We start from the raw sequence: 277,500 nt of genomic DNA on the forward strand, positions 1-277,500 counted from the left end.
ACTAAACTATCCAAGGACAAAGAGGCAGGCTAATACCCATAAACTGAGATCCAGACCACTAAAAATACAGACTGTTCGTAGTGGTCTGAGCCATAAACAAGTAATGACAGTAATCAATAAAGAATATCTCTTCAGTGCCTGTACTACAGAGAATCATGGTACATACATGAATATTACACTGTACATAAACATTGATACTATGTAATACTCTCTTAACAAAATTTAAAACACTTTTTCGGACAAGTTCACCGAAAAATAAAACTAAATAAGAAACAAATATAGAACTTATACTACACCACCTGGACAAATTAAAACATTTTCTAAAACAATTATTATACGCAACTCGAACTTTATTGTATGGTTTCAACTTAAAAATTAGACAACAGTATAAATAGAACAAAAAGACTTGAATATTAAACCTAACCTTAACTTGATTAGAGCAAAAGGCAAAATTCCTGTACAGAAAGTTACCACGTATGTAAAGTAATTACATTTGTCTAGTAATATCATCATCATCCATGAAGCTACTGAGAACAAATACACACAGATAATTTCTACAAGTCGACAAATGAAGGCTTATCATTCAAAGAAATAACAGGAGTGTTTTGGGCATGACAACCATACAAACTGTTTTTTATGATATATATATATATATAAGATCGCTCGAAGCGTGAAACTCTGAGTAACAACTTATTACATCCTTATTGTTTTGAATTAAGTCTATATATATATATATATATATATATATATATATATATATATATATATATATATATATATATATATATATATATATATATATATATATATATATATATATATGTTGATGTACATCAACATCTCCTGACGAGTGATTTACTCACGAAACAGGCTTGTAGAGACGAAAAACCCGACTTGATTTTCTTCTACCCTCAACATATATATATATATATATATATATATATATATATATATATATATATATATATATATATATATATATATATGTTGAGGGTAGAAGAAAATCAATATATATATATATATATATATATATATATATATATATATATATATATATATATATATATATATATATATATTATTTTGGTATAGATCTCAGCTAGTGTGTGTTAAATGGGGAGTTGTCGTCTCCGCTACCTTCGCTGTTGTTAATAGCGTTCACCAAGGGGGGATTTTATCTCTACGTTTTTTTAATGATTACATTGATGAGCTGAGCCATCCTCTGTCTTCACATAAGGTTGGATGTCTGCTTAGTAGTAGACTTTCGAATCACATTTCATATGCCAATGATTTAATTATCTTCAGCCCCTCTAGCAATGGATTACAAAAGCTTATATTCATGTTTGCGAGATTTACGGTATCGAACATGTTATCTATCTATCTATCTATCTATCTATCTATCTATCTATCTATCTATCTATCTATCTATCTATTCATCCGTCTGTCTGTCTGTCTGTCTGTCTATCTATCTATCTACACATTCAGACTTGATGAATGACCCACACGTACTGTCACGTGATTACTTGTCGAACGGAATTTGGTCGAACGGTGAATAGAATGAATCCTACCTTTCATGGCACTGTGTTTAGTTCTGAGTTTTATTATAGTAAGACAGGCCTCAAAGTCAGACTTGCCGAATGACCTACATTCACTGTCACATGACTACTTGTCAACGACCCAGCCATTTCAAGGACATCGCTTTTACAGACACAGGCATTTGCCCCAGGGTTATTGCGAGTGTTGTTCATTAATGCATACGTTTATCGTCAGGACATAATTACATCAATATGACAGACAATCCTTTCCGTAATATGCCTATGTTTTTTTAATTATAAAAAAATGTCAATGACACTGTATGCTTGCAAGCAAGTTGCAGATACAGAACTACTACAAAACAGCGATAAAAATCATGTACTAAACAACTACTAGTATTACATCAGAATTATAGATTTTATATGTCAGATAACTGCCTCGGTTAAGATGTTGACAATCTCAATAGGTCATGGATAAGTAAAGGTTATGACATGCAAAGAATCTTGCACATACAAACGAACGTCGAAACGATGTGGCTTTCGTTACCATAAAAAGCGAAAGTGTTCATTGAAATGTTATTGGTTCATTGCCTTGTCTTTATCGGCCATTAGATGTTCGATGAAATTATGCAATACGTACCCAAATAAGCTTCCCCAACATCAAAACGTGAGATGAAAATTGTAAATACTAGTATGCCCGAAATAATCAGCTTTGCCATCGTTATTTCTAGTTCATTTATCCTCTCGCATCCTTAGTGTAGCCCCCTTAGTGTCACAATGTTACGCATGCGCAGTAGACTTGACGACTGTCTTAGCATTATTTTGTGATTTTGGCATGCACGCCATGCAATACAGCCAGTAGGTGCACATTTAGTGACGTTCAAAACTTGATATTATTTTGATTGTTGACACTGTACTTTGCATTGTTAATAGCTATGGATATGAGGTGCTCAAAACATGTTTCACTTTTAATATAGCATCATTGTAACCATGGTAATGAACAACCCAGTTTGCCTTAAATTATGGCTTATGAAGTTATGGTTAGAGTTAGACACGGTATCATACTATCAGACCATATCATCAAACCACTGCTGACAATCATAGTGTAGCGAGACGCTATTTAGTCAACAGTCTGTACCTAGAATTAAATGATTAAATTCAACCCCTTTGTATTTACTCCACCCACACCCCGTACGAAGGTACTGACGGTTTGCCACTTCCCAAAGTTTGTTTGGTTATCATGGCAAAACTATGTATTCCCACAGGCACTTGTGTCCCAAGATATGTATCAGTATGTTTCTATCAGAATACAACAAAATATCGATAATATTGAAGTATATGAAAGGGGTAAAATAACACTTGTTTCTGTATGTGATCGCGCAAGTCCACTCATCGCGTGATATAGTTATATGAAATGTTATTTTACCCCTTTCATATACTTCAATATTATCGATATTTTATTGTACTCTGATAGAAACATTCTGATACATATCTCGGGAAACAAGTGCCTGTGGTATTTCCTGTAGTTTAATTCATTCATACATTCATGCATTCCTGAGATATTGACCAAATTAAAGACATAATGTTTAGTGGTATCCATGGGATACTAGTATCCGGGGACCGGTCAATAATATCTATATGTCTGTGTGTTATGATATTGTATATTCATGGAGAATACTGTATATTAAGAGGGGCATTTTAAAACATCCAACTCCGAAGACATTGTTGGAAGGCATCACCCGTCCATTATATTCCAACACGGAAGATGGACATAAGACTGACTAATATAATGACCATGGACTTATTATCTGGATTTTGCCAACGGACCTGAACAGCAATTTATAATGCTGGCGCGATGAACGTTTTATTTGTATTCAATAAATATTATTTCCAGTTAATTATCATTAGTGTTCTAAATTGCACATTAAGAATGCACCAAATTTCAATACGATTATTTTGTTGTGAATCATGACCCTTTCCGTTCTCTGTTACTATCTACAGATACAATTTGTAAAGTTATAGACATGTAAACCATATATTTATCATACCAGTGAACTCGGCTAAACAAATCAATTAACAAATTTCTATGTCACAGCACATCGATTATCATGTTCACCGGTGAAAAGGCCTTTTATCCGTTACTAAGCAAATGTTGAGATATCAGCATATTCAAATCTATCCTGAGGTAAACATTATACCTGATAACCTTACCCAACTGTTCCTGTTTTACTCCGGTCAAACCAAACTTCTCTCCTCACAAGTGACAATTAATTCACTATATGCCATATTGTAACAATTCGCTTATCTCAGCTGACTCCGTTATAGTTCTAATGAGGCGAATTGTCAACAGTTCTTTAAATTCAGATCCAAAGATATGAATCCTTCATTACATTTGGTGTAGATTTTCGATTAGTAGTCAGCTTATTTTTTTAGCAATACGCCATCAGTTATCTTTGCTTTCAAAATCGCCATGAATTAGAGACTGAAATTACATTTTTCACGATCACATGGATTTCATACTCGTTCTTGTACGTACTCAATGCATTCAAGAGTAAGAACGTTTTGCCAACTGCAGGCACTTTTAGATTGTTGCACGTGAAAAACAAAAAAAGATGGCTGACACAGGCACTTGTTTCGCGAGATATGTATCAGAATATTTCTATCACAATACAATAACATTTCGATAATATCGATAATATTGATGTGTTTAGCCAATGAAAGGGGTAAAATAACACTTATTTCTGTGATCGCACAAGTCACCACGAGATATAGACAAGGTTTGCAACAGAACACAATTACCATACGGTAACATGAACTTTCAACCGGCAAACATTTCGATAATTTTACCTTTCGTCACTTCCTAATCCAAATTTAATAAACTTTGGACGAATCATGTCGTTGTTACAATCGGACTATGCGACGAATCATGTCGATGTTACAATCGGACTATGCGACGAATCATGTCGATGTTACAATCGGACTATGCGACGAATCATGTCGTTGTTACAATCGGACTATGCGACGAATCATGTCGTTGTTACAATCGGACTATGCGACGAATCATGTCGTTGTTACAATCGGACTATGCGACGAATCATGTCGTTGTTACAATCGCACTAACCACCTTCTGTGATCATGCTTGGATATTGATATTCCATGGACGTGTTGGATATTGATGTTTATGGGGAGCGCTGCTATCGGCAATGTATACGGTCCAGTCTCGGCAGTCATTGATGTATGGTCTGTATACGGTCCAGTCTCGGCAGTCATTGATGTATGGTCTGTATACGGTCCAGTCTCGGCAGTCATTGATGTATGGTCTGTATACGGTCCAGTCTCGGCAGTCATTGATGTATGGTCTGTATACGGTCCAGTCTCGGCAGTCATTGATGTATGGTCTGTATACGGTCCAGTCTCGGCAGTCATTGGTGTATGGTCTGTATATGGTCCAGTCTCAGCAGTCATTGATGTAAAGTCTGTATAAGGTCCAGTCTCAGCAGTCATTGGTGTATGGTCTGTATACGGTCCAGTCTCGGCAGTCATTGATGTATGGTCTGTATACGGTCCAGTCTCGGCAGTCATTGATGTATGGTCTGTATACGGTCCAGTCTCGGCAGTCATTGGTGTATGGTCTGTATATGGTCCAGTCTCGGCAGTCATTGATGTAAAGTCTGTATAAGGTCCAGTCTCAGCAGTCATTGGTGTATGGTCTGTATATGGTCCAGTCTCAGCAGTCATTGATGTATGGTCTGTATACGGTTCAGTCTCAGCAGTCATTGGTGTATGGTCTGTATATGGTCCAGTCTCAGCAGTCATTGGTGTATGGTCTGTATATGGTCCAGTCTCAGCAGTCATCGATGTATGGTCTGTATATGGTCCAGTCTCAGCAGTCATTGGTGTATGGTTTGTATATGGTCCAGTCTCAGCAGTCATTGATGTATGGTCTGTCTGTATACGGTCCAGTCTCAGCAGTCATTGATGTATGGTCTGTATATGGTCCAGTCTCAGCAGTCATTGGTGTATGGTCTGTATATGGTCCAGTCTCAGCAGTCATTGGTGTATGGTCTGTATATGGTCCAGTCTCAGCAGTCATTGATGTATGGTCTGTATATGGTCCAGTCTCAGCAGTCATTGGTGTATGGTCTGTATATGGTCCAGTCTCAGCAGTCATTGGTGTATGGTCTGTATATGGTCCAGTCTCAGCAGTCATTGGTGTATGGTCTGTATATGGTCCAGTCTCAGCAGTCATTGGTGTATGGTCTGTATATGGTCCAGTCTCAGCAGTCATTGGTGTATGGTCTGTATATGGTCCAGTCTCAGCAGTCATTGGTGTATGGTCTGTCTGTATACGGTCCAGTCTCAGCAGTCATTGGTGTATGGTCTGTATATGGTCCAGTCTCGGCAGTCATTGATGTATGGTCTGTATATGGTCCAGTCTCAGCAGTCATTGATGTAAAGTCTGTATAAGGTCCAGTCTCAGCAGTCATTGGTGTATGGTCTGTATATGGTCCAGTCTCAGCAGTCATTGATGTATGGTCTGTATATGGTCCAGTCTCAGCAGTCATTGGTGTATGGTCTGTATATGGTCCAGTCTCAGCAGTCATTGATGTATGGTCTGTATATGGTCCAGTCTCAGCAGTCATTTGTGTATGGTCTGTATATGGTCCAGTCTCAGCAGTCATTGGTGTATGGTCTGTATATGGTCCAGTCTCAGCAGTCATTGATGTATGGTCTGTATACGGTCCAGTCTCAGCAGTCATTGGTGTATAGTCTGTATATGGTTCAGTCTCAGCAGTCATTAATGTATGGTCTGTATATGGTCCAGTCTCAGCAGTCATTGGTGTATGGTCTGTATACGGTCCAGTCTCAGCAGTCATTGATGTATGGTCTGTATATGGTCCAGTCTCAGCAGTCATTGGTGTATAGTCTGTATATGGTTCAGTCTCAGCAGTCATTAATGTATGGTCTGTATACGGTCCAGTCTCAGCAGTCATTGGTGTATGGTCTGTATACGGTCCAGTCTCAGCAGTCATTGATGTATGGTCTGTATATGGTCCAGTCTCAGCAGTCATTGGTGTATGGTCTGTATATGGTCCAGTCTCAGTGGCCATTGACGATCCACTTGTAATTTGTAAATTGCCAGTCAAAGTTGTCTGATACATGTTTCATTCACAAGTTCATCTTGTACAGTTTTGAGCCAGATGGTGTTGGATGATATTAACAAATGTTTCTTTGTCTGATATCAAAAGAGATGTCTTTCAAGAAAAATACACATTTCAACAACATATATTAGATCTTTTATTGCACTTACATCCATTGAACGTACAACAATGGGTGGGTGAGAATGGGAGACACATGAAGATGTATAGTTATAGTGCCCTCTAGCAGCCTTGTTTGTGAGGGAACTTACAGAATTCAAATCATCGGAAACCTGCATTCTTAAGAGAGTTTTTGTCAAGGGTGGTAAGTTGGTAAAATCTATGTGTATTTCCCAGCTATTTCACCAAGCTTCCTGACTCAAATTATGGTACAATGTATAAAAGTTACACAGTCTTTACTAGATATGTCCTCTGTTATCAGGTTTTTCAAACCTTAACAAAAACACTATTGTTATCTTCCAAAATTCAATGGTTTCTTATAACATAGGAATGCCTTTCCAAAGAGTTAATTAGTAGACTATAATCAGTGCACCATATTTTTAGGTCTATTTATAGTCATTAGCTTACATGTCATACAACTATGGTTGTTAGTTGACTGTTAGACATGTTATGTCATTCAATTCTCACCAGACTTCTGTGTCAGCGGTATCTGATAATAAGGTGGCATGTGACATCTCTGTACAATATTTAACCAAAACCACCCACCTGATTTGTACTCTCACAGATAAGTTTCCCTAATTGAGACAAATCTCACCAGTGTAAAGGATTTTAGAAAACATGCTTGTCATTTTCGAATTGTACTTTTATCACTGATGAGTTTCTGAATACACATTTTTGTTGGAAATCAATGGTTGTTAGTAGGTGATAGAAATTTTATAAATTTTTCAAGACTTTCTTGAAAGTGATGCACAACATTTGCAAGGAAACTAAAGAAAATATTTGCACCTGTTACAACTTAACCAAAGATATTGATTTCTCTGAATAGGTATTGTTTAAAACTGTCTATTGACTGATGACTCAAATTGGTGAATACTTGACATTAAAAAGTACTTTACTTAAAACATGTCTTTCATTTACTTGTTGGTACACTTTTATTTAACATTTCCAACTTTCTTTTTGATTTATTAATCACACTTTTGGTACATATAATTCAAATGTAATTGTTATGCTTTAAAAGTTAAGACATATTGCTTATCAAGGAATCAAGGAAGTCATAAGGAAATCAAAAGCACACAAATCAGAGAGAACAGTGGGTAAAATATTGTACTGTGTGACACATCTTATCTTACAAAATACAAGTTATGATTGCTATATCATGAACTACAGAATTACATCTCACCAAATAATACAATGATGTGTTTGTTTTCTGACAAAAAGTACAGGTTGCTAATAACTAACTAATAAACAATTATTATTATTTGGTAACAGTGACACAATCTTGAGGTTCTCACTGTAAAGTAATCAATATATCAGCTGTAGTTTATGACTTTCCAGTTCATAGAATATGATAAAAAAAGTGTCTAACCTATGACAGGTTATTCAAGTACAAGTTTTCTATATTTCATTTATCTCACATCATAAAATCGTAAAATTATGGACTTTATCTTTTCAACTTGTGTGGGCATATATGTATAAGCTGTACTTTGGTTTGTAACACTGTGATGAAACAAATGAGTCAATATTGGGACAGGCAGATTACTCTTGAACTTCATTCATAATTTCATGTGCTGTCTGTCCTCAGTTCAAGTTCAAATACTCTGTTCATATTTCATATACATAATGCTACTAAACTTGTCCTTTGAGTTGGATAAAAAAATACCAAGTCAACCTGCTAAATACTTTTTTGCATAAAATTGGGCTTTCTTCTCAAAAGCTGCAGACTTAATTGCCGAGTTTGGTTCATAGAACGGATTCATTGCATTCTGAAAGAGACAAGTTTGAATGACATCAAACCTTCACACTCTGTACATTAAAGTTTCCATTAAATTACTACTGAGTACTATGTAAGGCAGCATGTCATTGATTTATCAGTTTCGGTCATGGGGAGGTTGCACTGGGTAGAAGGCTTAACCTATGTTATTATTTTAGAATGCCTTCTTACAGCTGAGAAATGGATATACATTTCATTAATTTTCATGTATGCTAGTACTATATTGCAGGCCTAAGGTTTTTTTTTTACTATGTTTTAGACCTAAGGGGGAGGGGTTGACTATGTTGTAGACCTAAGGGGAGGGGTTTACTATGTTTTAGACCTAGGGGGGAGGGTTTACTATGTTTTAGACCTAAGGTGAGGGGTTTACTATGTTTTAGACCTAAGGGGAGGGGTTTACTATGTTTTAGACCTAAGGGGAGGGGTTTACTATGTTGTAGACCTAAGGGGAGGGGTTTACTATGTTTTAGACCTAAGGGGAGGGTTTTACTATGTTTTAGACCTAGGGGGGGGGGTTTACTATGTTTTAGACCTTAGGGGAGGGGTTGACTATGTTGTAGATCTAAGGGGAGGGGTTTACTATGTTTTAGACCTAAGGGGAGGGGATGACTATGTTTTAGACCTAAGGGGAGGGGTTGACTATGTTTTAGACCTAAGGGGGAGGGGATGACTATGTTTTATACCTAAGGGGGAGGGGATGACTATGTTTTAGACCTAAGGGGGTGGGTTGACTATGTTTTAGACCTAAGGGGAGGGGTTGACTATGTTTTAGACCTAAGGGGAGGGGTTTACTATGTTTTAGACCTAAGGGGAGGGGTTGACTATGTTTTAGACCTAAGGGGGAGGGGATGACTATGTTTTAGACCTAGGGGGAGGGGATGACTATGTTTTAGACCTAAGGGGGAGGGGATGACTATGTTTTAGACCTAAGGGGGAGGGGATGACTATGTTTTAGACCTAAGGGGGAGGGGATGACTACTCTATTCTTCACAAAAAATCAAACAAAGAAGGATACACATGGCGATCTTCAATTCTCACTACATTTGTACCTTGATTACACAAATTAAATTCTAAATCCCAAATAAATACCCAATCATCATCCATATGATCAATTTAATTGTATCACTGACCAAATCTTTTCATTTCATTCATTGACACATACAGGGACTGCACACCATTACTTACCTTTATTGACACATAATATTTTATTCAAATTCAAGACAGGGACTGCACACCATTACTTACCTTTATTGACACATAATATTTTATTCAAATTCAAGACAGGGACTGCACACCATTACTTACCTTTATTGACACATAATATTTTATTCAAATTCAAGACAGGGACTGCACACCATTACTTACCTTTATTGACACATAATATTTTATTCAAATTCAAGACAGGGACTGCACACCATTACTTACCTTTATTGACACATAATATTTTATTCAAATTCAAGACAGGGACTGCACACCATTACTTACCTTTATTGACACATAATATTTTATTCAAATTCAAGACAGGGACTGCACACCATTACTTACCTTGACATAGAGTTCATAAATTTCTTGGAAGAAATTTTTAATTCCATCTTCATTTTTGATGTCATGTAACATCATTAGCCTCATACTTGCAAATTTGTTAAAGAAAACAATGTAAATTCTTAAATCTGTCTCGTTTTCATACCCAGTGTTCATACACTTTAAATCAAATTTGTATGTTAGTGTGTGTATGTGTGTTTATACATGGACACCATATCTTTATTTAGTCAATAATAATAATTATAATACTAATAATAGAAATTTATACAGCGGCTAAAATCCACAGAGACAGTGATCAGAGCCGCTTGAATACAAAACAATCATAACCAGATTTAAACTGAATGTCTTCCGTAAGGGCAAAGTTTTGAGATTGTCATTCCTACAAACAATTGTTGGAATACAACAGAACATATGCAATAAGTTATTTTTTCTCATTGATTGCTATTTGTCCATTGCTGTTAGTGATCTCCTGGCCAACAACAACATGTAATGTAAAGCTTTACAGAATGTTGTAGCATAGCACTCATCGTAGAAAGAGTTTTAATGGCCAAAAAAAAAAAAAAAAAATTTCTGGTCAGCGCCCATCACTTAAGTACCCCCCTTCCTGCGTTATTTTTTTCTTCTGTAAGCCAATTCAGTCTGCAGATGAAAGGGAAAACACAAAAGTAACTCTCCCTACATTAATTGCCACCAGTGAAGACAACTGCAGAACTAATCATGAACTAGCCCATGACATGCCCAACATACACACTTGCTGTAAAGTACTAAATAAAAAGAACAGTAACTGCAATGATAAGTAGATTGATTAACATTTGTTGAGAATGTAAAAAAACCCTTGTCATTGAGAATGACATAGTCCCTGCTATGATTGGGTTTTAAGGACCTGGCAGTTTATGTTGTCATTTTCAGGCAGTCATATAGGATTGTATCATGATGAAAATGAATATGCACATATATGTCATAGAATACTGTGCTAATACCAACTTTGAATGAGATCTGTTCAAGCATGTCTGAGTTATGGCTTTGGACATGGAAAATTTGCAAACAAAATGGCTGCTAGGTGGCCACATTGGATCATATCATGAAACAAATTGACGTGCATATGTATGCTATAATGCCCCTGTAGCAAGTTTGAAAAAAATCGGTCCAGGCATCTCCAAGAAACTGCTCCGGACAGACGGAACCCAATCCATAAGTCCCCGTCCCGGACTTCGTCTGGCGAGGACTAATAATTGCATCGTTGCACCACTTTAGACAACATTTCCCTTGTGGGAGGCATTCAGTTTATCTGGTTGTAAGTTGCTAAAACTCATTTGGAGTCTGACTGAGTACTTTATATCTAGAGTGATTTTAATGCATGACAAAATTTTTCATTAAAACTGTAAGCTATATCAACAAAATTTTATAGGACATATTCACTTTGTTATGGTTAACGTATGTACTAAATTATATTGAAATTCAAGTACATGTATGCATTCTTATTAAAGATATAGCCTACTTACCAAAAATCATTACACGTAGAATGTCATTTGTAACCTTTAAGAGAGCAGTCTCAGTAGAATGACCAGGTTTGTAAGCCGATTGTAAAGGTTCGTCTAAGGAATTTGAAGCGATGTAGGCTTTTAGTCTAATAGCAACAATGCGTTCCAGAACTTTCAATAATAAAAATACCGCCAATGGCGTTGTAGCACAACTGTACAGTGTTTAACTAGTCCATGCTAACAATAGGTGTTCATTTACTGAATGACTATCCAGTTGCCTATCCAACCATGTTGCTATCTTTGTGATATACGCAATCATTTGGCTGTTGCTATGGGTGTGGTCATGTTGCTAGATATATTTGCATACATATTTAAATGTTTTCGTTCACTTGTGTATGAATTCCTGATATTATCTGCAATGTACGTGACCATTTGGCTGTTGCTATGGGCGTGGTCTTTTTGCTAGGCACATTTGCACACATTTTTTGAATGTTTATTCATTTATCTTTCAATTCCTGTTATCTTTGCAGTATATGTGATTATTTGGTTGTTGCTATGGCCGTGGTCTTGTTGCTAGGCAAATTCCCATACATATTTTGAATGTTTGTTCATTTGTCTATTAATCACTGTTGTTATCTTTGTGAAATACACAACCATTTGGCTGTTGCTATGGGCGTGGTCTTGTTGCTAGGGATATGTGCATAAATTTTTTGAATGTGTACTCACTTGCCTACCACAGATGATGTTGTTATTTGAGCAAAATATACTGCCATTCAAATCACAAACTGGTGGTAAGATCATTTTGATTTGAACAATGCCCCAACTAGACACCTAAGGTAATGGGCCCATCAAATATCATGGCAATCGGTTCAGCGGTTTTTGACTTTTAAGTTGTTTACACACACACACACACACACACACACACACACACACACACACACGCACGCACGCACGCACGCAGACAGACAGACAGACAGACAGACGCGGGGCAATCCCTATAACACTACTGAACCTCAGTTAAGTTGTGCTAAAAAAAAAGGATTTTTGAGGTTGGCTATAAATAATTCCAGTGTCTTACAGCTTTAACCCTGGAAAAGTTGAATGATGAATGAAATAAACTAGGGTTCTAAAATAATTTTGAGGCAATTTGAATTTCAATTTTCTAACAAATTTACCAAAAACACTGCCCATAATTGTCAACAACATTCAACTTGTAGTAGACATAACATCGTCTGATATTTTAATTTAATAGTCTATGGACCTCCTTGCAGGTGGTGCACATATTTCGTTAGTCCTGCTTGCATACGGAACAAGTCGCCCCCTCGGTGTTGAGGGTCGTGTTAGTAATATAGACCAGTGCCCGTCTGCAAGCAGGACTAGCATTTCGTACGCAAGCTGGACTAAATTTAGTTGAGTGTTCAAAGCTCAATGTGACATGGCAAGAGACATCGTGAAAATTGTAGACCCAATCTCGGCAAAAATGAATATTTCGCTAATCATAACTGAAAAGGTCTTGTCTGAAAAATTTTCAATATCAATGACATATAAGCAGTGCGCTAGCATCTTCCAACGGTATGTCATATGCGTCAAGCAAAAGTTACTAGGTCATCTATCATCTCAGAATAGCTGTCCCTCGCTTTTGTGCTGCTAGATTCATCGACTAATATAAACCATTATTAGGTAGAAGACATCCCAAAACACTATTATTAACTTTTTATCATTCGTTTTTTGAAAACTCACAATGTTTCACAACCCAGCCATCCCACAATCTCAATTAATATAGTACAAGTACATACATTTACTTACAGTTATAAATTGTATTTTTCCCATTTCTCACTCAAAGGCCAGAATATAATATTAGTACATGATACAATTTACCGAGTGACAGCATCACAAGCATACGGTGTACACGTAACTTGACTAATATTGTGCCTAGCATGATACGTGTTACACCATGCATGTGCACCATGCACCACCGCGGCACCGATTGTCCATAGAAAATACAGGTAACAAGTCATTGAGAATGACATAGTCCCCACTATGATTGGGTTTTAAGGAATTATCACTACTCTGATCACGTAACAACACTTGTGAACCTAAATCAAACAGACTTAGATATGTTGTGTCTGCCTGTTGGACATGGAACATGCCTACAACAATAATGGATGGGTCGGGTATGGGGGATCGTATCACGACGAAAATGGATATGCATATGTATGTCATAGAACACTGTCCTAATACCAACTTTGAATGAGATCTGTTCAAGCATGTCTGAGTTATGGCTTTGGACATGGAAAATTTGCGAACAAAATGGCTGCCAGCCAGCCATATTGGATTGTATCACAATGAAAATGGATATGCACATGTATGTCATAGAACACTGTCCTAATACCAACTTTGAATGAGATCTGTTCAAGCATGTCTGAGTTATGGCTTTGGACATGGAAAATTCGCAAGCAAAATGGCTGCCAGGCAGCCATATTGGATCGTATCATGGTGAAAATGGATATGCACATGTATGTCATAGAACAATGTCCTAATACCAACTTTGAATGAGATCTGTTCAAGCATGTCTGAGCTATGGGGTTGGACATACAAAAATCGCAAACAAAATGGCTGCTAGGCGGCTATATTGGATCGTATCATGACAACAATGAATATGCACATGTATGTCATAGAACACTGTCCTAATGCCGGACGGACGGACAGACGGAACCCAATCCATAAGTCCTAAGTCCCCGTCTCGGACTTCGTCCGGCGGTGACTAAAAATTTACGACCCTGCTGCATACTGTCTCATATTTACATTTAATAAAACTACACAAATATTTATTCACGGTTACAAACACTTTAATTTTCTGTAATGATTATGTGGTCTTGTTGCTAGACATATTTGCATAGATTTTATCAAGATTTATTCCCATGCCTACTCATCCATGGTGTTATATCTGCAATATACACCATCACTTAATATTGCTATGGGCGTGGTCTTGTTGCTAGGAATATATACATACAATTTTACAATGTTTATTCATTTACCTTCCCATCACCGGTATTATTTTGGCATTATTTGTTTACATGTTGCTATGGGTGTTTACACATTTAAAAAATAATGTTTATTCAAATGCCTACCCATCCCTGTTGTTATAATTGTAAAAATAGCACCAATGGTATTACAGCACAACTGCATGTGGCTATTGCTAAGCATTTGTTTGAAACCTGCTGTCCTGAAACCTGTACATAGGCACAGGGATTTTTGTGTTCTGCAGAAAATGTAATACATGGATTTTTTTCACTCTAGTTATTCAATACCTTTCAAATTGAACGGACTATAACACTAGTGTTTACAACTCTGCATCTTCAAGTTTATGTGCCAAGTATAAACATTTTCTAAGAACTACACATGCAGGAACATACTGAAATATCAACTTATAGTGTCACTGTTTCATTGACAGTACTGTGTATTATTTGAAAGGGTGTTGAACTTTGCAGAAAGATAAAGGAAGGTGTGTGTACTTTAAGTTGTTTGTAATATCTTTGTAAAATTCTAGCAATGTAAGTCAGATACACGTTTTATGAACAAAACATGGCTGTATTTTTATGTGTTGACTTTCATTTGTATTAAATTGTAATTTTACATGTAATTTGACAAAGTATAAAGTTATATCTCTGGTTTTCTCTATTTACTCCAAAGCAAGGAGATATTTTTGTTTCTATTTCACTTTTTATTCATGTATTATGTCTAATCTTGCAATTATAATCCACATAATTGTGCTGATTTTGATGTTCATGAATATGTTGGGCAAGGTCAAAGTCTCATTGGAAAGTTTACTATTGATCACACTGGGGTAGACATTTGAGTGGTGGCTCTATGTATCAAACATTTGGAAGTATGAGACAAAATGTGTATTTTCAGGAGAAATATGACCACCATTGTCACAAAGGTCACAAAATCAAAGGATAGTAATTGACATTTGTATCAGGTTTGGTTGAGATTGTCTCATGAGTGTCAGAGATATGGTTGTCCACAGCTGGATGAATGGACGGCCAGGTGGACATGGGTCATTCCTATAGTCCCTAGGCCCTCAGCACTGCACCCGTGGGGGAACCGTATCAAAAAGTATATGGTTACTATTTGACTACTACCGTATAATAATAAGGTAAGTGTAGTAGTATTATAAAGGATATGACCAGCAGTCACAAATGCTGACACAAACCATTCATTAAATTTGTCTACAGTCTTCAAGTACCTGTGAACAGACAAAAATAAAATTCATTATATGACTGCCGCTGGACTGAAGTTTATAGTGTGTGTGTGTGTGTGTGTGTTTTGTTTGGGAACCTAGTAAGGTGCATTTCTCTCTCCTTTCTGGTAGTCGGTTGGTTACAATATCAATAATTACATCTATGGTAAATCTTTACATAAAGAAATATTCTAATTGAACAAAGTAACATGGACATATTTCATTATAAAATGTTAGATGAGGTATAAAATTGATACAAGTCATTGAGAATGACAGAGTCCCCGCTATGATTGGGTTTTAAGGAACTGGCAGTTTATGTTGTCATTTTCTTGATATCACTACTCTGATCACGCAACAACACTTGTGAACCTAAATCAAACAGACTTAGATATATTGTGTCTGCTCGTTGGACATGGAACAGGCCTACTCATGTTGTGTGTCCTCTTTGGACATGGGACATGCCTACTCTTCAAGATGACGTGATAGAATAAACCATTCAACAATAAAGGATGGGTCGGGTATGGGGGGGGGGGGGCTGTTCAAGCATGTCTGAGTTATGGCTTTGGACATGGAAAATTCGCAAACAAAATGGCTGCCAGGCAGCCATATTGGATCGTATCACGACGAAAAGGGATATGCACATGTATGTCATAGAACACTGTCCTAATACCAACTTTGAATGAGATCTATTCAAGCATGTCTGAGTTATGGCTTTGGACATGGAAAATTCGCAAACAAAATGGCTGCAAGGTGGCCATATTGGATTGTATCACGACAACAATGAATATACACATGTATGTCATAGAACACTGTCCTAATACCAGCTTTGAATGAGATCTGTTCACGTATGTCTGAGTTATGGCTTTAGACAGGGAAAATTTACAAACAAAATGGCTGCTAGGCAGCCATATTGGATCGTATCATGAAACAAATTGACGTGCATATGTATGCCATTGTATGTTGCCCCTGTACCAAGTTTGAAAAAAATTGGTCCAGGCATCTCCAAGAAACGGCTCTGGACGGACGGACGGAACCCAATCCATAAGTCCCCGTCCCGGACTTCATCCGGCGGGGACTAATAAGCTATGACTTACATATTATTTGTTGTCCACATATGTTCATCTACTAAATCCAAAGCAGCGTGTGCAATAAACTGATTGAGATGTCGGTGGTCATCCTTCTGTAGACAAATATTCATGAATGCAAAAAAGTGTTATTGTCATGATAAAACCCAAGAATGTCAATTTAACATGAATTGGCAAAATATCACTGTTTTGCTAAAATGGGTGGACAAAATTTACCTGAGTTACCTAGTCATTTTGCCAGGGTTCCCAACCTGTATTTTTGTTAAGGATGGTAAGTAGGTAAAACTACCCAAATTCATTAGTCATTTTACTCGGGTTCCCTCTCAGTGTTTTTGTTAAGGGTGGCAAGCAGATAAAATATACCCGAGTTCCCCAGTCATTTTACCAGGGTTCCAAACTAGTGTTTTTGTTATGGGTGGCAAGTAGATAAAATTTACCCGAGTTCACCAGCCATTTTACCAGGGTTCCAAACTAGTGTTTTTGTTAAGGTTGGTAAGCAAGTAAAGTATACCCAAGTTCACCAGCCATATTATCAGGGTTCCTCACCTGTGTAGTGAGTTTAAAGTGTATGTAAATAGGTGTTCAAAGTTTCCGACTTTTTGCTTACAAATGATGCAGTTTGGATAGATTTCTTTTAGAATCCACAAAGCAATTTGTTCAAAATTAATATATTAACTATGAAAAATTGATTTTTGTGAATATGCTAGCCAAGCAATCCGCTTTGTAAATCGTCGGTATTTGACATCATAACCGGAACAACACCATTTTGTTTTCATTTGCTATTATGCCATAACGTGTCAGAGGCTGCTCATTTATAACAGAAGACATCTCTTTATACCGCTTTCCAAGGTGGGAATTCTTAAAAAAGCATGGGAGATGTTTGTTAGATTAACCAGGTCTGACTGGAAACATTCCTTGCCTAATAGCGTAATTTTAGGGAGAGGATTTTGTGCCAGTGTCCCACGTGGACTTGAAACTGTCGTCAAATGTGTGATGGGGATGCAGACATGGTAAGTGCAAATTAAACTAAAAATCATACTCTAGTGCATTTAGGATTATTTAAGGTGTACTACACTTTTATAAGAATGAGTTTTAATAATTGGTATGAGGATTCAAAACAGCGATAGTTTGTCATCAAACAGCATTACAAGTAGTGTGGTCGTGGTCCGATAAAGTTGAAAGCTTCTGTAATATTTGTATGGGAAGGAACAGGTCAGTTGGACTCGGCCATCTAACATTTCGACCCTGTTATGCAGACCCCCTTTTCGAAAAACCTCAACTTCTTGGTCTCAAAATTTGTTGCATTTACTCTTCCCTGGCTTTTAGCCAAAGCAAAGTGTCCATGTTAAATAAATGGTGTGTCATACATAACAAACATGTATCAACAAATGATCAAATCGACTTTTTTTTTTGGCAAATCAAAATGGCATAAAATACATCTGCCAATTGACAGGGCTGTTATTGTTCTTGCTTTAGACAAGCAATCCACAGCTAAATAAACTACAAATAGTACTATATATACTATATATACTGACACATGTAATAATACATAAGATGTAAACAGTAAAGTAATTCTGTAACAAAATTCATTTTTTTCATAACATATTTCGACCCATGTTAAATTCTTAGGCTGCATTCAAGACTTTTATTTCCATGTCCTCGCTCTATCTGTGTATTAATGATAACACCATTGTCAGACCATAGAGTACTAGATAGACCCTCTACCAACTGATCAGACCTTGATTTGCTGTACGTTCGACGTTCTCACAAAGTAGGAATCTGTGGTTTGGTAACAGTGTTAGCTTACACATCATGCATATAAATGTAAACTCTACTAGTACTACTGTTACTGAAGTTTATAATTGCAATAATTTCAATGAAACAACCACGTGCAAGATTTTTTATTACTTCTCAGCATGGGGGTATAAGGGGATTAAAGGAGTGTCTATTTTACATTATTATAACTTCCCTATCAATATACGTTGATGTTGTGACCGGCTATTAACAACCCTCTTGTTTGGTTCATCATCTCGTGATTGCGGTAGTACTAGTAGTTCATACATGTACCCCACTACCACCTCTTCATTATCACTCATACTGCTGCTACTAGTATTTCCACCTCTAAATAGCAAAATAAAGTCTCATCTGCTGAATTGCTGCACTTGGTATTCTATGACCTGACACTTGTATGCTTACATCCGGGTACCTTATAGCAATATGTCCGGCTATGATGACACCAAATAACGATGAAGACTTCGGGAATGTCCGGAATATTTCCATAAAAATCAATTTTTTATATTTGATACTGCATTTTTGAACAAAATGCTTTACGAATTTTCAATCATATATCCAAACTACATCATTTACAAGCAAAAAAGTCAGAAACTTTGAAAACCTATTTACATATACTTTATTCTGACAAAGGAAACAGTGCAAGCATGTGTGCACTTTATGTGCACATGCTTTGTGACTTAGTAATAATCATGTACTCTGCCAGCGAGATGCAATGTTTATAATGAGATGACTTGACGCACCATTAATGAGATGCTCTGTGCACACCTCAAAGGTGCAAATTGAATGCTGTTTACATACACTAATCCCCAAGAGCATTGTTCATGAACTTTTCCAGCATAATGCTTTAAAGATGCAAGCATAGTTCATGCACAATATCCCATTATGCTTGATCTGTACTGTATGCGTGCACACCAGTGCAAGTAATTTCTGGTACATACCATATTTCCTCATGTTAGCACCCTTACATGGGCAAGCGCCCAGTGCTTTGGTTCAGACAATGTCTATTTTTAGAATAGTTGCGGTAAACAGCTCACCCCCACCCACCCTTCCTACCATGTATTTGTTCATTAAGGAAGACAGTAACAATCATAGGTACTTGAATGTCTTTTGGTACCTTACCCATTACCATAAATAAAAGTTGATCAGATCAGTAGTAAAGGTATAGATGTCAATTTTGGCACAGATAATGAATATAAACTAAAATTTTAGTCTTCAAAATTTTGTGTCATTTCGAGCAATATGAACCCACTTTGCCATCCACGGCAGTTCAACATATTATCATGTTCAGGTCCACTATCATTTACTTGAGAACTTGCACGGTCAGATTGAAATATGTACGGAAGTATAGACCACACATGAGGTGGAGACACCAAATTTGGCACAGATTATGAACATAAACTACAAATTTGTGTTGTTTCAAGCATCGGAACCCACCTTGCTGGCCATTATTAGCATAGATCATTCTTAAATGCCCAAGTTGAATAGAGATCGTGTGATGTCTACATCTTCACACATCATGCACATGGCTGGCCATGTGCTCGACTTCTGTTTACAATTGGGACGTAAGTAATGAAGGTATTCAGTAATTCATAGCCCAAATTTCATAACATAAATGATGTTTTTCTTTCACATTTTTACTACAAATTTTGTTTTAAATAACTTAAAAATAATTAGATCACATAGTAAAACTAACCTTAGAGGTTAAATTTAGTTTGCAATTTGTTTCACACTAAATATGCTTAAATTCAGATGATGACTCCACAGCCCAAATTGTACGACTGGTGATTGTATTATAGCTACATGTAGCTACAGTGGGATGATACATCCTGTGGAATGGTTCTGTGTCATCTCTCTTTGTCAAACAGAGACACTGTCATGCACACCAATGTCAATTTGGTCCTCTTGTTATTCTCAGAATTTTTGTGAAACAATTATGCTATCATAAATGTTAAGGAGTTCACAATTGGAGAAGCATAAAATTTAGTATGATGAACCATGACACACTGGTAAACTAAGTAGACTTTACATCCAGGGTTCATACACTTAAAGCAAAACAAAATTCCAGGACTTTCCAGGGGTTTTTCGTCAGTTTTTCAGGGGTATTCGTATTGATTTTGGCCATTTTCCAGGGATGTTGACCACTAAAGTATATTTTTTGAATGACATCTAATTGTCTGATGTGGACAAGAAGAAATTAACAAGGGTTTCCATAATATGTCACAAAACATTTTAAAGACAATCGACATTAAGCAAGACGTTGGTTTCAAAACTACGTTTCCACGGAAAAACCTCTGTCCTATCCCAAAATTAGTCGTTTCGTCAAGCTGGTGCATTGATCGAGTAAGATTTGAGTCGCAGCATTTTCCAGGGCATTCCAGGGGTAGGGAGCTTTTTTCCAGAGAGGGTTTGAAATTCCAGGGTTTTCTAGGGTTTTCCAGGACCGTGCGAACCCTGTACATCGCAATGGTTGCCAATCTTATCAATTTCAATGTGTGGCTACATTACATGCTCAGGGCACTGTACAACATTTTACCCACAACTCTCTCTGATTTGTAGTGTTGGACATCATCTCCTTGAAGTCAGACAAATCTCACCAGTGTATAGGGTTTTGTAAAAACATTGAATTGCCACTCATGAGTTTCTGAATACCCATTTTCATCGGTTCTGGTATCAGTGATTTATTGTAGAAGGAGTAGCAATTTTAGGAATTTGTCGGCAGATTTTCTTGAAAGACATGCAGAATATTTGAGACGAAACTAAGGAAAATATATGCACCTGTTATGACTGTGCCAAAGATATAGATTTATTTGAATAGGTATGACAAAAGAAATTTACATACTAAAACTCATCATACACACTGACTACCCAAGTTATTGACACTTTGACATTGAAAAGTGTTTTCTTCACAGCACATGCTTAATTTAGTTATTAGTTCATTTTTATACAAAATTTAGAACTTTATTTTTGATTCCTAAGCGTTCTTTTGCTACATATTAATTAAACTTAATTACTATGCTTAAAATGTTGAAAAGTATAGATTATTGAAAAAGTTATAAAATAAGGAACCTCCACGCATACCAATCAGAGAGAGTTGTAAGATATTGTACAGTGCAGGGCACTAACCCGCATCAGTACGGTATATAATAATAGCTGATGGAAGTACTCAAACATAAGCTTTCAAACATTATATTTTTATAAAAACACGTGTACCAAACAGATACACATGTAGATGCATCACACTGTGCCGAGTGGCTGACATTAGACAGACTGTATCTGTAATTTACCTTGGCATCAGCTCCCTTTGCTTGTGAACTGTGCTCTAGTTCAAAAACTGGGTTGTCATGGTGACCAACAATGGCAAAATAGTAATTGCCTGACATATTGATAGTGTCTATATGATTCTTCCTCTTCAAATAGCCTTCACAAATCTGGGCAACAAAATAATAATTAATAAAAATACACATCAGATGAAACTACAGAGAAAACATGTTAAGTAATAATATACTGCAAGAAACAATAAAGGACATCATGATACAAACAATTAAATCAGGAAGGAATAACACTGCAGTGCCACAGTGCAATGAGCAAGCTTGTACTATGAACAGACTGTACAAATGAAAAAACTCACACTCATTCTCAAACTATTGCAGCCCATCATCCATTGATATGTAGTATATGTATGGTTGGTAACTTCTGACAACTAATACTGTTAGCACACCTTGCATTTTAGTATTCCAGTATTCACACAATTCAGGTACACATGATATCTTGCTTTCCAAATGATGTGTCTTTATTAACAATTTAATATTAATAATTATCTTTTCGTTTATGGATACCTAAATATAGGGTAAAATTTGGTCCATTTTTCATGCCCCCCCCCCTCTTTTTTGAGGTGATATCGGGTAATAACCTCATAGTACCCAATACATGACAGCCATGTATCACTGAATACATATTTTATCTGCTAAGAAATTGTTGCTGTTGTTGCACATGCAAATCTTGAAAAACACATCAGCTATGATACATGTATCCACAGGCATCATATGTAACACACAGATTGGCAACAAGCCTTCTCCAATTGTTTGAATGTAGCCTCCAGCAGTGTGTGAACTTAAGGGAAAATGACTACTGGTCATAAGGACCGACATGTAGCAAATACTGCTGGTCCTTAAGGAAAACTGCTGGTCCATACTCAATGCAGTTCACGTTCACGACCTATATTTATATACCCTCCATTTACAGATTAAATGATTTTGAACTTTAATATGATACAACATATCTTTAGATATACTAAAGTAAAAGAGAGTACAACGAATTGTTCACTATCCACTATTATTTCATAAAATTTCCACTCACAGAGTCAACAAATAACTTGGAAGTAAATTTTGATTCACTACCAAGTAATATTTGACTCTAGGATTAGAGATTTTCATTTGTAACTATGAACCCAGAGACTATGAATATTCATTCTCGCATAATCTGTTCCTATAGACTATAGTGGTCTGAGACTGAATGCATTCATTCCACCATAGAAATACATATCCAAAGATTGTAGATAATATGGGTGAATGAATCATTAAATATGCATTATCTGCAATCTCTAAGAGATCACAGTCCTCTCCTTCCTCTCTGTACGATTCACTAAATTCTGAATCACATATCCAAAGTCAGATTCATCGTCTGTGGCAACAGCTGATGTAGCTTTCCAACGCTTAGCGAACGTAGACCCACAACTTTATCATGGCAGAAAGTTTTGTCGCATAACTATCCCTCTTGAAAACTGTGTATTCACTTTATTTCAATTTCCATCCACAAAAGTGACACGGAGCGGTTTCGTCTTCCTTCAAATATGTACTGAAGCCCTACCCGTATACCATACAGTGGTGTATTGAGTATCGTCTCTGACTCGACTGTTTGTGTAAGAAATCTGACCATGATGGAGAGAACTATGGCTAAACATGTCTTACAATGCAAGTTTTTTTGACGTGGGAACATGATATGGTAACTGTACTATAATGTGTCATCCACTATGTACCCGTGTTTGTAATTTTCCAGATAAAACAATGGCAACAAAAATGCAACATTTCTAAGTTTATACGTTGATTACAACATGACAGGACATACATTATCATATGAATCAAATTGAAAGCAATCAGACTACGCATTTTTTTTTACTGTTTTACAAAAAAAAAACTATCATACTGAAGATATTTTACGAAGTGTACCTGCCTTCTTTATTAGTTAAAACGCCATTTTCAGAGTAGTTTATATGTTTTCCGTCAGTTTGTTTTGATCGTGGCCACACACATGGGGAACTCCGGTAAATTGATCGGGAAACCCGCTAACATTTACCGGCTTTAATACCAGCCTTTAAAAAACAGTGTCTGTTTAAATTCGTCTTCTTCTTCGGAAGCTCATTGCTGCCTTCTAAATATCGCCACATACTTTATAAATACAAGGTGGAACTGTCTCAAACACGTTAAAAGTTTCATACACTTAGAACAGTAAACTTTACAACAATTACTATATCATGGTGAGAAAAGACGCATGCGCTGAATGCGTAAAATGGGTCTGAATGTCTAAGACGTTCTGATTAGTCAAGGCACAAATAATTGGAGAAATTCGGTCAATCATGTGTTTGCTAACATAATTTCATAAAGTAAATGCTGTATGCTACGTCATATGTAGACATGATATCAACATTGACAACAACACGTAGCTAGCTCTGTGTCGCTTGACTTGAACGAGATGATGTTGAGAGTATAATAGGTAACACAAGATCAGATTCATGTAGGTGAAATTGGATATATCTTTGAATAAATGTTATTATTTACTCCAAATTTCAGTCGGTCACAAGGACCGATACATTGTTGTAATTCTGAAAAAATGTCGGTCCGAACGGAAATCTGTTGGTCTCGGGCCGAAGGACCGGCGTTAATTTCGCACGCTGGCCTCCAGTAAACATTACTCTATTGTCATGGAAATAACTTTCCAAAGTGTGAATCTGCCTGAATTCAATATAGTCGCGCATAAATCAACAAACCACACGATACTACGCGATATTTCGATGGGAAAGCAACATTAGTATTGCGTCTTTTTTATGTTGATTGCGACAGGGGTACATGCATGTTATGAATCAAAATAAAAACAATCAACTCTCAGTACAATGCTGGAAAGCAAAACATACAATAAGACGACGTATTGTTTTCCAAAAAAAAAAATTACCATCATACTGAATATATTTTATGATATGAAGCTAGCTTGCCTTCTTTATTAGTTAAAATATCATTTTCAAAGCATTTTGTATGTTTTCCGTTGTTTCAATTTGATCATGGCCATACCGGTGGGGAACTTCGGTAAATTGATCAGGGAACCCCGGTAAATGTTACCTGGCTTACCGTAACAAGCTATATGTACATTCATCACCCATGTCAAAATACACACACAAGCTGCATAGACCCTCATGTACGTCGTAACATTTTCGATGAATGAAGTATCTACTTTTCTGACAAAAATCACAGTTGGTAGGATGAAAATCCCAGAGTGTAACTTACTATAGAGCCATAAAACACAACTTGACCTACTAGTATCATCAGATTCTGTCATACAATGTACTTGTAACTTGTTCCACATTTCTGTATTTTTCAATCAAATATGCTCATTATATATTTTTATTCATAATTTTGACATCCCAAACAAGCCAGTTTTTAAAGGCAATAACTCAGTTAAATCTTGCTCGATTTTTAAGCTGTTTCCACAGAAATTGTTGGACCTTTGACCCTTACCGATGATGCGGTGTTGTTTAAACAACAACAAAAAATGATATTACACGAAGAGTGACTTTGGTAACTTTCAGCATAACGTTAAAAGTGCAAGAGACCATTGTAGAATACACAAGGCAAGGATCTAGCTGATAATCCCCCAATTAACACCTCAGAACAATACATGTTGCCAATCTGTGTGTTACTTCTCTGATGTAACAAGCTTTTAAAAACAGGATTGTATGATAGGACTTTGTGTCTGATCTGTTTCAGTTGTGTTTCTATTATAGTATTACTCCCACTGTTTGGAACAAAACATTGGTTTCATCAATTCCAACTACTTTAGATCTTAGGATGCCATTGAATTAAAGTCAACTATTTCAAAACTATATAGTGCTGTGTTGCATAAAAGTTTAGGAAAGGTATGTGGTGTACATAGACAGCATGCAAACAATTATTTATCCCATGCTTTAAAACATTATAATATTTATAACAATATATTATATAATATTTATATATGTTATTTATGACAATATATTACATATGACATTTATGACAATATAATATATAATATTTATATATGACATTAATTTATGGCATTTATAACATTATATGTTTATTTATGGCATTATTGAACACATATTGCCTGGCCATGAGGGCTATAGCACCCGTTTATTACACCCGTGATTCTGGTAACTCACAGTCATACGAGAAACGACGACGATCGCGGGACTAGTCGATATCTGTCCGAAAACAGAGTCTGTCCGAAAACTACGACAGTGAGTGTACCCATGTTAGACCAAAGAGCGAAAAACCCTACCCCAAAGTGCGGCACATATACTTATACCCAATAGGTGGGAGTACCCCCGGGTACTGTTAAAGTTACACATCCCTGTGTACCGCGCGCGTATTCCTGCTTTCACAGGGAGTATACGAGACTTGATTCTGACATTGCATATATGCCAATGTAGCAGTGTTGTGGCTAAGTGTATGTACGTGCAATAATATTCAGCTATAAACCACAAAAAGGTGGTCCTAGGAAAAATTATTAGGCAGAAAGGCTAAAAAATAAACCTATGAATTTGTTCACAGAGTTCATCCATTGTACCTGTTTTGTTGAACCTCGACGACGTATCCAAGTAATAAACAACATGTACACCGACTGAATGTTGCAATCGATCACCTGTTAGCTGTTTTGGTCGGCCATGTTTCACTTCCTTTCACCCACAATGCCTTCCCTCTAATTCAACCAATCAAAAGAGCCCAATATAAATGCGCGCCAGCATGCCACCGCACAGTTTTATGGAAGTATATCCTTCCGATGTAGAAATATAGAACACATTTTACATAAATCCCATAAATATACATGGAAAATGTTGTAGATAAAACAGGAATTTTGTCTTTTGATAGTCTCATTCACATCAAGTATATTGACATCATTTTTGTGGTTGGTAAATCCTTGTATTTTGTTTCAGTCGATAACCTCACAACAGTAACGACATTTCTTATTATTCCGCAAGGCACCCAGGTAGTTCAAGATGGCTGCCGTGTCTATGCATTTTATAGAAAGAAAGTTGCAGTAGGAATTGTACAGGATTTAAGAACGGAAAGGTCTTTGAGTTCACTCATTAGCCTGCATAAATAGGTATGTTTATTACTTTTTTGAATTATTAACGTTATAAGGACGTCAATGTAAGTTTGGCGCAAAATTTGAACTCGACAGGTGACTCGGTTGTCATGGCTGTATCAGAAGCCAAGCATTCACACGAGTGTGGCCGAGTGTGAGGGGTTTAGCGCCATCTTTGAGAGCATTTCTATAAATGACAAGATGCCGTTGATGTTGTAAACACATCGGTATACTAGGCATGCTAGCTGTCTAAACAGTAAACTGTATTTTCCGATCGGATGCAAATGTAGGGCAAGTATTCTTCCATTACCTTGCAGTGACACAAGTTGAAGTAAATGCCATATTATCAAGCACTCTAGCTATGCGATGGCATTTATGTCTTAATACCATACAAGTCAAATCGGTTGCTTCAGAATGTATGCAAGTACACACAAATACCCAATATAATTATCTATGTGATAATGTTATTGGTCGGTTAATAGCTTATTTCTAAATACCGTTACCATAGCATTCAATGTGAGAAGTGTTCAAAGAATACTGAATACATGATGTTGTCATTGTAAATGGGAAGTTAATGTAGTTGTTGAAATATAACTGTTTTACACCACATGTGGTATCTCTCAGTTATGTGAACAGTATCAGGCATACCTGTGTTGTAAATGAATGTCTAGGAAATGACCTATAATAGTTTTAGAAGGATAGCAAATTATATAAGTCAAAATTCCAACACAGTGCAATATTATATAGAGTATGCTATATATATACAAATGTACATATTGTGATTTGCTGTGTTACTATTCTGACATAGTTGGACATACCATTACCTGTTAAAACTTGTTCCAACTCAAACACAGGAACAGAACACCCAAATGAAAAAATCAGACATACACTTTTGAAATACAATACAGCCATAGGTAAAGTGAATGACATTCTGTGGAATTTCCACTTTGTCTCCCAAATGGTTTGTTCATATCATTCTCAAGGGACCTGTTGATTCTGTTGATAACCAGGTTTCACTGTCAGTAGTTTCATTTTTGTAGACACAACTAGTCTTGTCAAGGCATTTTTATATAATTTGATGTAGTTGATATGCTTTATTTCTGTAAGCCATTTAGAATTGTTGAAAGTAAGTAGCTACAATTGTCTATGTAAATACTTGTATTGTTCTGTAGAACATTTCTCTGGAGGTAGTCAAAAAACATTGTTTATTAAATAGGATACTTCATGTGTTCAATTTCAATGGAATAATTGACAGTGTGTACACTTGTTATTGTAATGCAAAGTAATGGATGTGTATATTAACCAAGAACAACCTGTTCCTTCAAGGAAAGAAAAAATAGCAGTTCTTTTTGGGACATTGATATTTGTACATATAACAGAGACAGATGTCTGAGTCATAGCCACTATAATTAATGATTGTTCAACCTGTCAAAAAACATCTGCATTGAGAAATCAATGATTTGAACAGTGTGATAAAGAACCCCTAACTTTGTTGAGAAAAGTAAGGCATTGTCACTACATGTGTGTGCATGTCAGTATGTGTGGTGTGAGTGTGACTTTGGTTAGCTAGACAGCAGAAATGTACATGCCCAGACTAGAATCTTGCAAAGACATTGAAAAGTACTGTATTAGCCATGTATAATATTGGTTGGGAAAACCCGTGCATCTCATAACTTAATAAGATTATCCCATGCAATGAATGTTGTCATGAATACATCTGAAATTTGAGTACATGATTTTGTGTTTTGTAAAGTATACTATGATTGGTGCAGTGTACAGGTATTGTACTTTTATCTCTCTGTTTTGTTGTGTTGTTTAACTTGTTATAATGTGTACAAACATTGAGTATTGTCTGTACAATTCCAGTGCGTGAATTGACAGATACTGAAACAGGTACTAATAGTTTACTAACTCCGATAAGTTTTGACATGGACACTCTATGGTTTGGAATTAGTTGACTGTTGATGAACGGAAGTGTTAATTGCCAAGTGAGTTATTATTCATCAGCTGTGTGAACATACCACAAACCACATGTTGAGTTATTATTGATACAAGTGTATTTGTCAGGTGTATTATGTAAGTAGATTAGTAAAGTTAGACTCTTTTCTTTTGTGTTTAGTTATTTTGTACTTTCACTGACATTTTTGAATATTTACTAATGTGAGCCACTGTCAAAGCTGTTGCATAGGGATTGGATGACCTTGACCTGGGGTCACAAACTTGAAAGGTATAAAATACCATCACTGTAAACATCATGGAAGACCTAGATTGATGAAAACAGCTGTGATCTGAGTTTTTATCATTTAGAGGAACATATCAGCATCCTAGAGACTTCTGACTCAACACAGACTGGCTGTTTTAGAGAACAACATTTTCAAGCCAGATATACATGTAGGGGTTTCATTAACACTATAACAGCAGTCAGATGGTGATTTATGGCCCTCTGGATGCAAATTAAGAGCAGGTTGAAATTGACAGTGTTTACCTTAGTCCTATATTTTGGCCTTGAAATCAGTTTCAACACAAACTTTCCAAAATTACATTGAAATTATTATGTTTTGAAATAGAGTTTGATCCACTCAAGGGATTGCAGGCCATATGATATAAAGTACGTCTTACTTGCCAGGCTGTGAAATTGCTACATTGTCACCAATTTTTAAACAAATGTCTAAAATTTGATAAATTGTCTTAACTTTTCACCAGGCTTGAGTTGTGTCATCCAGTGTTTGATCTAGGCTGTGTCATTGCGCAATTTGTGCACAAAAATCACAATCGGCGTACTTTTGATCTCTGTATGTGCCATTTCAGGCACAAGAAATTTGCTGGTTGACGTGGGTGTGCTCGGTCTGAGCTCAGAAAAAAGCTGTGTCCCTGCCGAGCACCAGGCCGTGGCTGCACTGCCAACTGTTTAGCTGTAGGATTAAATAGCCATCCATCTTCAGTGTTCTCCACAAGCGCACCACCCCTCTGTTTTCATGGACTGCCCCTCTGTTTACAGGACCACCCCTTTTTTGCATTCATCACCCCTTTGTTTTGGCGTGAACGTCTTCAAGAGATTCTATTTAATGCCGTCAGTGAAGGAAGTGAACAGTGACACTGTGTCTATCATCATTTATGAACTTATTTATTGCCTTGATTATAACAATGGTAGCCCAAACAAAAACAGTAAATGTAGTACTGTCATAAAGTAGAAGATGGTACGTTGGTAGTTTCTATGGCCGGTTATATCAAGCCGGTAATTTCCAAGCCTTCACGTATACGTAACGCATACGATGTACGATGTCACGACAATTTTCGCATTGTATCTTTGAATACAAACAAAAACCTAACTAAAATTTATACATGTTCTTTAGAAATAACTACTCCAGTCTGGTTCCATGGTAAAATTAATGTCCTAAATGATGACGTTTGGATATGAATCGCGATCGTAGTACCACGAGGTAGCTCTGGTGTGGCAGCCATGTTTGTTACCGTACATTTGCACTGAACGTATTCGGCTATATCTTAGCCCAAATTCGTCACATTAAAATGTACATATTTCCGGCAAATTTTGATGAAAACTCATTTTCCATTCATGAAAATTAAAAAGATATCAAATTTTAGAGAAATAAATAGAAATGAATTGTTTTCAATTAATTTTTATGAATGACATGCACATTTACAAGGTGAAACCAACAACTCAAAACTAAGTGATACATGTAGCTAGCCTCGAGGTGCATACATCAACAATGCCATGTGTTGTGTTAAAACATGCTTGCCAACATTACTGTAACATCATCTGTGTAACTGTCAACCTCATTCCTGAAATTTTTACATTGTGAATTATGTTAAAGGTTTGGAAATTGGTGATCTCAACACATTTCAGTACATTTTAGTTTGCTGAATTGATAAAATAGGAGATTTTGATTTTGAAAACTTTTTTCACTTCCTAATATTATGATCTGGAAATATGCTAATGATATGCGAATAAATATGGAACTTAGGACGCCCCTTTATTTTTCAAAATTGTTGAGAACCCTGATCTTTGCGAGTCTGTTGGTGTGAGAATAACGCGAGTTGTCACAATGGAAGACGGGTAATATATGTACAGCATTTGACTATGGTAAAGCCTTCAGAGTATGTGCAGACAATTACTCATTGGAAGTTTCCGGAGCGGAGCTGAGGATCGACTCGATGTCTAACATGTACATGTTGTAATTGCTGACATGGCACACCGGCAATGTATACTCAGTCTGATTTTTGGTACTGCAACAGATGAGACAGTTGAAGAACCTGTAATTTAGGAACCCGTAATCCCGTATCTGAACGTCATGCAGCAGACAAGAAAACAAATCAGAGTCGTAATATTACCCAGGTACGTATGTAACATTACGAGTACATGTATGTGTTCAAGTTCACGGCAAAACTGAGCTACGAACATATGAACATTAAACATGTGCAATCCATTTGAACTGACAAGTTCACAATTATTTGAAAATCATCTCCAAGAAAATTAAAACTCTGATTACTTGCATGTAATCCTCACTTATGTGTTTTCATGTCGCATTATATATTGTCAATTTTCCTTCGTCTTGAATTTCCCAATCGGGTCCCATGTGATGTTTATAAATCGTGATCATCCCTCGTCCTGCTTGGTGTATGGGACTCAAGTCTGACAGTTCTAATAGTTTTTAATTAGTTGAAAGCTGATGTTAACTTACATAAACATGATGTTTGATTTAGGCAAAATATATTGACAACAAAATTTCAAATCAGTCAAACTTCTCTCTTTTTAGGAGATGGCTGACCATGAGGCACTGACTGCATTTTGAAGATGAGGGGCAAGGTTTACCGTACCTGTAAGAAAACCAAGAAAAAATCAATTTAATTATTAGTGAGAGGTTGCAGAAATTATAAGACCTCAAAACTCTAACCATACATGCAAATGACAAAGACCACCAGAATTCTGTAAAAGAGTGCAAGTGAAGTACTTTAGTTTTAAACAAGCTTCATTAAAAGTTGAGGAAAATTTGATCCTGGCAGTATTGACACTTTTTGTGATGATGTTGTACTATTACGACTTTAATGTAATTTTATTTAACTTTTAACTTTAACTTTTACACAAATGTAATTGTTTGTTGCAATAAAGAATTCTAAAAAAATACCTACCTGTCTTTTGTTTGTTCTCATGCAGCCCATCATCCATTGATATGTAGTATATGTATGGTTGGTAACTTCTGACAACTAATACTGTTAGCACACCTTGCATTTTGGTATTCCAGTATTCACACAATTCAGGTACACATGATATCTTGCTTTCCAAATGATGCGTCTTTATCAACAATTTAATATTATCTTCTCGCTTTCGGATACCTAAATATGGGCTAAAATTTGGTCCATTTTTCATGGCTTTTTGGAATGGCTCCCTTTTGATAAGCAGAGTCCTCATTGTCCAGATTTTACAAATCCTAGATCAAACACTGGTCATTTGAATCAACACACAAGTGGACGCACACGACTGTAACGTAAGTTAATAGTTCACAATGGTTTAATTTTTAGTCTGTACGTGTACATTTGTACATGTAATTCGTCAGCTAAATTTGTCCACATCTACTAAAAATATTGAAAACTGGTGAGAATTTTTAGCACAATTGCACTGATAAGGTGCAGTGGTGCTATAGGTACAAATGTACAATGTATCGCTAAGTGTCTGTGTGTGTGTGTGTGTGTGGAAACAACTTGAAGTCAAAAACCGCCAGACTGATTGCCATGATATTTGGTGGATGTATTACCTTGGGTGTCCAGTTGGGAAATTGTTCAAATCAAAATGATCTTACCACCGATGTGTGATTTGGGTAAAAAAATATGATTTTTGGTCAAAAAACTTAAACTCAAAAACTACATGGCAGATCGGTTTTTAGATTAAGAATTATTCATAACATGGTGCTTCCATTGGTGATATGCAAATTAAGGCTAAAAGTGTGTCTTTTTGGTCAAAAATCTTTAATTCCAAAACTACTGAGCAGATTTCCCTGAAAATTTAATGGGGATGCACCTGGGGGTGTGTAAATGAATATTAAGCTTATAATGATTTCATCAGTGATATGCATACAACTCCGATTTCTATGGCAGACTTTGTATTAGATGTAACAAATTGTGAATTTTGGTAAAAAACTAAAATCTCAAAAAGTACTTGGTTAATGAGACTGTAACTTGGTGAATGTTTCTAGAACTTAGAAGTGTTATTCTGCAGATTTTCTTCAAAACGCCCATAGCAACAGCCAAATGATCACAGCTACATCATCACGTATATTGCAAAGATAGACATCAGTGAATCATAGACAAGTGAACGCACATTCAAAAAATTTATGCAGATATTGCAAAGATAACAACATGGCTAGATAGGCAACTTTATAGTCATTTGCAGTGTTTTTTAATTGTCTTGGATTTTATTCTATAAATTACAAATCAGCTGTGTATTTGTATATTTAAATTAAAATTTGGAGACACAATGTACTATGTTGTTTTACTTTACAAATTTGGACTATGAATTCAACAACATGTTCATCGCTAAGAACTCAAATATAGACATGGCTGACACGTGTTGCATGTCGTGATTTCCCAAGCCATCTTGATAATTTAGAACTGTTCAATACTGAACTCTAGGACCAAAATGGGGCATTTGTTGTCTAAAAATGTATGAAGACTTTTAGCCTTCGTATATATTTGTCAACGGTGTACATGAAGGCTTACGGCGTACGTGTAGCAAATAAGCTTACACAGTATGTACACAACACGTTACATGTATAGCGCACTATTGAACTTGGTGATTGAAAATGCTTCCACCATGTACTTTTTTGTACATGTACATGGTGGCTAAGGCCATCAACAGCATTGACCTTCAGTCAATGCAATAACTTGCTGACATTTTTTTTACAACCTGTTGATGAAGAAGTTAATTAAACCCGTGCAGATACAAATGTAGCCAAGTCTTTGGGCAAACATGTTGCTGACTTACTAGTATTTTGTCAATTTTGGTTTTGTCTATTTCAGTGGTACTATGGCTTCAGGTGTGACCAGGACATCAAAGGGAAGTTCATCAGAACCCAGGCATCATTCAAGGTCAAGGGCCAACCCAGTTGATGAAGACCAACTACTCAACTGGAATGATTTGTTTGATGACAGACTCAATAACTTGGTAATCTGTCAATTTTAGCCCCCACGTGTTGACATGACATTTTGCTTCTAGCAATAGTAGTAAAGTTCATATGTAGCATAAACTGATTTGTATTCTAGTCATACAATCTCTTTATTGATTTAGTAAGTGAAACATTTAGTTGGTTGTGTTGCTGTTTACTTTGATGAAATATTTCATGTAAAACAATGAAGGCAAGGTGTAAGATGTACATGTACACTTTGTTGGACAATGTACAGTATTGGTGCAGGAATTTCAAGCAATTCAAAATATGAATAAGTTGTCTAGAAGCATAAGTACACGCATGGGCAGATTAACCTAAAATATTGAACAGCTTGGTAGAATGGGAAATGAAGTGAATTACAAAGGTGATCATGCAGTCACTTCAATTTTTTAGCATTCATATTTTGATGTATCCTAGTTGACAATCCTTATTGATGTTCATCAGATTATAATTGTTGGTGAGAAAAAACAGAACAAAATATAAGCTCAAGAAAGAAGAGTTCTTTTCTTTAATTTGTCTTTGAGTCTAATTGTTGTAAGTCAACTGTTTTGCATATATACAAATCCTTACAAGTACATGTATCTTGATATTTCATTTCAGGCCGACTGGCGTCCAAGTACTACCTTTGCCAATCAGCTCAAGAGAGAAAAGAAAAAGAAAGAAGGAAACCGAGACAGGGACAGAGAAGTCCCACTTACTGCTGAGTCTCCTCCACAAAGTAGTACACTACGTCACCATACACCAGCTACATATCCAAGAACACAGTTTACTACTGGAACAACTCCAGCTGAACGTTCTGCAATGGAATCTCTCAAACAGAGACTTACATTTAGTGAAACTGATGATGTAAGTGTGAGTTTCAGTTATGTATCAACTTGCAAGATAAATACACTCTCGAAGTTGTGTTCAAGTCAAATGGAACTTTGACTCAAGTTACCCAAAAAATGCACCCTAATCCTGCCACAGCCATTATCTTTTATATGGACTTGATTTGAAGAAGGTTGTATATTCATAAAATAATTTGCTAACAGTCAAGAATTTAGCCTTTGGACATTATACTTCTTATTAAAAAAGCCCATGGCTAGGTTAGCCATGGGCTTTTTTAATAAGAAGTATAATGTTTTTGTTCTGTTGTACTGTATACATTTCTGTTGTAGACAGATGTAAATATTGGCATCACTATTGTGACACTGTACTGGAATTATACTACTATTTGTGAAATAGTGCACAATACAAACATGAATCAGTGTTATCTAGTAAGTACAGTATGAAAGTAGGCTGGTATAATGATAAACTAACTAGTTTCTGTGAATGTTTTCAAAGCTCTTTATCTGAATTATAAACTTTTTGTATTTTTGTTTAATTCTAATAGCAAAGTACAGATGCTGAGGGAGCCCAAGCAGCAGCTAACAATGAAAGAGATGTGAGGAGACCAAGAGCAATGCCATTACTACAGGAAAGTAATTTACTGAATGATCTAGATGTGGTATGTATTAGCTACCACTTATCACTTTTTTTATTCCCAAACTTTTGCAAAATCTGTAATTATTGGCTGGATATTAGATTGGTTACTGAATGATTTAGATGTGGTATTCCATGTGTTACCAACTAATTATCCCTAACTTTTGCAAAATCTGTAATTATTGGCTGGATATTAGATTGGTTACTGAATGATTTAGATGTGGTATTCCATGTGTTACCAACTAATTATCCCTAACTTTTGCAAAATCTGTAATTATTGGCAGGATATTAGATTGGTTACTGAATGATTTAGATGTGGTATTCCATGTGTTAGCAACTAATTATCCTTAACTTTTGCAAAATCTGTAATTATTGGCTGGAAGTTGAATGTTTAATTTGTTTATTTTTAATTGGTGTATAGTCATTAATTATTTATAGTTCACTTAACATGTAATACATTGTATGTTGTTAATGTAGATGCAAGATAATGAAATATTCAAGTCAGTCTACTAGAAATCCTGAACAGTATCACAAATGAATAGAAAGTGATTGTTTGATGATTCATACGTGTAAAGCAGTGTTCTGCCGAGGCCACGGCCTTGCGACATTGGCCCCCTAAAATTACAAATGACGCAATAATTGTCACACCTTGCGTCATTTTGGCGCATTTATTGTAGGGCAGACACGTAAGTCCAGGAACAGGCCCTACCACAAAAAGTATACTGACTCCGTAAGCGACAGTTCTGTTGACATCATATAAGATACAGTGACGACGCGCAGTTCTATTGTTAACATGCACAAAAATGCATTAATATGCAACAAAAAGATCAACTTTGATAAACATAATCTTCAATTGAAACATTAGAGGGAGTCGAGTCAGATGAGACGCCGAAATGGACGTCTCTCTTCCCATGTTTTGTCTACCGTCACTGTCGCGACCTCTGACCTACTCACTGACGTGTGCGAAACACTGAACTTGCTACGGGAAATCGGAACATCTATCTGTCACATAAGCCTTAGTAAACCAAATTTTATGGGACAGGTTGTTAAAAATGAGGTTAACAAACTGAGTACATGTGTATTTTGATTCCGACAAAGGTGCGTTAGGGGATTGTGTTGCATGATGTTGACAGTGACACATGTGAATGTTGGGCACTGAATCAATGAGTGATCACTGGCAGCCACTAGAGACGGCCGATGCATGTGCGCCCGGTCAGACATGACGAATGAACTTGTTGTGCAAATCAGAAAATAATAACAGTGGTATTACAAAGCATCATGCATCCTAACGTTGACGTTGTTGATAGTTTTAGTTCAAGATTTCAGAGTTTCAAGGACACCTAATGTCAGCTTTCCTATCAAGTTTACAATATGTACATTGTAACTAATACTGTCATTTGATATAGCAGGACCAAATCATGTTACACAGCCAGTGATGGTAATTAATAAAAATAAACTATTTTAAATTTTGTTTGACTGTATTATTTGTAAGTTTTTCGTTCACATTTGGTACTTTTTAAAGTCAGGAGTTTATTTTCTTCAAAATGTTTTTTTTTTTAAAACTTGTCATGAATTTGAAGAGGGAATGATAAACACGGCAATGTAACAGTTGTAAAAATGAAACAAGTGGTTACAAGATTAAGATTTCTCAAAGTTTTTATTCAATCATATGTTCACTAATTTTGAAGTTGTTCTTTATCCTTGTCTGAGAAAAGGAATTATGAATTTGAGCACGGCTATTCATTGATATTCAGATTAAAATTTGTGACTAGTAGCTGGCTGTTCAATCTTTCTAAACAACATATAATATACTCTGTAGAAATGACTTAAAATTACATAATTTTTATTGCCTTCTTTTTCTAACGAAGGTGTAATGTGTAGTGTACAATTTTCAAAAAATAGCTTACTGGGAACTGTTATTATGAATGGAATTGTTTTATGAAGTTAGGTAATAATCTATGTGTAATGGAATATCTCAGACCATGGTATCTCTATTATCTATAGTGGTCTGAGGTAATATATATATAATTCCATAAACAATAAATAATTCACCCCACTCCCTGTCAAATGACCCCACTTTTTGCAACCAAGGGGCCTTTGTCCCCACTTGTTGGAAACCTTGGCAGAACACTGTGTAAAGTATTCCCAGGCTGATTTGAGTTGGATAAAAGTAGACATTATGGTCATTATGTGAAATCAGTGCTACTTCAGTATTTATGTATCTTTAATGAAACTATTTAATATTTGATATATCAGTTTTAAATATTGATGTTAATATTAATTCATGTGTTGACAGCCTGACAGGAACCAGATAGTTGCAAGGTTGATGCAAATAAGGGTGAGTAGTTTCAGTATGTGTGAATATTCCATCAAATGTAGAACTGAGTTTATGTCATCAAATGTAGAACTGTGTCTATGACATCATATATAGAACTGAGTCTATGTCATCAAATGTAGAACTGAGTCTATGACATCAAATGTAGAACTGAGTCTATGACATCAAATGTAGAACTGAGTCTATGACATCAAATGTAGAACTGTGTCTATGACATCAAATGTAGAACTGAGTCTATGACATCAAATATAGAACTGAGTCTATGTCATCAAATGTAGAACTGAGTCTATGACATCAAATGTAGAACTGAGTCTATGACATCAAATGTAGAACTGAGTCTATGACATCAAATATAGAACTGAGTCTATGACATCAAATGTAGAACTGAGTCTATGACATCAAATGTAGAACTGTGTCTATGACATCAAATGTAGAACTGAGTCTATGACATCAAATATAGAACTGAGTCTATGACATCAAATGTAGAACTGAGTCTATGACATCAAATGTAGAACTGAGTCTATGACATCAAATGTAGAACTGAGTCTATGACATCATATATAGAACTGAGTCTATGACATCAAATGTAGAACTGAGTCTATGACATCAAATATAGAACTGAGTCTATGACATCAAATGTAGAACTGAGTCTATGACATCAAATGTAGAACTGACTCTATGACATCAAATGTAGAACTGAGTCTATGACATCATATATAGAACTGAGTCTATGACATCAAATGTAGAACTGAGTCTATGACATCATATATAGAACTGAGTCTATGACATCAAATGTAGAACTGAGTCTATGACATCAAATGTAGAACTGAGTCTATGACATCAAATGTAGAACTGAGTCTATGACATCAAATGTAGAACTGAGTCTATGACATCATATATAGAACTGAGTCTGACATCAAATGTAGAACTGAGTCTGACATCAAATTTAGAACTGAGTCTATGTCATCAAATGTAGAACTGAGTCTATGACATCATATAAAGAACTGAGTCTATGACATCAAATGTAGAACTGAGTCTATGACATCAAATGTAGAACTGAGTCTATGTCATCAAATGTAGAACTGAGTCTATGACATCATATATAGAACTGAGTCTATGACATCAAATGTAGAACTGAGTCTATGACATCAAATGTAGAACTGAGTCTATGTCATCAAATGTAGAACTGAGTCTATGACATCAAATGTAGAACTGAGTCTATGTCATCAAATGTAGAACTGAGTCTATGTCATCAAATGTAGAACTGAGTCTATGACATCAAATGTAGAACTGTCTATGACATCAAATGTAGAACTGAGTCTATGTCATCAAATGTAGAACTGAGTCTATGACATCAAATGTAGAACTGAGTCTATGACATCAAATGTAGAACTGAGTCTATGACATCAAATGTAGAACTGAGTCTATGACATCAAATGTAGAACTGTGTCTATGACATCAAATTTAGAACTGAGTCTATGACATCAAATTTAGAACTGAGTCTATGACATCAAATGTAGAACTGAGTCTATGTCATCAAATGTAGAACTGAGTCTATGTCATCAAATGTAGAACTGAGTCTATGTCATCAAATGTAGAACTGAGTCTATGACATCAAATGTAGAACTGTCTATGACATCAAATGTAGAACTGATTCTATGTCATCAAATGTAGAACTGTGTCTATGACATCAAATGTAGAACTGAGTCTATGTCATCAAATGTAGAACTGAGTCTATGTCATCAAATGTAGAACTGAGTCTATGACATCAAATGTAGAACTGAGTCTATGACATCAAATATAGAACTGAGTCTATGACATCAAATGTAGAACTGAGTCTATGACATCAAATGTAGAACTGAGTCTATGACATCAAATGTAGAACTGAGTCTATGACATCATATATAGAACTGAGTCTATGACATCAAATGTAGAACTGAGTCTATGACATCAAATATAGAACTGAGTCTATGACATCAAATGTAGAACTGAGTCTATGACATCAAATGTAGAACTGACTCTATGACATCAAATGTAGAACTGAGTCTATGACATCATATATAGAACTGAGTCTATGACATCAAATGTAGAACTGAGTCTATGACATCATATATAGAACTGAGTCTATGACATCAAATGTAGAACTGAGTCTATGACATCAAATGTAGAACTGAGTCTATGACATCAAATGTAGAACTGAGTCTATGACATCAAATGTAGAACTGACTCTATGACATCAAATGTAGAACTGAGTCTATGACATCATATATAGAACTGAGTCTATGACATCAAATGTAGAACTGAGTCTATGACATCATAAACTAACTATTTGCTCAATACATATCATATTTACTCAAAGTTGAAGTTGTACCTTTATAACTCAGGAACTTTATTTCTCAAATACATGTAGGTTTCCAAAAATGTTGCTTTGTCAAGGAAATGAAGACTTTATGAAAAGGTTGAACAAAATAATAAAGCACAAACCCTGGATCTTTCAGTATATTACATGTACTAGTGATTTATTTAGCTTTCCTCTTCTTTCTGTTTTCCACATTTCTCCCTGTATAGGATTATCAGAAACAGGCTAGTGCTATGCTAAGTAACTTACAGAATTCCAGTGACAGAGCATCTAATACAGATCAAATCAGAAAACTAGAAAGATTGATAGACCATCTCAAGGACCAAGAGAAAGGTTATATGGGTCTGCTTCAGAGAATGCTGGTAAGTAATTAAAGCATGTCAAAAATTGTTTTTATACGTCATCACATATTATTGTAAGACCTGAGTGTCTTTAGTAAGTAATACTGGTAATGGGACAAGGTGGTGTCGGCTGATGTGATGGTAGGACAAGGTAGGGGGGTGGGTGGTCAGGTGATGGGATGATAGGACTGGGTGGGGTGGGTGGGGTGGGTGATGGTATAACTTGCATAGATTTAGAAACCTTTTAGCTTAAGTTTGTAAATTTAGAAGGGAACTGTTACAGTAGTAAAATACTTGGGAACTGATGATTAACTAAGATTCTTTGACACCCAGTGTCTTACCAACATACTCATATTTAATTTAGTAAAAACCAAATCAAGAATGGCTAAAACTACCCAGTTCTGGACCACTGAAAATTAGAAGGAAAACATGCTAGTCCCCAAAACACCTAACGTACAACTTTTTGAAAATATATGTGCCATTGATTGCTGGATTATGTGAAAATATAATTTTTGGTAAACATGCTTTAAAATCTTCTACAAAACAACTGGGCCGATTGAGCTGAAATTTGTCGTGTTGGTGTCTTGAGATAAGTTTGTTCAAGACGAGTTGGTTGGGTTATTAATATGCAAATTATGGGTAAAAATAGATTTTTTGTAAAATTGTTACTATAATATTAACGTACAATATTAACTTTCTGTGTGAAATGTGTTCTATAGTGACTGTGTGAGTCATATGAAACCACTTACCACCTGATCACTTTGCTAAAACGTAACTGCATAGTAGAAGAGCTGAACAACAGAACCACTTCTACACGTTACAAAAATGCCAAAAACGAAACAGAGGAGCTATTCTGACCGTTGGGTCACTTGTTGATAGTTGAAGCCATGAAGACTAAAGATGTGAAACTAACCGAAGCTCATCTATCAACACTTCATATCAGTGGATCACATATATTCAAGGGTGGTTGTGTATAGAAAAAGGTGTTAAATGATGCTAACATGTTATAAACCGTGCAGTCAAAGTTCAGAGCAGTCAGTCTGAACTTGCAGTCAGGATGATCAAGATACAATGTATCAATTATCATCACCAAAGATCACAGAGGTGCTCTGGTGTTTTTCGCCCATTCTGATTGGGATTCGGTCATTTTGCAAGACACAGAGAGAGAGTATCTGTACTCGATGTGTCCATAACTTGGTTTTAAGCAAGGAAGACAGAGTTGATGTCAATGACAGTGGCATTGGGTCTGAACTCGACCCTCCAGAAATAACAAGAGAAGTGGACCAACGAATGTCCATACTGTTTTAGTCAACCATGGCAAGACTGGTTGGGTAGTGGCCAAGAAGCATGTACTGAGAACTGTGCCTTCTGTCACCACCTTTATTGAAAATATTGGAACATGCTGGACAAGCGGAACATATGGAGGAACCCGAGGATGTTGCTTGAAAGAACACCAAACCGTTTTGTGTCACTGTGGGTAATGAACTCCAATCAAAAGAAAATGAAATAAATAGTTTTCAAGAGGGACAATTACCCGACGAAACTTCCTGCTACAACGGCTCGCTAAGATTTTGAAAGTTCAGAGATTGAACTGTGACGACACATGCAATGTTTGAACTATTAAACTAAAGGGAAGGGATAGAGGGGGAACTTTAGCGTTCAACTTCAGTACTGACGTAATAATAATAATAATAATTTATTGTTTAATGACCACTACACAAACATGTCTCAGCGGTCTAAACATTACAAAATGAGAAAGACTAGCAAAAGAGCAACAACAATAAAAATCTAGCATAAGAACACAATGAAAAGTTTAAAAGCGTCTCTAAAAACAAAATCGGATTTAAAAATTAGCAATCAATTTAAAAACATCAGCAATAGCATTGTCGGAAAATATATGTTTTAAGACTCTTCTTGAAAGGAGCAAATTTCTCAAGTAGTCGAAGCTCAAGCGGTAAACTATTCCACAGTTTTGAAGCATACACACTGAAAGCCCTGTCACCATACGTTTTAGAAGGTTGTTTTCCATGATCTTTAATAGAGAAAGGATTCAGCCTGATTCCAACACTCTTTCTCGTATTATGTAATGGATGATCGATACTGATAAGTTCAGACAAGTAGTTTGGCGCTACTTCTCCTTGACGGATAATTTTGAAGATAATGCAAAGAATTTTATAACGAACTCGCTGTTCGATTGGCAGCCAATGTAAATCCTTCAGCACTGGATTCACATCAGCTTGACGACCAATCCTCCATCTTGTCACCAATCGAGCAGCAGAGTTTTGAATATGTTGAAGTTTGTTCAATTTATATGCAGGTAGACCGAAAAAACAAACTGTTACAGTAATCTAATTTCGATGTAACAAAAGCATGAACTAATTTTTCAGCACTAGACTGGTCCAACGTAGCCATGGAAAATCTTACTTCCTTGTATCATAAGCAGCAAATCATAGAACAGTGACTTTGAAAACCATAGATTTTGGAGTACATGTAGTGTACACGTAAAAACAGACCATTCCGAGACTTTGTCACGACTTTGAACAGTGGACTTGCCCACATTGACACCATGCGTTTACATTGCATGATGTGTCTTCATTGAGGTAAATGATGGAGGAAAGACGTGACTGTTTGAAAGCTATAGAATGACTGGCAAGTTTGAAAAAAGTGTGAGTGAATGTGATTTGCACAGGAAAGAACGTCTTTGTGTTTCATGAAATTTTCTGCCGAACAGAAAAATATTTGAAGACTATGCCAAAATGATCGTAGTTTGGGTTCATGAATAACAGACAATAGGTATTTAATTTTTATTGTGTACAACCTAAAGGTTCATGAATATGTGTCAAGACTATAAGAATATTCACCGTAGTACATATTAGTAACTATTTGTCTTTACTCGTCAGGACTTGTAATATTTACGATGTTGTTTATTTTGATTTTGCCCCCAAAATGCATTTTAGTTATGGCAAAACTAAATTTCCACAACTGCCACGTCAATTAACACTACCTCCATTTTCAGGGTATGTTCTATAGGTACCATAAACCTTGAAGTAAAATGGCGGCATATCAAAATTAGGTCGATTCACAAATTTCAATGGTCTTTGTGTTCAACATACGTAATGAAAAAAAATCACTGTGAACACTGATTATACACGTCATATATTCATAATGATTTGGTCACAGTACTGTAGATGCCAATGATTGGAACACATGTAAAACTGCAGTTTAGCAGGAGCATTCGTGAGGTTGTTACTCTTCCCTATTGTTTAGCAAAATGACCACTCAGGGCATTTGCCGTTTAAATAGGGGAGGCAGGCCTTTAATGTGATATTGGCCTGCAAGATTTCATGCAGGGATGCATACATGGAGACCTATCATAATTCAGCGTTGATTATTAGAAATCCTGTATTTTCTTCTGTTACAGACTGATGACACCGGTATACTGGCAGCCCAACCTAATCAAGAAAACAATTCTGGGGAGTCTAATACCACCTCCCTAGCTGAAAGTGCTTCCATCAATGTTGATGCTCATTCTGATATCTCAGAAGCAACAACAGTAAGTGCACCTGCAGAACTGTTTAAATTTGTATCTGATTTACCATCTACTACACTACTGTAATCTTAATTCCACAAAATGTAATGGAGTCCAAAATAAGTCAATAAACCACATAAGTTACTAAGTGATAGCACACTAACAGATTAACTTTGTTAAGGTAGTGGTAAAGGCTAGGGCATCACTTCAAATTGTATATAAAAATTTCATAAGAACCTCAAATAATCAGAATAATTTTTCACACACACAAACAAATCCATTCATTTTTAGAGGTGCTGTCACACGGAGTAAATATTGCAAAATTAGACAGTTTCTGTGTAGCTAGGGGGTTTGATACACCCTTTATGAGAGAAATGAGTCGAGACTTGTTTTTATCTTGCATTCTCTTTAGTTAGTTGTCCTGTGTGCCCGTTTGCCACTTTTGCATTGGTCAGGGTTCGCACGGTCCTGGAATTTCAAACCCTCCCTGGAAAGCCCTGGAAAGCCCTGGAAAAATGCGCCCTACCCCTGGAAAACCCTCATGTTCAATCGATCGATTAATATTGACGATCGTCATGTCTGTGCTCGAGCCACCCATTCATAGGATTCTGAATCTCGTAAATGTGAAATGGCGAAAATATTTTCAAAGTCTTGAAAAAAAATCACTGTGAACACTGATTATACATAATGATTTGGTCACAGTACTGAAGATGCCAATGATTGGAACACATGTAAAAAGTGGTGAGTCAAAATTCACGCCGATTGAACCCAGACAGTCAAGCGATCGTTCCACGAGACACTTTGCCCCACAGACCGTGCCTATGATTAGTTGAATGGGCGCCGCAGTGTTTGTTTCGATCTTGCGTATATTGCTACTCCATCTCCCAGTCGTCATTTCAGGGACATGACATTGTAACAGTCCCGGCCGGGGGTAACAGTAGGTCTGTTAACAAGATTATCGTAACACTGTAGCGAGTATCAAAGCATCATCAACCTTGATTAGAAATTGTTACAAGTTCGGCGCACAAGTCGACATACTACAAGCTCAGGCATGGCAATACTAGGGCTAGGGCCTCGGGAAGTGCAGTTGAATTTCCGGGTTGTGGAAGTACGGTTGTGACTTTTATGTCGTCGATAAATGGGTATTTGTGTTACATGTTCTAAAAGAATAAACTACTGTTTTATGTTGTCGGTACAGTAACATTCGTCAATGGTCAAGTTGAGTTCAGAAATCGCGATGTTCCGCAACTCGTGGCATCCGTACATAAACATCGAGACGCAAGCGATGAATGTATTCTGTTATTCATAGCTCGAAATTTCGTTACGTAAATGACGCTTTTATTCAAAATTTTGAAGAAAAAAATTATTTTAGGTGACTTATAAATCTAGTAACATCAAACCATACAATAACGATGACAAACTTTAGTTTTTAATTTATTTTTCTGGATATGTCTGAATTAGACTGGCGAATGCTGCGACTCAATCTTACACGATCAATGCACCAGCTTGACGAAACTGCTACTTAGGGGGTAGGACAGAGGTTTCTCCGTTAATTTTAGCGTGCAAACGTGGTTTTGAAGCCAACGTCTTGCATAGTGTCGATTGTCTTTAAAATGTTTTGTGACATATGCGGGAACTGTTGTTAATTTTTCTCGTCCACATCAGACAATTAGATGTCATTCAAAAAATATACTTTAATGTCAACACCCCTGGAAAATGGCCAAAATCAATATGAATACCCCTGGAAAACTGATGAAAAAACCCTGGAAAGTCCTGGAATTTTGTTTTGCTTTAACTCTTTCACCACTATTCTCCCCATGGGACTGTATGCTATCCACTAGGCCCCTCATTAGCATACACATAATAAAAGTATGAGTGAGTGTTATGTTATCAAATTGATATAAAAATACTTAGAATTGCCTAATCTTTGAAAATTAGGTATCATTTTAAAGCCAAATAAATTTTCTACATTACACTTCCAATTACACACATCCAAACATCAAATATACAGCTAGAATTTGGGTTAAAATGATAAAATTTCGTTAAAAAAACTGTGTTGCTTATTTATTGTCATATCACAAATAAACAATACATTTATATCACAAATAAAATACAAAATACCAACATTCATGTTCCTACAAAACAAATATATTCTGGTTGTATGGTCAAAATGGGCGAAAATTTGATAAAAAATGTTATTTTATGTCATAATAATTTGAACGAAATTAATTAACGGCTCACTAATCCGATTACGACGCAATAGTCTGTGCCGCACCGGCAATGAAAGTGTTCTAAAATATCTGAAGTCGTCACCTCAATACCTTTTGAAAAGTTAGTTTGAGTAAATATAATTCATTATTTGACAGAACAACAAAAAATACCACTAAATTTATGCCCAAAATCAATAAAAAATGACCACAAGTTGGAGGTATGCGAGTCCGAATCGGGATGCCAAAGTGGCGCTTTTTGCCGACATGCTTATCCTCAAGAGCAAATATGCAGTCGGAACTTTGAACTAACGTTGCGGCAATCTGATCCCTACATAAACTGTTTTGAGTTCACACAGCCATGTCCTTGTATAAAACAATGTATCGACAGTCAAAATTTATTGAAAATTTCTATGAAGAGCACCTTTATTTAAGTTGTAAACGATGTTAGGGGAGACAGATTTGCTTCGGCCATGTTGAAATTTTGAATTTTACGCTGAAAATCACATGTAAAAAATCCGATTGGAAAATCGCCCCGATCGTGCACAAGTTTCCCTCCACTGACCCGTACACAGTGAGTTTGTATTACTACAAGTCATTATTGAGCCGTAACAAAAAGAAATAAAACCAAAATAATCCATTTTATAGCCAAAAATTACAACCAAGACGTTAGTATGGGCGTCGGTACCGGTCACAAGATTGCGTAAATTTGCTGACATTCAAAAATTCAGACGTAAATTGCTGCCGGCAGCTCAAATAGACTGAAGCGGGAATTTGATGCTTACACACGAGTACAATGTGTTCCCACAGCTAAACACTTGCATTCAACGATGTATTTCGAGTCAAATTCTGTCGAAATATCCAAGGACAGTGCCATAATTTCTATCGTAGACCATGCTATGGGAGCCGTTAATTACCTCCGCCATGTTTAAATTCGATTTTGTTGGCGAAAAACGCACATAAAAATTGCGATCGCTCGTTTTTTGGGCCGTACTCGGTTACCGTTCACTGTCACGCATTCAAAATGGCAGTATAGATAAACAAGGCTAATACGCATGTGTGGAACTAGTTATGGCAGCAAATTTTGCAGCAATAGCTGTCGTTGAATGGTTTTACGGCGATGAAGGTGAATGAACTTTGGCGTCCCGGTATACCGGGTTCTCGTGGGCGCCCTAGCGCGTCCCGGTATACCGGGTTCTCGTGGTGAAAGGGTTAAGTGTACGAACCCTGATTGGTGAATCAAACTCAAACTTGGTGAAAATATGTTTTACATCCTTAGCCACAATGGCGTCAGAAAAATCAGCACTTGATCTAACTATACACAACAAAAATTATTGCATCCAGCCTAATTCTATGTAAAGTCTAAAGACCTTGAAGTTGAAGGTGTAATAAAAAGTTACCTATTTGATGGCATTTCCAAACACCACTTTCAACCAATTTGCAATTTATATGTAAAAAAAAATTACTCACACATAATACTAAGTAACATGTTATTGTCTTCTAGTACAAAATATCACATAGCCCAAAGGTTAGGCAAAGTATGGTATTTCCGTATGACCTCTCTCTACTTACAAGTATTTACAAGTTCTTATGTTCAAAATTTTTCAATGATTTTCTATCAATATAAACAGCTAAAGCTGTTTGATGATGTATTTAATCTTGTCCTAATTACGAAATCCATCTTCATTAGCCAAAAGCAATTGGCCTAGACTCGTTGCGATGTCAGTTGCTAACATACAATCACGCGACATGTGCTCCCACGAGTACTCCCGTTCGGGCCTTCGGGTGCACGTACAGCAAGTTGATCCGAAGTACATTCATTGTATGTATTTCTTAGACGTGGTAGCAAATACCAATCAAGTCAAGTTTCTCAATCTAGTGGTAAATTTGTTTGTCAACGACATCTATCGACATCAATATTATTTAAACTATTGTCTGATAGCAATAACAAACAATGAATCACATTCGTGAAAAAATCAAGATGTTTTGGATATGTTTTTATCAACAACAGCAATGTTCAGATATGTAATATGTGGACAGGGACACATACATCATGTCAGCCAAGACATGATAACCAAAAACTAACTAATTTGGCAGAAGACATGTTTATTTGTACAAAATCATGATTTTACTAGGTGTATTGAACTGAGTTCTATTTAACACATACTTAGTTGCGGACTAGATGTTACAGTTTCTCTTTCGCTTCCAGAGCTTGTTGATGTTGTAGCATGTTTCTCTCTGATGAAGGTATCAGAGTTCTTGATGACTTTTCCTTTCTTTTCTTGGCTGCTAACTCATTCTTGCTCTTACCTTCTCTATTTTTACTGACCGAACTATTTTGATATAGAGCGGCAAATCTCAGTAAAATAACGATTTCTTTGGGCATTTAGCATAAGCTTAGCATGTGGCAAGCATCGCTAGTGAACTTGCAATGAAAGGATGCCCTGCATGCACAGCGTAGTATCTATTATTTATGACTCCTTAACCTAGTTACATAGTATCCCATTCTGGTAGAGGTTTGACACGTGTCATGTTTGAATGGTTTTCTATACCATGCACTCAAGCCTCAGGTTGTGCCATATTGATAATCTGTACGTTTACTAGGGGATCTCACAATGTCAGAATGTTAAATATGCCAGCCAATGCAAGCAATAGAGGTGTTTTTGAGTGCCTTTAAAATGTTATAAATACACGAAAAACACCATTTTTGACCTTTTCCATCCTACTTTGTTAATCATGGCAATGGAATACAACCATTTTTGGTCGATAAAACATGATTGAAAAAAAAATCTTTTGGTGGTTTTTCGATGTAGCACATATAGTTTGTGAATATGGTGTAAAAATTCATGAAAAATAAATGAAGCTGAATATTAACAAAAGAAGTTGGAAAATGTTATTAGGAATATATAAATACAAAGAAAAGCGTAAAACATATATTCTCACAGCTCCATGTCAAAATATTAAGAAAATATTTAATTTTCATGTTTACTGGTGTCATTTCATTAATAATAAAGAAATGCAAAATAATAATAGCCATGAAACAGTGATATCAAGAAAGATGTTTGTTGCAAGTTTGGATTGCAATATGTTTAGTCTGATATTTTTTATGATTTTTTTTAATATAACAAAGAAATGGGGGGAAATAGCCTTTACCGCTACCTTAAGTACCTGGTTAGCTTTTGATCCGTTCAACCTTGCTTTGACCACACTCTTTCTCTAGAGGTTATCAGTAATACTACTACACAGATGATTGCAAATGACTGTTAAAAGATTGACTTGGTAATGTTTACATGTCTGTTGACAAGATTTTACATAACATGAGCTTTTAAAACAGTTAATATGCAAGTATGTAGCATAGTCATGTAGTTATTCCTTTTTGAACAAAGACAATGAACCAACTGCAGTACAGCTCAAGGACCTCCTCTCAAATTTACTACCCTGGTGTCATTCTGATGATAACACTGGTCAAGTCTGTGTTAATATTTGGCTGGTGCAGGTTTTCACTCTTCCAGTCACTAACACGTATGTTAGGTGTCAATGCTTACCTTTTGTTCACACTAAGCTGGCATGATCTTAGTACATGTACATGATTCCAATGCTGTATTGCATTTGAAAGTGAAATGAGAATAATTATTTAAACTTCAGTCTTTTCTCATTGAGTTGCCTAATAGGTACTATGTGCTAGCTGAATTGTTGTGAAACATGTATACTTGAAAGGGTAAGATTAAGTATTTGATGTGAAGTTTGACAGAACTATAAAATGTTTGTATATTTCACCCAATAGTCGATGTTCCTGTTCCAAGATGCATTGCGCGAGATGATGTGACTTATGTTGTTACACTTTAGTCTTTTCATGTCTATAATACGTTTGAAATAACATTTTCATCAGGAAATTATGGAAACACATTTTGATTATGAGTGGTTTTATAGAACAAAGACTAAACACCATCAGTGACAGACAGTGATTTTACAGGTGAACCCAGGGTACAGTCAGGTGACAACCATCCCCCTGAGTAGCGCGTCAAACCCCTCAGCGCGTACACAAAACATGGCATTGTATGGAGAGACGCGCAATGCATCTTGGAACCAGCAACAGGTCCATTGTGCTTACTGATGACCGATGTGTGTTTACATTTCAACTACTGTACCATAAGGAAGGAGAATTCACAACGAGAACAAGACCACAAATTGAAAGCCATCTAGGATTCACCAGTGCAGATGATATGACTGATGACTTGTCAGATGATGGCCACTTGGCAAACAATCATACAAGTAATATCTCAGAATCATGGACATGTGAAAACATTTATGAACGTCAAAATAACACTGTGATGTTCAGAAACCTACCTCTAGATACAAGTTTAGACAAGACATTAGTGGCAGCAGTGCAAAGCCGAGGAAGAAGCCCCAGTGGATGCAGCAGTACTAGTAATGACAAGACAAGAAGTGACAACGTGGATTCTGAAGCTACCGAGGTACTGCACCTACAGTGGTGCCTACAACTGCCATCAGGGGTGATTTTACACTACATCACACCTTCTGACATACACAAAACACAGTTTGGGAGATTGAGATGCTATAGGTGATATGGGGTGTGCTGTGGATGGCTTATTTTGATGACTCCTATCTACTTTATAGTGGGAGTCTTTTCATGGCAGAAGGATTATCACTGGTTGGTTGTTGGTCATCATTCCATATTGATCATTTCATCTTTGCTGGGTTCATGTTTTGTTGAGGGATTCATACAGGAGTCACAGAAACAGAGAAAGTGCATGATTGTTCTTCATTTCTCTAAAATCACTTCACCTTCATTCCAGCATGTATTTTGTTTTGGCCCATTCCATATCTTAGAAATGACAAAGCATGTATTAGAGCAAGCAACATCTCACCTAGATGAATGGCATTGTTTTCATTTTAAAAAGATGTCGACAGAAATGCATCACTATATGCAGCATTGCTATGTACAAGATTAAAAGTTGAACATCAAAACTTGGCCTTGGATGTTAAGAAGGAAAGCACATTTAAAAAAATGATTTGGTGATCACCTAATGCTGGGTTAGCTATGAGGAAATAGCACGGGTGTCTTTTTTTGCATGTTTCTCTTATAGTACTAGAACATCCCCAGTCTCTGTGCAGTGTGTCAGAATGTGTGCTTTGAGAAAAAGTCACCCCTGCTGCATTGAAGGTCCACGGTTTGTTCTTTTTTTGTCATTGTGTGTGAGCTGTCTAGGGTATACCCAATGTTGTTATGTAACTTGTGCTAATATCTTCATCACATAATTGATTTTATCACTGTCACTTTGTGTGCTCCCATTTCCACTGATCCTTTCACCAGCTGTGTGTATAACCTACCCATTTTGGAATGTGTACTGGTCTCTGTTACCAGAGCTAGGTCACATTGTTGTCTTCTCCTGACACCTACCATGCATGCTTCACATGACGGCAATTCTGACATGACACACCAAACTCCATATGACTGAATTTGTTATGCTTTGGTCATTCCTATCTCAACCATTAGTAGTGTATATCATTGTATTGAACAATTCATGTCCAAAATCCATGGTCATTGGAGTCTAGGTGTAAACTTATATAGCCAATTAAACATATCATGGCATGATTAGATACCAAGCAAACAAGGATTGAGCCATCGGTGTCATGTTCTAATGCGTCTCATTTAGTATGCGAGAGCCTCAAACCAAGAAACTTTTCATTTGCAGTCTGACTGCATGTACATGTAGTGTTTTAGTGTTTTGATAAGCATTCTGAGTTCAGGTAAAAGGTTAGAGAGCACTTATATCTCTATGCCGAAAACCTGGTTAAACAATAGGCAACATAAAGAGTTTTGTGAATGTACATGTGTAAGTAGAGATAAGGTAAAACATTATTTGCTGCTGTAGTCTGTAATAATATAAGAGTAGTCTGTAATACTAATAAAGTAAAATTTTGTCAAAAGAGATTGGAAGACATTTTGCACTGTTCATCTCAGTCTATACCTTGTCAATCTGAGTGTCATTTGCAATGCATCATCAGCGACCAATAACACTGCAAACAACTATGCTTTGTGTTATGGATATTCTTGTAGTAATGTACTAACGCTGATTGTGATCAATTGTAGGATGGCATTGATCCAAGCATTCAACAGGAAGAATTGGAAGGTTTACGTCAGCAGCATGAATTGTTGAAGAAAATGGTTCACCAGCAAGAAGAGGTAAGAAATGAAGTGTATATGTAAGCTGTAGATTTGTAAAGACCAGTAAGAAGAGGTAAGAAATGAAGTGTATATGTAAGCTGTAGATTTGTAAAGACCAGTAAGAAGAGGTAAGAAATGAAGTGTATATGTAAGCTGTAGATTTGTAAAGACCAGTAAGAAGAGGTAAGAAATGAAGTGTACATGTAAGCTGTAGATTTGTAAAGACCAGTAAGAAGAGGTAAGAAATGAAGTGTACATGTAAGCTGTAGATTTGTAAAGACCAGCAAGAAGAGGTAAGAAATGAAGTGTACATGTAAGCTGTAGATTTGTAAAGACCAGTAAGAAGAGGTAAGAAATGAAGTGTACATGTAAGCTGTAGATTTGTAAAGACCAGCAAGAAGAGGTAAGAAATGAAGTGTACATGTAAGCTGTAGATTTGTAAAGACCAGTAAGAAGAGGTAAGAAATGAAGTGTACATGTAAGCTGTAGATTTGTAAAGACCAAAGGAGAGAAGATATGTCATGATAGCTTATAGAGAAGGTTGGTGGCAAACTTATTTCAATTGATGGCAAAATAATATAAGAGTGTATTGAGTTATAACATTTGTAAGTGCAGAGAATTTAATTGAACCTTGTATTTTGAATTCAAACAGCTAAGAGCTCTTCAGGGGAGGCAACAAGCCCTTCTAGCCCTACAACGACAGATTGAAACACAGATACAAGAAACCCAAAGAGATAGTGAAGACAACATCGAAAGAGGAAGGCAACTTAGCAGAGAGAGAAGTCAAGACAGAGAAAAGGAAAGCAATGTTAGGCAGCAGGATCTAGATAGAGGCAGAGATGATGGTGATACTTATGACTCAGGTGAGTAATACTTTTATTCAGTTTTATGACACAAAACATATGAAAAATAATAACTAATAAATCTAATGTATGACAACACATAGAATATAATATAATGTATGATAACAGATATATAATATAATATAATGTATGATAACACAGAAATAGGATATAATGTAATGTATGATAACAGAAATAGAATATAATGTATAACAAATAGAATATAATATAATGTATGATAACACAAATAGAATATAATATAATGTATGATAACACAAATAGAATATAATGTATGATAACACAAATAGAATATAATGTATGATAACACAAATAGAATATAATGTATGATAACACAAATAGAATATAATGTATGATAACACAAATAGAATATAATGTATGATAACACAAATAGAATAGAATATAATGTATGATAACACAAATAGAATATAATGTATGATAACACAAATAGAATATAATATAATGTATGATAACACAAATAGAATATAATGTATAACAAATAGAATATAATATAATGTATGATAACAGAAATAGAATATATAATGTATAACAGAAAATAATATAATGAATGATAACACAGAAATAGGATATAATGTATAACAGAAATAGAATATAATGTATAACAGAAATAGAATGTAATGTAATGTATGATAACAGAAATAGATTGTAATATAATGTATAACAGAAATAGAATAGAATATGTGTAACAAATAGAATGTAATATAATGTATAACAGAAATAGAATGTAATGTATGATAACAGAAATAGAATGTAATGTATGATAACACAGAAATAGAATGTAATGTATGATAACACAGAAATAGAATGTAATGTATGATAACACATAACATATAACAGAAATAGAATATAATGTATGATAACAGAAAATAATATAATGAATGATTTTGACATTTCTAGTCACATAGCTTTAATACGTTTCATTTTATTTCTAAAAATTCACATACATATCAGTTAAAAACACAAAGTTGAGCTATCTAAAGGTGCAAATGTAGTTGATTGGATCTTCCCTTTAATCTTCTGTGGATGTTTACCAAAATCTAATCAGTTCTTGTGTTTAGCACATGGAACATGTGTTGCAAGTTTCATTAGAATTGGTACAGTGGCTTTTGAGATATCATGTCCACAGACAGACAGACAGACAGACAGACAGACAGACACACAGACAGACAAAAGCATAACATAATCCCTTATGGGGGGGGGATGACTTGGTATCCCTACTGATAGGGCTGAACAATATGATGCATCTTAAGAATCAGTTACACAGGGCGACACAAGCAATTCGACAAGGCTAGTAGTAACTGTGACGGAGTGCGCACACAAAGCAACTAGTTGCTTGGCAAGTCACAAGGTCTGTCGCAAGGCAAAACTGTTGCACTGGCATAGACATATAAATGTTAAGGTCAATAAAGGTCAAGTCTTCAAACGACAGGAACTTGTTAGAAATGTGATAAAATTGCTAATATTACCAATAAAATTACTGGAAACTTGTAGAGGTATCGATAGTATAACTACAGTCAATTCGAAGTTTATTTACAGTGAGGTTGATCTTTCCAACGTCGCTACTTGCATTCCAGTTAGAATTAAATTTGTATACAATGGAGACCAAGCATTCATAGACATTGTATATGAGTGATGTGGTAATCATGGTGATAAATCGAAATTATATCAAAAATACTTGTCGAAATAGAATATTTATACTAAAAATATGGCAGCCTTAAAAATTGAACGTCATTTGATATGTGCGTATATAATATGTCATGGGTTACTGCTTGCAATGTGATGAAGTGGTTACACGGGGTAGCTCATGAAGCAACTGAAGAAGCAACTTGGAACAAGTTGCAGAAAAACTGACATGTCGGTTTCCTTGCGACGCACCTACTCACGTCGCAAGGCCCTGCGACAGAGCACGTACATGTATCAATTCGTTGTATGCGATGAATTGCCGAGTGAGTTGCTGGTCAAGTTGCCTTGTGTAACCTGGTCTAATCCTTTAGTGATATCTCACAGTCTTTTGATGCATCACATCTATAGGTCATCTGTGTTTTTGCCAAGGTTGGAGAACCCATGTAACAGAAAGGGGGGATATGGTAAAACTGGCAGTTTCTAATACAGTGTTCATGATTTTGGTGGGGAACCCCAGTAAAATGACTGGGGAACTCGGGCAGATTTTACCTACTTACAGCCCTTAATAAAAACACTGGGTCATATATCTTTCCTTTAGTTCCATCACACACACCTTTAGTCACTTCATACAGTGTTCGCGGTGAAGCAATAAAGGAAATTAATGCATATTTGATAGAACAATCCATATCCGGTACGCAACCAATTTTGTCACATTTGCTATGCGTCAAAGTCGCAATAAGGATTTTTAATTCATACTAAAATGGAATAATTAAAAAAACTTGATAATATAATTTAACAACAGTAAAATAATTTACAATTTGAATGCAGTATGAGTTTGTTGATATGGAGCTATAGGTACTATAAACCTGGAAGTAAATTGGTAACGCATCAAAATTAGGTCGATATGCAAATTTCAACAGCCTCTGCGTAGATTAATTTGACTCAAATACAACGACATTCATAAACCCTGAAATAAAACACCTGGGTTGAAAAAAATCTCACTTACATCACTACAGGTTTTTGTCTCTCTAGACTAAACATCTCTTTGATGTTGTAATTCTAATTAATATTTCCACATGTTATTGTCTGGCCTGACAAGAACTAATTTACAATTCATAATTTTAGTCAGTTGACTGTCTCAAAAATTATCAAAGAACACACCAACCTAAGATTTACCAGGGGTGTATAAATTTGGCAATGATCTCCTAAGATAATGGTAGCTCATGTAAAGAAAGTAACAATATCAGTAAAGATGTTTGTCACTCCAGACAATTGACGAAACGCTGTAGGTAAGATTTTTGTCTAGTCAGACAATTGACGAAATGCTGTTGGTAAGATTTTTGTCTAGTCAGACGATAAAATGTTAAAGAGACTTTTTTTGAGCCAGGCAATGTTTTGTTTCAGGGTTTATATGATTTTCATTGTATATGTGTAGATTTAGTATCTTAAAACTGTCATGGTAATCTATTTGTTAATATGGAGAGAAACATACTGTGGTGTCATATATCACTACTGCATTAACTCCTCATCATATGCACACCCTACATACTACTAGATCACATTAATTGTAGTGTAGTAGGCTAAAACAAGCACTGTTTATCACATACTTTACCACATACAGCCTCACAAACCACTACCATCACTGATGCTACAACCACTGCCACCACCACCACAACAGATCAGTCTGAGTCATCTCTACCAGAACCCCCTCTTGATCTTGATGTAGAACGTAGAAGACTGAATCTACTGCAGTTGTTGGCAGAGGACAGGGAACGAAGAGCTGCAGAGTTGATAGCAGCACGAGCAGAAGACAGACAGGAGAGAGAGGTACTCAAATTATACTATCCACACATATTAAGTTGTCTTTGTTAACAAATCTTATTATTGAACTAGTTAGTGAGTTCTTGGTCCTTGTAAATTCTGAACTACCTCTTGATAAGACAAAAATTTTACATTTCAAAAAGCCCCAGTTAAAGTCAATTTATTATCGACATAGCCGTTCAGTTCCAGAAACAATAATTACTTATTTACAGTAAATCAAAAGCATTACCATTTTTGTCGGTGTCCTTTGGGGACTTATATGTTGGGTTCTGTCCATGTGTGTGTGCATTCACCCTCATATCTCTGGCTTGCACCAACTGATTTCAACAAACCTAGTGTAAAGGTATCATACTGTGTGAGACATATGCACGTCAGTTTGTTTTAAGACCAAATCAAATATGTCCAAATAATGGCTATATTTGTTGTTAAATTTCACAATGTGCATCATAACTTTGGATGTATAATATGTAATGACTCTGACCTTGACCCTGAAAGTCTTTTCAAGGTCAAATAGCCAAATTTGGATTATCTCCAGGGTTTTCCACAGGATTTGTTGATAGGATAGTGGCTCATTAACATAAATGTACATAACAAAATAATTAATGTTCTGTGACTAACTTAATGATAAAATCAAAGTACATCATAACAACAAACGTGCAGTTCATTTGGCCAAAGGAAAGATAAAGGCCAGTTTATTACTCGCTCCAAAATATTAGCACCATTAAGAAACTCAGTTTTTTGAACCAGTGTTTTCAGTTCTTTTCCTTAGGAAAGCTGAAATCATTTCAAACTAAATGTCCACAGATAGAATAGACTTTCGAAACACTAAAAGTTTGTGTACAGCTATATGATATACAGGCATCGTATATGTCCGAAATCTTGTGAATCATGAGGCAATACTTTACTATTGAGGACTCCAAAAACTTGCTATAGTTTTAATAGCCTTCATGCAGGCATTGATGTAGCCAATTCATACTTCGTCTTTGTAAATAGTGAAGTATTTGTCATTGTTGTAATTAATGGTCATCTACATTGTTCTTTTCAAACAGCTTTTTATAGTTCATTGTTCATTTTTACATCTGTGAAGCTGCTGTTGTGTAAGCATTGCCAATACAGCATTGAATGGGATCGTGGGATGACTGATAGCAATTAGCATTGTGGGAGTTGAGGATCTAGGAAAGTGCCGTGTTTCGTGATGCTATTTTGGCCTGCAGAGGTTTTTGTATCAAACATTTCAAGTGACATTTTAATCATGTCTTGATTTTCACTATATGAGGCATAAGCAGTCACTTAATTTTGCAACCTTGACCTGAATAGCAAAATGGCGACCATGTTTGTGATAAACAAGCACATTTTGCCAGTTATTGCCAAAAGTTTGATACCTATATGGACACCATTCAAGTGTCTACCCTCACATTATCAATGATGAGCTTTCTAATGAGACATTGAATTTTGACCGTGACATTTTCAAGGTGACAGTTTCTTTCTATGTTAACTCAAGAAGTTGTCTGAATAAACAAAGACTCAATTTAAATTGTCTATACCCCAAAGATCAGCTTTCTTTTCATACCTTGACCCTTTGCCTTTGATCTCCACACTCAAGGTGAAATAGCAAATTGGTCAATAAATTATGGAGCTTTGTATCTGGAGACATCATTCACATTAGCACAATAACTTTGCCATCAACCCATAAGTTGGGACTATATCTTTGATTGAAGACTTGTAATAGATACTGAATCTCACTCGACTCCACCTTACTATCTCATGTGGTGACTCTTCAGTTTTAACACAATAATGAAAAATGTTCTTAAGAAAATATTAATAAAGGCTTTTGACAACCTTTGCAGAAAAGAGTACAGGTATTAGACTCACTTTAATTATAATACAATCACCATAGCGTAGCTGGCCCACATACTCAACATCACAAATGTGGTTCTTTTTTGATCGTATTTTTATTGTTTTTGGTAGAAGCAGCTACAAGCAATGGCCTCTGAACATCAGGAATTGCATGATAAATTACGAGCTTTACAGGAGAAGAAACAACAGATGGATGATTTGTTACAACATCTACATACTCTTAGAGACCAACGAATGAATAACCTAGGTAAATACCAGTGATTTGAAAGTAGTTTGTACATCTAAATCTTGTCATCATTGACTGATGTATGCAGTCATTTCACGAAGGCATGGGAACTGTGCTAATACAATGAGGAAACCAGGTTAGACTGTTTTCCACGCAGTTTTCTTTGTGAACCCTCATTAGAAGACTGGATAGTAAACTGAGAGATTGTACATATTTTCTACCCTTAACAAAAACCCACCAAGTAGTCATATCTGTTGGCTGAATTAGTGAATCACTCTGCTATCTTGCTTGTGCCTGTACAAGTCCTCAGCCTAGGAGTTTGTTATTTCACACCTTTCATATAGTAACATGATGTTTCTTCAGATGCAGATTCAGGCAGTGCCAGCTCCTCACAACAACGTATCAATGAATCCATCCAAGCCACAGCCTCAGCAAATCAAACACCTCATGATGCAACCCAGGAGTTATTGGATGCATTAGAAGCCAGAGAGAAATTAGAGTGAGTAATGAATGTTGAAGTTTCAATGTTGCTCTGTAACACGGCACGTCAGATTACCCCAAATGCAGTATGATTTGTATGCTTGGAGATCAATCGAAAGTGCTAACCCATACGGAAGACACAAACATTGTTAACATGCATTACGTTGTATATGTCACTTTTGAAGAAAATATCTGACGGCTATCACGTTGTTCCTGCTGTCCCAAAGTAAAAAGAAGTAAAATTTACTCAGTCATGAATTTATTTGTCTCTTTCTTTTTGCTCAAAAGCCAGGGTTTAGTACACATAATTTACCAAGCTGTGGTGCATGCTCGTAACAGTGTAGCATACATGGGTCTAAGTTTATCTGCTATCTGCATAGCGTCCGGGCATACATCCTTTACTTATCGTGCTTTGCGACCCTGCCGTATCATAATCACAATTTAGACTATTAAAAGTACGAACATCTATTCACAGTTATAATTTTATTGGCTGAATTTTATTTCTCTGGATTGATTGCTTGAAAGTTAGAGCATAATTACAGAGGTGTTTACACTACTGTACAAAACACATGGCCTGTGTGATGATGGCATCCAGGGATGCATGGCGTATGCACCGTGCATGTCACTTTTTAGTAGAAAATACGAGGATTTACAACCCAGCCATCCCACAATCGCAATTAATATAGTACAAGTACATAGATTTACTTACAGTTATAAATTTTCCTTGTCTCATTTCTTACTCAAAGGCCAGAATATAATATTAGTACATGAAACTACACAAACATTTATTCACGGTTCCAAATTTATATTTTGTCGAAAGCCATAGTTTGTTATATCATGTAATTCACCGATTTTTGGGGATAAATGCTTTGTATAGAACATACCTGCTGACGATTTATGAACCTGCTGTCCCGTAGTTGTCATACATGGTGACATAACATTTTCGAAAATTCTATATGACTGCAAGGACTATGTTCAAATCCTATCTCCGTCAAGGAATTCACTACATGCCTAAGCACCCAGTATATCATTCGATTCGTATTCACACGTACTACAATTGAAGGCTCATGGATTTTGAAAGACAACTTTAAAATGTGACAAAAATCCCAAAATTTGTGAATTTTCAGGAAAATTTGTCAAAAAATGATAATAAATGCACAAATACAAATGTGCAAACGTAGTTTGTTTTCATTTCCGCTGATTGTCACATATAGTGGCTTTTCTGACGACATCATAAGTTCATGAATTAAGAGAATTGAAAAAACACCTAAATTTGACCAAAAATGGCATTTTATTAATATTTCTGTGGTATACGATAGAAATGTTGTTGGAAAAAAATTCAAAAAGTACTAAAAATAGCAGAATTTCGATTTCTAGAAATAACTTGTGAACGAGAATGGTGTGACTTATGATCTATGCTAGGCTTCAAAGCATTGCATGTAGTAGTATAGGGAAGATATGAGATTTAAGATGGTGTCCTCTGAAGGTATCTGCGAGCATACAAATCGCATTGCATGATGGTCTAGCTTACTTGTCATGTGTAAGTTCATTAAGAAATACAGCAGTAGGGATTGCAAAGCAATATATTAGTATCCTTGAGCTTGCCAACAGCCTGACAACATGCACACATATACTACACATATCTACACACAAACACACGTGCACACACCCAATTTAGAATAGGGCACCACAATATCTATGCATAATGCTTGTGGTTTCTTTGTCGCAACGTGGAATATCCGTAATTTAAACTACATGTACATTGTGCGTTCCTCAAAAGTTAAACAAATCATAAAATTGTTACATCAGTAATGCAAATAACGTCCCATCCAACAAACTTGTAAGTTCCGTTGTGTAAAACTTTCAGCATCTGATCATGCAATCCATGCTTGTAAAATTGATCCAGTAGTTCGTCACATGCAAGGGGTGATGGAAGATGAGTCGTCTTTATTACCGGGCCCTTCCACTATGCAGGAGAACTGTTAACTCGTAATTCACGAAGATATTCTTTTATTCTTGCACGATGTCTCTTTTAACTTATTGTGCAGCGCTTTTGAATATTTTCTTTTAAATAGAGGAAGCGCTTTAGAAATGAAATAAATGTTAAATGTTAAATGTTAAATACATAACATGCGAACCAGACGAAGAGCATGGTGTAGTGAACGGTAAATTCACGTAATGCGTTCGATCTTGTAACGAAGCTCAAAAAGAAAAAAGTTTCAGTTCTAGTGAGAATGAAATGGTGACGTGGCAGTTTGAATTTATCTAAGTTTTCAGCATAGACTGTCCAACGATGTGGTCCATTTGATCATCGCTTCACTCGTGAGGGAAGATGCTTCGCCGTAATGGCCGTGCTATCGATGGAAACCCTTTCTCACCACATCTGTTAATAAGTAACCAATCACATGGATAAGTAATGATAACATCGCGTAATTTCTAAACTACCCAAGACGTGCTCTCCACGTCAGGAAATGGTCATGGGGCACATGAAACTGTTGAAATGTTATTCATACGATGGGTCATATTCAAATTTCACAGGTCACACTGCACATTGATTTAGAAAATAGTTACAATGAGAACTGACTAAAACCTCGATGTTTGGTGCTTCGAAGCAAAGATGAGAACCGTATGTTTGCCAACATGACATGAAAAATGTGTGTAAATAAACAGAGTAAAAACATACAAGTTTGCGTTATAGTCTTTATTTATATAGGTTCATTTTTATTGCAAAAGTTTGGCTAATTGAAAGTCTGGTTTGGCTAATAAATTTTGAGGCAAATTAGCCAAATTGCTAGTAAATTTTTTGACCCAGAGGAAACACTGCACCCATATGCACACATGCATGCACAATACACTTGCTCATGCATACACACACATGAAAGCTGTGTACCTGAGCTCTGTACCAGTTCCCAATTAGTACAATACTAATTGATGCCACTGTATGTTTGATTGACAGGAAACTGCGTGAAGTACGAGATAGACTGAACCGTCTAAGAGATCTAGTACAGTACTATCAAAGTGGTAATGAATTTATCCACTCGGAACCTAATCCTAATGAAAACCCTGAAGAAACATCATCTATAGCTGACTATGAGGATCCGATACTGATGCGTAACCTTAGGTAATGCAATGTGAGATTATAGAAAGGTTTAGCATAAGGTTTAGAATAAATGAATCTCTTGGTGTATACTGAGTTCACAGTTCTCTTCAGTGACATAACATTTGTATCTTGTGTCTCTGTCAAATTGAAAGTTAGCACTGTCCATAAGTCTGTCGTTCATGTCATTGAACTTACATGTAACTTGTGCACTGCACCACCGTAACGTAGTGTAGGGTTTTATGTACTCTGTGGTCTGACTCTGAGAACCACCAGAACAGAGATTCATCAGAGTTTGTTCTCAGAGCACATACTTCCAGAGTGACTACCATAGAAAATCAAATGCCTGGAGAAAGATAACATTAATCCACAGCACCCACCAGTACCCCATATATAGGTTCACCAAAGTTCATTCACCCATGATTCAGTCTAAAGACTGGGTAGCAAATTACGCAATAATGGCTTGCTGCAGAGCCTCGTTCTGGCGTATGCTTTCACGATGGCTGCCTTGTCAACATCGTGTGAGGACTACTACACAGAAGTTTCTGTGGCTTACAACCCTGTAAATCATGTTTTCACTAAATTTCCAAGGTAAATTTTTCTTATTATGTAGTAAACAACCCATACAATGCGTATTTATATTGAATAAATGTTATAGCATGAAATTTGCAAGTTGTCAAATTAAGGTCGATGCTAATGATTGTAGCTGTGTTGTGTCTGTGTCAAACTTTGTCCTGCCAGCAAGGTGTGTTGTGATGCTTGAAACAACACAAAATTTTGAAGACTAAAATTTCAGTTTATATCCATTATCTGTGCCAAATTTGGAGTCTTTACCTAATGTGGTCCTTAAATTGTATGGATTTCAATTTGACGTTTAGTTAGAAAATTACTTAGACTGGGGTGTAACCATAGACCCTATGTATGATGTAACAGTGTACCGTGTAACCCTAATAACAATTTTTTCTTGGCCTTAAAATAGGTTTACAATTGGCGCGGAGTTCACAAACCGGTGAAATATTTATCGTCATTTCAATTTCATCAAATATGGACATATCATTTTCAAATTTCACACACTGCTGCATAAGTGTCCTTTTAGATTTTTGATTGGAAGTTTAGGAAGTATTATATTGACCTCGAACCATCACCTTTTTACCATGTTCTTTTCTGATTTCTTCCGATAATAAACTACCGCTGTTTGTTGCAAGGCTTGTACATAATAATTTATCTAGCTTGATCGGTATCTCAGGATATAAATACACTCTCACATATTTATCAAGGGTAATAATCTAGAATATATACCCAAATGTGTGTGGTCAAAATATGGAAAATAGACCAAGCCTAACCTACATAGAAAATTTGGCAACAATGTATCAAAAAGTATACTGGTGACTTATACATTGACATCTATATAATTAGTGTACAGTGAGGGCATGCCACTCAACAAAATCTTGATAAAAACTATATGTGACAAAGTTGATGAAAATTGGAAGCAGAAACTCATAGGATTTGGAGCAGATGGTACATCTGTCAGTTAAAATAGGAATGTATACACTTTACCCAGTGACGAAGTAGGGCAATAGTATCACTTCACTGTATTAAAGTTGTTAAACTGTTACTATACTTATCATGAAGTATGTAAACTTTCTCATGCGTAATTATAGCAATGTTATGAGGGTTTGAATTGCGTTTATTATTTGCCATGGAAACGGGTGTGCATATCCCAGGTATGTAGGGGATCATGGAAGTTGAGGATGGCAAGCTTTCCTGTGCTGAGAATAGGAGGCTGGCATTTGAACAACATTTTTGACAATCACTTTCATTGGGACAAGTTGACGAATCACAGATATAGAGCTAAATTTCTTGCATAGATCATGAAATTGTAAGACTATACCCTTATATGGAAGGCATTCAGTTTAAATCTGGTGTGTAAATGTAAAAAGAAAGTTGGAAACCTGGAAATAACTTTGACGGTTTAAAGTTAAAGTGCAATTGATAAATGTATGGTATTGTTACATGCAAGTGTGTGTGTCTTACTAGTACAATATTAAAATAAGAGAGTTGACTGTGTCAAAGTGTTAGTGTATGAAGATAGTGGCTAATGCATTGTGTAATTGTACTACAGAAGGCTGCAACAAGAAGACAACCTGAGAAGACCAAGACAGCAGTCAGAGGTAAGTTGACTTCTTTGTACAAGGTAGATAGACAAATGTGTTAATATAGATACAATGGACTTCAGTCACCTAGAAAGTAATGGAATGTCAAGAAATAGTTACTTGCATAGCATTAGTCAACTTGACACCATCTTGTATAATTGAGAATAACATGGTAGTGCCTTCCCTAGAAATACAGACACTGATAACTAAAACATGTAGTTGTCAGTTAGATACAAGGAAAGGAACACTCCGAATCAGGTCACTTTGTTGATATTAGATTCTAGGCTAGAAGGAGAATATCTTGAGCCTGGTGGATTCTAGGGTAGGAGGAGAACATCTTGGGTCTGGTGGATTCTAGGGTAGGAGGGGAACATCTTGGGTCTGGTGGATTCTAGGGTAGGAGGGGAACATCTTGGGTCTGGTGGATTTGTTGGTACTGTATTCTAGGGTAAGAGGGGAAGATCTTGAGTCTGGTGGATTTGTTGGTACTGGATTCTAGGGTAGGAGGGGAACATCTTGTGTCTGGTGGATTTGTTGGTACTGTATTCTAGGGTAGGAGGGGAAGATCTTGAGTCTGGTGGATTTGTTGGTACTGGATTCTAGGGTAGGAGGGGGAGATCTTGAGCCTGGTGGATTCTAGGGTAGGAGGGGAAGATCTTGAGTCTGGTGGATTTGTTGGTACTGTATTCTAGGGTAGGAGGGGAACATCTTGAGCCTGGTGGATTTATTGGTACTGGTTTTGCATAAGATGAAGCAGTTAGGAGTGTAGTTTTAATTTATCTAGAGTGTACTCAGGAATTATGACAGGACATTATGTCCTTGCTTTACCTTATTAATTGAAGACACTGAAATGTTGAATCTGAGGGTACTAAGCACTACATTGTGTGATCACTACTTATTTCAGGTGTCAGCGAGTACCAGAGATGAGATGCTGCCACGAAGTGATGAGGATGATGATGATGATAAAGATAGTGATAGTGATGATGTTGATAAGAGTGATACTGAAAATGACGATGTTGAGAGTACTCACAGTTCACTACTTGGTGCATGGGGTGATGATCCAGAGATTCAAGAAAAAGTGAAGTAAGTTATCAAAATGTGAAATGTTGGAGTGCTAATAACCAGAATAACGTTTTAGCTCAGCTGTCAGCGACAGCTGAGCGGAGCTTAAGGGTTAGGTTGATTCTCCGTCATCGTCTGTCGTCCATCCATCAACTTTTTTAGCTCCGCTGTCAGCGAAAGCTGAAAGCGTAGCTTTAGGTATAGGTTGTATAGAGTATAGAGTGTATAGGTGAATCATAGGTGTCCGTCAAACTTTTATATTTTCATTATCTACTCTGAAAGTGACAGTCGGAATTCTTCGATATTTGGTGTGCATGTTCCCTGGGGGGAGGCTATTCAGATTTGTTCATGCCAAGTTGATCTGTGCCATTTTCAATTTTTTATGATTTTTTTTCCAAAAATGACATTTTTATCAACTCCTCATAAACTTCAAGTCAGATTGCTTTGATATCTGGTGTGTTGATGCACAGAGGGTAGCTTACTTAGATTTGTTAATTTCAAGTCAGCATGTCTTCTCTTCTATTTTTTATGATTTTTTTTTTGTAATTTGTTAAAAAAATGAATATGTTAATGAGCATTATGACCGACGCCATATTGGAAATCAGTCCGCGAGACTTTAGGTAAAGTGCAACTTTTCAAAAGACACTATTGACGTCAAACAAGCAATGTAATATATGCTATAGTCTTAATTCTACGCATTGTGCGCCCAAATGACAAATATTTGTTCGAAAAAGGGTTGTAAACTTCAATCCAAATTCTCCACCCTCCTACAGAATGGGTCATTCCTGGACCAGTATATGCACCTCACGATCAAGTGAGAGGTTACTAAAATGCCCATTGCAGGTAGTCCGACGGGATAGTGTCTTTTCGATAGGTATATTAGGGAGCTCAAAATTCAAACCACCGGTTATATGAATTCACGGTCATAGTAAAATTCATTTGATTTTTAATTTGCTATTTTGACCAACTCCGGTTGTCTATTCGCGATAAAATTACGATTAGTTTGGAAACGGGGTAGATTTTCTATGATTCCCTGTCATAAAAGCTTATCATGTGTTGTGTAGTTTTCGAAAAGCACACCCGGTGGGAAAGTCGCCCAACAGGCGATCTCGCGCCATTGCTGTACTACGTGGCACTTTATTCTGGCGGGGTGTCTCTTGAAAACGGGAATAGCGTACCACTTAGTTTCGTAATTTTTAGCACAACTGAACTGAGGTTCAGTAGTGCTATAGGGATCACCCGCCGTGTGTGTGTGTGTGTGTGTGTGTGTGTGTGTGTGTGTGTGTGTGTGTGTGTGTGTAAACTTAAAGTCAAAAACCGCTGAACCGATTGCCATGACATTTTTGGTGGGTCCATTACCTTGGGTCTCTAGTTGGGAAATTGTTCAAATCAAAGTGATTGCATGACAGGTCTGTGATTTGGGTCAAAAAATGTGAGTTTTGGTCAAAATACTGAAACTCAGAAACTACTGGGCAGATTGGTGCGAAATTTGGTGGGAACATTCTTAAGGGGGTGTAAAGTAAGAATTGTTCGTGACATGATGATTCCATCAGTAATATGCAAATTATGGCTAAAAATGTGTCTTTTTTGTTAAAAATCTATAATTCCAAAACTACTGAGCAGATTGGGCTGAAATTCGTTGGGAATGCATCTAGGGATGTATGGACAAAGAATTGTTAAGCATACAATGATTCCATGAGTGATATGCAAATTAGGTGTAAGAATATTCATTTTTGGTCAAAAACTTATATCTCAAAAAGTACTTGGTCAATGAGTCTGAAACTTGGCGAGATGTTTCTGAAAGTGTTATTCTGCAGATTTTCTTCAAAACATTTTGACAAAATTGGCCCTAGCAACCATGACCACGCCCTTTAGCAACAACCAAATGGCAGTATATTTTGTATATAAGAACATCATCTGGTAGGCAAGTGAGTAAACATTCAAAAAATGTATGCAAATACCCTAGCAACCATGACCACGCCCATAGCAATAGCTAAACAGTGGTGTATTTCACAAAGATAACCACAGGGTTTAATAGACAATTGAATAAACATTCAAAAAATGTATGTAAATATGCCTAGCAACAAGACCACGCCCATAGCAACAGCCAAATGATCACTTATATTGCAAAGACAATATCAGGAATTCATACACAACTGAACAAAAACATACACAAATGTATGCAAATATATCTAACAACATGACCACGTCCATATAAACAGCCAAATGATAGCATATATCGTAAAGATAGTAACATGGTTGGATAGGCAACTTGATAGTCATCCACCAAATGAACACCTATTGTTAGCATGGACAAGCATATGGATAAACATTTGTAAAAAACTGTACAGTTGTGTTACAACGCCATTGATGGTATTTTTTCTAAAGGCTTGCAAAGATTTGTTGGAAATGCTCTCCATTTGCCCACAATGCCACACATTTGCCCACAATGCCACACATTTGCCCACAATGCCACACATTTGCCCACAATGCCACACATTTGCCCACAATGCCACACATTTGCCCGCAATGCCACACATTTGCCCACAATGCCACACATTTGCCCGCAATGCCACACATTTGCCCGCAATGCCACACATTTGCCCGCAATGCCACACATTTGCCCACAATGCCACACATTTGCCCACAATGCCACACATTTGCCCACAATGCCACAAATTTGCCCGCAATGCCACACATTTGCCCGCAATGCCACACATTTGCCCACAATGCCACACATTTGCCCACAATGCCACACATTTGCCCGCAATGCCACAAATTTGCCCACAATGCCACAAATTTGCCCGCAATGCCACAAATTTGCCCGCAATGCCACACATTTGCCCGCAATGCCACAAATTTGCCCGCAATGCCACACATTTGCCCGCAATGCCACAAATTTGCCCGCAATGCCACACATTTGCCCACAATGCCACACATTTGCCCACAATGCCACACATTTGCCCACAATGCCACACATTTGCCCGCAATGCCACACATTTGCCCGCAATGCCACACATTTGCCCGCAATGCCACACATTTGCCCGCAATGCCACACATTTGCCCACAATGCCACACATTTGCCCGCAATGCCACACATTTGCCCGCAATGCCACACATTTGCCCACAATGCCATACATTTGCCCACAATGCCACACATTTGCCCGCAATGCCACACATTTGCCTGCAATGCCACACATTTGCCCGCAATGCCACACATTTGCCCACAATGCCACACATTTGCCCACAATGCCACACATTTGCCCACAATGCCACACATTTGCCCGGCAGTGATCCCTTTCAATCTCCCTTTTGTTATCCCCATTGACACCTTGTATTCAACTAAATGACTTCGCCCGTGACAACACAGTAGTGATAATCTCATGAATATTCCATGGGCGGCCAAGTGTTTCCAAGGGTGGTTTTGGACATCCGGTGGCAACACAGGTGATTAGCTCCGTCTTGAATAATATCACCTCCCTAATTGAATTGTTTTGGTTTTTGGTCGATACAGAAAACTGAAGGCCGCTAAAAGGAAGTTGAAGAGACTGCAAGAACTTGTGGCAATGGTTCAGCAAACGCCTGAAGCAGCTGAGGCATTACCTGACGATTTAGCAGAACTAGCAGCTAGCATTGATGGAGATATTGTGTCAGACTTAGAGGAAGCCAGCAGAGCTAGAAGGCAGTCTGGGGAAGGCAAAGTAGATGATAAAACAAGGTAAGTCAGGGTTTGTGGAAATTAAGATAAATCTTTTCTTATATGGGAGCTGATGTCGTGGCACTGTTAGTCTGTATGTCTGTCTGCTTGTCTGTAGAAATTTAGTTCCACTGATACCTCAAAAAGTACTGAAGCAAATGTTCTGCAATTTACTATGTGGCCATGTCAGGCTGTAACCCCCCCCCCCCCCCCCCCCCCCCCCCAAAAAAAAAAAAAAAAATAAAATAAATAAAAAGATAAGAAAGAATTGTTTCTGGTCAGGACAGTGTCTAAAATGGTGTGACAACGCAATTTTATTTTTTTTTAATATTCTCAATAATCCTGTCACTCAGTCTCCTATTTATGGCAGTTACTGTTCTTTTTTTTAGTTCTTTAGAGCAAGTGCAGGGTTCTCCACGATTTTGACCAATAACGAGGTATCCTAATTTGCATGTCATCTTTAGCATATTTTTCAGATCATATTAGAGAGTGAAACAATTATTCAACATCAAAAAGGCCTACAATCAATTAAATTCCTATTTTATCCATTCAGCTAACTTGAATACACAGAAATTTGTTCAGATCAGCAATTTCCAAACTTTTAACATAATTCACAATGTAAAAATTTCAGGAAGGAGATTGACAGTTACACAGCTTTGACAATGTTGCCAAGCATACTACACATGCTACACATTGCATGCACCTATAGGCTAGCTGTCAGTTAGTTTTGAGTTGTTGGTTTCAACGTGTAAGGGCGGCCCTTTTTATTTTTCTGTTTCTCATCTCCCGACCGACCCTAATTTGCAGCTCCGACATTAGAAAAAAAAAAGTTTTTTTATTTCCGACCGACCCCTGAGCACAGCAAAATTGTAAGGTTCCCCATGGCGTCTTAGGCCAGTTCTGCCGAGGCCACGACCTTGCGACATTGGCCCCCTAAAATTACAAATGAAGCAATAATTTTCCCACCTTGCGTCGCTTTGGCGCATTCATTTTACGGCAGACATCAAAATTATCTAAGTCCACGGCCGGACCAGGCCAGGCTCTGACTCGACGTGAATCCCACAAGAAGTATACTGACTGCGTAAGGGAAAGTTTTGTTGACATCATATAAGATACAGTGACAACGCGCAGTTCTATTGTTAACATAAAAAATGCCACAAAAAGATCAACTTTGATAAACTTAATCTACAAATTAAAACATTAGAGGGATTAGATGAGACGTCGAAATGGACGTCTGTCGTCACATGTTTTGTCTACTGTCACTGTCGTGACCTCTGACCTAATCACTGACGTGTGCGAAACACTGAACTTGCTACCGGAACATCTATCTGCCATGCCACAGCTCAGAAGCCTTCGTGAACCAAATTTATGGGAGAGGTTGTGATTTTCATTTGTTGATGGGTTAAATTAAATGAGTACATGTGTATTTTGATTCCGAAAAAGCTGTGTTAGGGGATCGTGTTGCATGATGTTGACAGTGCTAGTGACACATGTGAATGTTGGGCACTGAATCAATGCGTAATCACTGGCATGGCCACTATATAGACGGCCGATGCATGTGCGCCCGGTCAGATATGAAGAACGAACTTGTTGTGCAAATCAGAAAAAAATTAATGTAATATTTACAGAGCATCCCAACTTTGACTTTGTTGATAGTTTTAGTTAAAGATTCAAGTTCTGAGTTTCAAGGACACCTAATGTCAGCTTTCCGTATCATTGCAAGTTTACGGTAGGTAACTATGCTGTCATTTGATATAGCAGGACCAAATCATGATACACAGCCAGTAACGGTTAATTAATAAAAAATAAATTATTTTAAAGTTTGTTTGACTATTATTTGTAAGTTTTTCGTTCACATTTGGTACTTTTTAAAGTCAGGGATTTTTTTTCTTCAAAATGTCATGAATTTGAAGAGGGAATGTTAAACACAGCAGTGTACTAACAATTTTAAAAATGAAACAAGTGGTTACAAGTTTAGGATTTCTCAAAGTTTTTATTCGAGATCATATGTTCACTGTGACTTATTTTGAAGTTGGTCATTGTCCTTGTCTGAAAAAAGGGAATTATAAATTTTAGCACTGCTATTCATTGATATTCAGATTAAAAATTGTGACTACCTGGCTGTCCAATCTTTCTAAACTATATATCATTCATATATATATATATATATATATATATATATATATATATATATATATATATATATATATATATATATATATATATTACATAATCTTAATTGCCTTCTTTTTCTAAGGTGTAATGTGTAGTACACTATTTTCAAAAAATAGCTTACTGGGAACTGTTAGTATGAATGGAATTTTTTTATGTTGTTAGGTAATGGTCTATACGTAATGGAATATCTCAGACCACAGTATCTCTATAGTGGTCTGAGATAATTTATATGAATATTTCATAAACAATAATAATTGACCCCACTCCCTGTCAAATGACACCACTTTTTGGAACCAAGGGGCCTGTGTCCCCACTTGTTGGAAACCTTGGCAGAACACCGCCGTCTAACCCCCCCCCCCCCCCCCCCCCCCCCCCCCCCTCTCACCCACCCACCCACCCAACCCCTTTGTTACGTCAGAGCAGCATGTGTCTTTCATCATGGCAGAAGTCATTGAGATTTGATGAGGGACAGGGCTCAAAATTAATACTGTCACGCGGTACATTTTGCTGCAATGCAATAATAGCTCAGAATATTTCCATCATTTTCAAAATTATGCTTAAAATTGGTAAAAGTCATACTGCATTCCAAATTTCTTGACCAGTTTTTAGCTTTAAATCAGTTGTATTATCAGGGAAATGACCGACTCCATAGCCGTTTCATGACCCATGACATGCATGACCTTTGAAGACATTCCAATGTTTACATTATTACTTTTAATTACTTTTAAACAGTAAATCCCAAAGGGGTTCTGAGTTCTAGAAATGCTTGACATATTATCTGGTGGATTATTTTGACAAGTTCACACTGAAGAAAAATGTTTCATAGAAGTAATGGTTTATATAAATGAAAATTCATCTAGCACACTGATCAGTGACAATCACGTACGTGTTTCAAAAAGTTACACACTAAAGTTCAAATTGGATAACTTGAAAACATTGTTAGCGATGGCAATGCCACTTTGATTAATAGGACGAATGTATTAGTACTCCTGATAAAATCACACAATAGTTCATGGCTACAGATATACACCCATCAGGATGATAAGTATTTAATCATCTTCTTACAAAGTTGTTCTACAGACTTGTCAACCTTGCTAAAATGAAGGAAAGAGACTTGTAACAAGGAAATCAATAAAGAGAAGAGAAATGAAGTTGTATACAGACTAACAGGACAGAAAGGACAGAGAATAGAACTGAAAAAATACATTTTTTTTTCTTGCCCCCCTTTTTTTTTTATTTCGCCCGCCCGACCCGCCTGACTATTCCATTGGAGATGAGAAACAAACAAAAAAAAAACCTCACCCTAATCTTGTATGTCATTCATAAAAATAAAAACAATTCATTTTCTTTTACCTTTATACAATTTGATATCCTTTTTATTTATATTAATGGGGAAAAAAAGATTTTTCATCAAAATTTGTCGGAAATATGTAATTTATTTTTGTGATGAATTTGGGCTGTGAATTACAGAATACATTCAGTGCTCATGTCAATTTGGGCTGTGAATTACAGAATACATTCAGTGCTCATGTCATTTTGGGCTGTGAATTACAGAATACATTCAGTGCTTATGTCATTTTGGGCTGTGAATTACAGAATACATTCAGTGCTCATGTCAATTTGGGCTGTGAATTACAGAATACATTCAGTGCTCATGTCATTTTGGGCTGTGAATTACAGAATACATTCAGTGCTCATGTCAATTTGGGCTGTGAATTACAGAATACATTCAGTGCTCATGTCAATTTGGGCTGTGAATTACAGAATACATTCAGTGCTCTTGTCGGTGACAAAACATGGCTGCCGTATTGTGCTATGGCAATCGCGATTCACATCCAAACATTCATTTAGGACAGTAATTCTAACACGGAACCGTACCAGAGTAGTAAATTTTTAAGTATGAATTTTAAGTTTTCATTCGTATTCATCGCCACAATAGCAAAAATGGTCATGACGTCGTATGCGTACTATTACACGTACGGGACATACAGGAAGGGTTGGAAAATCTGGGTTAGTTTACCTCGCCACGGAAACTAAGTACGTACCGTCTTTGATCTTGCTGTCCTTGTACTACGGTATTACTGGGGTATCGTTTAGGGTGTGAACTGTTTTAAATTTTACCATCGTTGTTATCGAGGCTATACACATCGTTCATGATTGTGTTGGCTCTGCAGTTGTCTCAGGGAGGCATGGGCTGGAGAAACACACACACACAAAAAAACCGACGTGCAGGTATTTAAGTGATGCGTGCGCTGATCAAACAATTCTTTTTTTCTTTGGCCTAACTTAGTGCTGATTAGTTTTTGGTGGAAGAGGCTTGCATAATTAATGTTAATTTGCATAATTAATGATTTTATAAAAGGGGCTATACAGATGAGGCTGGAAGGGGTGCAGAGCATGATAGGTAAAAAAGAAATGTGACAGCTCATTACCCTGTGAGCCTCCATTGTGTACACTTTGAAAGTGTGGTATGTTTATAATGGTGGCTGGCTCAGTGCTCACCAGCTGTATTTTGGGGTATTTTCAACTCGCCATAACTTTCATAATTCATCATTTTAGATACTATAAAAAATGAAAATCTGGATTGATATTTCTCCCTCTGTGCTACAAGAATCAAGTTTGGAATTATTGATAGGAATACTGATTTTTAGCCCAACTGAACTGGCGTCTGTGTGTGTATGTGTGTGTGTGTGTGTGTGTGTGTGTGTGTGTGTGTGTGTGTGTGTGTGTGTGTGTGTGTGTGTGTGTGTGTGTGTGTGTGTGTGTGTGTGTGTGTGTGTGGATGTGTGTGTAAACTACTTAAAGTCAAAAACTGCTGAACCGATTGCCATGATATTTGGTGGGTCCATTACCTTGGGTGTCTAGTTGTTGAAATTGTTCAAATCATAATGATCGCATCACAGTTGTGTGATTTGGGTCATAAATGTGATTTTTGGTCAAAAAACTTAGAAACTACTGGGCAGATTGATACGAAATTTGGTGGGAACATTCTTAAGGGGGTGTAAAGTAAGATTTGTTCATGACATGATGATTCCATCAGTAATATGCAAATTAGGGCTAAAAATGTGTCTTTTTGGTTAAAAATCTATAATTCCAAACTACAGATTGGGCTGAAATTTAATGGGAATGCATCTATCTAGAGATGTATGGACGAAGAAATATTATGCATACAATGATTCCATGAATGATATGCAAATTAGGTATAAAAATGTTCATTTTTGGTCAAAAACTTATATCTCAAAAAGTACTTGGTCAGTGAGTCTGAAACTTGGTGAGATGTTTCTGAAAGTGTTCTGCAGATTTTGTTCAAAGCATGTTGACACAATTGGCCCTAGCAACCATGACCACGCCCATTGTAACAGCCAAATGGTCTGGTATTTCACAAAGATAACAACAGGGATTAATAGACAATTGAATAAACATGCAAAAAATGTATGTAAATTTGCCAAGCAACAAGACCACGCCCATAGCAACAGCCAAATAATCACATATATTGCAAAGATAACAACGGGGATTAATAGACAATTGAATAAACATTCAAAAAATGTATACAAATGTGCCTAGCAACGAGACCATGCCCATAGCAACAACCAAATGATCACATATATTGCGAAGATAACAATGGGGATTAATAGACAATTGAATAAATATATAAAAAATGTATGTAAATTTGCCAAACAACAAGACCACGCCCATAGCAACAGCCAAATGATCACGTATATTGCAAAGATAATATCAGGAATTCATACACAAGTGAACAAAAACATACAAAAATGTATGCAAATATATCTAGCAACATGACCATGCCCATAGTAACAGCCAAACGATAGCATATATAGTAAAGATAGCAACATGGTTGGATAGGCAACTGGATAGTCATTCAGCAAATGAACACCTATTGTTAGCATGGACTAGCATATAGATGAACATTTTTAAAAACTACAGTTGTGCTACAACGCCATTTTTAATGATTTTTTCATGTCATGAACCATTACTTTGACATGCCTGGACCAATTTCTATGAAACTAGGTACAAGGAAAACACACTATGGCATACTTATGCATGTCAATTTATTTTGTGATACAATCCAATATGGCCACTAGACAGCATTTTGTTAAGAATTTTTCACATCCAAAGCCATTATGCAGACATGCCTGAATAGATCTCATTCAGAGTTGGTATAAGGACAATGTTCTGTTAGTTACATATGTGTGTCAATTTATGTCGTGATATGGTCCAATATGGCCACAGGTGGGTCTAGGCCTATTGCTCCCCCTGGCCTGTTGTCCCTCAGTCATTTTGCCCCCCTCACCAATAATATATCAGCATATTCCACACTTTCAAGTCGGATTGATCATGAATGTACATAAGAGTGACTTATAGTCCATGGATTGATCTTGCATGAATACAAACTGTCACATCGGTTCATTCAAAGGAATCTTTTAAGTTTTATGTTTCTTTGAGGTTATTGAATCTAGTACTGTAATGCTATTGAACTTCAAAGATTGTCTGTGAAGGGTGAATATTAGAACAAATTAAGTGTAATTGTCGGTAAAACGGTGTCATCATTTTTACCCCAACCATGGCAGTTAATGTCGCTACAAGAGCTTATTGTATTGCCAACATGTCTCCTTTCATACTGATAAAATGGTGTATTTTTATCAAACAAAACCAATTAGATACCGGTAGACTGCTTCTTTGTTTTAAAGGAACTTATTAGAAAAGGTTTTGCATCGATATCACCTGACAGCCATTACGGTGAAGCATCTTCCATTCATGGGCAAAGCAAGGATCAAATAGACCACCGTCGGCGGCAGACAGTTTATACTGAACACTTCACTTAGAGAAATTCATACCACCTTGTCACCATTTCATTGTCACTAAAACTGAAACTTGTTTTTTTTTGAGCTTCGTTACAAGATAATCAAACACATTATGTGAATTGACCATTCACTACATACTCTGAGGTAAACATGGTTCACAGATAATGCTACATGTAAGGCATCATTCAAGAATAAACAAATCTCTCGGTGCATACCGAGTTTGCAGTTCTCTTCAGCGACATAGAATTTGTATCAAACGCTTTTGCAACTGTCTTTGTCAAGTTGAAAGTTAAAACTGTTGTTCATGTCATGGAACTTAGTTTGTGCACTGAGGTACCGTACCATCAGTTGCATAGTGTAGAGATTTATGTACTGTGGTACAGTCCGACTCAGATAACCACTCTAACAGAGATTCGTTTGGAGTACGTTCTAGCTTGGAGCACATATTTCCAGAGAGTGATTACCATAGTAAATCGAAAGCCCAGAAAGATACCATTAAACCACTGTACAGAGTATTGTTGCATATTATAAATGTTTTCTTGTGACATTTTGGAAGTATATAAGCTGTGTATGTGTACACAGTGTTGAAGAATGCCATGTGTACATGTACATGTAAACATTTGTATTTCTGAAATACATGTAATGTGCATGCAAACTAGGAAAAGACAGAGACACAGTTGCAAAAGCATTTGATACAAATTGTATGTCACTGAAGAGAACTGTGAACTCAGTAATAGGCATAATTAATGATTTTATAAATGGGCCACCAAATTCAATGAAACTTGCTACATCAGATGTACGGGAGCATTTTCAGTTCATCTCTGGTTTTATGATTGTGATCTCCCATCACTCTGGTTTTGCCAAGGTCTGTGAAAATTGGTGACAGGAGGGAGTGATACTTGCAATACGTGATGACAGGAGGGAGTAAATGTTGTAAATCTTGTAAAACTTGCATAGCTTATCATGTACCAAAACTTTAAGAGGAAATCTTGGTAAAAACCATATTTCTTGATATTCTTAGATGCATTAAAATAACATATCCTATCGTTTGAAAATACCCAACTCTAAAAGTAACATTATGGTACTTTCACTCTATTAACAATTTCCTATCTGATAGATAGGCGCTAATTGTATTTGGTCTTGCCATTGTGTATAGTGTCATGGTATTATAGAATGCAGCACATTCTGAGCTTGATATTGGTTTACTTAATATCAAATCATGATTTCTGTGACAGGGAGGCATACTACATGGCTAAAATGAGGCAACAGAGAGCTGAGCTTGGTAAATTGATGGATGAAAGAGGTCGATTGATGACTGTACAACAACAGTTGCAGAAACTGAATGAGCAATTCCAGCCATTGACTAGGGTAAGTGTGACAGCCATCAATTGGAAAAGGGGTTCTCAGTGCAATGGTAAATACTAGATATGGGTTAACAATTAGAGCTGTGAACAATGCCATCATGTGACCTCTGTCTGTGCCTGTGGGTGAATGTGTTTGGATGGATGGATGGATGGATGGATTTGTGTGTGTGTGTGTGTGTGTGTGTGTGTGTGTGTGTGTGTGTGTGTGTGTGTGTGTGTGTGTGTGTTTTATAGTTTGTCTGTCTGTCTGACTCAGTCTGTATCATTTTTATTGCATAAAACATGACTTTGTTTGTTTAGTAATTTCATAGCTATTTTTGGAAGCTCTGATAGTGTTAGCCCAAACTGATCAACAAGAATATATCCATCTTTAGTTTACATTACTGTCAATGATTGTAACTTGTGTGATATGGTTCATTTCCAGGATGGTAATCCAGGACCATCAAAGGTAAAAAAACCTGCAACTACTCGTCCAAAAACCAGAGGTTCTATTGACAGTCCTAGAGTGTCAATTGCTAACCCAGCTGTTACCAGAGGTGCAATAGAAAGTCCTAGGGTTTCCCTGCTTGAGGGCTCAGGTAAATATTGTGTAATGGAAAGTTATGTTGTGTTAGGGTCACCCTATCTTTTTTATCTTTCAAATTTTCAGCATTGATATCAAACACATTTTTTTCCGCCAACCTTTAATATTTTGTGGAACAGTGTCATATCTGGCAAGAATAAGCAAGTGTCTGGACTGTCTACATCATCTACAGTCATGGCGGTGATGATGACACTTGTTCATGATTAGAACATTACTTACTTAATTATTCAAATAGGCAGAGAATTCCTTGGCAGAGAAAATGCAAATTGTGTTGATAAAGCTGTAAAAGGGCTTGTTACCAGGAATCCAATAAAAAGAAGATAGGAGGAAAAGGAAAGGCAGAGAAACATGAAGAAGATGTTTGTTTTATTAAATTGACTATAAAAACCAACTCATAGTTGCTATGAAAAAGTAATGAGAAACAAAAACAATAGAGTACCCTTATTGATTTCAGACTTCCTTTGTAACATAGACTGTACAGTGTACTACTAAAAGACAAGTATATATCCTGTTAAAATGTCTATAATGTCTGGAAATTGTGTCTGTATACTTGAGGTGTCTTTAGTTACTAATTACTATCTGTCTATACTTGGTGCCCTATCAATTGAAGAGTGCTCTGATCTGTGGTGTTCTATAAATTGAACAGTGCTCTGGTCTGTGGTGTTCTATCAATTGAACAGTGCTTTGGTCTGTGGTGTTCTATAAATTGAACAGTGCTCTGGTCTGTGGTGTTCTATCAATTGAACAGTGCTCTGATCTGTGGTGTTCTATCAATTGAACAGTGCTCTGATCTGTGGTGTTCTATCAATTGAACAGTGCTCTGATCTGTGGTGTTCTATCAATTGAACAGTGCTCTGATCTGTGGTGTTCTATCAATTGAACAGTGCTCTGGTCTGTGGTGTTCTATAAATTGAACAGTGCTCTGATCTGTGTTGTTCTATCAATTGAACAGTGCTCTGGTCTGTGGTGTTCTATCAATTGAACAGTGCTCTGGTCTGTGGTGTTCTATAAATTGAACAGTGCTCTGGTCTGTGGTGTTCTATCAATTGAACAGTGCTTTGGTCTGTGGTGTTCTATCAATTGAACAGTGCTCTGGTCTGTGGTGTTCTATAAATTGAACAGTGCTTTGGTCTGTGGTGTTCTATCAATTGAACAGTGCTCTGGTCTGTGGTGTTCTATCAATTGAACAGTGCTCTGGTCTGTGGTGTTCTATAAATTGAACAGTGCTTTGGTCTGTGGTGTTATATCAATTGAACAGTGCTCTGGTCTGTGGTGTTCTATAAATTGAACAGTGCTCTGGTCTGTGGTGTTCTATAAATTGAACAGTGCTCTGGTCTGTGGTGTTCTATAAATTGAACAGTGCTCTGGTCTGTGGTGTTCTATCAATTGAACAGTGCTCTGGTCTGTGGTGTTCTATAAATTGAACAGTGCTCTGGTCTGTGGTGTTCTATAAATTGAACAGTGCTCTGGTCTGTGGTGTTCTATAAATTGAACGGTGCTTTGGTCTGTGGTGTTCTATAAAACGAAGTCCGGACGGGGACTTATGGATTGGGTTTCGTGTGTCCGTCCGTCCGCAGCCGTTTCTTGGAGATGCCTGGACCGATTTTTTTCAAACTTGGTACAGGGCCAACATACTATGGCATACATATGCATGTCAATTTGTTTTATGATATGATCCAATATGTCCGCCTAGCAGCCATTTTGTTTGCGAATATTCCCTGTCCAAAGCCATAACTCAGACATGCGTGAACAGATCTCATTCAAAGTTGCTATTAGGACAGTGTTATATGACATACATGTGCATATTCATTGTTGTCATGATACAATCCAATATGGCTGCCTGGCAGCCATTTTGTTTGCGAATTTTCCATGTCCAAAGCTATAACTCAGACATGTTTGAACAGATCTCGTTCAAAGTTGGTATTAGCACAGTGTTCTATGACATGTGCTTATCCATTTTCGTCATGATACAATCCGATATGGCTGCCTGGCAGCCATTTTGTTTGCAAATTTTCCATGTCCAAAGCCATAACTCAGACATGCTTGAACAGATCTCATTCAAAGTTGGTATTAGCACAGTGTTGTATGACATACATGTGCATATTCATTGTTGTCGTGATACGATCCAATATGGCTGCCTGGCAGCCATTTTGTTTGCGAATTTTCCATGTTCAAAGCCATAACTCAGACATGCTTGAACAGATCTCATTCAAAGTTGGTATTAGCACAGTGTTCTATGACATACATGTGCATATTCATTGTTGCAGTTTTCATGTCCAAAGCGATAACTCAGACATGCTTGAACAGAGTAGTGATATCAAAAACAACCATATGAGGCCAAACAACATTAACCAGGTTTGAAAATGACAACATAAACTGCCAGCTCCTTAAAACCCGATCATAGCGGGGTCTATGTCATTTTCAATGACTTGTTGATATGTGTTTTCACCTTGTTTCAAGTGTATTAGTTGATATGTGTTGTTTTCACCTTGTTTCAAGTGTATTAGTTGATATGTGTTGTTTTCACCTAGTTTCAAGTAAATAGTCGATATGTGTTGTTTTCACCTTGTTTCAAGTGTATTAGTTGATATGTGTTGTTTTCACCTTGTTTCAAGTGTATTAGTTGATATGTGTTGTTTTCACCTTGTTTCAAGTGTATTAGTTGATATGTGTTGTTTTCACCTTGTTTCAAGTGTATTAGTTGATATGTGTTGTTTTCACCTTGTTTCAAGTGTATTAGTTGATATGTGTTGTTTTCACCTTGTTTCAAGTGTATTAGTTGATATGTGTTGTAGATACAGATGTGTTGCAATATTGACAAACCAAATCCTGACTTTCATCTTGTCTGTTCACAATTTTAGAAGTTGAGACTTCTAATAGTAGTTGTCTATTTGATATTTTAGAAGTGGAGACTTCTAACAGAGAACTCTGGTCTGAAATGAGGAGGCATAAAATACTGAGAGAAGAACTGAGACAGAAAAGAAAAGAACTAGAAAGTTTATTAGAAGAAAGTAGAAGACAACGGGTAAGTTTATTTCTTGATTTGTAACATTTGTCAAATTAGCATGTGTTGATGTACAAAGATCAGTATGTGTTGATGTACAAAGATCAGTATGTGTTGATGTACAAAGATCAGTATGTGTTGGTGTACAAAGATCAGTATGTGTTGGTGTACAAAGATCAGTATGTGTTGATGTACAAAGATCAGTATGTGTTGGTGTACAAAGATCAGTATGTGTTGATGTATAAAGATCAGTATGTGTTGGTGTACAAAGATCAGTATGTGTTAGTGTACAAAGATCAGTATGTGTTGATGTATAAAGATCAGTATGTGTTGGTGTACAAAGATCAGTATGTGTTGATGTACAAAGATCAGTATGTGTTAGTGTACAAAGATCAGTATGTGTTGATGTACAAAGATCAGTATGTGTTGATGTACAAAGATCAGTATGTGTTAGTGTACAAAGATCAGTATGTGTTGATGTATAAAGATCAGTATGTGTTGGTGTACAAAGATCAGTATGTGTTGGTGTACAAAGATCAGTATGTGTTGATGTACAAAGATCAGTATGTGTTGATGTACAAAGATCAGTATGTGTTAGTGTACAAAGATCAGTATGTGTTGATGTACAAAGATCAGTATGTGTTGATGTATAAAGATCAGTATGTGTTGATGTACAAAGATCAGTATGTGTTGATGTATAAAGATCAGTATGTGTTGATGTACAAAGATCAGTATGTGTTGGTGTACAAAGATCAGTATGTGTTGATGTATAAAGATCAGTATATGTGATGTACAAAGATCAGTATGTGTTGATGTACAAAGATCAGTATGTGTTGATGTATAAAGATCAGTATGTGTTAGTGTACAAAGATCAGTATGTGTTGATGTATAAAGATCAGTATGTGTTGATGTACAAAGATCAGTATGTGTTGGTGTACAAAGATCAGTATGTGTTGGTGTACAAAGATCAGTATGTGTTGGTGTACAAAGATCAGTATGTGTTGATGTACAAAGATCAGTATGTGTTAGTGTACAAAGATCAGTATGTGTTGATGTACAAAGATCAGTATGTGTTGATGTACAAAGATCAGTATGTGTTGGTGTATAAAGATCAGTATGTGTTGATGTACAAAGATCAGTATGTGTTAGTGTACAAAGATCAGTATGTGTTGATGTACAAAGATCAGTATGTGTTAGTGTACAAAGATCAGTATGTGTTGATGTATAAAGATCAGTATGTGTTGGTGTACAAAGATCAGTATGTGTTGGTGTACAAAGATCAGTATGTGTTGATGTACAAAGATCAGTATGTGTTGATGTACAAAGATCAGTATGTGTTAGTGTACAAAGATCAGTATGTGTTGATGTACAAAGATCAGTATGTGATGTACAAAGATCAGTATGTGTTGATGTACAAAGATCAGTATGTGTTGATGTACAAAGATCAGTATGTGTTGATGTACAAAGATCAGTATGTGATGTACAAAGATCAGTATGTGTTGATGTATAAAGATCAGTATGTGTTGATGTACAAAGATCAGTATGTGTTAGTGTACAAAGATCAGTATATGTGATGTACAAAGATCAGTATGTGTTAGTGTACAAAGATCAGTATGTGTTGGTGTACAAAGATCAGTATGTGTTGGTGTACAAAGATCAGTATGTGTTGGTGTACAAAGATCAGTATCTGTGATGTACAAAGATCAGTATGTGTTAGTGTACAAAGATCAGTATGTGTTGATGTACAAAGATCAGTATGTGTTAGTGTACAAAGATCAGTATGTGTTGATGTACAAAGATCAGTATGTGTTGGTGTATAAAGATCAGTATGTGTTGATGTACAAAGATCAGTATGTGTTAGTGTACAAAGATCAGTATGTGTTGATGTATAAAGATCAGTATGTGTTGGTGTACAAAGATCAGTATGTGTTGGTGTACAAAGATCAGTATGTGTTGATGTACAAAGATCAGTATGTGTTGATGTACAAAGATCAGTATGTGTTAGTGTACAAAGATCAGTATGTGTTGATGTACAAAGATCAGTATGTGATGTACAAAGATCAGTATGTGTTGATGTATAAAGATCAGTATATGTGATGTACAAAGATCAGTATGTGTTGATGTACAAAGATCAGTATGTGTTGATGTACAAAGATCAGTATGTGTTGATGTATAAAGATCAGTATGTGTTGATGTACAAAGATCAGTATGTGTTAGTGTACAAAGATCAGTATGTGTTGGTGTACAAAGATCAGTATGTGTTGATGTACAAAGATCAGTATGTGTTGATGTACAAAGATCAGTATGTGTTGATGTACAAAGATCAGTATGTGTTGATGTACAAAGATCAGTATGTGTTGGTGTATAAAGATCAGTATGTGTTGATGTACAAAGATCAGTATGTGTTAGTGTACAAAGATCAGTATGTGTTGATGTATAAAGATCAGTATGTGTTGATGTACAAAGATCAGTATGTGTTAGTGTACAAAGATCAGTATGTGTTGATGTATAAAGATCAGTATGTGTTGGTGTACAAAGATCAGTATGTGTTGGTGTACAAAGATCAGTATGTGTTGATGTACAAAGATCAGTATGTGTTGGTGTACAAAGATCAGTATGTGTTGATGTACAAAGATCAGTATGTGTTGGTGTACAAAGATCAGTATGTGTTGATGTATAAAGATCAGTATGTGTTGATGTACAAAGATCAGTATGTGTTGATGTACAAAGATCAGTATGTGATGTACAAAGATCAGTATGTGTTGATGTATAAAGATCAGTATATGTGATGTACAAAGATCAGTATGTGTTGATGTACAAAGATCAGTATGTGTTGATGTATAAAGATCAGTATGTGTTGATGTACAAAGATCAGTATGTGTTGGTGTACAAAGATCAGTATGTGTTGGTGTACAAAGATCAGTATGTGTTGATGTACAAAGATCAGTATGTGTTGATGTATAAAGATCAGTATATGTGATGTACAAAGATCAGTATGTGTTGATGTACAAAGATCAGTATATTTGTTGATGTACAAAGATCAGTATGTGTTGATGTACAAAGATCAGTATGTGTTGATGTACAAAGATCAGTATGTGTTAGTGTACAAAGATCAGTATGTGTTGATGTACAAAGATCAGTATGTGTTGATGTACAAAGATCAGTATGTGTTGATGTACAAAGATCAGTATGTGTTGGTGTACAAAGATCAGTATGTGTTGATGTACAAAGATCAGTATGTGTTGATGTACAAAGATCAGTATGTGTTGATGTACAAAGATCAGTATGTGTTGATGTACAAAGATCAGTATGTGTTGATGTATAAAGATCAGTATGTGTTGATGTACAAAGATCAGTATGTGTTGGTGTACAAAGATAAGTATGTGTTGATGTATAAAGATCAGTATATGTGATGTACAAAGATCAGTATGTGTTGATGTACAAAGATCAGTATGTGTTGATGTACAAAGATCAGTATGTGTTGATGTACAAAGATCAGTATGTGTTGATGTACAAAGATCAGTATGTGTTGATGTACAAAGATCAGTATGTGTTGATGTACAAAGATCAGTATGTGTTGGTGTACAAAGATCAGTATGTGTTAGTGTACAAAGATCAGTATGTGTTGATGTATAAAGATCAGTATGTGTTGATGTACAAAGATCAGTATGTGTTGATGTACAAAGATCAGTATGTGATATACAAAGATCAGTATGTGTTGATGTATAAAGATCAGTATGTGTTGATGTACAAAGATCAGTATGTGTTGATATACAAAGATCAGTATGTGTTGATGTATAAAGATCAGTATGTGTTGATGTACAAAGATCAGTATGTGTTAGTGTACAAAGATCAGTATGTGATATACAAAGATCAGTATGTGTTGATGTATAAAGATCAGTATGTGTTGATGTACAAAGATCAGTATATTTGTTGATGTACAAAGATCAGTATGTGTTGATGTATAAAGATCAGTATGTGTTGATGTACAAAGATCAGTATGTGTTAGTGTACAAAGATCAGTATGTGATATACAAAGATCAGTATGTGTTGATGTATAAAGATCAGTATGTGTTGGTGTACAAAGATCAGTATATTTGTTGATGTACAAAGATCAGTATGTGTTGATGTACAAAGATCAGTATGTGTTGATGTACAAAGATCAGTATATTTGTTGATGTACAAAGATCAGTATGTGTTAGTGTGCAAAGATCAGTATGTGTTGATGTACAAAGATCAGTATGTGTTGATGTACAAAGATCAGTATGTGTTGATGTATAAAGATAAGTATGTGTTGATGTATAAAGATCAGTATGTGTTGGTGTACAAAGATCAGTATGTGTTGATGTATAAAGATCAGTATGTGTTGATGTACAAAGATCAGTATGTGTTGATGTACAAAGATCAGTATGTGTTGATGTACAAAGATCAGTATGTGTTGATGTACAAAGATCAGTATGTGTTGACATAAAAAACTATCTTCAGAGTTTATGGTTGTACAACTATATCAAGCAGACATTCTCAGTCAGTCAGTCAGTCAGTCAGTCAGTTAGTTTTAACTAGTATACCACATTCATTCATAGTATGCTACACCATCTCAAGTCACATCAAACAATTTATGATCATTCCTTCAAATTGAAACTGGACACTAGCATTCACATCATTGTATTACAGAATGATGTGAACTTTAGTTAATGTTAATGTTGTCATTTTCAGGGTTCTGGTGATAATTCAGATAGAGGCACTTACTCCATACAAAGTGATAACCATGATGCTTTGGGGTAAGTAGTTAAGGTTTTCTTGCCTTGGGTATTGTTGAATTTTGATTCTATACTATAAATATAATTAACATAGATGGTAAGAACAATACAATCTTGTCAACATTCCCTCAATAAGTCCACAGCTATAAAACATTACAATGGGGTGTTATATACATGAATTTAACTTTGCCTTCCACAGCATTCTAAATAAATAACTCTCTGTAATTGTGTATCCCTGAAGCAGGATGAGTGTAGATGTGACAACACAGGCCACATGGGGAGGCTCCACCACCCATATGAGTGATATTGATGATGATGAAGTAGATGATGGGTATCCTAGTGACGGAATTGTACAGGTAGAAGAGGAGGAAGAGCAGGAGGACACGTCAGATCATGATACATACACCATTGAAGCTGATTACAGACATCGATTGAGAAGGCCACAAACACCACCACAGATTGCTATGTCAAGGACTAAAAAAAGGAAAATAGGGGATGAGATGACAGGTAAAGTGAACTTTTCATACATCATTAATAACAAGTTTATTTATGTATCTTGTTGGGAAAGTTATTTAATGGTATATAGGGGTAGGTATAAATTATTATGTCTTGTGTTGGTTGAGGGTCTGGATGGAATTCAAGATTAACCTCTGCTTAAGGTTGCTTGGAAATGCTGTTTTTAGCACAGTTGAATTAAATCATAGACAGTTTCTATGATTAACCCTTTCACCACGAGAACCCGGTATACCGGGACACGCTAGGGCGCCCACGAGAACCCGGTATACCGGGACGCCAAAGTTCATTCACCTTCATCGCCGTAAAACCATTCAACGACAGCTATTGCTGCAGAATTTGCTGCCATAACTAGTTCCACACATGCGTATTAGCCTTGTTTATCTATACTGCCATTTTGAATGCGTGACAGTGAATGGTAACCGAGTACGGCCCAAAAAACGAGCGATCGTAATTTTTATGTGCGTTTTTCGCCAACAAAATCGAATTTAAACATGGCGGAGGTAATTAACGGCTCCCATAACATGGTCTACGACAGAAATTATGGCACTGTCCTTGGATATTTCGACAGAATTTGACTCGAAATACATCGTTAAATACAAGTGTTTAGTCGTGGGAACACATTGTACTTGTGTGTAAGCATCAAATTCCAGCTTCAGTCTATTTGAGCTACCGGCAGCAATTTACGTCTGAATTTTTGAATGTCGGCAAATTTACGCAATCTTGTGATCGGTACCGACGCCCATACTAACGTCTTGGTTGTAATTTTTGGCTATAAAATGGATTATTTTGGTTTTATTTCTTTTTGTTACGGCTCAATAATGACTTGTAGTAACACAAACTCACTGTGTACAGGTCAGTGGAGGGAAACTTGTGCACGATCGGGGCGATTTTCCAATTACATGTGATTTTCAGCGTAAAATTCAAAATTTCAACATGGCCGAAGCAAAACTGTCTCCCCTAACATCGTTTACAACTTAAATAAAGGTGCTCTTCATAGAAATTTTCAATAAATTTTGACTGTCGATACATTGCTTTATACAAGGACATGGCTGTGTGAACTCAAAACAGTTTATGTAGGGATCAGATTGCTGCTACGTTAGTTCAAAGTTCCGACTGCATATTTGCTCTTGAGGATAAGCATGTCGGCAAAAAGCGCCACTTTGGCATCGCGATTCGGACTCGCATACCTCCAACTTGTGGTCATTTTTTATTTATTTAGGGCATAAATTTAGTGGAAATTTTTTGTTGTTCTGTCAAATAATGAATTATATTTACTCAAACTAACTTTTCAAAAGGTATTGAGGTGACGACTTCAGATATTTTAGAACACTTTCATTGCCGGTGCGGCACAGACTATTGCGTCGTAATCGGATTAGTGAGCCGTTAATTAATTTCGTTCAAATTATTATGACATAAAATAACATTTTTTATCAAATTTTCGCTCATTTTGACCATACAACCAGAATATATTAGTTTTGTAGGAACATGAATGTTGGTATTTTGTATTTTATTTGTGATATAAATGTATTGTTTATTTGTGATATGACAATAAATAAGCAACACACAGTTTTTTTAACGAAATTTTATCATTTTAACCCAAATTCTAGCTGTATATTTGATGTTGGGATGTGTGTAATTGGAAGTGTACTGTAGAAAATTTATTTGGCTTTAAAATGATACATAATTTTCAAAGATTAGGCAATTCTAAGTATTTTTATATCAATTTGATAACATAACACTCACTCAAACTTTTATTATGTGTATGCTAATGAGGGGCCTAGTGGATAGCATACAGTCCCATGGGGAGAATAGTGGTGAAAGAGTTAAAACAGGTTCATTTATGCTACAGACGTGATAAAGAGTCTTGTCTATCTATATATCGGTCTGTCTATCTGCATATCTGTGGTTGACTTAAAACTTACAGAAACTTAAAAGTCAAAAACAACTGGGAAGAGTATTTTGATTTTTTGTAGGGATGTTGATTTCAGTCTCTAGTTAACACAGCTAAACTAATGAAGTTCAAGTGCTATATGAATGGTGTGATGTCTGTCTGTCTGTCTGTCTGTGTGTGTGTGTGTGTGTGTGTGTGTGTGTGTGTGTGTGTGTGTGTGTGTGTGTGCGGCTGACTTAAACTCAAAACCTCCCAATTGATTGCATTGGTATTTGCTTGGGACTTTACTTTTGGAGTTTAGTTGGGAAATTGTTCAAATGAAAATGGTCGTATTAGAGATGTGTGTTCTGGGTCAAAAAATGTGATTTTTTGGTCAAAAAATGTAAACTCAAATATTACTAGCCAGATCGGTCTGACATTTGGTGGGAACATTCATAGGGATGTTTAGCTTAATAATTTTTCATGACACGAATTGTTGGGAAAGGTATTCAATACAAGTATTTCATCATTTACAGAAGAAGCAATGAGTCGGAGGGCATTTAGGACAGCCAACAGAGTATATAATACAAGGTGGCCATTTACACAATCACCAAGTACAAGTAGGCGACAGCAAGAGGTAAGAATGTATACATCAGATCAAGCACTCTACAGATCAACTAACAACTCACTTGTTGTTTTTTGATAGTTCATTTATCATTAGGGTATAAATAAGCTAATGTGAAATCAGATAATGGGCTATTGAATTTATTACCACAATAGTGTCACAGTATAGTATGTTCAACCCAGGACAATGAAACTTGAACACTCACAGGTAATTCAACTAAAATTTTGTAGCGTATCATCCTAAAGAAATATGAGTTTGTGATCTGAACTATTCGACTTATTCAGTTTACTAATTGTTGTATTTTTGATGTTGTTTGTGGTAGTACTAGTTGGATAGGGAGTTTGTGGTAGTACTAGTTGGATGGGGAGTTTGTGGTAGTACTAGTTGGAGGGGGAGTTTGTGGTAGTACTAGTTGGATGGGGAGTTTGTGGTAGTACTAGTTGGATGGGGAGTTTGTGGTAGTATTGGTTGGATGGGGAGTTTGTGGTAGTATTGGTTGGATGGGGGAGTTTGTGGTAGTACTAGTTGGATGGGGAGTTTGTGGTAGTACTAGTTGGATGGGGAGTTTGTGGTAGTATTGGTTGGATGGGGGAGTTTGTGGTAGTACTAGTTGGATGGGGAGTTTGTGGTAGTACTGGTTGGAAGGGAGTTTGTTGGTAGTACTGGTTGGAAGGGAGTTTGTTGGTAGTATTGGTTGGAAGGGAGTTTGTTGATAGTACTGGTTGGAAGAGGAGTCTGTGGTAGTACTGGTTGGAAGGGAGTTTGTGGTAGTATTGGTTGGAAGGGAGTTTGTTGATAGTACTGGTTGGAAGAGGAGTCTGTGGTAGTATTGGTTGGATGGGGAGTTTGTGGTAGCATTGGTTGGATGGGGAGTTTGTTGGTAGTACTGGTTGGAAGAGGAGTCTGTGGTAGTATTGGTTGGATGGGGAGTTTGTGGTAGTACTAGTTGGATGGGGAGTTTGTGGTAGCATTGGTTGGATGGGGAGTTTGTTGGTAGTACTGGTTGGATGGGGAGTTTGTGGTAGCATTAGTTGGATGGGGAGTTTGTTGGTAGTACTGGTTGGAAGAGGAGTCTGTGGTAGTATTGGTTGGATGGGGAGTTTGTGGTAGTACTAGTTGGATGGGGAGTTTGTGGTAGTATTGGTTGGATGGGGAGTTTGTGGTAGTACTAGTTGGAGGGGGAGTTTGTGGTAGTATTGGTTGGATGGGGAGTTTGTGGTAGTACTCGTTGGATGGGGAGTTTGTGGTAGCATTGGTTGGATGGGGAGTTTGTGGTAGTACTAGTTGGAGGGGGAGTTTGTGGTAGTATTGGTTGGATGGGGAGTTTGTGGTAGTACTCGTTGGATGGGGAGTTTGTGGTAGTACTAGTTGGATGGGGAGTTTGTGGTAGTACTCGTTGGATGGGGAGTTTGTGGTAGTACTAGTTGGATGGGGAGTTTGTGGTAGTATTGTTTGGAATGGAGTTTGTTGGTAGTACTGGTTGGAAGAGGAGTCTGTGATAGTATTGGTTGGATGGGGAGTTTGTGGTAGTATTGGTTGGATGGGGAGTTTATGGTAGTATTGGTTGGAGGGGGAGTTTGTGGTAGTATTGGTTGGATGGGGAGTTTGTGGTAGCATTGGTTGGAGGGGGAGTTTATGGTAGTATTGGTTGGATGGGGAGTTTGTGGTAGTATTGGTTGGATGGGGAGTTTATGGTAGTATTGGTTGGAGGGGGAGTTTGTGGTAGTATTGGTTGGATGGGGAGTTTGTGGTAGCATTGGTTGGAGGGGGAGTTTGTGGTTGTACTAGTTGGAGGGGGAGTTTGTGGTAGTATTGGTTGGATGGGGAGTTTGTGGTAGCATTGGTTGGATGGGGAGTTTGTGGTAGTACTAGTTGGAGGGGGAGTTTGTGGTAGTATTGGTTGGATGGGGAGTTTGTGGTAGTACTCGTTGGATGGGGAGTTTGTGGTAGTATTGGTTGGAGGGGGGAGTTTGTGGTAGTATTGGTTGGAGGGGGGAGTTTGTGGTAGTATTGGTTGCAGAGAGAAAGTATTTCAAGATTTTCAATTTCTTTCACTGTTTTTATAAATGTGCTTTGTTATTGTTAATTGATGATTGTTGAAACACAATGAAATGAGTACAATTGATTTGATCTAGTCTCAAAATAGAATTCTTTACTTAGATGTTGATGGATTACTAGAATTGCTTTCCAAGTTTGTCTCCACACTAACTACAAAAGTTAAAGACATTGCTGAAGTTACACTAAAACTTAGAGATGATAATGTCATCAAACACCAAGGTGCACACACTTAGTAGTCGCCTTGTCTATGATAGTAAGGGACGACATCGAAATCAAAAGCATCGTAATTACGCGTCGTAACGAGTAAAGACGAGTAGCTACTAGTAGCTACGATGTACTACGCGAAACAGGAGATAATGAAGTGTTCAAGTTCATGAATAACTGACAATAGATAATCAGTTCACTTTTCTTTGTTTCCCTTAAAGACGTCGTCTTTGAGCGTAGATACGCGTAATTTTTTATCGCCAACACACAATAGATAGTGATTCTCACCTTCCGTGTTTCCAATGATGACATCGTCTTCTATCGTAGTTGATCGTAGTTTGTCATAATTTTCGAGCGTCAAAGAAAACCACGTACTCAGCCAGTAATATGCTGATGAAACTAGTACTGCACATGTTTTTATGAGTGCAAGTTCATGGGCGACATTCATAAACAAAACAAAACAATAAGATATGCACGAAATCAAAGTTTCAATATTCAGTAAATCTTTTCACGAACAGGACGGTATGTATTCGAAATTTATTGTGATGGACGCATGGACGTAATATTGTAACAGTCCTGGGTTAACAGTAAATCTTTGAGGAAGATTATCATACAATTGTGTGACTCTCAAAGCATCAATCGCGGTTAGACTTTCTTTTTTGTTTTTTTGCACGGCCGACAAACTAACACTACAGTACAACTTACAAGCTCACGCTTGGCGGCCATGGTAGGGCCAAGAAATGTTGTTGAATTTCCGGGTTGCGGAAGTGCAGTTTTGACTTTTATATCTTCGAATAACGGGATTTGTTTTATATATTCTAAAACAACAACTATTTTTTTATGTTTCTCAGTACAGTAACATTCTCAAATGATGGGGTTGAGTTGAGAAATCGCAATGTTCGGCAACACGTGGCGTGATGCATGATGTCGGTAGATATATAAACATAGAGACGCAAGTGATGAACGTATTCAGTTATTCGTAGCCCGAAATTTCGTTATATAAATGACGTTTTTCCTCAAAATTTTGAAGAAACAAAACGTTTTTAGGTGACTTCTAGATCAATCAAATCAAACGATATATTAATGCGAGACAAGCTTTAGTTTTTAATTTGTTTTTGTGGACAATGTTCGAATTCGACTGACGAATCCTGCGACTAGAATCTACGACGATCAATGCACCGTTCACCAGCTGCAGCCAGACGAAAATGGTCGACATGTTTGTTGACCAGCCGAGAAGTGCATAAGGAACTTGTGAGGCAGTCCGAATAAATAGATGTAAAATCCGACGTTTCGAATAAAAATTCTTCTTCAAGGTATTTTTAGGCAAGACATATTAGGTAAACATCAGAATATATCTGAAACACTTAGTTGACTAGCCGACTGTACGAATGCCATAGAAGGCATCGAATGAATAACATTGAAAAAAGTAAGCGTGAAACTGATTTGCGCACAGGAAAGAAAATCTTTTTGTTTCGTTATTTTTTTCACGATGAAGACGACTACGCGTAAATGGTCGTAGTTTGGGCTCATGAATAACAGACAATAGGTGTTTACTTTTTATTGTCTACAACCTAAAGTACATGAATATGCGTTGAGACTTATGAATATTCACCGTAGTACATCGTAACTACTAGTAGCTACTCGTCTTTACTCGTTACGACGCGTAATTACGATGCTTTTGATTTCGATGTCGCCCCTAAGTAATTCTACTTTGAACATGACTTGTGCATTCTTTCATAGTTATAATTTGCAGGTATTTACATGGACTTGTTCAAAGAAAAAGTGATTATGAGTATTAATAAGTAATCTTTGAATTATGTAGAATTGCAGCATTCCAAAATATAGGACTTTGTTCTTAACCAAATATTGTTCCATATCTTGCTGTGAGAGTAGCAAGATGTGGAACAGTATTTAGTGAATAACATACTTGTACGTCATCTGCGACTAAGAATTCGTTTTTGAATGTTTAAAAATGCTGTTTCATTTCAAAAGAAAATCACTTCTACGTTATGCTGTTGAGTGTAGTATCACACACCTCTCTGTTGACTGCAATGCGGTTGTTTACATCTCAGCTTTAACTTTATCATTCTGTGTGGAATTTTTGACGATTTCCCTGTGACACGAAACATAAAGTTCAAAGACTTGTTGCAATGTATACATTGTCAATGATTTGTACGGTTGACAATAAATTTGGCATTGGAAATGCTGGTTATAGTTAGATTTCTAGATGTCTGATAGGTTTGTTTACAAGGGGACGTGCAATGATCACATGATACAACAAGCAAAAATATGGCTGTCGGTGAAAAATACACCATATCTGCAAGGCTCTTGACCACTCAGAATGCGAGATTGGTGACAGGTGAAATGATATTATAGAATGAATTTATAGTAGAAATTCTACAAGTTTGTTTTTATGTTTGATTTACTAATATGTCTCCATTGTGTCTTGTCTTGTCTTCAATTAGAATGTCAGATCAGCAGAAGAACTGATAAGAGAGAATGAGAGAAAAGAAGACCCAACAGAAGCTGAACGTCAGTTACTCTTATGGCAGTGCCAACAGTTACAGCAACAGTTAAATAACAGTACAAACTTGTGTCACTCACTGCTACGTGATCAACAATCACTTGTACACTTAATGCAAGGTAAGTGTGCAGCTTTTAATAATTCTCTTGCTCTTATTATTTTTGTATTTGACCCTTGCCCTTTACTTTCTATAACAAAAAAAAAGACACTTTAGTCAAATAAAAGTAGTCTGGGGTCTAATGTAATAACCAACATTATTATTAGTTCCCTAGGCCTTCTGGAACTCTTGATTTACCTGGCACATTAGCTTTCTTTCTTTCTTGACCAGTCACGCAGTTTCCCCTACCATGTTACATGTTGCACGCAGTAGGACACAATACTACCCACAATGTATTGCCATCTCCGCTTACGAAATTGGGGGGGGGGGGGGGGGGGGGGGGGGTATATTGGATATTGAAATCGTGATTTATGTGTATTTTATGCATGATATTTCATTTAGGCACGTAGTAATATTTTAATTATGTTTTGAGGTAACGAAATTTCGTCGATCAAATTTTTTCAATCTATGACATTCAACGTGAGCTCTGAGTAGTACCAGATCACACTGCGCTTTCAGCTGTGTGACTTTATTTTGAAGTAAATCATGTCAAATCTGCTTATAGTAATCTAGGCGTGTCAACGACGTTCACATAGGGGGAGATCCCTGGAAAGTCAGTATATTTATTGGTATTTTTCTTGTTCTCTTTGCGTTTTTAAATCATCATAAATGCTACCCATGCCAAATTAATTTCAAGAGGGTTAAGGTAATTGGGTAGTGATTGCTGGCAAGGTGAGGTCCGTAGATCTGTAACATACATGGTTTGTTGACTTCACAGGCCATGCATATAGAAATTTGCTGTTCAATTTTCATGAAACTTTGAATACAGACTTAAAAGTACCCAGTGAATTGATGTATGGAAAAATGATTGGCTTGGTGGAAGCAAAATTCTTGACAAAAATGTCTAATTTGGTCAATTTTTGGAAATAAATCAGTGAAAATTTTGTCAAGCATTGCCTGTAAATGTATTTGGTGTACATCCGGAACTGTGACCTAGACACATTCAAAACAACATACTCTACCGATGTTTAATAGAAAGTAAGTGAATGTCCCATTAATTCAATGTAAAATATAAATCTGTAATGAATAATCCGATAAAAAAACGAAAACCTCATCAGTAGGTCAGAGTTGAAGAATACCATAGAACTACATTACCATCTGGGTTCTTCCCACTAACATGCTAAGTTAGGTGAAAGGATTAGATTGGAAAAATCTCACCGAGCGAAGTCAAAGATGACATATTTTGATAAATATTCATGAGAGGTTACGGAATGGCGCCATGCTAGTGGAGTGGAATATGGAAGTAGGTCTCTGCAAAGTGGATCACAGCGACAGTGTAGGAGTTGTTTTGTTGGCTTTTCAGTCATAACCAGTGTGCCCTCTAACCTTTTCACCACCGATTCCCACTAGCTGGAACGCTCTAGGGTGCTCACCGATTCCCACTAAAGCGGGAACGCCAAAGTTAATTCACGTACTCCGCCGTAATACTATTCAACTGCTGCTATTGCTGCAAAACTTGCTGCCATAACTACTTTCACACATGCGTATTAGCCTTGTTTATCTAGACTGCCATTTTGAATACATGGAAGTGAACGGTTTTTAAAGTACATCCAAATAATGAGCGATTGTAATTTTTGTGTGAGTTTTCGCGAGCAAAATCGAATTTGAATATGGCGGAAGTTATTAACAGCTCTCATAACATTTGCTACGATGTAAATTTGTCAATTGTCCAAAGATATTTCCACAGAATTTCAATTGAAATACATTTGTTGAATACATGTAGTTGGTTGTGGGAACGGTACAAGTATCAGAAGTACCGCTAACTTTGTGTGATCTCCCAACGGGGAATTTACGGGTGTCATAGAGAAAGTCGGCAAAATGCGCAACTTGTTGACTTGTAACCTACGACCATACTAATGCTGTAGGGCTAATTTGTACCGATTTTTGATATTCCTTTGTGGCAATGTTCAATAATGAATAATACTAAATACAAGTTCAATTTATACGGTCAGTGATGGATAGATTACGCACGATCTGAGGATTTTCTGATCAGCTTTTTAGCATGGGTTTTTTTTCAGATAAAATTCAAATTTCAACTTGGCTGCAGTCAAAATTGTCTCCCCTAACATCATTTACGATATAAATAACGGCTCTGTTTGTGACAATTTCTATTTCTCACTGACACCTGCCCTCTTGAACATTGCTTTTGCTTGGAAATGTTAACTAGTTATTATTACTATATCCACTTAACTACAATGTGGCATATTTATAGAGTTAGTTAAAATTGAGTAAGTGATTAATTTGACTGTTTGGTTACAGGACATAACTCAAGCCTAGGCTATCCTACTTCAACACCATACGGCATATCACCTAGTAGTCCCACTACACCATTCATACCACCACCACCATCAGCAGCATATGGAGATCCCATGCAGAATTACAACCTACAAATTCAGCATCAACAATTAATGTTAAATTTAAACCAAGCATATAATCAACTATATGCTCAGCAGTATGAGATACGTGCCTTGCAGGAACATTTCCAACAACTGTCAACAAGGGATAGTGTTAACGAAAATCATAATAACTCAACACTTGGTGATCCCCGGCTACGAAGTGAATTTGACGATACCAGACAGACAGGTTTGAACAGATCACAGTTTGCCAGTGCTGGGCTTTCACCTTGGGAGCGTCAGCATGCACCGCTAAACTCAACATTTAATTTGGCACCACAATTTCCCTCCACATTCTCTTATCCTAGTAACTATGCAAGTCGTTACAACGACAGACTCTATGATACAGGTAACAGACGATCATCAGACATTGCAGGATATCCCCGTTACGAGCGATATGATACAAGCAGGCGTTATGATCATCTCGGGGAATCGGAATTGTTCAGTAGAAATCCATGGCGAGAAGATGCAATTAGGACGTTTCCACGGAGGTTTGAAATGGATCAAGTTGAAGATGATGATGATGAAGATGAAAATGAAGAGACTGAAGATATGGAGGATCCTGCATCCAGAGTACCACCATTAAACTTAAATCATATTCTCAAGAGAGTGTAAGTCTATTAGTTGTTTTCATGACAAAAACTACACTGACTGACTCAACATTACATTTAGGATGTTCCAAAAGTAAGCTCTAATTCAAGTCAAATCAATTTAGTAAGTTTGTTTATCCAAATGAACACATGGTTTGCCTGACAAAAAATCGACACAATATAAAATCAAAGAAATTAAAAGATAACAAAAATGAACACTACAGCATACCTTTATTTAGGAATTGAAAACAGGGTACATATAGGATTTAGTTCATACATCATTTATCTTTGAATTTTACTTTTATGTTGTTCCAGAGAAAAGCGACGTGCAGAAAGATCACAAGAAACCACTGGTCCTGTCAAAGCAGTTAATGCAGAGCCAGGTATGTATCATAACAGTGTATGTTGTGTCAATTAAACAGCTGGGTATGTATCATAACAGTGTATGTTGTGTCAATTAAACAGCTGGGTATGTATCATTACAGTGTATGTTGTGTCAATTAAACAGCTGGGTATGTATCACTACACTGTATGTTGTGTCAATTAAACAGCTGGGCATGTATCATTACAGTGTATGTTGTGTCAATTAAACAGCTGGGTATGTATCACTACACTGTATGTTGTGTCAATTAAACAGCTGGGTATGTATCATTACAGTGTATGTTGTGTCAATTAAACAGCTGGGTATGTATCACCACACTGTATGTTGTGTCAATTATACAGCTGGGTATGTATCACTACACTGTATGTTGTGTCAGTTAAACAGCTGGGTATGTATCATTACAGTGTATGTTGTGTCAATTAAACAGCTGGGTATGTATCACTACACTGTATGTTGTGTCAATTAAACAGCTGGGTATGTATCATTACCTTGTGTGTTGTGTCAATTAAACAGCTGGGTATGTATCACTTCACTATGTTGTGTCAATTAAACAACTGGGTATGTATCATTACAGTGTGTGTTGTGTCAATTAAACAGCTGGGTATGTATCATTACCTTGTGTGTTGTGTCAATTAAACAGCTGGGTATGTATCATTACAGTGTATGTTGTGTCAATTAAACAGCTGGGTATGTATCATTACCTTGTGTGTTGTGTCAATTAAACAGCTGGGTATGTATCATTACAGTGTGTGTTGTGTCAATTAAACAACTGGGTATGTATCATTACAGTGTGTGTTGTGTCAATTAAACAGCTGGGTATGTATCATTACCTTGTGTGTTGTGTCAATTAAACAACTGGGTATGTATCATTACAGTGTATGTTGTGTCAATTAAACAACTGGGTATGTATCATTACAGTGTATGTTGTGTCAATTAAACAGCTGGGTATGTATCATTACAGTGTGTGTTGTGTCAATTAAACAGCTGGGTATGTATCATTACAGTGTGTGTTGTGTCAATTAAACAGCTGGGTATGTATCATTACAGTGTGTGTTGTGTCAATTAAACAGCTGGGTATGTATCATTACAGTGTATGTTGTGTCAATTAAACAACTGGGTATGTATCACTACAGTGTATGTTGTGTCAATTAAACAGCTGGGTATGTATCACTACACTATGTTGTGTCAGTTAAACAGCTGGGTATGTATCACTACAGTGTGTGTTGTGTCAATTAAACAGCTGGGTATGTATCATTACAGTGTGTTGTGTCAATTAAACAGCTGGGTATGTATCATTACAGTGTGTGTTGTGTCAATTAAACAGCTGGGTATGTATCATTACAGTGTATGTTGTGTCAATTAAACAGCTGGGTATGTATCATTACCTTGTGTGTTGTGTCAATTAAACAGCTGGGTATGTATCACTACAGTGTGTGTTGTGTCAATTAAACAGCTGGGTATGTATCATTACAGTGTGTGTTGTGTCAATTTAACAGCTGGGTATGTATCATTACAGTGTATGTTGTGTCAATTAAACAGCTGGGTATGTATCATTACAGTGTGTGTTGTGTCAATTAAACAGCTGGGTATGTATATCACTACACTGTATGTTGTGTCAATTAAACAGCTGGGTATGTATCATTACAGTGTATGTTGTGTCAATTAAACAACTGGGTATGTATCATTACAGTGTATGTTGTGTCAATTAAACAGCTGGGTATGTATCACTACAGTGTATGTTGTGTCAATTAAACAGCTGGGTATGTATCATTACAGTGTATATGTTTAGATTTAAACTCAGAAACTACTGGGCAGATTGGTCTGAAATTGGAGAGAACATTCTTAGGCATGCAGAGATTAAGATTTGTTCATGTCATGATGATTCCATTAGTAACATGCAAATTTGGGTTAAAATGTGTCTTTTTGATCAAAAATGTGTGATTCCAAAATTACTGAGCAGATTTGGCTGAAATTTAATGCATATAAGGATCTCATCAGCAATATGCCAATTAGGTGTAAAAATGTGAATTTTGGTCAAAAACGGATATCTCAAAATGTTCTTGGTCAATGAGACTTTGGTGAGATGTTTCTAGAAGTGTTATTCTGCAGGTTTCTTTTCAAAATATTTTGACACAGTTGGCCCTAACAACCATGACCACACCCTTAGCAAAAAATCAAATGGCAGTATATTTTGCTAAAATAACATGTGGTAGGCAAGTGAGTAAACATTCAAAAAATGTATGCAAATATCCCTAGCAACCATGATCACAACCCATAGCAACAGTCAAGATAACGATGGATGTTTAGACAAATGAAGAAACATTCGAAAAGTGTATGTAAATGTACCTTGCAACAAGACCATGCCCATCACAACCAAATGAGCACATGTATTACAAAGATAACAACAGGAATTAATAGACAAGTGAATAAACATGCAAAAAATGTGTGTAAGTGTAGTAACAAGAACACGCCCATAGCAACAGCCATATGATGATGTATGTCACAAAGGTAACATCAGGGATTCATAGACAATTGAATGAACATTCAAAAATTGTATGGAAATATGGCTAACAATATGACCACGCCAATAGCAACAGCCAAATGATCACATATATTGCAAAGATAACAACAAGGTTGGTTAGGCAACTGGATAATCATTCAACAAATGAATACCTACACTTAGCATGGATGAGCATGTGGATAAACATTTTTAAAAACTGTACAGTTGTGCTATAATGCCATTGGCGCTATTTTTTGTTAGCACAACTGAACTTATAAGGTTCAGTAGTGTTATAGGCATGGCAAAATGTCTGTCTGTCTGTGTGGATGTGTGTGTGTAAAGTTCAAAACTGCTGGACTGATTGCTTTGATATTTGGTGGTCATGATACTTCTGGTGTCAAGTTGGGAAATTGTTCAAATGAAAATGATTGCATAAGAGATGTGGATTTGGGTCAAAAAATGTAATTTTTGGTCAAAAAAACATAAACTCCAAAACTACTGGGCAGATTGGCATGAAATTTGGTGGGAACATTCTTAGGGGTGAGAAAATTAAGATTTGTTCATGACATGATGATTCCCTCAGTAATATGCAAATTAGGGCTAAAAATGTGTCTTTTTGGTCAAAAACCTAAGATTCCAAAACTACTCATGAACATTAAAGTGGGCCAGACAGTACTCAATATCTCATGTACAAATGTCCTGTTATCCACTCAGATGTTGTTGGTACTAAGTTTCCACGGAGATCAGAAGCCACACGAAGTTTAGCAAGGAAAGACCGCAGTAAGAAAGCAAAATCTCTGGATTTGGCAGGATATCGTCCTGGTCTGAGTGCTGGTATCAGTGGTACAGCATTTCTTGACACTGCCAGTATTTCAAGTGCTATGTCTAGTGTACCTGGGGCATTACATGAAGAGGGCCATAGAACTGGAAGATCCATCAAATCTACTAGTGACATGTAAGTTGGTTTTTTGCCTTTCACTTGCATATCAGTGTTTAATTTAGTTCAATTCTGTCGACATGTCCAGTGTATTTTGATTTAGCACTTCAAAACAATAGAAAACTTGTTTTTGACTGTAGAGGGGGCTTATCATGAAGGCTTTGTTTTACACCAAATACTGATAATACGAAAAGCACATGCAGTTGTGCAGCATATTATCATAACCACCAATGGTAGGAAATGTGCAAAATGTATTGAAGCCAGGACTCAAATATATTTATTGCCATAATACTTGGGGAAAGGGACTTGTTGATTCATGCTCAGTATTCCAACACTTACAGCTCAGTTTATTAGCCCTGTCGGACGTACATTTTTTGTAGTCTGGTAGATTGGGCTCCATCCATCCGTCCGTACATCTGGAGCCATTTCTTGGACATTCATTGACCGATTTGTTTCAAACTTAGTAAATGGATAATGAACTGTGACTTACGTATGCACGTCAATTTGCTTTGGGATATGATGCAATTTAGCCAACTTGGAGCCATTTTTGGGTCAAAAAATGTGATTATTGGTCAAAAAACTTACTCCAAAACTACGTAGCAGATTGGCCTTAAATTTCTTTTGGGCTTGTTAATTTAGATTTGTTCATTACATGATGATTCCATTAGTGATATGCAATTTAGGGCTAAAAAATGTGTCTTTTTGGTCAAAAGTCTTTAATTCCAAAATTCCTGAGCAGATTGGACTGAAATTTGATGGGGATGCATCTGGAGGTGTATAGATGCAGTGATTGGGAAGTCTCAAAACACCAATGTGACAATGGCCCCATTCTAGCAAAAATGAATGGGCCATTTTCAATTTCAATGGGCCATTCAGAAATTCTAATGGGCCCAAGTTAGCATTCATGATCCAACAATAAAGCAAAATAGTTCAAATGAAGTAACCATCGAGCAGTACGTAAAATTAAAAAAAAAAGAAGAGACTTTATAGTATAGTAACGAGTTACTACGGAATGAATGGTGAGGTAGAATTGGCAACATTCGTTATTTCTGATAGGGCCTATAGGGGTATGAAAGTAAAAGTGTTCTTATGTAGTCACATGAAAATTAAATACATAAATAAGTAAAGTAATATTTCTGCTTGTTATTGTTTGTACAGTAGGGAAGCATGTTCAAGTCGCGAACCGTAAGTCCGTACCGTATTAAGCCATGCAACCGTTGTAAGCCTGACACGGAAAAGTGGACATCGCGACGGTAGTTTTCTGTGGTAGCGATTTGAGTTGTTACCTACAAGATTAGTAATTGTGTTGATAAATTTATGCTTCAAGTATTTATTCTAAAACATCGGTGATCATAATCATTGATCGTAACATTCATTCAAGGAGTTGATGTCTTTTCTCATGCATGATGAACGCAGTGATGGTCAGGCGAGGTCATCAAAGGGCTATCTTGAATCGTATTGGTTTGATCTGTTTCACTATACCCGGGGAATGGTCACGCGTGTATCGTGTATTCAAATAGTCAAACATGGATAGAGGGACATGAAACAGTATAAGTATTCAGATTTGCTTTGCAAAAGACGACGTGTGGGGGCATCATTTCAAACAGCTGACGTGAGTTGGGTTTACAATGCTGTACTTCCGTACTTCGCCTCTACCGAATCGGCACTCCAGCACTGAAGTGTCTAATTTTCACTGTTAGCCACAATGCGCCTTTGTGGGCGCCAAGAAGTCAATTTCAATGTGCCAATTTTCAATTAAATGCGACTATGGCGCGGGGCGCGTTAACTTCCCAATCACTGTAGATGAAGAAATATGAAGCATATAATGATCTCATGAGTGATATGCAAATTAGGTGTAAAAATATGAATTTTGGCTTAAATCTCAGAAAGTACTTTGTCAACTTTGTCAGTGTGTTTTGGTCAAATAATAACAACATCAGGTAAACAAGCGAGTAAACATTAAAAAATGTATGCAAATATTCTTAGCAACCATGACCACGCCCATCGCAACAGCCAAATGGTGGTGTATTCCACAAAGATAACAGGAATTTTTAGACAAGTGAACAAACATTCAAAAAATGTATGCATTTGTACCTAGCAACAAGACCATGACCATAGCAACAGCCAAATGATCACACATATCGCATATATCAACAGTGATTAACTCTTTCACCACCATTGGCCTCATGGGAATATTTGTTCTCCACCAGCCCCCTCACTAACATAAGGTGAGAGTGAGTGGTATGCAATCAAATTGATGTAAAAATACTTAGAATTGCCTAGTCTGGGTATCATTTTACTGGAAAATAAATTGTCTATATCATACTTACAAATACACACTTTCAAATATCACATTCACAACTGAAATTTGGGTTAAACTCATAAAATATTGGTAAAAAAAACGTGTGTTTATTTATTGACATATCACAAATAAACAAAACATTTATATTACAAACTAAATTCAAAATGCCAACATTTGTGTTTCTGCATAAATTCTGTATACTGGTTAAATGGTCAAAATTGGCGAAAATTTGGCAGAAAATGTTATTTTCAATTGTATTAAATCAGAACGAAAAAAAATTAATGGCTCACTACTCTGATTATGACGCAATAGTCTGTCCCACACCGGCAATGAAAGGGACAAACATATCTGAAGTTGTCGCCCCATATACCTTCTGAAAAATCAGCTTGTGTAATTATATATCATTATTTGACAGAACAATGAAAAATTATCGCCCAATTTATGCTCAAAATCATTTTAAAATGCCAACAAGTTGGTAGTATTCAAGTCCCAATCCAAAGTGGCACTTTTTGCCAACTTGCTGTGCCCTCAAAACCAAATAATGCAGTTGGGACTTTGAAGTTACGTTGCGATAATCTGATCCTTACATATACTGCATTGAGTTCACTCAGTCATCTCCTTGTATAAAACAACGTATTCATAGTCAAAATTGAATGGAAATTTACAGCACCATTATTTACATTGTAATGTACGTTAGGGGAGACAGCTCATGACGGACTTAGTGGGAATTTGGTACTTTCACACAAGTACAATGTGTTCCCATGGCTAAATACTTATATTCAGTGATGTATTTCGTATCAAATTCAGTCGAAATATCCAAAGATAGTGACATAATTTATATCGTAGACCATGGAGAGCTGTTAATTACACCCGCCATGTTTAAACTTGATCTTGTTGGTGTACAACGTGTAAAATTACGATTGCTCATCATTTAGATTGTAGCTCCAGATACCATTCACTATCATACATTCAAAATGGCAGCAAATTTTGCAGCAATAGCTGCCATTGAACGGTTTTACTGCAAGATAGGTGAATGAACTTTGGCATCCCGGTATACTGGGGTCTGGTGGGTGCCCTAGCGCGTCCCGGTATACCAGGTACTGGTGGTGAAAGGGTTAATAGACAGTTGAATAAACATTCAAAAATGTATGTAAATGTGCCTAGCAAAAAGACCACATCCATAGCAACAGCCAAATGATCACTTATATTGCAAAGATAACAACAGAGATTAATAGACAAATAAAAATATACATTCAAAAAATGTATGCAAATATTCAATCAACTATACAGTTGTGCTACAGTGCCATTGGTGCTATGTTTCATACAGTCTAATACATCACACTACTATGACTGGTGGCAATTCTCTGTAAACATCTATTGCGGGAGCTAAGCCATCTTCGATGACTGCTTGTTATGACTATTGTACTATTTTTATGTGTGTCATACCTCCAACAATAGCACAGTTATCAATTTTCAAAATTAACAACTGTTACTTTGCCCACAGTGAATCAGATGCAACTAGTGACTTCTCCCTATTTGAAGCCTTACGTGAGAACATCTACTCTGAAGTAGCAACATTGATTTCACAAAATGAGACCAGACCTCATTACCTAATAGAGTTATTCAGAGAACTACAGATGTTGAATTCAGATTACTTACGACAAAGAGCTTTGTATGCTGTACAAGACTTGGTGTCTAGATACCTGACTGAAGAGAATCTGACTAGACCCCTTCCAACTGTTGTAAGTATAGTTTTTAGTCATTTCTGACAATTCTGTAACAAGATATGTTGTGAATCTGTACCTAGTTTTAGTTATACCAAAATAGACATCAAGTAGACAGAAAGAATATATTGATGAATTGATTTAACTTAACCAGCTCTCTAAATCAGTTAATATTTTGTACAGGGCAAGTTTAGAATGACATGATAAAGGTGTAAAACATACTAATGGTATTTGATCTGGAGATAAATAGTAGAGTATACATATTCAGTACAACATTTGTATAATGAACAAAAAACTCTTTATGTCTTTCATCAGGAGTTGTAATTTTCCATTCCCCAATTTCCAGCTCTCCTCTGACTACCTAGGTAGGTGGGAGGGGGGGGGAGGGGAAGGAACACCCATCCTGACTATCTAGATAGGTTGGAGGAAGGAAAACCCATCCTGACTACCTAGATATGAAGGAGGGACGGAAACCCACCCTGACTGCCTAGATATGAAGGGGGGGGGGGGGGGAACACCCATCCTGACGATCTAGATAGGTTGGAGGGAGGGAAACCCATCCTGACTATCTAGATATGAAGGAGGGAGGGGGGGGGGGACCCATCCTGACTACCTAGATATGTTGGAGGGAGGGAAACCCATCCTGACTATCTAGATAGTTTGGAGGGAGGGGAACCCATCCTGACTACCTAGATATGAAGGAGGGAGGGAAACCCATCCTGACTACCTAGATAGGTTGGAGGGAGGGAAACCCATCCTGACTATCTAGATATGAAGGAGGGAGGGAAATCCATCCTGACTACCTAGATAGGTTGGAGGGAGGGAAACCCATCCTGACTATCTAGATATGAAGGAGGGAGGGAAACCCATCCTGACTACCTAGATATGAAGGAGGGAGGGAAACCCATCCTGACTATCTAGATAGGTTGGAGGGAGGGAAACCCATCCTGACTACCTAGATAGGTTGCAGGGAGGGAAACTCATCCTGACTATCTAGATATGAAGGAGGGAGGGAAACCCATCCTGACTATCTAGATATGAAGGAGGGAGGGAAACCCATCCTGACTACCTAGATATGAAGGAGGGAGGGAAACCCATCCTGACTATCTAGATAGGTTGGAGGGAGGGAAACCCATCCTGACTACCTAGATAGGTTGCAGGGAGGGAAACCCATCCTGACTATCTAGATATGAAGGAGGGAGGGAAACCCATCCTGACTACCTATGCTAAGTACTATTTACCTATCCCCTACTGGGTACATAAATGCTAAGTACTATTTACCTATCCCCTACTGGGTACATAAATGCTAAGTACTATTTACCTATCTCCTACTGGGTACATAAATGCTAAGTACTATTTACCTATCCCCTACTGGGTACATAAATGCTAAGTACTATTTACCTATCCCCTACTGGGTACATAAATGCTAAGTACTATTTACCTATCCCCTACTGGGTACATAAATGCTAAGTACTATTTACCTATCCCCTACTGGGTACATAAATGCTAAGTACTATTTACCTTTCCCCTACTGGTATGTACAAGATACAAATACAGCATAACATATGTCATTCACTAAACAAATGAATCAATTCTCAAAGTATGCTTTTGATTTGGCAAAGGCACTTGTTAAGTATTTGTAATAATATTTATTATGTCAGCATGCTTGCATATGTACATTGGCTGATACTGCATTGTGTTATGAATACTGAAATGCTTGTATCTGTACATTGGCTGATACTGCATTGTCTTATGAAGACTGAAATCATTATGATCATATTCATATTCACCTACTTCAGCTCATAATTTCATTCTTCCATGTTTTAACTTACACTCTATACAATCTTGTGTAGAACCCATGAATGCATACTTGCCTATAGCAAATTTCTTTGCATGCCCAAGTTACCTATAACCCTTTAGCAGTGTGCCCCATCATTTCATTTGGTGTGTTATCATTTCGTACTATATTAATTATGTCAAAAAATCCCAAATATTCAAAAATTTATCAGAATACTTTTGACATATATATGTACCATAGTTTTATTTAAAAACATATTTGACTGCTAAGTATTACCCACATTTTAAATGTTATAAAGCAAGATGCACACTGCTTCCCCCAGTGTAACCATCATCATCATCATCATCATCATCATCATCATCATCATCATCATCATCATCATCATCATCATTGTATTCATTGCATTGCTTGATGATATTACAGCCCCGTCCAGCCTGGCAAGCTTCAACAAATTCAGAACAAACACCAAGTGAAAGTATTGTCACATCTGATGATGAAGAAGTTAGGGTAGGTGAAATGAAGTGTATGTGCTAATTCACTGAATCAGGTATTCTCACATTTTGGTGTTTATGGTGATGGGGCTTTCCCTGTTTTGATGGTGGTGTATGCATGGGCTGGTAAAGCAATTTCACCTCAATAGTGGCATTTATCATCACCAACACTAATAACAAGACTTTGTAAAGCTCTTGATAACATTTCCACCTAGCTACTAAAATCTTAGCTGATTAGAATAGATCTACATAGTTCATACTTTTTAGTATCCTCCACAGAGTCGTAGATGTTGAGTAAAAGCAGCTACGCTGTTTTGTCAAGCATGTCAAATCAAAAGTGCTATAAGCAACATTTCCATCATCATTTAATTATGCATATCTTTGCCAACAGGCTCGTCTCTATGCTCAGAACCCTAATTTACTGGGTGCTTGTGAGATGGCAGTTGGGTCTTATGACTATGCAGAAAATGTAAGCTCAGCTAGTTCAATGTCCACACCAACTGACGGGCATGTTGACAGTTTTGGTTTTGCTAATGATGATTTGGGAAATACTGTAATTCACCTTGATAAAGCTATGCAGGTACGTTTCCTCCAGCAGTTCAATTGTCCATTGAGAGTCTGAGTATTCTGTTCCATTGAGAGTCCAAGTATTCTGTTCCAAAACTTGTCGTTTTAAATGTCATGTCATGTTTAAAAATAGTAGGTCTGTGTAGTTATTATCTTGTTGAATTGTTTACTAATATGTGTTATCATTTGATAAAACCAGCATTTAAGGTAGCAGAATAGTATGGCTAACTGAATAGTTAAAATAAATTATAAAATATGATAGATAAATATAACCATACTAATCTCAATTCCTCCTCTCAATAAAAATATGATAGAAAGTGAAATATAACCCAGTGTTCTCCCTGAACAGGGGCGCAGCACCCTCTTGTAAATTCTTGGCGCCCCCTTGCAAGTTTTGACCCCCCAAAAAAATGAATTGAATATTTTTTCAACAAACGGGGCAAAACAATTTACTTCTCTCGCGGTTTTGCTACAATCTCATGGTCACCATTTTGGAAAGTCAAATATCATTACCACCCACACAGTGACACGAAGCGGTTTCGTCTTCTTTCAAAAAAGATTTGAAGGTGTCATGCCGTATCGTCTCCGACTATTTTTGTTTTTGTAAAAAAACACCTGAACATGATGAAGAGAACTATATAACTAGGCATGTCTTACAGTGTGAGTTTTTTGACGTGGGAGCGTGACGTGTTGAGTGTCCATTTGAACCTGTGCAGCTGTGTTTGTATGTACTAGTAATTTTCCAGTTAGACACAACAGTGGCAACAAAAATTGCAACATTAGTGTTGCGTCTTTTTTACATTGATTGTAACAGGACCAGGGTACTAGTTCGGTAGTGGTAAAAAAATTCATTGCGTACAGGATACAGATCGTTCAATCAAATATGCATGAAATTAATTTCCATTGCGTATAATATGCATGATTTTGCGTCACCACGAATACTGGGTCCATCATTCTGAGCAGTTCTCTAATCCGAGAATTAAATGATAAATTTAACGAGAAGTCAACTAGAAAACAGTACATTGAATCACTGTATGCGAATATCAATAGATGGACCAAATGTGACACTTTTGACTTCGAACAAGCAGTCACCAAATGGGGAAATTACAAAGACAGGAGAATTCTCCTCTGAGGAGAACAGAAGTGAGACAGGTTACTCAGCTGTTATGCATAAAGGCAAAGTTATCTTCACCCTTATGTGTTTGACTTTTGTTTGTTTTGGTAGTGGTATGGTGATGATGCAATGAAGCTTTTGAAAATGGATTTCATTTTGTAGTAAACACTACAACTGTCTTGAAACATCTTGAAATTTGCTGCAATTTTTTACAGAAAGTTGAAGATTTTGTTTTGTTACACTCTTTCAGCATTTGTGTTGAAAAGAGCTATTTGAGTAACTATTTAGGACAAACTATTAAAAAACTAATTTTTTGACACAGGTAAATTTGGCTTAATTCTGTCACTATTTAAACATTAAGATATCAAAACTCACTTTGACACTTCAGTTGTGTTGAAATTCACATGATTAAAATGGGTTAAAAAGGCTAAAAAAAGTGCCACCAAAAGCCACCAAGATGCAAATTTCAAAAGCTCCTAGGCAGGAGGGGGGGGGGACACCACCCTCCTGACCACCCCCAGCATGCACTACGCGCACGCAGTGCTTCACTCACCAAGAATTCCCCCCTCTTGTGACAAAATCCTGGGGAGAACACTGCAACCAAACTAATCTTAATTCTCCCTCTCAATAAAAATATGATAGATAAATATATAACCATACTAATCTTAATTCCCCCTCTCAATAAAAATATGATAGATAAATATATAACCATACTAATCTTAATTCTCCCTCTCAATAAAAATATGATAGATAAATATATAACCATACTAATCTTAATTCCCCCTCTCAATAAAAATATGATAGATAAATATATAACCATACTAATCTTAATTCTCCCTCTCAATAAAAATATGATAGATAAATATATAACCATACTAATCTTAATTCTCCCTCTCAATAAAAATATGATAGATAAATATATAACCATACTAATCTTAATTCCCCCTCTCAATAAAAATATGATAGATAAATATATAACCATACTAATCTTAATTCCCCCTCTCAATAAAAATATGATAGATAAATATATAACCATACTAATCTTAATTCCCCCTCTCAATAAAAATATGATAGATAAATATATAACCATACTAATCTTAATTCTCCCTCTCAATAAAAATATGATAGATAAATATATAACCATACTAATCTTAATTCTCCCTCTCAATAAAAATATGATAGATAAATATATAACCATACTAATCTTAATTCCCCCTCTCAATAAAAATATGATAGATAAATATATAACCATACTAATCTTAATTCTCCCTCTCAATGAAAATATGATAGATAAATATATAACCATACTAATCTTAATTCTCCCTCTCAATGAAAATATGATAGATAAATATATAACCATACTAATCTTAATTCTCCCTCTCAATAAAAATATGATAGATAAATATATAACCATACTAATCTTAATTCCCCCTCTCAATAAAAATATGATAGATAAATATATAACCATACTAATCTTAATTCTCCCTCTCAATAAAAATATGATAGATAAATATATAACCATACTAATCTTAATTCTCCCTCTCAATAAAAATATGATAGATAAATATATAACCATACTAATCTTAATTCTCCCTCTCAATAAAAATATGATAGATAAATATATAACCATACTAATCTTAATTCTCCCTCTCAATAAGTAGTTGTAACGTCCTCAGATCGTACTTGCTATGTGAGTGTTGTGTGCAATCGACCAATCACTTCTGTCTCTTCATAGGTGCTAATTCTGAAAGCGCCTTCATGCATGACTTTACATTCTCACTCTTACTAAATGGGTGATGCATTATGATTGGGAGGCAATTCAGATTTGTTCATGCTAAGTTAATCTGTGCCATTTTCATGTTTTTTCTGCAATTTTGTCAAAAATGATATTTTCAATTTCTTCTCAAATACTACTCGTCAGATTGCTTTGATATCTGGCATGTGGGTACCCAGAGGGTATACTCAGATTTGTTAATTTCAAGTCAATACATGTTCTTTTGTATTTTGGTGATTTTTTTTGTATTTTTTGAACAAGTGAATTCAAAGACGCATACTCATTGTGACGACACCATATTGGATTTCAGCACACTAGGCTGAAGTAAGCAACCACTTTTCAAAAGACACCATTAATTAAGTGCAGACAACAAGCAATGTAGTATGCTATAGAATGCTACACATGAGCGCAAGACGTGAGCACAAATCCGGACACTATTCAATAAATCTTTTACAAACTTCTAGAAATTACTTGGAATTGGAGTGCGTGATTGACACATGGAAGGTATATTACAGCATTATCTCATGAAGGCGAGAGAATGTTCTGAGCCTGAAAAGTACCATGCATTGACCCCAACAATTTACTCTAAAATGTAACTATTTATAAACTGTTGTGACACAGGGAAATCGTCTTCCACAAAACATTTTTTAAAAATTGGCTACGATACCACAGTTTTGACATCTCTGTTTAGGGCGGCCCTATTTATTTTTCTATTTCTCATCTCCCGACCAACCCTAATTTGCAGCTCCTACATCAGAAAAAAAAAACTTTTATTTATTTCCGACCGACCCCTGAGTTCACCTTAGCAACACAGCAAGATTGTAGGGTTCGAACGAACATCAAACGTTCCGCATGGCTCTACCCCCACCTCCACCCCCTTTGTTACATCAGAGCAGCATGTGTCTTTCATGGCAGAAGTTTTGAGGTTGGAGGGACAGGGCTCGAAATTAATGTCCCAGTGGCCTGGGGCTGCCAAATCTTCAGGCTGGACCGGAAGATTTTGGCACCGAATTGAACCGGTACATTTTGCTGGAATGTAATAGCTCAGAATATTTCTATCATTTTCAAAATTATGCTTAAAATTGGTAAATGGCATATTGCATTCCTCAAAAAAACAATTTTTTGACCAGTTTTTAGCTTTAAATCTGTTGTATCTTCAGGGGAAATGACCGACTCCGTAATGGTAATGGTAATGCGTTTCATGACCCATGACATGCATGACCTTGGAAGACGTTCTTTGTTCATTGCGCGTGTGCAATAAATGAAATTATCACAGATTCACGTAGCATAGGCTCACGATGTTTGTTACAACTTACAAGCTTCAATTGTGTCATAAACACAGGTTTTAGGCATGGATGTTACAAAAATTGTACAAAATGACTTTAAAAAAAGCAGTGATAGCTGATCATTTAAATAGTTTCAGCATTGGAATGTTTGAATGCAAGTTTGACGGTGTTTGTTTTGATCTTGTGTATTGCTACTCCAGTTGTCATTTCAGTGACGTAATATTGTAACAGTCCCGAGGTAACAGTAGGTCTGATAGCAAGATTATTGTAATGTTTTAGTGAGTATCAAAGCGTCACCAACCACAATTAGAAATTGTTACAAGTTTGGTACACAGGTCGACATACTACAAGCTCACCCATGGCAATACTAGGGCCTAGGGAAGTGCATTTCAATTTCCAGATTGTGGAAGTACAGTTTTTGACTTTTATGTCATTGATAAATGGTATTTGTTTATTTGTTCTGAACTACTCTCTTATGTTTATCAGTATAGTAACATTCCTAAATGGTCAAGTTGAGTTGAGAAATACTGATGTTCAGCAACACATGGCGTTCGTACATAAACATTGAGATGCAAGGGATGAATGTAATTTCTTCAAATTTTTGAAGAAAAAAATTGTTTTAGGTGACTTCTAAATCTAGTCAGATCAAATCATACAATAACGAGAGCCATAAATTTATTTTAAAAAGAATTTGGGGAAAAATAGCTTGTACTGCTAGTTGACATTACTAACTGCCTAGGGACACTCCCTCTGTCACTGGTACCTTTGTATGTATATATGCACTGTGCACTTTCACATGACTTCTTTTTGTTCTATTTGCAATCTATGTATCTTGCTTGTTTTGCACATTTCCTAATTCAGTTGTCATGTGGTTTTCTTTGCCTGTTGACTTTACTCTTTGTTATTATTTTCATATTTCTGTGACATTTCATGCCAAATCAGCTTTAGATTGCACCAAGGCTGAAACTGAGCTATGATGAAATTTTACGGCTGATATCTTTTGCTGGTTGCTTTGAACACCCAAAACTTACTTGTACATGCTCAGTTCACTGTTTGAAATATTCCATTCAAATAAACTTGTAACCCAGACATAGCCACTAATATGCCAATGTCATAGCATGTACTAGGACCATCTTTCCTTGTCAAATTATGATAAGTAGACTGGCTATCTGTGTTTTGCTTGGTCATAGCTGGCGTGTATATGTGTGTGTGTGTCACAAAGCTGACCAAACAGTAATTGTGTGTTATTGCCAAAAATTACAATATTGCTTCTTTCAGTAGTTTCAATTGATTTACACTAAATATGTCTTTTAAGTCTTAACAATAATAAGTTTAAATATAATTGATGTAGAGAATCTTATGTAACAATCTAAGAATGCTGCCATATTTTGATCTGTAGCGGATGAGAGAGTATGAAAGAATGAAAGCTGAAATAGAAGCAGAAGGAAAGATGACTGGAGCCTCCAGTGCAGCCAGTACTCCAGCCAAGAAAGACAGAACTACATCTGATATAACTAGCAATAGTTCAGCCCAAGATGTCGGCAGTGAAAGTTCAATATCTGATGTACCTGTAAGTAATTATGATTTGTACATTTTAGATTACACAATTATTGGGAGTTCAAGCTTTCGGTCTGGCCATGTTGTTTAAATGAAAGTCAGCACATTTGTCAGAAAAAAATACTGCCTTTTGTGACCATCTACAACCGTAAGTCATGGAAAACATTGAAAAAATTGGAAGTACCTAAACTAAAGAGCATGTTACGAAAGTTTGACATGTCAACAACAAGTTAAAGTTATAAGAAAAATATGTCACATTGTCCCACCATCATTTCTGGGAATACGTTGTCAGTGCCAAACTTATGCAGCATACTAGATGGCTATAATATTTCAATCTAGAGAAATGGTAATTAATGCAAAATCGAGTAGTTTTGGTTATTAGTATACATGTACGTGGTGGAAGCATTTTCTGTCACCAAGTTCAGCAGTTCGCTATGCATGTAATGCGTCGTGTACACGCTACATGCAAGCTTACTTACTACACAAACACTGTAAGCCTTTAGGTACTGGTGACAAATATGGATGAAAGCTAAAAGTCTTACACATTTTTAGAGAATAAATGCCCCATTTTGGTCCTAGAGTTCAGAATTGAACAGTTCTAAATTATCAAGACAGGTCGGGAAATCATAGTCTTGTTCCTGATGACCATATTCCGATTTTACACTACGTTATCTTCATACATTACGAGTGTAGTTCCTGACAAACATATTGCAATTTTACCCCGTAGTGTAAATAAACTAACTTATTGTACAATATATGGAAGTCAAGGCAAGGATTACCAGATTTACACTTCTTGTGTTACCAGAGTTTCCAAAGTAAAATAAAAACACTGCTAAGCTATAATAACAAATGTTTTTGCATCACTATACTTCATTATTCATATCACATCAATTTGATCTAAATAAGTATTGATATTTCAGTATCCCAGGATAGACACTGGTCAATTAGACAGACAGATTAAAAGTATCATGCAGGAAGTGATTCCATATCTGAAAGAACACATGGATGATGTGTGCTCACCACAATTGTTAGCCTACATCAGAAGACTTGTGTTGACACTTACAAGACAAAGAGGAGACAGTCAGGAGTTTGTCAGATTCTTCAATAAACAGCTAGGATCTATTCTTCAAGATTCACTGGCTAAGTTTGCTGGAAGAAAGTAAGTACACACTAAGACAAAATGATTTAGGAAAACAGGATTATTTTGAGATGTAAAAGTGTTTCATTAAAATATTTACAAGAGAAGAAATACATGTACATTATGTCTGAAGAAAAGCATGTATAATCTGTAGAAAGTACATAGACAATGTAAATGTAAGTTGTTAGTTATTTAATTTCTCTGTGAAAAGGACAGGTCTGAATTTTTTGTGTTATCCTAGTTTCAAAGTAAGAATTACTAATATACACTTTCAATAATAAAGTATCATTGCATTTTACAGTGAATTATTGGGATCATTATAAAATTTGTCATTGATGTCAACAAACAAATCAATAACAATGCAATACAATAGATGAATTATATGGAAATATTTATATCTAATTTTAAACAAATGTCTCAAGTTGGACATTGTAATTAGCACAACTGAACTGAGGTTCAGTAGTGCTATAGGCATCGCCCGGTGTCTGTCTGTCTGTGTGTGTGTGTGTATGTGTGTAAACAACTTAAAGTCAAAAACTGCTGAACCGATTGCCATGATATTTGGTGCGGCCATTACCTTGGGTGTCTAGTTGGGAAATTGTTCAAATCAAAATGATCGCATCACAGGTGTGTGATTTGGGTCAAAAAATGTGATTTTTGGTCAAAAAACTTAAACTCAGAAACTACTGGGCAGATTGGTGCGAAATTTGGTGGGAACGTTCTTTAGGGGGTGTAAAGTAAGATTTGTTCATGACATGATGATTCCATCAGTGATATGCAAATTAGGGCTGAAAATGTGTCTTTTTGGTTAAAAATCTATAATTCCAAAACCACTGAGCAGATTGGGCTGAAATTTAATGGAAATGCATTTAGGGATGTATGGACGAAGATATGTTAAGCATACCATGATTCCATGAGTGATATGGAATTAAGGTGTAAAAATGTGAATTTTGGTCAAAAACTTATATCTCAAAAAATACTAAGTGAATGAGTTTGAAACTTGGTGAGATGTTTCTAGAAGTGTTATTCTTTGTCATTGCTTTTCCTCAAAAATCTTCAACTCTGAAATTACCCAGTAGATTGAGCTTAACTTTGTTGAGAATGTGTAGATTTGTCCTCATTAATAGCTGACACAGTGAGAACAGTACATTGTTAATTAACTATAATGTTTACTTTACTGTTTCCTCTGGTGGTAAAGCCTGTAGCATGGCCAGTTTGGTTTATGACTGGATTATGTAATATATTGTAAGACAGCTGTTTCATCACCTACCCATTCAAATCGTGGGTACGTCTATAGAGGGCGGCAGACAGGGGGAGATCTCACTTACACACAAGAAACCATACTCACTCACAAGTGTCTTGGAACAGTAGGGGGTAGTTTATTACTAAGAAACTGTAAGTCCAGTGTTCTCCCCATTGAAAAGCAAATGGCTACACTGTTAGCTTATGGGGAAAACACTAGAAACTACAGAAACTACGACTACAACTAAACTAACTAACTAAGGACAAAGTCCCCCAGGTAAAGCCTGTAGCATGGCCAGTTTGATTTATGACTGGATTATGTAATATATTGTAAGACAGCTGTTTCATCACCTACCCATATAAACTGAATGTAGCTGGCTTTTACAATATTACAATAAGACAACCAAGAAAGTTAAACATGTTACATTGGTATGACTTGGTTCCAAATTGATTTAAAAAAATAAAGAAGTACAAAACCTTGTAGACACATCCCTTTAAAGTCTGATTAGGATGTTGCTATACTTGTCTTGTACACTTCCAACATAGGATGGCTGGATTATGATGATGGAAATTAGGTATGAAAATTTTATTTTGGTTACAACTTTAAATCTTCGAAAAATTATATATCTATCATTGCCCTGAACATGAAGTTGTGCGACAACGCAATATTTGCGCTATTTTTTTAATTTACTAACACATACCTTCTAAAGAAACCCACAGTAACATTGACATTAACACATACCTTCTATAAAAGAAACCCACAGTAATATTGGTTGTAATTATAATGTTTCAAACCTGACAGGTTAAGGGAATGTGGTGAAGATCTTCTAGTGGATATCTCGGAGATATTATTCAATGAACTTGCTTTCTTCCGATTGATGCAAGACATTGAAAGTGTTGGCGCCAGCAGTATAGCACGGCGGCATGATGAAGCAAGTGAGTCGACGGGTAATGAAACTGGTGATGGTATGGGAGGTATTGGCCAAGGTGATTTGTTTACTCTTCTCAGCATGGCTCTGACTTCTCCATCAGGCATGTGTACATTGTCTTGACTGTTATTATGTGTTGTGTATGTCTTATCTTAACTTGACACTTGTTTCCTCTCTTCTTTGTTTGATGAGTTGTAACTTCGATTTGTCTCTGATAACCAAGTAACTGCTCAGATGACCGTTAAGAATCTTCAATTCCTTAACCCTTTCACCACCAGTACCCGGTATACCGGGACGCGCTAGGGCGCCCACCAGTACCCGGTATAACGGGACGCCAAAGTTCATTCACCTATCTTGCCGTAAAACCGTTCAAAGGCAGCAATTGCTGCAAAATTTGCTGCCATAACTAGTTCCACACATGCGTATTAGCCTTGTTTATATTGCCTGCCATTTTGAATGTATGATTGTGAACGGTATCGAGAGCTACGATCCAAATGACGAGCGATCGTAATTTCACGTGCGTTTTTCGCCCACAAGATCGAATTTAAACATGGCGGATATAATTAATGGCTCTCATAACATGGTCTACGATATAAATTATGTCACTGTCTTTGAATATTTCGACTGAATTTGACTCGAAATACATCATTGAATACAAGTATTTAGCTGTTGAAACACATTGTACTTGTATGTAAGCATCAAATTCCCGCTAAGTCCGTATGAGCTGCCAGCGGCAGTTTACAGTTGAATTTTTGAATGTCGGCAAATTTACGTGATCTTGTGACAGATACCGACTCCCATACTAACGTCTTGGTTGTAATTTTTGGCTATAAAATGGATTATTTCGGTTTTATTTCTTTTGTTACAACTCAGTAATGACTTGAACTTGTACTAGCTCAGCGTGTGAAGGTCGTGGAGGGAAATTTATGCACGATACGGGCGATTTTTACGAATTGGATTTTTTATGTGCGTTTTTCAATGTAAAATTCAAATTTCAACATCGCCGAAGCAAAATCTGTCTCCCCTAACGTAACTTACAATGTAAATAACGGTGCTGTTCGTAGAAATTTCCACTCAATTTTGACTATGAAAACGATGTTTTATACAAGGAGATGACTGAGTGAACTCAATGCAGGAAATGGAAGGATCAGATTATCGCAACGTAACTTCAAAATCCCGACTGCATATTTTGTTTTGTGGGTACAGCATGTTGGCAAAAAGTGCCACTTTGTCTTTTCGATAGGTATATTAGGGAGCTCAGAATTCAAACCACCGGTTATATGAATTCACGGTCATAGTAAAATTCATTTGATTTTTAATTTGCTATTTTGACCAACTCCGGTTGTCTATTCGCGATGAAATTACGATTAGTTTGGAAACGGGGTAGATTTTCTATGATTCCCTGTCATAAAAGCTTATCATGTGTTGTGTAGTTTTCGAAAAGCACACCCGGTGGGAAAGTCGCCCAACAGGCGATCTCGTGCCATTGCTGTACTACGTGCACTTTATTCTGGCGGGGTGTCTCTTGAAAACGGGAATAGCGAAGGGTGAGCCAATCAAGTGAGACCTTTCAAATGTAGCTAATATTATAGCCAATAAAATTAGTTGTACGATGATATGTGTATAATAAGGGTAAGGCTGGCCTCGACACTGTAACTAGTAAATTAGTAAAGTTGAAATCTTTGTCGCACGGTTTCGTATTTATGTACGGATGCGTAGTCTTTCTAAACAGTAATTTTTAGATCAGTTAGTATTTAAACTACGTTTCTGAGTTAATTATTCGGTAGGTTATTGACGAGCTCCCTTTGTAAACACGCTGTACAAATTGGATATCAGCGTTCTCGCGGGCCCGGCCACGTTCAGCGGAACTAAGTGAAGCTCAATCATAATGGTGGCTGTCAAAATCGAAGACGCAATTTGACCGTATTGTTATTTCAGTGAGTTTATTCAGCAAGAAAACAACGTGTTCTATGTTTTTGTACTTTCTACATGATGTGATGATCATTTTTTTACCGGTACAACTTACAGCCTACAATGAAACTGCTAACTTGGCTAGTAACACTGACACGATTCCGTGTTCCGTGTGCACATTTATAAATACACGAAACCAGTTATTGAATGTGTAGTGGATATTGATATTCAGTTTGAAAAATTAAAATCCTGAACTTTATTTTGCAAACGGTTTTGTCATTTCTTAGTAATTATAGGGCCGACTGTAACGTTTATGTCAAATATGCACTAAGGACAACACTATAAAGACTTGCTCTATATAAGGTAATTTTTTGTCTTTTAAAAATGCAATAGTTAGATCAATGTGTACCAGAAATGTTATGTAGTATTTAAGCTAGAAATAAGACCACATAATGTCTTATTACTCCCCCCCCCCCCCCCCCCAATTAAGACAAACTACTCACAGAAAGCAACAAAAAAAGAGAAGAAGCTCCAAAACATAAAAAAGAGAATAAAATTACAGTAAGGAGTTGATGATGCACAAAGAAATAGACAGTTCAATTACAACACAGGGTTTGAAATAAATATGGGGTTTGGAAAAGTGAATTAGAAGTAGAGCAAATACTAAGAGAGATGAAGAGCCTAAGTGAACAAGCGAAAGCACTTAAAGATAGGACCACCAAATTTTTTGCAGGACTACTACGTTATCAATTTTACTAGTACTGTGGGATAGTGACTTTTTTACTCTAGTGTCGAACCCTGAATTGGCTGAGAATGACTCTCTTTCGGGTACTTGGGATTGTCGCCGTACGGAAACTAAGATGGCGATTAATACATTTCTTCCCTATATATATCTACTACAACTAGTACAAGTTGAATGTTGTTGACTTGGTAAATTTGTTAGAAAATTGAAATTGAAATTGCCTCAACATTATTTTAGATCCCTAGTTTATTTCATTCATCATTAAAATTTTCCAGGGTTAAAGCTGTAAGACACTGGAATTAATTAATATTTATAGCCAACCTCAAAATCCTCTTTTTTTTTCTTTTTCTTGTGTGCATTTCCCAGTCATTTTTTTCAGAGATTTTGTGCAATTTTTCATAACAGTAGATTTTTGTTATAAAATGGTGACTATGGTATAAAAGTACAATACATTACCAACTTCTGTGTAAAATGTGTTTATAGTGAGACATCATATGAAACCACTAACCACTTTATTGCATCGCTAAAACAAAACTGCATAGTGAAGAGCTGAAGAACTGAACCACTTCTACATGTCACCAAAATAAAAAATAAAATTAAAAAAGAACAGCGGAGCTATTCTGACCGATAGGTCGCTTGTTGAGTTTTGAAACTGTACTCATCTTTGGATATTTAGTTCGAAACAATTTTAGCTTTACTGAGAAAACTAATCAAAATCTGCAACTGAAAAAAGATCTGCGCCGGCAAGATTGAGTTTAGAAAGATTAAGAGATTTAGACAAGGGTTAGAATATAGAACTGTGAACAACAGTCTCATTCTAATGTCTAGTTATACAAGTAAAGGCAATGAACGATATTGTACCTTTGCTAACAGAAAGTCCACACATCAACTCAAATATTTCATGATTTTAGCATAATGATGATCTAAAGGGGCCACCAAATGCAGCCATTTCAATTCTAAAATCTTCAACTTCAGCTTCTGGGGCCATAAAACTGTTCTTATCAACCATGATATGTAATACAAGTTTCTGCTGTGCTAAATGTTTTTAATCCAATTCAATTGTTTCCTCTCCCTGTAACATTCCATTCGTCAATACTTTGATGTCGGCAGTTGCATGTAGCAAAAACATGAGCAGTTTTCTTGTGTATAAACGTGAATGCATTGGATTAATGTATGCTATCGATAATATTAATATCCTGTTGAATTCAGGTGAAGGAACCTCATCAGAAGAAGAAAGTGATGGTGATGATGATGATGATGATGATGATGGTGATGATGATGATGATGATGATGGTGAAGACAGCGATGATGAGGAAACTGATACAGAATCTAGTGAAGAAGAAGAGAAGCACCTACAAGATGTAGAAACTGCTATGGCTATAACACCTGCTGAGGAGGAGGACCTTGGCAAGGTAGGATAACTGTTAGGTTATTGTTATTATATGACTGCTTGGCAAGGTAGGATAACTGTTAGGTTATTGTTATTATATGACTGCTTGACAAGGTAGGATAACTGTTAGGTTATTGTTATTATATGACTGCTTGACAAGGTAGGATAACTGTTAGGTTATTGTTATTATATGACTGCTTGGCAAGGTAGGATAACTGTTAGGTTATTGTTATTATATGACTGCTTGGCAAAGTAGGATAACTGTTAGGTTATTGTTATTATATGACTGCTTGGCAAGGTAGGATAACTGTTAGGTTATTGTTATTATATGACTGCTTGGCAAGGTAGGATAACTGTTAGGTTATTGTTATTATATGACTGCTTGGCAAGGTAGGATAACTGTTAGGTTATTGTTATTATATGACTGCTTGGCAAGGTAGGATAACTGTTAGGTTATTGTTATTATATGACTGCTTGGCAAGGTAGGATAACTGTTAGGTTATTGTTATTATATGACTGCTTGGCAAGGTAGGATAACTGTTAGGTTATTGTTATTATATGACTGCTTGGCAAGGTAGGATAACTGTTACAGTGTTTCCGCTGCCCACTCGCCAAATTACAAAATGCAGATAAAATCTGGATTTGGCAAGAATATTTTTGATACAATTAGCCAAACTTGCGAAGCCAGTTTAGAATAGGGCACCAGAAAATCTATGCGTAATGCTTGTGGTTTCTTTGTCGCAACGTGGAATATCCGTAATTTAAACTACATTGTATTACATTTAGAAGGAAGTGTACACATTGTGCGTTCCTCAAAAGTTAAACAAAATCATAAAATTGTTACATCAGCAATGCAAATAAACATCCCATCCAACAAACTTGTAAGTTCCGTTGTGTAAAACTTTGCAGTATCAGATCATGCCATCCATGCTTGTAAATTCACGTATTTGCATTTAAAGATGGAGCGCTCGACGTTTGAGATTTTGTCACGGACCCATCCTGAACAGCGGACTCGCCCACATATGGAGAGAACGCGCAAGCCCTTTATCACCCGATCAATCGAAGTTCGATGGGTACGAACATTTTTGGTTATTTTCATTTCGAATAGAATTCATTAGTCGGAAATTAACCATTTGTTCATTGTAGTGACATCTCGTCGTACTGGTTTTATCATGACGTAATTTAAAGTGATACAATAGTGTCCGTGAACGAAGCGAAACGGTGTGTGTTTTAATACTTGTAAATAATCCATTGATCAGAGCCTGCTTCAAGTTCGCGGCAAACTAACTTTGTGATGGCATAGTTTTATTTTCACCTTTCGTATCATACCTATCCACACGTATGGGAAATGCATTGCCGTGGTCTTTAATTTGTACCACCCCTTTGTATTTCATATCAGATATGAATGTTAACAAATGCGTATTTGATTCTCTTTTGTCGAGTTGTAAAAATCATGTTTGGTGATGCTCGCTACAATGTTCCGATAATCTTACAATATTACGTCCATGATATGCATCAATCACAAACTTTGAATCGACATTTCTACCAGTACGCTTGTAAAAGATTTATTTAGTGTTGAAACTTGGATTTCTTGCGTATTGAAATGTGTTTGGTGAATATCTACCATGAACATGTGAACACTTGTACTCATAAGAAAAGTACAGAACTAGTTTCATCAGCACATTACTGGCTGGATTGCGTGGTTTTTGGTGACGATTGAAAACTACGACCAACTACGATACAGAATGATGTCATCATTGGAAACACGGAAGGTGAGAATCGCTATCTATTGTGTGTTGGCGACCACAACTACGCGTATCTACGCTCAAAGACGACATCGTTAAGGGACACAAAGAAAGGTGAACTGATTATCTATTGTCAGTTATTCATGAACTTAAGCACATCATTATCTCCTGTTTCACGTAGTACATCGGAGCTACTCGTGACGACACGTAATTACGGTGCACTTGATTTCGATGCCTTCCCTAAGAATTGTTCACAACATGATGATCCCATCAGTGATAAAAAAAATTAGGGCTGAAAATGTGTCTTTTTGGTCAAAAATCTTTAATTCCAAAACTACTTAGCAGATTGGGCTGAAATTTAATGGGGATGCATCTGGGGGTATATACAGGGGAAATCACAAACCCTGAAACAAAACGTCGCCTGGTTCGACAAAAATCTCACTAACATTGCCACAGTTTTTGTCTGGCGAGACAAAATATCTCTTTGATGTTGTAAATGTTCTCATCTGGCTCAACAAAAATCTAATTAATATTTTCACACGTTATCGTCTGGCACAACAAGAACTGAACTACAATTGATGCATTTTAGTCAATTGACTGTCTCAAAAATATCAAAAAACACGCCAGACCTTTGGTTTATCAGACAGGGACATATGAATTTGGTGTTGATCTCCTAAGATAATGGTAGCTCACACAAAGAAAGTATAACAATATCGGTAAAGATGTTTGTCATGCCAGACAATTGACGAAACGCTGTTGGTAAGATTTTTGTCTAGCCAGCCAATAGAATTAGCTTTGTTAATGAGATTTTTGTTGAGCCAGACAATGTTTTGTTTCAGGGTTTATGATTTCCGTTGTAGATGAAGAAATATTAAGCGTATAATGATCTTATCAGTAATATGCAATTTTGGTCAAAAACATATCTCAAAAAGTATTTGGTCAATGAGACTGAAACTTGGTGAGATAATTCTAGAAGTGTTATTCTACAGATTTTCTTCAAAATATTTTGACACAGTTGGCCCTAGCAACCATGACCACGCCCTTAGCAATAACCAAATGGCAGTATATTTTCTTCAAATAACAACTTCTGGTAGGCAAGTGAGTAAACATTCAAAAAATGTATGCAAATACCCCTAGCAGCCATGACCACGCCTATAGCAACAGCCAGAGTGATGTATTTTACAAAAATAACAGATTAATCAGGGTTCGCACGGTCCTGGAAAACCCTAGAATTTCAAACCCTCCCTGGAAAACCCTGGGAAAATGCGCCCTACCCCTGGAAAACCCTGGAAAATGATGATGTCAATCGATCAATTAATATTGACGATCGTCATGCCTGTGCTCGAGCCATCCATTCATATGATTCTGAATCTCGTAAATGTGAAATGGCGAAAATAGTTTCTAAGTCTTTCTTTACGGCGGTTGTGAATCAAAATTCACACCGATTAAACCCAGACAGTTAAACGATCGTTCCACGAGACACTTTGCCCCACTGACTGTGCCTATGCGTAGTTGAATGTGCGCCGCAGTGTTTCTTTCAATCTTGCGTATATTGCTACTCTATCTCCCAGTCGTCAGGGACATGATATTGTAACAGTCCCGGCCGGGGGTAACAGTAGGCCTGTTAACAAGATTATCGTAACATTGTAGCGAGTATTAAAGCATCATATCGCGCACCAGGAAATTCGAACACACAACCCCTATTCTAAAACAACTTCATTGGCTTCCAGTATCTCATCGTATTGTTTTCAAACTTCTGCTCATCACTTATAAAACCCTAACTGGATTCTCTCCACAATATCTCAAGAACTTAATTACACCTCGTTCTTCATTACGCACTCTTCGTTCATCGGATAAATGCCCTCTGCATACACCCAAATGGAATCTGGTTTCCTATGGTCGCCGCTCCTTCTCTTCAGCAGCTCCTGAACTTTGGAACTCTCTACCCCTGGACATTAAAACCTCTCCCAATGTAGACATTTTCAAAAGACGCTTAAAAACTCACATATTTCAGAGAGCTTTTTCACCTCCTTTCTAACTGTAAGCGCCACTGAACATTGTTTTCTTTGGATATTTGGCGCTATATAAATCTATTAGATAGATAGATAGATAGATAGATCAACCATGATTAGAAATTGTTACTTGTTCGGCGCACGAGTCGACATACTACAAGCTCAGGCATGGCAATACTAGGGCCCGGGCTAGGGCCTAGGGAAGTGCAGTTGAATTTCCGGGTTGTGGAAGTACGGTTGTGACTTTTATGTTGTCGATAAATGGGTATTTGTATTACATGTTCTAAAAGAATAAACTACTGTTTTATGTTGTCGGTACAGTAACATTCGTCCATGATCAAGTTGAGTTGAGAAATTGCGATGTTCTGCAACTCGTGGCATCCGTACATAAACATCGAGACCCAAGCGATGAATGTATTCAGTTATTCATAGCTCGAAATGTTGTTACGTAAATGACGTTTTTATTCTAAATTTTGAAGAAAAAAATTATTTTAGGTGACTTATATATCTAGTAACATCAAACCCAATCTGATTAAAATCCGATGTAGATGTTGGCTAATCGTGCATTGCTATCTTACCATCGTTATTTAGCTTGAATTGACCTTCGTAGTAGATGTTTACGTTTTTAGCCTGTAGAGGAGGCGATCAGGCTAAAAACGTAAACATCTACTACGAAGGTCAATTCAAGCTAAATAACGATGGTAAGATAGCAATGCACGATTAGCTGACATCTACATCGGATTTTAATCAGATTGCATCAAACCATACAATAACGAGGACAAACTTTAGTTTTTAATTTATTTTTCTGGATATGTCTGAATTAGACTGACAAATGCTGCGACTCAATCTTACACGATCAATGCACCAGCTTGACAAAACTGCTAGGGGGTAGGACAGAGGTTTCTCCGTTAGTCTTAACGTGCAAACGTGGGTTTTGAAACCAACATCTTGCATAGTGTCGATTGTCTTTAGAATGTTTTGTGACATATTATGGGAGCTGTTGTTAATTTTTTTCTCGTCCACATCAGACAATTAGATGTCATTCAAAAAATATACTTTAGTGTCAACACCCCTGGAAAATGGCCAAAATCAATATGAATACCCCTGGAAAACTGATGAAAAACCCCTGGAAAGTCCTGGAATTTTGTTTTGCTTTAAGTGTACGAACCCTGTTAATTGACAAAAGAATAAACATTCAATAAATGTATGTAAATGTGTTTAGCAACAAGACCACGCCCATAGCAACAGCCAAGTGATCCTGTATATTGCAAAGATAACAGGGTTGGATAGGTAACTCAAAAGTCATTCAGCAAATGAACACTTATATCTAGCATGGATCAGCATGTGGGTAAACATTTTTAAAAACTGTACAGTTGTGCTACAATGCCATTGGTCCTATTCTTACTGAATCGTAGCCATATTTGTAGTAAACAATCAGTATTTAATACTGCACAACTAAACAACTTCAGTCATCGATTATATTCATAAACCATCAAAATTAAGCTATCAGTATCACTTACATATTGCAGACACTTGTATAACAATTAAGTTTGGCTAATGTCTTTTAGATCATGTCTATAGAAAATGTAGAACTAGATAAACATACACATGCATTACATTTTTGGTGATCATGTCAAGTTTTACTCATTGGCAGCCATATTTGTAGTGAACAATCATGATTTACCATTCACTCAAAAACGTTAATACATAGAGACTATATTATAGTGTCTATTTTAGGGGGACTTTGTGTTCTATGAAGACTTGTTCATCTACCATCTATCATTCAGTCTTTCATCTATCATTTAGTCTATTTCATCCATGATTGTCTATTTCATATATCATCTATCAATTATTGCCAAAGGTTAGCACTATCACCAAAGTAATGCATGTTTTATGGTTAATAATACTAAATTAGATTTAGTAGACTTCAAAGACTGTCAGGTAGATGGGTGGGTGGGTGGGTAGATAGATAGGTGGGTAGGTAGGTAATTAGTTAGTCAATCTGTTATTAGTGAGTTAGTGCGTTAGTTGGTATGCTAAATGCTAAGAATGATTTAGTTTCCCTAACATACTTGTTTTCTGGATTGCAGGCCCGTGATGATGCATTGGCAGCCAACTGTGAAGTCACAGAGAAAGATGAGTAAGTGTAACAGTGAAATATTCAAGAATTCATAGTAAACACAAATCATAATATTGAATACATGTACCACACATTGATTGTTATAGACTACATTTAATACATGTACCACACATTGATTGTTATAGACTACATTTAATACATGTACCACAAATTGATTGTTATAGACTACATTTAATACATGTACCACACATTGATTGTTATAGACTACATTTAATACATGTACCACACATTGATTGTTATAGACTACATTTAATACATGTACCACACATTGATTGTTATAGACTACATTTAATACATGTACCACACATTGATTGTTATAGACTACATTTAATACATGTACCACACATTGATTGTTATAGACTACATTTAATACATGTACCACACATTGATTGTTATAGACTACATTTAATACATGTACCACACATTGATTGTTATAGACTACATTTAATACATGTACCACACATTGATTGTTATAGACTACATTTAATACATGTACCACACATTGATTGTTATAGACTACATTTAATACATGTACCACACATTGATTGTTATAGACTACATTTAATACATGTACCACACATTGATTGTTATAGACTACATTTAATACATGTACCACACATTGATTGTTATAGACTACATTCAATACATGTACCACACATTGATTGTTATAGACTACATTGAATACATGTACCACACATTGATTGTTATAGACTACATTCAATACATGTACCACACATTGATTGTTATAGACTACATTGAATACATGTACCACACATTGATTGTTATAGACTACATTGAATACATGTACCACACATTGATTGTTATAGACTACATTGAATACATGTACCACACATTGATTGTTATAGACTACATTCAATACATGTACCACACATTGATTGTTATAGACTACATTCAATACATGTACCACACATTGATTGTTATAGACTACATTCAATACATGTACCACACATTGATTGTTATAGACTACATTTAATACATGTACCACACATTGATTGTTATAGACTACATTTAATACATGTACCACACATTGATTGTTATAGACTACATTCAATACATGTACCACACATTGATTGTTATAGACTACATTCAATACATGTACCACACATTGATTGTTATAGACTACATTTAATACATGTACCACACATTGATTGTTATAGACTACATTTAATACATGTACCACACATTGATTGTTATAGACTACATTCAATACATGTACCACACATTGATTGTTATAGACTACATTCAATACATGTACCACACATTGATTGTTATAGACTACATTTAATACATGTACCACACATTGATTGTTATAGACTACATTTAATACATGTACCACACATTGATTGTTATAGACTACATTTAATACATGTACCACACATTGATTGTTATAGACTACATTTAATACATGTACCACACATTGATTGTTATAGACTACATTTAATACATGTACCACACATTGATTGTTATAGACTACATTTAATACATGTACCACACATTGATTGTTATAGACTACATTTAATACATGTACCACACATTGATTGTTATAGACTACATTTAATACATGTACCACACATTGATTGTTATAGACTACATTTAATACATGTACCACACATTGATTGTTATAGACTACATTTAATACATGTACCACACATTGATTGTTATAGACTACATTTAATACATGTACCACACATTGATTGTTATAGACTACATTTAATACATGTACCACACATTGATTGTTATAGACTACATTCAATACATGTACCACACATTGATTGTTATAGACTACATTGAATACATGTACCACACATTGATTGTTATAGACTACATTCAATACATGTACCACACATTGATTGTTATAGACTACATTGAATACATGTACCACACATTGATTGTTATAGACTACATTGAATACATGTACCACACATTGATTGTTATAGACTACATTGAATACATGTACCACACATTGATTGTTATAGACTACATTCAATACATGTACCACACATTGATTGTTATAGACTACATTCAATACATGTACCACACATTGATTGTTATAGACTACATTCAATACATGTACCACACATTGATTGTTATAGACTACATTTAATACATGTACCACACATTGATTGTTATAGACTACATTTAATACATGTACCACACATTGATTGTTATAGACTACATTCAATACATGTACCACACATTGATTGTTATAGACTACATTCAATACATGTACCACACATTGATTGTTATAGACTACATTTAATACATGTACCACACATTGATTGTTATAGACTACATTTAATACATGTACCACACATTGATTGTTATAGACTACATTCAATACATGTACCACACATTGATTGTTATAGACTACATTCAATACATGTACCACACATTGATTGTTATAGACTACATTTAATACATGTACCACACATTGATTGTTATAGACTACATTTAATACATGTACCACACATTGATTGTTATAGACTACATTTAATACATGTACCACACATTGATTGTTATAGACTACATTTAATACATGTACCACACATTGATTGTTATAGACTACATTTAATACATGTACCACACATTGATTGTTATAGACTACATTCAATACATGTACCACACATTGATTGTTATAGACTACATTTAATACATGTACCACACATTGATTGTTATAGACTACATTCAATACATGTACCACACATTGATTGTTATAGACTACATTTAATACATGTACCACACATTGATTGTTATAGACTACATTCAATACATGTACCACACATTGATTGTTATAGACTACATTTAATACATGTACCACACATTGATTGTTATAGACTACATTTAATACATGTACCACACATTGATTGTTATAGACTACATTGAATACATGTACCACACATTGATTGCTATAGACTACATTTAATACATGTACCACACATTGATTGCTATAGACTACAATGAATACATGTACCACACATTGATTGTTATAGACTACATTTAATACATGTACCACACATTGATTGTTATAGACTACATTTAATACATGTACCACACATTGATTGTTATAGACTACATTTAATACATGTACCACACATTGATTGTTATAGACTACATTTAATACATGTACCACACATTGATTGTTATAGACTACATTTAATACATGTACCACACATTGATTGTTATAGACTACATTTAATACATGTACCACGCATTGATTGTTATAGACTACATTTAATACATGTACCACACATTGATTGTTATAGACTACATTTAATACATGTACCACACATTGATTGTTATAGACTACATTGAATACATGTACCACACATTGATTGTTATAGACTACATTTAATACATGTACCACACATTGATTGTTATAGACTACATTTAATACATGTACCACACATTGATTGTTATAGACTACATTCAATACATGTACCACACATTGATTGTTATAGACTACATTCAATACATGTACCACACATTGATTGTTATAGACTACATTCAATACATGTACCACACATTGATTGTTATAGACTACATTCAATACATGTACCACACATTGATTGTTATAGACTACATTTAATACATGTACCACACATTGATTGTTATAGACTACATTTAATACATGTACCACACATTGATTGTTATAGACTACATTTAATACATGTACCACACATTGATTGCCATAGACTACATTTAATACATGTACCACACATTGATTGTTATAGACTACATTTAATACATGTACCACACATTGATTGTTATAGACTACATTCAATACATGTACCACACATTGATTGTTATAGACTACATTTAATACATGTACCACACATTGATTGTTATAGACTACATTTAATACATGTACCACACATTGATTGTTATAGACTACATTTAATACATGTACCACACATTGATTGTTATAGACTACATTTAATACATGTACCACACATTGATTGTTATAGACTACATTTAATACATGTACCACACATTGATTGCCATAGACTACATTTAATACATGTACCACACATTGATTGTTATAGACTACATTTAATACATGTACCACACATTGATTGTTATAGACTACATTTAATACATGTACCACACATTGATTGTTATAGACTACATTTAATACATGTACCACACATTGATTGTTATAGACTACATTTAATACATGTACCACACATTGATTGTTATAGACTACATTTAATACATGTCCCACACATTGATTGTTATAGACTACATTTAATACATGTACCACACATTGATTGTTATAGACTACATTCAATACATGTACCACACATTGATTGTTATAGACTACATTCAATACATGTACCACACATTGATTGTTATAGACTACATTTAATACATGTACCACACATTGATTGCCATAGACTACATTTAATACATGTACCACACATTGATTGTTATAGACTACATTTAATACATGTACCACACATTGATTGTTATAGACTACATTTAATACATGTACCACACATTGATTGTTATAGACTACATTGAATACATGTACCACACATTGATTGTTATAGACTACATTCAATACATGTACCACACATTGATTGTTATAGACTAAATTTAATACATGTACCACACATTGATTGTTATAGACTACATTTATGGCAAAGAAGTCACCTGCTGTTTTCAGATTCTAAACTCAGAATAGACATATACTGAGCTTGTTTATAAAATGAGGTTTTTTTCAGTTGTTACAGATTCATTGTTCGTGTATGATATCAAAGTAATGTACGTCTTGTGTTATTATTTGCAGGGACAGTGAAGCAACAACTACCAAGACAGTTCAGATAGAGTTGTCAGTTAGTGAGTCCAAACCCTACACAAGGTGAGTATCAGTTCAGATAGAGTTGTCAGTTAGTGAGTCCAAACCCTACACAAGGTGAGTATCAGTTCAGATAGAGTTGTCAGTTAGTGAGTCCAAACCCTACACAAATAAACCTGTATCCAGGGACAAAGAAGATTACCAGGATGTGATATAAACAAGTTTGCTGTTACTTGTCTCTCAATATTGTTACTCTAACAATGCCTATTTTGACATGGATAGTGGAACTTTGTTGAGTTGAGTTGTTTTTATTTGCTGACAGTACTGGCAGTGGAGAGGAAGATGAAGAACAGGACACAGTGAGTGAGAGACAGGAATATACTAGTACAATAATGGCAGCTACAGCAGCTAGTGAAGGCTTTGATGCTGAACCACAGGTAAGTGAGAGTAGTTTTGATGGTGCCATATACCATAAATGTAGTACAATTTGTTGAATGTGTAATAGCTACATTTGGATAATGACAAGTAAATCACTTCCCACAGTCTACAACAAAAACTGAAACAACCGTTGAATTATCCCCATCTGATGATAGTGGCAATTTCATTATATGTTTGGTAAAATTTAATACTCTGCTCTCTTTTGTCTGCTATCAGGATTCCATAGAATCCCTTGTAGATCATGCTAAACAGAAGGAAGAAGTTGAAGATGATGGTGATGATGATGATGATTTTGAAGAGAAAGCTGAAACAGCTGACTCAACAGAAAAAGCAGAGGCTTCAGACACAACAGAGAAGGTGAAGGCTGGTGATGAGAGTGAGAAAACTGAGGCTATAGATACTGTAGATAAATCTGAAACCACAGATGCAGCAGAGAATCCAGCAGAGGAACCTATAGAAAATAACAACCCTCATGTCAATGGTGATTTAGCTGCACAGGATAAAGAAGATGAAAATGAATTAACAGTAGATGACTTACCTCTATCTTTAACTAGTCTTTCACAGGTAATTTGACAGCAGTGTGGGTCGTTTTGAAATGCCCTCTTCTCATCATAACATTATAATATGTGATGATTGAGGAATAATACATAACAACTCCATTCAAGTGCCTACACCCATATTATCAAATGAGCTTTCTTTTTAAGACCCTGACCTTTGATTTTGACATTCCTTTCCAAGGTCAAATAGCCAAATTTGGGTTATCTTCATAGCATTGAGAATCAAGTATTTCCAGAGATGATGATATTTTAATCATGTCTTATACACGTCACTTAATTTCACAACCTTGACCTGAATAGCAAAATGGCGGCCATGTTTGTGATAAACAAGAACATTTTGCCAGTTATTGCCAAAAGTTTCATATGTATGGACACCATTCAAGTGTCCACCCTGACATTATTAATGATGAGCTTTCTAATGAAACATTGACCTTTGACCTTGACAAACATTTTCGAGGTGAAATGACCAAACTGTTTCTTTCTGTTAACTCAAGAAGTTGAATAAACAAAAGACTCGTTTTAAATGTCTATACTCCAAAAGTCACCTTTCTTGTCATATCTTGACCTTTGTCTTTGATCTCAATATCCAAGGTCAAATAGAAAATTGGTCAATAAATTATGGTGTTTTGTATCTAGATACACCATTCAGATTTGCACAATAACGTTGCCATAAAACATACAGGTAAAATTGGGGATTATGTTTTCAATTGAAGGCTTGTTATTTTTTCCTAGATTCAACTCCAAGAAAAGATAGCTGAAGAACAAGCTGGTAATACTGCTGTACAAGCAGTGTTAGATGTGTTGGAGAGTGGGGGTGAGTCACAATTAGCTGGTGATCGAGAAGCTTTAAAATCTCCTGAAGGTTCTACTCCTGACAGCATACAAGACAGTAATCAAACCAGTCAGAATGATAATGGTATGTCTTCATTGTAAATGCTTCATCAACATTTCATCATCATATCACAGGGCTATTCTTTTACAACCCTTTACACCCAAGTAAAGCAATTTCACTGTCATAATCATAGCATTCATATCAAGTGTAAAAGTGTCAGCCTTGTTTGTGGTCACTCCCAATGCAATTAATCTGTAAACAACATAAAGTATATATGATAGAGAACTTGAAGTGCTAAATATAATCATGGTAATCAACCTGGCATGGTTGTCATGGTAATCAGCCTGACAGTGTTTTTGTAAATTAACTATACTACTGGAAGGACTAATAAAACAATTGCAATAAACAGTAAAATTTGACAACAGTAAAATTTGTAATCAATCCTGAAACAAACTGGTAACCAATGCAGGCTGTTCTTGGAGAAATGTGTTCAAACTTCTTGGTACGAGAGATGATCCTTGCTGCTGTATTTTGAGCATGTTGTAATAGGTTTATGGTAGTGTCAGGAAGTCTGTATAATAATACATTACTGTAGTCAAACTTGGCTGATAGGATTGCATGGATTATAGTACAATAAACGTTATCAGTAATGTATTCCCTTATGGATGGAATGCAATGAAGATGTGTGTAGATTGATTTGCAGGTATTCTTGATGTGGTAGTTAAACATGGATATTATTGAAAAATACTCCAATGTTACGAGCTGATGTGATTGGTGTAATGGGTACAGAGCCAATGTTGATAATAAAAAAAAATATTGTTTTGTTTGTCAGGGGCAGCCAGCAAAGTAGCATTATTCTACATGGTATATTACACCTGAATGTAAATCATTGTATGTTTTACACCTAGTTATCATCTCACATCACCTAGTAAGCAGTTTGATAACTTCTGCACAATATTCCATCAGTGATTGGTGGATTAAACTCACGCAGTCAATACACTTGAAATAAAGATTAAAAGCACTGTTATTTCAAAAGTGTGATTGTCATGCACTGTCAGTCTTGCAATGTGGGTACCCAATCACTGTCAGTCTTGCAATGTGGGTGCCCAATCACTGTCAGTCTTGCAATGTGGGTGCCCAATCACTGTCAGTCTTGCAATGTGGATGCCCAATCACTGTCAGTCTTGCAATGTGGGTGCCCAATCACTGTCAGTCTTGCAATGTGGGTGCCCAATCACTGTCAGTCTTGCAATGTGGATGCCTAATCACTGTCAGTCTTGCAATGTGGGTGCCTAATCACTGTCAGTCTTGCAATGTGGGTGCCTAATCACTGTCAGTCTTGCAATGTGGGTCCCTAATCACTGTCAGTCTTGCAATGTGGGTGCCTAATCACTGTCAGTCTTGCAATGTGGATGCCTAATCACTCAGTCTTGCAATGTGGGTGCCTAATCACTGTCAGTCTTGCAATGTGGGTGCCTAATCACTGTCAGTCTTGCAATGTGGGTACCTAATCACTCAGTCTTGCAATGTGGGTGCCTAATCACTGTCAGTCTTGCAATGTGGGTGCCTAATCACTGTCAGTCTTGCAATGTGGGTGCCCAATCACTGTCAGTCTTGCAATGTGGGTGCCCAATCACTGATTTGGTGTTGTGAAAATAAAGTCAACTATTTGTTTTGTACATGTATATGTGGATCATGTTAATTGATATATCACAATATGTGTTAGCATGCATTTTAAACCTACTCATCTCATTATTATTATTACATTCCCATAATACAGTGCAAACTTTTGAAGATTGTCATGTGACCTTTGACCAATCAGTGGCATGGAACTAATCACATGTATGAGTTGAGCCCACCCTGTCACTCCTGTAAGTTAATATATTGTAATTTTTTGGTCACTTTAATTTATGTCGTTTTTCTTCTTTTTACATCTACAGAGGATGAATGAATGTTTGATGTGGAAGTGGACTTAGTCACTGCCAGCCACAAGGCATCACCCAATAACAATTGAAACAATGTTAAAGAAATTTACACTCTTGGACCAATGAATTGAGAAACCAAAAAAAGTACAATTTTGATGAATAATATGCTTGCTGTGATTTCTTTATTGATCTTTTGTCATTTTCACAAGGTTTCTGAACATATATTCATATTTTGAATGTTAATTGATCACATAAAACTTGTAAATATATTGTGTTTGTGTTTGTGTTTGGTAGTTTTTTGTTTGAAATTTACAGATTTGTTGACCTGCATAGTACAGAAGCAGTACATTATAGAGAATTAACCTGCGTATATTCACTGTATAATTTTGTGTTACTAAAACAGCTATGCACAAAGCATACAGAACTTTTATTACCATTGAATCAAATCTTTTGTTGTAGCATTTGACAACTACCAGATTTCATTTTCTGTCTATCTGAGAGGTAGAACTACTTAACTGAGGTTTTATTTACTAAAGTGTGTCACAGACAACCATGCATTATTTACTGTCACAGACAACCAACCATGCTCTAGGTCTTACAGGATAGCATTGGGTTTCTTGCTAATTGGTAATGAGTTTGGCAGGCAAGGAGTTAGGGGGGGGGGGGGGGGGTTAGGCATGGAGCTTATGGAATAGATAAGTTGGTGTGGAATGTGAGAACAATGTGCAGAGATGTTATGGGGGAGTGGTACAGGGCTATGAGAGTTTTGCAGGACATTCAGAAGTTATTATTTGAGATACAAAATGTAGTGGGGTGGGGAGTTATCTGATGGCAGATTAAGGGGGTAGTGGGGTGGGAAGTTATCTGATGGCAGATTAAGGGGGTAGTGGGGTGGGGAGTTATCTGATGGCAGATTAAGGGGGTTTTGGAAATAAAGTATGGCCACAATTGTGTATTGATTTATATCAAAATAAATGACTGCATATTTATGCATTCTTGTATGGCCATCTGAGTGTACTGTCATTCCTTACATGTAGTTTGAAGCCAAGGCAAGGCATGAAATAATTGACACAAAATACTGGTATTATTTGTATAAAGTACTGCTTTATATGCAATGACTTGATTTGCTTTGCTTTGGAAAAAAATGCATAAATAAAGATCAAATAAATTTGCAAAAAATGTGTTTGTGTATTAGAGATGATAAAATAGTGAACAAATTGTTAAGCATATACACACTTTATTAAAACATTTCAAATCATTAATGTTTTCTGATGTTTGCAATTTTTACGTATTGATGATTTTTGTACCAACAGTAATTATTATTGTAATGTTTACATGATTTCAATTAACCATTCAACTCACAAGTTGAAATGGAAAGGTTTTTGCCTCACTCATTTCTTTAAAAGTTAATTATGCAGATGTGTAAATAGATTGGAAATTTTCAACTTTTCACTCTTAGACTAGCATTTTGCTTTCTTTAAATTTCTTTAATTGCCAATTCATTTATTTAGTTTGCAGATGTAAACATATTCAATCTCAAAAAATCTCTAAATGAAATCAGATTTGGAGTGTGTGTGTGTGTGTGTGTGTGTGTGTGTGTGTTACATGAATATAATTTTAATTAGTGAAAATGGCTACTAGCTAGGCATTTTGAATTGGTAATGGCAGCCTGCTGATGCTTACAACACCTTCTTGGATTGGTCCATAATGAATTTGAATATTGCCTTCCTAAGCACACCTATCCAATAGGAGAGAATATTTAAATGCATGTCATGTGTTCTCAAGAAATGTGAATATTAAAAAATATTTCTATGTGAGTCCATCCAAGAAAACCAAATTAATTCAGAATAAATTTGAATAAAGATTTCCAGTGTGGGCTTGCTTGTCCACTAAGAACTGGATGAGTGGTTCTTAAGAAATTTAAATATTGCTTTTCTAAGTAGGTTATTAATCTGAGTATGCTGCACTTTATTTTTGTGTTCTTCACAATCACCGTTATGAAATGGCAAATAAGTTTGAAATAGCTCAGGCCTAACATTTTTTTCTTACCAAATTTGTTGAAACTTTTTTGAGTGTTATATGATATGTTTGTATTCTACATTTAGCAAATATTGAAATGGATCTTGTATAAACTTTGGATGCCTATACAAATTTTGCAGTGTCTATTTTGTACTTCCATGTGTTTTTGAAGATTAAAAAAAAAGCTTGGCTATATAAAGCAGTTTTAAAACTATTACATAGGGAAGCATAGAACTCTAATCTACAATGTTATTATTTGTAGAATAAAGTCTGTACTCTACCCTCACAGTTTGACATTGGAATAAAGTGTTTTCAGTCAAACTGATCAAATGTCTGTGTCTGCTGTCTTGATATTAAAGTTACTTGTGCTGGAAATTGTACTGTAATTGGTTACACAGTATATATTTAAAATATTACCAAAACTTCTGTTAAATTCACAGATCAGCTATTTCATTTAGGACATTTTTTTCTAAAATTACAGAGACTGGAAAATATGTCTGCATTTTGCAAGGTATTGATAAAACTGAAGGTCCTAGGTAAAAAACAAGTTTTTCCTTTGAGTAGAACTAAAATGAGGCACTTTAAAAGTGTGAATAGAGATTCCTGGAGGGAACATAAAATGGAACATTGGCAACAATATACATTGAGTTAAAAGAGCCATTTTAACATTTATATAAAAAGACTACATCCAGCAATTTCCTACGAGATTGAAAGCTTTGAATATTAAAATACTGACAAAGATTACTATAATTGAGGCTTGCTCTTTTACTATGGCACAATTTTCTAAAATAAAGGTAGTTGAGAGAAATTTATGCTGGACTAAATATGTTAATGAGCATTATGACCGCCGCCATATTGGAAATCAGTCCGCGAGACTTTAGGTAAACTTCAACTTTTCAAAAGACACTATTGACGTCAAACAAGCAATGTAATATGTGATGTAGTCTTAATTCTACGCATTGTGTGCCCAAATGACAAATATTTGTTCGAAACAGGGTTGTAAACTTCAAATCCAAATTCTCCACCCTCCTACAGAATGGTTCATTCCAGTATACGCACCTCACAATCAAGTGAGAAGTCGTGCATGCCTGAACTGAAGTGTATGGGACGATTTTTGACAGAGTCAGTCGTCAATAAAAACGATAATACTCTTTCTAAAATTATCACATTTTGAAAGGGAAAGTACTTTGTGGTTCATTTATGGAGTTTTGTTTTTGTATGATCAATATTGGTGGCAAAATTACAGCATCAAAATTGCCGATGTGGTAATGCACGACAAGTGAGTTTCCGTACGGCGACAATCCCAAGTACCCGGATGCACGAGGGACTAACCCGGAAGCAAGTCGTTGCCAGCCATACGTTACAGTGGTAACATCGTCCGAGAAATCACTGCGTTCAGAGTGTCAATATTCACAGAATTGTTTTTTTCGAGGGAAAACCCGTCTTGAATTTTATAACTCTAACAAATGAAGACATGTCAAGTTATATTTTGAAAGTTGTATCGCTAGTTTGAGACGATTTCCTCACATACTATCGAGGCTTGGACCTTACTCCAGTTCAGCGGGAAGTTTAGCCAGTCCGATAATTCTTTCTGGTTTAGTTTACAACACTTTTGATCACACAGATTTTGTTTTTGTGATGAAAAGAAATTTAAAAAAAAGATCACTTCAACCATTTCGTTGTGTTTTCTTTATGAAAGGTAATCGAACATGAACGAGTGTTACCGCTGTAACGTATGGCTGAGAATGACTCTCTTCCGGGTACTTGTCGCCGTAAGGAAACTAAGATGGCGATTAATACATTTCTTCCCTATATATATCTACTACAACTAGTACAAGTTAAATGTTGTTGACTTGGTAAATTTGTTAGAAAATTGAAATTCAAATTGCCTCAAAATTATTTTAGATCCCTAGTTTATTTCATTCATCATTAACATTTTCCAGGGTTAAAGCTGTAAGACACTGGAATTATTTATAGCCAACCTCAAAATCCTCTTTTTTTTCTTTTTCTTGTGTGCATTTCCCAGTTATTTTTTTTCAGAGATTTTGTGCAATTTTTCATAACAGTAGATTTATGTTATAAAATGGTGACTATGGTATAAAAGTACAATACATTACCAACTTCTGTGTAAAATGTGTTTTATAGTGAGACATCATATGAAACCAGTAACCACTTTATTACATCGCTAAAACAAAACTGCATAGTGAAGAACTGAACCACTTCTACATGTCACCAAAATACAAAAAAAAAAAACAGCGGAGCTATTCTGACCGATAGGTCGCTTGTTTCAGTATGTCATGTTCTGTACATCAACTAGAGTCTTTTCTTCTGTAAGGAAGAGATGTATTTAGTGGGTGGAAGTCTGTGTGTGTGTGTGTGTCTGTCTGTCTGTCTGTCTGTCTGCGTCTTCGTTTTCTCCATAACGGCTTGCTCAATTCAAATGAAATTTTCCGTAGGGTAATGGCAAGACTTGATTAGGTTTAAGTAAAAATCCTGTGAATATTAATGAACAATTTACGTAATTAATGGTTTTCGGTAATTAGGCCATCTCAAGAATGCACGCTTCAAATTCATTATAACCAAAGCGCACCTGTAATATTACTAATGTAGCTTTCAGTTTTAATAAGTTATTGGCATATTTTCTATTGGCCACAAAAAGAAAAAAATAGTTTCTGGTCAGGAAATGTTGTCTAAAGTGGTGCAACTTTATCACCATTTTATAAAACATGACTGCCTCAATTCAAACGAAATTTATTGCATGTGTTCTGTAGGGAAGTGACAAGAACTGAGTAGGTTTCGGTATACATATAATGAATATTAACGAGCAATTTACATAATTAATGGTTTTCGGTAATTAGGCTATATCTCAAGAACGCACACTTCAAATTCATTGGTACATACATTTGCAATACCAAAGCGCACTTGTCCTGAAAATATTATTGATATAGCTTTTAGTTTTAATAAGATATTGGCATATTTTTGTAGGCCACTAAAAAGGAAAAAACAGTTTCTCGTCAGGAAATGTTGTCTAAAGTGGTGCGACGATATGCTTATTTTTGTTTACATTCTCAACAAATGTTAATCAATCTACTTATCATTGCAGTTACTGTTCTTTTTATTTAGTACTTTACAGCAAGTGTGTATGTGGGGCATATGTCATAGGCTAGTTAGTCCCCGCCGGACGAAGTCTGGGACAGGGACTTATGGATTGGGTTCCGTCTGTCCGTGCGTCCGTGCGTCCGTCCATCCGTCCGCAGCCATTTCTTGGAGATGCCTGGACTGATTTCTTTCAAACTTGGTACAGGGGCAACATTAAATGGCATACATATGCACGTCAATTTGTTTCATGATACGATCCAATATGGCCGCCTGGCAGCCATTTTGTTTGTGAATTTTCATGTCCAAAGCCATAACTCAGACATGCTTGAACAGATCTCATTCAAAGTTGGTATTAGGACAGTGTTCTATGACATACATGTGCATATCCATTTTCATTGTGATACGATCCAATATGGCCGCCTGGCAGCCATTTTGTTTGCGATTTTTCTATGTCCAAAGCCATAACTCAGACATGCTTGAACAGATCTCATTCAAAGTGGGTATTAGGACAGTGTTCTATGACATACATGTGTATATTCATTGTTGTTGTAATACGATCCAATATGGCCGCCTGGCAGCCATTTTGTTTGCCATTTTTCAATGTCCAAAGCCATAACTCAGACATGCTTGAACAGATCACATTCAAAGTTGGTATTAGGACAGTGTTCTATGACATACATGTGCATATCCATTTTCATCGTGATATGATCCCCCATACCCGACCAATCCTTTATTGTTGTAGGCATGTTCCATGTCCAACAAGCATATCTAAATATGTTTGATTTAGGTTCACAAGTATTGTTGCATGATCAGAGTAGTGATAATTCCTTAAAACCCAATCATAGCAGGGGCTATGTCATTCTCAATGACTTGTTCATGATTAGTTTTGCAGTTGTCTTCACTGGTGGCAATTAATGTAGGGAGAGTTACTTTTGTGTTTTCCCTTTCATCTGCAGACTGAATTGGCCTACGAGATCACTAACAGCAATGGACAAATAGCAATCAATGAGAAAAAATAACTTATTGCATATGTTCTGTTGTATTCCAACAATTGTCTGTAGGAACGACAATCTCTAAACGTTGCCCTTACGGAAGGCATTCAGTTTAAATCTGGTTAGTTTCTTGTTTTACTCCATAACGCACACTGAAACACTCCTGTTTTTGGCAAACGCTTGTAAACACAGCATGTATATGTACAAACTGCATTGTTATTTTTGACAAGTGAATTTTAGTCTGGACTAATATTATCAACAACAACAACAGTGTAATTTACACATATACAGGCTGTGTTGACAAGCCAAATACAGGGTATTACAACATGTTTTAAGGAGTAGAACAAGAAACTGCAGTTGACACGCACAACAAAAGTATTGAAAAAAGATCATCAAGTTACAGACACTGTCCCTTTAATGGATTTAATTATATGACACATGTTTCTGCTATGCACAAATATCACCAAACGTATTGGTACATTATTCTTTGTTTATAATTGATATCGTGATTTCCATGTGGTACATACATTCCCTGATCGAGTAACATATAATAACTTTGTGCACTACTCTCGCTGTCACTTTCCTTAGTGTCGCTATCACTATCATTCATATGTACATTTTGAGCTTGTATGAAAATGTATATGCATTTTTAAAAAATGAGCAATGTGCTGTGAAAGCCTATATGTGCCATCTACAAAACATAAAAATATCTTGTGCACTCGAGATAATAAGTTGTGCGCTCGAGATATATCTCGTGCACTCGAGATAACATCTCATGTGCTTGAGATAATAAGTCATGCCCTTGAGATAATAAGTCGTGCACACGGCATAATAAGTCTTGCGCTCGAGAGAGTAAGTCGCACAGACAAATACAGACCGTGACGTCGCCTGTTAGCAGTTGGAGCGTTGCTAAACTTTATTGCTCCATACGAAGGTCGGTGAAACGATAACAGGTGAATCTTTTAGTGTACAAGTCATAACTTCTTTGAATGTTTTCTGAGGTAAAATTAAAGATTTTTGTGTTGCGAAGCAAAGCCCATGCAATGTAGCAGTGGTTTATCTGTAAGCTTATGCCTCATGCCCGTTCTGATTGAGATTTTGTAAATATAACTTGAATGTTGGTTTTCAACATGTCGATGAAGTGAATGTTCATTTGAAAGTACCATGTTTCTGTCTGTAATAATCACTGAAAGTGAAAATTTGGTGTGAAAATGGGACAGCCTCATGTAGTGATGCTCTGCGCTCGCGGGTGGTTTAGCTGTAGGCCTCATGCCCTATCAGATAGAAAATGAAAATCTTGTTTTCTCACAAGGTATGGGCACACACACACACACACACAAACTCATCCATTTCACCATGCCTGTAGCACTTCTGAACTTCAGGTCAGTTGTGCTAAAAACTATTCATAATGCAAATGACTAAATGTTCATTGGATGTTTACCAAAATCTAATCAGTTTTTTTCCAATATCATAATTATGGAAGATGTATAGCAAGTTTCATCAGAATCGATTCTGTAGTTTTGTATTAAAGGGATGTCTGTCTGTGTGTCGGTCTGTCTGTCTCTGTCATATGTCCGTGTGTCTGTCTGTCTGTCTGTCTGTCTGTCTGTCTGTGTCACCATTTTCTTAAAAACAGCTGGTTCAATTACAATGAAATTTGGTACAAATAATGTTTGGGGTAATGGCTAGACCTGATTAATTTTTTAAATCTGCTCATGTTAATTACTGAAATTTGCATATCAATGAAATCACCTAATTAAGCAATATCTTAAGACTGCATACTTCAATTTCAATATAATTTTTTGTGTATTCGTTAAACATAACAACATACATTTGTCCTATAAAATTTGTTGATGTACCTTACAGTATTAATGAATAATTTGCATAATTAATTATTTTCGGTAATAAGTCTATATCATAAGAATACATACTTCAATTTCAATATAATTCAGTACACATTTTAACCATAACAATCGCATATGTCCTGTAAAGCTTGTTGATATACCTTTCAGTGTTAATGAATAATTGGCATAATTAATGTTTCTTGGTAATTAGGCTATATCTTACGACTGCATGCTTCAATTTCAATACAATTCAGTACATACATTAACCATAACAAATTGTTTATGTCCTATGAAGTTAGTTGATGTACCTTACAGTGTTAATGAATGATTTGCATAATTAATGAGTTTCGGTAATTAGGCTATAACCTAAGACTAAGACTTAAGACTACATACTTCAATTTCAATACAATTTAGTACATATGTTAAACATACAAGCGACCGGTCAGAATAGCTCCGCTGTTTTTTTTTTATTGTTTTTTTTTTCATTTTGGTGACATGTAGAAGTGGTTCAGTTCTTCACTATGCAGTTTTGTTTTAGCGATGTAATAAAGTGGTTACTGGTTTCATATGATGTCTCACTATAAAACACATTTTACACAGAGTTGGTAATGTATTGTACTTTTATACCATAGTCACCATTTTATAACAAAAATCTACTGTTATGAAAAATTGCACAAAATCTCTGAAAAAAAATGACTGGGAAATGCACACAAGAAAAAGAAAAAAAAGAGAAGATTTTGAGGTTGGCTATAAATAATTCCAGTGTCTTACAGCTGTAACCCTGGGAAATTTTAATGATGAATGAAATCAAATAGGGATCTAAAATAATTTTGAGGCAATTTGAATTTCAATTTTCTAACAAATTTACCAAGTCAACAACATTCAACTTGTACTAGTTGTAGTAGATATATATAGGGAAGAAATGTATTAATCGCCATCTTAGTTTCCGTACGGCGACAATCCCAAGTACCCGGAAGAGAGTCATTCTCAGCCATACGTTACAGTGGTAACACTCGTTCATGTTCGATTACCTTTCATAAAGAATGTTTTCTGAGGTAAAATTAAAGATTTTTGTGTTGCGAAGCAAAGCCCATGCAATGTAGCAGTGGTTTATCTGTAAGCTTATGCCTCATGCCCGTTCTGATTGAGATTTTGTAAATATAACTTGAATGTTGGTTTTCAACATGTCGATGAAGTGAATGTTCATTTGAAAGTACCATGTTTCTGTCTGTAATAATCACTGAAAGTGAAAATTTGGTGTGAAAATGGGACAGCCTCATGTAGTGATGCTCTGCGCTCGCGGGTGGTTTAGCTGTAGGCCTCATGCCCTATCAGATAGAAAATGAAAATCTTGTTTTCTCACAAGGTATGGGCACACACACACACACACACAAACTCATCCATTTCACCATGCCTGTAGCACTTCTGAACTTCAGGTCAGTTGTGCTAAAAACTATTCATAATGCAAATGACTAAATGTTCATTGGATGTTTACCAAAATCTAATCAGTTTTTTTCCAATATCATAATTATGGAAGATGTATAGCAAGTTTCATCAGAATCGATTCTGTAGTTTTGTATTAAAGGGATGTCTGTCTGTGTGTCGGTCTGTCTGTCTCTGTCATATGTCCGTGTGTCTGTCTGTCTGTCTGTCTGTGTCACCATTTTCTTAAAAACAGCTGGTTCAATTACAATGAAATTTGGTACAAATAATGTTTGGGGTAATGGCTAGACCTGATTAATTTTTTAAATCTGCTCATGTTAATTACTGAAATTTGCATATCAATGAAATCACCTAATTAAGCAATATCTTAAGACTGCATACTTCAATTTCAATATAATTTTTTGTGTATTCGTTAAACATAACAACATACATTTGTCCTATAAAATTTGTTGATGTACCTTACAGTATTAATGAATAATTTGCATAATTAATTATTTTCGGTAATAAGTCTATATCATAAGAATACATACTTCAATTTCAATATAATTCAGTACACATTTTAACCATAACAATCGCATATGTCCTGTAAAGCTTGTTGATATACCTTTCAGTGTTAATGAATAATTGGCATAATTAATGTTTCTTGGTAATTAGGCTATATCTTACGACTGCATGCTTCAATTTCAATACAATTCAGTACATACATTAACCATAACAAATTGTTTATGTCCTATGAAGTTAGTTGATGTACCTTACAGTGTTAATGAATGATTTGCATAATTAATGAGTTTCGGTAATTAGGCTATAACCTAAGACTAAGACTTAAGACTACATACTTCAATTTAGTACATATGTTAAACATACAAGCGACCGGTCAGAATAGCTCCGCTGTTTTTTTTTTATTGTTTTTTTTTTCATTTTGGTGACATGTAGAAGTGGTTCAGTTCTTCACTATGCAGTTTTGTTTTAGCAATGTAATAAAGTGGTTACTGGTTTCATATGATGTCTCACTATAAAACACATTTTACACAGAGTTGGTAATGTATTGTACTTTTATACCATAGTCACCATTTTATAACAAAAATCTACTGTTATGAAAAATTGCACAAAATCTCTGAAAAAAAATGACTGGGAAATGCACACAAGAAAAAGAAAAAAAAGAGAAGATTTTGAGGTTGGCTATAAATAATTCCAGTGTCTTACAGCTGTAACCCTGGGAAATTTTAATGATGAATGAAATCAAATAGGGATCTAAAATAATTTTGAGGCAATTTGAATTTCAATTTTCTAACAAATTTACCAAGTCAACAACATTCAACTTGTACTAGTTGTAGTAGATATATATAGGGAAGAAATGTATTAATCGCCATCTTAGTTTCCGTACGGCGACAATCCCAAGTACCCGGAAGAGAGTCATTCTCAGCCATACGTTACAGTGGTAACACTCGTTCATGTTCGATTACCTTTCATAAAGAAAACACAACGAAATGGTTGAAGTGATCTTTTTTTAAATTTCTTTTCATCACAAAAACAAAATCTGTGTGATCAAAAGTGTTGTAAACTAAACCAGAAAGAATTATCGGACTGGCTAAACTTCCCGCTGAACTGGAGTCAGGTCCAAGCCTCGATAGTACGTGAGGAAATCGTCTCAAACTAGCGATACAACTTTCAAAATATAACTTGACATGTCTTCATTTGCTAGAGTTATACAATTCAAGACGGGTTTTCACTCGAAAAAAACAATTCTGTGAATAATGACACTCTGAACGCAGCGATTTCTCGGACGATGTTACCACTGTTACGTATGGCTGGCAACGACTTGCTTCCGGGTTAGTCCCTCGTGCATCCGGGTACTTGGGATTGTCGCCGTACGGAACTACCACATCGGTAATTTTGACGCTGTAATTTTGCCACCAAGATTGATCGTACAAAAACAAAACTCCATAAATGAACCACAAAGTACTTTCCCTTTCAAAATGTGATAATTTTAGAAAGAGTATTATCGTTTTTATTGACGACTGACTCTGTCAAAAATCGTCCCATACACTTCAATTCAGGCATGCTCATAGAGCTCACTTGATCATGAGGTGCGTATACTGGAATGAACCATTCTGTAGGAGGGTGGAGAATTTGGATTTGAAGTTTACAACCCTGTTTCGAACAAATATTTGTCATTTGGGCGCACAATGCGTAGAATTAAGACTACAGCACATATTACATTGCTTGTTTGACGTCAATAGTGTCTTTTGAAAAGTTGCAGTTTACCTAAAGCCTCGAGGACTGATTTCCAATATGGCGGCGGTCATAATGCTCATTAACATATTCATTTTTTTTTTAAATTACAAAAAAAAAAATCATAAAAAATAGAAAAGAAGACGTGCTGACTTGAAATTAACAAATCTAAGTAAGCTACCCTCTGTGCATCAACACACCACATATCAAAGCAATCTGACTTGAAGTTTATGAGGAGTTGATGAAAATGTCATTTTTGGAAAAAAAATCATAAAAAATTGAAAATGGCACAGATCAACTTGGCATGAACAAATCTGAATAGCCTCCCCCAAGGGAACACGCACACCAAATATCGAAGAATTCCGACTGTCACTTTCGGAGTAGATAATGAAAATATAAAAGTTTGACGGACACCTATGATTCACTCTACTCTCTATACTCTATGCAACCTATACCTAAAGCTACGCTTTCAGCTTTCGCTGACAGCGGAGCTAAAAAGTGCATATCTCCTATAAAAGTTGTTGATTTCGCTTAACGATTTAGTGAATAACTTGCATAATTAAGCAGTATCATGCACTCTTCAAATTCCGTATAATTTGGCATATACATTAAACTAAGAAAGCACGCTTGTCCAAAAAAAAGCCTGTTACCATAGTTTGTTTTAGTCTAATGAGTTATCTATATAATTAGTGATTCCCTTACGGGAGGCATTCAGTTTAAATCTGGTTGAGATATCAAGTCCACAGACAGACAGACATGCACACACAGACAAACAGACAGACAGACAGACAGACACACACACACACACACACACACAGACAGACAGACAAAAGCATAACATAACACTCACTTATAGGTTGTAAAAACCAACTCTCCACATAAAACAAACTGTTCACACTATAAAAGTAAGCACACACTAATCACACAAAAAGTGCTGTGTTTTCCATGTTGGTGGTAAAACTTTATTGCACTGTTTACCAGTCAACTCAATGTCAACAACAAATATAATACTTATATTACAGTAGTCTACACAATCTTGTTATTGTCAATACAACAAATGTCAGAAAATCAGGGTAGCTGAAATCTAAACTCTTTCACCACCCATTCCCCCCCCCCAAAAAAAAAAAAAATACATAGTTTTATTTACATTACATAGCTACCTGTAAACAATACTTATGTTGGCAATGCAGTAAGTATTCAAACTTCTTGAAGAAAACAAGATGAAATTGGACAATCCATTTACACCTCAGTAAAAGTTAAAGTAGAAAAAAACAAGATGTTGATTTCCTTCTACAGCTGTCATTCTTGCTGATTTATTTGGCCACTGCCATGGTAAAAAAAGAATGAAATATACATAGTCAATCTATATATTTAAGTACAGTGTGAGTCACTTTATCAAGTCCTTTTTTATTGTCTCATTTGTTTGGGTATCAGCTGATGGCTGTTAATTTGGGATTCTGCAATTAGTTTGAGTTGTTAGAGTAAGGCCTGTGTCTGACTACAGAGGGGGGGGGGGGGCTGCAGACTTAACAAATATGATTTTGAAGACAGAATGCATGGGGATGAGGTCTTGATAAATATTATTTTGGTGATACAAAATTACAGGGAGTGTGGGTGTAGTACAATTAGTACTTGATAAATCCAGGGGTTGAGCGGGTAGTACAATTAGCACTTGCATGATAAATCCAGGGCTGGGGGGGGGGGGGGAATAGCACAATTAGTACTTGATAAATCCAGGGGGTGGAGGGGGTAGCACTTGATAAATATTGATTCATTCAACATTACTTGATTACTAAAACCTTTGTTTTATAGCACTTTCTAATACAAATGGTCTGTATAAGGAACATCAAACATGATGGATCTGTTTTCATGTTATAGATAGCATTATATCTTATGGCCAATAAATGTTGCACCCCCAGTAATGTTATAGATAGCATTATATCTCATGGCCAATAAATGTTGCACCCCCAGTAATGTTATAGATAGCATTATATCTTATGGCCAATAAATGTTGCACCCCCAGTAATGTTATAGATAGCATTATATCTTATGGCCAATAAATGTTGCACCCCCAGTAATGTTATAGATAGCATTATATCTTATGGCCAATAAATGTTGCACCCCCAGTAATGTTATAGATAGCATTATATCTTATGGCCAATAAATGTTGCACCCCCAGTAATGTTATAGATAGCATTATATCTCATGGCCAATAAATGTTGCACCCCCAGTAATGTTATAGATAGCATTATATCTCATGGCCAATAAATGTTGCACCCCCAGTAATGTTATAGATAGCATTATATCTCATGGCCAATAAATGTTGCACCCCCAGTAATGTTATAGATAGCATTATATCTCATGGCCAATAAATGTTGCACCCCCAGTAATGTTATAGATAGCATTATATCTCATGGCCAATAAATGTTGCACCCCCAGTAATGTTATAGATAGCATTATATCTCATGGCCAATAAATGTTGCACCCCCAGTAATGTTATAGATAGCATTATATCTCATGGCCAATAAATGTTGCACCCCCAGTAATGTTATAGATAGCATTATATCTTATGGCCAATAAATGTTGCACCCCCAGTAATGTTACAGGGTCTATTAATGTTGAGTGAAGCACATCATTGCATTGTATGGATACTCTATATCCATGTAGCACATTGTGTGAGTTACGACACAGAGTGTAAAGCCTAAAAATAATATTGTATAGCTTCTCAATTTGACAACATTCATGAATTCTATGAAGTGCATTGACCCCATACACCTTGACCTAACAGTAACCTTTCACCTTTCATCTTACTTGTACTGTGATGCTGTCAGAAAATACAAAACGTGCATCATTTGGGAAGCAGAATACAAACAACATACATGATGCCATCTTTAAAGTCATTCCATACTATTTGTAGGAATATTAATACCATTACATCTGTGATGGCTCAATTGTCTACACGTTTCATTTCAGTAAATTCCAGTCAACGCCAAGATTTAAAAGGTGTATTAGTATTTTCTAAATGCAGGCAAACTACAAAATGAAAGTCACACTGTATAAACTGGAAAACAACACTTGATGAAATTAATTTGATAATTGCTTGCATTTACACATTTCAGTCTCAAGTTCCAATCATGGACAACAATTAATATTTTCACAGGAAAAAAAAACATACAAAAAGAAAATTCAGTCTCAACTCTAGCAAATACCTGCCAAAAAAGAAAAGAAAACCTAATGTAAACCGTGGTGGCAGTAGAATCAGAAGGGGCATGGACGGGAAAAAAGCCTGACATTGAAAAGACAAGCACAATGTTACAAAAAGTGATTCAGAAATTTGACATTCACATGAAAGCTTACATATGGAATATTCAACAAGCTGTAAATAATAGATGTGTACCATTCATTAAGGTGACTTAGGTGGCAAATAACATCAATTTCAATTGGAAATATTCTCCTCATCAGAGAGATACAAAATAAGTTCTAATTTTCATTTCCTTTAAACCATAAAGACAACTGAAATCACATTTATTTAGCACCTAACTACTTTTAATTTAATGAATGTAAAGTACCAGTAATCTATATTAATCTATTCATTTTTCTTTCCGTTGCAAAGAATAATGTATATACTTTTCACAACTAGTGGTTGGGTTGTACTGACAATGTTGTTGTACAGCATCTTAGGTAATGTCCCGGTAAAGTCACTATTCTCTGAGCTTTATCACACATTCACATTTGAAACCAGATTTAAACTGAATGCCTTCCGTAAGGGTAGTCTTGCAATTTCATAATTTATGCAAGAAATTTAGCTCTTTATCTGTGATTTTTCGAGTCCCAGTGAAAGTTGTCAAAAATGTTGTCCACATGCCCACTTCCTCAGCACAGGAAAGCTTGCCATCCTTGACTCCACTTGGCTTTGGTGATCCCCTACATACCCAGAATATGTACACCTGTTTCCACAGCAAATAATAAACGCAATTCAACCCATCCACATAACATTGCTATAATTACACATCAGAAAGTTTACATACTTCATGGTAAGTATTGTAACAGTTTAACAACTTTAATACAGTGAAGTGATATGGTATTATTGCCCTACTTCGTCCCTGGGTAAAGTGTATACATCCCTGTTTCGCCCGAGATTGACAGATGCACCATCTGCTCCAACTCCTACAAGTTTCTGCTTCCAACTTTCATCAACTTTGTCACATATAGTATTTGTCGCAAAAACACCACCATCTGCATGTGTGTGTTGAACTTCCTTCTGTCCCACTAAATTCATGAGTTTACAAGTCTGTTTGCCTTCTCGTCACATGTAGACTATTTCACACTCCTGCATAGCTCTATCAGTGTCGCCATCAATCAAAATAGAAAATATTTAGCTTTGTTTCTGATATCGTTAGTAAAGTCATTCCTGATTTGTCCAGCAATTGTTACGATCATCTCTTGGCATTTGAGTGTTATCATAGGTTGGCTTTAATACAGACACCATTTTCTCTGAGCAATAGCAATAACTCGGAAATTAGTGAAAATGGCAGTTCTTGTTTGGCTATCAGATATTGGCAATACTTATCTTTATTTTCAATTCTGCAATTTTTTGTTATCACCCTTTAAGTACTAGTTATACAAGGGCTTTCACCAAGGGACTAGATGGGCTGATTTCACTAAATACATTGTATATGTCTTTGAATTCCCTTGAATGTGTGTCACCAAATGGAGTGTTCCATTAAAGTTGTTTGTTTTGCAACCAAATTTCCCCGTTCCAAAGTGAAATAAGACTTCTCTTTTGAGAATTTACATTATCGACATCCTACTCTGTAAATACTGCCATTAGGTACTTGCTGTCTTCGTGCCAATTTTACATCTTTAGATTTTCCAGACTGTGACGATTGAAGTTTTCAAGCCACATTTGAAACATCACCTGTTGTCTTGTTGCAATTAGCGGGTTGTTGATTATTTCTATCACTCGTACCTGGCTTACTAGCTGGAGAAAAGAAATTAGTTATATGTCGTTTACTCATACTGGAACCGGTGGTTCTCCACTGTGTAGGTACTCGGTCAAACTGTCATGATTTGAAGAGAGATGTTGAACTAAAAACATTAAAATCACCAATGTCAGGGGCAAACAGGAGTAGCCAATTAAAAACCAGAAAATGGCAAATTGTGTCAAAATCGAAGGCTTGTATGTCGACATAGTCATGTACAACAACAAACCTATCAAATTTGTGTACACTGCTCATGTGAATGGTCCTCCATTGTTATCTAATGGAAGTGTCAATCAAAACTAATGTCAACAACCTTGTCTATCTTCATGTTTTGATAGTATGTCGGTCAGGATGTTTTGTCTACACTGCGTCTACACTTGCAAGTTTGACCTTCAAAATTGCCGGTGAAATACCGGTAAATTTGAAATTTCACCATTTATATATCAGTAAATTTAGACTGTCACCTGCTGAATGCCGATACTTATAGAATTCACAACGGCATTGGCACATTTTTCACTGGCAACTTCGTACGCTGCCGAACTCAGACACAGGGTATCGAATGAAGTAAAAACAAGATTTTCAATTTTGAAATAGTGAAGCGAGATCGTATGAAGTTATGTAGGCGAATTCTCCAGCGTGATTGCCTGCAGATGTAATCTTACGGTCAACCACAAATGTAATAATGTGAAGCTTTTATAGAATGTTGTAGCATAGGTCTCACAGTAGGAGTTTTTATGGCCAAGAAAAAGAAATTGTTTCTGGTCAATGTGCATCACTTAAATACCCCACTTTAATCTTTTTTTCTTCTCGTGTTTGTCAAGCCAATGCAGACTGCAGATCCAAGGGGAAACACAAAATAACTCTCCCTACATTAATTGCTACTTCAGGGAAGACAACTGCAGAACTAATCATGAACAATTTTTTAAAAAATACCGCCAATGGCATTGTAGCACAACTGTACAGTTTTTAAAATGTTTATCAATATGGTAGTCCATGCTAACAATAAGTGTTCATTTGGTGAATGACTACCCAGTTGCCTATCCAACCATGTTGCTATTTTTACAATATATGCTATCATTTGGCTGTTGCTATGGGCGTAGTCTTGTTGCTAGGTAAATTTGCATACATTTTTTGAATGTATTCATTTGTCTTTCTATTCCTGTTATCTTTGCAATATACGTGATTATTTGGCTGTTGCTATGGGTTTGATCTTGTTGCTAGGCAAATTTACATACATTTTTTGAATGTTTATTCAAATGTCTATTAATCCCTGTTGTTATCTTTAAGAAATACACGACCGTTTGGCTGTTGCTATGGGCATGGTCATGGTTGCTAGGGTATTTGCATACATTTTTTGAATGTTTACTCATTCATGGTTGCTAGGGCCAATTTTGTCAAAATGTTTTGAAGAAAATCTGCAGAATACCACTCAGAAACATCTCATCAAGTTTCAGACTCGGTGAGATGAGTACTCAGCGAGTACTTTTGAGATATAAGTTTTTGACCAAAAATGAACATTTTTACACCTAATTTGCATATCACTCATGGAATCTTTGTATGTTTAATATTACTTAGTCCATACATCCCTAGATACATTCCCATTAAATTTCAGCCCAATCTGCTCAGTAGTTTTGGAATTATAGATTTTTAACCAAAAAGACACATTATTAGCTCTAATTTGCATATTACTGATGGAATCATCATGTCATGAAGAAATCTTACTTTACACTCCCTTAAGAATGTTCCCACCAAATTTCGCACCAATCTGCCCAGTAGTTTCTGAGTTTAAGTTTTTTGACCAAAAATCACATTTTTTTACCCAAATCACACACCTGTGATGGGATCATTTTGATTTGAACAATTTCCCAACTAGACACCCAAGGTAATGGATCCACCAAATATCATGGCAATCGGTTAAGTGGTTTTTGACTTTAAGTTGTTTACACACACAGACAGACAGACAAGACCCCGGGGCGATCCCTATAGCACTACTGAACCTCAGTTCAGTTGTGCTAAAAATCGCGTCATCATACCACTTTTAGACAATGTTTCCTAACCAGAAACAACAATTTTCTTTTTTGTGGCCTACAGGTCTAATCACTGAAAATATGCCAATAACTTATTAAAACTAAAAGCTACATCAATAATATTTTCAGGACAGATGCGCTTAGGTATCACAAATGTATGAATCAAATTATTTTGAACCAAATTATATTCAATTTGAAGCGTGCACTCTTGAGATATAGCCTAATTATCGAAAACCATTAATTATGCAAATTGCTCATTAATATTCATGGGATGTTTGCCAAAACCTCAGTTCTTGCCATTACCCTACGGAACACGTTTACCGACTTTCATTTGAATTGAGTCCGTTGTTTAGAAAATGGTGATACAGACACTCAGACAGACAAACAGAGACAGACTTTACCCCTCTTAATATATAATAGTATCCATCCTTACAGAAGGAAATAAAATCTATATTTGTCTATGCATTTGCATTGACACAGTATTTTTGATATTGAAGATATTTTTTTTCACATTCCTTAAACCCTTACTACCATATCTACCATATCTTAATCCCATTTTAACTCCATACTCTCATTTGCACATCCAAGCTGTATACGGACTTTTGTCTTCATATCTCTGTACTATGTTATATATCAACAAGTTAATACACACCAATGCAAGGTTGGCAATGGATTACTTTATATATCAACAAGTCATTACTATCAAGTAGTTGGTTTGTTTTAGGATAGCCTATCATTTTGTGTTTTAATACTGTGATGCTTGTTTGGAAATTGCTAAGGATTGGGTATCATTGGTGTGTGTGTGTGTGTGTGTGTGTGTGTGTGTGTGTGTGTGTGTGTGTGTGTCTGTGTGAGTGTCTGTGTATGAGTCTGTGCATGTGTAGGTTCAAAATCAATGTAAATACTTCCATTTCATGACATACACAAGTCAAAAGTTGGATATGAAAGAACAAATGGCTTCAATTTTGTATTGGGCAAAAACAAAATTTATCAAACAAGTTGAAATCAATTCCCTAAAAAAACCCTTAAAATTAACCCTTGAGGTGTGACCACTCACAAAATGAACAGGCTGTGATTAACACAACATAGGTAAGAAATAGCCAGTGGTAATATTCAGCTTACTAATGGACATGTGTCTTTCAATGGAACTACTATGTCAAAATCAATGGCTTTGGTGCCATAATATTATATCACAGACCCTACATGATATTTTGTGCAGGGTCTATGATTATATTCATGATAATTTGCATACATGCTGATAACAAATGAAATGTTAATTTGTAAAACTGACACTGTATATTTCAGATATTCATCATACTGTTATTGCTTTTAGTCTTACAAAATGCTAAGTCAAGGAAGCATTGTGTTAGTACTCAATCTATAAGCTCCTAGCTGAAATGGCTTGTAATTGGCCAAAAGCACAAAGTTAGCGACATGATGGCCAATCATAATCACTGTGTCACCTGCTACAGCTTGAATGTATGTTGGATTTATTGCCAGCTCATCCTCTAGTACTATATAGTATAGTAGACTCTATGCCAAAACATACTGTATTCTCCCTGAAACATGGACAGTCAACATTCTTGTAACATTTCAAGATCCTCTCACATTTAAAACCATTTGCTATCACCAGGCTATCATTTTGTCTTAAATAAGTTCTTTAATGTCAAGGTTCTACCTTGAGGAGAAGGATATGATGTATTCCGTTCCAAGCCTTTCACTTGTGATCTCTCAAGTAATCACATCCAGTGGTCTAAAGTCTTCTGCTAAAGAGGTCATTCCGATGAAGATAGTGTCATTTCTTTTGATAAAAACACTACAATGACATTCATCAAAGAGTTATTCATTCAAAGTTTCAAACTCACTGTGATGCTACACAACTTAGTAAGCAGTTTTGGCACTAATTTTTATTCTGAACAGCGACCTTAGGCCTAACAAAAAAAATTGTGTGATTCCAATGACGCTCAAGTTTAGAATAGGTGGGGTAGGTAGATTTTGTATTAATACATTTTTTTCATATATGAGTGTCTAGTTAAGGTCGTTATGTTTTCCATTGTTTTTCATATGGTCTCTGTGTTATTGGTTTCTTCGCATCAAATATACAGCCATTACAGATTGGAAAAATGGTTTTTTATTGTCTTTTCAAGTTGATGTCACTTTCTGTATCCACTACTTCTTGTGAGACTTCACAATTTTCGTGATTTTTACTATTTTTTTCTCGAATACGTAAAAAAAAAATTTAGGGTCGGCATGAAAAAACTAGGTGGGTCACATAACCGGAACCAAAACAATTTACTTTATTAGGCCTTACAAGAAATAGTAAATTTGGCTGGCATAGTGTATATGATGGCATAACAGCATTTGAAAGGCTTGATATAATGAGACCCATCAACTGGATTGAAGCTACATTTATAGGACCCTGAGTTTTATTTGAGCTATGTACCACAAAATGTTGAACAAAATCTTGACTCTGGTTGAGTCCATTACTCTCCATAAATAGAGTGAACTTGGTAACATTACTGCTTGGTGATGTAGTACCACTGCTTTGAACTTGATAACATCTTGGTGATGTAGTACCACTGCTTTGAACTTGATAACATCTTGGTGATGTAGTACCACTGCTTTGAACTTGATAACATCTTGGTGATGTAGTACCACTGCTTCGAACTTGGTAAAATTACTGCTTGGTGATGTAGTACCACTGCTTTGAACTTGATGAAGCTGCATATATTGTGTCATGTGTCAACACTCGTCATGGTTCAGACATAACATTGCACTACTACATATCTTGTCCCCTTGTTGTGAGTGACTTATGCCAGACATTACATAAGGCTCTGGTAAGTACTTCTCCATTATGCTATCAACATGTTCAATGTTTTCCGACATGTCAAAGCCTGAGACACATTGCTCCATGGACAGACTTACTTTCTTCCACCAATTTTCCACTGTAAAAGTCAATTTTTCTTATTAATGTTATGCACTTTCATAGCTTCTTTTCATCCACATCAAAATCTAAAACTAACAGTTTTGTTTCTTCAGTGCCATTTCTACTTCCTACAGCACATACTAGTTTTGTTTGACTGGCACGTATTCTCCATACCACCCCTCCACTGCCACCACTTTCTAGTGTTACAAGGTTCCTGATAAATTCTCCTGTATTAAGGTCCCAGATTTTTACAGTTCCATCATCTGAGCTTGTTATCACAAATTTCTTGTTGAACTGAAGACATGTGACAGCACTTTGATGTTTGTTGGTTCCTATACAAGAAAATCATAAAATCATAAAATTAAATGTATGACTTCAAATAACATATAATAACTTATTTTGGTCATTTACTAGTGCAGCAAGCATTTTAGATCTTACTACGTGAATGTAACCCTATAGACAAACTACTCACATATGGTGTTTAAAAAAGATTCTATTCATAAGTGTAGCAAACATGGTTATCATGGTCACTGTGTAGTAAACATGGTTACCGTGGTCACTGTGTAGTAAACATGGTTACTGTGGTCACTGTGTAGTAAACATGGTTACCGTGGTCACTGTGTAGTAAACATGGTTACCGTGGTCACTGTGTAGTAAACATGATTACCGTGGTTACTGTGTAGTAAACATGATTACCGTGGTCACTGTGTAGTAAACATGGTTACCGTGGTCACTGTGTAGTAAACATGGTTACCGTGGTCACTGTGTAGTAAACATGGTTACCGTGGTCACTGTGTAGTAAACATGGTTACCGTGGTCACTGTGTAGTAAACATGATTACCGTGGTCACTGTGTAGTAAACATGGTTACCGTGGTCACTGTGTAGTAAACATGGTTACCGTGGTCACTGTGTAGTAAACATGGTTACCGTGGTCACTGTGTAATACACATGGTTATCTTATAAGTAGTCACTGTGTAATACACATGGTTATCTTATAAGTAGTCACTGTGTAATACACATGGTTATCTTACAAGTAGTTACTGTGTAGTACACTTGGTTATCTTATAAGTGGTCACTGTGTAATACACATGGTTATCTTATAAGTAGTCACTGTGTAATACACTTGGTTATCTTATAAGTAGTCACTGTGTAATACACATGGTTATCTTATAAGTAGTCACTGTGTAATACACTTGGTTATCTTATAAGTAGTCACTGTGTAATACACATGGTTATCTTACAAGTTGTCACTGTGTAATACACATGGTTATCTTACAAGTGTTCACTGTGTAATACACTTGGTTATCTTACAAGTGGTCACTGTGTAATACACATGGTTATCTTATAAGTGGTCACTGTGTAATACACATGGTTATCTTATAAGTGGTCACTGTGTAATACACATGGTTATCTTATAAGTGGTCACTGTGTAATACACATGGTTATCTTATAAGTGGTCACTGTGTAATACACATGGTTATCTTACAAGTGTTCACTGTGTAATACACATGGTTATCTTACAAGTGTTCACTGTGTAATACACATGGTTATCTTACAAGTGTTCACTGTGTAATACACATGGTTATCTTCCAAGTAGTCACTGTGTAATACACTTGGTTATCTTACAAGTAGTCACTGTGTAATACACTTGGTTATCTTATAAGTGGTCACTGTGTAATACACATGGTTATCTTACAAGTGGTCACTGTGTAATACACATGGTTATCTTATAAGTAGCCACTGTGTTATCTTACAAGTGTTCACTGTGTAATACACATGGTTATCTTACAAGTGTTCACTGTGTAATACACATGGTTATCTTACAAGTAGTCACTGTGTAATACACTTGGTTATCTTACAAGTAGTCACTGTGTAATACACTTGGTTATCTTATAAGTGGTCACTGTGTAATACACATGGTTATCTTACAAGTGGTCACTGTGTAATACACATGGTTATCTTATAAGTAGCCACTGTGTAATACACATGGTTATCTTATAAGTAGTCACTGTGTAATACACATGGTTATCTTATAAGTGGTCACTGTGTAATACACTTGGTTATCTTATAAGTAGTCACTGTGTAATACACTTGGTTATCTTATAAGTAGTCACTGTGTAATACACATGGTTATCTTACAAGGGGTCACTGTGTAATACACTTGGTTATCTTACAAGTTATCACTGTGTAATACACATGGTTATCTTACAAGTGGTCACTGTGTAATACACTTGGTTATCTTATAAGTAGTCACTGTGTAATACACATGGTTATCTTATAAGTAGTCACTGTGTAATACACATGGTTATCTTATAAGTAGTCACTGTGTAATACACATAGTTATCTTATAAGTGGTCACTGTGTAATACACATGGTTATCTTATAAGTGGTCACTGTGTAATACACATGGTTATCTTATAAGTGGTCACTGTGTAATACACATGGTTATCTTATAAGTAGTCACTGTGTAATACACATGGTTATCTTATAAGTGGTCACTGTGTAATACACTTGGTTATCTTATAAGTAGCCACTGTGTAATACACATGGTTATCTTATAAGTAGTCACTGTGTAATACACATGGTTATCTTATAAGTAGTCACTGTGTAATACACATGGTTATCTTATAAGTAGTCACTGTGTAATACACATGGTTATCTTATAAGTAGTCACTGTGTAATACACATGGTTATCTTATAAGTGGTCACTGTGTAATACACATGGTTATCTTATAAGTAGTCACTGTGTAATACACATGGTTATCTTATAAGTGGTCACTGTGTAATACACATGGTTATCTTATAAGTAGTCACTGTGTAATACACATGGTTATCTTATAAGTAGTCACTGTGTAATACACATGGTTATCTTATAAGTGGTCACTGTGTAATACACATGGTTATCTTATAAGTAGTCACTGTGTAATACACTTGGTTATCTTATAAGTGGTCACTGTGTAATACACATGGTTATCTTACAAGTAGTCACTGTGTAATACACATGGTTATCTTATAAGTAGTCACTGTGTAATACACTTGGCTATCTTATAAGTAGTCACTGTGTAATACACACACATGGGTATCTTATAATTAGTCACTGTGTGATACACTTGGTTATCTTACAAGTGGTCACTATGTAATACACATGGTTATCTTATAAGTAGTCACTGTGTAATACACTTGGTTATCTTATAAGTGGTCACTGTGTAATACACATGGTTATCTTATAAGTAGTCACTGTGTAATACACATGGTTATCTTATAAGTAGTCACTGTGTAATACACATGGTTATCTTACATGTGGTCACTGTGTAATACACATGGTTATCTTATAAGTGGTCACTGTGTAATACACATGGTTATCTTATAAGTGGTCACTGTGTAATACACATGGTTATCTTACAAGTAGTCACTGTGTAATACACATGGTTATCTTATAAGTTGTCACTGTGTAATACACATGGTTATCTTACAAGTGGTCACTGTGTAATACACTTGGTTATCTTATAAGTGGTCACTGTGTTATACACATGGTTATCTTATAAGTGGTCACTGTGTAATACACATGGTTATCTTATAAGTAGTCACTGTGTAATACACATGGTTATCTTATAAGTGGTCACTGTGTAATACACTTGGTTATCTTACAAGTGGTCACTGTGTAATACACATGGTTATCTTACAAGTAGTCACTGTGTAATACACATGGTTATCTTACAAGTAGTCACTGTGTAATACACATGGTTATCTTACAAGTAGTCACTGTGTAATACACTTGGTTATCTTATAAGTGGTCACTGTGTAATACACATGGTTATCTTATAAGTAGTCACTGTGTAATACACTTGGTTATCTTATAAGTAGTCACTGTGTAATACACTTGGTTATCTTACAAGTAGTCACTGTGTTATACACATGGTTATCTTATAAGTGGTCACTGTGTAATACACATGGTTATCTTATAAGTAGTCACTGTGTAATACACATGGTTATCTTATAAGTAGTCACTGTGTAATACACATGGCTATCTTATAAGTTGTCACTGTGTAATACATATGGTTATCTTACAAGTAGTCACTGTGTAATACACATGGTTATCTTATAAGTAGTCACTGTGTAATACACATGGTTATCTTATAAGTAGTCACTGTGTAATACACATGGTTATCTTACAAGTGGTCACTGTGTAATACACATGGTTATCTTATAAGTGGTCACTGTGTAATACACATGGTTATCTTATAAGTGGTCACTGTGTAATACACATGGCTATCTTACAAGTAGTCACTGTGTAATACACATGGCTATCTTATAAGTAGTCACTGTGTAATACACATGGTTATATTATAAGTTGTCACTGTGTAATACACATGGTTATCTTACAAGTAGTCACTGTGTAATACACTTGGTTATCTTATAAGTGGTCACTGTGTAATACACATGGTTATCTTACAAGTGGTCACTGTGTAATACACATGGTTATCTTACAAGTGGTCACTGTGTAATACACTTGGTTATCTTATAAGTGGTCACTGTGTAATACACATGGTTATCTTATAAGTAGTCACTGTGTAATACATATGGTTATCTTACAAGTAGTCACTGTGTAATACACTTGGTTATCTTATAAGTGGTCACTGTGTAATACACATGGTTATCTTACAAGTGGTCACTGTGTAATACACTTGGTTATCTTATAAGTGGTCACTGTGTAATACACTTGGTTATCTTACAAGTAGTCACTGTGTAATACACTTGGTTATCTTATAAGTGGTCACTGTGTAATACACATGGTTATCTTATAAGTGGTCACTGTGTAATACACATGGTTATCTTATAAGTAGTCACTGTGTAATACACATGGTTATCTTACAAGTGGTCACTGTGTAATACACTTGGTTATCTTATAAGTGGTCACTGTGTAATACACATGGTTATCTTATAAGTAGTCACTGTGTAATACATATGGTTATCTTACAAGTAGTCACTGTGTAATACACATGGTTATCTTATAAGTGGTCACTGTGTAATATACATGAATATCTTACAAGTGGTTACTGTGTTTCTTGGCAGCTCTCATGACATTTATTAAAATGTTTCTGTAACTTTTATAGTATTCTTGTAAATCATTGTCCCTTGGCAACCATTTCATTTTAGAAAACAGAGAGTGTTTCTTTTTTATTGAAATGAGAATTCCCCTTGTCAACCAGGGTTTACGGAAAGACGATTTTCGACCATTATTCACACTAAGAGGGACATGTTTAGAGGCTAATAGGTATTTAGCATAAAATAAATTATACGCCTCATTTGGGTTTGTGCTGTTGAAAACTGTCTACCAGGTGAAGTCACTCAGATCATTAAGAAAAGATTCACGATTGTAGCGGGAGAAATTGAAACTGGTAAAAGAACTGTTTTCATTAAACACTTGCCTCATATTTTTGACAATTACAAATGTTATCACAAATGACCACTAACTAGATCACAGGTGATATACAAAGGAATGAAATTATATCAGTCTTTACCTTGCAAAGTTTGCAGACACTGTCCTGTCTGGATATCCCATATTTTGACAGTAGAGTCGGCATTTCCTGAGACTAGTATGTTATCTTTGAGTTCCATACCACTGGTTAGAGACTGATGTCCCATCAGTGTATGTTTACATTCCCCTGATTCTACATCCCATACACGTATACTGGTATCCAGGGAACCACTTACTATATGTACACCATCAAACTGAAAAATTACAGGTACAAGATTATCATTTATATTATATCCATAAATTCTGCTATTCATCCATCATTTCACCATATGACAATGATGTAAAGACTTGTTTCATAGTCACTCCCCCATCCCTAATTTAGAGAAGATGACTATTTGCATAGCCCAAATTCCACTGCTGGCAATATAACAAGTCTTCGTACAAGACAGCCCCCCCCCCCCCCATACATTACTTCTATGTGACTGAATGGCGACATGATTTTTCAGACCAGAGATGAACTGAAAATGCTCCCATATGAGGGGAAATGTTGTTAATGTGCTTGCTGAGACTTTGAAATGTCTTTCTGTACTGTCGTACCTTTGTGTAATCAATATCTGTAGCAAATTCACTTAAATTCTGTACAGTCCTGGCCATATATCTCTTATTGCAAAAGTTCATCAAATATGCCAATTAGCAATTGAATCGATACAATCATGTCTTTGCTCGGTCAATGTCTTTAGCACGTTTCATCAAATTTGGTGGTCTTTCTTGGAATTGGCCCCAATTGCCAAAGTTTGTTAATTATGCAAATGAGCAATTAATTGACACCACTAGATTTCATTAAGAACTATAATATATCTGTATGATCAATATCTGTGGCAAGTTTCATCAAATTTGATAAAGCCATTCTGGAGACATAACATGAGTTACAAACATTCATTAATTATGCACATTAGCTCTTAATTAACGTGACACAAGTTAACATCTTTTAGTGCTTTTAAATCTTTGTATTATCCATAGATCTAGCAAGTTTCATTGAATGTGGTGCAGCCGTTATGCATATATAGCCCCACATGTGAAATCATTAATTATGCAAATTATCATTAATTGCAAGCCACTCCCACCAAAAACAGCGCTAAGTTACAACCTGACAATGCCACATAGTATACTGCAGAAAATTTGCTTCTGAATCAGTACTTTTTGAGATATCAGTGGAACAAAATTTCTGCACAGACAGACAGACATCACCACGACATTACCTCCCATACAGGAGCTAAAAATTGGTGGCAACAAGTATATACTACAAAGTCTCTTGTGAAAATGCAGGAAATTGCTGAATTTCAATAACTGAACCTGAACATCAAGGTCAATGTCTCAAAACACAGTTTGATCTGGCAATATGGGAGTAGACACTTGAATGTAGTTGCTATGTATTAACGTTTTTGAGTTATATGGTTAATCATGATTGTTCAGAACAAATATGGCTGCCATTGAGTAAAAAGTTACATGTGCACCAAAAAAGTAATGCATGTGTATGTTTATCTGGTTCTGTATTATCTATAGACATGATCTAAAAGACATTAGCCAAACTTAAATTAATTGCTACAAAGCATCTGCAATATGAAAGTAATGACTTGATTTTGATGGTCTACCCTGTAGGTCAAGGTAAAGGTCAATGGTCACACTCGTACAAGAAAACTTGCAAGTAATTATATATGGTAGACACTTGAATGGAGTTACGCAGTAATATAGTGAGTTTTACTACAAATTTGGCTGCCATTCAGTAAAAGTGATATGAGCACCAAAATAATGCTTGTGTACAAATGTATAGTTCTATGTATAGTTCTTTTCTTCAATTATCACTTGCAAACTAGATTTCAAAGAAAATGGCAATATGTATATTAAATACTACAATGTGTCTGTGATAGACAGGAATTGGACACACACACACACACACACACACACACACATACATACATACATACATACATACATACATACATACATACATACATACATACATACATACAAACATACATACATACATACATACATACATATGTACATAGATGTATGTATGTACGTATGTATGTTACAGAGCCCTTTATAATAGTTCACCATCTGGGGGACTAAAAACTATGTTCCTCCTTACCTGTAGTGAATAAACTCTATTTGTATGTCCTTGTAACGTGTGTAGACATTCCTCTGTTTCTGGGTTCCATACTTTCACCATGTAATCATATGCCCCACTGACAACTCGTCTACCATCATACTGTACACACCGTACTGCAGCTACATGCCCCATTAGTACATGTAAACACTGGCCTGTATCAATGTTCCAAACCCGTAGAGTTGCATCTCTTGATCCACTTACAACTCTGTGAATTTGACATAACAAGGTCAAAGTTATAAATCAAACTTGGCACAAGGTCATGATCACGGTGGGTTATCTGTGCAAATAAAGGACAATGGACTGAGCATACAATAGATGTAGGTTTGTGATCAAGCTAGGGGGATATAGGGTTAAGATGGGCCAGATAAATCAAGCTAGGGGCTTTAGGGTTAAGATGGGCCAGTTAAATCAAGTTGAAGGGCTATAGGGTTAGGATGGGCCAGATAAATAAAGCTATGGGGTTAAGATGGGCCAGATAAATCAAGCTAGGGAGCCATAGGATTAGGACGGGACAGACAAATAGGGTTACACTCCTAACTTGGGTTACATTGATAAATTGGGGGTTACACTCCTAACTAGAGTTACATGACAAATAGGGGGGGGGGGGGGGATTACACTCCTAACTTCAACCATTTTTTTCATCGATGAAGAGAATACATACATTCTTTTTAATTAAAATCTGTTATTTGTTCTGCTCTGTATATCTCAGTATTTTCAACAGTAGTTGAAGTCATACATTAATAGGCAATTCTTGTTGCATTTACATTTTTCAAGCGGAAAACCAATTTTGAATAGCTATGGTCTCTATACAGACATGTTTACTTGTGTACAAAAGTTAGTGTATTTTAATAATTACTTACTTATTTGCATGAAGACACATACACCTGACAGTAGAGGTATGTCCATATAAGGTATGCATACACTGACCGGTATCTGCATTCCATACTTTAAGTGTTCTATCTGTTGAACCACTAATTATGATATTATTTGACATCTGAGATGACCACACACCACCAGTATGACCTACTAGGGTACGTAAACACTGAAAATCAAATAAACACTTGATGTCATTGTTAGGTATTAATAAAGTCATCCACACCAGTACCTGTTATAACTCTACATTAAATGTGTAATAACATATACTTTACTACTATTTGGTATTCATTAACTCAGGGTTCATACACTTAGAGCAAAAAAAAATCAAGGGCTTTCCAGGGTTTTTGCCTCGGGTATGCTACAAGGGTCTCTTGAACTTTCAATGTTACACCGAAAGCTACCGAAGTCCCTCTTCGGGTACTATCAGTGCTTTGTTGTTTAAACAGCACTGCGTCATCAGTAAGGCTCAAAGGTCCGATAAAGTTATTTTCAACCGGAAGCTGACAATTTCTGCGGAAACAGCTTGAAAATCAAGCGAGATTTAGCTGAGTTATTGCCTTATAAAACTTGCTTGGTTGGGATGGTCAAAATTATGAATATATAATGAACATATTTGATTTAAAAATGCAGAAATATGGAATTTGTTACACACTGTACGACAAATTCTGACGATAGGGCAAGTTGTGTTGTATGGCTCTATAGTAAGCTACACTCTGGGATTTTTGTCCTACCCACTTGGATTTTTGTCAGAAAAGTACATACTTCTTTCATTCAATAGTTGTAACATGTCCGACGTTTACATGAGGGTCTATGCAATCATCACCCATGTCAAAATGAACACACAAGCTGTTACCAAGTTCCTAGATCAATTTACCAGAGCGGAGTTCCCATCAACCCCACAGCGGTACAAGTTTGGCCATGTTCAAAGTGAATCAGACTGTACAACGGAAAACATACAAAATGCTTTGAAAATGATGTTTTAATTAATAAAGAAGGCAAGCTAGCTTCATATCATAAAATATATTCATTGTATGATTGTAATTTTTCTTGGAAAACAACTTGTTGTCTGATTGTATGTTTTGATTTCCAGCATGGTACTGAGTCGATTGTTTCTATTTTGATTCATAACATACATGTACTCCTATCGCAATCAACGTAAAAAGACACAACACTAATGTTGCAACTTTGTTGCAATACTGCTAATGTGTTGTGTCTACCTGGAAAATCACCTGCATCATGCCAAACACATGTTTATGTATATAGTGTTGGTTGGCAACACGAGACGGTATGTGTTTACATGTCAACGATATTTGATCTGAGTCGGCTTCAAGTTCGCATGAGAGTTCAAGTGTTGCAAGTCATCTATTACATTTGATGATTCAGTAGAAGAGCAAACTTTCCCATCGAAATATCGCGTAGTATCGTGTGGTTTGTTGATTTATGCGAGACTATATTGAATTCGGGCAGATTCACACATTGGAATATTATTTCTATGACAATGATTAATGTTTACCCGAGGCTATGTTCGAACAATGGGAGATGGCTTGTTTCCAATCTGTGTGTTATGTGTCTTCCAATCTGTGTGTTATGTGTCTGTGCTCAAACAGAGGTTAATCTTGATACCATTGACATTGACATGTGAAGTAGCCCATAAAAGATTTAATGGTTTCATGGCATCAATAAAACAATTACCTTTCATTTCTAGGCTGAGCATTTTTTAACATCATGAATCATGTTTTTTGACCCAAAAAGACATATCTCTGATGCAATCATTTTCATTTCAACAGTTTCCCATCTACACGCCTTAAGTAATGTCCCCAGCAAATACCAAGCCAATCGGTCTGGCGGTTTTTGACTTTAAGTCGTTTACACACACACACACATTTCTCCATGGCTATAGCACTACTGCACCTCAGTTCAGTTGTGCTAAAAAGTAGTTATTCTTTATTAACATATAAAACAAAATTCAACTATCGACAATATAAATGTCAAAACCGTAATTCCACAACCCAGAAATTCAACTCCACTATGTTATCAGTGGTCCATGTGTACCGTATGTCAAATTTTGTAACAATTTCTAGGGGTATAGTGATGCCTTGATACCAATTACAATGTTATGATAATCATGCTAACAGACCTACTGTTACAATATTGCAATGTATGGCAATGTTATGTTGCCGATATGACAACCACAGAGTATGGTAGCAATATACATAAACACACATATACGCAAGATCAAAACAAACATAGCAGGGCACAGTCAACTGTATACGCACGTTCTGTGGGTAAAGTATACCGTGGAACGTTCATTTGACTGTCACTGTGTCAGAGTGTTCTGAATTATATGAATAGGTGGTACAGACAGAAATGTCAATCAATTGCGCTCATTTTCCAAGGTTTCCAGGGGTAGGGAGCATTTTCCAGGGTTTTCCAGGGAGGGTTTGAAATTCCAGGGATTTTCCAGACCATGCGATGCAAACACTGTTAATTCTATAAGTATTTGTTATAAGTCTACATGTATTATTGTATAGTAACACTTACTTTGCCTGTCGTAGCTGACCATACTTTCAATGTGTTATCATCAGATCCACTGACAATCCTTTGACCACAGAATTGTAAACATGTTATCACATGATCATCATGACCTTTCAGCACCTGTAAGTCAACATTCAAGACTATTACTTCATGCAAGCTGACATTGATGCATGTTCAAATACTTGAATTACATTGGCATGCAAACCTCTGTTCTGCCCTTCTTCATGATATACATACCACCATTTGCCTTTGTCATAATATACATATCATTGATTGCCTTTGTCATAATATACATATCACCATTTGGCATTTGCCTTTGTCATAATATACATATCACTGTTTGCCTTTGTCATAATATACATAGCACCATTTGCCTTTGTCATAATATACATAGCACCATTTGCCTTTGTCATAATACATATATCACTGTTTGCCTTTGTCATAATATACATAGCACCATTTGCCTGTCATAATATACATATCACTGTTTGCCTTTGTCATAATATACATAGCACCATTTGCCTTTGTCATAATATACATATCACTGTTTACCTTTGTCATAATATACATAGCACCATTTGCCTTTGTCATAATATACATAGCAACATTTGCCTTTGTCATAATATACATAGCACCATTTGCCTTTGTCATAATATACATATCACTGTTTGCCTTTGTCATAATATACATAGCACCATTTGCCTTTGTCATAATATACATATCACTGTTTGCCTTTGTCATAATATACATATCACCATTTGCCTTTGTCATAATATACATAGCAACATTTGCCTTTGTCATAATATACATAGCACCATTTGCCTTTGTCATAATATACATATCACTGTTTGCCTTTGTCATAATATACATAGCACCATTTGCCTTTGTCATAATATACATATCACTGTTTGCCTTTGTCATAAAATACATATCACCATTTGCCTTTGTCATAATATACATAGCACCATTTGCCTTTGTCATAATATACATATCACTGTTTACCTTTGTCATAATATACATAGCACCATTTGCCTTTGTCATAATATACATAGCAACATTTGCCTTTGTCATAATATACATAGCACCATTTGCCTTTGTCATAATATACATATCACTGTTTACCTTTGTCATAATATACATAGCACCATTTGCCTTTGTCATAATATACATAGCACCATTTGCCTTTGTCATAATATACATAGCAACATTTGCCTTTGTCATAATATACATAGCACCATTTGCCTTTGTCATAATATACATAGCACCATTTGCCTTTGTCATAATATACATAGCACCATTTGCCTTTGTCATAATATACATAGCACCATTTGCCTTTGTCATAATATACATAGCAACATTTGCCTTTGTCATAATATACATAGCACCATTTGCCTTTGTCATAATATACATAGCACCATTTGCCTTTGTCATAATATACATATCACTGTTTGCCTTTGTCATAATATACATAGCACCATTTGCCTTTGTCATAATATACATATCACCATTTGGCATTTGCCTTTGTCATAATATACATATCACTGTTTGCCTTTGTCATAAAATACACATCACTGTTTGCCTTTGTCATAATATACATAGCACCATTTGCCTTTGTCATAATATACATAGCACCATTTGCCTTTGTCATAATATACATATCACCGATTGCCTTTGTCATAAAATACATATCACTGATTGCCTTTGTCATATGTACTAGACAATTTGAATGGTGACACTATCAATAAAACTCCCAGAGTTATTGCAAAAACTTTGATCTTGAAGATGAAGGTTTACAGTCTGAATTTTGTTAAAATAGTCAGCTTACCCCTAACAATGTGCAGGTAGACATTTGAATGATGTCTATATGTATAAAATTTCACAAGTTATTGAACAATTTGCTAATTAACCTTGAAGATGAAGGTCAAGGTCAAGGTCAAAGCTGCATCCAGGCAGGGAGCTTTCTTTGATATAAAGGTCTCATGAGAAAGCTCCTCATTGATTTTGTGTCTGTATTTGTTAGAGGTAAGAAGTAAAGTGTGTAATTAGGACAAATATGGCCACCATTTTGTCAAGGTCAAGAAATTAAGTGACGTGCATATGCACACTAAAGGTTTTGATATTTGTGACAAGTTTACGTGAAATTGAGCCATAAATATCAGAGCTAAGGCTGCCCATGGACAGATGGATGTACATATGCACACACATATGCACTCATACTCATGTGTGTAAGCACACATGGATGGATGGAATGGGCCATTCCTATAGCCCCTCTGGGCAGTTGGAATGGGCCATTCCTATAGCCCATCTGGATGGATGGAATGGGCCATTCCTATAGCCCCTCTGGGCAGTTGGAATGGGCCATTCCTATAGCCTCTCTGGATGGATGGAATGGGCCATTCCTATAGCCCCTCTGGACGGTTGGAATGGGCCATTCCTATAGCCCCTCTGGACGGTTGGAATGGGCCATTCCTATAGCCCCTCTGGACAGTTGGAATGGGCCATTCCTATAGCCCCTCTGGACGGTTGGAATGGGCCATGCCTATAGCCCCTCTGGACGGTTGGAATGGGCCATTCCTATAGCCCCTCTGGATGGATGGAATGTGCCATTACTATAGCCCCTCTGGGTGAACCTTATCAGTTCAGTTGTGCTAACAATCAGAATAGCTCCGCTGTTTTTTTGTTTTTGTTTTTTTGTTTTTTTTCATTTTTGTAATATGTAGAAGTGGTTGTTATTCAGTTCTGCCACTATGCAGTTTTGTTTTTAGTGAAGTAACAAGCGACCTATCAGTCAGAATAGCTCCGCTGTTCTTTTTATTTTTTTTATTTTGGTAACATGTAGGAGTGGTTCAGTTGTGCAGCTCTTCACTATGCAGTTTTGTTTTAGTGATGTAATAAAGTGGTTAGTGGTTTCATATGATGTCTCACTATAAAACACATTTTACACAGAAGTTGGTAATTTATTGTACTTTTATACCATAGTCACCATTTTATAACATAAATCTACTGTTATGAAAATTATACAAAATCTCAGAAAAATAATGACTGGGAAATGCACACACAAAAAAGAAAAGGATTTTTGAGGTTGGCTATAAATAATTCCAGTGTCTTACAGCTTTAACACTGGAAACTTTTAATAATGAATGAAATAAACTAGAGATCTAAAATAATTTTGAGGCAATTCAAATTTCAATTTTCTAACAAATTTACCAAAAACACTGTCCATAATTGCCAACAACATTCAACTTGTAGTAGACATAACATCATCTGATATTTTAATTTAATAGTCTATGGACCTCCTTGCAGGTGCAATCGGTTTAGCGGTTTTGACTTTAAGTTGTTTACACACACACACACACACACACACACACACACACGCCAGCGATCCCTATAGTACTACTGAGCCTCAGTTCAGTTGTGCTGATAGTACTACACAAACATTTATTCACAGTTGCGAATTCATTTTCTCTCGAAAGCCATAGTTTATTACATCACGTAATTCAACGATTTTTGGGGATAAGTGCTTTGTATACACATGTAGAACATACCTGCAGAAGATTTACAAACCTGCTGTCCCATGGTTGTCATACATGGTGATATGACATTTTCAAAGATTCTATATGACTGCAAGGACTACGTTCAAATCCTATCTCTGTCAAGGATTTTACTACGTGCATCAGCACCCAGTATATCATTCGATTCAAATCCACACATACTAGAATTCTTCGTTCATAGATTTTGAAAAATGTTGAGACAGATAGCTTTAAAATGTGACAAAAATCCCAAGATTTGTGAATTTTCAGGAAAATCAGTCTATGCACATCCAGATGTGCAAACGCAGTTTGTTTTCATTTCAGCTGATTGTCACATGTAGTGGCTTTTCCGACGACATAAGTTCATGAATTAAGAGAATTGAAAAAAAACACCAAAATTTGGCCAAAAATGGAATTTTATTAATATTACTGTGGTATACGATAGAAATGCTGTAGGAAAAAAATCAAAAATACTAAAAATAGCAGAATTTCGATTTCCAGAAATAGCTAGTTGTGAACGAGGTTGTCGTGCATTACCACATCAGCAAATTTTTACGTGGCGATTTTGCCACCAATATTGATCATACAAAATCAAAACTCCATAAATGAACCACAAAGTACTCTCCCTTTCAAAATGTGGTAATTTTAGAATGAGTATTATCATTTTTATTGACGACTCACTCTGTCAAAAATCGTCCCCTCCAGCGATCGACCATACACTTTCAGGCAAGGAATGATTTGATCAAATTCGCGAAAGCATATACTGCAATGAACCATTATGTACAAGGAGTGCAGAATTTTGATTTGAAGTTTACAACCCTCAAACAAACACTTGTCATTTGGGTGCACAATGCATAGAATTATGACTATAGCACATATTACATTGCTTGTTTGATGTCAATAGTGTCTTTTGAAAAGTGGCAGTTTACTTAAAGTCTCGTTGACTGATTTCCAATATGGCATCGGTCACAATGCTCATTAACATATTAATTTTTTTTTTTAATTACAAAATAAAAAAATCATCAAAAATAGAAAAGATGTGCTGACTTGAAATTAACAAATCTGAGTAAGCTACCCTCTGCGCATCAACACACCAGATACTCATCAAAGCAATCTGACAAGTAGTATTTGAGGAGATGATGAAAATATCATTTTTGAAAAAAAAAATTGTAAAAAATTGAAAATGGCACAGATCAACTTGGCATGAACAAATCTGAATAGCCTCCCCCAGGGAACATACACACCAAATATCGAAGAATTCTGACTGTCACTTTCGGAGTAGATGATGAAAATAAAAAAAGTTGATGGACACCAATGATCACTTATACCTCTATATATACCTATACCCATCTATACCTAAAGCTACGCTTTCAGCTTTCACTGACAACGGAGCTAATAAAGTGGTTGTGGTTTCATATGATGAAACTGTGGTCCTCTATACACTTTTTAAAAAAATACCGCCAATGGCATTGTAGCACAACTGTACAGTTTTTAAAATGTTTATCCATATGCTAGTCCATGCTAACAATAGGTGTTCATTTGCTAAATCACTATCCAGTTGGGCTATGGGCGTGGTCTTGTTGCTAGGCAAATTTACATACATTTTTTGAATGTTTATTCGATAGTCTATTAATCCCTGTTCTTATCTTTGTGAAATACATGACCGTTTGGCTGTTGCTATGGGCGTGGTCATGGTTGCTAGGGTATTTCCATACATTTTTTGAATGTTTACTCATTTGCCTCATGATGTTGTCATTTGACCAAAATATACTGCATTTGGTTGTTGCGAAGGGTGTGGTCGTGGTTGCTAGGGCAAATTTTGTCAAAATGTTTTGAAGAAAATTTGCAGAATAACACTTTCAGAAACAGCTCACCAAGTTTCAGACTCATTCACTTAGTACTTTTTGAGATATAAGTTTTTGACCAAAAATGAACATTTTTACACCTAATTTGCATATCACTCATGGAATCATTGTATGAATATTACTTAGTCCATACATCCCTAGATGCATTCCCATTAAATTTCAACCTAATCTGTTCAGTAGTTTTGGAATTATAGATTTTTAACCAAAAAGACACATTTTTACCCCTAATTTGCATATTACTGATGGAATCATCATGTCATGAAGAAATCTTACTTTACAGCAGCTCCTGAACTTTGGAACTCTCTACCCCTGGACATTAAAACCTCTCCTAATGTAAACATTTTCAAAAGACGCTTGAAAATTCACATATTTCAGAGAGCTTTTTCATCTTCTTTCTAACTCTAAGCGCCACTGAACATTGTTTTCTTTGGATATTTGGCACTGTATAAATTTATTAGATAGATAGATAGATAGATAGATAGATAGATAGATAGATAGATGTTGCACTTTCAAACAGTGTAACAATTTCTAGTACAGTGATGCCTTGATACTCGTTACAATGTTACAATAATCATGTTAACAGGCCTACTGTTACAATATGGCTATGTTTTGTTGCCAATATGACGAACAGAGTACGGTGGCAATATCCAAACATAGTATTTCACGATCAAAAATATTGCAATTCGAATTTCAATTTCTTAACAAATTTAACCGAAAACACTGTTTTTGGACAAAAATGCCCAAAATAATGACGACACTCACCTTGACTTTAGGACTCTTAATCTCACCAAATCTCCAATTATACTCTATTTGGTGTTGTCTCATAAAAGCACTCTTCCATGGACTTCTAGGCACCCCTGAGTTAGAACGCCGTCTGGTTTGTTTACCATTCACTTCTTCTATACCAGTTTCTCTACACTTCTCCCGCCATAGAAGATTGTCTTCACATAGAATTCTCCAGTACTGACAGGTCTGCGCAGCTCTCAGTAAATCTCTTGGTTCAAGGAAGGATAGGACATAGAGGGCAAGCTGAAAGACGCCAGGAATAAGAAATAGTCAGATAATAATACATCAAAACATGTAATATGAATACAAAATACTTAATATGAATTCAAAATCCTTAATATGAATACAAAATACTTACTATGAATACAAAATACTTAATATATCCATTATCCTGTTATGTTATTACTTAGCAATCATAAATCAAGCACACTTCAACTAAATACTTAAATATATCTGAAATATATAAGACTACAATAGCGTTGTAGCACAACTGTACAGTTTTTAAAAATGTTTAACCACATGCTGATCCACGCTAGATATAGGTGTTCATTTGCTGAATGACTATCATTAGCCCATCCAACCCTCTTGTTATCTTTGCAATATATGTGATCATTTGGCTGTTTTTATGCGCGTAGTCATATTGCTAGACACATTTTCATACATTTTTTGAATGTTCGTTCCCTTGTCTATGAATCCCTGATGTTATCTTTGCAATATACATGATCATTTGGCAGTTGCTATGGGTGTAGTATTGTTGCTAGGTGTATTTGCATACATTTGTTGAATGTTTATTCAAATGTCTATTAATCCCTGTTGCTATCTTTGCAATATACACAATCATTTGGCTGTTACTTTGGGCGTGGTCTTGTTGCTAGGTACATTTACATACATTTTTTCAATGTTTATTCACTTGTCTATTAATCCCTGTTCTTATCTTTGCAATATATGTGATCATTTTGTTGTTGCCATGGGCATGGCCTTGTTGCTAGGCATATTTGAATACACTTTTTGAATGTTTGTTCACTTGTCTAAGAATCCCTGTTATCTTTGAGAAATACACCACCATTTGGCTGTTGCTATGGGCATAGTCATGGTTGCTAGGGATATTTTTGCATACATTTCTAGAATGTTTACTCACATGCCTACCAGATGATGTTATAAAAAACCAAAATATACTGCCATTTGGTTGTTGCTAAGGGTTAGGTCATGGTTGCTAGGGCCAATTGTGCCAAAATGTTTTGAAGAAAATCTGCAGAATAACACTTTTAGAAACACAACTCACTAAGTTTCAGTCTTTTTGAGATATAAACTTTTGACCAAAATTCTCATTTATACACTTAATTTGCATATCACTGATGAAATCATAATATGCTTAATATTTCTTTATCTATACACCTCCAGATATATCCTCATTAAATTTTAGCCCAATCTGCTTAGTAGTTTTTTACTAAAAAGACACATTTTTTGCCCTAATTTGCATATCACTGATGGAATCATCATGTCATGAACAATTTTTAATATAAACACCCCTAAGAATTCTCCCACCAATTTTCAGACTGATCTGCCAATTAGTTTTTGAGTTTAAGTCTTTTGGCCAAAAATCACATTTTTTGACCCAAATCACACACCTTTCAAAAGATCATTTTGATTTGAACAATTACCCAACTAGACACCCAAGATAATACACCCACCAAATATCATGGCAATCAGTTACCCAACTAGACAGCCAAGATAATACACCCACCAAATATCATGGCAATCAGTCCGACTGTAGAATGTCAATAATAATGAAATTCACCGTATTCTAGGAATAACTACACAGTCATATGAAATGTGTGTATATCTCTCTTTTACTGCACATTGCTTGAAAGCTAAGGTTGCTGAACTGCAGCTAATTTATCACAGTGTACTCATCTCAAATAACATAGTTTCCTACTAACACTGCGCAAAATACAAGACTTTCACTATCAGTGATGTAAACATTACGATTGATTTTATCACTGTGACACTAACAATGTCCTCTGGTCTGGTACATTCTAAATGTTGATGATTCACACCCAAAACTCTGCAATGAAATGTTTCATGTCAACCCTCACATCTGTTTTCATTTTCATGTCTCAGTAGATCTCTTTCATCATAATGGTTATTTACAACATCCATGGGAGAGACAGCAATGTTTTCACAGTCTGTCTGACAAACCTACAGTACAGATCAAGCATAATGGGATAGTGTGCATGAACTATGCTTGCATCTTTATGGCATCATGCTGGAAAAGTTCATGAACAATGCTCTTGGGGATTAGTGTATGTAAACAGCATTCAATTTGCACCTTTGAGGTGTCCACAGAGCACCTCATTAATGGTGCGTCTAGTTAACAATGCATCAGCATCTCATTATAAACATTGCATCTAGATAGCAGAGTACATGATTATTACTAAGTCGCAAAGCATGTGTGCATAAAGTGGTTTATTCTGTATCAGAGATGCAAGCACTGTACCATGCAGATGCTTTGATGATGCAACAACAACAGCACATCAATGCATAGTTAGCACCCCAATTGTCCAAGAATGATCCTTTTGTGATGCAAGCACTCAGGTGATGTTTTATGTGAGCTGCACTGTAATGTGACTGTATTACTGATTACCCTGACAGCTTAATATGAAACCCAGCTATTATGTGGCTGGTATTACTGTTTATATTTACAGTTTGATGGAAAGCAAGGAAACACTGTTAAATATACTTGAGATATCATGTCTATATTACTTTGGTTTATATAATCGTCATCAAATTTACAAGTCTAGTAGTATACTAGTGCAGCTTTTGGTATAGTGAATGGATACTAATACTATTTGTACAAAATTTAACAAACTCCTTACAAGAATTTCCCTTCTTGCTGCTGCTGTACACCCTAACAAACTTCCATTTACTCTGTTGTCCACCTTAACAGACTTCTATTTACTCTGTTCTATACCTTTACAGACTTCTATTTACTCTGTTCTATACCTTTACAGACTTCTATTTACTCTGTTCTATACCCTAACAGACTTCTATTTACTCTGTTCTATACCTTTACAGACTTCTATTTACTCTGTTCTACACCCTAACAGACTTCTATTTACTCTGTTCTATACCCTAACAGACGTCTATTTACTCTGTTCTACACCCTAACAGACTTCTATTTACTCTGTTCTATACCCTAACAGACTTCTATTTACTCTGTTCTATACCCTAACAGACTTCTATTTACTCTGTTCTATACCTTTACAGACTTCTATTTACTCTGTTCTATACCTTTACAGACTTCTATTTACTCTGTTCTATACCCTAACAGACTTCTATTTACTCTGTTCTATACCTTTACAGACTTCTATTTACTCTGTTCTATACCTTTACAGACTTCTATTTACTCTGTTCTATACCTTTACAGACTTCTATTTACTCTGTTCTATACCTTTACAGACTTCTATTTACTCTGTTCTATACCCTAACAGACTTCTATTTACTCTGTTCTACACCCTAACAGACGTCTATTTACTCTGTTCTACACCCTAACAGACTTCTATTTACTCTGTTCTATACCATAACAGACTTCTATTTACTCTGTTCTATACCTTTACAGACTTCTATTTACTCTGTTCTATGCCTTTACAGACTTCTATTTACTCTGTTCTATACCCTAACAGACTTCTATTTACTCTGTTCTATACCCTAACAGACTTCTATTTACTCTGTTCTATACCCTAACAGACTTCTATTTACTCTGTTCTATACCCTAACAGACTTCTATTTACTCTGTTCTATACCCTAACAGACTTCTATTTACTCTGTTCTATACCCTAACAGACTTCTATTTACTCTGTTCTATACCTTTACAGACTTCTATTTACTCTGTTCTATACCTTTACAGACTTCTATTTACTCTGTTCTACACCCTAACAGACTTCTATTTACTCTGTTCTACACCCTAACAGACTTCTATTTACTCTGTTCTATACCTTTACAGACTTCTATTTACTCTGTTCTACACCCTAACAGACTTCTATTTACTCTGTTCTATACCTTTACAGACTTCTATTTACTCTGTTCTATACCCTAACAGACTTCTATTTACTCTGTTCTATACCTTTACAGACTTCTATCTACTCTGTTCTATACCTTTACAGACTTCTATTTACTCTGTTCTATACCCTAACAGACTTCTATTTACTCTGTTCTATACCCTAACAGACTTCTATTTACTCTGTTCTATACCTTTACAGATTTCTATCTACTCTGTTCTATACCTTTACAGACTTCTATTTACTCTGTTCTATACCCTAACAGACTTCTATTTACTCTGTTCTATACCTTTACAGACTTCTATTTACTCTGTTCTATACCTTTACAGACTTCTATTTACTCTGTTCTACACCCTAACAGACTTCTATCTACTCTGTTCTATACCCTAACAGACTTCTATTTACTCTGTTCTATACCCTAACAGACTTCTATTTACTCTGTTCTATACCTTTACAGACTTCTATTTACTCTGTTCTATACCTTTACAGACTTCTATTTACTCTGTTCTACACCCTAACAGACTTCTATTTACTCTGTTGTCCACCTTAACAGACTTCTATTTACTCTGTTCTATACCTTTACAGACTTCTATTTACTCTGTTCTACACCCTAACAGACTTCTATTTACTCTGTTCTACACCCTAACAGACTTCTATTTACTCTGTTCTATACCTTTACAGACTTCTATTTACTCTGTTCTATACCCTAACAGACTTCTATTTACTCTGTTCTATACCCTAACAGACTTCTATTTACTCTGTTCTACACCCTAACAGACTTCTATTTACTCTGTTCTATACCTTTACAGACTTCTATTTACTCTGTTCTATACCCTAACAGACTTCTATTTACTCTGTTCTATACCCTAACAGACTTCTATTTACTCTGTTCTATACCCTAACAGACTTCTATTTACTCTGTTCTATACCCTAACAGACTTCTATTTACTCTGTTCTATACCTTTACAGACTTCTATTTACTCTGTTCTATACCCTAACAGACTTCTATTTACTCTGTTCTATACCCTAACAGACTTCTATTTACTCTGTTCTATACCTTTACAGACTTCTATTTACTCTGTTCTATACCCTAACAGACTTCTATTTACTCTGTTCTATACCTTTACAGACTTCTATTTACTCTGTTCTATACCTTTACAGACTTCTATTTACTCTGTTCTACACCCTAACAGACTTCTATTTACTCTGTTCTACACCCTAACAGACTTCTATTTACTCTGTTCTATACCTTTACAGACTTCTATTTACTCTGTTCTACACCCTAACAGACTTCTATTTACTCTGTTCTATACCTTTACAGACTTCTATTTACTCAGTTCTATACCTTTACAGACTTCTATTTACTCTGTTCTATACCCTAACAGACTTCTATTTACTCTGTTCTATACCCTAACAGACTTCTATTTACTCTGTTCTATACCCTAACAGACTTCTATTTACTCTGTTCTATACCTTTACAGACTTCTATTTACTCTGTTCTATACCCTAACAGACTTCTATTTACTCTGTTCTATACCCTAACAGACTTCTATTTACTCTGTTCTATACCATAACAGACTTCTATTTACTCTGTTCTATACCTTTACAGACTTCTATTTACTCTGTTCTATACCTTTACAGACTTCTATTTACTCTGTTCTACACCCTAACAGACTTCTATTTACTCTGTTCTACACCCTAACAGACTTCTATTTACTCTGTTCTATACCTTTACAGACTTCTATTTACTCTGTTCTACACCCTAACAGACTTCTATTTACTCTGTTCTATACCTTTACAGACTTCTATTTACTCTGTTCTACACCCTAACAGACTTCTATTTACTCTGTTCTACACCCTAACAGACTTCTATTTACTCTGTTGTCCACCTTAACAGACTTCTATCTACTCTGTTCTATACCCTAACAGACTTCTATTTACTCTGTTCTATACCCTAACAGACTTCTATTTACTCTGTTCTATACCCTAACAGACTTCTATTTACTCTGTTCTACACCCTAACAGACTTCTATTTACTCTGTTCTATACCCTAACAGACTTCTATTTACTCTGTTCTATACCTTTACAGACTTCTATCTACTCTGTTCTATACCTTTACAGACTTCTATTTACTCTGTTCTATACCCTAACAGACTTCTATTTACTCTGTTCTACACCCTAACAGACTTCTATTTACTCTGTTCTATACCCTAACAGACGTCTATTTACTCTGTTCTATACCCTAACAGACTTCTATTTACTCTGTTCTATACCTTTACAGACTTCTATTTACTCTGTTCTACACCCTAACAGACTTCTATTTACTCTGTTCTATACCCTAACAGACTTCTATTTACTCTGTTCTACACCCTAACAGACTTCTATTTACTCTGTTCTATACCCTAACAGACTTCTATTTACTCTGTTCTATACCCTAACAGACTTCTATTTACTCTGTTCTATACCCTAACAGACTTCTATTTACTCTGTTCTATACCCTAACAGACTTCTATTTACTCTGTTCTACACCCTAACAGACTTCTATTTACTCTGTTCTATACCCTAACAGACTTCTATTTACTCTGTTCTATACCCTAACAGACTTCTATTTACTCTGTTCTATACCTTTACAGACTTCTATTTACTCTGTTCTATACCTTTACAGACTTCTATTTACTCTGTTCTATACCCTAACAGACTTCTATTTACTCTGTTCTATACCCTAACAGACTTCTATTTACTCTGTTCTATACCTTTACAGACTTCTATTTACTCTGTTCTACACCCTAACAGACTTCTATTTACTCTGTTCTATACCTTTACAGACTTCTATTTACTCTGTTCTATACCTTTACAGACTTCTATTTACTCTGTTCTATACCCTAACAGACTTCTATTTACTCTGTTCTACACCCTAACAGACTTCTATTTACTCTGTTCTATACCTTTACAGACTTCTATTTACTCTGTTCTATACCCTAACAGACTTCTATTTACTCTGTTCTACACCCTAACAGACTTCTATTTACTCTGTTCTATACCTTTACAGACTTCTATTTACTCTGTTCTATACCCTAACAGACTTCTATTTACTCTGTTCTATACCCTAACAGACTTCTATTTACTCTGTTCTACACCCTAACAGACTTCTATTTACTCTGTTCTATACCTTTACAGACTTCTATTTACTCTGTTCTACACCCTAACAGACTTCTATTTACTCTGTTCTATACCTTTACAGACTTCTATTTACTCTGTTCTACACCCTAACAGACTTCTATTTACTCTGTTCTATACCCTAACAGACTTCTATTTACTCTGTTCTACACCCTAACAGACTTCTATTTACTCTGTTCTATACCTTTACAGACTTCTATTTACTCTGTTCTACACCCTAACAGACTTCTATTTACTCTGTTCTATACCCTAACAGACTTCTATTTACTCTGTTCTATACCCTAACAGACGTCTATTTACTCTGTTCTATACCCTAACAGACTTCTATTTACTCTGTTCTATACCCTAACAGACTTCTATTTACTCTGTTCTATACCCTAACAGACTTCTATTTACTCTGTTCTATACCTTTACAGACTTCTATTTACTCTGTTCTACACCCTAACAGACTTCTATTTACTCTGTTCTATACCTTAACAGACGTCTATTTACTCTGTTCTATACCCTAACAGACTTCTATTTACTCTGTTCTATACCTTTACAGACTTCTATTTACTCTGTTCTATACCCTAACAGACTTCTATTTACTCTGTTCTACACCCTAACAGACTTCTATTTACTCTGTTCTATACCCTAACAGACGTCTATTTACTCTGTTCTACACCCTAACAGACTTCTATTTACTCTGTTCTATACCTTAACAGACGTCTATTTACTCTGTTCTATACCCTAACAGACTTCTATTTACTCTGTTCTATACCTTTACAGACTTCTATTTACTCTGTTCTATACCCTAACAGACTTCTATTTACTCTGTTCTATACCCTAACAGACTTCTATTTACTCTGTTCTATACCCTAACAGACGTCTATTTACTCTGTTCTATACCCTAACAGACTTCTATTTACTCTGTTCTATACCCTAACAGACTTCTATTTTCTCTGTTCTATACCTTTACAGACTTCTATTTACTCTGTTCTACACCCTAACAGACTTCTATTTACTCTGTTCTATACCTTTACAGACTTCTATTTACTCTGTTCTATACCCTAACAGACTTCTATTTACTCTGTTCTATACCTTTACAGACTTCTATTTACTCTGTTCTATACCTTTACAGACTTCTATTTACTCTGTTCTATACCCTAACAGACTTCTATTTACTCTGTTCTATACCTTTACAGACTTCTATTTACTCTGTTCTATACCCTAACAGACTTCTATTTACTCTGTTCTACACCCTAACAGACGTCTATTTACTCTGTTCTATACCTTTACAGACTTCTATTTACTCTGTTCTATACCTTAACAGACTTCTATTTACTCTGTTGTCCACCTTAACAGACTTCTATTTACTCTGTTCTATACCCTAACAGACTTCTATTTACTCTGTTCTATACCTTTACAGACTTCTATTTACTCTGTTCTATACCTTTACAGACTTCTATTTACTCTGTTCTATACCCTAACAGACTTCTATTTACTCTGTTCTACACCCTAACAGACTTCTATTTACTCTGTTCTATACCCTAACAGGCTTCTATTTACTCTGTTCTATACCTTTACAGACTTCTATTTACTCTGTTCTATACCTTTACAGACTTCTATTTACTCTGTTCTATACCTTTACAGACTTCTATTTACTCTGTTCTACACCCTAACAGACTTCTATTTACTCTGTTCTATACCCTAACAGACTTCTATTTACTCTGTTCTATACCTTTACAGACTTCTATTTACTCTGTTCTATACCCTAACAGACTTCTATTTACTCTGTTCTACACCCTAACAGACGTCTATTTACTCTGTTCTATACCTTTACAGACTTCTATTTACTCTGTTCTATACCTTAACAGACTTCTATTTACTCTGTTGTCCACCTTTACAGACTTCTATTTACTCTGTTCTATACCTTAACAGACTTCTATTTACTCTGTTGTCCACCCTAACAGACGTCTATTTACTCTGTTCTATACCCTAACAGACTTCTATTTACTCAGTTCTATACCCTAACAGACTTTTTTTTACTCTGTTCTATACCTTTACAGACTTCTATCTACTCTGTTCTACACCCTAACAGACTTCTATTTACTCAGTTCTATACCCTAACAGACTTTTTTTTTACTCTGTTCTATACCTTTACAGACTTCTATCTACTCTGTTCTACACCCTAACAGACTTCTATTTACTCTGTTCTATACCCTAACAGACTTCTATTTACTCTGTTCTATACCCTAACAGACTTCTATTTACTCTGTTCTACACCCTAACAGACGTCTATTTACTCTGTTCTATACCCTAACAGACTTCTATTTACTCTGTTCTATACCTTTACAGACTTCTATTTACTCTGTTCTACACCCTAACAGACTTCTATTTACTCTGTTCTATACCCTAACAGACTTCTATTTACTCTGTTCTATACCCTAACAGACTTCTATTTACTCTGTTCTATACCTTTACAGACTTCTATTTACTCTGTTCTACACCCTAACAGACTTCTATTTACTCTGTTCTATACCTTTACAGACTTCTATTTACTCTGTTCTACACCCTAACAGACGTCTATTTACTCTGTTCTATACCCTAACAGACTTCTATTTACTCTGTTCTATACCCTAACAGACTTCTATTTACTCTGTTCTACACCCTAACAGACTTCTATTTACTCTGTTCTATACCCTAACAGACTTCTATTTACTCTGTTCTATACCCTAACAGACTTCTATTTACTCTGTTCTACACCCTAACAGACTTCTATTTACTCTGTTCTATACCCTAACAGACTTCTATTTACTCTGTTCTATACCCTAACAGACTTCTATTTACTCTGTTCTATACCCTAACAGACTTCTATCTACTCTGTTCTATACCTTTACAGACTTCTATTTACTCTGTTCTATACCCTAACAGACTTCTATTTACTCTGTTCTATACCCTAACAGACTTCTATTTACTCTGTTCTATACCCTAACAGACTTCTATCTACTCTGTTCTATACCTTTACAGACTTCTATTTACTCTGTTCTATACCCTAACAGACTTCTATTTACTCTGTTCTATACCCTAACAGACTTCTATTTACTCTGTTCTATACCTTTACAGACTTCTATTTACTCTGTTCTATACCTTTACAGACTTCTATTTACTCTGTTCTATACCCTAACAGACTTCTATTTACTCTGTTCTATACCCTAACAGACTTCTATTTACTCTGTTCTATACCCTAACAGACTTCTATTTACTCTGTTCTATACCCTAACAGACTTCTATCTACTCTGTTCTATACCTTTACAGACTTCTATTTACTCTGTTCTATACCCTAACAGACTTCTATTTACTCTGTTCTATACCCTAACAGACTTCTATTTACTCTGTTCTATACCCTAACAGACTTCTATCTACTCTGTTCTATACCTTTACAGACTTCTATTTACTCTGTTCTATACCCTAACAGACTTCTATTTACTCTGTTCTATACCCTAACAGACTTCTATTTACTCTGTTCTATACCCTAACAGACTTCTATTTACTCTGTTCTATACCCTAACAGACTTCTATTTACTCTGTTCTATACCCTAACAGACTTCTATTTACTCTGTTCTATACCCTAACAGACTTCTATTTACTCTGTTCTATACCTTTACAGACTTCTATTTACTCTGTTCTATACCTTTACAGACTTCTATTTACTCTGTTCTACACCCTAACAGACTTCTATTTACTCTGTTCTACACCCTAACAGACTTCTATTTACTCTGTTCTATACCCTAACAGACTTCTATCTACTCTGTTCTATACCTTTACAGACTTCTATTTACTCTGTTCTATACCCTAACAGACTTCTATTTACTCTGTTCTATACCCTAACAGACTTCTATTTACTCTGTTCTATACCCTAACAGACTTCTATTTACTCTGTTCTATACCCTAACAGACTTCTATTTACTCTGTTCTATACCCTAACAGACTTCTATTTACTCTGTTCTATACCCTAACAGACTTCTATTTACTCTGTTCTACACCCTAACAGACTTCTATCTACTCTGTTCTACACCCCAACAGACCTCTGCTGTTTTCAACCTCTTTTTCAACTTTCTGCTCAAAAAGGTCAGTGGAAATACAAGGAATCTTAAAGTGGTCATATGAATGAGGATTGGGTATTTATTTTGGATTTTTAATTTATAAAACAATTTTATCATGGTTTCCTACTTGAGAAATCAACATGAAACAAATTAGACCCAGTCTGTGTTTGTAACTTAATACATTGCAAAAAGCTAAAATATGCGTATAATGTTTGTTATTGTATGTACAATAACAAACATTTTACACATTTATCAGTCCTTTACAATTTATTGAGTTACAAACACAGACTTAGCATGTGTTGTTTGACGTTGATATTTCAAGTAGCTAAGGACGCATCATAAAATTGCTTTATTAATTAAAATGCTTAAATAAACACCCATGTCTCATCCATATGACCACATAAATATCCATTGCAAACCTTTCTATTGTCAATAAACTGTCAGTATACCAACCCAATCTAAGAATTGTTATTGTCTAATATGATATTAGCATTATGTACAGTTACCTCATTAGTAATTGCTTTATCACAGAATTGATTTGGCTAGTAATAAAATAGGGCCAATGGTGTTGTAGCACAACTGTACAGTTTTTAAAAATGTTTAACCACATGCTGATCCATGCTAGGTATAGGTATTCATTTGCGGAATGATTATCCAGTTGCCTATCCAGCCCTGTTATCTTTACAATATACGTGATCAATTGGCTGTTGCTATGAGCATGGTCATGTTGCTAGGCATATTTGCATACACTTTTTGAATTTTTGTTCACTTGTCTAAGAATCCCGGTTATCTTTGTGATATACACAATTTCTTGGCTGTCGCTATTGTTGTGGCCATGGTTGCTAGGGATATTTGCATACATTTTTGAATGTTTACTCACCTACCAGATGATGTTATTTTTGCAAAATATACTGGCATTTGGTTGTTGCTGAGGGCATGGTAATGGTTGCTAGGGCCAATCATGTCAAAATGTTTTGAATAAAATCTGCAGAATATCAAGTTTAGAAACACCTCACCAAATTTCAGTCTCAATGACCAAGTACATTTTGAGATATAAATTTTTGATCAAAATTCACATTTTTACACCTTATTTGCATATTACAGATGAGATCATTATATGCTTAATATATCTATTTCTATACACCCCAGATACATAGCTATTAAATTTCAAACCAATTCATAGTTTTGGATTTAAAGATTTTTGACCAAAAAGACACATGTTTAGCCCTAATTTGCATAAATTATAACTGATGGAATCATAATGTCATGAACAAATCTTACTAAACATACCTCTAAGAACTTTCCCATCAAATTTCAGACCAGTGGTTCCTGAGTTCAAGTTTTTTGGCCAAAAATGACATTTTTTAACCAAAATCGCACACCTGTGATGCAATCATTTTGCTTTGAACAATTTCCAAACTAGACACCACAAGTACTGTCCCCACCAAATACCAAGGCAATTGGTCTGGCAGTTTTTGAGTTGAAATCTCACACACACACACACACACACACACACACACACACGCACACACACATACACGCGCGTGCGCACGCACACACACACACACACACACACACACAGACAGACACTGCACCATACCCATAGCACAACTAAACCTTATCATCAGTTCAGTTGTGCTAATAACAACAATGTACTATTACATCACACAACATCATCTAAGTCTCAAGACTTTCAATCACCATATTATGATCACACAATACATTATTCACAAGATTTCTAATTTTTTTAATCAGTCAATCTGATTCTTGGGACAAATTCTTACTTTAATAGCAAAACAGTCATCTGACAATAAGAAGACTGCATAATTTTTGCCTAAATGTGTCATAATTGTGTTGCAAGGACCTATGTTATACACATTACAGAACTTATCACTATTCTCTTTGCTCTACATAAAACTCTGTGAAATGTATTCATAATTTTAACATAAAACTCATTATGAAAATACAAAATGCCAAGACATTTTACTCTCCAGACAATTTCACTAACTATAATATACAATCCAGAGAAACATGGAACATTAAAGCCTACAATCTATGCACATTACCACACTTTATTACCTATTTATTCTCTTTGCAAGGTACAACTCATCAAGGCAATCAACATCTACACTGAATTAAGTGTGAAGGCAACAGACCAGTGTATTCCCTTATGACAGCCCTGACTTACAATAGTGTGCCGGTAATAGATTCATTGCTCTATAAAACAACTATTTATCAACATATATATACTAGACTTTGTGAATCATCAATGAAACATCTCAATATCTACATGGCACATCATTAGATAGGAACTTTGATAATATTCACATAAAGAATACTTGAGAGTCAACTGACATATCTAGATCATATTGAATGTTATATCTCCTATTACAGTCTGTGTGTGTGTATGTATGTGTGTATGTATGTATGTATGTGTATGTATGTATGTATGTATGTGTGTATGTGCGTGTATATGTGTATGTGTATGTATGTGAATGTGTGTGTGTGTGTGTGTGTGTGTGTGTGTGTGTGTGTGTGTGTGTGTGTGTGTGTGTGTGTGTGTGTGTGTGTGTGTGGACAATGTCTACATCATCAATATTTCATCTAGTTCATTCACCAGGGAAATGTGTACATTCAGTGCTCTTACAGAGAATCACTTCCCCTATTGAATTCAGTTTTTACCTCCTGTAAGGGTACGAGAGGTATTAAAAGGGGAATGTCTGTCTGTCTGTCTGTGTCATCATTTTCTAAAAATCGGCTGGCTCAATTGTAATGAAATTTGGAATATATAATCTTTGGGGTAATGGCTAGACCTGATTAGGTTTTGAGCCAGATCTGTTAATGTTTAATTAGAGAAATTTGCATATTAATGAAATCAACTAATTAAGCAATATCTTAAGACTGCATACTTCAATTTCAATATAATTTAGTATATTCGTTAAACATAACAACATACATTTGTCCTATAAAATTTGTTGATGTATCTTACAGCGTTAATGAATAATTTGCATAATTAATTATTTTTGGTAATTAGGCTATATCTTAAGACTGCATACTTCAATTTCAATACAATTTAGTACATATGTTAAACATAACAGAGTGCATATCTCCTATAAAAGCTGTTGATTTCGTTTGAAGATTTAGTGAATAATTTGCATAATTAATTATTTTCGGTAATTAGTCTATATCATAAGAATACATACTTCAATTTCAATATAATTCAGTACACATGTTAACCATAACAATCGCATATGTCCTGTAAAGCTTATTGATGTACCTTTCAGTGTTAATGAATAATTTGCATAATTAATGATTCTTGGTAATTAGGCTATATCTTACAACTGCTCAATTTCATTACAATTCAGAACATACATTAACAAGTCATTGCGAATGACATAGTCCCCGCTATGATTGGCTTTTAAGGAATTATCACTACTCTGATTACGCAACAACACTTGTGAACCTAAATCAAACAGACTTAGATATGTTGTGTCTGCTTGTTGGACATGGAACATGCCTACAACAATAAAGGATTGGTCGGGTATGGGGGATCATATCACGATGAAAATGGATATGCACATGTATGTCATAGAACACTGTCCTAATACCAACTTTGAATGTGATCTGTTCAAATATGTCTGAGTTATGGCTTTGGACATGGAAAATTCACAAACAAAATGGCTGCAGGCAGCCATATTGGATCGTATCATGACGAAAATGGATATGCACATGTATGTCATAGAACACTGTCCTAATAACAACTCTGAATGAGATCTGTTCAAGCATGTCTGAGTTATGGCTTTGGACATAGAAAAATCGCAAACAAAATGGCTGCCAGGCAGCCATATTGGATCGTATCACAACAACAATCAATATGCACATGTATGTCATAGAACACTGTCCTAATACCAACTTTGAATGAGATCTGTTCAAGCATGTCTGAGTTATGGCTTTGGACATGAAAATTCACAAACAAAATGGCTGCCAGGCGGCCATATTGGATCGTATCATGACAACAATGAATATGCACATATATGCCATAGAACACTGTCCTAATACCAACTTTGAATGAGATCTGTTCAAACATGTCTGAGTTATGGCTTTAGACAGGGAAAATTTGCAAACAAAATGGCTGCTAGGCGGCCATATTGGTTCGTATCATGAAACAAATTGACTTGCATATGTATGCCATTGTATGTTGCCCCTGTACTAAGTTTGAAAAAAATTGGTCCAGGCATCTCCAAGAAACGGCTGTAGACGGACAGACGGACGCACGGACGCACGGACAGACGGAACCCAATCAATAAGTCCCCGTCCTGGACTTTGTCCGGCGGGGACTAACCATAACAAATTGTGTATGTCCTATAAAGTTAGTTGATGTACCTTACAGTGTTAATGAATAATTTGCATAATTAATGATTTTCGGTAATTAGTCTATATCTTAAGACTGCATACTTGAATTTCAATATAATTTAGTACATACGTTAACCATAACAAAGCGGATATGTCCTATAAAATATTTGATATAGCTTGCAGTCAGTTTTAATGACAAATTTGCATAATTAATGATTTTAGGTAACTAGGTTATATCTTAAAAATGCAAGCTTCAAATTTCGTATAATATGGTACATATATCAACCATAATACTACGCACCTGTCCTATGAAGTTTGTTCCTACTTTTACCTTTAATGAGTATTTTGAATAATGAACGATATTCAGTAATTAAGCAGTATCATGCACTCTTCAAATTCCATATAATTTGGCACATTAACCATACACTCATCACTAGATATCACCATCTTGTATTATGTGTACTCTCATACCATCCACTCATCACTAGATATCACCATCTTGTATTATGTGTACTCTCATACCATCCACTCATCACTAGATATCACCATCTTGTATTATGTGTACTCTCATACCATCCACTCATCACTAGATATCACCATCTTGTATTATGTGTACTCTCATACCATCCACTCATCACTAGATATCACCATCTTGTATTATGTGTACTTTCATACCATCCACTCATCACTAGATATCACCATCTTGTATTATGTGTACTCTCATACCATCCACTCATCACTAGATATCACCATCTTGTATTATGTGTACTCTCATACCATCCACTCATCACTAGATATCACCATCTTGTATTATGTGTACTCTCATACCATCCACTCACTAGATATCACCATTTTGTATTATGTGTACTCTCATACCATCCACTCATCACTAGATATCACCATCTTGTATTATGTGTACTCTCATACCATCCACTCATCACTAGATATCACCATCTTGTATTATGTGTACTCTCATACCATCCACTCATCACTAGATATCACCATCTTGTATTATGCGTACTCTCATACCATCCACTCATCACTAGATATCACCATCTTGTATTATGTGTACATTCATACCATCCACTCATCACTCGATATCACCATCTTGTATTATGTGTACTCTCATACCATCCACTCATCACTCGATATCACCATCTTGTATTATGTGTACTCTCATACCATCCACTCACTAGATATCACCATCTTGTATTATGTGTACTCTCATACCATCCACTCATCACTAGATATCACCATCTTGTATTATGTGTACTCTCATACCATCCACTCATCACTAGATATCACCATCTTGTATTATGTGTACTTTCATACCATCCACTCATCACTAGATATCACCATCTTGTATTATGTGTACTTTCATACCATCCACTCATCACTAGATATCACCATCTTGTATTATGTGTACTCTCATACCATCCACTCATCACTAGATATCACCATCTTGTATTATGTGTACTCTCATACCATCCACTCATCACTAGATATCACCATCTTGTATTATGTGTACTCTCATACCATCCACTCATCACTAGATATCACCATCTTGTATTATGTGTACTCTCATACCATCCACTCATCACTAGATATCACCATCTTGTATTATGTGTACTCTCATACCATCCACTCACTAGATATCACCATCTTGTATTATGTGTACTCTCATACCATCCACTCATCACTAGATATCACCATCTTGTATTATGTGTACATTCATACCATCCACTCATCACTCGATATCACCATCTTGTATTATGTGTACTCTCATACCATCCACTCATCACTAGATATCACCATCTTGTATTATGCATACTTTCATACCATCCACTCATCACTCGATATCACCATCTTGTATTATGCGTACTTTCATACCATCCACTCATCACTAGATATCACCATCTTGTATTATGTGTACTCTCATACCATCCACTCATCACTAGATATCACCATCTTGTATTATGTGTACTCTCATACCATCCACTCATCACTAGATATCACCATTTTGTATTATGCGTACTTTCATACCATCCACTCATCACTCAATATCATCCTTTTTGTATCACACACACATGTACTCTCATACAACACTGTAACCTGCTGGACATGGTGATAGAACACTCTAACCTGCTGGACATGGTGATACAACACTCTAACCTGCTGTACTTGGTGACTAAGATACAACACTCTAACCTGCTGTACTTGGTGATAGAACACTCTAACCTGCTGTACTTGGTGATAGAACACTCTAACCTGCTGTACACATGTACATGGTGATACAACACTCTAACCTGCTGTACATTGTGATAGAACACTCTAACCTGCTGTGCTGTACATGGTGATACAACACTCTAACCTGCTGTACATGGTGATAAAACACTCTAACCTGCTGTACATGGTGATAAAACACTCTAACTTGCTGTACATGGTGATAAAACACTCTAGCCTGCTATACATGGTGATAAAACACTCTAACCTGCTGTACATGGTGATAAAACACTCTAACCTGCTGTACATGGTGATAAAACACTCTAACCTGCTGTACATGGTGATAAAACACTCTAACCTGCTGTACATGGTGATAAAACACTCTAACCTGCTGTACATGGTGATAAAACACTCTAACCTGCTGTACATGGTGATAAAACACTCTAACCTGCTATACATGGTGATAAAACACTCTAACCTGCTGTACGTGGAGATTGAACACAATGGGTTTCTATGTATTCATATTGTGTTTCTATGTATTCATATAGTATTTCTATGTATTCATATAGTGTTTCTATGTATTCATATAGTGTTTCTATGTATTCATATAGTGTTTCTATGTATTCATATTGTGTTTCTATGTATTCATACTGTGTTGCTATGTACATGTATTCATATTTTGTTTCTATGTATTCAGTGTTTCTATTTATGCATATAGTGTTTCTATGTAGTCATACTGTGTTTCTATGTATTCATATTGTGTTTCTATGTATGAGTACATGTCATTGAGAATTTATACATGCATGTGTACATAATAACGTGCTGCAGATTCATGATTAAAAAAAAATATAAGACTTACCTCCCTTGGAAGTAATGATATAAAATCTCTTTGAAACTGTGGTTCTATAACGGACATGACATGTCTAACTTGTGATGGGTCACATCTATTAATGAGTTCATCTAGGGCCATAAGTCTCTGTGCTGCACTCCAACTCTATCAACAAATACATACAAATATTTACAGCTGTTAATTAAAACTTATCCTCAGGTTGGAGAGAATTCAGGGAGATTTCTGTGGCAATACAGTTCATTTACATTTACTTAAAAACCTACAAATGTCATTGTCTAATTATAAGCACCCATTTGAACATTTCTTTCCACTGATACTTTCAACACATACCTCCCCGAAGTAGCAAAGCCCTGTCCTACCAGAACCCAAAATATTTGGTTTTGAAATGGTTGGTTTGGTAAAGCATATCATAGATAGAAACTCAGTCCAAATATCTATCATACCTCAAATAGCCTTAAAATATTTGTGACACACCTAGTTCCTTTCCTATGTTGTGATTTGTCAATATATGGTCACATGGTATGTAGAATCTTTATACTTTTCAATGCAAATGATGTTTACCCATCAATCATTTTGGGGATGATGTCTGTACGGGCATCATCACAAAAACTGATGACATCATGTGCACATGTGTAGATGTTTTCACAATGTATGCAAATGGCATCACCTTGTACTGCTGAAGAAGCTAGCCAGAAACTTCAAAGATTTTACAAGTTTCTGAATATAAATTTTGCCACCCTTGTGTCAGAAAGGATTTGGAATGAACAAAGTTGGTAATTAATAAAGTTTGACATGTATATCCAAGGTATTTGTACCAAGGTAGTTTGACATGTATATCCAAGGTATTTGTACCAAGGTAGTTTTGCATATATATACTCAAGGTATTTGTACCAAGGTAGTTTGGCATATATATACCCAAGGTATTTGTACCAAGGTAGTTTGACATGTATATCCAAGGTATTTGTACCAAGGTAGTTTGACATGTATATCCAAGGTATTTGTACCAAGGTAGTTTGACATATATATCCAAGGTATTTGTACCAAGGTAGTTTTACATGTATACCCAAGGTATTTGTACCAAGGTAGTTTGACATGTATATCCAAGGTATTTGTACCAAGGTAGTTTGACATATATATCCAAGGTATTTGTACCAAGGTAGTTTTACATATACATCCAAGGTATATGTACCAAGGTAGTTTTGCATATATATACCCAAGGTATTTGTACCAAGGTAGTTTGGCATATATATACCCAAGGTATTTGTACCAAGGTAGTTTTACATGTATACCCAAGGTATTTGTACCAAGGTGGTTTGACATGTATATCCAAGGTATTTGTACCAAGGTGGTTTTACATGTATACCCAAGGTATTTGTACCAAGGTAGTTTTACATGTATACCCAAGGTATTTGTACCAAGGTGGTTTGACATGTATATCCAAGGTATTTGTACCAAGGTATTTTGACATATATATCCATATATATGGGCATGGTCTTGTTGCTAGGCAAACTTACATACATTTTATGAATGTTTATTCAATTGTCTATTAAACCCTGTTGTTATCTTTGTGAAATACACCATTTGGCTGTTGCTATGGGCGTGGTCATGGTTGCCAGGGTATTTGCATACATTTTTTGAATGTTTACTCACTTGCCTACCAGATGATTTTTTATTTAACCAAAATATACTGCCATTTGGTTGTTGCTAAGGGCGTGGTTATGGTTGCTAGGGCCAATTTTGTCAAAATGTTTTGGAGAAAATCTGCAGAATAACACTTTCTGAAACATCTCACCAAGTTTCAGACTCATTGACCAGTCATGAACAAATCATACTTTACACCCCCTTCAGAATGTTCCCACCAAATTTCGCACCAATCTGCCCAGTAGTTTCTGAGTTTAAGTTTTTTGACCAAAAATCACATTTTTTGACCCAAATCAAAGACCTGTGATGCAATCACTTTGATCTGAACAATTTCCTATACCCAAGGTGATGGACCCATCAAATATCATGGCAATCGGTTCAGCGGTTTTTGACTTTAAGTTGTTCACACACACACACACACCTACACACACACCTACACACACACACACACACACACACACACACACACACGCACACACACACACACACACACACACACACACACACACACAGACTGACACCTCAGTTCAGTTGTGCTAAAAACAATTCTAAATTTTACATTTGCATGTCTTGTTTATGTTTTCACAGCTGCTAATATTTTTCTAGAGTTAGACATTACAGCACTTGTCATAGAGTAGCAATCTTTACTGCCCAGATATGGGTTTTGCCGACCGAAGTTGTGTGGCAGAAGGGTCCAACTTTAGCTGTACGACAGAGGTAGGCAAAACCCATATCTGGGCCGTGAAGGTTTCATCGTATACCGCTTGAAGTGCTAAAATATGTTTGCAATAAAAAATTTGGACATTTTTAGAGACAGTAAGGGGCATTATACTGAAACTGAGTCACCGTTTGTTGTTGAGGCCTCATCACATGTATGGCTTCAGTGTGTTCACATCTCGAAATTTTGTGATGCACGAGACTTACTATACTTCCCTATTGGGAACTTCAAAAACTCAATAGCTTGTGACGTCATGGCCGCCATATTGGAAAATCCATGCTTTCATCGTAGTCGTACGATGATCAATCTACAATGTCAAACTACAAACTAAAAGTGTTTTCAGAGTAAAATTGAACATGAAACTGATAATCGGAAATAACATCGCCACTTTATTGAAAGGTACATATAATAGTCTGTTCAACTCTTTTCACGACATTGAAGAATGCACATTGGAGTAAACCAACTATGCAAATCACTCTTGGCTTGAGACATACTCGGTGTTACTCAGTCATAGAAAATTAACTAGACACTGAATGCCAACTTCATGAGTTTGTCAATGTCAAACTTTTATACTTTATAGCAAAATGGCACGGCATCATTTGATTTTATAGTTGTGAAAATCTGGCAGTTCCGAAATGGTTCTACGGCTGAACCCGACATTACAGATAGGCTGGTTTTGCCTTTGATTTACCGAAAGCTTGTACAGTAGTGTGAATCACACTACCATTAGCAGGTTTATGCATTTTATTCCTATCAAAAACAATACTGATGGCAAACTTCAATGAAATCTGTCTGGTAGTGGTAGAGGGTTGAATAGTCATTTGAACTAATTAGACACTCTTTAGTTTTACTTGCCGCTTATGTGTGAAGGATCAATACAAAGATTGCAAAACAACAAAGGCATCAGCTGACAGTGACAGATGAACAATGTCAACATGCAATTCACCGAACCCTACGCAATCTGATAGCGTATCGAGACAACTGATCACGTATCAGTGAAAATTAAAGGATATCAGGCCCGATACGTGAAAACCCTCTGGGTAGAACACTGATACTCTGTATGTATCTACATATGCATGCATCATTCGAGTCGTAGGAAACACACAAACACAGCTGCCATTGCCAATGCATGAAAAAAACAGAAAACATGCAACACAAAATTACTGTTCACAAGGTTTGGCATTTAATAAAATTCATGATAATTTAACTATGCAACAGATGTTTTGGAAAAATGACCATACCTTACATCTGTTCCTAATCATATGTAGCGGAATGTCAACAGAACATTGTCTATCGTCGGCTTTACTACCGGGTATTTGTACACCTTTAATCGAATCCAAAAATTCGTTTAATACCAATATTTGATTAATTTCGCCACAACTGCCAAATAGAAAACTGTTTAAGATTTTAGGAGTAGTTTCCGGAGCCACTGTTGAATATCGTTGGCTTCCGCCATGATAGCATACACGTACCCAGGATTCATAGAGTATTTAGAATTAGACATTATGACACTAGAGTATTTAGAATTAGACATTACAGCACTAGAGTATCTAGAATTAGACACTACAACACTAGAGTATCAAGAATTAGACATTACAGCACTAGAGTATCTAGAATTAGACATTACAACACTAGAGTATCTAGAATTAGACACTACAGCACTATTCATAGGGTATCTAGAATTAGACATTACAACACTAGAGTATTTAGAATTAGACATTACAACACTAGAGTATCTAGAATTAGACATTATAACACTAGAGTATTTAGAATTAGACATTACAACACTAGAGTATTTAGAATTAGACATTACAACACTATTCATAGGGTATCTAGAATTAGACATTACAACACTAGAGTATCTAGAATTAGACATTACAACACTATTCATAGGGTATCTAGAATTAGACATTACAACACTAGAGTATCTAGAATTAGACATTACAACACTATTCATAGGGTATCTAGAATTAGACATTACAACACTAGAGTATTTAGAATTAGACATTACAACACTAGAGTATTTAGAATTAGACATTACAACACTAGAGTATTTAGAATTAGACATTACAACACTAGAGTATCTAGAATTAGACACTACAACACTAGAGTATTTAGAATTAGACATTACAACACTAGAGTATTTAGAATTAGACATTACAACACTAGAGTATCTAGAATTAGACATTACAACACTAGAGTATCTAGAATTAGACACTACAACACTAGAGTATCTAGAATTAGACATTACAACACTAGAGTATTTAGAATTAGACATTACAACACTAGAGTATTTAGAATTAGACACTACAACACTAGAGTATTTAGAATTAGACATTACAACACTAGAGTATTTAGAATTAGACATTACAACACTAGAGTATCTAGAATTAGACATTACGACACTAGAGTATCTAGAATTAGACACTACAGCACTATTCATAGGGTATTTAGAATTAGACATTACAACACTAGAGTATTTAGAATTAGACATTACAACACTAGAGTATTTAGAATTAGACATTACAACACTAGAGTATCTAGAATTAGACACTACAGCACTAGAGTATCTAGAATTAGACATTACAACACTAGAGTATTTAGAATTAGACATTACAACACTAGAGTATCTAGAATTAGACATTACGACACTAGAGTATCTAGAATTAGACACTACAGCACTATTCATAGGGTATCTAGAATTAGACATTACAACACTAGAGTATTTAGAATTAGACATTACAACACTAGAGTATCTAGAATTAGACATTACAACACTAGAGTATCTAGAATTAGACATTACAACACTAGAGTATTTAGAATTAGACATTACAACACTAGAGTATCTAGAATTAGACATTACAACACTAGAGTATCTAGAATTAGACATTACAACACTAGAGTATCTAGAATTAGACATTACAACACTAGAGTATCTAGAATTAGACATTACAACACTAGAGTATTTAGAATTAGACATTACAACACTAGAGTATCTAGAATTAGACATTACGACACTAGAGTATCTAGAATTAGACACTACAGCACTATTCATAGGGTATCTAGAATTAGACATTACAACACTAGAGTATTTAGAATTAGACATTACAACACTAGAGTATCTAGAATTAGACATTACAACACTAGAGTATCTAGAATTAGACATTACAACACTATTCATAGGGTATCTAGAATTAGACATTACAACACTAGAGTATTTAGAATTAGACATTACAACACTAGAGTATTTAGAATTAGACATTACAACACTAGAGTATTTAGAATTAGACATTACAACACTAGAGTATTTAGAATTAGACACTACAACACTAGAGTATTTAGAATTAGACACTACAACACTAGAGTATCTAGAATTAGACACTACAGCACTATTCATAGAGTATCTAGAATTAGACATTACAACACTAGAGTATTTAGAATTAGACATTACAACACTAGAGTATTTAGAATTAGACACTACAACACTAGAGTATCTAGAATTAGACACTACAGCACTATTCATAGAGTATCTAGAATTAGACATTAGGACACTAGATTATTTAGAATTAGACATAAGGACACTGGAATATCTAGAATTAGACACTATGGCACTATTCATAGAGTATCTAGAATTAGACATTAGGACACTAGATTATTTAGAATTAGACATTGGGACACTAGAGTATTTAGAATTAGACATTAGGACACTAGAGTATTTAGAATTAGACATTACGACACTTGAGTATCTACAATTAGACACTACGGCACTAAAGTGACTAGATATTTAGAATTAGACATAACGACACTAGAGTATTTAAAATTAGACATTACGACACTATTCATAGCGTATTTAGGGTTATAGACATTACAGCACTATGGTAGAGTATTTAGAGTTTAGACATCACGGCACTAGTCATAGAATTTTTCTCGATTCACTGCTTTCATGCTAGCCTATCTCAAACCTCTCTGTACACGTCAATTCACTGTCTATGGTTGTTCAGTTGAGTGGATTCAAAGGTAGTGAACTGGTTTGTCAAACTGTATATAGATGTATGTTACTTACAATACATATCCACTGAATGACTAAAATAAAGAATACAGGCCAGCTGAGGACACAATGGATTGAATCTGATGAAGGACTTTTACAATGTACTTAGTTATACTACATTAACTATTTTTAGATGAAAAAAAATAGATGTGCTTGTTCAACATTAGCAAATGTTTTTTGCTAAGGCTAGTCAGTGAACATAATCTATATCATGTCAGTTCCAGAAGCCTTCTTACACGAATGCACTGGATGACTAGTTTTTTTTTCTAAAACTTGTTCTTGAAAGTGGATATCAAAGTTTAGCTGGAACTGTAATGAGTGCATTGAAGAGGTTTTCAATCCCATGAAAAATATTTACATAATTCTTGAACTAATTCATAATGCATGCTTGTGAGTGTATTTGGTGGTTTTTACATAGTATGTTTGTTTGTGAGTGGGTTGGGTGGTTTTTACATAGTAAGTTTGTTTGTGAGTGGGTTGGGTGGTTTTTACATAGTATGTTTGTTTGTGAGTGTATTTGGTGGTTTTTACATAGTATGTTTGTTTGTGAGTGGGTTGGGTGGTTTTTACATAGTATGTTTGTTTGTGAGTGGGTTGGGTGGTTTTTACATAGTAAGTTTGTTTGTGAGTGTATTTGGTGGTTTTTACATAGTAGGTTTGTTTGTGAGTGGATTGGGTGGTTTTTACATAGTATGTTTGTTTGTGAGTTGGTTGGGTGGTTTTTACATAGTATGTTTGTTTGTGAGTTGGTTGGGTGGTTTTTACATAGTAAGTTTGTTTGTGAGTGTATTTGGTGGTTTTTACATAGTATGTTTGTTTGTGAGTTGGTTGGGTGGTTTTTACATAGTATGTTTGTTTGTGAGTTGGTTGGGTGGTTTTTACATAGTAAGTTTGTTTGTGAGTGTATTTGGTGGTTTTTACATAGTATGTTTGTTTGTGAGTGGATTGGGTGGTTTTTACATAGTATGTTTGTTTGTGAGTTGGTTGGGTGGTTTTTACATAGTATGTTTGTTTGTGAGTTGGTTGGGTGGTTTTTACATAGTATGTTTGTTTGTGAGTTGGTTGGGTGGTTTTTACATAGTAAGTTTGTTTGTGAGTGTATTTGGTGGTTTTTACATAGTATGTTTGTTTGTGAGTGGGTTGGGTGGTTTTTACATAGTAAGTTTGTTTGTGAGTGGGTTGGGTGGTTTTTACATAGTATGTTTGTTTGTGAGTGGGTTGGGTGGTTTTTACATAGTATGTTTGTTTGTGAGTGTATTTGGTGGTTTTTACATAGTATGTTTGTTTGTGAGTGGGTTGGGTGGTTTTTACATATAGTATGTTTGCTTGTGAGTGTATTTTGTGGTTTTTTCTTCCATAAGGAAGAGATGCATTAGTGGGTGGAAGTCTGTCTGTGTGTGTGTCTGTCTGTCTGTCTGTCTGTCTGTCTGTCTGTCTGTCTGTCTGTCTGTGTGTCTGTCTGTGTCATCGTTTTCTCCAAAACGGCTGACTCAATTCAAATGAAATTTTGTACACATGTTCCGTAGGGTAATGGCAAGAACTGATTAGGCTTTGGTAAACATCCCATGAATATTAATGAGCAATTTACATAAGTAATGGTTTTCGGTAATCTACTTATCATTGCAGTTACTGTTCTTTTTATTTAGTGCTTTACAGCAAGTGTGCATGTGGGGCAGATGTCATAGGTTAGTTCATGATTAGTTTTGCAGTTGTCTGCACTGGTGGCAATTAATGTAGGGAGAGTTACTTTTGTGTTTTCCCTTTTTACATTCTCAACAAATGTTAATCAATCTACTTATCATGCCTACCAGATGGTGTTGTTATTTGACCAAAATATACTGCCATTAGGTTGTTGCTAAGGGCATGGTCATGGTTGCTAGGACCACTTGTGTCAAAATATTTTGAAAGAAAATCTGCAGAATAACACCTCTAGCAACATCAAGTTTCAGTCTCATTGACCAAGTACTTTTTGAGATAAATTTTTGACCAAAATTCACATGTTTACACCTAATTTGCATATTACTGATAAGATCATTATATGCTTATTATTTCTTCATCTATACAGCTCCAGATGTATACCAATTAAATTTCAGCCCAATCTGCTGAGTAGTTTTGGAATTATACGTTTTTGACCAAAAAGACACTTTTAGCCCTAATTTGCATATTACTAAGGCAGTCATCATGTCATGAACAAATTTTAATTTACTCACATCTAAGAATGTTCCCACCAATTTTCATGCCAATCTGCCCAGTAGTTTTGGAGTTTAAGTTTTTTGACCAAAAACCACATTTTTTTACCCAAAACCCACATCTCTGATGTAATGTAATCATTTTCATTTGAACAATTCCCAACTAGACACCAGAAGTAACATGACCACAAAATATCAAAGCAATCGGTGCAGCAGTTTTTGACTTTAAGTTGTTTACACACACACACACACACACACACACACACACACACACACACACACACACGTGCACACACACACACACACACACACACACACACACACACACACACACACACACACACACACACAGGGGTGAACAAATCCACTGGTCCTGGGTTCAGGACGCGATTTTTTTGGGCGGACCACACATATTTTACCTTGTACTACTAATTCTTTCAGCAGGACCACTGGATTTTTTAAGGCACTGGTCTGGGGACCACCAGTTCACAAAATGATTTGTTCACCCCTGCACTCCCAGACAGACAGACAGACAGACAGACAGACAGACAGAAACTTTGCCATGCCTACATATAGCACTACTGAACCTTATCAGTTCAGTTGTGCTAAAAAGTGGTAGTCAATGTGACTACCAACTGAAAAAGTTAATTTCAAACTCAAAATACCCCACTTGGGAAGAGAGAGAAATATACAAAAAGTTGGTCCATCTTATCCTTACAACACCATTGATGAGATAGCAGTCTATTGTAATTAATGAGATTCAAACATTGGACTTTACTTATATGTGCAGATATTTCTGGAATTAAAGTATATGACCGTACTGAATGGATGGATTTCTTAATTAATATCTAGTAAGAAACAAGGTTGTTTTCTTTATCAATTTCCTCATTTATAGTTGAGGCACTGCATCATTTCAAACATTACACGACTTTCATTCAACCAAGTCATATTCATACTGTACTTACTAATGGCACTACACATGTATACCCAATCCTTATTAAGTTCACTATTCTACAAAAGAAGCAGGCTAAAATAGTAACTATAGATATATTTAAGTTCTTCACCATCACTTGTACATTAAATTGATGGAGAACAGCTAGGTAAATTAGGAAAGTGATGTCAACCGCTTCACATTGACTTTAGTTTATTTAATACAGTACATCCCATTACTTCACTACCACTTCACATGTGCAACACTAACTTGCATGTAGAAAGTGATTTTTCCATTAACTTAACATAAATTTAAAAGATACTTAAGTTCCATGGTAGTATGACGTTTTTAGCTAAAATTCTAAATAATATATTTACTAGTGAACTTAATTACTAGTGATTACCATGCAACTGTTTCACAAGACATTAGAAGAGGCCAGACAGCTATTTTCACCCATTGTCTACACTGGCCTCATCTCTCAAACAAGCAGATGTTGTGAAATTCCTGAATGTACAGTATCTATTTATAATGATTACATGTACACTAAAGATACACAACAACATATTGAAATATACATGTACATGTACATTAAAGATACACAACAACAGATTGAAATATACATGTACATGTACACTAAAGATACACAACAACAGACTGAAATATACAGTTGTTTACTTATATATAATCCCACAAAATCAATGTTAGTTTGATGTCATGCCAAGCAGTGTGTGAACTTAAGGGAAAATGACTACTGGTCATAAGGACCGACATGTAGCAAATGCTGCTGGTCCTTAAGGAAAACTGCTGTTCCACACTCAATGCAGTTCACGTTCACGACCTGTATCTAACCCCCCCCCCCCCCCCCCCCCCCATTTACAGATTAAATGATTTTGAACTTTAATATGATACAACGTATTTTTAGATATACTAACGTAAAAGAGAGTACAATGAATTGTTTACTATCCACTATTATTTCATAAGATTTCCACTCACAGAGTCAGAAAATTACTTGGAAGTAAATTTTGGATTCACAACCAAGTAATTTTTGACTCTGTGAGTAGAGATTTTCATTAATTTTGTAACTATGAACCCAGCGACTATGAATATTCATTCTCGCATAATCTGTTCCTATAGACTAGAGTGGTCTGAGACTGAAAGTAATCATTCCACCATAGAAATGCATATCCATAGACTGGGTTATTTCTAATATGGGTGAATGAATCAATAAATCTACATTATCTGCAATCTGCAATCTCTAAGCGATCAGTCCTCTCTTTCCTCACTGTACGATTCACTAAATTCTGAATCACATAATTCAACGTCAGATCCATCGTCTGTGTCAACAGCTGATGTAGCTTTCCAACTCTTAGCAAACGTAGACCCACAAATTCATCATACCAGAAAGTTTTGTCGGATATATCTTTGAATAAATGTTGTTATTTACTCCAAATTTCAATTGGTCATAAGGACCGATAAGTTGTTGTAATTCTGAAAAACTCTCGGCCCGAACGGAAATCTGTTGGTCTCGGGCCGAAGGACCGGCGTTAATTTCGCACACTGATGCCAAGTATTTTTCACGGACTAATACAAATTCGAGCCAGTACGTAAGAATTAGTAGTCCGCGAAAAATATTAGGCATGACGTCAAACTAACATTGATTTCGTGGGATTATGTATTTATCACGTAATAATGTTTTTTAAAATATTTTTTTTCGACAATTTTGGATCAAATTTTATGAAAACTGCAAGGAACTTATTTTTCATCGCATAGCAAAACACTGCATTCGACGGCTATGTAAGTTATGAAGTTGCACGCATGACCTGTTGCGAGGTCAAGCTAGGTACACGTACAAACTATGCCATGGTTCTTGATCAAAGTTATCTATTGTAGCCTTGAGACGTACGTGTCATATCAAATGTAGTTTTGAAACGTAGGTAAACTTTGTCTGAATTCAACTTTTGTTCCGTAATTTTTATTTTATTCACTCGGAATGTGTAAGTTCGGAGTGCAGAGTAAATCGGAAGTAAGTTTACCTTTGCTCCATAAATATTGCCATAATCTACATGATTTTTGGATAAAATATATCAAATCTATTAAATACAAATAAAGGAAACTCTACGCATAAAACTCAAGCCACCCAAGGATGTATGTAATGTGTGTATTTACGTTTTGAAAGTACATTATTATTACGATAACTTGATCATAGCATGAGTGAAAAAAGTTCCGGTAGAACAGGGGTGATATGCTCTGTTTGACATCATACAGTAGAAGATATGCATGTATTTATGTGATAAAGCAGCTAATACTGTAAACATAGATACTTTTGCTACTAGAAAATTTTGTGATTTTACAATCTTCAGCTAGTTCTCAAAGACCAATTTTTACTCATTACCAGACTGGTTCATTGTGTTCATGTAAAAGAAGACATTTTAGTCATAACTTATTTGTATGTTTTTGCTTTCCAACAAAACTAAGACTTCAGTGAAAATTTATAGCATTCAGCAAGCTGTCATCACTGCCACCATAACACTGTAATATGGTCTATCACTGACACCATAACACTGTAATATGGTCTATCACTGCCACCATAACAATGTAATACAGTCTATCACTGACACCATAACACTGTAATATGGTCTATCACTGCCACCATAACACTGTAATATGGTCTATCACTGCCACCATAACACTGTAATACAGTCTATCACTGACACCATAACACTGTAATATGGTCTATCACTGCCACCATAACACTGTAATACAGTCTATCACTGACACCATAACACTGTAATATGGTCTATCACTGCCACCATAACACTGTAATACAGTCTATCACTGCCACCATAACACTGTAATACAGTCTATCACTGCCACCATAACACTGTAATATGGTCTATCACTGCCACCATAACACTGTAATACAGTCTATCACTGCCACCATAACACTGTAATATGGTCTATCACTGCCACCATAACACTGTAATATGGTCTATCACTGCCACCATAACACTGTAATACAGTCTATCACTGACACCATAACACTGTAATATGGTCTATCACTGACACCATAACACTGTAATATTGTCTATCACTGACACCATAACACTGTAATATGGTCTATCACTGCCACCATAACACTGTGACATGGTCTATCACTGCCACCATAACACTGTAATATGGTCTATCACTGCCACCATAACACTGTAATACGGTTTATCACTGCCACCATAACACTGTAATATGGTCTATCACTGCCACCATAACACTGTAATATGGTCTATCACTGCCACCATAACACTGTGACATGGTCTATCACTGCCACCATAACACTGTAATATGGTCTATCACTGCCACCATAACACTGTAATATGGTCTATCACTGCCACCATAACACTGTAATATGGTCTATCACTGCCACCATAACACTGTAATATGGTCTATCACTGCCACCGTAACACTGTGACATGGTCTATCACTGCCACCATAACACTGTAATATGGTCTATCACTGCCACCATAACACTGTAATATGGTCTATCACTGACACCATAACACTGTAATATGGTCTATCACTGACACCATAACACTGTAATATGGTCTATCACTGACACCATAACACTGTAATACAGTCTATCACTGACACCATAACACTGTAATATGGTCTATCACTGACACGATAACACTGTAATACAGTCTATCACTGACACCATAACACTGTAATATGGTCTACCACTGACACGATAACACTGTAATATAGTCTATCACTGACACCATAACACTGTAATATAGTCTATCACTGACACCATAACACTGTAATATGGTCTATCACTGACACGATAACACTGTAATACAGTCTATCACTGACACCATAACACTGTAATATGGTCTATCACTGACACGATAACACTGTAATATAGTCTATCACTGACACCATAACACTGTAATATAGTCTATCACTGACACCATAACACTGTAATATGGTCTATCACTGACACGATAACACTGTAATATAGTCTATCACTGACACCATAACACTGTAATATAGTCTATCACTGACACCATAACACTGTAATACAGTCTATCACTGACACCATAACACTGTAATATGGTCTATCACTGACACGATAACACTGTAATATGGTCTATCACTGACACCATAACACTGTAATATGGTCTATCACTGACACGATAACACTGTAATATAGTCTATCACTGACACCATAACACTGTAATATAGTCTATCACTGACACCATAACACTGTAATATAGTCTATCACTGACACCATAACACTGTAATATAGTCTATCACTGACACCATAACACTGTAATACAGTCTATCACTGACACCATAACACTGTAATATGGTCTATCACTGACACCATAACACTGTAATATGGTCTATCACTGACACCATAACACTGTAATATGGTCTATCACTGACACCATAACACTGTAATATGGTCTATCACTGACACCATAACACTGTAATATGGTCTATCACTGCCACCATAACACTGTAATATGGTCTATCACTGCCACCATAACACTGTAATACAGTCTATCACTGACACGATAACACTGTAATACAGTCTATCACTGACACCATAACACAGTAATATGGACTATCACTGACACCATAACACTGTAATATGGTCTATCACTGCCACCATAACACTGTAATACAGTCTATCACTGCCACCATAACACTGTAGTAGTCTATCACTGCCACCATAACACTGTAATATGGTTTATCACTGACACCATAACACAGTAATATGGTTTATCACTGACACCATAACACAGTAATATAGTCTATCACTGACACCATAACACTGTAATATAGTCTATCACTGCCACCATAACACTGTAGTAGTCTATCACTGACACCATAACACAGTAATATAGTCTATCACTGACACCATAACACTGTAATATGGTCTATCACTGACACCATAACACTGTAATATAGTCTATCACTGACACCATAACACTGTAATATAGTCTATCACTGACACCATAACACTGTAATATAGTCTATCACTGACACCATAACACTGTAATACAGTCTATCACTGACACCATAACACTGTAATATTGTCTATCACTGCCACCATAACACTGTAATATGGTCTATCACTGACACCATAACACTGTAATACAGTCTATCACTGACACCATAACACTGTAATATGGTCTATCACTGCCACCATAACACTGTAATATGGTCTATCACTGACACCATAACACTGTAATATGGTCTATCACTGACACCATAACACTGTTATATGGTCTACTATATAACAGGTAATCACTTCTTTTTTTTAAAATAAACATACTTTTGTTTGATATGATTTTCTATTTAATATTTTCATTATCATGCACTGACTAAATAATTCACATATAAATATTTTGGCATAAATGACATTCATACCCAGTCTGATATAAATATTATTGTAGACAATCTACTTTTAAAGTATTTAAGTCTGGAATGGTGACTGTTATCATATTCTATACAACAAAATATTATTTTGTATGAAGAAAAACCTTTGCAATTTGTCTAAAATATAAATTTCTGTACATATGAAATATTCACTTAACAGATTTTTTATCACCCTTGTAGTACATTATGAACCCAGATCTTTACTTCATAAATCACCATTTTAAAGTAAAAACACAATGACATTCACAATCAGATAATTTATGACTGTTACAACTGAGAAAAAAGAAATGCCATTCATTCATTCATTCATAAACTGCTCTTAATAACCCTCCATCCCTATTTCCCTGTACACAGGTCCAGTCTTACAACTAGAAAACAATGAGGCTAAACCATACCACTGGCAAAGCAAGGGTAGAGTCATGCCAGTAAGTCACTGCTCATAGTCTGCTCTAGTTCTTTCTATTTCTGACTGAATTAATCAACATGTCATTGACACTGAAATTGACATCAACTATGACAATGATTATTACTGCGACACTGGCAGATGCTGGGTTAGGCTAATTACCTGAAATGTTTTCAGCCATTCATTGAGGTCTGGTGGTGGTGGGTTGACTCGAGATGAAAGCCGTCGTCTGGGTAACTGATTCTCAGTGGTCTTCACTGTACCGTAGTTATGAATACAGGCTGTCAATAAACTAGAAATGTACAGAAAGGAAAAGAGCAAACAATTATGATGAAATCCATTTTCATATACAGCTGAATTTTCAAAGAGGAAAAGTCAAAGGAAAAGGAAAAGGAAAACAGCATTGGCATTTTCTTGGTGTACATGTATTGTATACACATGCACACAATGTAGCGGAAGAGAAATACAGCACACACTCCACAAATACAATTCTTTGTGGCATCTTATCCAAATTACCTCTTTCTTAGCAATAACTTCATGTTAGCAGACAATTATAGTCAGGATAACCACAACAAACTGTGTTACACTGCAGGAGCTGGAGTATCTTTATCAGCTCTTATAACCATTGACAGCCTTTTAGCTGCATGCAGCAGTCTCTTGTAGCGACACAACTTTTCTCCAAGATGATTTATCACGAAATGAGACAATTCAAGATTTACCAGGTCAGCAGAAGAAACGGAAGTGACATACTAAACCTCCTCATACATAAACATATTCAATGATTCATTCTCACCACCTTCAAATCTAATTATTATAATTTTTCTCTCAGCTATTTTTTTCTTTTCAGGGTTGATTTCTTTTCTAACTGTATACCTGGAGGTGTTTCTAATTTGCATTTCATTTGCAAGGTGTCTTAATACCACAATAGTGTCAGCCCTTGCAATCTAGACCATGAATATTTGGAGGCTGGTGTATTGATTGAGAGTCTAATGTAATTGATACTGTGACAGAAACCATTTGAAGGAATGTTACATGCAAGAATACAATAATAAATCTTTCTGCTTTGATTTTTATTATTAGTAATGTTACACATGGCTTGTTTCACCTACTTTTTGTTAAATAACATATTTTTTGATGGAATATTAACATCATCTTTGCCAGTGGCCATATGTAAGATTTGAATTCTTAATAGGGAAACAAGTCCTAATTCCAGGTTAATGATTCTAACACCATTACCATTAATTAAATCTAAATTTGCTAAATGCAAAGCATTACACTAAATCCGGAAACTATTTTCATTCAACCTGCATAATGTATTTCCTGTCTTATAACTGTACTGGATGCAGCTCAATGTTTTTCTGAACTGTTTTGTTAAATATTATTTTATTTATTTATTAAGCCTTCACAAGAAGAGAAATCAACAATGAAAACAAGTCATTGAAAATGACATAACCCCGCTATGATTGGGTTTTAAAGAACTGGCAGTTTATGTTATCATTTTCATACCTGGTTAATGTTGTTTGGCCTCATATGGTTGTTTTTGATATCACTACTCTGTTCAAGAATGTCTAAGTTATGGCTTTGGACATGAAAACTGCGCCAACAAAATGGCTGCCAAGCAGCCATATCGGATTGTATCACAACGAAAATGGATATGCACATGTATGTCATAGAACACTGTCCTAATGCCAACTTTGAATGAGATCTGTTCAAGCATGTCTGAGTTATGGATTTGGACAGGGAAAATTCACAAACAAAATGGCTGCTAGGCAGCCATATTGGATCGTATCATAAAACAAATTGACGTGCATATGTATGCCATAGCATGTTGCCCCTGTACCAAGTTTGAAAAAAAAAATCGGTCCAGGCATCTCCAAGAAACGGCTGCGGATGGACGGATGGACGCACGCACGGACAGACGGAACCCAATCCATAAGTCCATTACAATCATACAATATAATATAATGTCAAAATGGCATCAGCAACATGCTAAGAATTTGACAACTCTGTGGATCCTTCACATATAAAAGCTGTCTGACACTGTCCATCAGCCCATCTGACATACGAGATGTTTTCAGATTTCTTAAGACAGATTTAGAGTATTGCATGTCAAAGAAAAGAAACATTATTTTTGACACAAATTGCCCAAGTACGGAACAGTAAATCAGTGTGTCCCTTCAAGCTTACCACAATAATGCATATTAAGCAGATACATATAAAAACAACATGCACCAGTATTATTACTAAAAATTGATTTCATCTGTGTAAGGGAATTGATTTCCACTGATGTTTCAATTTTTATCACATTAATTATGGTGCTTCTACAATATTTATGAATGCCAAATGCAGCCTTAAGTAGTTTTGTCTGCATTTTTTCAGCCTCATTCAAAGATTATTTAGATAAATGTACACAGTTAATACCATATGTCATTCCACATGTAAACAAACACATTACTATTAAAATAGCGCCAACGGCATTGTACCACAACTGTACAGTTTGTAAAAATGTTTTCCCATATGCTGATCCATTCTAGGTATAGTTCATTTGCTGAATGATTATCCATACATTCATTTGTCTATTTATCCCTGTTATCTTTGCAATATATGTGACCACTTGGCTGTTGCTATGGGCGTGGTCTTGTTGCTAGGCACATTGGCATACATTTTTTGAATGTGTCTGCTATCTTTGCCAAATATGTGATCATTTGGATGTTGCTATGGGCAAGGTCATATTGCTAGCTATATAATTTGTATACATTTTTGGTTATTCATTTGTCTATCAATTCCTATTGTTATCTTTGCAATATACGTGATTATTTGGTTGTTGATATGGGCGTGGTCTTGTTGCTAGGCAAATAACATACATTTTTTGAATGTTTATTCAATTGTCTATCCATCCCCATGGTTATCTTTGTGAAATACACCACTGATTGGCTGTTGCTATGGACGTGGCCTTGTTGCTAGGCAAATTTACATACATTTTTGAATGCTTACTCAATTGTCTTTTAATCCCAGTGGTTATCTTTGTGAAATACCTCACCGTTTGGCTGTTGCTATGGGCGTGGTCTTGTTGCTAGGCAAATTTGCAAACATATTTTGAATGCTTTGACACCCCTAAGAATGTTCCCACCAAATTTCAGACCAATCTGCCCAATAGTTTTTTGAGTAAGTTTTTTGACCAAAAATTACATTTTTCGACCCAAATCCCACACCAGTAGTAAGATCATTTTGATTTGAATAATTTCCCAACTACACACCCATGGTAATACATCCACCAAATATCATTGCAATCAGTACATGCAGGAAATTTAACCTGTCAAACACAGTATGATCATGGAGGTCTTGATATGACTATTTTTCTTTCCTCATAAAATCTGTGACTTCTTATTCTTTGTACAAACTGTTTTTTTGAATGCCTAAAGACTGTGCATTTATATGAACCTGTTTTAATCATAGTGTCTAAGATTTAATTCAGCTGTGCTAAAAACAGGCCTAGGTTGCCAAGCAACCTTAAACAGATGTGAATCTTTACGCCATTGACATTGATATGTGAAGTAGCCCATAAAAGATTTAATGATTTCATTGCATCAATAAAACAAGAATCTTTCATTTCCAGGCTGATGTCAAAGCATTTTGTAATACAACAAATCACATTTTGAAACATAAAATGCACATTTCTGATGCGATCATTTTCATTTGAACAATTTCCCAACTAGACACCCAAGGTAATGGACCAACCAAATATCATGGCAATTGGTTCAGCGGTTTTTGACTTTAAGTTGTTTACACAGACAGACAGACAGACAGACAGACAGACAGAGATAGATAGATGCCGGGCAATGCCTATAGCACTACTGAACCTGTTCAGTTGTGCTAATAAGAACAATTATTAAATCCAGTACTTTGAAATCCATAAAATGCCTTCCTGCATGCATTTATTCTATTCATAATGTGTTCGTTTGGATTAGAACATGAAAGCAAAACCCCTAAATAATTCATGCTTCACACTGAGCAAGTCTTACACCATCCAATAACCAATATGGATGAGGATGAAGTTTACAATAATGTCTTACTCATGATATGGCACACCCTGAACTAGTTTGGATGCCAACACATAAATAGTAAATGGTAATGATACTGTATAGGAACTAGACTAACCCTAAACAGAATTAAGGTAGCGGTAAAGGCTAGGGCGTCAGTTGAATTTGCATATAAAAACTTCATAAAAACCTCGAAGCAGTCACTAGAAACTATTTTTAACACGCAAAAAAAATCCATTCATAGTTAGAGGCACTACACACGCATTAAATATTCCAACATTGGAGAGTTTTCTATGTAGCTAGGGGGTTTGATACGCCCTCTACGAGGGAAATGGGGAATACATCCACACCTATAGTAAAGTCCTTCAAACGATGGTGTAAGCTGTAATAATAATCTGACGGCATTTCAGAACATCACTCTAAAACAATTTGTAAATGAAACTGTCATCGGATATAAAAAGAAAAACTTATTCGCTGCGTAATACTAATGTGTCACGTTGCACAATTACTAGCCCAAATCTTGGAGTCCAAAGGTTACGTGTTTACGCATTCAAATTTCAATGATTCATATTTAGGTTGCTTTGATCGTAACACAAATTTGAAAATGTGAAAATTGCTTTTAACGGATGGCAATATATTTCATCATGTGGGGCACATTACTCAGTTTTTGACAGTATTAGGTAAATTGACAGCAAACTAAATTCACAATTGCAAGTCAAAACTACATGTACGAGAGTCACTCAAAGTACGGTACTTCCGGTGACCTTGCACTGTACGAGTACGCGATTTCTTGTGTTCAAGATCTTTCAATGATTTTCTATCCACACCCCTTGAATGTATGAACGGCTAAAGCTCTTTGATGATGAATATTAAACTTGTCCTATTTACGAAATCCATCTGTATTTACCAAAAACAATTGGCATAGACTCGTCAACATACAATCACACGACATGTGCTTCCATGTGTACTCCTCCCCGATCGGGCCGGCCTTCGAGTACAGCGACTTGCTCCGAAGTCGAGCGTACTCTACTACTACGTGGTAGCGATATATCAATCAAGTCTAGTTTTTGTCTAGCGACAAATTTGTTTGTCAATGACGTCTGTCGATATCAATATTATTTAAACTATCGTGAACAATTCAAGACGTTTTTATCATGTTCTTCTGAGTGAAATGAATGTCAACAGCAATTTACAGAGAGGCTGAGATACGTATATGGTATATGTGGACAGTGGCACGTACGTCATGTCAGCAAAGACACGACTACCAAAAACTAACTAATTTGACAGAAGACATGTTTATTTGTACAAAACTGTCGAATCAAAATTATGCTTTTACTATGTGTATTGAACTGAGTTTGATGTCACACATACTGGGTGTTAGAGTTTCTCTTTCGCTTCAAGTTCCAGAGCTTGTTGTTAGTCCCCGCGGACGAAGTCCGGAACGGGGACTTATGGATTGGGTTCCGTCTGTCCGTGCGTCCGTCCGCAGCCGTTTCTTGGAGATGCCTGAAACCGATTTTTTTTCAAACTTGGTACAGGGGCAACATGCTATGGCATACATATGCACGTCAATTTGTTTTATGATACGATCCAATATGGCCGCCTAGCAACCATTTTGTTTGCGAATTTTCCCTGTCTAAAGCCATAACTCAGACATGCTCAAACAGATCTCATTCAAAGTTGGTATTAGGACAGTGTTCTATGGCATATATGTGCATATTCATTGTTGTCAAGATACGATCCAATATGGCCGCCTGGCAGCCATTTTGTTTGTGAATTTTCATGTCCAAAGCCATAACTTAGACATGCTTGAACAGATCTCATTCAAAGTTGGTATTAGGACAGTGTTCTATGACATACATGTGCATATTGATTGTTGTTGTGATACGATCCAATATGGCTGCCTGGCAGCCACTTTGTTTGCAATTTTTCAATGTCCAAAGCCATAACTCAGATATGCTTGAACAGATCTCATTCGAAGTTGGTATTAGGACAGTGTTCTATGACATACATGTGCATATCCATTTTCGTCATGATACGATCCAATATGGCTGCCTGGCAGCCATTTTGTTTGAGAATTTTCCATGTCCAAAGCCATAACTCAGACATGCTTGAACAGATCTCATTCAGAGTTGGTATTAGGACAGTGTTCTATGACATACATGTGCATATCCATTTTCATTGTGATACGATCCAATATGGCTGCCTGGTAGCCATTTTGTTTGCGAATTGTCATGTCCAAAGCCATAACGTGCATATGTATGCCATAGCATGTTGCCCCTGTACCAAGTTTGAAAAAAATCGGTCCAGGCATCTCCAAGAAACGGCTGCGGAGGGACGGATGGACGGACGCACAGACGCACGGACGCACGGACAGACGGAACCCAATCCATAAGTCCCCGTTCCGGACTTCATCCGCGGGGACTAATAACAGGCAAAATGTGCTTGTTTATCACAAATATGGCTGCCATTTTGCTATTCAGGTCAAGGTCATGAAATTAAGTAACGTGTATATGCCTCACAGTAACAACCAAGACATGATTAAAATATTATCACCAGTTGAAATATTTGATTCAAAAAGCTATGAAAATATCCCAAATTTGGCTATTTGACCTTGACGGTTTAATAAGAAAGCTCATATTTGATAATATGGGTGTAGGCATTTGAATGGAGTCACTATGCATTATACATTCAAAGTTATGATGCATATTGTGACATTTAACAAATATGGCCATCATTAGGCCATATTCTATCAAAAAACAAAGTGGTGTGCATGTGTCTCACATAGTATATTACCCATATGCCAGGTTTGGTTGAAATCGGTTGGTGCATGCCAGACATGAGGGTGAATGAACGCATGGATGGATGGACTGACGGACAGAGGAACACATGGACAAAACCTTATGTAGATGTATAAGTCCCCTCCGGGCGGTGTCTGTTGGGGCTAAAAAAGTTGTGTTAGTCCAGAGTTGCATTAAATTAGGTCAGGTACAAGAGGTTGTTTAAACCTGCATGGTATAAATTTAATGTCAATATAAAATCCCATTTGATTTAGTACGTTTGTTTCCTAGATAACAATGGTTATCAGGGTCAAAGTCAGGGTTACTGCTATATTGCAAATAATTGGAGCAAATAAAGGCTATTTTGGTATGTGATTTATGTTGACACTGAGTCAAGTACAAAATATAATGGGACCCAAATCCACCTTATCAATTTTACTACTTGTGTCACCTTAAGAGTAAAATACCACAAATGGTGTTGTACCACAACTGTACAGTTTTTTAAAATGTTTATCCATACGCTGAATGACTATCCAGTTCCCTATCCAACCATGTTGCTATCTTTGTAATATACGCGATCATTTGGCTGTTGCTATGGGTGTGATCATGTTGTTAGATATATTTGCATACATTTTTGAATGTTTTTGTTCACTTGTGTATGAATTACTGATATTATCTTAGCAATAAATGTGATCATTTGGCTGTTGCTATGGGTGTGGTCTTGTTGCTAGGCATATTTGCATACATTTTAAATATCTATTCATTTGTCTATTAATCCACTTGTTATCTTTGCAATATATCTGATCACTTGACTGTTGCTATGGGCACGGTCTTGTTGCTAGGCACATTTGAATACTTTTTTGAATGTTTATTCATTTGTCTTTCAATTCCTGTTGTTATCTTTGCAATATACATGATTTGGCTGTTGCTATGGGCATGGTCTTGTTGCTAGGCAAATTTACATACATTTTTTGAATGTTTATTCAATTGTCTATTAATCCCCATTGTTATCTTTGCAATATATGTGATCATTTGGCTGTTGCTATAGGCATGGTCTTTTTGATAGGCATATTTACATACATTTTTTGAATGTTTATTCATTTGTCTTCCTATTCCTGTTATCTTTGCAATATACGTGATTATTTGGTTGTTGCTATGGGCGCGGTCTTGTTGCTAGGCACATTTGCATACATTTTTTGAATGTTTATTCATTTGTCTTCCTATTCCTGTTATCTTTGCAATATACGTGATTATTTGGTTGTTGCTATGGGCGCGGTCTTGTTGCTAGGCACATTTGCATACATTTTTTGAATGTTTATTCATTTGTCTTCCTATTCCTGTTATCTTTGCAATATACGTGATTATTTGGCTGCTGCTATGGGCGTGGTCTTGTTGCTAGGCATATTTACATACACTTTTTGATTGTTTATTCATTTGTCTTCCTATTCCTGTTATCTTTGCAATATACGTGATTATTTGGCTGCTGCTATGGGCGTGGTCTTGCTGCTAGGCAACTTTACATACATTTTTTAAATGTTTATTCAATTGTCTAAGAATCCCTGTTCTCTTTGTGAAATACACCACCGTTTGGCTATTGCTATGGGCATGGGCATGGTTGCTGGGGTATTTGCATACATTTTTTGAATGTTTACTCACTTGCCTACCAGATGATGTTGTTATTTGACCAAAATATACTACCATTTGCTTGTTGCTTCGTCCATACATCCCTAGATGCTTTCCCATTACATTTCAGCCCAATCTGCTCAGTGGTTTTGGAATTTTATATTTTTGACCAAAAGGACACATTTTTAGCCCTAATTTGCATATCACTGATGGGACCATCGTATTATGAAACCACAAATTACCCTGACCTATTTTTAGACGCAGTGTGTCGAATTGACAGTGACGTCTGCGGATCTCCATGAGCCATCTGCCGGCTTGTTGATCGATCTCAGCACAAAGGCGTCTGTACCTACCTTCACGATCACATTCTTCTCGTGGAAAAAACATCCATTTTTTATTGGCACTCTAAGTTTATGGGTTTTTTCAATGGAACATTTGAACTAAATAAAAACTAACATTACCAATACAGCAAGGCAAAATTCTTGCCATAGTGAATCTGAAAAACCCATTAGACATCCACCTGCCAAATGATCGCCCATGGGCAACTTTACGGATGGGTTTGTTTTCGGAAAACGCCAGTAGGACTTTTGATTTGCCATGACAACCATCTATGTAATTAAGACTTTTGATTTGCCTTGACAACCATCTATGTAATTAAGACTTTTGATTTGCCTTGACAACCATCTATGTAATTAAGACTTTTGATTTGCCTTGACAACCATCTATGTAATTAAGACTTTTGATTTGCCTTGACAACCATCTATGTAACTAGGACTTTTGATTTACCTTGACAATCATCTATATAACTAAGACTTTTGATTTACCTTGACAACCATCTATGTAACTAGGACTTTTGATTTGCCTTGACAACCATCTACATAATTAAGACTTTTGATTTGCCTTGACAACCATCTACATAATTAAGACTTTTGATTTGCCTTGACAACCATCTATGTAATTAAGACTTTTGATTTACCTTGACAACCATCTATGTAACTAAGACTTTTGATTCACCTTGACAACAGTTTATATAACTAAGACTTTTGATTTACCCTGACAACCATCTATATAACTAGGACTTTTGATTTGACATGACAACCATCTATGTAATTAAGACTTTTGATTTGACTTGACAACCATCTATGTAACTAAGACTCTTGATTTACCTTGACAACAGTCTATGTAACTAAGACTTTGGACTTGCCATGACAACCATCTATGTAACTAAGACTTTTGATTTGCCTTGACAACCATCTATGTAACTAGGACTTTTGATTTACCTTGACAACAGTCTATGTAACCAAGACTTTTGATTTGCTCTGACAATTGTCTATGTAACTAGGACTTTTGATTTGCTTTGACAACCATCTATGTAACTATGACTTTTTATTTACCTTGACAACAGTCTATGTAACTGGGACTTTTGATTTGCTTTGACAACCATCTATGTAACTAAGACTCTTGATTTACCTTGACAAGTCTATGTAACTAGGACTTTTGATTTGCCTTGACAACCATCTATGTAACTAAGACTCTTGATTTGCCTTGACAACTATCTATGTAACTAGGACTTTTGATCTGCCTCGACAATTATCTATGTAACTAAGGCTTTTGATTTGGTGGCAGCACACTAAGCAAATGTCTGGGTGATTTTTATCTTGTGACATTTAATCCACTTGAAACCATAGACAGGAATGCAAGTAATAGAACTGGTTCATCATTGTGATAGTGAAGTCTTGCATTGCTCCCTCACTACTTGCTCACCACCACTGAGACATTCTATACTTGGGAATTCTACCTCAATATATTGAGTGGTAGAAACTCTGGGCAGACACATGGTATCATACTATAGCTGATTAGCTTTTACCACTTATACACAAATAAAAGTAAATGTTAATCTTACCTATGGTTGATCGACTCTGTTGTCCGACATAATTTTTTACCAGGTGAAGTACTTTTTCCATCTGTCCCTGAATCTGACTTCCGCTTCATCTGAAAATTAACCAAAATTGGCAGATTCAGATCACGGTGAAAATGTTACAAATAGTAGCTGTTGAATTGTAAAATCATTGTTATTGTTGATTAATTTATAGCGCCACGTCCATAAACTCCTGACTTAACAAAACAACTAAACGATCAGCTTACAACATGTGGAGGCTACCACTTAAACAATAGAAACATGCAAGGTATCGTATACTGCCATGTTTTCATACACAACTTTGCAAGGTCACCTTTCCCTTAAATTCAACTTCTCTAAATTCAATTTTTTCCTGGATGTCTAAGTTAAGTCTTTTTTTGTTTGAAGATGAAATGATTCTGAACTTTTTGAACATTACAGCATAGCTATCTGTAACCATCTAATGATCTATACATGATTGTTGTCCTGTTCTACACTACAGTATAGCTATCTGTAACCATCTATACATGATTGTTGTCCTGTTCTACACTACAGCATAGCTATCTGTAGTCTATCCATGACTGTTGTCCGGTTCTACACTACATCATAGCTATCTGTAGCCAATCTATACATGATTGTTGTCCTGTTCTACACTACATCATAGCTATCTGTAGTCTATCTATACATGATTGTTGTCCTGTTCTACACTACAGCATAGCTATCTATAGTCTATCTATACATGATTGTTGTCCTGTTCTACACTACAGCATAGCTATCTGTAGTCTATCTATACATGATTGTTGTCCTGTTCTACACTACAGCATAGCTATCTATAGTCTATCTATACATGATTGTTGTCCTGTTCTACACTACAGCATAGCTATCTGTAACCATCTATACATGATTGTTGTCCTGTTCTACACTACAGCATAGCTATCTGTAACCATCTATACATGATTGTTGTCCTGTTCTACACTACAGCATAGCTATCTGTAACCATCTATACATGATAGTTGTCCTGTTCTACACTACAGCATAGTTATCTTTAGTCTATCTATACATAATTGTTGTCCTGTTCTATACTACAGCATAGCTATCTGTAACCATCTATACATGATTGTTGTCCTGTTCTACACTACAGCATAGCTATCTGTAACCATCTATACATGATTGTTGTCCTGTTCTACACTACAGCATAGCTATCTATAGTCTATCTATACATAATTGTTGTCCTGTTCTACACTACAGCATAGCTATCTGTAGTCTATCTATACATGATTGTTGTCCTGTTCTACACTACAGCATAGCTATCTATAGTCTATCTATACATAATTGTTGTCCTGTTCTACACTACAGCATAGCTATCTGTAGTCTATCTATACATGATTGTTGTCCTGTTCTACACTACAGCATAGCTATCTAGTCTATCTATACATAATTGTTGTCCTGTTCTACACTACAGCATAGCTATCTGTAGTCTATCTATACATGATTGTTGTCCTGTTCTACACTACAGCATAGCTATCTGTAGTCTATCTATACATGATTGTTGTCCTGTTCTACACTACAGCACAGCTATCTGTAGTCTATCTATACATGATTGTTGTCCTGTTCTACACTACAGCATAGCTATCTGTAGTCTATCTATACATGATTGTTGTCCTGTTCTACACTACAGCATAGCTATCTATAGTCTATCTATACATAATTGTTGTCCTGTTCTACACTACAGCATAGCTATCTGTAGTCTATCTATACATGATTGTTGTCCTGTTCTACACTACAGCATAGCTATCTGTAGTCTATCTATACATGATTGTTGTCCTGTTCTACACTACAGCATAGCTATCTATAGTCTATCTATACATGATTGTTGTCCTGTTCTACACTACAGCATAGCTATCTGTAGTCTATCTATACATGATTGTTGTCCTGTTCTACACTACAGCATAGCTATCTATAGTCTATCTATACATAATTGTTGTCCTGTTCTACACTACAGCATAGCTATCTATAGTCTATCTATACATAATTGTTGTCCTGTTCTACACTACAGCATAGCTATCTGTAGTCTATCTATACATGATTGTTGTCCTGTTCTACACTACAGCATAGCTATCTGTAGTCTATCTATACATGATTGTTGTCCTGTTCTACACTACAGCACAGCTATCTGTAGTCTATCTATACATGATTGTTGTCCTGTTCTACACTACATCATAGTTATCTGTAGTCTATCTATACATGATTGTTGTCCTGTTCTACACTACAGCATAGCTATCTGTAGTCTACAAATGTATCTATACATGATTGTTGTCCTGTTCTACACTACAGCATAGCTATCTATAGTCTATCTATACATGATTGTTGTCCTGTTCTACACTACAGCATTGTACTGTTCGTTTCTACATCATATATAATACTGCTATTTGTAGCCTATAAACCATGTTTTCTTCTTCTAAGTAAATGTATATATATTAATGAAAGACTTCACAAATACATAAGAATGATAATTTGTTCTAGCAAAATAAGGCTATCCTAGTAGCCTCTCCTAAAAACTATAATATCACTTCTATTTGATACACTGGATAAACCAACCTTTAAATAAATCACACTGTAAAAAGTGTCTCAGAAAACAAACAGGATTAGATAAAATTGCATTATTTGCCTGGCAGTTCTAGTAGTAGTACCTGAACCTTGAGTACACGCAATGATTGTACTGTCATTACCCTAAATGGTTATGTACACATACAAGTAACAGCCAGTCCGCAACACCCTCATTAACATATTAAAATGAGAAAAGTAATTTGAACAACGGGTCCGTTACGCTGGGCCCCGTACACAGTGCTTGAATTGGGTCACATTTTTCCCAATTTTCCGACGTGGATTGGCTTCGTTGTAGACCGTTCAAAGTAATCTGGTTGCTTGTATTAAAAGGTACGTATATCGAACTATATATTGATGGTTTTTTGTCCAGTTTTGATTTTTACATTTCGAGAAACCAAACGAATTTGAGAGCCATGAAAATTCACTCCGGCGTGACATGCCTCGCGAAATTCTTGAACTGAGTGTTACACAAGGATGTCACCGTTAACAAGCTGTATAGAATCAAAATATAGACCTGCATCATGCTTACCATGCAGTGTGTAAACTTTCCGGTGCGTATTAGCAATGTTACGAAGGCTTGAATTTTGTTTATTTTTTGCATTGGTGACGCCATTTTCAGTGGAAAATATGGCGGGAGCACACATCGTGTATATGAGGCGATCGGCGAACACAAGCTTTCCCGTACTGAGATTAGCAAAAATGACTTTGAACAACCCTTTTCGTCAACTAACCTTTATCTAGTACTTCAAAAATCCCAAATATACAGCCAAATTATATGCACAATTCATGAAATTTTAGTTGTGTTTAAAAATTTGACCCGATCGCATCGCGTCCGATGTCACATGCTTGCTAGTTATGCAATCCACTCGTGTATAGATAACACTCGTGTTGTTGAGCGGTGATCATCGACAGTGACATTTCTGTTTAGTACATTTGAAATTGAAAACATGGTTTTTCTCTTTATTTTCAGATTCAACGCAAGACTACAACGCACTATACGATATTTGCAGCTTCATTTAGATGCTCTTTTCCAACTGGAAGTCGGGAATTTCTTAAAGTTGAATAAAAACAGTCCCGTGTGGACTTTTACGTTTATTTGTCTTTTCATGTTATGACAGTGATGTGGGTGTCGATTTAGCTATATTTCCCCGTCTTCATGTGTTTATCCTTCTCACTTTCATCGGTCAGAAATTACACAATTATATTCTCAAGTTATATTACGGTAAAAACTTACAACTTGAAGAAGGTATATACAATTCTAACCATTTCAGCTTGAATGTATCTCCAACTAGTTTACTGGCGGATGACATTGGCCCTACTTGTATTTTTTTTTTCATCATTCCATTGTATTTAAACCTTGTACTTGACATTGCGCAATATTTATAATTCTCAACATGCCTTACCTCGCTCGTACTCGAAGAAGTCCCTGTATAGATCACTGACATGACCAGAGAGAACCTTTTCGGATTTACATGTAAAACGGGGAAAGATGCGGAAAACATAATGCAAAGTCTGAAGCCAAATTAAAGTTGTAATAATTTTTACTTGCCAAATATTTGCATTTTGGAAATGGCAAGACATATGTTCATGTCTTTTACATGTAAACTGTCGGCCAATAAACAAAGTTTGGTCGATTGACAGTACCGTACGCACAGTCTCGGAGACTAGTCATGCATAAGTTCAACCGCATGCCTAATAGGCGCTAGGCATGCCTTGCTTACGCGAATTGTCTTCATTCTGGTTCACTATCACTCCAAATTGCACGACAATATCGAAATAATCACAAGTTACATGTTATCTGAAAAGATCAAACTTTTATAGTGGGTCTGAAGTGTGATTTTAGTGAGTACTAAGAACTCCCGCGTTTCTGCTTGCTGTGGAAAATCGCCCGGTCAAACTAGGTCAGCTTCAACTTCCGGGTCAAATCGGTCGCTTTCTACCGAAAATTCTTGAACGAACCGTTACACAACGATCCTACTAAATTTTCTTGCCATGGTTATTTAAAACACATAAAAATCCACCTTTTTGTTAAATTTGTAAACTTTCCGGTCCGTATTAAGGAAACTATGAGCTAAAAACCGGGTCGAAATTTCAGGGCCTTAAGTATGCGTCCCGAATTCGTCGGAAAATTGGTATTCCTAAATGTAATTCCAAAATTTATTTTGCTGGCACGAAAGAAGAGATGTCAGTTGAGGTTCAGGCGTTTACAGTATCTAAAATGGTGGAATCCAGGGAAAGTTACGGCGAGTTGAAAATACCCAAAAATAAGGCCCGTGAGCAGCCATTCAAAGTGTAACGGTCGCGATCTGAAGGATAGATTGTATGCAAATGAGGGTGTTGCGGACTGGCTGGTAACATGTACACCACTTTCATCAATTACAAATTAGTATAGGGGTAAAATCCTCCAAGTTCTCGAGTCACCTCACCAGGTTCCTCACCAAACTTATGGAAAACTATATAAAAAAAATACCGCCAATGGCGTTGCAGCACTACTGTACAGTTTTTAAAAATGTTTATCCATATGCTAGTCCATGCTACCATAGGTGTAACTGTTCATTTGCTGAATGACTATCCAGTTGCCTATCCAACCATGTTGCTATCTTTGTGATATACACAATCATTTGGCTGTTGCTATGGGTGTGGTCATGTTGCTAGGCACATTTGCATACATTTATTGAATGTTTATTCATTTGTGTTTCAATTCCTGTTATCTTTACAATATACGTGATTATTTGACTTGATATGGCTGTGGTCTTGTTGCTAGGCAAATTTACATACATTTTTTTGAATGTTTATTCAATTGTCTATCATCCCTTGTTGTTATCTTTGTAATATATGTGATCATTTGGCTGTTGCTATGGATGTGATCTTGTTGCTAGGCATATTTGCATAGATTTGTTTGTGAATGTTTATTCATTTGTCTTTCAATTCCTGTTATCTTTGTAATATATGTGATAACTTGGCTGTTGTTATGGGCATGGTCTTGTTGCTAGGCAAATTTACATACATTTTTTGAATGTTTGTTCAATTGTCTATTAATCCCTAGTGTTATCTCTGTGAAATACACGACCATTTGGCTGTTGCTATGGGTGTGATCATTGTTGCTAGGGATATTTGCATACATTGTTTGAATGTTTACTCACTTGCCTACACCAGATGAGGTTGTTATTTGAGCAAAACATACTGCCATTCGGTTGTTGCTAAGGGTGTGGTCATGGTTGCAAGGGCTAATTATGATATATTTTGAAGAAAATCTGTAGAATAACATCTCACCAAGTTTCAGTTTCATTGACCAAGTACTTTTTGAGATATTGACCAAAATTCATATTTTTACACCTAATTTGCATATTACTGATGAGATCATTATATGCTCAATATTTCTTCATCTATACACCCACAGATGCATCCCTATTAAATTTCAGCCCAATCTACTCAGTAGTTTTGAAAATATAGGTTTTTGACCAAAAAGACACATTTTTAGCCCTAATTTGCATATTACTAAGGGAATCATCATGTCATGAACAAATCTTAATTTACTCACATCTAAGAATCTTCCCATCACATTTCATGCCAATCTGCCCAGTAGTTTTGGAGCCTAAGTTTTTTGACCAAAAATCACATTTTTTGACCCAAAACCCACATCTCTGATGCAATCATTTTCATTTGAACAATTCCCAACTAGACACCAGAAGTAACATGACAACAAAATATCAAAGCAATCGGTCCAGTAGTTTTTTACTTTAAGTTGTTTACACACACACACACACACACACACACACACACACACACACTGACAGACAGACACTTTGCCATGCCTATAGCACTACTGAACCTTCAGTTCAGTTGTGCTAAAAAATTACGAAATTTCCTACCAACTCTTTACCAGGGTTATCTACACACTTCGAGATATATATTATATGTATCTATATATATGTGTATGCCCCTTGTATGACAACTGCAATGAGCAGTTGATGAGGGAAACAAACTTAGATCTAGAGCTGGCATAAGTATATACCTGAGATATAGAATAATAACACCAAGACAAGTCTGAGAGAAACTACCCCTACAAAGGGTTTGTTTCCTGTACATTCGGTTACCTTTCAACATGAAAGAACAGAATACTAATGTTATGTCACCACACCACCCACCCCCCACCCCCACCCCCTCCTCATAAGCCAGGTCTTACTCTTTTTGAACCCACTTTAACTCCACATAATGTTCTCACAATATTATAATTGGTTTATCTTGCAGTGAAACAAAGGCAACATTTAGCAATGGCCTTGTTGAGAGTGTGAAATCTAAACACTGTAGTTGATCACTAAAGCATCGACTTAGGAACTGCTGGCACTACACTCCCAGGGATCTAGTATCAATACCACATTGTTTGTGATACAATTACTACTTTATACATAGTCCAATTGTTGAACAACACTGATTCTGTCTGTGTAAACAATGTGAAAACACAGACCCTGACCTCTCTAGAGGGCTTCCACCAGATCTACTGATAACAACATTCCAACCACAATGGGCTCAAAGAAACCCCATGTCTACTCATGCTTTGGAAAACAACGTTCATTCACTATTCCTTTAATGATCTTAATCTGTACTTCAGCCTTTCTGCATCCACAGGGTATATTTGCTGTCTGTTGGAGCACAACAACAACATTCATGACAATTTTTAAATGGCAAATTTACTGAAAAATACAAACCACCTACAGAAATCACAAGAAAGTAAATTTAAAAGGGGGTGGATTACATGATATTATTTGCTGTTATGGATCACTGACTTCAACAGGGATTCCTACTCAACATTCCTTGGGTATTGGTATTCAAATGAATAAGTCACAAACAGTCAAGGTGAAAACAGAATTAAAGGTAAACTGTAACCCATTGCTATAGTATTAAAACTAGGTGCTTTCAGTGTCAATACAACCTACTTACCACAACAATTCTTTCACATGACTTTTGACCTCATCCCAACATTTACAAAACAAATGGTCATTGCATAAATACACAAAATTGGGATTTTCATTTCATTTACCATTTGATCATATCATATATCATATCATATCATAAAGGTATCCAAGAAAATTGTTTACAAAATCATGATAGTCTGGTTTCTTTTCTTATTCTATTCTATTCTATTCTATTCTTTACTCGCATATAAACATTGGTTTTAAATTTAATAAACAATTGTGTCATAAACACAGATTTCTTGCATGAATGTTACAAAAATCATATAAAATGACTCAAAAGGAACAGTGATAGCTGATCATTTAAATACTTTCAATGTTGGAATGTTTGAATGTAAGTTTGTTGGTGTCAACACTTTGCAACCTCTTGCACTTACAAGTTACAGAAGATGTGTACCATATAGTGTACTACAAGGTCAATCAAGACAGTCTTATCTTTGTACACATACATGGTATGTTACCGATGTTTACAGTATCACTTTCTACAGTAAATCCCAAAGGAGTACTGAGTTCTTTGGAGTACTGTGACTTCTAGAATGTTGTTTGGGTTATTTTGACAAGTTCACAGTGAAGAAAAATCTTTCATAGAAGTAATGATTTTAATCAATGACATGTAAAAATGATAATTCCTTTAGCAAAGTGCTGCACACTGATGACAATCACCCAAGTGTTTCCAAAAGTTACATACTAAAATTCAAATTGGATAACTTGAAAAGATTGCAAAGGATGTCAATGCCACTTTTTAGTATGAATGTAAATACATCTGGAATCATTTAATAGTTCATGGCAAAGTTACAAAGTGAATGTAATAATTTTTATTATAATAATAATCATTTTTTGCACCTCCTGAGACATATGATGTTTGGGAACATGGTTGAAAAATAAATTTAAAAAAAAAGAACAATAGCGATAAAAAACAAGCTGATATTCATTTATTCAAAGATGAAATTAAGGGAGTTGCACAGGCTAGGACGTCAGTTAAAATTCTCAATAAAAATATGCAAATTCCATTCAATAAATGTATTTATACACATTTGAATAAGAATTAGCAAGGGGCAAACAGGAAATGTACAGATACAATGGATAAATCGACCTCAAACTGTGACTGGAATTGACATGTTTGTATTTTGCTGGGGAGTCTGATGCGCCCTCAACGATGACTCTGTATCCCAGGCCCATATCACGCAATGGCGGCATTTGTAGAAGGCTCAGATGCCGTCAGCACGAACTAGTATTCTGACGCCTGCTGCCGGTTTGACCTCAAAATCTCAGACGGAGGGTGAGTAAAAAATATAATGTTCAACCTTTGATTTAGATGTGTTTCTAACTTTCCTATCCTATCCATGCGTACATGTGTATCACCGTCATTGACATCACATATTGTCGCCAAGTACTACTATTAGATAGTCGGTGCATTTTTCCCTGATAGTGCACTTCACCTATGCTGAGTCAGTGAGTAACTTATTCATTTCATGCATGGGCGAGAAAGTAGCCTAAACATTATTCTTTTCTTTTTTGACAGGATCGATCCGAAATGAAATGTACAGGCTAAGACAAGAAGAGGTACAGAAGTGGCCGACGGGCGCGGACAGTGCAATGAGTAGCTAGATACTGACACCGTCTGGTACACACACGAGTAAACGATTCCCAACTTATCCGAATTACTATGTTTTTACAGGGACTGATAATTTCATAAATAAAATATTGTTTTGTGTATTTATAAGATATTTTTGACTTTTGTTAATAAATCATCGATCGTGTACAAATGTATAATACAACCAGACACTTGAGTTGATAAAATATTTGGATCCCACTCGGCCCCCATGTTGCGTTCAGTTATGTGCCATTGCTTTCTACTCTGTTGTAGTAGAAATGTCAAGTTATTTCATTTTGAATTCCATACATTATTGGTGATAAAATGTATACAGCATACTTTTTCAACAATACAGTAAACTTACTCATTATCTCATTCACTTGCTTGCTCAATGACTGGGAGAAGAAGAGTGTTATAAAATTTACTGAAATTTATTATTGTACATAATTATTCTGGATATGGCTTCTTCTAGTGATGGTTTTACAAAAAAAAATAAATGGACATCTAATAATAACTTACATGACATGAGTTTGTACAGAAAATCTACTGTAGACATAAATATTTCCATACATTGAAAAATTCACAGAAGTACAATTTCTGACTTGTCATGCACGCTTTCATTCCACGAGAAAATTTGACACTACTGCCGCAACTGTTGACACATTGCAGGACGTTTGAATATTAGAATGACAGGTCTAGCCAAAATGAAAATTATGTTTTCTCTGTAGTCCGTAGGGGTATCTTCGTTGAATGGTTGTGGACCCGCTGTTGCTTCTATTTCTTGTATAAACCATCTGTCTGCGTCGCAGTCCCCACACTTGTAGACCGTAGACCGTAGACGCGTAGTCGGCTGGCTGCACTGTGTGGGTTCTGGGCAATGTCTAACCTCGCTCTAACCTTGGCGCCATAACTCTGTCTCGCGACTCCATCTACTCTTCCCTAGCCTTTATACCAGTGTCTGACAAGGCCTTGTAATGAAGCTTGGCCTTTCTTATTCCTATTTTTGGTTTCGGGTTCTTCAAATTAGCCGTATTTCTGGCGATATGCAGCAACGGCTTTGCTAGAGCAGAGCTGAGCAACCACGCAGAGTGTAGTTAGAGTGTGGGAGAATGCTTTGCTATGCATGCGCAATACACACGGTTTTGTTGATGTCTCCCTAGCTTTGAAATAGTAAGCAAGTTTTACGGTGCGAGGCGTATTCCTTGTATAGAGCGTCTCTACAGTAGTCTAAAGGTGGATATGAACCATATGATGATTACCATACATACTAGAGAGTCCAATGAAAGTAATCCATGGCTATGCTTTCAACCAGCGGTCCAATATACGGCACGGAGGGTTTGTGAAATGTTGTAAAAACGGCATTTCTTCTGTTTTTAGCTCATTTTCTTAATCATTGTATTTGCTTATTATACAAGCTAGGGAATTCGGGTTTTCTTAATCGGATAAATTAGGTCAAGGACAAGAAACGAATGGTTGGGAATTTCCCAACAGTTGAACGGCATGGGAATATCACTTCATTGTAAATGGGATACAGGTTTACAAAAATTGCAATTTTGACAGATAATAGCAACCAAATGGAATTATATTTCAGCAAAGTTGTACCATACGAATTTGACATTTTTATTTATGATGACAGCGATGAAAAAAAAAACGAAAAAAACAACAACAATTGCCTTGTAAAAATTGAAAAATATGAAAAATATGACATATTAATATACACACGTATCAAATTTCATCATAACATAAACAAACAATATTTTAATGTTTTTGCTGATATGTTGAATATATAAAGAACAAACTGAAAATATGGAGTCAATACCTTCATTTTTAACAAAGTTATGACATTTTTACTAAGTAAAGAATGGGGATGAAAAATAGCCTGTGCAACAACCTTAACAAATCTATATCTCTATAGTTTTTGAAACATGATTGCACTCAATTTGGCTATCATAGGTTTGGTTGGTAGGACCATGCTCACTTTAAAAATGGCAAACTCAATATGAAGTGAATGACCACTGTGCCACACTATAATAGCCAACTGTACAAAAAAATTGGGCAGGTAGAAATTGTGGTAGGGCATGTAATTTTCAAAGTTACCTGCCCATTGGGCAGGTGGGCAAAAAAATTAATTTTGTGGCCTGGATTTTGCATATTACCCTAACTCACATATGAGTTGTGAGTAAACACCAAAACCAAGAACCAGCATAGAATCTAGACTAAGAGTCTAAGATCATACATGTGTTGTGCTTTCATTATCTAAATAATATACTTTCAGGTACATGTATGTCATCTAATATGATCTATGGTAAATATATGATACATGTATACCATCTAATATGATCTATGGTAAATATATGATACATGTATGCCATCTAATATGATCTATGGTAAATATATGATACATGTATGCCATCTAATATGATCTATGTTAAATATATTGTACATGTATGCCATCTAATATGATCTATGGTAAATATATTGTACATGTATGCCATCTAATATGATCTATGGTAAATATATTGTACATGTATGTCATCTAATATGATCTATGGTAAATATATTGTACATGTATACCATCTAATATGATCTATGGTACATGTATGCCATCTAATATGATCTATGGTAAATATATTGTACATGTATACCATCTAATATGATCTATGGTAAATATATGATACATGTATGTCATCTAATATGATCTATAGTACATGTATTGTACATGTATACCATCTAATATGATCTATGGTACATGTATTGTACATGTATGCCATCTAATATGATCTATAGTAAATATATTGTACATGTATGCCATCTAATATGATCTATGGTAAATATATTGTACATGTATGTCATCTAATATGATCTATGGTACATGTATGCCATCTAATATGATCTATGGTAAATATATTGTACATGTATACCATCTAATATGATCTATGGTAAATATATTGTACATGTATGCCATCTAATATGATCTATGGTAAATATATTGTACATGTATACCATCTAATATGATCTATAGTAAATATATGGTACATGTATGCCATCTAATATGATCTATGGTAAATATATTGTACATGTATGCCATCTAATATGATCTATGGTAAATATATTGTATATGTATGCCATCTAATATGATCTATGGTAAATATATTGTACATGTATGCCATCTAATATGATCTATGGTAAATATATTGTACATGTATACCATCTAATATGATCTATAGTAAATATATGATACATGTATGCCATCTAATATGATCTATGGTAAATATATTGTACATGTATGCCATCTAATATGATCTATGGTAAATATATTGTACATGTATGCCATCTAATATGATCTATGGTAAATATATTGTACATGTATACCATCTAATATGATCTATAGTAAATATATGATACATGTATGCCATCTAATATGATCTATGGTACATGTATGCCATCTAATATGATCTATGGTAAATATATTGTACATGTATGTCATCTAATATGATCTATGGTAAATATATTGTACATGTATGTCATCTAATATGATCTATGGTAAATATATGATACATGTACATAAATGTATGTCATCTAATATGATCTATAGTACATGTATTGTACATGTATGTCATCTAATATGATCTATGGTAAATATATTGTACATGTATGTCATCTAATATGATCTATGGTAAATATATTGTACATGTATACCATCTAATATGATCTATGGTAAATATATGATACATGTATGTCATCTAATATGATCTATGGTAAATATATGATACATGTATGTCATCTAATATGATCTATAGTACATGTATTGTACATGTATACCATCTAATATGATCTATGGTACATGTATTGTACATGTGTGTCATCTAATATGATCTATGGTAAATATATTGTACATGTATGTCATCTAATATGATCTATGGTACATGTATGCCATCTAATATGATCTATGGTAAATATATGATACATGTATACCATCTAATATGATCTATGGTACATGTATGCCATCTAATATGATCTATAGTACATGTATTGTACATGTATGCCATCTAATATGATCTATGGTAAATATATTGCACATGTATGCCATCTAATATGATCTATGGTAAATATATTGTACATGTATGCCATCTAATATGATCTATGGTACATGTATGCCATCTAATATGATCGATGGTAAATATATGATACATGTATGCCATCTAATATGATCTATAGTACATGTATTGTACATGTATTGTACATGTATGCCATCTAATATGATCTATGGTAAATATATTGTACAATCATGTATGTCATCTAATATGATCTATGGTAAATATATTGTACAATCATGTATGCCATCTAATATGATCTATGGTAAATATATTGTACATGTATACCATCTAATATGATCTATGGTAAATATATTGTACATGTATGCCATCTAATATGATCTATGGTAAATATATGATACATGTATGCCATCTAATATGATCTATGGTAAATATATGATACATGTATGCCATCTAATATGATCTATAGTACATGTATTGTACATGTATGCCATCTAATATGATCTATGGTAAATATATGATACATGTATGCCATCTAATATGATCTATGGTAAATATATGATACATGTATGCCATCTAATATGATCTATGGTAAATATATGATACATGTATGCCATCTAATATGATCTATAGTACATGTATGCCATCTAATATGATCTATGGTACACGTATGCCATCTAATATGATCTATGGTACATGTATGCCATCTAATATGATCTATGGTACACGTATGCCATCTAATATGATCTATGGTACACGTATGCCATCTAATATGATCTATGGTACACGTATGCCATCTAATATGATCTATGGTACACGTATGCCATCTAATATGATCTATGGTACACGTATGCCATCTAATATGATCTATGGTACACGTATGCCATCTAATATGATCTATGGTACACGTATGCCATCTAATATGATCTATGGTACATGTAATAGAGTCAATGATTGTTGTCTATATAACACTGGATTAACATTCATTCTCTGTAGGTATAATCTCCATAACTATAACTTAGTGTATTCTGATATAATAAGGTCAAATATTTTATCCATAATTAATAAAAAGTAATACAATCTACAAAGCTACATTCACTGTTGGGTGATCAATCACTGTCATCTTCTACTTTAATTTGAGAAAGTAGAATTTTTCTAATGGCTAGCCCATGACTTTACAACTATACATAATTGAACTTTTCTACAAACAACCAAGTAAAAAAAATGAGGAAGAAAAGAAAAATATTATGAGACCCCAATACATAACAGTCCTGACAATGCTGATGAGACATCAGGAAAATTTTGAATTTGCTTTTAAATTTGTTTTGACTTGGTAAGTGGTAATGTTTATTTATAAAGCCAGGGTCGATGAACACTCAAATATACAGCTTACAAAAATATATATTGATTCATTTTGTTATTGCTCACTTCCTCTTTAGAAGCATTTACACAAAACAATATTCTTTCATGTAAATTTCTGTCATTCTGTACCCAATTTACTTAAAGGTTAAGGCCTAAAAAAAATTGGTTTGGTTCCAGTTATCCAAACCAACCTAGTTTTTCACTGTCAACCCTAAACTTTTTTTTACATATTCAAAAAGTAGTCCAATCGTGAAAATTATGAAGTCTTGCAAGAAATAGTGGATGCAGAAACTGACATCAATTTAAAAAGACAAAATAAAACTGTTCTTCCAATCTGTAATTGCTGTACATCTGATGAGAAGAAACCAATAACACAGTGACCATATGGAAAACAATGGAAAACATAACTACCTGAACAAGTCATTGAGAATGACATACTCCCCGCTATGATTGGGTTTTAAGGAATTATCACTACTCTGAGTCTGATCATGCAACAACACTTGTAAACCTAAATCAAACAGACTTAGATATGTTGTGTCTGCTTGTTAGACATGGAACATGCCTACAACAATAAAGGATAGGTCGGGCATTGGGGGATCGTATCGTGACGAAAATGGATATGCATATGTATGTCATAGAACACTCCTAATACCAACTTTGAATGAGATCTATTCAAGCATGTCTGAGTTATGGCTTTGGACATGGAAAATTCGCAAACAAAATGGCTGCCAGGCAGCCATATTGGATCGTATCACAAAGAAAATGGATATGCACATGTATGTCATAGAACACTGTCCTAATACCAACTTTGAATGATATCTGTTCAAGCATGTCGAGTTATGGCTTTGAACCTGGAAAATTCGCAAACAAAATGGCTGCCAGTCAGCCATATTGGATCGTATCACAATGAAAATGGATATGCACATGTATGTCATAGAACACTGTCCTAATACAAACTTTGAATGAGATCTGTTCAAGCATGTCTGAGTTATGGCTTTGGACATGAAAATCCACAAACAAAATGGCTGCTAGGCGGCCATATTGGATCGTATCACAACAACAATGAATAGGCACATGTATGTCACACAACACTGACCTAATACCAACTTTGAATGAGATCTGTTCAAGCATGTCTGAGTTATGGATTTGAACATGGAAAATTCGCAAACAAAATGGCTGCCAGTCAGCCATATTGGATCGTATCACAATGAAAATGAATATGCACATGTATGTCATAGAACACTGTCCTAATACCAACTTTGAATGAGATCTGTTCAAGCATGTCTGAGTTATGGCTTTGGACATGAAAATTCACAAACAAAATGGCTGCTAGGCGGCCATATTGGATCGTATCATGACAACAATGAATATGCACATGCCATAGAACACTGTCCTAATAGCAACTTTGAATGAGATCTGTTCAAGCATGCCAGAGTTATGGCTTTATACAGGGAAAATTTGCAAACAAAATGGCTGCTAGGCGGCCATATTGGATCGTATCATGAAACAAATTGACGTGCATATGTATGCCATAGTATAATGCCCCTGTACCAAGTTTGAAAAAAATCAGTCCAGGCATCTCCAAGAAACAGCTGCGGACAGACGGACGGACGCACGCACGGACGCACGGATGCATGGACAGATGGAACCCAATCCATAAGTCCCCGTCCCAGACTTCGGCCGGCGGGGACTAACTAGACACTCACATATGAAAAAAAATATATATAAAAAATAAAATAAACAAGTCATTGAGAATGACATAGTCCCCGCTATAATTGGGTTTTAAGGAATTTTCACTACTCTGATCAAGTAACAACATTTGTGAACCTAAAACAAACAGACTGAGATATGTTGTGTGTACTTGTTGGACATGGAATATGCCTCCAACAATAAAGGATTGGTTGGGTATGGGGGATCATATCACGATGAAAATGGAGTCTGAGTTATGGCTTTGGACATGGAAAATTCACAAACAAAATGGCTGGCAGGCAGCCATATTGGATCGCATCACGACGAAAATGGATATACACATGTATGTCATAGAACACTGTCCTAATACCTACTTTGAATGAGATCTGTTCAAGCATGTCTGAGTTATGGCTTTGGACATGAAAATTCACAAACAAAATGGCTGCTAGGCGGCCATATTGGATCGTACCATGACAATAATGAATATGCACATGTATGTCATAGAACACTGTCCTAATACCAACTTTGAATGAGATCTGTTAAAGTATGTCTGAGTTATGGCTTTAGACAGGGAAAATTCGCAAACAAAATGGTTGCTAGGCGGCCATATTGGATCGTATCATAAAACAAATTGACGTGCATATGTATGCCATAGTATGTTGCCCCTGTACCAAGTTTGAAAAAAATCAGTCCTGGCATCTCCAAGAAACAGCTGCGGACGGACGGACGCACGGACGGACGCACGGACGCACAGACAGACGGAACCCAATCTATAAGTCCCCGTTCCGGACTTCGTCCGCGGGGACTAAAAATCTACCTACCCCACCTATTCTAAAAGTGAGTGTAATCGTAACCATACTAATTTGCTAATATAAAAGTAAATTAATGCTGAAAACCAGTAAATTGGATTATTACAGTGTACACTCCTAGCTGGCTACAGTATTAAATGCATTCAGTACAAAACACAGGTCAGGTCAGGTACATGTACAGTAGTCTTGCTGCTAGACGTTCAGGCTTTCTTCCGATATGATAAGCGAACGAAGTTTGCAGTGAGGACTTGCCCGAACATCTAGCTAATGTCATTTTCAGACTTCACATTCCATTGAGATGACATATGGCCATGGGTTGGACCACAGGGGGCAGCGAGCATGTAATTGATTGATCGATCGATCGGTTGATTTATTGATTTATTTATTATCGGTTGAATGATTGATCGATTGAATGATCAATTTTTTGTGGTGCAATATAACTTATTTTGTATGTGATATTGATCAATTCACTCATTGAGTTTTAAAACTATTTCTTTTTCTTTCCCTGGTTACTTTGCTCTCAGCTATATCTCAGACCACTAAAAGTCTGAGGCTGTGTGTAATTCTCTCTTTGCTTTATTGACTAAATAAAGACACCTTGTCCATTCTTCACTCTTATCTAAATTAAAACTACTAATCTTATAATTGGCGAGAGATCACTTACATTAACAGTTTGCTTTATCTCTCAGTATAATTACTCCAAAGTAATTCAAAACAGATTTGTACATTTTTCACATGCTGAAACATGTGAAAGCAGCTGTCAATTTGTTCATCACCGTCGCGTTACTGTGATCGCGCACTGAAGTCCATGGTGACTTGCGCGATCACAGAAATACGTGTTATTTTACCCCTTTCATATACAATTTGTTAAACACACCACTATTCTGGTATATATCTCGGGACACAAGATCAATCAATTACATGCTCGCTGCCCCCTGTGGTTGGACCATGTACGCATATATATATGTTAATATATTCAACAACCTATGACCTCAATAATGCTAATGCTCTATAATACTAATGTCCAATATCACGTGATGATAACAAATTACTAACTATTATGTCTTATCAGTTAATGGTAATTGTGAGTTTGATGAGTGTGTAGATGTTGTCATTCACACATTTCAGCATTGGTGGTTATTTACAAGCCCCTCCTTAAGCTGACTATGTATGAAAAAATTAGCTATTGACGTATTGTCCTCTGTCTGTGCTTGTCGTCAATGTGGTCCTCTGATTCGCAGTTATTTATATCCCTGAACTGCAGAGATGACTTTTGCTAGACCTCGGATGTTCTATCCTCGATAGCGATGTTCGGTCGTGTGTTGTATTGTATCGGAAGAACATCCGAGGTCTAGCAGTTAGACTAAAGGTACAGGTGATTATGTGGTCTTGTAGCTAGACATATTTGCATACATTCTTTGAAGATTTATTCCCCTGCCTTCCCATCCATGGTTTTATATCTACAATATACACCATCATTTAATTGTTGCTATGAGCTTGGTCTTTTGTTGCTGGGCATATTTACATAAAATTTTGCAATGTTTATGCATTTACCTTCCAGTCACTGGTGTTAATTGGCATTATACATCATCGTTTTGCATTAGTAGTTGTATTGTTGTTTTTACCTAATTATATCTTTGCATCAAGTCATTCTTTAGCCCATTTTTTCAGTCAAGCGAGCACACTGGTGTTTTTTCATTTATTTTATTGCTTATTTTATGCAAAAATGTACTTCAATGTGTGAATAACATGACATGTTTTGGTTGAAATTATGGCATTTCTATTACTATCTATTTCTAATACATATTTTATGCGATGTTGTGTTTCAACATATAACTTACATTTTTGGCAGAAAATTAGATGTATCAACATTTGTTATTTCTATTAGAAGTACATTGTATGCTGTGCAATGTGTCAACAAGCAAATGTTGGGCTTTGGCTGTCAGTAACTTGTGATAGATTTGTTCGACTTACACCCCTCCCCCCCCCAAAAAAAAAAAAAAGAAAAAAAAAAGAAAAGAAATGAAAAAACAACAACAATCCAGTAGTAATCAATTGCTAATACAAGTATTTCACAGTGGGTAGATGCATGATACATATTCCACATGCACTCTACATGTACATAGACTCTACAGACATCCATAAATAGGACTGTTGGCTTTCAAAGCTGAAAGACAGACAGCATATATTAAATTACAGACCATAATCAAGATAAGTGTACTATTACTCTATGGTTGGCACAGTGTGCAATTGAATCATATAATCATTGGAGTCAGTGAACACATAGCAAGGAATATACTCCTCAATTCTTCTTATAACTTACATTGTATATATTAGGAACTCCCATTCAAGAAAAGGCCAGGTTTTATTTGTACGGTATTTACAAATCAATAATTACAAAACTGGATTGGGAAGCTGTGTTTTTATGTGACTGAACAGTTAATTTATAATACTATAATTTTTAACACTAATTACATGTAGGCTTTCCAAGTAGTTATTCAAAGTACCTTTTTTTCCTAAGTAGTTTACAAATAGTAAACCAGCATCCTGATTTATCTATACTTAAGACATTACATGTCCTTCTGTACCCTGTATTTTGTGTAGGCTTTTGCCTACATGTATATGGTATAAATTTACACAGAAGGGAAATTATTACCATCCATAAAATATGAATCACTGGGGGAAAAACCTGGGAATTATGCTATTGTTTACATTCTTACTAACTGTGTTTGAACAGTTTGTACAAGTACACTGCATGTAAATAATTGATGAACTGCTATGTCTGTGAGTACAACATACATGTACTGTATTTAATAAGAATATATTGAGTAATTGCCATATTAATGTAGCTAGTGTTACAACTATTTCATGTTAATATTCAATATTTTACATTCCACAATGTAATCTGACAATATATAACAACCTATAGTATTTCATATAAGATATATCTTTATATTACTTACCAGTGGACATCCATGAGTTGAACAAGAATTTTGGAATTTAACCAGCACTGGTGTGAAGATCATGACATAGGAGTATTTGTGTGAGATCCTAACAGTGCAGTAGAACGTGTGATTACATCAGTTTGCATAGAATGCATGGAAATGAACAACAATAGAACTGATATTAGAAGTAGAATGACTTCACTATTGATAGAATGACCTATGTCACTGCTAATATGGGAGATATGTACCATTCATTGTACTTTGGAGAATACCAAGACTGATTTGCAGTTGTACTATACTATACTGTGCATGCTGTCAGCCCATATCATGACAGCAGACACGGAGCTATAGCAAGCCACAGGTGTCTAAGTCCACAGAAAGTAGACTCTTTATGAGTGAAACTATTTTTTTTATTTACATTTTGTATGGTATTATGTGCAACCACTATTATTTTATTTACATTCTGTAATTTATAATTAGCAAAATTACCATTTTATTAAGGTAGCAGTAAAGGCTATTTTTCTCCCCTTTCTTTGTTGTGTAAAAAAATCATAAAAAATGTCAGAATAAAGATATTGCAACCAAACTCGCAGCAAACATCCTTCTTGATATGATTGTTTTAGGAGTATTATCATTTTGCGTTTCTTTATGATTAATAAAATATGACACCAGTAAATATGAAAAATAAATATTTTTTAATATTTTCATTTCGATCTTGGAAACTACATGATCTTTTAATCATTTCTTTGCATTTATCAATCAATTGTTCTTTGCATTTATATATTCCTTATAAAATTTTCTCGGTGGTTTTTGTCGATATCTATCATCGTTTTTTTTTTTAATGAATTTTTAAAACTGTAAATCTCGGTAAAAAATGAGTGCTACTTTGGCGACACCTTGTTGTCGAAGTATACCTGCTACGTCGAAAAACCACAGAGAGAAATTTTTTATAATCACGTTTTATCGACCAAAAAAGGTTTCATTCCATTGCCATGAGAAACAACGTAGATCAAAAGCTTTGAAAAGGGGATACAAAGGGTGAACAATGACTTTTTTTGTGTATTTTTAGCATTTTTTACAGTACCTCTTTTGCTCTAATTCGCTGGTGTGTTTGGCATTCTGACATGTTAAGACCCTCTAGTGAATGTAAAGATTATCAATATGGCGTGTCCTTGATTGTATGGTGTAGAAAAGCACTCAAGCAAGACAAGTGTCAAATGCCTACCAGAATGTGACTAGGCTAAGGGGTCGTAAACAATAGACACTACACTGCGCATGCGTAGAGTCCTTTCACTAGCGAGTTCTTTAGTAACGTATACCACATGGTACGCTTACACTAAATGCTCAAAGAAATCATTATTTTACCAAGATTCGCCACTCAATATCAAAATGGTTTGCTCAGTAAGTAAGATAGAGAAGGTAAGAACAAGCATGAAGGCTCTGTCTGAGTTTTAGCATCTGAGAAAAATAAGGAAAAGTCATCGAGGACTGATACCTCCTTCAGAGAGCTACATGCAACACCATGTACCAACAAGCCATTGAGAATGACATAGTCCCCGCTATGATTGGGTTTTAAGGAATTAGCACTACTCTGATCATTCAACAACACTTGTGAACCTAAATCAAACAGACTTAGATATGTTGTGTCTGCTTGTCGGACATGGAACATGCCTACAACAATAAAGGATTGGTCGGGTATGGGGGATCATATCAATATGAAAATGGATATGCAAATGTATGTCATAGAACACAGTCCTATCTGAGTTATGGCTTTGGACATTGAAAAATTGCAAACAAAGTGGCTGCCAGGCAGCCATATTGGATCGTATCACAACAACAATCAATCTGCACATATATGCCATAGAACACTGTCCTAATACCAAATTTGAATGAGATCTGTTCAAGCATGTCTGAGTTATGGCTTTGGACATGGAAAATTTGCAAACAAAATGGCTGCCAGGCAGCCATATTGGATCGTATCACAATGAAAATGGATATGCACATGTATGTCATAGAACACTGTCCTAATACCAACTTTGAATGAGATCTGTTCAAGCATGTCTAAGTTATGGCTTTGGACATGAAAATTCACAAACAAAATGGCTGCCAGGCGGCCATATTGGATCGTATCTTGACAACAATGAATATGCACATATATGCCATAGAACACTGTCCTAATACCAACTTTGAATGAGATCTGTTCAAGCATGTCTGAGTTATGGCTTTAGACAGGGAAAATTCGCAAACAAAATGGCTGCTAGGCGGCCATATTGGATCGTATCATAAAACAAATTGACGTGCATATGTATGCCATAGCATGTTGCCCCTGTACCAAGTTTGAAAAAAATCGGTACAGGCATCTCCAAGAAACGGCTGCGGACGGGCGGACGGACGGACGGACGGACGCACGGACAGACGGAACCCAATCCATAAGTCCCCGTTCCGGACTTCGTCCACGGGGACTAACAACAAGCTCTGGAACTTGAAGCGAAAAAGAAACTCTAACACCCAGTATGTGTGACATCAAACTCAGTTCAATACACATAGTAAAAGCATAATTTTGATTCGACAGTTTTGTACAAATAAACATGTCTTCTGTCAAATTAGTTAGTTTTTGGTAGTCGTGTCTTTGCTGACATGACGTACGTGCCACTGTCCACATATACCATATACGTATCTCAGCCTCTCTGTAAATTGCTGTTGACATTCATTTCACTCAGAATAACACAATAAAAACGTCTTGAATTGTTCACGATAGTTTAAATAATATCGATATCGACAGACGTCATTGACAAACAAATTTGTCGCTAGACAAAAACTAGACTTGATTGATATATCGCTACCACGTAGTAGTAGAGTACGCTCGACTTCGGAGCAAGTCGCTGTACTCGAAGGCCGGCCCGATCGGGGAGGAGTACACATGGAAGCACATGTCGTGTGATTGTATGTTGACGAGTCTATGCCAATTGTTTTTGGTAAATACAGATGGATTTCGTAAATAGGACAAGTTTAATATTCATCATCAAAGAGCTTTAGCCGTTCATACATTCAAGGGGTGTGGATAGAAAATCATTGAAAGATCTTGAACACAAGAAATCGCGTACTTGTACAGTGCAAGGTCACCGGAAGTACCGTACTTTGAGTGACTCTCGTACATGTAGTTTTGACTTGCAATTGTGAATTTAGTTTGCTGTCAATTTACCTCATACTGTCAAAAACTGAGTAATGTGTCCCACATGATGAAATATTTTGCCATCCGTTAAAAGCAATTTTCGCGTTTTCAAATTTGTGTTACGATCAAAGCAACCTAAATATGAATCATTGAAATTTGAATGCGTAAACACGTAACCTTTGGACTCCAAGATTTGGGCTAGTAATTGTGCAACGTGACACATTAGTATTACGCAGCGAATAAGTTTTTCTTTTTATATCCGATGACAGTTTCATTTACAAATTGTTTTAGAGTGGTGTTCTGAAATGCCGTCAGATTATTATTACAGTTTACAAATGTACACCATCGTTTGAAGGACTTTACTATAGGCGTGGATGTATTCCCCATTTCCCTCGTAGAGGGCGTATCAAACAAGAACAGGTATATATATGTACCACAGGCCAAAGAAACTGACTAGTCCCTGAGATGTGTTTGAAAATGTTTGTCACGAGTTGACAAGTGTCCTGGTTCAATGGTTGGAGAGCTACTAGCAGGTTGAACAGTACACTCAACCTTGTGCATCATATCCCTGCCAAGAATTTTTTCCCCTAGCAGCAATGGTCCGTCTTTTTTTTTCCATCACCCAGAATGATCTAATGTGACTGGGATACCAGAGTGACAGAGAACGATCTAATCTGACTGGAATACCAGAGTGACAGAGAATGGTCTAATCTGAATGGAATACAAGAGTGACAGAGAATGGTCTAATCTGAATGGAATACAAGAGTGACAGAGAACGATCTAATCTGAATGGAATACACGAGTGACAGAGAACGATCTAATCTGAATGGAATACAAGAGTGACAGAGAACGATTAATCTGAATGGAATAAAAGAGTGACAGAGAACGATCTAATCTGAATGGAATACAAGAGTGACAGAGAACGATCTAATATGACTGGAATACAAGAGTGACAGAGAACGATCTAATCTGAATGGAATACAAGAGTGACAGAGAACGATTAATCTGAATGGAATACAAGAGTGACAGAGAATGGTCTAATCTGAATGGAATAAAAGAGTGACAGAGAACGATCTAATCTGAATGGAATACCAGAGTGACAGAGAACGATTAATCTGACTGGAATACAAGAGTGACAGAGAACGATTAATCTGAATGGAATACAAGAGTGACAGAGAACGATTAATCTGAATGGAATACCAGAGTGACAGAGAACGATTAATCTGACTGGAATACAAGAGTGACAGAGAACGATCTAATCTGAATGGAATACCAGAGTGACAGAGAACGATCTAATCTGACTGGAATACCAGAGTGACAGAGAACGATCTAATCTGACTGGAATACCAGAGTGACAGAGAACGATTAATCTGACTGGAATACAAGAGTGACAGAGAACGATCTAATATGACTGGAATACAAGAGTGACAGAGAACGATCTAATCTGAATGGAATACAAGAGTGACAGAGAACGATCTAATCTGAATGGAATACAAGAGTGACAGAGAACGATTAATCTGACTGGAATACAAGAGTGACAGAGAACGATTAATCTGAATGGAATACCTTGTCCTTTCATGAGCAACTGAGAGCTATCTGATCCAAGCAACTTAATTAGGTGATTGAAAGAACAATCTGAGCTACATCCTAAATGAGTGATCTCTGCAGTAATAACTTCTTCACATCTTTCTAATACACTCCTGTCTCTACATCAATACAGACAGGAGATTATTCAAATACCACTCTCTATATACTAACCTAAGGCATTACATGGCCTTTATTCTACTCTCAATCATTTGACTTCCACTAGTTACCACACAATGATGCTGAATGTACACTCATCCATCAAGTCTACATGTACATCTATCAGTAACAACCCTGATTTCACCATCAGTTACACAATTATTGTGCTACACACACCATTTTCTTGAGTCCATTTGTTCAATCATGATTTATCACAGTTGTACAGAATTACAGTACAGTATTATTTGTTCATGTATTCCTTTCAGCTGTGACTTCAAAACAAACAACCTATTGGTCAGAATAGCTCCGCTGCTTTGTTTTTTTCAGTTTTTTTCACTTCATATATGTATGTAGAAGTGGTTCTGCCAGCTTTCCACTATGCGGTTTTGTCTTAGCAAAGTAACTAATATAAAGTGGTTAATGGTTTCATATGATGACTCACACACACTTTAAAACGCATTTCACACATTGAATATTGAACATTTATAATATAGTTATCATTTTACAAAAATTCTATTTTTTCGCCTAATTTCAACTTCTTTAACTGTACATTACAATGTCAACCTACAGGCTATATGGAATCACAGACTGTCTATCAACTGTATGTTACAATGTTAACCTACAGGCTATATGGAATCATAGACTGTCTATCAACTGTACATTACAATGTTAACCTACAGGCTACATGGAATCATAGACTGTCTATCAACTGTACATTACAATGTTAACCTACAGGCTATATGGAATCATAGACTGTCTATCAACTGTACATTACAATGTTAACCTACAGGCTACATGGAATCATAGACTGTCTATCAACTGTACATTACAATGTTAACCTACAGGCTACATGGAATCATAGACTGTCTATCAACTGTATGTTACAATGTCAACCTACCGGCTACATGGAATCACAGACTGTCTATCAACTGTACATTACAATGTTAACCTACAGGCTACATGGAATCATAGACTGTCTATCAAATGTATGTTATAATGTTAACCTACAGGCTATATGGAATCATAGACTGTCTATCAACTGTATGTTACAATGTCAACCTACAGGCTACATGGAATCACAGACTGTCTATCAACTGTACATTACAATGTTAACCTACAGGCTACATGGAATCACAGACTGTCTATCAACTGTACATTACAATGTTAACCTACAGGCTACATGGAATCATAGACTGTCTATCAACTGTACATTACAATGTTAACCTACAGGCTACATGGAATCATAGACTGTCTATCAACTGTACATTACAATGTCAACCTACAGGCTACATGGAATCACAGACTGTCTATCAACTGTACATTACAATGTTAACCTACAGGCTATATGGAATCATAGACTGTCTATCAACTGTACATTACAATGTTAACCTACAGGCTATATGGAATCATAGACTGTCTATCAACTGTACATTACAATGTTAACCTACAGGCTACATGGAATCACAGACTGTCTATCAACTGTATGTTACAATGTTAACCTACAGGCTACACGGAATCACAGACTGTCTATGATTGAATACATAATCATGATCACACCATATGATCAGAAATCCTGTTATTTGCAACATTTTGATTCGAAGTAAACAATCAAATAAACAAGCAAAACAATATTCCACAACTTTCCACAGGTTTTTCTTCAGTTTTCCAGTGGTATTTGTATTGGTTTTGGCCATTTTCCAGGGGTGTTGACTACTAAAGCATACTTTATTGAATGACATCTAATTGTCTGATATGGATGCGATGAAATTAAAAAGGGTTCCCATAATATGTCACAAAACATTTTAAAGACAATGGACACTATGCCAGATGTTGGTTTCAAAAGCATTATACATTTGGCTATTATAGCAAACTTTTCATAGGTGCTCAAATATGAGTTTACATTGTATATGCTCACTAAACTTATTCCTATCAACATTAGCTTAACCAATTCATCACAATCTTTTGACAACATTTCTTTGTAACCTTTGTCATGTTTTATTGCATCAGTTTATTTTTTCTGGATATTAAAATTGATACAGTTGTGCAAACCTCTGGTTGCAGGCTAAGATTAATGGAATTCTAAACCTCTGTTCTACCCCGTATCTAGTCGTTTTGTCTGGCTATTGCATTGATCGTGTAAGATTGAGTTGCAGCATTCGTCATCTAATTTAGACATATCCTGAAAAACAAATTAAAAACTAAAGTTTGTCTCTCATTATTGTACAGCTTGACCTGACTAGTCACCTAAAACAATTTTTTTCTTCAAAATTTTGAAGAAATTACATTCATCCCTTGCATCTCAATGTTTATGTATGAACGCCATGTGTTGTTGAACATCAGTATTTCTCAACTCAACTTGACCATTTAGGAATGTTACTATACTGATAAACATAAGAGAGTAGTTCAGAACAAATAAACAAATACCATTTATCAATGACATAAAAGTCAAAAACTGTACTTCCACAATCTGGAAATTGAAATGCACTTCCCTAGGCCCTAGTATTGCCATGGGTGAGCTTGTAGTATGTCGACCTGTGTACCAAACTTGTAACAATTTCTAATTGTGGTTGGTGACGCTTTGATACTCACTAAAACATTACAATAATCTTGCTATCAGACCTACTGTTACCTCGGGACTGTTACAATATTACGTCACTGAAATGACAACTGGAGTAGCAATACACAAGATCAAAACAAACATTGCGGTCTGGGTTAACGTGAATTTTGATTCACCACCATGGTGAAAGACTTTGAAAATATTTCCGCCATTTCACATTTACGAGTGTAGTGAATCATATGTAGTGAATCATATGGCTTGAGCCATGGATGTATTAGGGAGACCCTAGTAAATCCATGCTCAAGCACAGACAGAAATTTTGATCAATTAATCATTCAAGATCATTTTCCAGGGTTTTCTTAATAGGAAAATAGTGCCAATGACATAACATTGTAGACTGTAAGATACGTCGTGACGTTTCGCCCTCACCGGCCTCCTCTCACACGACTGTACTACTCTGCACTAGTATGTCGGACACTTCAAAAGATTTGGGCCCCGCCCTGAACTAGCGATTAGAAGGTCATGCAGAGGTCGTCATGTAGATTAGAAATCAAATATGTAGAGTAGCTTGTACGTCAGGCGATAAGAGCGAATGTTGCCATGGTAATATATGTCAATCACTCGGTCGGCGACATCCGCTCTGGGATTGGACTTGCATAACCAACGATAATACCACCACGTAAATAAACACACACACATGTGTAGGCCAATATACATTACCAATAATGACCGATAATGACCAATAAAACTAGTTTGAAACTCTCCTAAAATAACGTACTTGTACTTCAAATTTCCATGTTTAGTTTTGAAATAAATGTAACAGAGTCATGGATGACGGCAAAACGCCAACAAAGTCCACGATCGCCACATTCAAACTTACGTGTACGGAGTGTGCCGTCTGTGGTGTACAATTACACCCTAAAAAAGGCGATCCGTGTTCCCTACAGAAGATCGTTTCACGTCCTATTTACGTGACTTATTTTGTGTCCCGTTACGAAAAGACCATGAACGTGCTGGGGTTTGCAAGTTGTGTTTCGACCACGTACATCGTAGAATGAAGTTAGACAAGCTTGAGCACGATTTAAAGTCGCGAGGGGGTGTTCTGCCGAATGTCACCATCCGAACTAGTCCTGCTTGCATACGGAGGAATTCGGGACTCGATTCTGACAATTGTCCCTCCCCCTCCTTAGAGTCAAGTCAGTAATACAGACTCGTGCACCGTCATGGAAGCAGGACTAGAGTCAAGTCAGTAATACAGACTCGTGCACCGTCATGGAAGCAGGACTACATCCGAACAAAAAGGCAAGCGAAGATGTCTTCGCCATCGGTCGCACCAACAACGAAGAAATCAGACATTCTCTCTGCTTCTCTTTCAACACTATTCCAAATTCATGGGAAGACTTCGTAATGGCATTCACGACAGACATTTTGCTGGTAACTCGACGTACTTTGCTAAATGCTTTAATATAATAGGTCAAACTGAGAACGTAATCGGGTATACATTACATTGTGTACACATGATAAGATACAAGACGGTTGTGGGCGGAATGTATGCTAATATCGGTGACGCAATTTTTGATTACGTCGCCAGCGAAATTAAAATAAATTAACATCAAAGTGTCATTTAACGGCCTCTAATCGTGTGCATGCCTGTGATTGGCCGCAACCAGTTCTGGTTGGAAACGCTGGGAAGAGTCCAGTTCGATACAGACGTGTTAGGGGTTGGCCGATGGTTGAGGGCGCACCGTCACGGCGTACCTTACAGACTAATAACATTGTAGCACAACTGTACAGTTTTAAAAATAGCCCCAATGGCACTGAGGCACAACTGTACAGTTTTTAAAAATGTTTTCCCATATGCTGATCCATGCTGGGTATAGGTGTTCATTTGCTGAATGATTATCCATACATTACTGAATGTTTATTCATTTGTCTATTTATCCCTGTTATCTTTGCAATACTGTATATGTGATCACTTGGCTGTTGCTATGGGTGTGGTCTTGTTGCTAGGCATATTTGCATACATTTTTTGAATGTTTGTTCACTTGTCTAAGAATCCGTTATTCTTTTGAAATATGCCACCATTTAGCTGTTGCTATGGGCATGGTTGCTAGGGATATTTGCATACAGTGTTTGAATGTTTACTCACCTACCAGATGATGTTGTTATTTACCCAAAATATACTGTCATTTGGTTGTTTCTAAGGGTGTGGTCATGGTTGCTAGGGCCAATTGTGACAAAATATTTTGAAGCAAACCTGCATAATAACATTTCTAGAAACACCTCACCAAGTTTCAGTCTCACTGACCTAGTACTTTTTGAGATACAAATTTTTGACCAAAATTCACATTTTACACCTATTTTGCATATTACTGATGAAATCATTATATGCCAATATTTCTTCATCTATATACCTCAGGTGCATTTCCTTTAACTTTTAGCCAAATCTGCTCAGTAGTTTTTATAATTAAAGATTTTTGACCACAAAGAGACATTTTTAGCTCTAATTTGCATATCACTTATGGGATCATCATGTTGTGAACAATTCTTTATATAAGCACCCTAAAAGAATGTTCCCACCAACTTTCAGACCGATACACTTTTTGACCAAAAATCGAATTTTCTGACCCAAATCACACATGGGTGGTAAGATCATTTGGATTTGAACAATTTCCCAACTAGACACTAAAGGTAATATACCCACCAAATATCACGGCAATCGGTTCAGCGTTATTTTACTTTAAGTTGTTTTTACATGCATGCACACACACGCACGCACGCACGCACGTACGCGTGCACACACAGACACAAACACACACACACACTGAACCTTATCAGTTCAGTTGTGAGCTAATTATCATAATTCAGGTGTACTATGGTCAACATAAAGGAATACTGACAGGACACTTTGATAACGAAAAGATGATAAAATTGGACTGAAATTTCCCAAATAATCGAACAAATTCCCCCTCCAAAATTTGGATTCAATAATACATGAAGCTGTGTAAATCTTACAAGCACTGCCAACTCTATTACTGATGTCCACTTTTATACAACCTCATCAATAATATTGAGAATAGTGTAATATTCAGTCTTCTCCTGGAAGATGACAGTAATGTATTCCTGAACCAAGTTTGGGACCACAGCAAATAACATTATAAGACAAAATTGACACACTTTACCTTTGAAAGGGATGACTTGGTGCTAGCATAGCCAAGGTAGCACCCCATCATGGAATTATCAGATAATAGTGTCTACTAATTATTTAAAGCTTTAAGCAATGTTTCCTGGCTGAACTGACAGCCAATCAGTGTCTATGATGAGGTGTGGTCTCCTAATCACATCTTGCAAGGAAATCAGGCCAACAGTTTCACTACTTCAGTGTGGAAATAGAACTAAACCAATTACAAAATGTAAAACATACACTTGAGAGGCCCTCTTAGAAAAGATGGGAATTACACACCTAGATGGGTGTTGTGAGCTAAGGAACACACAAAAGTAACATTGTAAAGCTTTCTGTATGCAGCCTCTTTTGAAATAGGAATCTAGTCATAGAAATGTATGAAGTGAACCTGTGAAATACATAATACAAATGTATATGCATATATGTACGGTGTATTACCACCTTTTACATCTAAATACACAGTGATGTACCACTTCTCAAGATTTTAACTCCAATCTGCTACATCTAAATACACAGTGATGTACTACTTCTCAGATTTTAACTCCAATCTGCTACATGTATATCTAAATACATAGTGATGTACCACTTTTTACTCCTGTGACTATTGCGTTAGAGGGAATAGTCAACAAGATGCCGGTTATTGTGTCATAGCATCAGATAGTTGTCTTGTTTGGTATAGTTGTGTGACTATTCTGCTAAATATGGTAATGGCTATGGTTATTTTGGCCAAAGATTGACACATTTGTCTTCTTAAATCATGAAACACCAAAGTTATTGACATAGAAGTTTACTCACCGGTGTTTCAGACTAGGGCAAACATTTTGTACTTGCATCATCCCACACATGTGCTCTTAAGAGAAAGTTGTGAGCAGAAAGCTTACGTTCACATGCACACACAAGGAAAAATTCATGGAAGGCCAAAAATATCAAACATGCTACATATTTGACTCATGGCTACAAATGACCAAATTCTCATTAAAATTTGCCCGCACACGAGAAGAATCGGCACAAGGAAATTGCCACGAGTGAAATTTTACTCAGCTGATTGCGCTAGCGTGTACCTGGCTTTAGAAATTAGAGGAGAAATTCTCAGAAAAGTACAATGTAGCAGACATACATTATACTTTGACCCTAAACAACTGGAAGGTCACTGTACCTCACTGACATGTCTGTTAATCTGTATTTTCTGCCTCAGTAATTTCACTATCAATAATTACATTTTGTATAAAGTACTGCTGACAGGAGACGGCGGATGCTGTTATTGAGCGAAAACTACATTCATTGAGTACTAGGTGTCAGGTTGTTACCAACTTGCAATATATTGGTATTACAACTGTCACATCATAACACTCTCACTTAGGTATTTACTGTCTACAACTAGATCTAACAGACTTGTAAAAAAAAAGGGTATTATTAGACATGTACATCTCATAACATACAATATTTGTATAATTCCACACGGTCTTACTAACTTGAACAAAATTTCTCACCATTTGAAGACTAGCATACACATGAAAACTGTGCTGATCAATATCTCAATACATAATGTATCTAAATACATGTACAGTCTGAGAGAGAACACAACAGACAGATTGGGACAGATTGGGACAGATTGGGACATGTGAATAACAAAACAAGTAGGTCACTGTAAGAATGTGAGATTACTTGCCTGTTATACATTCCTAACTAAACCCAATGTGAGATTACTTGCCTGTTATACATTCCTAACTAAACCCAATGTGAGATTACTTGCCTGTTATACATTCCTAACAAAACCCAATGTGAGATTACTTGCCTGTTATACATTCCTAACTAAACCCAATGTGAGATTACTTGCCTGTTATACATTCCTAACTAAACCCAATGTGAGACTACTTGCCTGTTATACATTCCTAACAAAACCCAATGTGAGATTACTTGCCTGTTATACATTCCTAACTAAACCCAATGTGAGATTACTTGCCTGTTATACATTCCTAACTAAACCCAATGTGAGATTACTTGCCTGTTATACATTCCTATCTAAACCCAATGTGAGATTACTTGCCTGTTATACATTCCTAACTAAACCCAATGTGAGATTACTTGCCTGTTATACATTCCTAACTAAACCCAATGTGAGATTACTTGCCTGTTATACATTCCTAACAAAACCCAATGTGAGATTACTTGCCTGTTATACATTCCTAACAAAACCCAATGTGAGATTACTTGCCTGTTATACATTCCTAACAAAACCCAATGTGAGATTACTTGCCTGTTATACATTCCTAACTAAACCCACTGTGAGATTACTTGCCTGTTATACATTCCTATCTAAACCCAATGTGAGATTACTTGCCTGTTATACATTCCTAACAAAACCCAATGTGAGATTACTTGCCTGTTATACATTCCTAACTAAACCCAATGTGAGATTACTTGCCTGTTATACATTCCTAACTAAACCCAATGACCTCTTGCAATACAGGACTTTCCTTCAAACAGCAAATTTACATTATTATTATTATTATTCATACTACATTCTACCATCACAAACTCAACTTCCAAAGAATGTTTGCCACGGGATCATTCTTACATTATTCTTACATTGAACATTATCATTCTTACATCATTCTTACATTGAATACAAAAATGTATATCATTCTTACATTGAATATATCATTCTTACATTATTCTTACATTGAACATATCATTCTTACATCATTTTACACTGAATATCATTCTTACATCATTCTTACATTGAACATATCATTCTTACATCATTCTTATACTGAATATATCATTCTTACATTATTCTTACATTGAATATATCATTCTTACATCATTTTACATTGACTATATCATTCTTACATCATTTTACATTGACTATATCATTCTTACATTATTCTTACATTGAATATATCATTCTTACATTATTCTTACATTGAATACAAAAATGTATATCATTCTTACATTATTCTTACATTGACTATATCATTCTTACATTATTCTTACACTGAATATATCATTCTTACATTATTCTTACATTGAATATATCATTCTTACATCATTCTTACACTGAATATATCATTCTTACATTATTCTTACATTGAATATATCATTCTTACATTATTCTTACATTGAATATATCATTCTTACATTATTCTTACATTGAATATATCATTCTTACATCATTTTACATTGACTATATCATTCTTACATTATTCTTACATTGAACTTGAAGATATCATTCTTACATCATTTTACATTGAATACATCATTAATTAATTACTCTTTTTTAATTACTAATTTCATTTTATAAATTGATGTAGTTATTTCATATGTACACATAATTGAGTGCACCCTTTTGATAACTCTATGCATACATGTACATTTTATAAATTGATGTAGTTATTTCATATGTACACATAATTGAGTGCACCCTTTTGATAACTCTAAGCATACATGTACATTTTATAAATTGATGTAGTTATTTCATATGTACACATAATTGAGTGCACCCTTTTGATAACTCTATGCATACATGTACATTTTATAAATTGATGTAGTTATTTCATATGTACACATAATTGAGTGCACCCTTTTGATAACTCTATGCATACATGTACATTTTATAAATTTATGTAGTTATTTCATATGTACACATAATTGAGTGCACCCTTTTGATAACTCTATGCATACATGTACATTTTATAAAGTCTATTTGATATCTAACAAGTATATTCAGTGTTTTTCCTAAGGTTTGTGAACCTCGGTAACAGATAGGCAGCACCTGGTCAAATTGGCATATTACCTTGGTAAGGTAACTGGGGAATGAACACTGGTAGATTTCATCCACTTACTATGGTACTGACCTTATAAAGATTGCAAATACATGATAACAAAGTACAGACTCATGCTGACAAAGAACACACACTCATGATGACAAAGTGCACAGACTCATGATGACAAAGTGCACAGACTCATGATGACAAAGTGCACAGACTCATGATGACAAAGTACACAGACTCAAGGTGACAAAGTACACAGACTCATGATAACAAAGTGCACAGACTCATGATGACAAAGTGCACAGACTCATGATGACAAAGTGCACAGACTCATGATGACAAAGTGCACAGACTCATGATGACAAAGTGCACAGACTCATGATGACAAAGTACAGACTCATGATGACAAAGTACACACACTCATGATGACAAAGTACACACACTCATGATAACAAAGTACAGACTCATGCTGACAAAGAACACACACTCATGATGACAAAGAACACACACTCATGATAACAAAGAACACACACTCATGATAACAAAGAACACACACTCATGATGACAAAGTGCACACACTCATGATAACAAAGTACAGACTAATGCTGACAAAGAACACACACTCATGATGACAAAGAACACACACTCATGATAACAAAGAACACACACTCATGATGACAAAGTACACACACTCATGATAACAAAGTACAGACTAATGCTTACAAAGAACACACACTCATGCTGACAAAGAACACACACTCATGCTGACAAAGTACACACACTCATGCTGACAAAGTACACAGACTTATGACAGAGTACACATACTTATGACAAAGTACATAGACTCATGTTGACAAAGTAGACTCAAGGTGACAAAGTACACAGACTCATGATGACAAAGTACACAGACTCATGATGACAAAGTGCACAGACTCATGATGACAAAGTGCACAGACTCATGATGACAAAGTGCACAGACTCATGATGACAAAGTGCACAGACTCATGATGACAAAGTACACAGACTCATGATGACAAAGTACACAGACTCATGATGACAAAGTGCACAGACTCATGATGACAAAGTGCACAGACTCATGATGACAAAGTACACAGACTCATGATGACAAAGTACACAGACTCATGATGACAAAGTACACAGACTCAAGGTGACAAAGTGCACAGACTCATGATGACAAAGTACACAGACTCAAGGTGACAAAGTGCACAGACTCATGATGACAAAGTACACAGACTCAAGGTGACAAAGTGCACAGACTCATGATGACAAAGTGCAGTCTCATAAGGACAAAATACTCTGTGACAAAGTATTCATACACACACAATATAAGTAATCATTATGAAATCGACACAAATGGATGATACTAATATTACAATTATCAACAACATTATTGTATCATGAAGTTCATGGTTTTAAACAAAGATTATCATTATTATTGTGACAAAGTAGATTATGGTTGATAACCTAACAATGATCATCAGGTCACTAAAACATATGTTTTAATAATTATTATGCTAACACGACCACAACAAGCATGCATGTGATTGATTCGACAAAATAAAACACAAATAAGAGACTGCCTATGCAATGCGACTTACAAATCAGTAAGTTTTTAACCTAGGTCAAAATACATTCATAAAACCCTTATCAAAGTATTCTAATTTCATGGTAATGCCAAAGCATCTTCTGGCACTGTTGAGGTACATTTTAAAATGCATCAAAATCCCCCCCCCCTTCGGGTTTGTGTCCCTTTCATGTGTTGTATATATATAAAGTGGTTGGTAAATGATTATATGATAAATGCTACACATAATTATACACTGCACAACTCACTTTTTGAAATCAAAGAATATACTTACAATACCCTTGGCAGGAATTGTTGAGTTTCTTGAACTTCTTGGACTTGTAGATATTGATTGATCATCATCTTCATTATCACTGTTGCTATGGAAACGTCTGCGCACTGTCCCCGCTGGAATATGGGCAGTTGTTGCAGTTACCGTCATTGGCCTTCGTATAGCATTCCCACAACTTGCACATGTGTGTAGATTTTGTACAGTTCTATTTGAACCAGGTGTTGTGTTACTATTGTTTTTGTTCATAGCACAGGTACTACTGCCACTACTGTTGTTACTACTGCTACCTACTGCAGGACTAGAGTTGCGACTTACACTTGTGCTGCTACTGCTACTGCTACTACTTCTACTACTACTACTACTGCTACAAGATAAAACACTCTTATTCTGCTCTATAACACTAGTGCCAATACCAGGAACTTTGGTCAAGTCTTCTACACTACTGAAACCACCAAGGCTCTGTAAGACAAAAGATCCAGGTATTTTGGGTTAATAGCAATCAATAATACAATAACCTTGTCAAGGAACACAGTACATTTAGCAAAAATATAATAAAACAACCAACTTCTGAACCCTTTCAAGTCACATTGTAGGAAAGAAGGGAAATCTATATCAGTATGTCCAATCAACTACATGTACATGTAAACAATTTTGTCATTTCAAGGCATCCTCTTTTCGAAATAAAAATTACAGTTCTAACTACCCCAGTTTGCCTTTTTTGCAGTAACTGCCATAACTACCCCAGTTTGCGCTTTTTGCAGTAACTGCTATAACTACCCCAGTTTGCCTTTTTATAGTAACTACTGTAACTACCACTATTTCCATATTTGACCTTTACATCATTAAATTTCAGCCCAATCTGCTCTGTACTTTTAGAATTCAAGATTTTTGACCAAAAAGACATTATAAGCCATAATATTGCATATCACTGAGGGATCATCATGTCTTGACCAAATCTTAACTTACACACCCCTAAGAGTATTCCCACAAAATTTCAGGCCAATCTGCCCAGTAGTTTTGGAGTTTTTTTGCCCAGAAATCACATTTTTTACCCAAAACACACATCTCTGATGCAATCATTTTCATTTGAACAATTTCCCATCTACACACCCTAAGTAATGTCCACAGCAAATACCAAGGCAATCAGTCTGACAGTTTTTGAGTCATTTACCCACCCACCCACCCACCCAACCAACCACCCACCCACCCACCCACCCACCCACCCACCCACCCACACACACACACACACACACACACACACACACACACACACACACACACACACACACACACACACACACACACACACACACACACACACACACACACACACACACACACACACACTTTGCTATAACTTTGCTATAGCACTACTGAACCTCAGATTAGTTCTAGGGCATGAGGTAACAATTCTAGTGAAATCTGATAATGATTACAATAAAGAACAAGTTTTTATATTTTTTTACATACAGTGTTCTCCCTGAACAAGGTAACAGGGGCGCCGCGCCCTCTTGTAAATTCTTGGCGCCCCCTTGTAAGTTTTGACGAAAAAAAAATGAATTGAATATTTTTTCAACAAACGGGGCAAAACGATTTACTTTCGCAGTTTCGCTACGATCTCATAGTCGCCATTTTGGAAAGTCAAATATCTCGGTAAAGAGGCTACTGTCACTGATGTCAAACTTCGTGCGAATCACATTCACGCATACTTTCATCAAACTTGTCATTCATTCTATAGCTTTCAAACAGTCAACATGTCTTTCCTCCTTCATTTAGCTCAATGAAGATCAGGAGGTACACGGAATATTTTACACGTCGGCCCCTTTCAGGGCGAACTTGAACTCAGATCGTGAGATTGTTTGCATGTAAACACACACTGTCTCGAGTTTACGGTACAAAAACAAAATGAAATGCGAAACTTTGAAAGGCTTGTGTTGTTCACCGACACTACTTAGATGATACTAAATAATATGTCACTAAAATGAACAAAATGGTACATTCTAGTTCCTTAACTATTTATTGAATTGTAATCGAAACGAAAATGGGCTAATATTTTCGTACCCATCGAACCACGATCGAACTTACGGAGATATCGGGTGAGATGCGATGGCCTCAACACAGATAAACACGTGGTGTCAATGTGGGCGATTCCATTGTTCAAGGATAAGTGGGACGTGACAAAAGTCTCGGAACGGTCTGTTTTTACGTGTACACTAAATGTACTACAAAATCTATGGTTTTCAGAGTCGCTGTGTCTATGAATTGCTTCTCATAATATAAAAACACGCAAGTAAGATTTTCCATGGCTACGTCAGTATTGAAGTTGAACGCTAAGTTCCCCTCTGTCCCTTCCCTTTAGTTTAATAGTTCGGACGTTGCATGTGTCGTCATAGTACAATCTTTGACCTTTCAAAATCTTAGTGAGTCGTCGTAGCAGAAAGTTTTGTCGGATACCTGTCCCACTTGAAAACTATGTATTCCGATTCGTTTTATTTAATTTCTTTTGATTGACTTCATTACCACCCATAGTGACACGAAGCGGTTTCGCCTTCTTTCAAAAAAGACCTGTGCTAACTGAAACTGCCATGCCGTATTGTCACCGACTATTTTTGTTTTCGTAAAAAAAACCTGAACAGTCATGCTGAAGAGAACTATATCATGGCTAGGCATGTCTTACAGTGTGAGTTTTTTTTGACGTGGGAGCGTGACGTATTGAGTGTCCATTTGAACATGTGCAGCTGTGTTTGGCATTACTATTAATTTTCCAGTTAGACACAACAATGGCAACAAAAATTGCAACATTAGTGTTGCGTCTTTTTTACATTGACTGTAACAGGGCCAGGGTACAAGTTCGTTAGTTATCAAAATAAAAACAATCGACTCTCACTCAGTATAGTACGATCGTCAGTCGAGGTGTATGGCAAATGTAACAAAATTCGTTGCGTATAGGATACGGATCGTTCGATCAAATATGCATAAAATTAATTTCCATTGCGTACGGTATAATACGCATGGTTTTGCGTCACCGCAAATACTGGTCCGTCATTCTGAGCAGTTCTCAAGTCCGGGAATTAAATGATAAATTTAATGAGAAGTCAACTAGAAAACTACATTTAGACGAATTGAATCACTATGGGAATATCAATAGATGGACCAAATCTGACACTGTTTACTTTGAACAAGCAGTCACCAATGGGGAAATTACAAAGACAGGAGAATTCTCACAGAAGTGAGACAAGTTACTCAGCTGTTATGCATAAAGGCAAAGTTATCTTCACCCTTATGTGTTTGACTTTTGTTTGTTTTGGTAGTGATGATGCAATGAAGCTTTTGAAAATGGATTTCGTTTTGTAGTAAACACTACAACTGTCCTGAAACATCTTGAAATTTGCTGCAATTTTTTACAGAAAGTTGTAGATTTTGTTTTGTTACACTCTTTCAGCATTTGTGTTAAAAACAGCTATTTGAGTAACTATTTAGGACAAACTATTAAAAAACTATTTTTTTGACACAGGTAAATTTGGTTAAATTCTGTCACTATTTAAACATTAAGATATCAAAACTCACTGTGACACTTCAGTTGTGTTGAAATTCACATGATTAAAGTGGGTTAAAATGGCTAAATAAAGTGCCACCAAAAGCCACCATTTCAAGATGCAAATTGCAAAAGCTCCTAGGCAGGCTCCTGACCACCCCCCAGCGTGCACAAAGCGCACGCAGTGCTTCGCTCCGCTCAGCAACAATTCCCCCCTCTTGTGACAAAATCCTGGGGAGAACACTGACATATATATATATTATTAGTTACAGTTCATAGTATATTTATGTACTGTATAAATTAAAATGTTTTAGACTAAGAAATTTTCTAAACAATTTCAAAAAGTATATATAGATGAATAAATGTACTCCTAAAGAACATAAATACAAAGTACAGCCATACCAGTTGGTCTTGTAAAGGTTATTCCTGAAACCAATATTCAGTTTTAATACAACAGATTCTAATAACATCAAAAATTAATTTTCACTAATCCCAAATTTTCATTTACATTATCCAGGATTTGAGCACTAAACTGCAAAGAATTCAAAAACTCAGTGGATAAATACAGAGCTATTTCTGAATCACATTTTGAAATGTTACCACCAGAGGGCAGCATACAGAAAAAAAATTGTTGAAATACAAGTAATCTTATTTCAATGCAAATTTCGAAATTGGATGGGTGTCCATATACAATGACTGAAACATAAGCTCTTGCAGTCAAAATTCAAGTTTTGCACAACTTTAGATCCAACCATCATGAAGAAATAATATAATAAATAAAGAAATTACAAATCGAATTACAAGATTGTGCGACTTGTTTTATTTCCACATTGGGTTTACAACATGTAAATGCAAGTGAAACTTTATATTTATAAACATTTTGTTACTCTTGGCGATGTTGAATGTCCAAGTCAGACACTAGCACTGTACATGCCAAGTACAATGTGACGTAGGGTGAGCCGATCTTGATATGTGGTTGTACAAGGTCGCATGATACACTGTGCTCGTAAGTTTGAATGAACCCAATATGAAAAGAACAAGTCATTGAGAATGACATAGTGCCCGCTATGATTGGGTTATAAGGAATTATCACTACTCTGATCACGCAACAACACTTGTGAACCTAAATCAAACAGACTTAGATATGTTGTGTCTGCTTGTTGGACATGGAACATGCCTACAACAATAAAGGATTGGTCTGGTATGGGGGATCATATCACGATGAAAATGGATATGCACATGTATGTCATAGAACACTGTCCTAATACCAACTTTGAATGAGATCTGTTCAAGCATGTCTGAGTTATGGCTTTGGACATGGAAAATTCACAAACAAAATGGCTGCCAGGCAGCCATATTGGATCGTATCACAATGAAAATGGATATGCACATGTACATGTATGTCATAGAACACTGTCCTAAAGGCCCGGTTACACGTTGCAACTCGACTAGCAACGCACCATGCAATTCGTCGCATGCGACGAATTGCATCGTGTACTCGCCTCGTTGCAGGGTCTTGCGACGTTGCAAGGTGTGTCGCAAGGAAACCCACGACGCGTCGCAAGTTGCTTTTCGAGTTGCTTCGTGAGTTGCACCGTGTAACCACTTCGTCGCGTCGCAAGCAATAACCTTTGACATATACATACGTGTCAAATGACGTTCAATGTTATGGCCGCCATGTTTTTAGTATAAATATTCTATTTCAGCAAGTATTTTTTTATATAATTTCGATTTATCACCACGATTATCATTTATCAATAGTATACAATGTCTATGAATGCTTGATTTCCGCTGAATATCATTTTATTTCCAACTTGAATCGGACATCGGAAAGATCAACATCGCCATAAACGAACTTCGAATTGAATAGAGTTTTACTATTGATACCTCAACAAGTTTTCAGTCATTTTAATTTGTAAATATTAGCAATTTCATAGCATTTTTGCCAAATTCCTGCCGCTAGAAGACTTGACCTTGATGACCTGTAACTTTTATATATCTACGCATGTGCAACAGTTTAGCTCTTACGACTCACCATGCAACTAGTTGCATCGTGTATGCGCTCCGTCGCAGTTGCAAGCCTCGTCGCATGCGACCAATTGCTTCATGAGTTGCATCGTGTAACTGGGCCTTTATACCAACTTTGAATGAGATCTGTTCAAGCATGTCTGAGTTATGGCTTTGGACATGAAAATTCACAAACAAAATGGCTGCTAGGCGGCCATATTGGATCGTATCATGAAACAAATTGACGTGCATATGTATGCCATTGTATGTTGCCCCTGTACCAAGTTTGAAAAAAATCGGTCCAGGCATCTCCAAGAAACGGCTGCGGACGGAAGCACGGACGGAGGGACGGACGGAACCCAATCCATAAGTCCCCGTCCCGGACTTCGTCCGGCGGGGACTAAAAAGTACTAAGGGACGACATCAAAATCAAAAGCATCGTAATTACGCGTCGTATATCTGTCTACATGTATATCTGTTGCTGAGTTAAGAAACAGAATAATAGAACGTTTAGGGAGGCATGGGAAAGACACAGTGACTGCTGTTCCAAGTGTACAGTGGATAAGGCTACAGTACACACCAAAGAATCCATATCCGAAAACTACAATCAGTATACATGTACATTCTAGATTTAATGTTAAGTTTGCAGTCCAGTGTCGTTTACTGCAAGCTAAACTTGAATACAGCAAGTTTGCAAATTTTCCGGAAAAATGACCTCTCACATCAAGATATGGAACAGTATTTGGCAAATAACATACTTTATATCACCCTCCGTATAAGTATTAGTTTTGAAATACATAAGTCGTGTGAACTCATACCCTGGCGTGATACATGTATATACATGTATGGCAACACAACAGTGCGTAAATATAAGTAGCTATTAGTTTGACAGTTCTCAGAGATGACAGAGATTTTGGACACAGGTTTTATCAGTCATAAAGCATCCTATATGTTTTCCAGAAGGATATGGGTATTATCATGGGAAAATCATTACTGTTTCCAACTCGAGATTGTGTGGAAGTACAAATGTACATATATACTGAGTCCATACTCCAGAAGTACAAAGCTTAGATATGGGTGATGATTCCATGTGTACATGTAGACAAGACAGATTACGTACAACTTGAAATGACAGAGTAATGATCAGAACACTTGCAATGAAACAAAATAATTAGTTACATTTGGTTTTGAGATGAGGTGAGATGAGACAGACTATTATAAATAGTACAAATTTTTGAATAAATCTTAACCATATTAAAGCTCTTTTATCAAAGATGTAGTAAGTGGAGATTGCTATATAATATCAACATCCATATAAATGCATTGTAAGAAAACTAATTCCATTCACTGATGGCATTGCATGCAGTAAGAACCCAATAAAGAAATTTATGCTGGGGGTCATACAGGTACTAGAATATTCTAGTACAGCCAAGTTTTATCCAGGTCATTTCACGCAAACTTCACCATTCTCAAAAGGTTCAGCTTTAAGTTTAATCATCAATGCAATAGATGACTTGCAATATCGACACTTGAAATTTGAAGTCTCAGGCGAACTTGCAGCTAACTCAGATCAAAGATCGTTGACATGTAAACACATACATGCAGTGTCTAGTGCTGCAATTTTTTCAGCAATAGCAGCCGTTGTACAGCATCACGGCAAGGTAGGTGAGTGAACTTTGGCGTTCCCTAAATTAAGGGAATCGGTGGGTGCCCTAGCGTGTTCCCTCTATTGAGGGAATTGGTGGTGAAAGGGTTAAGTCATCCACACACGCACACATACATCACACCACACCATGCCTTATCAATTCAGTTGTGTTAAAAATCAATGATAATTTTAAGGGAACTTTAGCTACAAAGATTTGGAAACTCACTCTACACTTTACATACTCTGTGGTTATTTAAACACAAATCATGATGTTCATTTTATATACCATACATGACCAATCTCACTACTGTACATCAAATTCCGTTGAATGGCAATAACTGATATCAATTTTTTTGACAAGAAGGTCCATGACTCACTCAAAGAAGTGTAGTATTTCACACATGCAAGATGTAAACCTGCAATTGCAGACTTTTTACATTTGTTGACTTGTTTCCTACCTCAAATGGCATTTCCATGGCAATAAAGAGATTATGCTTTCTACATTTTTGTATCAAAAACTGTATGTGTCAATGTGGGTGGCTTTATTAAAAGGTCAGGAGTTTCTATAGCAACTGTTGAGAAGAATCTGATTCTGTCTAGTCTAAAGAACAATGCTATATATCCTACACATCAATAACAACACAGTCGTTTCATGGCCATTTGTTCATGCCAGTCATTAAAATTAAGTTCCCTTCACTTCTGCGTAAGTGATAAATGTACTTCTGTTTTGTACATGTAATAAAAATCAGTATTGTGCAATCCTACCAACCACTCAAGGGAAGATATCAAATGAGTTTCTTTCACACAAAATTTAAATTACCAGATATGTCTGCAGTAAAATATCAGATAAATAATGTATGCCTGACATAACTAAATCAGTCTTCATGACACAAGCACACTGAACATGACTTTTAATTGACTGTACCAAGGCCAATACGTATCATTAATATTAAACACTACCTTTGTCCTCAAAACACATCTTGTATATCACGTTTTTCCTTATTCTTTTTTAACCTTAATGACTTACAGTAGATTTTAATTTCATCCCACTGTCCCTCATAATTATATACTACTCCACCAAAACAAATTTTTCAAAATTGCATTTACAAAACAAGTACCATCAGATCACTTTACAATAAATTTCTCTAATTACAATCAACAAAAATAAATCTATGACATTTAAACAAAAAGAACACATACTGGCTGTACATTGTATACAACTACATGTAATAAATACACATACTGGCTGTACATTGTATACAACTACATTTTGTAAATGTAATAAATACACATACTGGCTGTACATTGTGTACAACTACATGTAATAAATACACATACTGGCTGTACATTGTATACAACTACATGTAATAAATACACATACTGGCTGTACATTGTGTACAACTACATGTAATAAATACACATACTGGCTGTACATTGTGTACAACTAAATGTAATAAATACACATACTGGCTGTACATTGTATACAACTACATGTAATAAATACACATACTGGCTGTACATTGTGTACAACTACATGTAATAAATACACATACTGGCTGTACATTGTGTACAACTAAATGTAGTAAATACACATACTGGCTGTACATTGTATACAACTAAATGTAGTAAATACACATACTGGCTGTACATTGTATACAACTAAATGTAGTAAATACACATACTGGCTGTACATTGTATACAACTACATGTAATAAATACACATACTGGCTGTACATTGTATACAACTACATGTAATAAATACACATACTGGCTGTACATTGTGTACAACTAAATGTAGTAAATACACATACTGGCTGTACATTGTATACAACTACATGTAATAAATACACATACTGGCTGTACATTGTATACAACTACATGTAATAAATACACATACTGGCTGTACATTGTGTACAACTACATGTAATAAATACACATACTGGCTGTACATTGTGTACAACTAAATGTAATAAATACACATACTGGCTGTACATTGTATACAACTACATGTAATAAATACACATACTGGCTGTACATTGTATACAACTACATTTTGTAAATGTAATAAATACACATACTGGCTGTACATTGTATACAACTACATGTAATAAATACACATACTGGCTGTACATTGTATACAACTAAATGTAATAAATACACATACTGGCTGTACATTGTGTACAACTACATGTAATAAATACACATACTGGCTGTACATTGTGTACAACTACATGTAATAAATACACATACTGGCTGTACATTGTGTACAACTAAATGTAATAAATACACATACTGGCTGTACATTGTATACAACTACATGTAATAAATACACATACTGGCTGTACATTGTATACAACTACATGTAATAAATACACATACTGGCTGTACATTGTGTACAACTACATTTTGTAAATGTAAAAAATACACATACTGGCTGTACATTGTATACAACTACATTTTGTAAATGTAATAAATACACATACTGGCTGTACATTGTGTACAACTAAATGTAATAAATACACATACTGGCTGTACATTGTATACAACTACATGTAATAAATACACATACTGGTTGTACATTGTATACAACTACATGTAATAAATACACATACTGGCTGTACATTGTATACAACTACATGTAATAAATACACATACTGGCTGTACATTGTATACAACTACATTTTGTAAATGTAATAAATACACATACTGGCTGTACATTGTGTACAACTAAATGTAATAAATACACATACTGGCTGTACATTGTGTACAACTAAATGTAATAAATACACATACTGGCTGTACATTGTATACAACTACATGTAATAAATACACATACTGGCTGTACATTGTATACAACTACATGTAATAAATACACATACTGGCTGTACATTGTGTACAACTACATTTTGTAAATGTAAAAAATACACATACTGGCTGTACATTGTATACAACTACATTTTGTAAATGTAATAAATACACATACTGGCTGTACATTGTGTACAACTAAATGTAATAAATACACATACTGGCTGTACATTGTATACAACTACATGTAATAAATACACATACTGGTTGTACATTGTATACAACTACATGTAATAAATACACATACTGGCTGTACATTGTATACAACTACATGTAATAAATACACATACTGGCTGTACATTGTATACAACTACATTTTGTAAATGTAATAAATACACATACTGGCTGTACATTGTGTACAACTAAATGTAATAAATACACATACTGGCTGTACATTGTGTACAACTAAATGTAGTAAATACACATACTGGCTGTACATTGTATACAACTACATGTAGTAAATACACATACTGGCTGTACATTGTATACAACTACATGTAGTAAATACACATACTGGCTGTACATTGTGTACAACTAAATGTAGTAAATACAAATTTTTCAGTTTGCTTTAAATGCATGGTTGATTGAAAAGTCATATCTCCTCAGTAAATGTCTGAAAAACCTACAATGTATATCATCAAATGTATGACAAAAATATCTTAAAACACATACATAATTATTTTCTCAAATCAGATATATTCAAGTATTTAATCAGTAACATAAAATTAAGATACGATATTACTAACACCTATTAGAATCAACTTACATGTAGTCAAAGTCAAAGTCCAATGTGATCATTTATTTTTTGGTTGTGTCTTTATATTCATACTATATGTGTATAAGACACCTCAGATACTGTATATAGCTATTTTCAAATACAAACATGGGGGAACACACACAATCATAAAGTAACTGTACTATCATTTAGTTAATGGATTCTTCTGTACATTCTAATTCATAGCCAACACAATATCAGTAAATGCAATAACATGGAATAAAGGGATTACCTTTTGCAGCAGCCAATCATAAATAACATTTACAAGACCATTATGTAGTCATCAACATTAATTCATCTCTTCAGTCACAAATAATTACAAAGGGTGACACAATCATCAAATTTGTCATTTCCAAGTCAGAATTTTGAACTTACATTGCAGTAAGCTGATCCTTACATAAATAACATTGCAGGGTTCTCCCAAGCTTGAGAGTAGTCCCGGTCGCTAATTAATATGCATGGTAATTTACATAATTAATATTCACAAATAAATTAATGGTACACTCAAAGTACATGTACATGGTGTATGATCAAAGTTGCAAACATAAAAGTTAAAACCAACTTTTCTTTCTCTACAGATTTATAAATCTAATCTCAATCTTTGCACATCAAGTTTTTTCAATCACAGTTTTTGATTAATTTTCTCAGAAAAGCTAAAGTTGTTTCAAACTAAATATCCAAAGAGGACTGCAGTTTCAAAACTCTAAAAAGTTGTGTATACCCACACAAACGCATCACGTTTAGACGAAATCTCATCATACATGAGACCTCGTGATAGTTTGTGACGTCACCACCCGCCATTTTGGAAACAAGTCATTGAGAATGACATAGTGCCCGCTATGATTGGGTTTTAAGGAATTATCACTACTCTGATCACGCAACAACACTTGTGAACCTAAATCAAACAGATTTAGATATGTTGTGTCTGCTTGTTGGACATGGAACATGCCTACAACAATAAAGGATTGGTCGGCAGGGTTCTGCCGACGCCGGTCGGCACCGGTCGCTAGCGTCCGGGACTCAGTCTTGGCAACCACCACTCAAAGGTTGCCGACCACCACCTTCAAGTGTCACAATTGGTTTCCCATTGACCGCAACACTCACTTTAATAATTGTACTTTCATTTTCTGCCCATATGGGCGCATTGATTTAAAAGATAATGAAGTATTAAAATGTCTTTGAGAAAAGAACAATGTAGACGACCATTAATTACAATAATGACAAATACTCGACTATTTCTAAAGACGAAGTGTGAACTGACAACAGCTGTATACATTGATATCCATGTACATGTACAGTACATGTAAATTACAGGGCAAACACGATGCGGCAGACTTTCGACTAGCATTCTTCAACGTCGTCAAAAAAGTATAACAGCCTTATATACCTTTTTATAAAGTGTTGATGTTGTGTCCGATCATTAGTTTTCTGTTCAATTTTACTCTGAAAACACTTTTACTTAGTCGTTTGACATCGTACATAGCACGACGATGAAAACACGTAATTTCCAAAATGGCGGGGTCTCATGTATCACGAGATTTCGTCTAAACGCGATGCGTATGTGTGGATATACGCAACTTTTTAGAGTTTTGAAACTGCAGTCGTCTTTGGATATTTAGTTTGACTGAAACAACTTTAGCTTTTCTGAGAAAACTAATCAATAACTGTGATTGAAAAAAATCGATGTGCAAAGATTGAGATTAGAGTTATAAATCTGTAGAGAAAGAAAAGTTGGTTTTATCTTTTTCATTGGCAACTTTGATCATACTCCATGTACTTTGAGTGCACCATTAATTTATTCATGAATATTAATTAGCGACCGGGACTACTCTCAAGCTTGGCAGAACCCTGGGGGATCATATCATGATGAAAATGGATATGCACATGTATGTCATAGAACACTGTCCTAATACCAACTTTGAATGTGATCTGTTCAAGCATGTCTGAGTTATGGCTTTAGACATTGAAAAATCGCAACAGATCCCTGCATTGAGTTCATTTAGCCATCTACTTGTACAAAACAATGTATTCCTAGTCAAAATTGAACATAAATTTTTATGACCACCACCTTTATTTACATTGTAAATGATGTTAGGGGAGAGTTTTTGCTTCGGCCATGTTGAAATTTGAATTTCATGTCGAAAAATGCATGTAAAATTCTGATTGGAAATTGCTCAGATCGTACGTAACTTTTCTTCCACTGATCTTTATTCCTATAGGTATGACTATAAGTCATTATTGAGCTATAACACCAGATTTAAACTGAATGCCTCCCGTAAGGGAATCACTAATTATGCAAATAACTCATTAAACTAAAAAAAACTATGGTAACAGGCTTTGTTTTTTGGACAAGCGTGCTTTCTTAGGTTAATGTATGTAAGAGTGTATGATACTGCTTAATTACTGAATATCGTTCATTATTCAAAATGAAAATACGAAATTTGAAGCTTGCATTTTTAAGATACAACCTAGTTACCTAAAATCATTAATTATGCAAATTTTTCATTACAACTAAGCTATATAAAAGATTTTATAGGACATATCCGCTTTGTTATGGTTAACGTATGTACTAAATTGTATTGAAATTGAAGTATGCAGTCTTAAGATATAGCCTAATTACCGAAAATCATTAATTATGCAAATTATTCATTAACTCTGTACAGTGCATCAACAAACTTGATAGGACATGTGTTTTCTAATGGTTAACTTGTGTACTAAATTATGTTGAATTTGAAGTATGTATTCTTAAGATGTAGCCTAATTACCAAAAATAATTTATTATGCAAATTATTCATTAACGCTGTAAGATACATCAACGAATTTTATAGGACAAATGTATGTTGTTATGTTTAATGAATATACTAAATCATATTGAAATTGAAGTATGCAGTCTTAAGATATTGCGTAATTAGTTGATTTCATTAATATGCAAATTTCTCTAATTAAACATTAACAGATCTGGCTCTAAACCTAATCAGGTCTAGCTATAGTATTACCCTAAAGATTATATATCCCAAATTTCATTACAATTGAGCCAGCCGATTTTTAGAAAATGATGACACAGACAGACAGACAGACAGACAGACAGACAGACAGACACACATTCCCTTTTTAACTCCTCCCGTACCCTTACAGGAGGTAAAAATGAAACAAATCTTCATAGAAGACTTTACTTCTCTGTGACTGAATTGAGACATGATGTAAAAGAAATTGGTGGCAACAAATAAATACTACAAAGTGTCTGATAATGCAGGAAAATGCTGAATTTTAATAACTGAACCCGAGAATCAGTCAAGACCAAAGATAAATTTCTCAAAAGAAAGTTTAAACCTGGCAATATTGGGTAAACACTTGAATGTAGTCTCTATGTATTAACGTTTTTGAGTTATGTGGTAAATCATGATTGTTCACTACAAATATGGCTGCCAATGAGTAAAAAGTGAGCACCATAAATTATGTTTGTATAAGTTTATCTGGTTCTGTATTATCTATATAGACATGATTTAAAAGAAATCAGCCACACACAATTCCTACAAAGTGTCTGCAATATGTAAGTAGTAGCTTAAATTTTGATGGTCTACCCTGTAGGTCAAGATAAAGGTCAGAGACCACTAACACAACAACGTATGCATGTGATTATATGGGGTTACACACTCGAACTTCAGTAGTGCTATAGGCCTAATCTGCTCAGTAGTTTGGGAATAATAAAGATATTTGACCAAAAAGATACATTTTTAGCCCTAATTTGCATATTGCTGATGGGGTCATCATGTTGTGAACAATTCTTAATCTAAACAACCTTAAGAATGTTACCACCAAATTTCAGACCGATCTGCTTGGTAGTTTTTGACCAAAAATCACATTTTTTAACCCAAATCACACACAGGTGTTAAGATCATTTTGATTTGAACAATTTCCCAACTAGATACCCACAGTAATACGCCCACCAACTATCAGGGCAATCAGTCCAGCGGTTTTGACTTTAAGTTGTTTACACACACCCACACAGACACAGACAGACAGACACTTTACCATGCCTAGAGCAGTGCACTACTGAACCTTATCAGTTCAGTTGTGCTAAAAATAGCACCAATGGCACTGTAGCACAATTGTATTTGGCTGTTGCTATGGACACGCTCTTGTTGCTAGGGATACATGCACACATTTTTGAAATCTTTATTAACTTGCCTACCCTACCAACTTTTCAACTTTGCAATATAAATCATCATTTAGCTGTTGCTATGGACATGGTCATGTTGCTAGGCATATTTGCATACATTTATATATTTTAAATCTTTAGTCACTTACCTACCCATCCCTGTTGTTATTTATTGTAATATGCATCATTTCACTAAGGGCGTGGTCATGGTTGCTAGAGTCAATTGTGTCAAAATGTTTTCAACAATAACTGCATAATGATACCTCCAGAAACATCCCCACCAAGTTTCAACTCATTCACCATGCAGTTTCAAGATTTTGACCAAAATTGATATTGTTAAACCTAATTTGCATATCGCTGATGGGATCATCACATTATGATTAATACAGCTTAATCTACACCCCCCCCAGATGCATCCCCATTAAATTTCAACCCAATCTGCTTGGTAGTTTTGGAACTGAAGTTTCTACTGCGCATGTACGAATGACACGTCACCCGTCAAGTACACATCTTTCGACCATAACATTTGTGTACGTACAAAAAAAAAATATATTTTTATATTTTTTAAAAATTACAATTTTACCAGCAATCAATATCAATCAAGTCAATGCAGAATCAATGTAACTTAGTGCATAGAATATGATACCAACGGCAAAATTTGATTTCAAAATATTGAAAAAAATGACAATTTTAAACAATTTTACAACTTTAAGTGATGGGGGGGGGGGGGTTAAGCCTGTTTTTGGTTTTACAGATAGGGGGGATCAGTGACTTTTTGTCGGCCCAATTTAAGAATCCCCCCCCCCCCCCAGCTGGAGAAACTGACCAGTCCCTAATATCCAGGGTACTGGTGCTGAAATGTCTGGGGTACCGAGAAAGTGGTGCAGAATAAGTGGGGACAAAATGGTCAGGTGCCGAAATGACCAGTTACCGTTTGAAATTATGAAATTTTCCAGTAATCCAAGCAAGGGACTTCTGTATTCAAACTGATGTCAAATGAGTAAATAGACTTACTAGTATTACTAATATTTACTCCATCTACAGACAGAACTAACACAGTAACACAGACATTTCACCATGCACTACTGAACCAGTTCAGTTGTACTTGAGCTATATGATCCACCTAATCAGACAGTGACAATCAAAACCAATATCTTCATCTGCTAACACAAACATGTACACAGATGTTAAACGTATTAGAGTTTCATTGTACTGGCATGCTTCATCGTTCGACAGCAGTTTACAAAGTAATACACATAAACCAAATGTACACGGTGACGTACAAGGTTACTGATTGAAATACCTGTACCCGTCGACATACATTTTATTCTGAATAAAATTAGTAGTGACTTACCCTTCTAGATTCAATAATCGCTTCGGCTTTTGACCGTCCAACCCCGATCAAACTCTCAAAATCTTCGGCAGAGGCCACGTTGATGTCGACTTTCCTGTTTGATGTCATTGTCCCCTACAGATGATGACAAATACAAAGACCAAGAGTGTTCGTCAAAACTATAGTACTTTTTACAAAAATAATGACATGCCGTATACTACTGACGGAAAGTTTTGTATTCAGCGACGACAATTCTGCGAGTTGTAAGAGTGCCGCAGACGACGATGCTGTGCCCGGCATTGTACATTCAACGCAGAAAGTGTAAACACACAATCAGAAAAGTCGCTAACGTTATACTTCCGGACTTGTACTTGTGAAGTAGGTGTACGTTTTTTTCGCCAAATCAAATAATCCTAAGATCTAAATATGTCAGCTGGATGCTACCACAATCTCTCTCTTCAAATCATCCCAATTTTGGACAAAAATTATAAACAAAACGACACACTTACTGTCACTTCTGGGTCACTGATGTTGGTGCCGCCATTTTGTATAAAGCTCACATGGAGTTCGTGACGTCATACGTTCACACCCGAACACTTCCGAGAGTTAGCGATAGTAACCATGAGAATTACGCGGATAAATGCTGCGATCTTAAATCACCTGAACAACTGCTTTTAGACAATTCTCGAACAAGAACAAATGCTATTTAAACATAAAACTCCTCAATATATTTTCAAGGTACCACAATTCTTCATCCAAAATATAATATGGCTAAAGTGACACACCTCAAGCAGGAGGGGGTTGTAGCTCAGCGGTAGAGCGCGTGCTTTGCATGTACGAGGCCCCGGGTTCGAACCCCGGCAGCTCCAAGTCCTATTTTGTTCTTTTTTGAGGCATTTGACTACTTTCATTGTAGGTGACAGTATAACCAAACATGACTAGTACTTTCGTGTTGGAAAAGAATATTTTCACCTTGCATTTATGGGATATTTTTTCAAAATATAACAAATGACATAAGAATGTTTCAAAAAAAAAAGGAAAAGGATTAGTAAATAAATTAACTCAATATGATTTATTACAAACACAACACCATCAATACATACCAGCTTGTTGTTAATTTCGGTAAAACGAATTAGGTGAGAAAGTGACTCTAAATTTCATATGTGTGAAAATATTCTGAATTATGTCAATAAATATACTTAGAACTTAGGAGTAGGGTTGATTGGATATTTAGATTTTGCAATAACATATCTGGCCATTAGATATGGATGCATTTGACTGAATTAATGGACAACTTTATATAAGGAGTTTTCTGCTTTTCTTTGACTAAGTCTTGTTTTCTTTAATTTTTAAACTTTTCATTATAATTTGACATTCAAAATTTCAATAATCTATTTTGATATAATAGTAAAATCATGGTTCTTTTAACGTAAATTAATAAACATGGTAAAAGTAAAGGCAATAAGCTAGCATACGAATGTAAAGGCAATAAGCTAGCATACGAATGTAAAGGCAATAAGCTAGCATACGAATGTAAAGGCAATAAGCTAGCATACGAATGTAAAGGCAATAAGCTAGCATACGAATGTAAAGGCAATAAGCTAGCATACGAATGTAAAGGCAATAAGCTAGCATACGAATGTAAAGGCAATAAGCTAGCATACGAATGTAAAGGCAATAAGCTAGCATACGGATGTAAAGGCAATAAGCTAGCATACGAATGTAAAGGCAATAAGCTAGCATATGAATGTAAAGGCAATAAGCTAGCATACGAATGTAAAGGCAATAAACTAGCATATGAATGTAAAGGCAATAAGGTAGCATACAAATGTAAAGGCAATAAGCTAGCATACAAATGTAAAGGCAATAAGCTAGCATACAAATGTAAAGGCAATAAGCTAGCATATGAAAAGGCAATAAGCTAGCATACGAATGTAAAGGCAATAAGCTAGCATACGAATGTAAAGGCAATAAGCTAGCATACAAATGTAAAGGCAATAAGCTAGCATATGAAAAGGCAATAAGCTAGCATACGAATGTAAAGGCAATAAGCTAGCATATGAAAAGGCAATAAGCTAGCATACGAATGTAAAGGCAATAAGCTAGCATACGAATGTAAAGGCAATAAGCTAGCATACAAATGTAAAGGCAATAAGCTAGCATACGAATGTAAAGGCAATAAGCTAGCATATGAATGTAAAGGCAATAAGCTAGCATACGAATGTAAAGGCAATAAGCTAGCATACAAAAGTAAAGGCAATAAGCTAGCATACAAATGTAAAGGCAATAATCTAGCATACGAATGTAAAGGCAATAAGCTAGCATATGAAAAGGCAATAAGCTAGCATATGAATGTAAAGGCAATAAGCTAGCATACAAATGTAAAGGCAATAAGCTAGCATACAAATGTAAAGGCAATAAGCTAGCATACGAATGTAAAGGCAATAAGCTAGCATACAAATGTAAATGCAATAAGCTAGCATACGAATGTAAAGGCAATAAGCTAGCATATGAATGTAAAGGCAATAAGCTAGCATATGAATGTAAAGGCAATAAGCTAGCATATGAATGTAAATGCAATAAGCTAGCATACAAATGTAAATGCAATAAGCTAGCATACGAATGTAAAGGCAATAAGCTAGCATACGAATGTAAATGCAATAAGCTAGCATACAAATGTAAATGCAATAAGCTAGCATACGAATGTAAAGGCAATAAGCTAGCATACGAATGTAAAGGCAATAAGCTAGCATACAAATGTAAAGGCAATAAGCTAGCATACAAATGTAAAGGCAATAAGCTAGCATACGAATGTAAGACACTTCTTGTCAGGATTTCAATTTCTGTATACATGTATTATAATTGATGAGGAATGATATTTTAAATATAAAGTTAACCTCTGTTTCTGTATTACAGCAATAAAGGACATGAATTATTTTAACTAACTTAAATAATATATTACATGTGTTTCCTTGAATATCTGCCGTATTATCTTATATGTACTTTACTGTACACTTTCACAAATGAAGTAAACTTGGAGATTTATTGTGAAACCAATACTTGTAATCTATCAACACCTGACAGTGTAAACATTGTGTATAGATCAATTCAACTATACCAATTAGGGTAGGTATATGCATGGGTAGGTAAAGCAGCATTACTATTGAAATTGCTTTGTATATAATATTTGATAAGTTTATATATATATATATATGTGTGTGTGTGTGTGTGTGTGTGTGTGTGTGTGTGTGTGTGTGTGTGTGTGTGTGTGTGTGTGTGTGTGTGTGTGTATGTGTGTCGGTGGCCGAGTGGTTAAACCACTTGCCTCTTACCACTGCAGTCGGGATTCGAACCCCATTCAGGTAACCCCATTCAGGGTTCGATCAAATTTACCACGCTGTAAGTAAGAAGAGTGTCATTCAGTTTGACTCTACCGAACAATGCAGGTTTTCCCCGGGTACTCCGGTTTCCTCCTGCATTAACACTGAACCCATGAGGGATGGCCCTAACTGGACTTCTTGGGAGACAAGTGTTTATATACTTAAAGAACTATCCAGTATAAATAAAGATTATTATTATTATTATTATTTTATATATATAAGTAAGTAAGTAAGTAAGTAAGTAAGTAAGTAAGTAAGTAAGTAAGTAAGTAAGTAAGTAAGTAAGTAAAGCAATCAAGCAAGTAAGTACGTAAGTAAGTAAGTAAGTAAGTAAGTAAGTAAGTAAGTAAGTAAGTAAGTAAGTAAGTAAGTAAGTAAGTGAGTAAGTGAGTGAGTGAGTGAGTGAGTGAGTGAGTGAGTGAGTGAGTGAGTGAGTGAGTGAGTGAGTGAGTGAGTGAGTGAGTGAGTTGTTGTTGTTGTTGTTGTTGTTCCTTTATTCCTCCTCAAAAAAGAGAAGAGTTACACAACAAATCAGATCAAAGAGGAAAAGTATAAATAATTACAGAAAACTAATTGCAATATTCATGTTTCAAATAAACATGGCGTAGGGTTCGTTTCTAAATGTCCAGGCACATATGCATAATATATGATATCTTGAAGTAGTTCTGTGTTAATGAGGAGATTGTCGTTGCAAAAGACATCTCCTAAAATTCTGACAATGAAATCAAACTCATCTAGGTTGAATAAAGCCACAGAAAAGTCTACATTGAGTTCATTGAAGAGACTTGTCCAGAAATAGTCTCTAGCAGTGGAAGTTTGGCGACATGACGTTGTGTGATGAATGAGAAGGTTATCAGCAACGTCTTCACATTTGGAGCATTTTATATTGCATGGAGTGGCAAGAACTTTCATGATTTTGTAAACAGTTGACTTGTATTTAGGGAATTTGCGTGAGTAGGAATATAAATGAAACGGCAATATATGTTTATGTAACTGAGAGAAGAGCTGTAGTTCATCTCTAGTTGCAATTCTATCTCTCCAAAGATTGCACTCTTTCTCATATATAGCATCTTTTACAATAATTTTCCAAAGGAATTTAGGCGGAAAATAACCAGTTGCACAGAACTCGTCTAAGAAGCAAAGTAATCCGTATTTCAAAAGAATATTCATAATATCAGGTATAAAGCCTAAGCGTTTCTTTACAGATGAAAACTTAAATTCAAAAAGTCGTTGTAAGAATACATGTTTTCTTACTGAGAAATTATCACAGTTACATAGAGTTCCAAAAAAACGCAATTTACAATTGTCAATGTATGCCTCAATTGGTATCAAACCTACTGCGCTTAGAGCTAAATCAGTCGGAGTTTTGGAGGGAAAACCTTGAATGGTTTTGGCAGCATATCTCTGACAACGTTCAAGCATTAGAAGTTCAGTTTCATTGGGAGTCCAAAGTTCACAAGTATGAAAGGCTGCAGGAAGACACATGCGTTTCCAGACTTCTGTACTGACGATTGGATTGAGACCGTAAGGTCCAATACCAACACTGCGTAACGAATTTATCAGACACCTGGCTTTCTTACAAACAGAGAGTGTACGTTCCATCGACGATAAATTATTTGTAAATTGCATGCCGACGATTGTAATTGAATCTACTTCAGTGAGAGGACAGTTGTTCAGAGACAAGTTTCGATGTTGGCGCGAGCGTTCACGTTCTCGTGTTGTTTCACCGAAAACGAGTAATCTACATTTTGTGGCTGAGAGCTTCAGTCAAGCAAGCAAGTAAGTACGTAAGTAAGTAAGTAAGTGAGTGAGTGAGTGAGTGAGTGAGTGAGTGAGTGAGTGAGTGAGTGAGTGAGTGAGTGAGTGAGTGAGTGAGTGAGTGAGTGAGTGAGTGAGTGAGTGAGTGAGTGAGTGAGTGAGTGAGTGAGTGAGTGAGTGAGTGAGTGAGTGAGTGAGTGAGTGAGTGAGTGAGTGAGTGAGTGAGTGAGTGAGTGAGTGAGTGAGTGAGTGAGTAAGTAAGTAAGTAAGTAAGTAAGTAAGTAAGTAAGTAAGTAAGTAAGTAAGTAAGTAAGTACATGTATATATATATATATATATTTATTTATTTATTTATTTATTTATATTTAGTAGTCTATTAGTCATTTGCCTGAAGTAAATGTCTCCAAAGATAGCTTACATTTGATAATACGGGGTAGACGTTCGAATGGAGTGTCTGCGTATTACAGTTTTTGAGTTATGCAGTTTTTAACTATAAATAGCCATTCGGTCAAATTTGCATATATAAAAAATAGATTGACGTGCATATGTCGCCCATGATATGTGACCTTTTTTGCCAGGTTTCAATATTGCATGTCTAAGAAATGATGCATTTCAGGCGGACGCACGCACGGACGGACAGACGGAGCCCATGTAACAGCATCGGTGGGTGGGTGGGGGGGGGGGCGGGGGCAAAAACGAAAGATTCTTAATTATTGATAATACTGATTGGGGTCGCCCTTCCTGACTGTGGAGATGTCCTCTTTATCATGATTATTAATATATAAATGGGGCTTGTGAATCAAATTAGTTTTCTCAAAGTCCAACTCTTGATGAAAATAGACGGATTAACGAAGTTGACGAAGTTTTCCAAGGTACAAAAGTTTGCCTCT

At 35.9% G+C, this 277,500-nt stretch overlaps 3 protein-coding genes and 1 non-coding gene across 18 annotated transcripts; 2 read left to right on the top strand and 2 right to left on the bottom strand.

Annotated features, from left to right (window-relative positions):
* Nucleotides 1-6,830: 6,830 nt before the first annotated feature.
* On the bottom strand, nucleotides 6,831-26,767 carry LOC144438478 (trafficking protein particle complex subunit 2B-like). Its single transcript, XM_078127515.1, has 6 exons — nucleotides 26,636-26,767; nucleotides 22,051-22,194; nucleotides 16,982-17,067; nucleotides 15,832-15,893; nucleotides 10,167-10,252; nucleotides 6,831-8,613 (listed from the first exon to the last, which is right to left on the bottom strand). Exons 1-6 carry the CDS (start codon nucleotides 26,678-26,680, stop codon nucleotides 8,515-8,517), a joined length of 522 nt encoding a protein of 173 aa, XP_077983641.1. The 5' UTR covers nucleotides 26,681-26,767; the 3' UTR covers nucleotides 6,831-8,514.
* Nucleotides 26,768-27,054: 287 nt separating this feature from the next.
* Nucleotides 27,055-136,378, top strand: LOC144438647 (pericentriolar material 1 protein-like). 15 transcript variants are annotated; one of them, XM_078127771.1, is made up of 40 exons: nucleotides 27,055-27,172; nucleotides 34,187-34,331; nucleotides 34,933-35,184; nucleotides 35,705-35,818; nucleotides 38,090-38,131; nucleotides 40,697-40,849; nucleotides 44,250-44,381; nucleotides 50,719-51,039; nucleotides 52,680-52,772; nucleotides 53,407-53,617; nucleotides 56,880-57,085; nucleotides 59,048-59,183; nucleotides 59,526-59,661; nucleotides 62,599-62,763; nucleotides 64,862-64,910; nucleotides 65,797-65,975; nucleotides 69,469-69,672; nucleotides 77,885-78,017; nucleotides 78,438-78,591; nucleotides 81,500-81,621; nucleotides 86,317-86,381; nucleotides 86,602-86,867; nucleotides 89,283-89,383; nucleotides 94,099-94,276; nucleotides 96,574-97,318; nucleotides 97,613-97,680; nucleotides 100,894-101,134; nucleotides 104,923-105,160; nucleotides 107,364-107,447; nucleotides 107,823-108,011; nucleotides 113,572-113,742; nucleotides 114,650-114,888; nucleotides 116,912-117,141; nucleotides 120,901-121,103; nucleotides 126,929-126,978; nucleotides 131,789-131,860; nucleotides 132,120-132,234; nucleotides 132,452-132,799; nucleotides 133,525-133,708; nucleotides 135,565-136,378. In XM_078127771.1, the coding sequence occupies exons 2-40, from the start codon at nucleotides 34,194-34,196 to the stop codon at nucleotides 135,573-135,575; spliced, it is 6,738 nt and encodes a 2,245-aa protein (XP_077983897.1). In that variant the 5' UTR covers nucleotides 27,055-27,172; nucleotides 34,187-34,193; the 3' UTR covers nucleotides 135,576-136,378. The 15 variants fall into 15 exon arrangements, with proteins under 15 accessions (XP_077983897.1, XP_077983907.1, XP_077983909.1 ...); XM_078127781.1 differs by having other exon boundaries at nucleotides 133,525-133,606; XM_078127783.1 differs by having other exon boundaries at nucleotides 132,452-132,592.
* Nucleotides 136,379-155,127: 18,749 nt separating this feature from the next.
* On the bottom strand, nucleotides 155,128-272,027 carry LOC144438468 (F-box/WD repeat-containing protein 7-like). The gene is made up of 12 exons (XM_078127498.1): nucleotides 271,982-272,027; nucleotides 271,494-271,607; nucleotides 255,157-255,612; nucleotides 218,820-218,908; nucleotides 208,636-208,765; nucleotides 193,114-193,248; nucleotides 174,335-174,601; nucleotides 168,184-168,297; nucleotides 165,627-165,808; nucleotides 164,746-164,971; nucleotides 162,637-162,847; nucleotides 155,128-157,445 (listed from the first exon to the last, which is right to left on the bottom strand). Exons 2-12 carry the CDS (start codon nucleotides 271,599-271,601, stop codon nucleotides 157,171-157,173), a joined length of 2,193 nt encoding a protein of 730 aa, XP_077983624.1. The 5' UTR covers nucleotides 271,602-271,607; nucleotides 271,982-272,027; the 3' UTR covers nucleotides 155,128-157,170.
* A 242-nt stretch (nucleotides 272,028-272,269) lies between these two features.
* Nucleotides 272,270-272,341, top strand: Trnaa-ugc (transfer RNA alanine (anticodon UGC)). Its single transcript has one exon. It is a non-coding gene; the product is annotated as a tRNA-Ala (tRNA).
* The last annotated feature ends 5,159 nt before the right edge of the window (nucleotides 272,342-277,500 follow it).

The sequence above is a fragment of the Glandiceps talaboti genome, chromosome 8 (assembly GCF_964340395.1).
Source record: "Glandiceps talaboti chromosome 8, keGlaTala1.1, whole genome shotgun sequence".
Taxonomy (NCBI): domain Eukaryota; kingdom Metazoa; phylum Hemichordata; class Enteropneusta; family Spengelidae; genus Glandiceps; species Glandiceps talaboti.

Excerpts from the sequence above, each read along its gene's own strand:
- LOC144438478 (XM_078127515.1), bottom strand. The coding sequence starts at position 26,680 with ATGTTGTTTATTACTTGGATACGTCGTCGAGGTTCAACAAAACAG. Across the intron at positions 17,068-22,050 it reads CAAAGGGAGCTGATGCCAAG|AAGGATGACCACCGACATCT; the intron begins GTAAATTACAGA and ends ATTTGTCTACAG. Across the intron at positions 8,614-10,166 it reads TTTATGAACTCTATGTCAAG|AATGCAATGAATCCGTTCTA; the intron begins GTAAGTAATGGT and ends TGTCTCTTTCAG.
- LOC144438647 (XM_078127771.1), top strand. The coding sequence starts at position 34,194 with ATGGCTTCAGGTGTGACCAGGACATCAAAGGGAAGTTCATCAGAACCC. Across the intron at positions 86,382-86,601 it reads GATAACCATGATGCTTTGGG|CAGGATGAGTGTAGATGTGA; the intron begins GTAAGTAGTTAA and ends GTATCCCTGAAG. Across the intron at positions 107,448-107,822 it reads CTGATGATGAAGAAGTTAGG|GCTCGTCTCTATGCTCAGAA; the intron begins GTAGGTGAAATG and ends CTTTGCCAACAG.
- LOC144438468 (XM_078127498.1), bottom strand. The coding sequence starts at position 271,601 with ATGACATCAAACAGGAAAGTCGACATCAACGTGGCCTCTGCCGAAGAT. Across the intron at positions 218,909-255,156 it reads CAATTCCTGCCAAGGGTATT|ATGAAGCGGAAGTCAGATTC; the intron begins GTAAGTATATTC and ends GTTAATTTTCAG. Across the intron at positions 164,972-165,626 it reads ATGTGTCTTCATGCAAATAA|AGTTGTAAGTGGATCAAGAG; the intron begins GTAAGTAATTAT and ends TCAAATTCACAG.